This window comes from Amborella trichopoda, chromosome 9 (assembly GCF_054954075.1).
Source record: "Amborella trichopoda isolate Santa Cruz 75 chromosome 9, AtrichopodaSantaCruz75HAP2 v2.0, whole genome shotgun sequence".
In the NCBI taxonomy this organism is placed as follows: Eukaryota; Viridiplantae; Streptophyta; class Magnoliopsida; order Amborellales; family Amborellaceae; genus Amborella; species Amborella trichopoda.
Window position 1 is genome coordinate 17295625 of NC_142344.1, and position 288358 is coordinate 17583982.

Here is a 288358-nt window from a genome sequence, read left to right on the forward strand (position 1 = left end):
TTCCAATTATGTTACGACTTCTTCCAATGACCAGCCATTTGAGTACATTGACTTAGAGGGAGGATTTCCAGCCATAGGAGGACGATGTCTCTCGCTGAAATGAAGTTAAAATGCACCAATTTTTTATTTAGTCGCAGATTCAGGAGGATTGTAGAGGCTAATAGCCGGACATTGCAATATGACACTTCTAATGGGTTTTGAGGAAAGGTAAACGATGTCGAAGAAAAGATCGCCGTAGGTTCTAATTTCACTTAACAAGGAAACAGAGGGCAAGTCAGTCCATTTCATCAACACCACCATACCTCTGTTAAGAAGAAAAGGACAAATGAATACTGTACAGAGGTTTTCATAGGAACAAACAAAACCTAAGAAGAAAGCATCAAGGATATTCCAAGAAATTTCCATTCACTAGCACTCCGTGAACCTAACTGAGCCAGCGAGCAACACCATCTTCTTCACCAACAGCAGCCAGGATCTCAACACATACATCCAACACGGCCTGCAAACCATCAAGTATATAATCGTGTTATGATAGACTCTAGGAGCTGTTTTATATGGTGCAAGTACAGTCATGCAACTCATTAAGAAAGGCAAACAGTGAGTGATTGAAGAGGCAAGTCAGTATATGATATAAACATAAGGTATCCAACATCAGCCAATGGAAGCAATTGACGCAAATAAAAACTGATAAATATAATACAAGATTCCTTTGGCAGAAGAAAATAAATGCTCCCACAGAGAGGCCACACCATATGCTAAACAATATCAGCTATCATGTGCAAGCACCACACCAATAATTAAGCGTTGAACCTTCATATAAATTTTAAGCATGCAAGATCAAGAACAAAAGCTCGCATGCAAGGTTCTTTAGCCCCGTGTATTTTCTCTTCCTTCTGCACCAAAATAACTAATGTGGGTACTACAATATTTTCTCTATTGCATTGATAGCTAGGTGAGCTCAAGGAATTCCTAATGCATTTGTCTAGAGTCCCATGACACCATTCTGATTCTTGCAGTAGTTCTAGCAAGGATCTCAATGTAAAGAAGCAAATCTGTAATCCATCAATCGCAAATTCGTTGCGGATGTTACCAGATGAAGCAAAGATATTTACTTGAAATAATTATGCAGAAAACATTACTTACCAAGGGATTTCTACAGTTCACTAGCCGACACTCATCTAGTGAGGAGCCTTCCAACATCCAACTCTCCCAAACATCAAAGCTGTGACTGGCAAATACAAATTCCATTCTTCTGTTTATCTGAAAAGAATAAATACCAAGTTAAAACCATAAGGAAATTTATGCCATGTCATGCCATTAACTAAATTTAACAAGTAACTATGTGGCATAATTACGCATGCTTACGGTTGAAAGAATCCATAAGATGACGGCAGCAATGGACAAATGACATATTTGTTTTAAATCTAAATATAAATGCAATTCCCAACAATACTTCAGCTGCATAGAACTTTCACCAGACCAAAGAGCATATAAACTTCCAAAAGAGGGAGCAGCCAAGAGGTGTCTTAAGTTCTCTATGACTGTCAGCTTGGCTTTCAGTCTAGGACTTTGCTAGACTAAGTAGGAAACCTGCGCCCTGGGCTAGAGGCTTAGTGCCTTGATGCATCACCAATGTGCGCTTACACGTACCTTATTGAGGTAGGCTTAAACCCAGCAGTGGTTGTCTGACCCTAAAGGACCCGGTATAAGTCTCCTATGAAAAGGATGGAGACTTGTGAGGACAAGGGCATAAACCCTTCACTAGTCATCCTTCACATTATGAACACGTTTTAGACGCATTGACCAAGGATTGGTCAGGGACTTGGGATTGATTGGAAACCGGGGATAGATTTGTGTGCATGTATCAAGAGAGGATCGCCTTGCACCGGGATGGTGCATCTATCTAGGATGGACATGACTTATCCTTAGGGAAGCACCTGAATCAGAGGTAACTTTGTAGTCCATCTAATCCTTGGTTGACATTGATAGGCCAATCATGAGCCAGTACAATAGAGACATGTGGGTCGTGAGTCTATTGGTTTAATTTGGGACGAGAATAATTAAAGCATTAGATATGGCGTACCTAGTTACAACTTTATCCCACAGCATGCTCACTCTCAGTGGCTCTTTTCAGTAAATTTCCAAGTGCATTTCGAGAGAAATAAATTAGTTTTTGTTTTCTAAAAAAGGTCACTTTCAATGTATTGTGGAATTGTTAAAAGGACCAAAGATATTTATAGAAAAAATTTGTTCTCTAAAGCACAAAGTGCTTGGATCAAAAAATATTAATTTGTAGGAAAATAAGGGGATAAACTTTTTTCACATAGGGCACTAGTGGGCCACATTGTGTGGCACAGGAGTGGCCACTTGGAGGACCTTGAAGGATGTAGGCCCATTGACCATGGAGTCCCACGGGGCACAAATTGTAGTCCAAGTTGGACTAGGGCGCCTATAAGTGCTCATGTGTGTGGTGCGTGCCTCTTAGATGACACCTTTTTTTTTTTTTTTTTGAGAATGTTCACATTTGTATTAATAAAAGGAGATTACAGTGTAGATCATGTGTATATAAACATATACAAAGTTTGACATACCTGCTTGGCAGGTGCCATTTACAATGCCTAGCAGGGACCAAAAATAAAACCTCAAAAAAGCTCAATGGTGACACTGATTAGAAGGGAGGAAGAAACTTCTAGACAGCGAGAGAAATGTTGAGGCGAGCACCATCCCTAGCTACAGTATCAGCAGCTGCATTTGCTTCCGTGAATACATGTTTCCAGGTGATTCTATGGGAGCCACATATGACATCTAGTTCATAAAAAATGGACCCAAAAGTCTCCAAGGGCAGGGAGCACGGCCAGAGGCCCAAGAAATCACATTACTAGAATCTCCTTTAACAACCAAATCCAAGTTCTAGAGTGGGTTAAATCTCTGGAAGCCTTCGAGCAAAGCCAGAGCCTCTGCGGATGTAGAATCTGAGACCCCAGCAGGGGAGTATTGGAGGAGTGTGGTACCATCTGAGTTTCTGTATAGGCTTCCAATGCCGGAGGGGCCGGATTGCCGGGGGAACAACCATCAAAATTTAACTTAAGGTGGCCATATTCGGGAGGCCTCCACAGAAAGAATCGAGATATCTTCTGGGCCCTAAGGAAAAGGAGATTTTGCCAATTGAGAAGAGTTCAGAAGAGGAATAGATACAGAGGATGCTGTGATTCTTACTCCAAAAAGACACAAGGGTGTGAAATTTCTCCATCAAGGAAGGAATGGAAGCCTTTTCTCCGCTGAAGATACAGGTATTTCTTTCAAGCCATAAGTACAGCTGAGATCGAAGCCCTCCACAGGAAGAAGCTGGAGTTTGTCCAAGGTGTGTGGAGGCAAGCAGCAAAGAGCTGAGGGATGGAATGTGGAGTAACCCAGGTCCAATTGAAGAGATGAAGGACATAGGACCAAAGAACTAAATCAGTGTTACAGTGAATAAAAAAGGTGGGCATTGGATTCTTCAGCCCTCAAACATAGCACACATCTATTTGGTAGGGGAACTCCTTTTTTTTGGGATATTATCTAAAGTAAGAACTCTTTCGTGTGCAGTGAACCAAGTGAGGAGTGGGCAGTATGGTAAAAGGATGCTACATTAAAAATCCTATCAGGGGGATAAAAGTTTGTGCAAGGCTTGCGGACAAAGCAGAGAAGGCAATAATCTCGTCATCAGTGAGGAATCTCCTGAAATTTGGGTTCCCCAGTAGTAGTAAATCTGTCGGCTACTGTGGCCTGAGGCTCAGCTGCGATTCTGAAGAGGGACGGGAACTGGTCCTTCAAGGGGTATTCTCCTAGCCAAACATCTAGCCAGAAGAGGACACAATTACCCAGTCTTCGACAAAAACGCAGCTTCTAAAAAGAGGTCATGGCATCGCAGAATGGATCGCCAGCAGATAACTGGCTGCTAGTACTGTAGGATGGGACCCACGCATGGTCACCTCAGCAATATTTGTGGAAGACCACTTCTTTCTAGAGATGAGATAGTTTGGTGGCAAAGCGCCACCACCATTTGCCAAGCAAAGCGACGTTCGTGGATTTAAGGTTTCAGATACCAAGACCCCCTTGGGCCTTGGGAGAGCAAACCTTTCGTTAATGGTTGATCAAGTTTGATAGATTCACTTTCAGAAACAAGAAGGTCTAGTCTTGGAGGAATAATATCAACCACTTGACGCCCATCCGATGCATTAGCTATGGTTATTTCCAATGGTTTAAAAAACGGATTGGTGCCCCAGATCGGGCACCCCAAAAACCCATCCGAATAGGTGAATCGGGAATCGGTCGTATTCGGCTTTAAAAAAATCCAAAAAAATTATTAAAAATCGTTATAAATGTTGCATTATTGAAATCCAATAAGAAATGGGGGTACTACATTAAGAACTTTCATTTTTTTGCATCAATATGCGAATATTGAGATGTTCTTTCCCTGCATGAATAAATTTAAAATTTGTCTTATAATATCATCTAATTTTAAAATAATTTATTTACAGCTATAATAAAAATAATACATTATATAATTTATAATATAAATAAATAAACAAATAAAATACAGATTTGGTTATCAATGTATAATTATTAATTGTAATAAACATGATTCAAAAGACAAAGGTGTGAAGCATACAAATAAATAAATATACAAAAGTATAGAATTTAGAAACGTAAATTTGTAATTACGTTATAATAAAAATAAATAAATATCATACTTGCAATGTGGGATAGTTGACAAAGAAACTTTAGAATAGATTTTACCTCTTGCTACCTACAAGAACATAATTGGCTAATCTTCATATAAAACATTTATTAAAATAAATTTTTTTTCATAATGTTAATATTATTGGCCTAAAAGATAATATTTTAAGAGCTTACCATTTAATTACCAAGGTATTGTGCAAATATGTTTTAATTACTAAGGTATTGGAGCTTAGAAGTAGGTATTGGGGCTTATAAATGTGATGGCAAGTGGGATAAATCCCACATCATCGATTTTGAGGAGTGAACATGTATATAAAACGTTGTCAACCATCTTGAAGACCATGTGTTGCCACGCGTGAGGGCATTAAGCTCTTAGAAAAGCTTACGTGAGCCCCAAGGAATTTATTTTAGAAATAAGCAATGATGACAGTGGCACGTGTAACAAGGCATTGGCAATGAACCAGCCTGGCATAAAAGACAAGGGAGTGATGACTTTGATTTGCTTGCATAAAAAATAAGGGAGTGATGACTTTGATTTGCTTGCATAAAAGACAAGGGAGTGATGACTTGATGACATCAGGATCATTATGTGGGCCACTGGCATCGGATTTTTTCAATAGAAAAAGCTAAAAAAAGATGGAACCTCTCGGATCTTGTTTTATTAGTGAATCCGAAACGGTATAGCCGATATCCGACCCGGATTGCCCGATTCAGAATCGGATCGACGATTTTTTAAACACTACCTTTTTCTATTGAAAAAATCTGATGCAGGCGGCCCACATGATGATCCTGACGTCATCAAGTCATCACTCCCCTATCTTTTATGCCAGCAAATCACTTGTCTTTTATGCCAGCAAATCACTTATCTTTTATGCCAGCAAATCAAAGTCATTACTCCCTTGTCTTTTATGCCAGGCTGGTTTATTGCCAATGTCTAGTTACACATGCCACTGTCATCGTTGCTTATTTCTAAAATAAACTCCCTAGGGCCCACGTAAGCTTTTCTAAGAGCCCTCACACGTGGCAACACACAATCTTCAAGTTGGTTGACAATGTTTTATATACATGTTCACTCCTCAAAAACTAAGATGTGCGATAAATCCCTCTTGCCATCACATGTATAAGCCCCAATACCTAATTCTAAGCTCCAATACCTTAGTAATTAAAACAGATTTGCACAATACCTTGGTAATTAAACGGTAAGCTCTTAAAATATTTTCTTTTAGGCCAATAATAATAACATTATGAAAAAAAAAAAAATTTATTTTAATAAACATTTAATATGAAAATTAGCCAATTATGTTCTTGTAGGTAGCAAGAGGTAAAATCTATTTTAAAGTTGCTTTGTGAATTATCCCACATTGCAAGTACGATATTTATTTATTTTTCTAATTTTATTACAATGTAATTACAAATTGACCTCTCTAAATTCAATACTTTTGTAGATCTATTTATTTGTAAGGGTCACACCTTTGTTTTTTGAATCATGTTTATTGCAATATTATAATTAATAATTATACATTGACAACCAAATCTTGTATTTTATTGGTTTATTTATTTACATTATAAATTATATAATGTATTATTTTTATTATAGCTGTAAATATTTTTTAAAAAAATTGGATGATATTATAAGACAAATTTTAAATTTATCCATACAGGAAAAGAACATCTCAATATTCGCATATTGATGCAAACAAATGAAAGTTCTTAATGTAGTACCCCCATTTCTTATTGGATTCCTAAAAAGCAACATAGATAATGATTTTTAATAATTTTTTTAAGGCTGAATCCAACCTATTCCCGATCCGAAACACCGATTTACCAATCCGGATGGATTTTTAGGGTGCTCGATCAGGGGCATCGATCTATTTTTTAAACCAATGGAAAAAGCTAAAAAAAGATGGAACCGCTCAGATCCCGTTTTATTAGTGGATCGGGAACGATATCACCGATACCTGATCCGGATCGCCCGATTCCGGATCGATCGGTGATTTTTTAAACACTGGTTATTTCACATGGACAACCACTTTGCCCAAGACTAGGTGAAATTTATGGGCTCCATCATCTGACCATAGGAAGTTTCCCATGAGCCTCTCCAGCCTCGCTTCGATAGATGTGCGCATATGAAAAAGAGATAAGGAAAAGTGGGATGCTAGCAAAAGCGACTTTTATGAGAGTTAATCTGCCAGCAGGATAGAGGAATCTCCCTTGCCATCCAGCAAGCCTTCTATCGAACCTGTCGATGATAGGGCTCCACTGGTCTAGCTTTGTAAGGCCAAGACAAAGGGGCAGACCCAGGTAAGAGGATGGGATGTCGTCAACTGCACAATCCCCCTAATTGGCAAAACTTTGGACCATGGAAGTGTCTAGACAAACACCCATCATTTTAGTATTAGCCATATTAGCTTTGAAACCAATGGTAAACTCAAAACACCGAAGAACCAAGAGCAAATATTCCACTTGGTGGAGGGAGGCATTGTAGAAGAGGAGGGCGTCGTCGGCATATTGAAGGTGAGAAATGATTGGACCAGATCTACCAATTTGAAAGCCCGAATTTAATTCAAAATTTTGAACAACTAGATTTGGAAATCAAGTTTGCTAGGATTCCTTCTGAATGAATTCAAAAGGGATTTGGGAAGTTAGTTACAAACTTACAACTTTGTTAAGGAAATCTTCTTTGAAGAGGAACCCTACTAGGAGATGAAAGAATGTGGGACGATTACGAGGACATGCGAGATTTTCACCCTTGATCTCATGATGTGTGACTATTGGTGTGAATGGCTGAGATAAGCCTCTCGCACCCCATAGATTTCCTATTATTCGAAGTCCAAATCTCCAAAATATCCCCAAAGGGTCTATAAATAGGGCAGCCACCTCTGTTCCTCACACATTCCAACGTGTGATGCTCCTATTCTCTTGAGAAAAACATCGTAGATAAAGAGAGAGGTGAGGGAGATGTGTGTGAGGTCTCTAGCATTTCAAGAGGGAGAATACGGAGAAAAAAGCCTTCAGCATTGATAGTTTGAGAGAAACCAAAGGGGAGACTAAACCAGTGTGCTTAGGAGAAAATCCGAGACAAAGTGGTCTGAAATCTCCATGCTTTGGCCTGAATTTTCTTCCCAAAACACAAGAAATGGAAAGAACTTCGCCTTTGAAATGGTGAGCCTATGACCTAGGGAAATCATTTGGTCAGAAGTCCTAGGAGGTGGTCCTAAGTAAAATTTAAGGTTGTACAACAGCATATTTGTCTTTCCTTTGAGCAAAGTTCTGTGAATGCGGCAGAAAGGAATTCCTTAGGAATTTCATCCCTTTCTTCATGTTTGAAATTTGTAATTGAGAAAGGAGCAACACCTGTAAGGTAGGTGCGTAGGTGCATCGTAGACTACAATAAAGAGAGTGCTAGAAAATTCTAAAAGCTGCACTTCGCATGCCCCATCATAATCGCTTACAGGCCAAGAAGTATAAATTGATCCACATTGCTTCTTGTTATCCAATCTAGTTTGGCATCCTTTATGCCTTTTGAGGTATTTATTTTCACTTCTTTAATTGCGGGTTGGGTCTGGGGAGGTCCAGCAACTGACCAGGATCTGAGAACTTAAACAAGGGCAATTCTGATCCCCAAGGGCCACCAGGGGTTAGACCAAGGTGGGGGGTTGGGACCTGGCCAGATCTGGTTCCGTCCATATTGCATTAGGGTTGGGTCAGGATAAAGGTGATCTCCACTGGACCCAACTGGCTGGGACACCCAAAGAAAAGCAGATCCTCAGGGAAATTAAAGTGACTTTGTCATATTGTAAGCCTGCAAAGCCTGGAAATGGAGATCTTTTCCTCTGTGATGTAGTACAACTCTATTTAACTATGGTAAGTCCGAGAAACCTCTTCAAGGATCTGTTAATCAAAGAACTATCTCTCAAAATGATATAATGTCACAAATGCCTCCAAAGTTTTGAATCTGATCCATCGAACTACATGTCTTACATCAAATAAGCAACAAAGACAAAATTGTATCTGGCCTAGAATGTTGATGAAGGATAGAACCAGTGGTTTAAAAAACGGATCGATGGCTTGGATCGAGCACCTCAAAAATCCATCCGGATAGGTGAATCGGCGATCTGGATCGGGAATCGGCCGAATCGGTCGGATTAAGCTTTACAAAAAATCCAAAAAAATGATTAAAATTCATTATAAATGTTTTTTAGGAATCCAATAAGAAATCGGGGCGCTACATTATTAACTTTCATTTTTTTCATCAATATATGAATATTGAGATATTCTTTTCCTGTATGAACTTATTCACACAAAATAAAAATCATCGAATTACCATGGATGAAGTATATAATCATTCATGGACTCCAATAAAGAATGGTTTTTTTACAAGAACCTTTTAGTTTTTTTGACAAAAACCTTTTATTTTTTTACAATAAATGTTTGTCATATTACATTTTTCTTTTAGCAAGAACCTTTTAGTTTTTTTTGACAAAAACCATTTATTTTTTTACAATAAATGTTTGTCATATTAAATTTTTTTTTTTTTCAAGAACTTTTTTTTTTTTGACAAAAAATACGTGTATTACTTTTTCTTTTCTTTTTTAATAAGAACTTTTTATGTTTTTTTGACAATAAATTTTTCTTACTTTTTTTTTTTTTGACAAGAAAAAGAAATTTGACAAGAAAATGAATTGATAAGAACCTTTCATTTTTTTATTTTTTGATAAGAAAAAAAAATTGACAAAAAGCGGAATTAATAAGAACCTTTCATTTGTTTTTCTTTTTTTACAAGAAACCTTTTATATTTTTGATAAGAAAACAAAATTGAGAAAAAAAGGAAAAAAAATAATATTTCCAAAATTCAAAACAGCAACCCGTCTATGTAAGGATTCGAACCAACGACCTCCAAGCAAAACAGGGACGTGATAACCAGTATACCACATGCAACATAGTGATATTGACAGCGCAAATAAAATCCTATAATATTTAAATGTTTTAAGCTATTACCTTTTCACAATATCCCACATTGAAAATGTGGAAGAAGAACCAAGTGCATAAATACTTCTTGGTACTCAGCGTTGGTAACGCGCGTGAAACAACTAGCGACACGTGGGAGGCGATCGAACCTCAAGTAATTAGTTCCTTGACCTTATTTTACTCTGAAATTTACAAGAATAGCCACTGTAGAAGAATCGGCTTCAAGAATGCCCCCTGTATAAGAATCAGCACTTCATGATGTCATGAAGCGAAGAATCGGTGCTTCATGACGTCATGCGGCGATTTGTTACGTAAAATCACCGGTTCTTCTCTAGAACCGGGCATTTCAGCGGATTTTAGTGGAATCGACACAGGGGAACCGATTCCCGTGTCGACTCGGGCGAGTCTGATGCGACTCGCTGATTTTTCAAACACTGGATAGAACTATAGAAAAGGTTAAAAAGGGCACATCTTTTAGGGAGAAGGGAACGAGTTGAATTTCAGAATCCCATAAGTTTTTCTGTTTTTTTGGGTGGTTCACACAGACATTCCATAAGTTTCTTCGATGTAATGACAAAGGTGTAAACAAGATTTTTCTTTTCTTTTTTTCTCTTTTGCTAAATGACAAAGGTGAACAAATAATTAATTCAAAATATTTGGAACATCATCTCATGAAGAATAATCTAGACATGCAAATTTGAGACGGATGTTATAGGAGGTTCCAAGATTTATATAGCAAGCAGACTACATATCACAAAAGCTGTAGTCCATGAAGATTGTAATTAGCCACACCTCAAGTCGAAAAGTTTCAGAGGCCAAGTAATTATAAAATACGTTGGAAGTTTTTCTATTTTAAATCTGATTTATCTGAGGTCTATTTGAGTTGCTGCACATTGAATAAAATGCATGTGCAACCTTTTCAATCGATTTGTTTGCATAAACTGAATATTTTTGCTCTTGTTTTCATGAATCACCAAGCAAAATAGCAATTTAAATAACAATATGGGCTGATTATGCTTCCTCGAAAGTACATAAAAGGAACTGGCCAAAGATCTTGCATCCTGACCCCATGAGGAACTGCAATATGTCATCTTACCCCGCAAGGAGCTTTCATCAAAGGAAGACAAGTACCAGGTGGTGCACTGATTGCCCACGGTTGTATAGACATCCAACTTATGTCTAAATCCCTCTGGTTCCACCTGCAAATTAGTTTCCGATAAGGCTTATGATCATGTGCACTGAAAGGTCCTCGACAATAATATGGCTCTCATGTGCTTCGGATCTAATTGGCACAGCTAGATCTCAGGATGCATGTCTGCTGCTTCCTTCTCAGTCCTCACCGATGGCTCAACATGAGACTCTTCCCTTGCTCGAGAGGCATAGACCAGGGGGGCCCTCTCTCACCTTCTTATGGGTAATCATGGTTAAGTAGTTTAACCAAACAGCAAAAAGCATTTATGCCCATGACCTTCTTAGAGGTTTCAAGGCTTACCAAGGGGGCCCAGTGATATCTCATCTGAAATATGCAGGTGTCGCACTGCTTCTCTGTGATCCTTCACCACAGCAGGCCCAATCCCTTCAGCTTTTCTTTTTTGAAACTTCAAAACTAAATTAATCCCTTCAGCTTTTTCTCAGATGTTTTGGATTGGCCTCAGGTTTACTCTGATCAATATGAAAAAAACAACTATATTCGGCAAAGGAATGGGTGAAGAGGATATGACCCAGGTCAACAATTGGTTAGGCTGTAATATTTCGAGGTGGCTGCCAACCAGATACTTAGGCTTCTATCCTTTGTGGATAAGCCGAGGAAAGCCTTAAAGGACCATGTGGAGAAAAATATGAGAATAAATTAGCATCCAGGAAAACACGCCACCTATCACAAGTGGGGAGCATTACTCTAATCAAAGCCTACCTCTCCAACTTAACAGCATATTTCATGTCTTTGTCCACCGTGCCAATTCCAGGGCTATGCAAACTAGAAAAGATCAGAAAAGGAATCTTGGGTAGGGCAGCGAATGTAGGGTCGCGAGTTCCATCCAGTCGGGTAAAAGCGATTTGCTTACAAAATAAATCAGTGGTCTTAGCATCAGTAAATGAAATAAGCTAACTGTGCTCTCTTGGAAGGATGCCATTGCCCATTAATTATGGCTCAGTAGACCAGTTCATCAAACTATGTGATGATATTAGAGATAGGGGGAAAGGGGGGGGGGGGGCATGGAAAGGAATCAGAACTGTCTGCAATGATTTCACCTATCTGATTAGGTTTCATAAGGCCTACGGTTCAAGAATTTTCACAAGACCGCTAATCAGCTTTGGAACCTTTTGGTGTCTAAATTCCCCAATATTGCTAGATTAGCCTTATCTTAATGCATGTGTTTGATTTATTTGAAGCTATTAGAGCGGGATCCACTTTTTGGGGAATATGAGTCGAAGTAATAACAAGAATATTTCTAGTGGAACATCTTTTAGCCTCCAAACAGTGTAGGACCTCGAGTTAAGGCGCAACCTAAAGAATCATTTAAGTGCTTGAACTGACCGACTTTCTCCATTGCCTACAAACTGTCTATTTGCCAAACCATGCATCTGACTCGATGATTTGAACTCCACAAAGCAAAGGTGACTTCACGTGAAATCCTTTTATTCTACATAAATATGCTCCTAGAACACGACCTTTTTAATAAAGGGAGACTCCAAGAATGTCATCTCTTGGGCCAAGAATCCCTCTTCAATTCCATGGGTCCTAAACTACATCTTTGACGAAATCTTCCACCTTTGCAGGGGTTTGATCGTCGTCTGGAAGCACACGTGGAAGGAGGCAAACCATGTCGCAGACGCCATGGCCAAAGCAGCGGCTCTCGGTGAAGGAACTTAAGAAGTTTTGGAATGGGTTTCTTATCTTCGGTTGTGTTGTCTCAATGTAACCTTCAAAAAGAAGGCCTTTGTATTCTGTTTTTATTCCCTCTTATCTCTCGTTCGCCCTCCTTTGTATCTCCGCTATCCACCTATGGATAGTTTCTCTCTCTCTCTCTCTCTCTCTCTCTCTCTCTCTCCCCCTTGTATTCCCTTATCAATATATAAAAGTTAACATTCTACAAACAAAAACATGCTCCTAGAACAGCCATTCTTAGAATTCTAAGGCCAAAACCAGCACAAAACACACCCCCCCCACCCTGCAACAACCTCACCAGGAACCCAAAAAAAAAGAGAGGAATTTGGCTTCCTTTTAGCTTGCCATAAGAATTTGAGTATACATCATCTTCATGCTAAAGACCTACTCATTCCATGTGTAAAGTGCAAAGAGACAGTCAAATCAGTTAATAACTCACTTCGTCATAGTAAAGTGACACAAGTCCATGAGGGTGACCAGGCTTTCAGAACCTCCTTTGCTCCTTCAGGTTCAACTGGGAATGCCCTCAATCAATTGAAGACTTATTAAAGCAATGGTTGTCCCCACCACTCCCTGTTAAAGGTCTGATTACTTGAAAACTAGGACTGATAGCTATTGTGTGGTTGAACTGGCGAGAGTGACAGCTCAGAATTCGTTTCTAAACTTGCAGAACCATACAAACTTTTAATAATAATAACCTTGTCTAGTTCATGGGCTTGAGGCGGGAAAGAAAAGTGGGGTATCATTGCAAGAGATATCCCCACACAGTAGTCCACTATGGTATGGAGCCATGACTCTCATCTAAGTCGATCCCCTCTGTGGTCACTGCCTCCCCTAGTTGTCATCAACTAAGCTTCAATGGATGTTCATGCGGCAAACCTGGCCAGGAGGGAATTGCTTGTGTTCTCTGATACCACCTACACTTCTATCATTAGGACAATCATGGTATTCATTCTCCTCACTGGTACTAGATTGCTCTCACTAACTTGGGGCCCAATCATGGTGGAAAGTGATTTTCAGTGTCATCTCATGGGTCAAGAATAAACCTACAGGTCCAAGGAGACTTCAAGCAAATCTCTGACAAATTTTGACTGACGTTAAAGTTTGAAGTACATTACACAAATAGATGGGCCAAGGCAAGCATGTCAGGTGAATCTTGGGTCCATGAAGGAGTCTCCAGATCCTCACTCCTGATTGAACCTACTGAAGAATAGCCCCATCCAATGGCTCTCCATACTAGTGAAGTACAGTTAATCATCCAAAAGTAGTGTAGCAATTTGAATCTGATATCAGTAAAGTTTGGATGCTCAAAACACCTGAACTGTAGAAAGCTGCGGCTATCATCATTGATTGACATATTACATAAGTCACAAATGATAATTGTCAATGGATCCATGAAAACTTGGTAAATAATTCAATGAATATCTACGTGAAACATATAGAAACCCATTGATTGTCTCATAAATATGGTAGCATTTCCACAGTCCATATTACAATTGCCTAGGGAATAAATGTGATACAAGATGCAAGGGAGACTAAGAAATGATTTTCCATTAAAAACAAGAAGTACTGGAAGCACCAATCTCACTCACATACAAGGTCTTGCAACAAAGCTATCTTACTAAATTTGTTTCACCAAAAGAGATGCACGAGCATTGACAAAGAGACCGTTAAGAAAAAGAGTAATCATCAACGAGCGGGTGAAATTAAAGGGACATGCTAAGCTGGACTTATAATTGCATGATTTATCACTAGGAGATATCTTTCATCATCATCAGAGCCTAGTCCTAATTATTCGGGGTTTGGCCTCACAAATCTTGTTCCACGATTCTACTCTATCAAAGGCCATACCCTCAGTGAGACCACAAGTCCACATATCTTTTCTCACTACTTCCATCCATGTCCTTTTGGACCTTCTGCTTTCCCTTTTAGAGCTTTCCACTTGAACCAAATGCACTTCCTAACCGGTGTTGTATTAGGTCTGCGTTGCACATGGCCAGCTTCCATAAGTCTACTTTCCTCATCTTGTCGCCTAGTGGAGCCACCCGTTGCTGAATGTATTCATTTCGAATTCTATCCTTTTTTGTTTTGCCACTCATCCATCTCAACATTCTCATCACAGCTACACTTATCTCAGCATTCTCATCTTACTAGGAGATACCTTTACACATTATAAAATACTGTCAATACGCTTCTCAGCTGCATTTATTGGGGAAAAAATTGTTTCTCAACCACATGAAAATACGTAACAAGTTGTCTATGATGCAAATCGAATCATCTCTAGAAAAAACCTACTCAAAATGTAAATGAAGATCCAGAAATATTTACGCAGATGCTAGTCCAATGGAAATCTCCATTACCAATTACGGAAGATGCAGTGGCATCTTTCCCTGAAATGAATGCCACACTAGCCTTATTTCATACATGGAGAAGCCTAACTCATGCTGCTAAAGTACTAGTTTTTTAACACAGTATGGTAGAAGTGTCATAAAAGAGGCTGAGAACTTCGAAACGTGAGTGCCAATATCCCTATAAACTCCATTAAGATGACCACTAGGTCAAGTAATTGCAATAGCTGAGATGAACTCAGTTTAACAAAGAAAAATCTACATCAAGATAAATTGATGATCTCTACATATCAATCTCAACTTCTGATAATCATCAACTTAATCAATCAAGAAGGTATGCTATTCTCTATAAGTATGACAGGATCCAAGGTAGTTCTATAGTTGTTGGAATGCAAAGCAGGATCGTAAGTGGTTTCAGGAACAAAATCTGGGGACTGCGAAACAAAGATCCCTATAGTGGAGAGTGTCAATCGTACAATCCATTCTAGGGATCTCAATTCCAACCTTTGGGGAACTTGAACCCAACTTTTTTTGGAGATCTTGCTCCCAACCTTTTGGGATCGAGCAAGAAATTAAGACTACACTGTTTCAGTTTACAATTTCTAATGAGAAATAGTATTAAACAGTGTAATCATAAGTAAATTTCATAGCAGATCAATTCGAACTAGCCTAGGACTATTATAAGACTACACTGTCTAATTTGTAAACATTAAATAGTGTAGCTTCAAAAGGTTGGGATTGCCCCCAACCTTTTGGAAGCTCAATCCCCAATAGTGGGGATTGAGATTAAAAAATTTAAAAATCGATATCCCTTGACGATTCTTCCCTCGAGCGGCCATGGGGGGGTCCAGGCCGCCCAATGCCTAAGCGACCGCCTACGCAGGCACCAAGAACCTGGGCGGTGCAGTTGAAAAAAAAAAAAAATTGTCTGATTCTGATAATCCATAAGAATTTTGATAATCCATAAGACCATAATCCATATTTTTATACAATGCTAAAACAGTAAAACCATACAAGCATACACTGATAGTCTGATACACTATAGACTGCACACACAAAAGTTAGATAGTAGAACTAGAAACTAGAAAGTAGAAACTACAAATAAGAAAAAGAAAATATACAGAATATTCATAAAATATACAGTCTAGGACATAATAGTCAACACTCAATAGTCAACAGTCAACAATCAACACTTAACACTAAGAGTCTTCAGTCGTCATCATCATCATAGGGTAAACCTCATCATATGCATCAGTTTCGAAGCCATCATCATCAGAGTCATCTCGCTCTTCAATATCACGTTCATCCTCCTCTGTTTCTTCTGAATCTGCATCTTCGTTTCTTTCTTCTTCTACCCCCCTCTTACTAGTATGTACAGATGAGGCCCTAGGAGTCTTGGCCGCTCTACCATTTTCTATCTTTTTGTGCTTCCCTGAGCTTAAATATTGTATAATCTCCTCCCTAGTAGCCTCAGGAACATTTTTACACATGGCAACATTCCCCTTAATACCGGTAAGGTGTTTTTTAAATCGGTAAATGCCCCCATTAGTATCATTTCCACAATAATTACATTTAATACGATTTTTTTCATTTGGAATCGGGTTATAACCATACTTCCAACCTGGATCATCACTTTTAGAAAAACCTGGAGAAGATATTTCCAGAGAACAAGGCTCATTTTCATCATTTTCAAGTTCTTTTAAATTAAAACATTATCTAATCTCATCCTCAATAGCTTCAGGAGCCATTTACAAGAAGCAACATTCCCTTTAATACCAGCAAGGTATTTCTTGAATCGGTTAATATCCCCATTAGTATTTGGGTTATAACCGTACTTCCAACCCGGATCACTTATTCTAGAAGAAATAGAAATAGATCTATTCAAATGACAAGGATTTTGTTCCTGTTTTTGTTTTACAAAACTCATATATTGCTTAATCTCCTCTCTAATAGCTTAATCTCCTGACTGGACTTGGACCCAAAAATCAAAATATTTATATCCTTAAATATATTTAAATGGGAAACGTTTATATAACTTTTGACACCAAAATTACATTTATGATAAAATTTGGAGGCACACCTTAATTTGATTGTTCCAAGCTTATGCAAACCACACCTTATTTAAATAAATTCCATAAATATGTTAAATATATATGCATTACTTAGATATTATAATTTATAACTATAAATATATAATTATATTTAGTTATATATTATTTTAATACATAACTATTCAGGTTGGGTCCAGGTCGGGTCCACCAAGACCTAGACCCAACAATACAATTTGGGTCCAAGATTTGGACCCGGACTTGACCTGTCGGGTCCATATTATGGACTTGTACCCAGACTTGGGTCGAGTCTACCCATCGGTCAAGGTTTGGGCCTGGGTACATTGCCCCCCCCCCAACTAGCAATGATGTTGTGGTCACTAACGTGGCAAAATTATCTCTTCTTCTTTGCATTCTTGTGTGTCCTTAGATGCATCCGGTAATACTTGGATACTTAGAATAATGTACATTAGCTTGTACACTCACCCAAAATATATACGATATCTATGGAGCAAGAGGATGTCCTTGAAAGATTGCTACCAACTAGGAATAGCATAGGTACCACTAAGGGAGAAATAGTCATGGAAGCAAGAAGCCACCCAAGTACAACGTTCTTGCAATGAAGCTATGCTGGGTCGATTAAAAGAGGATAAAAGTTTATTGGATATATAATCAAGAAAATGCAGAGAATTAGAAAGCACTAGATAAAGACCATTAAAAGCAACAAAGGAACTCTTGAATATAAGAATTTCACCCACCATACTATTTTTAATCTATCACCATGTCTTAGATGCCGGGATGCTACAACCAAGTTTCAATGACTCAACTACCACTTATGCTCAATCTGGGAGTCAAAGGCATTTGGAAGTAGGCAGGAATTCACCAGGACCTATGCTTATCAAGTGTGACAATAAAATGCTTAGTAAAGAACTACCCACACCCATAGATTACTTGGGGTGCATAAGGATAAGGGTGGCGATGATCCCTTTTCATGCTAAGTGTGAGAAACACATCACATGTAAGGTGATGATCAGGTCTACAAGAAGATGCAACAATTCCACCTTATAAGTAATATTATGCAAGGAATGTATATTTGTACTTAGATTTCGATTGAGTTAATTATTCATGAAGGAAAAGAATCAATGCAAATAAAAAATATCAAAAAAAGTGAAATCAGTTAAAAGCACGTTTTAAAAGTCAAATTGTAGGGCCGGAACTCGCCGGACTTTAAAACCGTAGATGTTAGAGTTTTAAATTAGCTTCAAGACTTCCAAGATGTCTTCTAAGAAAATTATGGTTTGCCCATCTTCCATGATGACATTAAAAACAATATTTAACATGATCTCAAGAAGAGTCGAAAAATACATAACTCCAGAGATCTAAGAAATTAGTAAGAAATCTATTTAAAATATGTTCTTACTTGTAATAACTTTCCACCAGCAGCAAATGAACGCAATCCAATTGTATCCTGCATAAAAAGGTAGAGAGAAACAAACCATCATTATCAGCCAACCAACCAGTTACAGCATGATATATCACGTACTCAAAAGCACATAGGACATTAGTTTAAATTTAAAATAAGGAAAAACATCTAAATATACCTTAGTTCTGAACGCAACTAGAAATTGAGCTGCAGGGTCCCTTTTTGTCACATTAGACATGGTGTCCAAGAACCAACCACCACCAGGTACTCTTTGTCTAGACACATGATACCCAGCTCGACCTCTTGCATGCAAAGCTATAACATACCCATCTTTCAGCAACTCCCCAGATTGTCTATTGAGTCCCTTGCTCAATACAAGCCCTGGCTTATCACATACCGTTGATTCAGCAGGACAAACAGGTCTGATTCTAGAAGAATCTTCAGGGGAAGCAAAACGAGAACTAGAACTCATTCCCTGATCCCTGCCATTTATTGACGTGTCATCCTCCCTTTGAGAAGTAGAATTGTTGCTGTCTTTCTCTAATAAGGTAAGTGAATCTGACTTTAGGTGGGACTTACGCCGTGATGGTCTCTTTTTACCTTTCTTGCCTGACCTACCATGCCTTTCTTCAGACCGAGTAGAGGACTGCGAGATACCCGAATCATGGGAGTGAGGGGAAGCATCTTCTAATTGATAGGCATGTTTTTTATGGAACTCTGAACTCATTGGACTTTCAGCAGTCAACTGTTCACCATTACGAACCAAGAAAGCACTTTCAGTATCCCGTTTCTCAAACTGCTCATCATCATACCCAGTTTCAACTTGTTCTTCCTCATCAGAAACAGCATTTTTTGGAATGATACCCTCAAGAAAGAACGTCTGTAATATTGAAACAGCCTTCTCTCTTATTTCCATCCACACTTCCTCACTGTAATCTGAACTACGAGGTAGTATGATTACATTTGGCATCTCCCGCACCTGGAGAGAGTAGAAAAACATAGATAACAGAAAACACCAATCAGAAGAAAAATATTGTCATCTTCATAGCCAGGAAAACTATAACTTTGACATGCAAATACAGATGTTGCTGTGCTTCAGAGCGCAATCCATTTCAGTCAGTATGAGGTCTTTTATGAACAAAACTAACATTTTATTGCCGGTCAGAAAGGGATGGTGGTGTAGGCCTGATAACCACTGAACTACCTTCCAGAAATTCATAGTCCAATGCTAAGTTGAAGAATGGAATCAACAAAGCAATAATACTGTGCATCTAAGAGTACATTTTTATGTAGGACCCAATTAATGCCTCTTTTAGATGCATGATAGGAATTACAATGACTTGCTTAGACCTCCATCTCCAGTAAGAGCACATTTATTTATCTCAGCGATTGTCTGTATCTTAGAACATATAATACAACTATGTCTAGTTTATGATGAAAATCAGGAAGAGAGATGAATAAGAACACAAAAAGAACTAACCTGTTGAGCTATTTCGTAAATTATATATAAAATTCATCATTGTATTTTAAAAACATAGAATACATCTTATAGACTCCAAACTGAAGTCCAGGTGCCTCCAAAGACGTCTCACCAAGTCCCCACATATTGCAAAGTTAAAACCACATAAAACTACTTGAAATATCTACCAGAAATAGATAATAAATAAAAAACTAATCAAAACAGAACCCAAGCCCCAAAAAGGATTAATACTATCTTCTTAATTTATCACTAACATAACCATAAATGACTGTCCCCCTGAATTTCCTGCAAACCACAAAAGGATTCAAATTCATGTACTTTTTTTATCTTCACCCCTGGTCAAAAGAAACTCATCTTTTTAATTAATAAATTTCAGAGCATGCCCACATCAAGCATCTATAGTTGACTTTGCAGTAGTGACTTCTATAGTTCACTTTTGAGACCCATCTCTATTCTTTGATACCATCCTTATACTCATTGCCAGGTGGATTCCATATTTGGTAGCCAGTTATTCAACAAGCGGACCGCCCAGGGCCTGGGCGACTGTCGAGGGGGTATAGAAGGCCTCAGCGCATCCCCCAAGCCTAGGTGCCAGAAAAAGGCAGAAATCCCTGGGCTCCTAAGACCCCGCCTAGGCAGGTGCTCAGCGCCCAGCCCTGAGTGGTCGCCCAAGGCCTACGCCCTGCCCAGAGATGGAAAAGCCACTCAATAGGGGCATTTTGTGTTTGTTTTGTTTTTTATACTAAGGGGCCAAAATTGTGGGTTTTAGGTTCATTTGAAACCTAAAACCCATGAGAGCCTATTTTTTATAGAAAAAAACCCCAAAAAACTAGTTTTTGGTGAGTTCTTTAGGATCGAAGCATTTCTCAAAGTTATAAGAAATTGACCAAAACACCCATTGTTTTAGATTTAATTTTGGATGTTTTATCAATATATTAGAGGCTTTTTTAGAAGCATCTTAGAGGTGGAAGTTTGGAGATCCAGCAATCAAAGTAAGTGATTCTTTCTATTGCTAGTATAAGTTGTATTATTTTGAGATGTCTTCTTCAGAATCTAATAAAAGTAGTGATCCGGGTTGGAAATATGACTACAACTCAAATCCTTTGGATAAAAATTGCATAGGATGCAAGTTTTGTGAAAAAGATACAAAAAGGGGTATAAACCGGTTCAAGAAACATCTTGCCGGTATCAGGGGGGATGTTGCCCCATGTAAAAAAAACTCTTGATGCTGTTAAAGATAAACAATTTTTTGAGTCATATAAAAATGAAAAAAGATGAGAGACATGCCTCCATAGCAGAGATTAGGTCTGGGGTTCGGGTCAATTATGATGATGATGATAGTGATGAGGACAGGGAGGGATGTCAAGAGGTAGAACAATCCATTATTAGGGGGAAGGGAAAGGGAGTTGTAATTTCTTCTGAGACTTCGGGGCCTAAGAAGCCTCGGGTTAGAGGCTCTATGGATTGTTTTTTGCCCCGGCCTGACCCTGAGGTTGCAGGAGAGAAAACAAATAAGCAAACCACCATTGAAAATAGAATGAAGAAGGAAGAGAGAGATAGAGCTGCTTTTTATGTTGCTACATGGTTTTATGAGGCGAGCATTCCTATCAATATTGCTCGCCTAAGCAGCTTCTACGCTTTGGTAGAGGCAATTGGCCAATTTGAGCCTGGGATGAAACCCCCAACCCCATATGAGCTTTCAGAACCTCGTTTGAAAAAAGTAATGACTGTCACAAAGGATGTTGTTGAAGTTCAGAAGGATGCGTGGGCTCAATATGGAGTTTCTATTATGATTGATGCTTGGAGTGATAGGAAGAGAAGAAGTCAGATGAATTTGCCGGTGAATTGTCCTTAAGGGACTGTTTTCTTGAGGTCTATTGATGCCTCTGATCATATCCATGATGGCCATTACATATTCCAAGTTATAGAGAAGGGAATCAAAGAGGTTGGGGAGCAGCTTGTTATACAGGTTGTCACAGACAATGTTGTTCCTAATGTTGCTGCTACTAATTTGTTGCGCATAGCTTACCCTAGAATCTTTTGGACACCATGTGCAGCACATTGTATAAACCTCAAGCTTGAGGCTCTTTGTGGTTGGAGCAAAATTTTAGGTGCAGTGAAGAAGGGAAAGTCAGTTACGAATTTCATTTATAACCACACTCTCACCCTTAGCATAATGCGTAGATTTACAAAGAAGAAAGAGATTGTGAGGCCTAGGGTCACGAGATTTACGAGTTAGTACTTATGCCTAGATAGCATACATTCGAGGAGAGTCCAGTTGAGGCAAATGTTTACCCCGGATGATTGAAGAGCATGCAAGTGGTCCAAGGATCAGGTTGGGAAGAAGCTCAGAGATATTATCCTTTCTAAGGCTTTTTGGCGAGGGGTGAAGGACGGTATTTTTTCCTCTTGTCAAAGTCCTTCGCATGGTTGATAATGGCAAGGCTTCTATAGGCTACATATGTGAGGCTATGGAGAAATGCAATTGAGAGCTAGCTCAAACTTTAGATGCCTATGAGAACTACTATAAGCATGTTTGGAAGATTATTGATGAGAATTGGGATAGGCAGCTACATCGCCCATTGCATGCAGCTAGTTATTATTTGAACCCAGCTTTTTATTTATGTTGATAAGGATATACACACAAATGACACAATTATGACTGGATTTAATAAGTATGTAGATGTGCTAGTCCCTGATCCGGATATCCAGGACATTATATGTGCTGATGAGCTGATAAATTACAAATGTGCACTAGAGTCTTTAGGGAGTCCAATGGCGATGAGGCAAAGGACCAAAATTGATCCAGGTAATAATATTCTTAAGTTCATCAAGTTTCATTTCGATAATTCTATTATTTATTTATGATTTTATTTTATATCTTTGCAGCCAATTGGTGGAGCCAACATGGGTGTAGTGCTCCAAATTTACAAAAGTTGGCCATTTGGATCTTAAACCTAACCCTACCTCGTCCGGTTATGAGTGGAATTAGAGTACTTTTGAAGGGGTAAGGGTAATTTGTATTAGTAATTTAGTACTTTAGTAGTTATTAGTTTTGACTGTTTTGTAGTCGTACTATTATATATGTAACAATTTTAATTATTTATATTAATATGTTTCATTTAACTTTGTTAGATTTATACAAAGAAAAAGAACAAACTTGAATCAAAGAGGCTCAATGACTTAGTCTATGTCAAGTATAATCGATTCTTGAAAGACAGGTTTGCTAAGAGAGATAAGAGAGACTCCCTCAGATCAAAAAATATGGACAATGCTATGGTGTGCTTGTTTGATGATGATCAGGTCGAGGGGTATGAAGGATTGACATGGGACATGGGACATGGTCATGGATTCTTTTGGGACATCAGCCGACCCTCCTAGGGCCACTAGATCTTCTGCACAGAGGACGAGGGTGGAGGAAGCAGAAGTAAATTCAGAAGAGCCAGAGGAGGACGACCATTATGTCGAGGAGGGAGATGATGACAATGATGATGGCAACGACTCCAATGCATATGATGCAAATGCAGCAGACCCTACTTTTTCTGATGATGAATGATGAATGATGATTGAACTTTGAACATTGATTGAAGATTATTTTGAGTCTTGAAGTATTTCTTTCATTTTTGTTTTCCTCCTCTTGGTTGTGTATTGTGGATAGTGGATTTGTGGTTCCATTGGTTTGGCATTTGGTAACTTTGGTTTGATAATTTGGATAGTAAATTTTCAGTTTTAACTGTGTGTTGAATGTGGATTGTGGACTGTGGACTGTGGACTATCAATCAAACTATGGATAATTCATAATTCATAATTGGATATGGACTTATGGTTATGCTTATGGAGTGTGTGCTCCTATGTGTTGTGTAGTATACTTTTGAATTTTGATGTGCCCTAAATTCCTAATTCTTTCTTCTTTTTTTTAACTGGGCTGCCCAGGTTCTAGGTGCCTGCCTAAGCACTAGGTTGCCTGAACCCCCCATGCCGCCTAGGACCCGCCTAGACCCCTCACCAAATCCCCGCATATTGCAAAGTTAAAACCTCATAAAACTACTTGAAATATCAACTAGAAATAGATAATAAATAAAAAATAATCAAAACAGAATCCAAACCCCAAAAAGGATTAATACTATCTTCTTAATTTATCAGTAACATAACCATAAACGACTATGCCCTTAGCAAAAAACAAAAGGACTCAAATTCATGTACTTTTTATTTTATCTTCTCCCCTGGTCAAAAGAAACTCCTCTTTTTAATTGATAAATTTCAGATTATGCCCTCATCAAGCTTGTATAGTTGACGTTGCAGTAGTGACTTCTATAGTTCACTTCTGAGACCCATCTCTATTCTTTGATACCATCCTATACTTATTGCCAAGTGGATTCCATATTTGGTAGCAGACACTTAGGGGATTCACCTTGAAGAAGTACCAAGGTGTTAAATTATTTTATTATTACTTTCAAAAAAAATTATTTATTTTGTGGTCCATTTGAATTTATATGGTCCTTAAGGACCATCATCTTCTTTCCCGCACCACATATGCCCTTTTTCTTTGACCGCAGTTATCACATAACCGCAGTGATGAACCATAGTGAAAAGCCCCCTTCCCTCTTTCTTCAGTACGCCCAGGCCTCCTTTCTTGAGGCATGTTAGCCATCCCTCCTTTATATTAATAATATCTCTATTATAACCTCTTCCCTCTACATCGTTTTATGCCATGTCTATATTTATGTGGCTTCTCTCTCCATAACTCATTTCATGTACTTTTTCTTTCTTACCTCTACCCAACATGTCATTAAGACTTGGATTAACTTTAATATATTTAAAAGTATAAAAAGGGATGGGAATGGTATAGAGGAGAGCGAGCTCAAACTATGAAAAACAGGAGGTTTTAAAAGAGAACAGAGAATAGAGAACAAAGAGAGTGGAGAACAGAGGTTCTAGACAATTATAGTGGGAAGTAGGAGACATTAGAAATCAATTTCAAAGCAGAAAGAAGTTCCAAGTTATTGGAATTGATACATAGTGATGTTTGTGATCTAAGAGAAGTACATAGCCTTAGTAGGAAGAAATACTTCGTCACTTTCATTGATGATTTCTTAAGATACACTTATGTTTATTTGATTAGAAGCACAGATGCAGTATTTAAGAAATTCAAGGTTTACAAAGCCCAAGTTGAAATCGAATTGAATTTTAAATTAAGTTTTTCAGAAGTGACACAAGTGCTGAATATTGTTCCACTAACTTCACTAAATATAGTGCAGAAAATGGAATTATTCACCAAGTTATTGCCCCATAGACACCACAACTGAACAGTTTAGCTGAAAGGAAATGTCTCACACCTGTAGATATGATGAATGCTATGCTCATTAGTTCAAACCTCCCTGTTAAGTTATGGGCATAGGCTTTAATGTTAGATTGTTACATTTTAAACTGAATACTATATTGAAATCCAATGTTTCACTATATGAACTTTGGAAAGGAAGGGAAACCTTATTAAGGATTCCTCAAGGTTTGGGGTTGTGCAGCCTCAATAAGGCTCCTAAGTTGGACCTAGATATGAGAAATGTGTTTTTGTTGGCTATGCTGAACATAGCAAACCATATAGATGTCTAGACTTGGTATCTAATGCGATTACAGAGTCCAAGGATGCAGAATTCTTTTGAACATACATTTATTGGCGAGCAGGATAATGAATATGAAGAACGACAAGATAATCGTAAAATTGATGAGCATGAGAATCCTGATGACTTAGAACCCAGGAGAACCACGAGAAACAGTAAACCAACTGATTTTGATCATGATTTTCAGATGTATCTTTTGGAAGATCCTAAAAATTTCAATGATGCCATGTCCTCATGTGACACCAAGTTGGAGGGAGGCAGTCAATTTTGAGATGAAATCTATATTGGAAAATGAGATACTGGTGGATTTACCTCCTGATGCCAAGCCTTTAGAATGTAAACGGATTTTCAAAAAGAAAATAAAGACAGATGGTGCTATTGAGAATTATAAAGCAAGACTGGTTGCAAAAGGTTTTAAACAAAAGGAAGGTGTTGATTTCTTTGATACCTATGCTCCAGTCGCCCGAATTGCTACCATTGGTGTACTCATTGCCTTGACTTCTATATACCATCTAAAGAATCACCAGATGGATGTCTGCTTTTCTCCATGCTGAACTAGATGAAGAAATTCATATTGAGCAACATGAGGGGTTTGTTCGAAGGATACAAGAGCACAAGATCTGTAAACTTGAAAAATCCATGTATGGTTTGAAGCAAACACCCGACCAGTGGAATGAAACATTCCATAGAGTTTTTTTTATCACATAAACTTCGAATCAATGATGTTGATACATGTGTATGCCAAAGTTGGTGACGGTGCGATAGTAATTATTTGCCTATATGTAGATGATATGCTCATACTAGGTAGCAATAATGCATGCATTGAGGAGACAAAAATTATTATTTTTTTATAAGAGAGGAGACAAAAATTATTATCTTTTGAATTTAATATGAAAGACATGGAACATGCTGATTTAATACTTGGAATTAAAATAGTGATAACACCGACTCGTTATATTTTAACCCAGAGTGACTATATAAAGGAAATGTTCAAAAGATTGATCAATTTGAATGCAAACCAATTTCAGACCAGTTATAATACTCATATTAAACTCAAAAAGAATTGTGATGCTCCTATTCCCAAGTAGACTATGGGAGAGTAATTGGATCTATAATGTATGCAATGTCCTCTACCAGACCAGACATAGCCTTTGTTGTGGGTAAGCTGACTAGATATTGCAGTAACCCAAGTCAAGAGCACTAACATGCGGTTATAAGGGCCTGAGATATCTCAAAAGAACCATAGACAATGGCCCACATTATGTAGGTGAGCCTGCTGTATTAGAAGGTTACAACGAGGCAAACTGGACTACGGATGATGAATCCATCTCTACTAGCAAACTATGGTGGGGGTTTCATTGCTTGGGGTTCCGAGAAGCAACTATATCCCCAAATCCATGATTGATTGGAGTTAATAGCCTTAGAAGTCACTACTAACGAGGCTGAGTGGCTAAGGAACTTGTTGATAGATGTACCACTTGTTTTTGGGCCACACCCACAGTGTCAATACGGTAAGCCAGTGAAATTGGAATATATCGAGCAAAAGTAAGATTTATTCTGGATAAACCACATATATTTGCTTGAGGCACAATCGATTGAGACTTTGTTAGAAGATAGAATCATATTAGTACTCATGTATGTTCACTAAAGATAATTGGAGGGATGGGATTCAAGTCCACTTGTATATGCTAGAGTGACAGGAACCCTACCTAAGGACAAGGAGATCTCAAGTCCAAGTTTCAAAGGGAAAAAAAGTCAATTGTGTGATCTCTAATGATTTTTGTACCAAACTATATTTAATAGAAATATAAAAAATTTGTACCCTATCCCTGGTTGTGTGGTGTCTGAGTATTGCTCTTAATGATTCCCTTTTCTTAGATGATGAAATGCCTAGGCTGGGATATCAAACTGCAGAATAGACTCCATGGATTCACATATTTGATTGTGGAAGTGGAGGTCGTTTCTTATGGGAACTGAGCATTCCCTAAAGCGCTCTTGAATATCAAGAATGGGCAGGGCCTTAAATGCGCAAGCCTTTTAGAAAATCACAACATTTTGAAAGAAAATGTGTGGTATGCGAAAGGCTTATCAATAATGGACATAGTTCAAGGTTTGTCCACTCATTGTCCAGGTACGCGTTCTGTATAAAACTGTGGAGGTTAAAGTCTATAGGACACCTTCACTTAATGCTTTTTCTCTCTTGATATTGCTTTGATAGTCTCTGTTATCTAGTTTAAACTGTTTTGAAATTGGTCAGGAATTGTTAATTATTTTATTATTAGTTTCAAAACAAATTTATTTATTTGGCGGTCCATTTGAATTTATATGGTCCTTAAGGACCACCACGTTCTTTTTTCCCTTACCACATTTCCTCATTTTCTTTTCACTGCCGTTATCACTTCACCGCGGTGATGAATCGCAGTGAAAAGCCCTCTTCGCTCTTTCTTTAGTACGCTCATGCTTCCTTTTCTTTAGGCATGTGGGCCATCCCTCTATATTAATATTATCTTCATTATAACCTCTTCCATCTACATGGTTTAACACCACATCTATATTTATGTGGCTTCTCTCCCTTCATAATATTAATGTGATTTTTCTTTCTTACCTCTATCCAACATGTCATTAGGAGTTCGATTAATATATAATTTATACTATATTTAAAAGTTATAAAAAGGGAAGGGAATGGTATAGAAGAGAGAGAGCTCGTACTATGAAAATAAGAGGTTTTAAGAGACAACAGAGAATAGAGAGAACAGAGAACAGAGGTTCCAAACGATTACAGAGGGAGCAAGAGACCTTAGAAATCAATTTCTAAAGTACCATAAATTTTTATCGAGGTCCATTGACCTTTTATTACAGTGTCAAATTTGAGGTCCATTGACCTTTATTACTGCATCCAATTTAGGTACATTGACCGCAATCAATTCGACAATAAGATCAGAAAAATTGTGACCTTAAGATCTTCAAGAGTGTAACTCAAAGTTCTTTCGACTTTTATTTGGACCGGTTGCATACTGGGATTGAACTCGCAGGGACCAACACATTAAAGGAAAATCCATAAGCCATGTTTTATCCCTTTCAAAGAAACCAAAAATATTGGAAAGAAGCTAATCTTCAAATTTATGAGAGAAGCAACAAAAATTGACAAATTTAAACAAAGTATCCACATTGCAAATTGACAAACAGGGGAAAAAAAAAAGTCAACCCACACAAGAATGTTTTAAAACTCTTTGGGGACCATTAGAATGTTTAGAAAGCATAGTGAGAAACCTTAGCAGTCCAATAAGATTTTCAGTGTGAGTCCAGTTGACGTATAAACCATCTACAGCACAAGCTCAGTTCGTCCTTAGGATGCCATAGAATCTTATGAAAAGAGAATGAAGCTAGGAAAACAATCAAGATAATATCGCATACCCTAAGGCTAATGCTCATACCCATGCTTCCATCCATTGTGGCCCTTCTGCACCATCCAAGGCACAACCAGAAATCATGCCGTCAATCAGCAGTTGCTTTAGAGCACAATCATCCAACAATTGGCTGCTGCCTGTATTTACTATAAAAGCCCCTGCAGAAAACCACAGTCCATAATAATCATCACAAGGAGGATTATGTTTTGTATAGCCTAATTAATAATCTTTCAAAATGGGGGTCATAATGCATTAAGTCATGAACACTATCCAATATAATAATTTGAAAGACAAAACTGGTAGCAATGATAAAATTCATCAAAACTTTAAATAAAAAAGATGAGCTTCATCAGAAATGGAGAAGCTCCTAATGATTACCAGGTTTTATGTGCTGCAGGCATTCTGCATTAATAATCTGGATGGTTTCATTAGAAAGTGCACAATGAAGTGAAACAAGATCACTTGCAGCTAGTAAATCATTGAGGGTGTCCATTCTTCGAGCAGCAGGAGGAAAAGATACAGAAGATCGCCCTGTTTTTCCTTTCCCCTGTATATAACCAGAAAAGATAAAGTTGTAAGACAAGTAACTAGCTATTCCAAATATAAAGGGTGGTGTAGAAGCATGCAATGCTTAGGTCAACAGATATCTATATCTAAATTTAGAGATACAACAAATGTTGTAACCTTCATTTACGCAGATAGATTTCATATAATTAGTTACAAACAATACTTGCAAAACCAGACTGAAGTCAACCAGGAGAAGGGGCCACCTCATTTCAAACACAGGTCCACTCAGTCAGACCGGTTAAATAAAGAACAAATAAAAATATGTTCATTAGTAGATTTAAAGGATAAACCAGCTGATTCACAGGTACAAGCCACCATCAGGCCGAGTTTGGGCCTGGTTTCTGGTCAAACCAGTTGGACTGCGCAGTCCTGTCAGTTTTTTTTTTTTTTTTAAATAATATCATCCTATCCAGTTCTCACAAAACTATTAACTTCTGGGAAAATATTGGAGCAATAAAGTACTTGGAAATCACTTCATTAACAATAGGTTATAGGTAATTTCATGTTCTTAAAATGAATCCCATCCGGTACATGGGTTTCATGATTTCATGACAAATTGATAGCACTTGCTACTGTCATCTGAGTCCAAGGCATTGCCTTCAAGTATTGGGCAGAGAAGTCCCAGCCTGCAAATGGAAGGGTGTTGTGGTGGAACCTCTAGTAGCTGTAGAATTTTCATTGGCATCAGGATTGCAAGAACTGGAAGGATTCTTCAGTAAAGAATCAATGGAAAAGCTATAAGAGCATCATGGATCATCTTTAATGGTCACTTACGGGATAGATTACAGGAAGATTACAGGGTTCACATGTATGAATGCCAGATTGATTACTTACCTAAAAAAAGAGTTCCAAATGGATTGCTAAAAAATGACTTTCTAGTGATGGACGGGGAACTGAAAGTGCCTAAGGGAGGCAGCACAAATGGGGATCACTAACAATGCTTACCAGGCTGATGGGTAGCAACCACAGCCATCGGCAAGCACATTCCACCAATGATATAAATGACTTTCTTAGAGCACAATGAACAATGAAGAAAAACAAGATCACGTGGAACAAGTAAAGAGTTGCTCTCTCCTTCAGCCAGCAACAATAAAAATTGTTATTTTCCTTCCTTCTTGGCCCCTGGAAGGGTGGGCTGCACTCATAGGAAGTAAGTAATAAGTATTGCCACTTATGTTGCCTGAACATAGGTGGTTGCTGGTATTCGACACAGTTCGGATTCCCAGAGCCTTGAAAATGGAAATTAGATGCACATGTAGTGTATGTGTGCGTGTGTGTATGTATCAATTTTGAACTCCAACTCACTCATAGCCCAAAACCAAGTCAACTCATCGCACTTTTTCAATTTTAGAATAGAAATCACGAGTTCTTCAATTTTGTAAAATAGTATAATGCCAACAACAAGGTTCAAGCTTGAAACAACTGACCAAGTCCAAACAAGGAAATGCATGCACACTGAACCCATAATAAATTTTATCAATTCCAGCACATTTAATTTATAAACTGGAAACTCAGCCAAACCTAAGCTTTTCCTAGAACTCTGGGACCTTGCGAGTCAAGTGGACTCAGATGAATAGAAAATACACATAATGAGTTTTCGACATCAGAATGTATACACATTGAAGAAGAGATAAGGGAGTAAAACACAATGGTGGCAGGCAGAGGCAACTATGTACAGCATTACTTTGGGATCGGACTCAACAGCTCAAACTAAATAGGAGGGGAAGTGGGGGAACAAAACAAAATGGAATGAAGTGATATTGGATGGAAAGCAAATATAAGGACTTTGCTTTTAAAACCACATGCTTCAAGAGGTTTTGAGCCATGTCCTGACAGTATGGGCACCTTCTAAGTGTCCCTAGACTACAATACATTATCCCTAATAATGAGTAGAGACCATTGTTAGAAAACCCGGGCGATCTAACCGCTAACGGCCCAGTTAGATCGGAAGTGACCGGTTCCGGTTTTGGGCGGTTTTGGTGATTGACAGGGATTTTTTAAAAAATAAAAAAAATGTATATAACTTCCCTAAAATAAGGAATTTGGTTTGTAATCCATTTCTTAATATTCTTTACATTATGGTAAATATTAAAAATTATTTTTTTCATTAATCCTCAGTTTAATTCAAAAATTGATTCGTTTAAATCTATTTTTTCATTAATTTTCAACTTCATTTGAATGTGTTTTGTTTTAATCATTTTTTATAGGCCTTTCATATTTTAGTAGATGTTTTTTTGTCTCTTTTTTATTTTTCAACACTTTTTTGACCGCCCGGGACTTGCCCGGTTAGCATGGTTGAATCGACCGGTTTACCGGTTAGGCCGGTTAAACCGCTTCCAGGCCCATGTCTGGTTAAATGTTCCGGTTCGAATTTGGGAACACTGGTAGAGACAGATGTCAAACTCAAAGAGACCAAGGACATTCAAGGGTTGTGAGACAAGGAACTGAAACCACCCAAGGAGTTCATGCCAAATAAAGCTTCATCCATTTTGGGGCCATTTGAAAAGGAAACAAACACTATGTAAACCGGTTACCAAGGGTTAGAGTGGGTGAGGATATGAAAAGTGGTGCTCCACAAATTGTTGTTTGGATCCTACTCTCAAGCCTCCAACGAGCCTCTAGCACATGTTCAACGCATGTAAGGTTGATAAGGGCCTTCATTAAAAACCACCTCACAATGAAAGTAGGACAAACAAGGGTTTGACTAGCATTAGCTAAAGTTACATAGGGTGGAAACCAGATGGCATGCATATTTCGGGACAGTGCCCCACTTTCAAATTGTCATCTTAAATGCCATCCGACCTCCAATCCAAGGCAGAAAAGTTGGGTTGGCTCCGTGAGACTGTAACCATGGTCTATGGATGTAGGTGTCAATTTGAAATGATAGAGAGGCTCATCTGATTCATCTAGTTTCCATCCTTGAGAATTAATATTGAAATATGATCATTTCAATCTATTAGGTGACTCAAAAAAAAAAATTTTGATACAAAAGTGTGTGCTTGAGTATCTTGTAGGGTGTTAGTGTCTCTGGAGCTTTTAGGGCACATTTTGGATCGCGCCGGAGCATTTCAAAACATCAATCACTCCAAGATCATATGAGATCTAATCATCCCTCTAAAAGATTAAAAAAAATTTCAATAAATAAAATATCTGCAGTAAGACCACCAATTTATAACATTCTAGTCGGCCCCATGAACATTTTTCAAATGCGTGCAATGTGGCAAGGGAGCTTGAGCATCGAAAGATATTTTTCTTGGAAAGGAAGCAGTGAAGATCATAAAGTCTAGACAATGAAGGAGGAGGTGTACAAGAACAAGGCCCTGGAGGGAATGGGCAGTCCATATTGGGGAATGGCCAATCAAACATTTTTCACAAAATGCCAATAAGGGGAAGTATACTAGTAGAGTAGCAGCGATAGTTGGGCACTCCACTGCAGGATAAATGCCCCGATATTATGTAATTTTTAACCGTAAAGGAGAGAACTGCACTGAGGGATATCCCACAAGCCTGAAACTGGAAGACGGTTTTGTATTGGCACCACTAGTCCCTTGGAGCAAGCTGATAGACTTGATCATTGGAGCCAAGGAATAGAAAGAAAGGACAATGGAAATAATGCAAATGGCCAGAATTGTGACTTGAAACTAGTGATAATATCCAATTGATATTCTGCAATATGAATTGCATTGCGTTTCAAATACATTTTACTGTGATCCTCAATTGCATGGGCAATACAGAAACCGTTCATTTGCTGGAAGATCGAGAGGGTTTTTTAAGAAACAACCATCACAAAAACACAGAAGCTATGCAGCCAATGAACTCAAGGATAAACATTCAAAATTTTCGAATTAGGGCAAAGCATTTTTCCTAGTGTCTGTGCTACTAATATGAGCTAAATCAGCACAAATCTGATCAATGAGGAGACAAGCAGTTAGAAGGCCAACAAATACGAGGAGGGGCGTTGAAAACATTTCCTTGAGATCCAGTACAAATAATGTGGAAGTACTAAAAGCTCAAGCACATGAATGGAAAGGGAAAAAAAAGAGAGAGGAAACATGTGGGATTCTGGGTGGTTGGCTTGTCATTAGGGCATTGCTGGCTGCAGTGCTCCAAGCTTCAAATCCCAACTGACGTACCGGAGAGACAGAGAGAGAAGTTGCACGAGTAGGAAATGATGAACGGAGAGGGAGGGAAGGAGAGATTTAAGTTGCAGGAGAGGAGAGCGACAACCAATCAATGATGCCAGAATAAGTGTCAGAGAGAGAGAGTCGCAATAACAGAGAAAAGGGCATGAGGATATGTACCTGGTGGTCAACATCAAAGTAGAGAACGCTCATCTTGAATGCGAGGGTGCGGGTAGCAAGGCAGGAAGCAGAGGCAGATCTGCCAACAATGCCCAGGACAAGGCCCCTGCAGCGGCGCATGCCCCTGCAAAGTGGCTGCAGCGAGCCCAGGCACGCGGAAGATGAAGACGAGGCATGGTGCTGGGACAGCAGGTGGGTGCGCCTCAGGAGGGCAAGAAAGAGGGCCATGACCGTGTCAGCCACCTCCTCGGCCCTGCTGGTGTCCACATGGACAAGGTGGAGGCCAAGGTCAGTGGCGAGGGAGGAGTCGACGGCCTTGTCAGAGGAGCCAAGGCAGAGGAGGAGCTGGGATGAGTGGAGCCGACGCTGGGCAGCGCGAGGGAGGTAAGCAAGGGAGTGGAGGAGGACAGCCGCAGCCGCCTCAATCCGGCCCTCCGCGATGCGGCCCAGCTCCACATGCTCCACCACGGCGATCCCAGACAGCCTCTCCGCTTCAAAAGCTACGCAGTCCTCGAGGCAGTTAAGGGCCACCACCAGTGGAACCGACTCCGATTTCCCTCCACTCTTGCTGCTCCTCACGCTTCCCCCTTGCTCCTTCCTCCCCATCCTCTCTCTCTCTCTCTCTCTCTCTTCTTCTGCTCCTTCCTTCTGCGCCCCAACCCTCACGCTAGTTGCTCCCCACCCTCCTCACTCTCAAATATGCTGTCCTCACTCGCACATGTACTCCCTACATTTCCCACGTGTCTATGCACTCCTATGTGTATCCCTCCTTTCGCGGGGCTTCCACCTTTGTTTTTATTATCAGCTTTTGGGATCAACCATGGAATTATGGAAAACAATACACCTAATGACTTCCAAAAACAATGTCAAGCTAATGGCTTCCAAAACGATGTCGTACTACAATGAAAAAAATGATATCATCCTAGCCACATACATTTATGAAGAGCTGAGCTTTTACAAAACAAACACGCCCTTGAAATAGGGTTTACACTCGAGGAGGTGTGAGTGGAAAAAAATAAAAAAAAGTTGCAATTTCAATTATAATTGAAATAATATGCACTATTTATTTTATTTGAATAATATAGATTTTATATTATTTTAAAAAAATATATTATTTTTTTATACATTATTAAAAAACATATCAAACCTATACCATCCAACTTTAGTACATTATAATCTTATTTTTTTCAAATAAAATTACAACTATATACAAACTACACTTTTGAAAAAGAAATTCTCCTACAAGGCAGCACGAGATGTCTCAACCTAAACAATTATCTTCTTAGCAATGGATCGGGTCGGGTCAAATTTCGGACACATACCTGGTACGCCTGCTTATGCAGCCCCTGTCTCTCCGAGGAATATCCTGACAATATAAGGATTCTGTAACAACTTTCACTTGCAAGGCTTTATGTCCATCATTAAAAGTCAAAACGTTCGATATTTTCAACATAATTTGTACCATACGTCTGTATATATATTTGTCCATCAAAAATGTTCCTTGGGTGATCTCTTGTAAAAGTAGTGGCGCTTTTTATGTTATGCGAATCATCAGATCCATTAGTCGCGTGGTAGTCATGATTTTATGTTATGCGAATCATCAGATCCATTAGTCGCGTCCTACTCATGATTTTACCTTGCCTGCCTTGGTTTGCCCACCCATTTGTTTTTTGTATTCTTGAAATTTGGAAACGGTGTCCCATATAAGTCCCTTTTAGATACAGGGTAGCCGTTAGCGTCAGAATTGATCTCATCCATATCCGAAACCGATTCTGAACCCTATTTGGATTTGGGTATAGACCCAAACTTTGGATTTTGGCTCAAACGTTTCGAATTGAAATTTGGGTCAGATCCAGTTTCAGATGGATCCGACCAGGATCCAATCTGATTTTTTTAAATAGTAAATTTTTATTTTATATATATATAAATTTTTTTGAATAGTATATATATATATATATATAGTAATCGAATCTAGATCTGCTGTATACTACTTTGATTTTGATCTGAATTCGAATATCCAAGATCTTATTTGGACCTAGATCCGACCCAAATATGATGTATACTATTCAGATTCGGATATGGATCTGGTCAAATCCTGCTTCAATCCTACCCATTCTCACACCTAGCAACCGCACCTAAATTTGTCAAAACACATAAGATATTAACTACTAGCAATTTATCTATATTTTTTTATTTAATATCAAAAAGAAAAGGTTTATATAAGGTTGCAATATTAAAATATAGAATTAAAGATGCACCCTAAAAATTCATCGGAAATGGTTGTTTTAATGTTGAAAACCCCTCTAATTGATCACCACGGTATCGAGATGTATGAATATGAAAAAAAAATAAAAACGATTTTGAGTCCCAGAAATAATGCAACTTGCAACACATTATTTAGAAGGTCCATTTTCAAGATTTTCATATATATATATATATATATATATATATATATATATATATCTACTTGATTTTAACTATTTTTGGAATTTCAAATTTTATAATTAAATATAAAAATTGATTTTGAGATAATCCTAAAAAAATTTACACCAAAATTATATGCAAATTGGGAGGTGCGGCTTATTTGGATTGTTTAAGGTTGCAGCCTTATAGAAACCACACCCGTATCAAAGTGTCCATCAAAATACACATGACTTTGACTTGGAATAGTAAAAAAAAGTAAAGGGAAAATTACATACTTATCCGTTATACTTTGCGTTATTACAGATGTACCAAATAGTTTTATGTTATTACATGCCTATCTGTTTTTTACGTTTCATAACGTAAATTTTTAAAAAAGATAACTTTACCTTTTTTTCGGGTGTTGAACAACAGAATTGAAAGGTTTTTCGGATGTTCAACATCCGAAATCAATATATTTTCAATCACAATATAAGTCACATTTCATAAAGCTTGCAATGCCAACATCCCAAAATGTTGAAAATGTCACATTTTCGGATGTACATCCGAAAATATGACTGCAAAATTCTAGAGACCTTATGGAGTTTGGCAGTCACATTTTTGGATGGCCAACATCCGAAAATATGATCGAAAATACATTGAATTCAAATGTTGAACATCCGAAAATATGATCGAAAATACATTGAATTCAGATGTTGAACATCCGAAAATATGATCGAAAATACATTGAATTCAGATGTTGAACATCCGAATTTTCAAAAAAGTAAAATATTAAATAATATATTTTTCCCAAAAGTAAAATATTAAATAATGTAATTTTCCCAAAAGTAAAATATTAAATAGTGAAAATTACAAAATATTAAATAGTATAAAATATAACGAATATATGTGTAATTTTCCCAAAAGTAAAATATTAAATAGTTGAAGATTGAGATATATCTTGATGATGGAAACATACACTCTTTTATCGTCATATGATTCAAGGGAACAATCTTTGAAGTCTTTGACGATGGTTGGTAAAAGAAAGTTTCTCTTATTTTTCAAATTTGTTGAACAGTAAAACAATAATGAGCGACAAACACGAACCACACGTGTAGGCGAAAGGCAAGTTGTTTTTATTTTTCCAATTTTTTTGCCAAACATTATATAAATTGATAAAGTAAACTTTTATTTTCTCTTCTAGTACCTTGAATAGTGGCGTAAAAAGCTGGCACACACACCCCACTCACTTTAGAGCCTTAATGACATATATTTGGTTCGTGTGAAAACATTGAAAACTTATCTTATCTGGTAATTATGGGAATATTTTTATATTAATTGGTTTTAGTGTATCTTTCGCACCAATTGTCATCTATCGATATATAAATATCCCTCATATACAAATATTTTGACGCGAACGAACGTGTACCAAAGGCATTTTCCTTAGGTACAAGAGATCATGCTTCTCCTCCAATTCATTTACCATGTTTTCATATGTTACCGATAGATTTATATGTTTATAGCAATGGTTTAAAAGGATCGGTGACCCGGATCGGGCTTCTAAAAAACCGATCCGGATTGACGAATCGACGATCCGAATCAGGAATCGGGTGAATCGGTCAGAATAAAGCTTAAAAAAAATCCGAAAAAATTATTAAAATTCATTATAAATATTGTTTTTTAAGAATTCAATAAGAAATGAGAGTACTCCATTAAGAATTTTCATGTTTTTGAATGAATATGCGAATATTGATATGTTCTTTCCCTGTATGAACCGTCATTCAGCATTTAATTTACATCACACAAAAGGATAAACATATAATTATCATGGAATAAGTATATCAACATACATGGACTACAATAAAGCATAAAATTAGTAACATATGATCTAAAAATAAAATGATAGACGACGTTATTGTTCTTCTTGGTCACGCTGGTGCCATTGATTGAATTCGTTTAACAATTCATTGATTCGATCTAAAAACGAATCATCGATATTAGCAGGCGTCTAACTATTCCCAATCCCTGAGTGTTAGTGTTTTGTTGTGTTCCCAATCTAAAATCCCCGAAGATTGTCCATCCTTCAAGCTCACTTGCACTGTCGTGCTCATCCCTACATTGTTGCTGTTGGGACTCGATATGTGAATAATATGGCTGGGATAGGGTGGCCTCAGAATCATCATCTCTCTCATTTTCTCTTTGAATAATATGGATTAAAAAAAAAAATAACAATTTTCAAAAAAATTGATCATGGATAAAAAAAAAAAAATCACAAATTTTCAAAAAATTCTATCATGGATTACAAAAAAAAATTCTATCATGGATTAAAAAACAAAAATCACAAATTTTCAAAAAATTCTATCATGGATTACAAAAAAAAATTCGATCATGGATTAAAAAAAAAAATTCACAAATTTTCAAAAAATTCAATCATGGATTACAAAAAATTCGATCATGGATTACATAAAATTCGATCATGGATTACATAAAATTCGATCATGGATTACATAAAATTCGATCATGGATTACAAAAAAAAACAAACAAAAAAAAACAAAAAATTCAATCGTGGATTACAAAAAAAGAAAAAAACAATTCGATCATGGATTACAAAAAATTCAATCATGGATTACCAAAAACTCTATCATGGGTTACAAAAAAAGCAAAAAAAAAAAATTCGATCATGGATTACAAAAAAAAAAACAAACATTTCGATCATGGATTACAAAAAAAAACAAACATTTCGATCATGTATTACAAAACATTCGATCATGGATTACAAATAATTCTATCATGGGTTACAAAAAAAAAAAAAAAAAACAAAAAATTCGATCATTGATTACAAGAAAAAAAAACAAACATTTCGATCATGGATTACAAAAAATTCTATCATGGGTTATAAAAAAAAAAAAAAAACACAAAAAATTCGATCAGGGATTACAAAAAAAAAAAAAAATTCGATCATGGATTACAAAAAAATCGATCAAGTATTACAAAAAAATCTATCATGGATTACAAGCAAAAAAAAAATAAATTCCATAAGGGACTCGCCGATTTCGTACAGTAAATCGAAGAGTCACTGTACGGAATCGTCCGGTTCTCCCTTTTTTTCGCCGATTCGATCCGTCCATGGCGATTCCCGAGTCGAACTGAGCGAATCCGATTGGACTCGACGTTTTTTTAAACACTGGTTTATAGTATTCAACATTTTCTCTTGAAAGCCAAAGGAGAAGCCTTCCATGCCTCGCACCTACCAAAAGCTTCAGCGCATAGAAAATGATTGTGCTCCTTGCAAATGGACTAAACGAGTGCTCACACTGTATATTGATGATGGCCAAATTTGGGTTTTTAAGAGTTCAAAAGCAATTTTCCTTTCTTCAAGTTTTTCATCCAGAGAATCAAATACATTGAAAAAAAAAACAAACAAAAACCAATAGAGTGAAATTTCTTAAAGGATGCAGTTTATGTAAAGCCTAGGCTTTATGAAAAACAAAATAAAAGCCACACTCAATCCTCATCTGAAAAGCACTTATTAATAGGACGAAAACTATGCTATCAATTTCTAACGTAAACTATAAGATTTTAAGTTCAAAAAATGGTATAGATCTTATGGATCAATGAACACTTATTAATAGGACGAAATGGATGGTCTACATAATATGTTACAATATACACTAATTTTAGATCTTGAAATCCCAATTTTTTTCACAACTATAATGGTCAAAGCCTAGATAATCAATTTGATAGTTTTCCAACACTGAACCTGTAATTTTCGGTACGATTTGAATCGAGGCTTTACTTATTTAATAGTGCTGCAGCCCTATCAAAACATTTTTCTTTCTTAAATGTCTAACAAATCTATTAGATGAAGACTTTTTTTATGAAGTTAACTCCATACAAGTTACTCCCGAGGCAATAAGCTTTCAAAGGGTGATTAGAAACCATAGAACTGAAAAATCGAAACAGATGCATAAGAAAGACCTTTAGCTACTTGTTACAACAAAAATATATTTTAAAAAAAAAAGAGAATAATAATTTTTTATTCCTAAGAAACGCAACTCTATTTTTTTAGTTCTAATAAATGTTATTCAGTTTACAAAAACATGCTTAAAGAGCAAGTTACCTCCACAAATGGGCCACAAACTCAAAGACAATGAGAAAGGCCAATATTAATAAATGTTATTAGATTTACAAAACCATGTTTAAGGATCAAGTTACCTCAACAAGTGGGCCACAAACTCAAAGACATTCATATCTTGATAGAGCCCAATCTTATTAACCACGTTTGAGATATGATATCACATCTTAATGGGCTTTTGAGAATGCCCTGTGTTGGAGAAAGGAATATATTAGTCAAAAAGAGAAAGGAATATATTAGTCAAAAAGAGAAAGGAATATATTCAAGGATCACCTTGGCGTATTAGAGAATGAATATTGCATTTTCAGATTGAACATTCCATTTTCAAACATAACGTCTTCGGCTCCATTCCAGCCTTTAACACTTGAAAAAAAAAAAAAAAAACATTCTATCTTGAAAACAAAGTACCATGTGACACATTTAGCAAAAACTAATATGAGGAGACCTTTAGGATTTCAACCATTTTGAATGTCCAAATCTCTTTCAAGAAAATGCCGGCATTGAAGTCTAGAGGCCCTCACAAGTTGAAAACCGACTTTGGAACCCTACATCTCAATAATGCAAATTGGAAAGAAAGACATGTCGATATAAAATAATAAATAGAAGGATCATTATTCAATATACCTCTGATTTGAAAATGTGAATTGGCCCTTGAACGCCCGCCTCATCGAGTACCATCAGCTCTCCTCAAGCCATCACAGCAGTGGAGGAGAGTATCCCATCATGGTAATAAATCTTTCCCATTGCCTATTTCAAATTCTCTCTCTCTACCCCGAGAAGCAAGATCAACGGCATCCCATTTGAGGGAGAGAGCCAGGTCTTTCCCAAATGAATGTGTTTCTTCAGGGGAAGATATGGCAATTAATGAAATGTCACCTTCCTTGCGTACTAATGGCAGATCTGGCATTTCCTTCATAAAATTATTTATTCGTACCACTAGGACTAGAGCCTTATGCCATTGCCTATGCCTCTCTAACAGCCATTGTAGTCATGCGACAGAGAAGGAAAATAGGTCATGCCATGCCCCTTAGAGAACAGACTGTTAAGTCTGGCTCCATGCGAAGCTTGGAACGAGAAAGCCCAAATTCATAATTTATAATAGGAATACTAGATGTTCTTAAGGAGAAGCATACCTCAGAAATCCTTCCTCTGGAATGTCCAACAAACACAAGAAGGGTAATGGACGATTAGGAAGAAGTTATGCCTAAAGGGGAGCTTCTCATAAGGATCCTCGAAATGCTCATGCACGACAAATACATGCACTTGGCTCTCTTCACAAACTACCACAAAGGAAATCAGTTCCTAAGAAGAACTCTGAGTTCGAGGAGGAAGAGCCATTTGCGTCAAGCACTCTTAGGGGCAGAATCGTCGAACTAGTTGATGAGGGAGTGGAGAAAGAGGTTGTTGTTGGAGAGGAGGAAGCAGGAGTGGAGTAAGAAGGTAACGGTGAAGGTATTGTAACTATTGTTGAAGGTGAAGGTTTCATTGAGGTGATGGAAGACGTTCTAGGAGAGGAGAGGGTGGTGGAGGAGGAAGGTCTTGAGGAGGGGGGAGTGGTGAAGGGGGGATACCGATAGGAGAAATGAGAGATGCCGCCCATGATTGAAGTGATGGCTGCTTCTACGAAGGAGTTAGGACTTGGTTGAAATCATAGTTGAGGCATTTAACTCAGAGGTGTCCATGCTGAGCCAAAAAAGGAAGATTGGAGCAGGAGGCAGAGGCACCAAGGGCTAGCCTCAAATTTAGGACCAAATAAAGATTTTCTCATGGAATGTAAGGGTCTAGGAAGTGAGAGGAGAATACACATTTTACCATATCTAATTACAAGAGAAAAACCATACATAGTTCTTCTCCAGAAAACTAAGTGTTAGACCCTTGATGTTGTGATAATTGGATCTTTTTGGGTAGAAGGCCAGCTGATTTTGCTGTACTTCCCTCCATTGGTCTTGCAGGTGGTTGGTATGTTTAGTGCGACACAAATTTTACCGATGGTTCCTATGTCTCTAGAAGTCCTCTCTTTCTTTCTGTCATGTTTGATGGCCCAATAGAAGCGCCTGCTCATGGTGTTTGTCGTGCGTATATGAGCCCTCTTTGAAAGAATCTTTTTTGGATTATAAAGGTAAGTTGGTGTGGGATGGGTGATTATAACCTAAACTCACTAACCTAATGACAGCTCAGAATCAATGCTATGATGAGGAAATTCAATGACTTTTTTCAAAACTACAATCTAATGGACTTCCCTATTACATGGACTAATTTCACATGGTCAAATGGTTGGGTTGCTAATCTCCTTATGCCAATATTGATAGAGAGTTCCAGTAACATCACACTGGGAAGCCATAAACCCAAAAGCAAGCCCTAATGCATTGCCAAGACTAGCCTCAAATCATTTGCCTATACTTCTGAACTCATATGATGGGTATAGCCCCTTTTGTTTTGATTGTGGATGGAGGAACTTGGAGTTAAACAGTTAGACAAGTGTGGGAAAATGTCCAATGAGGAATGGCAGGGCTTCAGATTTGCCAAAAGATTGCAATTGCTTAAGCATAAGCGATAGGACTGGAAAAAGGAGGTGCTGGTGATATCCCAAACAAGATCAGCCAAAATAGAGCAACAGATCCACGATTTGGAATCAACAGAACAAGATCACAATGACCTATTGGATGAAGAAGCACTCTTGCCCTCAAATCTAAAATGGGAACAATACTAGTGGCGAGAAAAGATGAACTCTTTCTTCAAAGATCCAGGTCAACATGGGTAAAAGAAGGGGACAGAAACACTAAATATTTCCACGCTATTGTGAACTCTGGAAGGAGAGGTAACAACCTTCGAGGATTGCAGGTTGAAGGAATTAATAAGGATTAACAGAACTGATTTCGAGGATGCTATTGTGGAGCATTTCAGGAATCCATTCAAAGCTTGGTCCAGGCCAAGGATCTCCATAAATGGAATCCAGTTTAAAGTAACAAGAGAAGATCAAAAAATGAAATGAAAAACCCCGATCTACTTGGACAAAATAAAAGTTGCAATCTCTGTGTTTCTTAGAGACAATGCCCCTGGCCCAAACGGATTCCCATTGGGATTCTTCCAATTCCGTGAGACCCCTTAAAGTGTTCGAGGAGTTTCATAATAGCAGGAAAGTCCACAAGGTAGCTAAGTATACTTTCATTACCTTCATCCCCGAAAAGTATATAATTCAAACCCTCAATGACATCAGGCTATTAAGTCTATTAACAAGCTTATATAAGATAATAGTGAAAGTACTAGCTAACAGGCTAAAAAGGTACTGGACAAGTCATTCTAGGTCCTCAATTGGTTTTTGTCGAAGACTGTCAGATTATGGGATAGTATCCTTACAGCATATGGGAGTAGCACTCAAGAAAAATTTTCAGGGTACGCTAGCATTGTGTGCAAGTTAGTGTTTGAAAACGCTATGTCCAAGTGGACTGGGAATATTTGCTTCAAATCCACACAAAATGGGATATGTAGACAAGCGGAAGAACTGGATAAAGGGAACCTATCTAAAGCACATCATTCAATGTTAATTGATGGGAAAGCAATTCGATACTTCCAAGGCACCAGGACCATTCAACAAGGAGACCCTCTCGCTTTCTTTGTTCAACCTAATAGCAAAATCTTTTAGTTTAATGATTCAATTAGTAAACCAGAGGGGCTTACTTTCCGGGTCGAGACAACTAGAAAAAAGGGGGAGGGGGTACGGAGGGGATGTGCCATCAAATCTGCAATATGAAAATAAAATACGGGGCTTCGGTGATGCCTACCTTTCACAAATTAAGAGCATGTGCTTATTTCTCAAATGTCATTTGTTTTTGCTGAGTATATCCTTTTATTTTTTCTCCTTACCATCATGAGACTGCTCTCTATTGTCATCCAGAGTTATAGAATCAGGAAAAACAGGAACAGCAGTACAAATAGTAAACCTCTCTTCCACAATATGCTCCCACTGAAGAGATGTGCAGAAAAAAGAAATAAACTCAAAGAAGTTTGCATCCATCAAGACAAATTGCTTCCTTGACAAAGGATCTTAACATTTGTAACCCTTTAGAAAGATGGATAACCAAAATACATTTTACAGACTTGGGATCCGATTTTGTACAGTACAGAACAAGAACATGACAAGCAAATACAATCAAAAACTTTGGGGGGAACATAGAATAGTGAACGACGAGGATGGAGAAGTTTATAGGGAGATTTGTAATTTAAAACACGTAATAGCATCTGATTGTAAAGATTGGATGCGGTGAGCATAGCTTCGGACCCTAATTTCTTGATACATTCATACTCAAGAGAAGAGCACGACCAAACTCTAAGAGGTATCTATTTTTTCTTTAGGCCAAACTATTTTGTTGTGCTATGTAAGAACAAGAATTTTGATAATCGATAGGATCTTCTTCCCAAATATGACAACATGTCTCTATTACAATGATTTTCGCCTTGATTAGATCTCAATATCTTAATTTTAGAGTCAAATTGAGTGTGGATCATATTATGAAAGATCTTGAATTGATTAGGAACTTCATATTTGGTCTTCATAAGCTAGATCTAGGTAGACTAATAGTAATCATCCACAAAAGAAACAAAATACCGATAGTTCAAATAAATGTAACAGGAAAGGGCTCCCAAACATCAGAACAGACAATAGCAAAAGGAACGGTGCGTTCATTACTAAAACTATGACATAACAGCTGAAATAAACAACTTAGGAAACAAAACATTAAATGACTAAAAAGATTAATGGCCAAGTCAGGGCTGCCACTAACACATCTGATCTTTATTAATATAGGCACTAGACAGAAGGCTTGAGGAGTAGTTGTTGCAGAGTGTAAGAATATTGTCAATCATCTTCCTCATATCCAAGTCCCAAAAAACACAGTGGGAAGGAAAGAAGATTAAACTATGATTTAAACTTTAGGTAATACTGCTGACATATATTAAGTTTGCAGCAAATTGGGAACATGAAAAACTGATAATAATAACATTTAAGGGGAAGCATCTGTAGTTCCTTCTCTAGATATATAAAAGACAACCATTAGTGATCCTAACTTTGTCTCTACCAGAACAAAGAAAATAAGACGAAAACAACGAAGACACACAAGACATGTGAGTATAGGGAACATGATGAGCAAAAGCATGAACACCAGAGTATACAAAGGATGAAGTAGAAGTAGTGGATGGGCCATTTAACTGGGAGAATAACTGACGGAGGCTCTCAAACTCCTCATTAGGATTTGATATCATCTCCTTTGGAGGGAAACTTGATGTTGAATCGCATTGGGTAATTGCTGATTAATATTAACAATAGCTCCCCCAGTGATGAAGAATTATGAACACTAGAATGACCTGGACGGTTGAATTTGGCTATAGCTAGCCAACTAGATTTCAACATGTTTCTTTCTTATGACCATTTCTCCCACAATAATCGGATATCATCTTACTTTTATCTCCTTGATTAGGCCCCCATATCAAAACTTCCGAAGGTCCACCCCCTTATTGTTTTTTGGTGGTAGTGAGGCTGAAGCAAGAGCAGATCCATCAACTACTTGAGCAGACAGCATGATAACTTTTTCCACTCTCCTCAATTTGGACGAATGAGGACACCTCGTTGAGCAATTGAAAAGCATCCCTACAAAGTATTTGAACCCTAGCTCGCTCAAACTTGGGGTTCAATACTGCCAGAAACTCAAAACCTGGTTTTGCTCTACAAATTGCCTGTAATTTTCCCTGCCCTCCTTGCAAGCTGGGTTAAACAACTAATAATGGTCTAACCTCCCACATGCTATGAAGGAAGGATATATATAAAGAAAGAGACCTCTCCCCTTGTCGAGGATAGGAAAATTCCTGTCTCAGCTAGTACACCTAAGCCACATTTTTGCTTTGGAAGTAGTTTATATATACCAAGTCCAAATGTTTCTTGCAGCTCGAAGGAACAAGAAGCCTCCATTTATTGTCTGTAAAGAGTGTAACAATTAAGACATATCGTCAGATTTTCAGTATTCCACTTCTCATGAGAGGGATCCATTTACTTAGGTTGAATAATCTTTCCATTGATCATTATCATCATCCAAGTCCTATTCCAATTATTTGCGGCCGACTATGTGAATCATGTTCCTCCATTCTTCTCATGAGAGGGATCCATTTACTTAGGTTGAATAATCTTTCCCTTGATCATTATCATCATCCAAGTCCTATTCCAATTATTTGCGGCCGACTATGTGAATCATGTTCCTCCATTCTTCTCTATCAAAGCCCATACCCTCAGTAAGATAAAAATCGTCATATCTTTTCTCACTTCTTCTATCCATGTCTTTTTGGGCCTTCTCCTTGTCCTTTTAGAAACATCCACTTGAACCAAATTGCACCTCCTAACTGATATTGTATTAGGTTTATGTTGTACATGGCCAGCTACCTAAATCAACTTTCCCTCATCATATCACATATTGAAGCCATACCTAAGATCCCTCGTATGTTCCATTGATGTAACCCAATTTTCCCCTTCCACCAATGAGTTTTTCTTTTTACTGCTACCACTCGAAATAATTTGTTCCATCAAGTTTGACTGTCATACTATACAGTCCAGATGGATACTCATGTGGAACATCACACCTAGGCTGCTAGAGAAGATAAAGTTGTCACTAAAATACTAGAGTGCCAGCCAGAACACGAGTCATACAGCCAAGAAAACTTGTTGATCAACACAAATAGCAACTCAAAACACGTTGACCAACACTATGAGCAACTCCAATTCACTTCCCACAGGGATCAAAGACCATCCAAACAAGAGATGTTGATAATGATTGAGTATCACAACTTAAAAACAGGAGGGTGACATAATTAAGGTTTCTGATAACAAGATCGAATCATCCCAACCAAATCTAGGATTTTTAACACCGTTGAGTCATTCCAACCAGATCTAGGGATTAACACCATTAAATCATCCCAACCAGATCCAGATCTAGGGTTCATGACACCGTCGAATCATCCCAACCAAAACTAGGGTTTTTAATCCAACATCAAGAACTTGAACTTAAGAGTTTTGCATTTCATACCTTTGTTCCATATTGGAGTTTCTGATCGTATGGTTGATGTTCATTGGCTTTGAGAAGACAAGGAATCACATTCTTCTTAAACTACCCACACTCCGCCACTCTCTCTCTCTCTCTCTTATATATATATATATATATATATCGGAGAATCCGACGTCAGCCCAATGGCACAGATTGAATCTGGGCCAATCCAATGATCATGGTTGCATTTCGTATTTGAATTTTATTTTATTTTTCTACAAATCCAAATCACTTGAAATTTGAATTGTCTATTCTTTAAAAGTAGGAGCATCCAATAAAAATATCAAAAAACTAATTCGTGAAAATAAATTGATCAAGATACCTTTAAAACTTTCAAGGGTATTTTAGTCAATTTATTTTTTGTGCATTATTTTTTTAATATTTTATTATTTGCGCCTTGATGAGAAGAATGGACACTTAAAATTTCATATGATTTGGATTTGTAAAAATATATTAAAATTGAATTAAAAAATGAGATCGTGACCGTCAGATCGGCTCAGATTCAATCTGGGCTGTTGGGCTTACATTGTTCCATTAGCCCATACCCTAACAAGATCTTTTCCCATATATATATATATATATATATATAAGAAAATGTTGAGCTTAATCAACTAGCTCATATGAATATATGAGCCCAACGGCCCAGAATGAATCTGGGCCAATCTAAAGGTCACGACCTCATTTCATGCTTGAATTTTAATTTTTTTTCTACAAATCCAAATAACTTGAAATTTTAGGCGTGTATTCTTCAAAAATAGGATAATCTAATAAAAATATCAAAAAATTATTTTTTTGGGGGTATTTTGGTCAATTTATTTTTGCAATTATTTTTAAAATATTTTTATTAAATGTGCTTTTATGAGAAGAATTGACGCCTAAAATTTCAAGTTATTTGGATTTGTAGAAAAAAATTAAAATTTAAACACGAAATGAGGTCGTGACAGTCAGATCGGCCCAGATTCAATCTAAGCCTTTGAACTCATATATTCATATGAGCTAGTATATATATATATATATATATATATATATATATATATATATATATATATATATGGGTTATGTTATAGTGCTCACACGAAGGAATAATTTATCATTCTACTCAACAAAATTTGGACACTTCAATAACCTTGTTTTGTACATGGAGTACTTTTTTAATAGGGGCAATTTTGGTCATTAGGTGGGGTATGATGTCATCCACACGAGGTGTGACATCACCCACATGCATCTTTAGAACAGATACCTAGTACTAGGTATTTATGATACCTAGTACTTAGAAACAATATCCAATAAAGAAAAATTTTTGTATCATCTTAAAGAAGAACTAAAATATAAAATAATTGAAGAAAAGCTTGCTATTCTTGAAAATAAAAACCTTATTGAAGATATTAGAAACAAAATAAAAAGCGAAATCTGTGCAGAATTACCAAATGCCTTTTGGAATAGGAAAAGACATATTGTAAATTTACCATATGAAGCAGATTTCCATGAAGATAAAATACCTACAAAATAGATCTTGGTCTCCTTTAGTATCCATGTGAAGGGCATTTGGACATAAAGTATTCATAACTTTATAACATATTCTATATACTAGTGCAATATTTTGTGATCCAAGGTTCATATCAAACCCTTGGGTTTTATATTTAAGGTAAGAACCTTTAATAAATTGGTCTGCTAAAGAAACTGAGAAATTTGGGAAACAGTTGAAGTATATGGGTCCATTACAAAGACTGGATTCTATTATTCCTAAAAGGGAGGCTGAAAATATATTACGCCTATCATCTCGTAAACATAATAAAATAGAATTATTTAATCCTAAACGGGTTTAAGGTTTTATTGTTATTTGTATAAGAGCTATATGTAAATATTTATATTATTTAGATTTGTGATTTTGAATCATTTTATTTGAGAGTAGTTGGAAACTTTCTTGTTTGTTTGTAATGGATATGCTTTGTTCTACTGTCTTAATAGCAAAACTAGACTTAAACTAGAAAGTTCCTTTTTTATATATATCGGTTATAGGGACTTTTGGAATATTCCAATTCTGTATTTGTCGTTCTATATCATCTATAGTAACTTCTTCTTTATTTTTTACTCGTAGTGTACTATTGGACGAGGAGGCTGTTCTATTGGACTGAGTTTTGATAAAATTTTCCATTCAGAATAGTGGGTGGATACTGAGTCAGTCGAAAACAGTTCCTGTACCTTTTTCACGGCTCTTCCCGGCCTTTTTTGGCAGTGCGGGTCACGACGACTTTTTTGGGTTTCACTTCCTGACTATCTTTATGATAAATTTTATCAAGTCCTTGACTTTTAGAACATATACCTAGTACTACAGTTCACCACTGTAAAACTATGGCTCTAATACCAAACATTGACCAAGATCTATTTTGTACTTTTTGCAACTATTTTATGCAGCTATTTATTCTAAAAGTACACAAGTCTTATAAAAAGAAATATTAGCAGAAAAGCAATAAATAGGAATGGGGAAATATCTATTACAAACCAGTTAATATAAGGAGTATACCCAAACTTTAAACAAAATATAAACTTGAATTACATAACAGAGTATGAATACACTCACATATGGCACTTGCAAAAGCTTGAAAATAGTTTCCATTCTTCTGGGTAGTAGCTCGGCAAAGAGTTTAGATTACAATCACACATATATTTTACAATCACTCAAATCTGGTGTGGCTAGATACACCACCCGATATACAGTAGAAAGAAAGAGAGAAAAGATAACAGTATCATAGTAGAGATAGAAAGTCAACGAGGCAGAATAACAGACGGCTGAGACTAAGAGCAGCGACTGTGAGTTCACAGAGAGACGGCTGAAGTGAACACAAAAGGGGATGACAAAGAGAAGGCTTATAGCACAAAGAGGTAGCCTGGGAGCGCAAAGTAACAGAGAGATGAAGAGTACAGAGATTTGAAAAGTATAGAGTAGTTGCTCAGAAAGATGACTGAGCAGAGAATGAGATATAGAGCTGAGTTGTGAATGCAAAGGGGGAAAGCTTAAGACTGAGTGTCAGTAGAGAAGGATAGCGAACTGTGAACTTAACTGAGAGCAGAGAGAGAGCTTATCGAGAATAGAGTGAGAGCTTACTGAGAACAGAGTGAAATGAGAGCTTACTGAGAATAGAGTGAGCTAAGAGCAGAGTGAGAGCTTACTGAGAACAGAGTGAGTTGTTAACTTACTGAGAACAGAGTGAGTTGAGAGCAGAGTGAGATCTTACTGAGAACAGAGTGAGCTGAGAGCAGAGTGAGAGCTTACTGAGAACAGGGTGAGCTGAGAGCAGAGTGAGAGCTCACTGAGAACAGAGTGAGTTGAGAGCTAAGGTCTAAAGAGAATGGCAGAGCAAGAGAGCAGAGAAGATCACTGGGGGAGAGCACTCTGATCCCTTAGCTTCACCTCTTTCGTCCCTTTTATAAGCATCCGACTCCAAAATTTATCAAATTTCTTTCATAAAGGACGCCAGCTCAAAAGGCATGAGATGACCCAAAGTTGTCGGTGGCACAGTAAAAGGTAAACAGTGACATCTTGAAGTGACAAAAAGTTGTCGGCAGCACAGTAAAAGGTGAACAGTGACATCTTGAAGTGTCAAAAAGTTGTCGGCAACACAGTAAAAGGTGAACAGTGACATCTTGAAGTGACAAAAAGTTTGTTGGCAGCACAGTATCTTTGAGGTGACAAAAAGGTTTTCGGCAGCATACTTCCCGGTATTAGCCTAGCTTAGGTTTGGGATAATCTGAATTCGCAATCCTCATTTTCTTGGGCATAATCTTATTCGTTTTGTGTGGACGTGGACATAACTTCTTCTTCTTCATCAAAAAGTTGTAGTAGCTTTTTCTTCAATTCTTCTTTGGTAGCCATGGGATTTTGCTGACGCATTCTATTTATATAGTCGGTCATATTATTGATTCTGGTCTCAAGTGGTGAGATTGGTATCTTCTTCATTTTTATGTTGTCTGGATCAAGGGCTTTATTTTCGTATACATCCCATCGTTTTATGTATACCTGTCGTCCCAATTTGAGAATGTATTCCCAATTATTTGTAAAATTATCTGATATTTGGTAGGACCATTTCATGATCCATGGTATTTGGTATAATGCCATAAATACATGTGAAGATCTATTCTTGTATTATTATTATTATATTCAGCAAATTTCCTCTGGGAGCCTTGTATTTTTAGAGGCAGTATTTCGGTTCCTGATCCCCATACTTGGAACCAGTTTTGAACCAATTTGGGAATTCTCCTACCACTGGTATTTTTATTTGAAGGAACCATGTATGGGAGTTATTGTTATTTTGGAAGGCAAAGACTCTATGCCATGCCTCTACATATTCAGTATATCGAAAGTATTTGTTATTAAATCCTTCTGTCTGCAACCTTCTCGGTTTTACTGGATCCATACCCCAGTCCTTATATGATATTATTTTGCGAAACTGGAACTTGGAGTATGCAATTATATTAGTATTTTTCTTATAAAAATGGACCATTGTTATTGATCCGGCTTTCAGGAGGATGGCTTTATACCATTCTCGGGTCTTATTATTATTGGAAGGGTGTAAATGATTATCTAAATAGATATTTGATATTTCATATGGACCTTTATCTGTATGAATATCATGTATTATTATTTCAGCTATAAAAGTGGTTTCTATGAACCTGGTTTTTTCTCGTCCTGAGTTATTAGGTATTGATATTGGCTCAAGAGAGAATACTATTTCTTGTGCTTGCCACTAATATGCTCCATGTGGGTGATGTCACACCCCGTGTGGATGACATCATAACCCTCTTAATGACCAAAATACCCTTACTAAAAGCAAACTCCATGTACAAAACAAGGTATATAAGTGTCCAAATTTGTTGAATAGAATGATAAATTACTCCATAGTGTGAGCACCTTAACATAACCTTCTATATATATATATATATATATATATATATATATATATATATATATATATATATATATATATATATATATATATATATATATATCGTAATGATCCTATGAGCCCCTCACACATACGTGCTGCATAGGACCCCTATCTATCACCGTTAGATCTCTTTTCCCAATGACATGTAGGGTGCCAAGTCACCCGGAAAACAAATAAAATCAACCGGTTAAATTGGTGAAACTCAAACCAAAAAAAAAAAAATTGTGCCATCCCCACACTAAAATCTGCTAAAGGCAAACTTTCTCCCCTGACGGCGAGTTATTGTGTTTGTTCAACTCGGCAAAATTGAAGCTTTGCCATTTGAGTGACCCTATGCTATCTCCGTGCCATCTTTGGATGGATACACCGACGACTATTTCGCCGGAATATTGGACATGAGTTTTTAACCGCATAACCTCATGAAGAGAGCTTTAATGGAGTTAAAATAGGCTGCCTTGCTTTCTTGGATGAGGTACCCATCGACATTTGTAATCCATATATTCTTATGCTCATTTGTCTCTCTCTATCTCACTCGATGTTCTAAAAATATCAATCAATTTTTCTCTTTCTGGTCTTCTTACCTTTTGTTTTTCTTTTCTCATGTGCAATTAGATACTGGTTTTATTATTAGGCTCTGTTTTTGTGGTCATGAGAGTTTTAGGCTCATTCGAGTCAAAGAGAACCGATTGTTTTGCAAATTTGCTCACCAGTAAAAATTTCCCTACTGTTTCTCCAACCAACATGGCTGGAAGCGACATTCTCCTCCATTCACCTGCAAATGAACAAAAACCCAATATACAAAACTAAAAAAGTAGAGAGAGAGAGAGAGAAGGGTTGGTATAGTTCACAAACATTTGCTTTTTACCAGCGGTGCTCACTTCAATCTGGGCGCATGGCACTGTCCTGAAAGCTATATTACGGATCTTTTTTTTCTTTTTTTTCAATTGAAAAGCTTTCAGCTTTCTATAAGAACTAAGAAAATTTGGAATGAAATGGTGAAGGTGGGGTGCCCTCCTGATACTGCTGCTTGCAATTCTAGGGTTTCATATATAGCCCACCACGGAAGGCCAGAAGAAGCCCTAAAAGTACTTGCAGAAATGAGAAATGGAAGCTGCAGGTGTTAAGCCCAATGTAATGACTTCTGACTTGTTACTGTAAAACTGGAGAAATTGAAGGTGCAAAGAGGGTTTTTGAACAGATGGCCCCCAATGATTTCTCATTCAAGGTTTTTTTCTATTTTCTCTATAAAAAAGAGGAAGGGTTTGCTCCTGAAGTGTTCAAAGACTGTGTCATCGAGTAAGAGGCTCTTGATTTGGAGGCTTTGGGCCTTCTAGTCAGGGTTTAGTGAGGAATTCAGAGGAGGAAGAGGCAAGCAAGATGATCAAGCTGGTTACAGATACCTATCTTGAAGAGAGAAAAAGAGAGATCATAAGCTTGAGAGGTGTATTTTGTTAGTGAGAGAGAGATGGCATTTGGAGGCAAGGACCGAGAGATGCATTTGGTGGCACGGGGAGAGAGAGAGTGAGAGAGAGAGAGAGAGAGATTTATGGGGTAGAAAGTCTGCTTGTATCGGATTGCACAGTGGAGATTGTACTGATTTTTTTTTGTTTGAGTTTTAGCATTTCAACCGGTTAATTCTTATTTGTTTACCGGGTGATTTGGTTTTACCGGGTGATTTGGCACCCTCATCGAGATCTGGAAGGAGATCAAATGGTGATAGATGGGGGTCCTATATAGCCCGTATGTGTGAGGGGCTCATAGGATCATTACTCATATATATATATATATATATAAATTTTACTTGTATACAGTAATGTCCTTTCATTGACAGTAATGCCATGTAAGTCCTTTTGGGAGTTAAATACAATAGAAAAGAGTATAAAACTTAATATTCACAACATTTCTAAGGTTATTAGTTTGGTTTAGATTAGGAATTTAGAATTGTTGGTGTTGGGTTCTTGCTAGAAAGGACTGATTGGATGGCGCTGATGTGACTTGTTTTGGCTGTATTTTTTTTGGTACGTCAAAGCTACCTAAATCTGGTTCAGGTAGGGAAGGGTTTGTAATCAACCAAAGGATTGGTTTGGCTGAAGCTTTTCCTGTTACAAGCATGGCTAAAGTCTTTGTTATAGCAATGTCTTATGGCAGCAGGTTTTTTTCTGGTTCAATATTGGGAGGCATGGTATGGTTTTTGTGTTTCTTTTAGTGGTTTTGGTTTGTGACTGTCAAGAGTCTGGGTACATTTTATGAGCCACATATACATGTATCCTGGCTATTATTTAGGATGGGGAACATTCGTAGGGGCTGAAAAGTTAAAGAGGGTCAATGTGTTCAACATCCAATGAATGTTGAATAGCAGCCATCAGATTTTCCTTCGTTATCACAGGAATGGCAGGGGATTGGGTGCCACCTTCAAATTTTTTGATTGCCGAATCTATTTCTTGCATAGTGCCTGAAGCAGAGCCATCACTTCCATCGTTTGATGGGCTCAGCACTTACAGGATTGAACTCCAGTTCTTTGACCATCTCATTGTGCAATATTCAATGAAGATCTAATATCAGATAGAATTTCCTTTGGTGTTTAATGGGGCCCTCAAAGAGGGAAAACTAAGCAAAGGATTTTACGATATATAAGTAGATAAGCTCACATGCCACATAAGAAATGAATACTTTTATGGGACTTGTATTTCCAATAAAGCCCAAAGAATAGCAAGAATAATACCATTCTGGAATATAAACAACACAGTGAAGCAAAAGAGGACCTATTTATTGTAAACAGCAAGGTGAAGCAACACAGTAACACCATTCGATAGTATTAACAACAAAGTGAAGCACAAGAGGACCAAGCAATTCTATGAAAATCTGATGGTTTACCTTTTACGAGATCACTATCCAGCTTAACCTCTATTAACTCAAAGTTGCCCTGAAGGGTAGATGCTTTTGATGCTGGCATGAAAGAGAAAGCATCTAAGAGTTTTACGCATTTCAATCCCCATTTAACCATCAAGTACTCCACAAGATGATGCCCACTGTGAATCAACATGGGAGGGGTCAGAGACCATAATATGCGGAGTAAAACAATGGAGGAATAACAGAGGAGCAATTATGAATGAAAACAGATAAAAACCTTCGATTATGGTATGCGGTTATGAATATTGATCCAGGAGTGCTCCGGAGCAGGAAAGTAACTGATGCAAAGAGATCTTCAAAATCTATTTAACATAAAAACAAAAAGATAACGCATCCACCATGTAAATCTGGGAAGGAATGTTCATTGCCAAAACCATTGCATAGACCTACCACTGGAATCATATAGGACATCAGCTCCAAGCACAATTTGGGGATTCAAACTACAAAATCCTGCGTCCCACTCACCCCATGTGAGACCCATGATCTGGATTCCATAGAACTTCCCATGACTTCATCAGAGCACATAAGCATGCAAATGTTTGGAGAACAAGAAACTATGGACTTACTTTGCAATTGACTTTGTTGAGATCACATGTCTGCCTCATGTTGTCCAGAATCTGCAAGCAAACAAAACGTTGAGGAGCTCTAATGAAATGGCAATGGTAGTTCCATGCGTAAGTCACAAAATGACTCGCATCATAATAGATATTCCTGGTAAACTGCATCAATACAATTGTTCGCTTCAGAACCTCCCAATTGCTCAAGCAAAGGAGCTTATGTCCCCAATGAAACTACATTAAGTTATGAAAACAAGAAAATCTTATTTGTGTTGGCCTATTACATTTTCCTGTAACAGTAATACACCCCTTAAATTTTCGGTTGATACTTGAAGCTGAATATAAAAAAATTCCAAGTGATTTTTTCAGTTTAACATGGTTGTTCATATTATTTGCTTGATGTTTGGTGAACTCTCTCTTCTAGATAGATCTCTGCTCCTTTTGTTCAAGAACATTAATTGACGATTTTCCCTGTCAGGTATGAGTTGTCTAGCCAGCAGCACACAACCACATGAAATAATTGATCAGTGCTGACATTTATGGAGGAGCCTCAGGTCCTATGATGGCTCTATAATCCATACATGTTCAAGAATGCAAAGACTTTAACTATGATCCATATGTCCCGTAAAAAAAGTGGTTCAATTCCATACAAAAGAACAGAAGGCCTTCTGAAGAAAAATGAAATACACAATACAATAGGAAAGGATAAAAGTGCACACATGATGTGATGATAAAACAAGTCTACAAAGAAAAAAATACCATTTCATCATCATCCCAGTTTGATCGTATAGCATATTTTTAACTTTTTATGAAGAATGAATGATCTGGATCTTTGGATGAGTGGAGTTCCACGGTCACTTTCTATCACATTTTTAACTCTTATGATTGCTCATGGAAGAAACAATAAACCGTAATGAGATTAGGTTAAAGCTTATTTAGAACTAAATCATAGAAGAAGTTATAGGGGTTGCCACTTGCACATTTGATATTCACATAATCTTTATAACTTTGTAAAGGGAAGCGTAGTCATGTATCTATTGGCTTTTCTTCTTTTTTTTTGTATTTTAGTATGGGTGTGGTTTGTATAGAGCCTAGGCTCTAAACAATCAAATTAGAGCATACCTTAAAATAGTGTTGAGGAATGTGGTTCCAATACTGAAAATTATTATGATAGCCTTAAAATATATTTTATCTTTATTACAAAGTTTAAATCGTGTAGATCGACTGATCTATGAAAACTTGAAAATCTTGAAAATTGACGGTCCAAAATTGCATTACAAAATATACTATTTCCAAAACTTGAGATCAATTTTTTTCTCAGGTCCATGCATCTTGATGTCGAGATAATCAATTTGAAGATATTTGGGCAGCAAAACAACTTCTTCTAGTGAAATTTTTGAGGTAGGCTCTAGTTTGATTGTTTAGAGCCTCAGCTCTATATAGAATTTTCCCTTTTAGTATTAGAATCTAACACTAGATTATAGGTATAGAAAAATGTATAGGATCAGAGGAAAGAAGGAAATGGAATATATATATATATAGTGCAGTAATATGCTCTTCATTATGAAAGCAAGTCTTCACTAATGACCAAGGTCCTAAGAATCCACCAAGTAATAGTATGCATTACAGATGGACATACAAATTTGATTCCTTAACATATTACAGGCCCAATAATACTGCAAAATCTAAATGACATCTCCATTGATAGCATAGAAAAATTCCGTGAAGAATAAAGCATTTTTTTGAAAACTTTTGTTGAAATAATATACGTACAGATGTCATCAGGTTGTAATATTTAATATTTTAACACAATACTCAAAAGGCATAAATATTTGCAAATAATCCTGTTATCAATGAAATTCGTTGATGGGCACCCCTTACACCTCCATGTGCGTTATTCCACATGCATACCAATAGTAAATACGCGTATGAAAGGGATTGAGGAATCTGCTCCTCATTTAATGACAATGGGGCAAGCTAGTCGTTAATTTCCTGTGCTCATGGAAAGGAAGGTTGCCAACTTTATAGGGTCTTATCACTCCACATCCTCACATTCACTAAGGAAATGCAGCCAGGCACACTACCAATTCATCTTTGTATGGAATGGAGGACTAGTGGCTTCTTTTAAAAACGAGGAGGAAAGAGATCATCATCCATCTATTCTTATCTTGTTTTGCTTTCTAATTTAAATTCAGATATTTTAGTAAATAAGAAGATCCCTTTGGATAATAATGATGATGTTCCCCAGTGGAGAAAAATAAGTTCTCAAGAGCATTACCAAGAAGAGAATAAGTTCCCTAGATCGTATTTGGAAATGAGTTCCAAAAGGAGTGTGGTGTGGTAGGATGACTGTTCTCATAATACGTAAACACAATACTAGAGTGGGTATTGTGGAGTGGATATTGTTGACTTTTGAGTCCTCAAAAGCGAAGTCCTAGAAAGGATCACTTTTCTGCCGGAGGTACTCCTCAACAGTTTGAGAATACTTAAAACCAACATCAAAACTGTAAAACAGAGGTCAAACAACATAACTGAACTCAAACTGTATACTCGAGGTCAAAACTGCATAACCGAGTCAAAACTGCACAACCAAGAATAAGCATCAAAACTGCATAGTTCAAAACAAAGCTTTACACTCCACTTCCCAAACTATAATGAGTAACCAATGAGGTCAGAATTCGAAGTGGAGATTAACATTCCACCAACCAGTAAAGGACTGTGTAGACTCCTCCAAATTGCATGCTCAAGAAATTCCAGTGGAGATGATTCGTTCTCAATAATAGCCACCAGTTTGAAGTCAACCTTTTTTGTGGTTCTCATCTTAAGCTTATAAATCAAAAGAAACATTTCCTCAAGATGATCACTCAAAGGTCTTGTAATTTTTTCTCTAATGCGTGGATACTGATGAGTTAATTGGACTTGCTGATTAACTTACCTCTGGTCTATTTGAACTATCTGTCAAGATAACATCCGCACCGACTTTTGCTGCTACCAACCCGGGCAACGCAGTTCCAGCTCCAAGCTAGTCCAAGCAGAAAAATGGCAATCAATAACTTTTTAAGCAGGGAAGTTCCTCTTTTCATGCTAACTGTACTTAACCACCATCTGATAAATAACATCATGTAAATGACAAGCACAAATGGAAATATTAGCATCAGAAACTAGATTTTAATACAAAGCAAAGGTTCACAAATGTTTCTTATGCAATGAAACTTCAAACATGAAGTTTCTATATACTACAATCAGCTCAGAGGGAAAGGATATCCCAAGTTTGTATTGACCTTATAAGTTATAAGTTTGTATTGACCTTATCAGTTATAAGACTTGCCTACAAAAATTAAACAAATAAAAGGTGCATGACAGTTAATTGCACACTATTTTCTTTTCGAAGAAAAATTCACAAATTAGTGAAGGGTTTCAGCTACTGAACTGCCGGAGATTGGTCTTCCACCCAAAGGTCTAACCAAAAGCATACCCCATCTGCCGCATTTCGCTGGTAGACCCAAGGATATCCCCAGCCTCTCAATAAGAAGTGTAGGTGTAAAGATCTGAGCAGGCAAGAATGACACCTCTTCCCACCAGACTAGCATATGTGCATCACATGCACCACGGTGCAGCCTTCGCCTAAGGTTGGCTGGGTCAATAAAAGTTTTCTGGCCCATAGTTACCCGAAATGACAAGAATCGGAAGCACGGAATCGTTGCTGGCTAGAAGATTCCTATTTTCGTAATCGATGTCCATACAAGAGAAACCATGGAGGACGAGATTCCTATTAAAAATCGAGATTCCGACATCTTTGGAATGGAGAGGGAATGGAGACGGAGACAATAAATGTCTCAATGCCATTCATTCACTGACATGCCATACATGCACGTTTATATTATGGGATTGTCTACAAAGAGACCATTTATCTTTTGTACATGGAGTCACAATCATTCACATTCATTAGATGTCAAATTGGATGACTTAAGTGAGTCACAAAATCCGAGAACTTTTTGGTTGGAACTTTGTGTCTATTCAATGACACTCTTACAACCATCCATTTTGACATTTAAGAGACAAGAATGATTGTGACCTCCATGTACAAAAAATAAATGGCCTTTTTGTAAACAATCCCTTATATTATTTGTATTATATTATTTCTAAAATCTTGGAGCAGCAATCTCTACAATCCCTTATATTATTTGTATTACATTATTTCTAAAATCTTGGAGCAGCAATCTCTACAATCCCTTATATTATTTGTATTACATTATTTCTAACATCTTGGAGTTGCAATCTCAGCATTGCATACATTGCACACTTAATTAACTCATTGTAGGGGGCCATCTCATGAAGTCAACTGAGCCTTAGCTCTGATACCACTGTCACGGGTGCTACATTTTTTTTTTCCCACTAGCCGATCGTGCGCCCTGACTCACAAGCCTGACTTTCTTGGAGCACAGGTTCAGCCTCACCCAGCACACCCATCACAACACAAGCACATACACACTAGCACACAAGCATACACACACACATGAATAGAGTCTAAGGGCTATAGCCCAGTTTATTAAGCTCTTTACACTTATAGGGTATACTGCCACAAATTCCCACCAAAGGAATGGGCTGAGAGTTTATATAGAGCCTCGTTTACACATTTGAATTTCAAATTACAAAAGGACACTTGGTAGCCAGTCTTTGCTGTGCACTGCGAATATAATCATTGGGCTTGCTCAGGCCTCTTGGTGCCTCATGATGAGTGTTGCAAGCCCCTGACAGGTGCCTGCAAGCCTTGTGTGCCATGCACGTTGTTAGGCCCTCAACTTGATGCATGTGTGCTAGTCAAGGGGGAAGGCTAGCAAACCTCCCTTGAGCTAACCAGCCTAAGGATGAGGCTGCACCATGGTGCTTGTGGTGCACCAATGCTAGTTTAGTAGGAATAGGTGTCACTCTTGCCAACCCGGTTCTTTACACATACACCCCTTGTTGAGAGTGTGGAGATAGCCTTAGGATGACTAGCAGATCGCACCGGACAAGGCACAATGGTGGCAGGTGACTGAGAGACCAAGGTGCACATATAGAAACTGTAGTGCGTGACACTAAGTTGGTGGTGCATGATAGAGAAAGGGGGCTCAGGCCCCACAGATAGATTAGTGCATAGCAAGGCAGTGCATTAGACCATGGGCTCCATGGTGCACTTGGGCTTGGTAGCATGGGGTAGTGATGGCGTAGCAGAGGCATGCGAGGCTGGTCGATTAGCGCGAGGATGGCGTACCTTGAATGTCAAGGCTTTCAAGCACCTGTCAGGGTCCTGCAGCGCCCATTATGAGGCATTAGGAGGCTCAAGTAGGCCCAACGATCATATTGGCAGTGCACAGCAGAGGCTGGCTGCCAAGTGTCCCATGTAATTTAAAATTCAAATGTGTAACTGGGGCTCTATATAAACCCTAGGCCCAGACCCTTTATGGGTATTTGTGGCATTATACCTGTAAATATAAGGAGCTTATAAATCGGGCCTTGGCCCTTAGTCCCTTGTCCATGTGTCTGCGTATGCTTGCATGCTATAGTGTGTATGCGCTATGCTGTGGTGGGGATGTTGGGTGAGGCTGAAGCTGTGGTCAAAATATGCAGGCTTACGAGCTAAGGCCGCATGGATGGTTAAAGAAAAAAAATTATAGCACCCATGACAACTGGTATAAGAGCAGAGGCTTACTTGACTTCAAGAGACGGCCCGGACAACGAGTGACCGAGTGGAGGAGTTGGAAAAGCGACTCGAGCATAATGACCTTCTGGTGGCTTGAGTCACTTCCATTGAAAACGTAGAGCTTGAAGGATTGGTAACGATTCATGAGGAGCACACCAGTCCTTGGGAAACCTGTATAGGGGAACTAGAGGCTGCCCTCACTGACATGTTTAAAGAAATTGTTGAGGGCATGACTGCTGATGTTGCCTTGATGAAGAGGTCGCTGGCCAATCTTGTGAGCGCAGTCAAACCAGCCAGGGTTCAAGTGCCAAAGCCCACACCATTCGGCGGAGCTCGTAGTGCCAAGGAGCTGGAGAACTTCCTTTGGGACATGAAGCATTACTTTGAAGCTGCTCATGCCTGAGAGGAAGAGAAAGTGACCCTAACCACCATGTACCTCGCCGGAGATGCCAAGCTCTGGTGGAGGACACACAATGTAGACAGATTGAAGCCTCATGTTGCTAGTTGAGCAGACCTCAAGAGGGGGTTAAAGAAGCAGTTCATTCTTGTAAATGCTGCTTGGACGGCTCGTGAGGAGTTGAGAAAATTCAAGCACATTGTCACTGTGTGTGAGTACGTGAAGCAATTCTCGAGCCTCATGCTCGACATTAAGAACACGTCGAAGGAGGACAAGTTGTTCAACTTTATGGTTGGCTTGCAGCCATGGGCTCAAGTTGAGCTAAGAAAGCAAGGGGTGAAAGAACTCCCTCTAGCAATAGCTTTGTTGAAGAGTTTAGTCGATTTTAAGCTAAATGCTGCGACGAATGGTGCCCGGCTAGGCAAAAACAAGGCTAAAGGGAAAAAGGCTTGTACAAACCCCAAGCCACATGCAAGTGGACTGCCTAGCGAAGAATCTTCTGGAAAAATAGTATCCAAAGACTTCTCTGGCAGCTCCATCTGTAAGAGGCCCCATCGAGCCGAATATTGCCCACATAAGCAATCCCTAGACACAGTCCAATCGGTCGCTGAGGAGGAGGTAGAGGTCACGAGCGCCAATCCCCTCCAAATGCACTCTAATGCCCTCCAACTGTACGCAATGCAAAGATGGTGAAGGAGGTATCATCTAGTAATGGCCTCAGGTATATAACAATCACCCTAATTGGGCAAGAGGCTCGAGTGATGGTGTACACAAGTGCCACGCATAACTTTGTATGGGATCAAGGTGAAGCACGGCTAGACCTCAAGCCGACTGATGACACCAGCAAAGTGAAGGTGGTGAACTCAGTGACCCAGTCAGTTGTGGGGGCAGCATGAGAGGTAAGAGGCCAAAGTTGGTGATTGGACGGCGACGATCAACCTAGTGGTCGTTCCCATGGATGACTTCAAGGTAATCCTTGGGTTTGAATTCTTGATCATTCCTAAAGCATCAGCGGTGCCACACCTAGGGGTGGTGGCAATCTTGGATGAGAAAAGTCCTGGCATGATCCATATGGCTTGAATACGAAAGGGGAGGACCCTCTTTCCACTGCAGCTGAAGACAGGGTTGCAACAAGGCCAGGCCACTTTTATGGTGGCCTTAGTAGTGATGGATGCCATCGAGGGCTAGTACTGCCCCCTAAGCTCCAAAAAAATGGCTTGATAATGACTTCTTCAAAAATTAGATCTCCATGAAGTAAGGCTCCATCTACAAGCCTGATGGAGCTTCAATGAAGTTTTTCTTGCACTAGATTCTCATATTTTTCCTTTCTCACACTAGGATTTTGGTCTTATAAAGAGAGACAGAGAGAGAGGCTTGAGGATGACTTGCCACTCTATGAGAGAGTTTCTCCCTCAAAACTTTAGGATATGGCGAGAGAGAGAGAGAGAGAGAATTTGGGCATATAACACATGGGAGACTTTCTCTCACTAAGTATTTTCAAAATGATGGCGAGAGAGAGAACCTAAAAGTGGGGCATGCCACCTATGAAGAGTGAGATAGAACTTGAGTTGTATTAGATGCTTTTAGATGAGTTAATCTTGGCCATTAAAGTTAATCATCTATGGCATAAGAGAGATTTGATCCTAGCCACACATCCACCATCATGTGATCTTGGAGTGGATGATATCAACACCCTTATCCTCCATTAACCATAATTCACTCTGATCTTCCCTTGAAATTAATTACCAAAATCAATTTTGCTTTCCAAAAAGCCCATGCTCAATTCACACAATCAAATAAGAAACTACAGTTAAGGTCTTGCCATTATGGTAATTTGGCACATGCTCTAGAAACAATTTTTGAAATTGAATATCCCTCCATTTTTTGTGAGTATTTTCAACCAATCACATGGTGCCACATAAAATATGTGGTTATATACACAATTACACATGGCCATAGGGTTTCAACCATAATATCAAACCCTATACCCTTTTCTAGAAGGTTTTCCCCATGTTCACACAACCACCAATCCCACACATTAAATATGTGCTAAAATCCAATTTCCAATTTAGAAAAATACTCCATAATTCAAAATTCCACCTCCAAAACAACTTCACAAATGGCAAATAGATCCCCATAGGGGAGTGACTTCACCCATCTGTCATGCCAACCTGGCAATGATGTGGATGCCACATCAGCCACACGTGCCACCCACTGGCCATTTGGTTAACACATGTGAGCTATAGGAGAACTATCCTTTGTCATTTTTCAAAAACAAATACAGAATCTCTCATTTTTTGGCTCAGAAAAATCTCCAAAAATTCACCATCAAAATAATAAATGTTGGCACAATTTGAAAATGTTATAAGAGAAATTAGGATCCTATAGAATTAAATTTGGTATTAGAGCACTCCAATCGGCTAAATATGGAATCCAATGTCACCTTCTCAAAATGACCTAACAACCCATGACCTACAGTAATTAGGGCCTCATGCTTGGCTAATCAAAGTTTAACCAAAATGTGACTCTGGATCCTCAGGTTATAGTAGGTTACAGGCGCACCCCAAGGACATGCACTCAAATAGATGAGGGTTCCTTTCTTGGCACATATACATATCTCTCCCATTTGCAACTGTACATGCACATGCTATGAGAAAGTTTAATGATTCACAATGTCAGGGATTCAAGTCTCTGTCCTCTCAAAGATTTAACCTTTTCATACATGGTTAAATCATACAAAATACTCGAGCTCATATCATTATAAATTAATCACATACAATCACAAATACAATGCTCTGGCCATCACACAATCATAAGGAATAAATCAAAACCGACTCTGACTAAAAGTAACACTCAACCCTCTCGACGCCTCTCATATATACACATTGGCTTGATGACTCTGGGTTATATGACTCTTGGTCCTAGTGCACCAAGATCCCAGAGTCGCAACGCTCTCGTACACTCCCATTGTGATCAAGAGCTATAATATGTTGGGGTTTCAAGGCCTTAAAAGGCCATAACTCCAACACCCAATGCAGGATGGTGACCATGGGCAGCCAACTAGTGGCCCAAGGAACTGCTTGGGCAGGCATGCAGTGCTCAGCACCTGAGGCCTGCCCAGGCCCTTTTGGCGAGGGCAAAAATTGCCCTCCCAAAAGTGTCAAAAATGTAGTTTCCCCCTTTGGAAAGGGGCAAAATAGTATTTGGAGGCATTTTGGCCCCCCAAAACCCTAAACAACAATTCCTTTGTCTCAAAATCAAATCTTTTAGCTCAAAATCAATTTGTTTTAAGGATCAAATTCATATTCAAAGTATCTGGTTTCTTGCAAAATCGAGAGGCATTCGACCCAAAATTTTTTGGGGATTAAAGAGGTTAAAAAAGAGAGTTTTTTGCAACTAAAAGTGGCCGATTAAAACCCACTTCGATTGGTTTTCGCAAGGTTAGTAAATTTAATTATTTATGTTTAGGGTTTCATTTTTTTTTTAGTATTTTATTATGTTATACTTCTTAAGTATTTTCTTGTTTTATTTTTCAAGTTTGCCTTACACTTATGATGAAACTTTATAAGTGTTTCTTTTTTTCTTTTTTTCTTTTTTTTTAAGGGTTAACTATTTTTTCTTTCTTCCCTGCCCCCCACATTGCTTAGCATTTTGTTTCGCAATAGACCATCAATATAACCCAGCTTCTTTTTAGCCCAAAGAATAACCTTACAGCTCAAAAGACCATTCCAAATAGATTGTGCCTTTTCAAATTTAACAACAGTGATTTGGAGTCCAGAATACTCCATACTTGATGTGTGCCGTGACATTTTAATTCTTCAAGATAATAAATAAGTTACAATTGTTGCTGAGATCCGGATGTACCAGTAGATTTCGCCCTAAATACTCTTTGTAAACACCGAAAGCACCACACAAAGTATAAAGCAGCCGATTATACAATCCTCGCAGCAAGTTTCAAAGGTAAAAGTGGCTAAGAAGCCATTCAATATACATTAAAAAGCTGTGGAAATTCAGCAATAGAGTTGCTCCAAATCTCACCCTTTAATACACATTAAATATAGTTATGATAAGACCCAAAATAAAATATAAAAAATCCATAGAACTATTTCAATTTTCTCATAAAAGGAACAACTTTGTGTAACCTGTTTGATCATCAAATCATCCATCAATGGATCACAAAAAACCCTAAATATTGGGAATGAACCCTAAAAAAGTTGGCACCTTTCCCAAAAACCAGATCAGATTAGGAACAAAACCTAGAAAATGACACCACTTCAAGAAACTGTATCTATGAATAATCGCACCATGATAAAAAACGAAACCTGTTAGGAGTTTTTTCTTGCCGTGCATTGTCCAACTATCTAGTCGTAGTGCTGAAACGAAAAGTTAAATGGCCAAAATTTCAACATTCTACTCTCACTTCTTCTGATCTGAACCTTACTTGAATATCAAGTTGAAATTATAACCAAAATCTAGGTTGATATGTGAGTAAAATATGAAGAGAAGAAAGAGATGTAGAAAGAGAAGAGAGATGGGCATGGAGAATGAAGGATCAAAGTGTTTCTTGAAACCCTTGAACCATTCACACAAATATTTTGATATGTAAATATTATAGGACATTCCCTTCTTGAAATAAATAACACATGCACATTCTTATTACATAAAATATCCCATTCGTGCCACTAACTTCCCAATGCATTTTCAACACAACCCATATGGACATTATAAATTTTAATTCCCAGTTCTTTTTTAATCATCATTTCTCTTAATTGTTTCTTTTGAGAAAGGTTAACATTGTATTACTGGGTAAGAAGTGTACAAGTGAGAGGAAGCCAAGCTCACCCCCCTAAGGGGTATTTCTCTTAATTGTTTTCCAATCTTACATATTAAGACTTAAATAATGTAATAATACATTTTCCAAAGAAAGCTATAAACCATTTCAAGGCATGAAAACCTTTGACCTCAATCATTGCTAAAGCGCAAAACAATATAGAAGAAGCCACAATATTAAAAAATTATACTTCAGTTCAGACTGAAACATAAAAACTTAAGAAGAGTTGTCACCTCAATCACAGTCCTCCCTGAGAAATGCGCTCTTTGCTGCCACACATATTCAGCCAAGACAACACTACTAGGCCAAGTGAACATTCCATAATCCTCTCGCATAACCTATTAACATAATACCGATATCAATCCATTGTGAAGTCAACTTGGACAAAACTTACACCCAAGTATGTTACATGTTTATGTAAAATATAATTTCTTCGACACATCACAAGCACAACGTGTCAACAGCAAATGAATGCCACAGACACGTAATTTCAAACAGAAAAGCTTATGACATGATGATAAGAAAAACAATCCAGAAATTTCTGTTAATAATTTCAAAAACTGTCTTCTTCTCTATACAGCTTCCATACCAACAAAGAAGGCATTGATTCGGTAACAAAAGTAAAATGTCCATTAAGATGACAAATCAAAATAACAAGTATTTGAAAATAGCACTTCACTTACACTGAAACACAACTATCAAAAAAGTGAATGAAAACCATCTTGCGTTGATAGAATAGGAAGCAATGGTAGCATTCCACACTTTCATTAAAATAATGTATCATCATCATCATCATCATCCGAGCTTTATTCCCAACTATTTGGGATCGGCTACTCGAATCCTGATATGTTATTCCGCTCTATCAAAGGCCATATCCTCAGTCAAACCATAAGTCACCATACCTCTTCTCACTACTTCCATCCATGTCCTTTTGAACCTTCCGCTTGCACTTTTAGAGCCCTCAACTAGAACCAAATCGCCCCTCCGACACTGCACATGGCCAGCCTAAATTTAATACCTTGAAATCCACATAACCACAACTTTAATTGCCAGTAGTTTGATGAGCCTCATATTGGAGACAAAAGCTTTCTTGTCACATCATTTTGATATGGAGGATCTAGTAGAAGCGTCATATGTTTTTGGGAATCAAAATTACCCAGAACAGAAAAGAGAAAACTATACAATTATCTCAAGAGACATATTGCAAGAAAATTCTTGAAAGTTTTGAAATGGAAACTTGCCGATCCATATTAACCCCCATTGATAAGAAGACCAAGCTTACCCTAGCCATGCATCCCACTACTTCAGAAGAAAAGGAAACCATAAAAAGAATTCCATATCGAAGTGCGATTGGGTCACTAATGTATGCTATGTTAAGCACAAGACCAGATTTATCTTTTGCCATGGGTTTGATTAGCAGGTTCCAAAGTAATCCAGGCATGGAGCACTAGAAGGCCATCAAAAGAGTACTACGGTATTTGAAGGATACTGTTAATTACACACTCACTTATGGCGAAGGCTCGGATTTACAGATACAAGGATATTCAGAAACGGACGATCATGGCGACCTAGATGAGAGTAAGTCCACATCCGGATATATCTTCACGCTTGCAGGTGGAGCTGTTTCTTGGTGCTCAAAGAAACAGGATATTGTTGCACTCTCAACAATGTAGTTAGAGTATGCGGCATGTTGTTTTGCGGCATGTTGTTTTGAAGAAGTTCCTGAATCAACTCAAATTTGATCCAGTGACAAGCTCAGCTTTTAAGAATCTTCGACAATAACCAGGCAGCCATTTGCGTGTCAAAAGAGCCGAGGTTTCACAAGAAATTGAGGCATATAAAGCCGTGCTACTACCACATTCGCAACAAAATCCGAGCAAAAGAGACTCCGATTGCATATCACCCGACAGAGGCCATGTTAACAGATCCTTTAACAAAAGGATGGGCAGCAAATGTTTTTGCCAAACATGCACATGGGTGGGCTTGAGAGAAATTGAGAGGGAGTGATTGTATGGCCTCAAAGGCCAAGTAGGAGATGTTGGGTTTTGTCACTTTTAAAAGTCTAGAGAGCTTGTAAAAAAGGATATGTATAGTAGAATATTCACTTCAATGGGAGTGCGTGTGTTGACTGTCCAAGGTTTAGGCGGTTTATGACCCTGATCATGTCCAAAACCCTAAACCTAGGGATATGGCACCACCGAGAAGGGTTTATAGTGCGTCAGTCCTTATTGAAGTCGGAGAGATGCCCAAGGATCATGTTTGTAAGCCAGGAGAAATGTGCAATCTCTTGTATGCGGTTGTAGGCCTATGCAAGCAAGGGCCAAAACCTCAACAAACTTCTCACTTATACACAAGACAGTCGCATGGGAAGCTGCCTTAAAGAGTGACACACGTACACGTGCATATAGAGAGCCCTTTTTACACTGTAGTGACAATGCTAGACTTGCTCTTAAAGGGGTGAACTTAAATTCACATTCCAGAATCATGGTTCCATTGTTTATTATCCAACTTTGACAAGCCAATCGTAAGCCCCTGCAAAGAGACTGTGGGTCATGGGACTTTGTTGGGATGAATAAGAGAACAGTAGTGAATCTTGGTTTCTGAAGCGAGTGGAGTGCCCTCTGTGTCACTATTTTTTTTTACCCATTGGCTCCTAATATATTTTATTTTCGGTAGTAGAAATGTTTTTATCATTTTTTAATATTTTTCATAATTTTGTGTATTTTTCATCAAAAGGGTATTCATGAAAATTTCAGAACTTAAAGTATTGCATGTGGGACCAAGGATCTAGCTCCACATGTGAATTTTGTTTTAAGTGTGCGGACCTCATGGCCCCCCTAGGGGGCCAGCCCCATTTTGTTTAAACAATTTTGGCCATACCACCTTTTAGGGAAAACAAGGGGGGGCGGGGGCACGCCACTTTATGTGGAACAAGGGGGCACACCCCATTTTTTTAATTGCTTTTTTTTTTAGAACGCCACCATTTCCAGGAGAAGTGGGCACTCCATTATTAGGAGAAATTGGGCATGCCCCACTCTCTTAAATATTTCGATTTGGTTCAAATTTTAAAACTAGCTAAAAGATAAAATGGGAAATCTAATAAGATTTAGTTTCCTATCTTATGGAAATCTAAAGATCTAGATAATCTTTAAATTTTACTGTTTTCAAATTTAAAGAGGAGATCTAGATAAAGTTAAAAATTGATTTCAATTTTAAATAGGAGCTGGACTAGGGTTAAATTCTAAAGGCATAAGATTCCTATTTTTTCTACCTAAAATCATGATGGCTGATTTTTTAGATGGACGGCTCTAATTAATCTCTCACCCCATAGATTTTCTATTTATCCTAAAGGTCTAGCTAAAAACTAGATAAAACAATACTTAGAAGGAATCCTATTCAAATTAGGAGATAGATTTTATTGTATAAAAAGATCTAGTTTGAACCTCTTTCAAACCCATCACCAGATCTTACTCTCCGAAGACAAGATTCCCTCTCTCGCTCTCATGCCACGTTTCTCTCTCTCCATCATGCCCTATTTTTTATTCCTCTCTAAGAATTTTTGGAGTCATGTGCCCCTCTCTTTAACCATGGGGAAGCATGCCGCACTCTCTCTGCTCCATAATTTTGATAGAGCGGCACGCCACCCTCTCTCTCCTCTATATTTGGTATTAGAGAAAATATAGGTGGCTCTATAGAGAAAGCCTAGTGCAAGGCTTTGCTGTATTTTGAAGAAAGAAGAGAGAACCTAGCCTAGAGAGAGATCAAGTCACAGATTCAGCCTTAATTTATTCTTATCAGGTTTGTAGAGACCCTGGTTGATCTTTGAGCTCTCTAAAACCCTAGAAAAAGAAATATTGTCTACAAAGCTTCCATATCATAGAATTTCCAGCAACACTTTAAGAAGCAAAAGTGCACCATTGGTCAGGGAATCCGGTGTGAGGTGTACCAAGTCCTGGTAGGGTAACTCTAGGCATCTTCCAATAAGTCTTCCCAATAGTTTTTCTTTATTTTCAGTGTAATTTTTTAATTTCAGTAAATTTCCAAGAACTTATTTTGTGCTAAAAATTGTAGTGGAAGTTAGCTTAAAGATCCTGGATAGTTTTTATTTTTCTTGGCAATGAAAATAAAGATCTCAAGTTTTAACTAGCGCATTATTTTAATTTTTCAACAATATATTGTGGTCCATGTAAGTGGAATTCGGGTATTTGGAAATAAAAAAAAAAAATTTGAATTTAATACCTCGAGTTCTACATAGCCACACCTTTTTCATCCTGGGTATTGGAGATTTCATCTTTCAACTTGAGAATGGCAAAAGCATGGTCCTAAAACAAACTCTTTATGCTCCTGAGATGAGGAAGGGTTTGGTCTTGACTGCTAAATTGGCTAAGGCAACTCTACCATTTTTACTGGTAATAAGGTGGAGGAGAAATATAGAGATGAATTAGTCATGAATGGTCATCTTGTAGAAAGTTTCTTTTCAGTTGCAATAAAAAATTCCATTTCTTATGTCTTTTGTTATAATGATAACGTTGCGAATACATATGGAACATGAGACTAGGGCACATAAATCCTAAAAGGATGGAGAGACTAAAGAGAGACAGATTATTAAGTAATCTAAATGGAGACTTAACCAGAGTCTATGAATCATGTGTTCAAGGAAAGCTGGTTAAGAAATCTTTTTCGAAAGCTCGGAGAGCTACCAGAGTATTAGAGGTTGTCCATAGTAATATTTGTGGACCTCTAAATGTGCTCACTAAGGGTCACATGAGGTACTTTATCACTTCATAGATGATCACTCCCGTGCTGTCCATAATGATATTTGTGGACCTCTAAATGTGCCCACTAAGGGTCGCAGGAGGTACTTTATCACTTTCATAGATGATCACTCCCGTTTTCGCCCTAGATCGGTTCAAAGAGTATAAAATCAAGATAGAAACCAAAAGGACCATCGCATATATGTTAAGGTCCGTGGGAGTGACGTGGCTTTTCATCTCTCTATATGTAGATGACATGTTAATTGCCAGTAGTTCGATGAGTCTTGTATTGGAGACAAAAGTTCTCTTGTCACAACATCTAGGAGAAGCATAATATATTTTGGGAATAAAAATTACCCAAAATAGAAAAGAGGGAACTATACAATTATCTCAAGACATATTGTAAGAAAATTCTTGAAAGATTTGAAATGAAATCTGCCGACCAACATTAACCCCCATTGATAAGAAGACCAAGCTTAGCCTAGCCATGTATCCCACTACTTCAAAAGAAAAGGAAACGATGCAAAGAACTCCATACCAAAGTGCAATTGGGTCACTAATGTATGCTATGTCAGGAATAAGACTGGGTTTATCTTTTACCATGAGTTTGATTAGCAAGTTCCAGAGTAATCCATGCATGGAGCACCAGAAGGCCATCAAAAGAGTACCACAAAATTTGAAGGTAACCGTTTATTACGTACTCACTTATGGTGGAGGCTCGGATATACAAATTTTCAGATGCGGACTATCAAGGGGATCCAGAAGAGAGTAAGTCCACATTCGGACATATCTTCATGCTTGTAGATGGAATTGTTTCTTGTTGATAAAGAAACAGGATATTGTTAACTCTCGACTATGGAATTAGAGTATGTGGCATGTTGTTTTGCGACCAAAGAAGCAATCTAGTTGAAGACGTTCCTAAATCAACTCAGATTTGATCTAGTGAAGTGCCCGTGTATCAGAATCTCTTGTGCCAACCAGGCAAATATTTACGTGTCAAATAAGCCTAGGTTTCACAAAAAATAGAATACTATAAAGCCATGCTGCTCCCACATTCGTAACGAGATCAGTGCTGGAGAGATTCAGATTGCTTATCTCCCAATAGAGGTAATGTTAGCGGATCCTTAAACAAAAGGATTGGTAGCAAATGTTTTTGTCAAACATGTACGTGGGATGGCTTTAGAGAAATAAAGAGGGAGTGATTATATGGCCTTTAAAGGCTAAGTGGGATATATTGGGTTTTATGGCCTTTAAAGGCCAAGAGAGCTTCTAAAAATGAAATGTATTGTGGAATATGCACTTCAGTAGTAGTTTGTATTAACTAACCTAGGGTTGGGTGGTTTATGGCCCTAGTCATGTCCAAAACACTTAGCCATGGGCATGTGGCACAACCAAGAAGGGTCTCCAGTAGGCCATCTTTATTGAGGCAGAAGAGATGATGCCCAGGGATCATGTTTATAGGCCAGGAGAACTGTGTGCGGTTGTAGGCCTGTGCGGTTGTAGGCCTGTGAGAGCAGGAGCCAAAGCCTCAACAAACTTTCGCATATGTAAGCATGACAACCTCATGGGAAGTTGCCTTATAGAGGGACAAATGCTAGACTTGCTCTTAAAAAGAGAACAGAGATCATAGTCCCACAATTTATTATCCAAGTTTGACAAATCACGAGCCACTACAAAGAGACTGTGGGACATGGGACTTTGTTGGGTTGGATGAGAGAGTAGCAGTGTATCATGGTTTCTGAGGTGAGTAGAGTACCTTTTGAGTTGCAAATTTTGACCCATTGGAACCAATCCACTCCAAGTATATTTTATTTTAATATTATAAATATTTCTAAAATTTTTAAATATTTTCAAAATTTTAAAATATTATTTCTGTTGTTTTTTACATAAAAAGGTATTTATAAAAAATTTACAACTTAAAATAACACATGGGACCAAGATCCAGCCTAACATATGTGTGTTTTGTTTTTAAGTGTGGGGACCACATGCCACCCCATAGTGGGCCACGCCCACATTTTTTTTAAAACAATTTTGGCAGGCCATATTATTTTTACAAAAAGTGCCCCATGCCACTTTTTAAGAAAAAGGGGCCACACTATATTATTTTAACAAAAAGAGCCACGCCCTATTTTTTGGAAAAAGGAAAGGGGGAATGGCCCACTTTATGGTTCAAATAAAGATAAGATGAGAAATCTAATTAGATTTGGCTTCTTATCTTATCAAAAATCTAGAGATCTAGATAATCTTTAAATTTGATTGTACTTCAAATTTAAACAAGAGATCTAGATAAAGTTTAATATTTGATTTCAATTTTGAATAGGAGTTCACATTGATCAAATTCCAAGGGGATAAAGTTTCTATCTTTTACACCCAAAATCATGATGGCTGATTTTTGGGATGGATGACTTTGATTAATCTCACACCCTACAAGTTTCCTAAAAGCCTAGAGGGAAACTAGATAAGGCAATACTTAGAAGGAATCATATTCAAATTCGGAGATAGATTTCGTTATCTAAAAGGATATAGTTTGAACCTTTTCCAAATTGATTATTACAAGATCTTTCTCTCTCTCCCTCTCTCAAGACAATATCTCTCTCTCTCTCTCACGCCATACTTCTCTCCCCTCTCTATTTTTCCTTCACGCACCAAAAAGAGGAGAGACCTCTCTCTCTCGCACCATTCTCTATCTCCTCAAATTATGTGTCACGCCATTCTCTCTCTCCTTAAATTCTCTCTCACGCCACCCAAAAAAAAAAGAAAATGAGGGTGGTAAAATATGAAACCCTAGAAGATAGACTTCCTGTATTTTTTAAGGAAGAAGAGAGAAGCCCATCTTAGAGATAAACCAACACCCAAGATCAGCCCTAATTTGTTCCCATTGGGTTTTTATAAAAAACTTAGTTTATTTTTGAGCTCTCTAAAACCCTAGTGAAAGAAAGAAGCATTGCTTATAAAACTTCCCTATCTCAAAATTTCTAGTAGCACCTTAAGGAGCAAACCTGCGCCATCGGTTAGGGAATTGGGTGTGAGGTGTACCAAGTCCTGGAAAGGTAACTCCAGGCGTCTTCCCGTAAGTCTTCCTAGTAGTTTTATTTATTTTCAATATTATTTTATATTTTCTAAAAATTTCCAAGAACTTATTTTCTAACAAAATAGGAATAAAATATTTTCTAAAAAATAAGAACTTATATTGTGCTAAAAATTAAATTGGAAGTTAGTTTTAACGTACTGGATAGGTTCTATAGCTCTTGACAATGAAAAAAAAGATCATAGGTTGCATCTAAGGCATTATTTTAATTTTTCAGCAACATATTATGGCCCATGTAAGTGGAATTCAAGTATTTAGAATTAAAAAAAATAGTAATAATAATAAAATTAAATAAATTGAATTTAATACCTTGAGTTCCATATAAAGGTGGCCACCTTGATGTGGAACTCAAGGTATTTAATACCTAGCTACCGTGATAGAAAATACGAAATTTCGCACAAAATAAGTTTCTGAAAATTTACAAAAAATAGGAAATAATACTGAAAATAAATAAAAACTATTAGGAAGACTTACTTGAAGATGTCTGGAGTTATCCTACCAAGAATAGGTACACCCCTAACCCGATTCCCTGACCGATGGCGCACTTTTACTCCTTAAGTTACTACTGAAAATTCTGAGATAGGGAAGCTTTGTATACAACACTTCTTTCTCTAGGGTTTTAAGAGCTCAAAAATAAAGTAGGGTTTATAGAAACCATATGGGAACAAATTAGGGCAGATATTGGGAGTTAGTCTCTCTCTAAGGTGGCCTTTTCTCCTCTTCCTACAAAAATACAACAAGCCTCTCTTCTAAGGTTTCATATTTTACCACCTTTCTTTTTCTTTTCTTTGGGTGGCATGAGAGAGAATTTGAGCAGAGAAAGAATGGTATGATACAAAATTTGAGAAAAGAGAATAGCGTGAGAGGTATCTCCTCTTTTTGGTACGTGAAGGAAAAATAGAGAGGGGAGAGAATTATGGAGAGAGAGAGATCTTGTCTAAAAAGAGAGAGAGAGAGAGAGAGAGAGAGAGAGAGATCTTGTAATAATCAATTTAAAAGAGGTTCAAACTAGATCTTTTTATTGAAAGAAATATATCTCTTAATTTGAATAGGATTCCTTCTAAGCATTTTCTTATTCAATTTCCAGCTAGACCATTAAGATAAATAAAAAATCTGTGGGGTGAGAGATTAATTAGAGCTATCCATCCAAAAAATCAACCATCATGATTTTGGGTGGGAAAGATATTAACCTTATGCCCTTAAAATTGACCCAAGTCCAACTCTTATTCAAAATTGAAATCAAATTGTAAAATTTATCTAGATCACCTATTTAAATTTGAATACAATCAAATTTAAAGATTATCTAGTTATCTAGATTTCTCATAAGATACAAAACCAATGTAATTAGATTTTTTATCTTATCTTTAATTTGAACCATGAAGTAGGACATGCCCCTTTTCCTTCTTCTAAAAAATAGGGTGTGGTCCTTTTTGTTAAAATAATATGGCGTGCCACATTTTCCTCAAAAAGTGGCGTGGAGCCTTTTCATAAAATAACATGGCGTGCCAAAATTGTTTTTAAAAAAATATGGGCATGGCCCACTAGGGGGTGTCACATGGTCCCCGCACTTAAAAACAAAACATAAATATGTGGGGCTGGATCTTTGGTCCCACATGTGTTATTTAAGTTCTGAAATTTTCATAAATACTCTTTTATGAAAAAAACAGCAGAAATAATTTTTTAAAATTTTAAAAAATATTTAAAAATTATAGAAACATTTATTATACCAAAATAAAACTTACTAGGAGTGGAGTGGTTCCATTGGGTTAAAATTAGCGACATTTATTATACCAAAATAAAACATACTAGGAGTGGAGTGGTTCCAATGACCCACAATCTCTTTGCAATCATAATTGGCTTGTCAAAAGTTGGATAATAAACAATGGGATCATGATTATGGAATGTGGATTACAGTTCCCTCTTAAAGAGCAAGTATAGCATTTGTCACCACACTGTAAAAAAAGCCTCTCTCTATGAACATGTACACGTGTCCCTCTCTAGGGCAGCTTCCCATGAGCCTGTCATGTGTGCATGTCGTGTGGAAGTTTGTTGAGGCTTTGGCCGTTGCTCTTACAAGCCTACACCGGTGCACAGGAGACCACATAGTTCTCATGACCTTCAAACATGATCTCTAAGTATCTTTCCGACCTCAACAAAGGATGGCCTACTGCAAACCCTTCTTGGTTGTACCACATGCCCAGGACTTAGAGTTTTGGGCATGACGAGGGCCATAAACCACCCGACCCTTGGTCAATCAACACACACACTCCCACTGAAGTGTATATTCCACTATACATATCATTTTTACAAGCTCTCTAGGCTTTTAAAGGCCACAAACCCAACACAAACCACCTAAGTCTACTTTCCCTCATCTTATCACCTATTGGTAGGGCTGCTAATGGACAGGGCCTGTCTGGGGGCTTCCCGGCAAGGCCGGCTAACGGGCCACTAGTGGGCCTCAGGCAGGGCCGGGCCATTTTGAATATAAACTGTTATCGAACAGGGCCGGGCCGAGCATGATAAGCCCGGAATCTATCCAGCGGGCCAGGCTGCCCCTGGTTAGCCCGTTAATGTCTCATTTGGGCCCAAATAAGGCTCAGCTCGGCCCATTTAACATGCCTTTTTTAAAAAAAAATAAATAAAAGCTTCGCTCTTCAAAATTTTAATGTGTATAGTAAGGTATATATATATATTAAAATATTTTTTAAAAAATTTAAACCACTCTCCCTCTAGAAACTCAATCTCTTCTATAAAGGTTTGTTGACCTTACAATTGTACTTCCCCTTTAGTTTCATTGGTATGCCACGCTCATATAAAACTTTGAAAACACATCTCCACTTCGCCCACCCAGCTCTAATTCCAGCAATCACATTAAAATAATTTATCAATAATTGACAAATCATTTATTAAAGAGAGATCTATCTCTCAATAAACTAAAATTTTGTGTATGTGTGTGATGTGTTAGAGAGAGAGAGAGATTGCATAGGGAGCAATTAAAATAGGAAATGTTGGGAACTTAGAGAGGATAACTATAGAATTCAACTTACATACAAGAACTTTATTTCATGCATTTAAGTTTGTTTCAACCTTCAACAATGCCACACATTATAGCTTTGTTCTCCATAATAGTTTTGGAATTTATGTACAAATGTATACAAGCAGTTCTAATATTCAAAGTTTAAATAATCATACCCTTGTTAAATAACTCATAGCATAAAAGCTAATTAGTTTTTAGAGTTTTCAATAGGTGCTTCCTGACATTCAATCTTACAAGTAACCAAGTGCATGGAACAACCTCAACCAGCTACAAAAATCTATATTAAGAATCCATGCATTCAGAGTGACCTTTTCTAACAGCGAGAATGCTCCAAAAAGTTTGACTCCAAAGAAGATGGGGATTGGCCATAAAGTAGGATTGCAAGATACAATGTTTCAAAAAGCTCTAGGCGGAATGTTTCAAAAAGCTCTAGGCGGCCCCTAGGCAGTTGGTAGGGGGGGGGTCGAGGGCGCCCAGCATGTAGGCGAGCGCCCAGGCAAGCGCTCAGAGCCTAGGCGGCCCAGCAAAAAAAAATTCTTTTTGGGGTTTTCTCTCTCTAAAATAGCCTCTAATGGGTTTTAGGTTTCAAATGAACCTAAAACCCATAATTTTGCCCCTTTATTATTAAAAAAATGACCCAAGCATACCCTCAAGGAGCCGCATTTCTGGCCCTGGGCGGGGCGCAATCCCTGGGCAGCCACCCAGGCGAGCGCCTAGGCAGGTTCATGCAAGCACTTAGGCGGGTTCCCGGGTGCCCAAGGCTATCCGCCTAATTTGGCCGTCTAAGCCTGGGCGATGCGCCCAGGCCTTCTAGACCGCCTAGGCTGGCCACCCAAACGCTGGGCGGTCCACTTTTAAAACACTGACAAGATAGCACTTCTATGTTCCTTTGAAAGAGGATGTGTGGAACTAAGAAAGGAAGCCACATGTACAAGAATACGAAATCTAATTCCCATATCTCCTTTTTGACAAGGATTAGACTGATGATGCCTCAACTATTCTAACATCCATCCTAGAGATAGGAAATTTTGTTCAGTGACTTCTTTACAGTTGTGGTGAGATATATCTTCATACAACTGGTGATATTGTAATTTTGTGATTACAACTAATTAAATGTCTCCCAAATCTGTCAAACAGTAGAAATAAACAATAGCACAAGGTCTATTTGATGTTCCATCAAATGCTAGAGCCCACCCCATGGCATATCGTTGAGTTTCAATTCTCTTTTTTATCTCCTTGATATGCCATAGATTGAATTAACCTCCAAATAATTACATACTAAGACTAAAGGAGGAACTTATTCTCATTCAGTTATTTAAAAGTAAACCCCCAAATAACGTCATTACATACTAAGACTTCCAATTCAGTTATTTAAAAGTAACCTATAGCCCATGTGATGCAGGCGCAGGATGGAAAGATTTGGGATCTTAATTGGATTTCAATTAATGGGATTAAGATATGTATTTTTTTGAAGTTTTTGGGCCTATTTTTAGAATTTTAATTTATTTTATTTTTAGTTTTGCAGATATTTTGGAGCTAGTATGGGAAAGTAGCTAGCGTAGTTGTTATCATCTTTTATCAAGAGGCAGGATTATTTCTTTTGTTAGGAGTAAACATGTATTTATATCACGAGTTTGAAATGAACTATTAAGTACGTCTTCTTGGGGTCTAAAAAAATCTCTAAAGGCTTGCACTCTAACTCCAAGATTTCCAATGCAAGTTCAGAGGTAGCTGAATTTGATGATTGTTTCAATTTCTCCATCTAACTACCATTTCTTGAGGAATTTTCCCTACCACTGTTACTCTTAGGGCCAACAAAGAAGAAGGCTAAAGGAATTCGTGGATTTGATGCAAGAATCATCTTAAACTTCTTCAAAACTCGAGGATAAGTTTTTTTTTTCCCAACTAAGGGTGTCTAATGTACATGCAAGATGGACATATTTGGGTTTTTTTGGGGATTTAGTTGTCGCAAATGAGGGATATTCTTTTTGGATTTTTAGGGCTTAGTTTTATTTTTTTCGTCTTAGTTTCGCATGGATTTCTGAACTAGTTATTAACCAGGGTTGTCATTGTCTTTTATTTATTTTGTAAGCAGTAAAAAAGTCATTTCTATTCAGAGTTCCATCTTGAATTAAAATTCAGTTTTCTCGGAGTCTAGGTTAGGCCTTAGTCTATAATAGATGTCAATACAAGGTTTTGATTCAGAGTTTCGATATTAATTGCTTTGTGGAACCCAGTTCTGCATTGCTATGAGTCCTCAATTGAACAAACATCACTGCTCTAAATGCATACTTGGAAACTCCTTTGCTAGCATAAACCAATCTGAATTACACTTAACAGTTTATGATAGAATACTAGAGCGACAGAAATGACCATGGGGTGTTTACGCTTGAATTTCAAAAGATTTTGAACCTTAATGTCTCAGGATCCAATGAATATCGAACTTAATATCTATGATATTAATCAAAGAAAAACCTTCATAACATGATGTCTAGGGTAGTAATGAACCCCAAACTTAGGCTTAAGATGGATCTGATTTACACAAACCCTATTAAGAATATCTCAATGTCTGAGTTCTTGCATGATCAAATAGGAAAGAAAATGGAAATCAATAAATATTTCAAACCCTAGTACAAGTTGAACTAATAATAGATCCAGAAGATGCACGAGCCAAGATAAACCAGATGTCTATGGCCTCCATTAAGTGAATAGAGAAAACCTGAAAATTTGGCTTAAGATGAAGGGTCCTTCAAAAACATGCAACCCAAGCATTAGATCTACTGAGACGGATGTCAAATGACTAGTATCACTAGGAGGAACAAAGGCCCTAGGGTCTTGTGCTTGTATGGGTCCTGCACATATGTACCCCTAAAAAATGAGTTGAAATTGTTTTCCTGAATGCAAAAACTAGGATATCTCTTTATATTTACTTTAAAAAAAACAAAGAAAGAATTGGGGTTTTTCTTCAGCTCCGCTACTTCTATAGTGACTCCTTCCAAAAGAACTTCTCAAATCTAGTATGGTTAGGGTTTTCACGAGCATATCATGAAGGTTTTCTCTAATACAATGTTAATTCGATAAATGAAAAGAGACCCTCTATCCCCATTTCTATTCACTATCATTGGTGAGCTTTTTTCGAAATCTCTCACTAGGCTCTACGACTTGGGTATTCTCAGGGGTTCCTAAACTTCCTCAAGTGGGTTAGGTCAGTCATCTCTCATCTCCTTTATGCACACAACACCTTGATTTCTTGTGGTGTCGATCCTGCACAGTTGGACAATCTGTGGCTTTTCCTTAGTTGCTTCGAGGTCACCACTGTGATGAAGGTCGACATGTTGAAAACCAAAATGCTAGAGGTTAGGGTTAATGAGGCTGAAACTATAAACCTTGAGCAACATCTTGGTTTGCTACTAATTCTCTTCCCTCCACCTATTTGGGTCTCCCTCTCTGTCTAGGGAAACCCATAAAACACTTTTGGGATAAACATCATAGAAAAATTCATTTGGAAATTCACCAATTGGAAGGGTAGATTTCTATCCCTTGGGGATAGAATCACCTTGATTAAAGCTACTTTGGCTAATATTCCTATTAACCAGATATCCCTCTTCCAAATTCTTGCCTCTATTGCGCATCGCCTCGAGAAACTTATGAGGAATTTTCTTTGGTATGGTGCCACAAAGGAACATAAATTTCATCTTGTCTCCTAAGACAAGATTTGCACCCCAAGAAGTTTGGTAGTCTTGGTTTCAAAAGGATCAAGACCATCGGCCCTTTTCAGTAAATGGTGGTGGAGATTCACTACCCCCAATCCCCTCCTTTGGATGCAAATTATCCAAGCTAAGTATTGTCTTGAGGATAACAGATGGTTGCGTCGCTTCCCAATGTCTCATGCTTCCAGGGCATGCAAGTCCGTTTCCTCGACTAAATCTGCCTTTAAGGCATCCACTAGATTCAAGATAGGTAATGGCCTTACGACCAGATTCTAGAAAGATCTTTGGATTGGGGATCAGACCTTGAATTCTTTAATCAAGAGGCCCTCATAGCTCACTACATGGAACGTAAGGGCTCTTCATTGTCTTGGACCCCAATCTTCAGAAGGAACATTTATGACTCTGTATTGGCTACCTTTAACTTTCTTCTCCAGTTGTTGACCCCTATCTTCTATCTTCTCTCAAAAGAAGACTCCCGTATTCAGTCCGCCAACCCCTATGGCGTCTTCCCTATTTCCTCTTTTTACTCTTCTCTCCTCGCTAATTTGCATCCCTCCCACCTCCTCAACAAAATTTGGTACTTCCCTATCCCCCATAAGGTCCAAGCCTTCCTTTGGATCCTTCTTCAGGGCAGAGCTTTAACTTTGGACGTAATCCAGAGAAGAGGTATCTCCCTTCCTAACCAATGTATTATGTGTCTTCAAGAAAAGCAATCAATCCCTCAACTTTTTATTCATCATCCCTTTTCCTCCACCATTGGGTCAACAACGTTTTGGCCTCTAATGGGTCACACCTTCATCTCTTCTTGGCCCTAGTCTCCCCCCCTTTCCTCTCTAGTAGTAGAAAACTGTGGCGCATTAATGTTGCAGCCCTTTTATGGTCCATCTGGTTAGAAAGAAACGCGAGAACTTTCGCGGCATTGCCAGATCCCTTCCCTCCACCTTGGATTCACTCATCTCTTTGGTCTCCTTTTGGACAAGTAGCATTCCCGCCTTCTCTCACCTTTCCCTCTTACAACTCAGAGGTATTTGGCAAAGTTTGTTGGCACTAACCTCCCCTTCCCCCATTATTAGAGCCCTCTGGCATCCCTCCCTTCTTCCCTCCCCCCCCCCCCCCCCCCCCAAAACCCCACAAATGGTGCGTCATACGGCAACCTAGAACTCTCAAGGTATGGTGGTATCCTAACCAATTCCAATGGTATTTTCGTGTCTTTCTTGGAGACTCTTGGAATTTCAAATTCCATCACTGCTGACGCTCTGGCTCTACTTGAAGGAATCAAGAAGATCTTTCAATTTCGGACACAATTCTTCAGTCTATAGGTGAAGTGTGATTTAAGTAATGTCGTCAGAGGAGCAATCCAGGTCAAATGAAGTCGAACGAAGTCTAACCTTACACAACCCCTTTGGCGGTTGACATCCACCTTTGAACTTATTGCTCTTATTTACAAAGATATATTGCCAGTGACCTTACACATCCTTAGAGGGCCAATTCAGTAGCTGATGGCCTTGCTAAGGGAGGAGCTTGCAGCACTTTCCCCATTCTTTTGTTCTCATAATAGCTACGTTAAAAATCCAAAGTTTCTCTCTATGAAACTATCTTCCCTAGGTCTTTCCTTTTCTCCATGTCCCCTCTCTCTCTCTCCTCCCTCCCCCGTAATAGGTAGTTGAAAAAAAGAAAAAAGAGAAGAGGAAGTAGAAACAACAACAAAAAAAAGTGAAAAAGAAGGGGAAAAAGGAAAAAAGAAGAAAAGACAAAAAATTAGATATAGAAAACGCAAAAGAAAACAAAAAAAAATATGACAGACTACACTTTTCTTTCCCTTTCCCTTCTCTATTATCTCATGTCTTTCTTCTCTACCCCTCCTCTACATTCTCTTTGGTCTCTTTGTTTTACCCTTTCTCCCCTCCTTCATTCTCTCTGCTCTACCCCTTCTCCCCTCCTTCCTTCTCTTTGCTCTCTCTACTCTACCCTTTCTCCTCGTATTCCTTCTCTCTGGTCTCTCTGCTCCACCCCTTCTCCTCTTCTTCATTCTCTCTTATCACTGTGCTCTACCCCTTCTCCCCTTCTCTACTCTCTCAATTTTGTTCTCACCTATTGTTCTCTCTTCCCTAGTCGGAGCCCTTCCATCTAGCTTGTTCTTCCCCCCTTCCTCTCATTCCCTCCTCTCTCTCTAGCTACCCCTTCCCCTTTTCATCTCTCTATTCTTCTCTTCTGCAGCTTGTCTCTAAGGGACATCTTCCTACATGAGAAGGTCAGAAGAGGTTTTCAGCCATTTACTCTTGTCCTCTTTGGGCACAGAAGCTCGTTCTACCACAGCTTTCACAACCGGATATCTCTGAGCTCTCGAAGTTCAGCAACGGACCCTATCGTTTACTCTAGTCTTCTCTGGGATCATTGTGTGTCATTTTGCCTATCTAGCTCGATTCTCTCCACTTCTCTCTCTATCTCTATAGTATTTCCTCCTCTACCCCTCCTTTCTTTCCATTATTCTCTTTTCCTTTCTTAGCCCCAATTCTTATCTGTAGTTATTTTATCTTTTTTTATTTTTCTTTTCTTGTCTTTAGTTATTTTATCTTTTTTTATTTTTCTTTCGGGGTTTCTTTCTTACTCTTCTCCCCCTTGTACTCTGAGCATCCATCTTGTGGGTCGTAGTTTTTATCACACCTCGTGGGTTTGTAATCTTTTTGTTTTTATTCAACAAGTTCACTAGTTTCCAGACAAAGAAAGGGAAACATTGACCCTTTTTGGCTTTTTTTTTTTAATGTATTAGCAATTTTTGAAACCGTTAGCAGTTTTCAAAAGGGGTTAGCATTGGTTGGGCTGGAAACCGAGACCGGTAGCTAAGTCACAGGTGGTGCTACCACCTTGACCTCAACCCCATTCCTTTTTTTCCTATTCCATTATATATTAAGTAGAATAGCATGAGAACACCTCAACTGGATATATAGCATACATGGTACAAAAACAATGGAAGAACAAATAAATTTCTAATGTGCATATTACATAAACACAATCGACATGAGCTTAATTTGGCCTGGGAAACAAAAAATTGTGTTGATTCTCACTCAACTTGTCTTCAATTGCTGATTTTGGAAGTTGGAAATCACTTAATTTTCCATCCATGGTTAAAATTCTAAAAGTGGAACTAGTACTGCGTGCGCACTGGGTTGTGGCTGAGCTAGGATTTATGACATAGAATTGAGTTCTACAACAACATTAGGTGGAAGATCGAAGTGACTGCAGTTGCATGGCTTGGTGCCAGTAGTGGAACTCTCAGAGTAGAGTCACCCGATTTTTGATAAACCACCCCAAAAATGATAACACGAGAACTTGTTCCGGTTCCCCACTCCAAAAAGGATAAGAAGTCTGGCCTGACAATAATAAATTTGCATGAACCAAAAGTGAATGGAATCGTTATTGATAAAGAAAAGAGAGAGAAGGAAGGGAATCTCATTAGGTCAAAAAATTCTTGGTGCGGGGAATATTGAGGGGAAGCTCACCTGAAAATCACGTGGAACAGATCTCAAAATAAAAAGGGCTCCTTTGCTTGCTCCAAGCTTAGACCACCATTGACACTCAATTGAATTCCAATGAGTCATTATCACCCAAAAAAACAAGCTCAATTATATTTGGCCCCGATTAACAGGACTCATGCAACAATAATTGTACTTTTTTCATAGAGGCCAATGGACAATGAAGCACATTAGTTTCCAAACATAGAAAATGAAACACACGTTTAGCTAAAGTGAGTGACTCCTTGGTGTGAAAATTATTGATCAAGAAAACAATAAGCAGTATTTCATAATCAAAAAGCAGTATTTCATAATCAAACCAGAAAAGCCTATGAGGCTACTGCTGCCATTTGTGTGATGACCAGAAAACAAAGAAATTCCAAGAAATGAGATACTGAGGACTAGCAGTAACGAAACTTCAAATAGAAAATAAAACTAAAGGAGAAGCTCCGCTCACACGATTCTAAATCGCTAGGTCCTGAACAGGAAAGTATAAAAATGGAAGCCAAAGTTCAGAGTATAAACGAGAAAAACGCGAAGAGGTTAAGGAGAGAGAAGAATACCTGGATTATAGTGACAGAGAGAGCGTCTGGTCGGGATGGTCCGCCAAAAAAATGTTGGGAATGTGTGGTCATCATCTGTGAGGGGGGGAGAGAGAATGAATGGCGAAAAGTAATAAATAAAAGAAATGTAAAAAGGGAAAGGGATATACCTGGGGCTCCATGGAGGTGGAGGAGGAGGAGGAGGTGGCGGTAGAGGAGGCGTCCCCTTCCATGATCGCTCCGCCACATGACATTTTAAACCACCACCTCTTTTCCTGTTATAACCGGTTTGGTCTGCTTTTGCGAAGCCACACAGCTCTCGGGGATGAAAATGGTTCGCAAGATGAGAGCGGAATACAAGATGGAGACGTTTTATTTAAGGTGTAAACCTCATACCAATGAAGTAAGGGGCACTTAAAATAAAATCTAGAAGAGGGTGTTCTAATGTTGAAAATCCTCCAATTTTATCATCTCCAACTCAAGATTTATGGATATGAAGAAAAAAAAAGAATCTCAACCAATAAAAATAATACATTTTGTAATTATGATATGGTGGTTTGTATACCGTTTATCTTTGGCGCAAAGAGGTTGCAATTACTCATAACCCTCTCATGTGAAATCTAATTACTTGCGTGTGTCACAAAATAGAGAAATTTTTATTTGAACTTTGAGATTAGTCAATGGAAAAAATACAGCCTCTTAATTTCACATCCGATTATCAAGATTAATTGTGACTACCTTATAGCAAAGATAAATGGTCACATTGTATACTCTTCCTTGTGTATATCACTAGGGAATTATAGATGCAACACTTCATGACCACTTTGGAGCTCTTGATCTTAGTCTCTTTTCATGGAGTGCCTCAACATTCCTACTCATCGACTCCACCACAATTATGAAAAGGAATGGGGATTGCAGGTCATCATGTCTCAACCCCCTAAAAGCTCAAAAATGACATTGTACTTCCCCTAAAGTGTGCAGATTAAAGGCAACCCTAACCAAGCATGTCGACCTTTCCTCAAACCCAATGAGTGCCATGATGTCAAGTAGATAGTTCCACTCGACCCCATCACAAACCTTTTCGAGCCCAAGTTTAGAGATAATCTACTCTACTCATCGCCTTAGTTTGTACACATTCAAGTGCCACCAAGGCATTGCCAAGGATCTATCCATGCATGAGGCAATAATTCTCTGTTTTTCCCCTGATTTGGAATTCCTCCACATCATCACACACCATATACTGATTCCTGAAAGCTGCTGAAAAAAGGTTAGCTAAACTGTCACGTTCCTTACCCAACCCAACCCAAATATTTGCTTCTTTGATTTCGTCGTCAAGGAAGGGCTTCTCCAGCCTTATCTTTAGAGGGCTTTGCGAGGTCACCGAGCCGATATTTCTTCAAGAAAGAGGTCAGCCGACATAAATAACAGGCCTCACTTTTGGACTTAAAAAGCATGTTGTAGGATGATGCTTTTCATTTCTACAAGGTTATCAGGCTGCACTTCCAAGGATAGTGAGGCTTTTGTACGTTGTTTGACCTATGTCCGGTTTTGCTATGTAATAAAAGAACCTCGTGTTAAAAAGAGAGCTGCTGACTACCTTTGCTTTATAGGGCGGAATGTTGAACGGTCAAAAAATAACATACCTACATGATAAGTATAAGTAAAATAGGATGTTGACATGGATGAATGACAAGATAAGAATTGATAGAATTGGAAATGAATATATTTGGAAGAATAAGATGAGAGAAAGTAAACTTAGGAGGGCTGACCATATACAGTGTAGCCTCTATACAACATATGTTAGGAGGTACGAGTTGCTTCAAATGGAAGGCTAAAAAAAGACAAATGGTAGGCTCAACATGGTTGAAAGCAATAAGAAAATATATAGAGACTTATGAGGGTACGACCCTTGCTAGAGCATAATGATGGAAGTTCCTCGTATTGGGGTGACCTACGGTGCCGCTTGATCCTCGCTCTTTGATGTCAATAGATCTCAACAAGCTCGAGACAAACCTCAGATGAAGCTTTTGCCTACACTCCTCACTCTCTTCCTCCAGCAATAAAGACTTTGTTCTTTGAGGTCGAAAGCACCACATTTCTTGTGAGAGGTTAAACCTCTTCCTCGGACATCACCCCCGAAATCTTTATTTTCTCCTTCAAAAATTACAGCTTTTTTGACATCAGAAATGCTCTTCATTCCTTCAGTTAGATTCTAACCCAAGTTTGCTCTACTAGTGTGATGAGCCACTTTTTCTACAACCACATTAGTTCAAATCTAAAAGGGCAAAACAAATTGGCACATGGTCAAGTGAATTTTGGGAGCACCCTAAAATTAGTTCATGGAAAATGCTCATCCTAGGAGTCCAACTTGGATATTCAAGAAATCATCCAAAGTAAACAAAATTCATATTGAAAACATCAAAATATGGTCCAACCACTGTGGTTAAATCAACTAAACAAGCAAAAAAGTGGTCATTTCAAATGTTTTCACTTAGTTCTCTCCTCAAAGTGAATGCATTTTGATAAATTAGTTATTAAGTTACTCAAATATACCCCTGCATTTGCCAGGCTCCAAATGCATGACATATTTTTCATTAGAAGTTCTTCTTCTGGGTATGGAACTTGAAAAAAGCAGGGGCATCTTTGCCTTTTGGCACATGTGATTTAAAGTGGGACCAAATTACACAAAATACCCACTCCTGTTTTGGATTCGAAATCAAAACAATATTTTTAATTAAAAATAAGTTTCGGATTTGGAGCCCATAAAAATTAGGAGAATATGGGTCATTTGCCACAAGTGATTTAAGCGAATCAAATTGCCAAAATGGCTTGCAAACCCAAAAGAAGGGCAATTTGTTTACTTTTATCAAAATTATTGAAGAAGTGCCTAAATGAAATGAATTCTTTTAAAAGAATCATTTTATATGTATTGATTTAACCACCTTGTACATTTCTTGCGGTGGTTTGATGATTTTAATAATATTTTTCCAATTATATAATGCTACATTGAACCGGATACCTTCAAGGAAAGAGTTTATATAAAGCCAAGGCTCTAAACAATCAAATTAGAGTCCACCTCAAAAATTTCACAAAAGAAGTTCTTTTGATACCTCAAATTGATAATCTCAACATCAAGACACATGAACATGAGAAAAAATGGATTTAAAGTTTTGGAAATAGTGCATCTTGTAATGCATTTTTAGACCGTCAATTATCAACCTTTTTTTTTTTCCGAAAACCGTTAATTATTTGTAAAAGTAGGTAGGAGCAGTATTCCCACTGATCTACTCAAAAAAACAAGTTCAACATTTTCAAATTTTTATAGATCTACTCGATCTACCCTATTTTTGAAGCTTAAAATTTTATAATTAAAAATAAATATATTTTAAACTATCACAAAGATTTCCAGTATTGAAACCACATTTCTTAACACTTTGTCACGCTTTACTTGTATTGGCCTCGGCTCTATACAAATCGCACCCTACTTTCAAATATTTTTCCATTTCCAAGTGTCGATCATTGCCTTTATCTAGATAACTTTGACGTGAAAACGGTTAGGTGTCGATAGGGGTTGCTTAGAATACAACTTATTTCAAATTTTACGATGAGACTACTATATATTACAGACTTTTCTTCAAAAGTAGAACAAACTCATACTAAAACATCCCTTTTTCAACCCAATAAAAGTAAAAATAATGGATCAAAACACCTCATGACATCACCAACATCATTTCCATTCATTTGGACACAGCCATTGCGATGCATAAGACAATTTGCATTGTGTAAAAATTCAGCCTCATACAATTTTTTATATGATTACATCGAACACTTTCTCATACAATTATATTCAAATGCAATCTCACCCATTACAAATATTTTCACAAGTGCACAGGAGACATAAACCATTGGAAGCCAAACATTAGCAATTTGCCTTAGATTACCTCCATGGGACTTAGTGCACCAAATGCATTGCACCCATGTGCTGTCAAACTATATGCCCCTTCTTGAATCCAAGCATTGCACCCACGTGTTAACCTTAATAACAAGATACTATTAAAAAGGTAACCAAACATGACCTTATGAATAGTGTGAAAAAGATCTTCATTAATCCTAGTTCCCTATTATTATGGAACTTGATATATTTGATGTGGACCTACTTTTGGGAAGTCCTATTTTTACGGGATTGGAATCCATGCAGCCACAGGAAGGGACATGTGAATATATGTCATATTTCTCACTACTAAAAGATAAGAAAAAGTATGGGCTCACGTGATTGGTATATGGGGTGTTTATATGTTAATAAAAGAAGTCTTTGTAGAGAGAGAAAATATATGGAAACGTGTATAAAGAAAACAAAGAAAAGGGTTAGCTCTTTAGTCCTTTAGGTGGGTGTTATATAGGGAGAAAAATACCATGTTTTAGAGCTTGAGAGAGATCTTGTAATCATTTATATTATCCATGCTTACATTGCGTTTTTTTTATTAGTGGAAGAGAACTTTGTTGTCTGTAGATATAGGCAACTTGTCGAACGACATAAATCTTTGTGTCTTGTTTCTTTTATTTTTTTACACTCTTTTTTCGTTCCCTTATTTTTCCCAAATCTAGGTTTTTATTTTTCCCAAACCTTGGTTTTTATGTACTATTTTTCTCTCTCTTATCTCAAGAAATCGTTGTATGGGTTGAAATAGGTGCCAAGGTGTTGGTAGAAATGATTTGACTCTGCCATGACATGGCATGCACGTTTGGGTCACATGATCGAGCGTGAATTCAATGTATTTCTCGATACAGACCTTCTCCTTAATTTAAATTATTTAAATTTAGATTTTTGTGAGTCATGCTTATTTGTAAAAATAGAACAAATTGTATTTTTTGAAATTGATTAATTTGGTTACATGGGAATCACATGTTGTTTCTATAGGGATGCTGCATATTTTGTCACTTTTATTGATGATTTAAAAAAAATGTGGGTTTATATGCTGAAAATACATCAAATGGCTTCAATTATTTAAAAAAATTAAAAGCCTTGATAGAAAATATAAACATGAAACACCTCAGCAAAATGATGTTCGAGAGAACTTCATTCCCTGAAAAGGGATGATTACATGCTACACCAAGTTCCAAGCGTTGTCCTCCTCGTCATCCAAGGAAGGAGCATCAGCTGCGGTACTGTGGCTCTCAGGCGAGGCAGTGGCGCAAGCCATCATCGCACATGCTTTCTCGATTGAGGATGGCTCCAAATACGTGAGGCAGACCAGTTGGTAGGGAGGAGCAGACAGAGTTGCCTCGGCCCTCCGACTATCTTATTAGTGTTGAAGAGGCTAGTGGTAGTGATGGCCATTAACATCCCATATTTGCTCCTAGCTTTTGACGATGATTAAAAATGATGCTTGTTTATAAATGCCCCCCCGCCTCCCTCACTTTCAAAAAAAATGGAATTTTGAATCTGACGCCCAGGCTTCGTCAGACCAAACCAAGACCCTGCTAAACCTGTTCCAACCTCATACTACTAAGCTAAAACTCAACCCCACACACCTATATTCCTAGTACTCGCACATCCAGACCCCCTTAACCTCATCAACTCGCACTCACCGTGCTCGACAAAACTTGAAAGACTCAGTGAAAAGTGGTGCATCTGAACTCGTCCTCAACTGGCACTGACTCCGGGTGCCGTGCCTAGGGGCCCAGCTTCGGGTACACCCCACTCATTTCCCTTTTGGTGTATTTCTAGTTTTTATTTTTAAAACTATTTCACAATATCTCCCCCTCTTTTGACCCCGATTTCAACACTTTATTCTGGACTTCCAATTCAACAGAGCTACGGGCCGGCTTTGCCGGCAAGTCGAGCTAGGGAGGGTCTTGTGGTCTATTTATCGCCATTATAATTTGATGAGACCCATCCCCTACCAACCCCATCTCTAACGAGTTTGCACCCAAACACCAAGGCAGGGGCCGCATTCCCTACCGAAGCATGAACACCATGATGATGGTAAGATCTTTTTTCCAGTTATGTGAATGTAATAGTTAACAGACATTCAAACAGGGAAATGCCATATCAATATTCGTGTATTTTTGTAAAATAATAAAATACTTATCATCTATTTTTTAAAAAACTCAAAACAATACCATATTTAAGGATTTTTAGTTATCTTTTTTAATTTATTTTAAAGTTGATTCCAACCAATCCGATCAAGTTTTCCTCGTGGACAATTCAGGTCACTGATCCGTTTTTTAAAACCTTGGGATCGTATATCCTTTTGTTCATTGCTCATGGGCCCCTTAACACTACTAAAGTTTTAGATTCTTTATGCGCTGTTGAACACCTAGAGTCGCAGTTACCTTGGAATTTCTGGGAAACTAATAGTTGTGGAAAACAGGGGAAAAAAGTGATAACATGAAGACTGAGAACAGTGTTCGGTGGACTATCTGGGAAAACTAATGCTAGGAATTTCTTATTTGGTAACACCTAGAATGCCGAAAATTGTTGATTGAATTGTTTATTACGTGATTCATATTTAGAACCCTACATATTTATGATGCATTGCAACCATCCAATGTCTTCCCTATTGTGAGTTGACTGTTCGCATGTCTCGTAAAATCCCAAGTATGGCTATGGAGCATTCATATCAAGTATTTTTTTTACAAATTTAATGTGTTTGGATGGACCACTTACAAGCTCTCTTAATAAAGCATCATAGCGGACTAGTATTCATATAACCAACCATAATTAGTGAAAAAAAGCTTCGATGATGAATGAATCACTTACCTCATGTAATCCGCAATTTCACCTATTTTACTTCAAAGGGTATGAAGCATAGATTGGTTATTGCCCACTATTTAGATTGGAGGAAGGCCCCCCGCATTGTTTACATGAATTCGGCTTGTCACCATGAATCCTTTTCTTAGTCGGACCGTCCAAAATGACTTAACTGGTGCCTCTGCTTGTCACCGTAAATCCTTTACTCAATGAAACTGACCTATACGACTTAGCCAATACGCTCACTGCATGTAACCAAAGTGCTTCATCTAGGCAAACATCATCATCGCAACAAGAACGGCTGGAATGGCAACAACTCCATTCACCATTAAGATGGGTTCTATGCTTACCATGAGGTCCACCTTATGCATGTTTAAACCTTATTAAAGCCTAAGAGCCCAACAATTAAAATAAATGCATATCATCATCATCCAAGCTTTATCTTAACCATTTAAAGCAAACACTGCTATTCTATTCTATCTAGGGCCATAAGTCTCGAGCTCGAATAAATAACAGTTGTGTTAGGTTACGCAGCCAGCATAGAGCTCCACATATTTTCATGAACCCATGCATATAATGCTATTAATATGATTCAATTGGCCTAAGCCCATGCCTTTGGCTTTGCGGCTACTGAAATGAAATGCACGAAGAGAAACATAGATACTTTCAAAACATAACTCCGCGATAAATTCTTTGAAAATATCACCATCCCGTTGAAAATGCTGGCCATATGAAAAAATTCAGGAATATAGTTTTTTTAAAAAGTAAACCCCAAGGGTACCCTATCCCAGCAAAAGCAAATTGGTATCTCCAAAGTAAAGCAAACTCTCTCTCTCTCTCTGGGGTTCCCCATCCAGCTTTCAGTAAAAGCAACATGGTTGCCATCTAAAGTTGAAATCTCTTAAAGATTATTGTACTATGAAAAAAATACAACGGGATGATACTCAACAGTTTGTTCCGCTTAAACATGAATTGTCTGAATCATACATGCAGTGAATGCCATGCTCCTGAGCAAGATGCTGAATATTGCGCCTCTCTCTCTCTCTCTCTCTCTCTCTCTCTCTCTCTCTATATATATATATATATATATATATATATATATATATATACCATGCTCCTAAGCAAAATGCAGAATATTGCCTCTCTCACTCTCTCATATATATGTAAATTAAACAAAATTGTTGCCGGAGCGCTAATTTCATCAATTATTACAACTCAACAAAAACTTCCTGACTAACTAGTGCAATATCCCTAGAAAATATCAAGCTCCAAGGTGTGTTTCAAGAGAGGCCTTCTTCCTTTTCTGCCTCCCTTTAACTTCCACATTCCGATCTGTAAAATTTGAATGCCGAGCACGTATTTCTAAGAGCTTTGCCTTTGCATTTCTGAAAGGAGCATCAGACTTTGACCATAGTAATTGCTGCAACACAACAATCACAATTCACAATTCAATTTTAAAATTTGATATAAAACCATCCATTATACTTGTTCAGCAATGTTGTCACTAACCTTCAGATGGTCCATTGCAGCTAGATTGAAACCCAGTGTATCTTTGCATTCCTGGTAACATGAAAGATGGATTATAATAGCACAAGTACAGAAAAGAAGCAAGTTGCTTCTCAACAAATCAAAGAAGCTACTAAGGGCTACATAAGAAACAAATTTCCACTAATAAACAAAATTGAAGGAGCACCGATGGGCTTCAGCTGGCCGCATCAGACTATAAAATTTGCAAGATGCAATTTTTTTTATTTTTCTAATTTACGTAACAAAGTGAGATAAGGTGAAGACAGCATTGTAAAAGAGGAGTTCTACACAGCCAAAGAAAACAAAAATTGATTCTGTGATGCTCTGGTGAACGTGATTGCAGAACACCATCCTTGGATGCATAACAGTGCCAGAAAAAGCCACCCGACACAAACTTTGAAAGAAAAACAATTAGAGGATCAAATGGCAATAAAGTTAAAGATCCAAGAGCTCAACAAAATCTCAAAACAGAATTTGGTGACTTCATTCATGCTCACTCTTGCACCCCATTAGTGATAGAGTAAGAAACAGATCATAGACTACAAGTTTCTCTGAAATTCTAACCGTGCAGCATCTAGTGTAAGTCGAACCCAAACCAAGCCTAGGACAGCCTTCCACAAGCACACACACGAAAGGTTAGAGCTAGACAATCACACAAAGCATAGAAAACAGTCTAATGTTCACATTACACTCGCTCATATGCAGTCTGCTCATTTGCAGCCATAGATGCCCCTCAATAGTCTGCGTAAGGGTTTATATAGCCCTCGTGTGCTCTACAGACACCAGTTAACAGTTGCACCACCATAAATGCCCACCACCTGGTGCAGTAGTTGCAAACTCAAGCCCCATATCAATGGCTTATCACGGATCATTAAAGGTGGTTACTAGTCTGGTCAAGCCACTCCGCCAGTCATTACAATCTCATACATGCCCATTCTATCATGCATGGGCATTACAAAGCCAACAATGGCCATGCTAGCCCATTACATGTGCATTTACCAAACCTGACATGGCCTACGGCCATTACACGAGCCCATGTTTGGTACTGTTGAATAATTTCAATCCACACTTTACTGTTACTGCTCAACACTCTGAAAAGAGGGATAGTCTGGAAGTGAAAACATGTTAATTTTATTGTACCTTAATTGTATTTTTCTTTTTTTTATGGACATTTAGTAAATGGAAGTATGGCCAAATGATATTTCTGTAATACTGTCATTATGGATAATGTTGTACATTTACACTTTAATATGAGACATCGCGTGATATCAGTGGAGACACATGAATTTTCCAAGTCCGTCCTTGGCTGTACAACACATTTTCTTGAAACCACCTTGGGATCTTAGATTTTTTACTAGGTTTGATGCATTCTAAAGCAGATCTGAAAGATCAAAAGTGTATTTAATATTGTATCGTAGCGCGTTCATTGAGTTTCAATTTGTCTTTTGGAGATCAAACTAGGGATTTGTACCCTATCTCTCTGCTGTGAAGTTTTGATTTAGTCTCTTGGTGACCAAATTAGGGCTTCCATACCCAATCTCTCCACTACAAAGATCCTTTGCACTCTCGGGTAAGTCTATAACTCTTTGATTCAAGGGATCCTCCGTCATATTTGATAAAGCATAAACCTAACTACCTTTCTCATTTTGTGTGAGATAAGTTTATAATTTTTTCCATTAAAATCTGGGGTTTTTCTCATTACTGTTCAAAGATTTTGATCAAGATTAGCCTACAATCAGTGTATGAGGTGGAGATCGGTTTCTACTACTGACCTCAGTTAGTATTTTGAAAAATGCTGATTTCTCTGTCAAAAATAATGGGCAGTCTACACTTATTTTCTTCTAGCGCTGGTTTTTCTTTGATCACTGTGTTATTAACTCCGGTGGAGATCAATAATTGCCATGGGGAATGAAACACCACCTGTTCTGCCTTCCAAACTCAAAGGGAAAAAAATAATTCCTCTGGACTTCTATTATGGATAACTTTTTAAAGGGTAAAGATTTGTCTGGAATAGTGGATGGTCTACACCTAGACCTGCAGATGGAAAAGGTTCTCAAAATGGAGAACTAACAACACCAAACCCAGATTCTCCAATCAGTTGAGGACAGCATTGCCCTAGAACTAGCCTCTTTTCAAAGTGGAAGGAGATGTGGTATTAGTTGAAGAAGATATACCAGGGAACTAATCATACTACTAAATTCTACTATATTGAGCAAGAGTTGATAAATTTGATGGTGGAGAATAGAAGCATAATGTGACGCCCCAAAAGAAGCTATGAGTTGTCCTTACGAAATTTGTACATATTGTACAATAGTCCCCTTTTTTTATCGCACTCGTCCAAAAGGTTTTAGAGAATTCTAGGAAACTCATAGAGGGTCTAGAAGTCTTCTAGATTGAAGGAACTAAAAAGGTGCTCTCTAGAACATTGCATGAATGAATATTCCTAACCATTGGATTAGTGACACTTGTACAAATCCCGACTATTCATTATAAGGCCAATTGCCTATATGAGGAGGAACCCTCATTTGGGAGGTAACTCAAAAAGTTGTAGGCATTTGACCACTAGTGAATACAGAACTCTTCCTATTCTATTGTGGCCCTCTCTCTCTCTCCTAGGTTGGTTTTCCTACTGCACCTAGTTAGTGCACACTTGTGTGTGTTGGCTGACTTGTCTATAAAGGGTTGAGTGTACGACTGCCACATGGTCAGAGTGCGGGGTTTCACTAAGGCTGAGACAAGTGGTATCTGAGCCAGGCTTGTAGGAGCTACTAAGCTTGTGGATCCCAAGACACCTTGGCTGCTTTAGAAAAACGGCTTGCGCTGCTGGAGCTTGCCGTGCCTGATGGATAGGACCAATTTATGGAAATTGACAACAATATAGAGGGACTTGAGGCAGGGCTCAAGGACCTCAAGTGCCTTGAATGAGATGATGGATGCTCACCAAAAGGAGAAAGAATCCTCTGAGGACAAGGTGATGGCATCCCTCTCAAAGCTACAGGATCAAGTTGAAGACCTAAGAAGTGACTTGGCCTGTGCAAGAAAGCTATGAGCAATGGAGGCCTTTGGCCCAAGAGACCCCCAAAGTATGCACACCTGACCCTAAAACCTTTAATAGGCGGAGGGGTGCCTAAGAGTTGGACAACTTCTTGTGGCAGATGGAGACGTACTTTGAGGCCATCTCCTTAAGGGACGAAAGGTCAAAGGTACATGCTGCTACCATGTAAGCCACACTTTAATGGCATAGAAGGCACGCCGATGCCGAGCAGGGTAGTAGCATGACCGACCCTTGGGAGGAATTTAAGAGGGAAATCAAGAGACAATTTTATCCTGAAAAAGTTGAATACTTGGCCCATAAAAACTTGAAACAATTAAGGCATATTGGTACCATTCGTGACTATGTCACGGTATTCTCCACCCTTATGTTGGAGATCCCGACACGGCCGAAAAGGACCTATTCTTCAACTTCGTGGATGGTTTGGAACAATGGGCCAAACAAGAGCTTCAATGACATGGAGTAAAAGACCTTGCCTTGGCCTTGGCTGTGGCCAAGTTGTTGGTGGGGTTCAGAAGGAACGACCCTTCAAGAGTAACCAAGGCAAAGTTGGAGGAGGTCGAGAGAGTCTCTAGCCACAAAGAGGGACCTCGCATGCCCTCAAGTGCAAAGGATGGTAAATAAGGAAAAAATTACAAGGACACATGAAAGTCACAAAATGTAAAGTGCTTCATTTTTGATGGACCACATTGGGCATGGAAACGCCCTAAAGAGAAAGGCCCTTAATGCCCTCACGGAAAGGTTGTATGACCCCAAGGAAGCGGACAATAAGGAGTCTCAGGTAGGATCGCTGCAAACCATTAACGGAATAAAAGTTGAGATTGAGAAACATATGCAGGAAAATTTGAGAAAACAATAAAATCAGTAAGAAATTTCTGCCAAACACGTGCAATTTTGAGCAAAACCCTAACGTTTTCTCCCCACCTAGGGCTCAAGCCTTAGGCTTCTTTTCTTTCTTCTTAAATAGAAGTACGTTTTTCTCTTAAAAAAAGTGCATGATTTACCTCCAACCATCCAAGCCCCACTTCAATCTTGTCTATTTAAAGTTATGGACAATAATTGTCTATAAAATGAAACTAGAACACTTACATACGTCCAAGAATTACAATCAAAAATCAAATAAATGGATTCTCACTGGCTGCCACTTTTCAAAAACTCTTCATTACATAATCAAGATTACATTAATTGAGATTGGTAATCGAGATTGGGAACAAGAAAGCATAAAACAAGACAATGTGCCAAAAGATTACCTCTAGTGGACTTTGCACACCTTACACCAGATCTCCTCTACCAATGGCGCATGAAATCTAGGTCTTTCTTGAATCTCAGCAAACGGGAAGTTAGGCTAAACCCTTACTTAGTACTTGAGAGCATGCACATGAAGATGGGCCTTTCTTTCTTCTCTATCTATGTGGGGCGTGCCCCCTTTTGTGTTTGAAATCCTAAGGGCGTGCCCCTTTCTTTTATACTTCGAGAGTATGTGTGTGAGAGAGAGAGAGGAGTACAGAGAGAGAGGTTGGTGTGCCACCTATGAGGGAGAGAAAGAGCTCAAGGCTATGGTGTGTAGAGATGACCCCCCATAGAGATGTCTCATAGTAGTGAGGCTAAGATTAGAGTTTTTAGGGTTTAGCCATCCTTATAGAGATTTCATCTAGATTATAGATCATAGGTGGCATGTGAGGTGACAGATCGTACCCATACAATCTATAGATCAGCCATCATGATCTAATAGAAGGTGTTATAACCTTATCTCTTAGCTTCCTTAACCTAATCATATCAAATATTTTGTGTAGAAAAAGTATATTATGCATTGTTTTTATTTTCAATTAATTGTTTACATATTCCCTTCTTGAAATCAATTAGCCTCTTTCACAAAATTTTTTATTTCACGAGAAGTCAATTGCATGGTTTATTGCATAAGCCACACTATATGGAATGGGGACAAAAGTGGGGCATCCCACTTATGGAGGCATAGTGAGACCCACGCCCCCCATCAAGGTGGGCCTAGAGTATTATGGGCCTCCATAATATTAAATAATTATTAGGTAGAGAAAATGATTTTTAGAAGTACTTGAAGTATTTTATTTTCTTCTCTAAATATTTAAATACCTAAACATTCAGTTTTTAGCTAATTTAAAAATCAATTTTCATGAAATAAACTATCCCAAGATTTTTAAAATTTTATTTAATATTCTACAAATCATTTAGAACAAAATTAATTAATTTTAAAATTAATTTGATGGGAATCACATCCAACTTAGTTAAGGAAAATGCAAAAACATTGAGGCACTCCATCTCTACTAGTGACTATGTCCCACAGTCACTTTCTCAAACTGACTCAATAATTCCCATGACCTACAATCCATCACAGAGGTTCATGATAGTCCAAGCCATCAAATAGGTGATGGGAACCAGTGTTTCAAAAAGCGGACCACTCAGCGCCTGGGCGGCCGCCTAGCCGGTCCAGAAGGCCTGGGCACATCGCCCATGCCTAGGCGGCCAAATTAGGCGGGTATCCTCGGGTGCCCGGGAACCAACCTAGGCACCCGTCTGAACTTGCCTAGGCAGCCGCCCAGGGCGGAAATGATGCTTGTTGAGGCCATTTTTGGTTCAATTTTTTTAATATTAAAGGTGCAAAATTGTGGGTTTTAGGTTTCAAACCTAAAACCCATTAGAGGATATTTTAGAGAGATAAAAACCAAAAAAAAAAAAAAAGAAATTACTGTGCTGCCCAAGTTCTGGGCGTTCGCCTAGGTGCTGCCTAGCGCTTTTTGAAACACTGATGGGAACATAATCCTAGTCTATGGACTACAAGTTCCCCTTAGGGAAAGGCCTAGGACACAAAGTTGTGCACACTCATCACCATTAGTGCATGGGTTCTATGTCTCGCACATGTACATGCAACACCCTCAACAGTGTCTACTTTCCAATACGACTATTATATGTACATGTCGTGTGATGGTCCTAATGAGGATATGGCCCTTGCCCCTTCAGGCCTGTCAATCACACACAAGGGTCACAAAGTCCCTTGGGCATCTCTCCGACCTCATCGAGGGGTAACCCTGCAAACCCTTCTCAATTGTGCTATATGCCCAGGATTATAAGGTTTTAGTACTCAACTCGACCTAGCTTGTCAAGCTTCGTTTGAGTTATGGCATCAATATTGCCAACTTTGGCCCGTCTAGACTATACTCCTACTGGAGTTCATTATTCCATTATTATAAAATTTCATTACATGCCCTCGTAAGGCATTTAAATGGCCTCAAAATCCCAATGCTTTCCTTTTTTCCTTTTCGAGCCTTCTAATTGAACCAAATCGCACCTCCTAACCGGTGTAGTATTAGGTCAGCACTGAACATGGCTAGCCCACCTAAGTCTACTTTCCCTCATCTTATCGCCTATTGAAACCAGACCTAAGTTCCCTCGTATGTATTCATTCTTAATTCTATCATTTCTTGCCTTGCCAATCATCCATCTCAACATCCTCATCTTAGCTACACTCATGCTATGAATATGTTGTTTCTTGGCCGCCCAACATTCCGCACCATAAAGCATGGTTGGTCTTATAGTGTCCTATAGAACTTCTCTTTTAGTCTCAATGGTATGCAGGGATCACATAAGACTCCGATGTTCATCTCCACTTCACCCAACAACTTTAATTCCATGTGCAACATCTTCCTCAATCTCTGCATTCTCTTGGATTATCGACGCTAAATATCTGAAATAATTTCTTTTAGGTATTTCTTGATCATCAATCTGACCTACTTCCTCATATCTACTCTTATATTACTAAACTTGCATTCTATATTTTATGTATTAGTCCCACTAATTTTAAAACCTTTAGACTCTAAAGCATCCCTCCAACGTTCTAACTTTAGGTTCACACAACCTCTAGTCTCATCGATCAAAATTATGTCATCTACGAACAACATGCACCACAGTACCTCATCTTATAGGTGTCTGGTTAACTCGTCCATAACCAAAACAAAGAGTTAGGGGCTCAGTGCCGACCCCTGATGTAGGCCCATTGCCACTAAAAACTCACTCCACTAGTTTGTCTGCACACTAGGTAGCGCTCCATCATACATATCTCTCACTATGTCCATATAGGCTCTAGTGACTCCTTTCTTTTCTAATATCAACCAAGTTATGTCTCTAGGCACCCTATCGTATGCTTTCTCTAAATCAATAAAAACCAAGTGACGGTATTTGCCCTTCACCCTAAACTTCTCAGTTAGTTACCTGAGTAGGAAAATGGTTTCGATAGTTGACCTCCCTAGCATAAAACCAAACTGATTTTCTGATACACTTGTTTCACACCTTAGTCATTGCTCAACTAGTCTCTCCCACAACTTTATATTGTGGCGCATATGTTTGATCCCTCAATAGTTCATACAATTTTGTATGTCTCCTTTGTTCTTGTATATAGGCACCACAATGTTTTTTCTCCATTTATCTGGCATATTCTTTGTTCTTGCCTTGTTCTTTTTGAGGAAATGTTCTCAACACCTTGTTGAACACCTTAGTAACCAGTATATGCCAATCTCCCCCATGCACTTCCAAACCTCTATCAAGATACCAATTGGTCTTAAAGCCTTTCCTATCTTCATCTTTCTCAAAGCTTGTTTTACTTCAAATATCTTAATCCTGTGAATTATGACCTCCACACTCATTTATGTCAAAGGTTCCTCCTAATGTTATGTTCTCATAATGTTCATCATTTAACAATTTCTGAAAATAAATTCTCCATCTTTTGTTGACATCGTCATCTTTGACCAAGATCCTATGCTCCTTGCTCTTAATGCATCTAATATGATCCCTACACTTCCACTCTCTCATTTTTGCTAGTTTGGAGACATCTTTTTCACCTTCTCTTATCCCTAGTTTATTGTATAGATTATCATAAACTTTAAATATAATATTACTTACTACTTTCTTAGTGTTTTTCTGAGCACTTTTTATAATCTTCTAAGCTTTTGGTCATTTCTATTACACTATCAAGCTTTATAACATGATCAGTTTTTCACTAATTGCCTTTTGAACCTCCTCACTCAACCACCAGGTTTCCTTATTGAAATTTCTTTGCCCTCTAGTTTATGCTAAAACTACTTTTGCTACTTTTTTAATACAGTCGACCATCTCATTCCACATAATATTAACTTTGTGCTCAAAATTTAAATAAAAAAAGTCAAACTATTTCTTGCTCTTCTTGGAAGCCCTCCTAGCATTTTCATCCTCCAAATATGAGCAAGAATTAAGAGGAATCTATTGCTCCTAAAGAAGATACTCATGGCTACTCATTATGCACTGATCATCATTAGAAATCAAAGCCACCAAGCAAGGAATCGGAAGCTGACAAAGGCAATGGTCGATACAGGTGCTACACACAAGTGTCTCTGCTGAAGAGGCCAACCATTTAGGACTACGGCTGTTGGAAAGTAGACCTATCCATTGTCCCTATGGATGATTACCAGGTTGTCCTTAAAATGGACTTCCTTAGTCGAGTAAAAGCAATGCCCCTTCCATTTGTGAACTCAGATTCCATCATGAAAGAAGGGTCTCCATGCGTGGTGCCTGTGGTGCAAGGCCCCAAGACTCCTCTCAAGACTCTATTGCCCTTGCAGCTCACTAGGGGGGTAAAAAAGGAGAACTGATATATATGGCTACAATGGTGAAGATGTCTAGAGGCGAGGACCCTAAAGAAATGGTGCCTAAGGAAGTCGAACAAAATCTGGATGAATTCAAAGATGTGATGACTCCAGAGTTACCCAAAGGTTCCCTCCTAAACGGGAGATAAACCAAAAGATTGAAAGGAAGCCAGGAGCAAACTCCAATAGACCCTTACAAGATGCTCCTCCAGAGTCGGAGGAATTAAGGAAGGCAAAGCTAACAGCACCCAAACAAGAATCTATGGTAGTAGCATGCCACCTCCAAGGAGCAGTCTGTGACGAGATAAAAGGACTCTGGCATGACCCTTCATCCAAAAATTTAATGGAGTTGGTAGCAGGACAAAAACCCCACACTCCACATATAGTTATGGTTGGCTAAAAGGGAAAAGCCCTGCTACCTACTGGCTTGCGTAAGGGTGGCAAGAAAAGACTGACCAGGACAAGGCTACTAAGCACATGAAGAAGTGGCGGACATAAAGAAATGGCTGGTCAAATATGGTGTGGGAGATTTGGTGCTAGTGAAACTCCCACGCTAACAATTCAAGGCATTCCAAACAGTGCATAAGGGTCTAGTCAGGAAGTATGAAGGAACCTTTTCCATAACCAAGAAGATTGGGGAGGTGGCATATAAGGTTCAGCTACCCTCTAGACTCAAGGTGCATCCTGTCTTCCACGCATGTCAGTTGAAGCCCTACTACGAGATGTGGAAGACCCAAGGGGAAGGATTTCAAAGCGGGCACCAACATCAACAACCTTATCCTTTGACAAGGAAGTAGAATACATCCTCGCATGTTGAACAGTGTGTCGATGAGGAGTACTGGCTTACAAAGAAGACATGGTCAAGTGGAAGAACCTGCTAATTAATGAGGCCAGCTGGGAGCACACAGAAACACTATCGCAATTTGAGGAGTCAATCAAGAGGTTTCATGAAGAAGGAACGACGAGGGTATTGCCAGATTAGGTGTGGGAGAACGTGATGCCCCAAACGAAGCTATGAGTTGTCCCTGCAAATTTTGTGCATATTGTACAATAGTTCATTTATTTATCACACTGGTCCGGAAGGTTCTAGAGAATCTAGGAAAGTCATGGAGGGTCTAGAAGGCTTCTAGATTCATCCTAAGAAAAGAACTGGAAAGTGTTCTCTAGAACATTGTATAACTGCAGTATTCCTAAACATTGGATTAGTGACACTCATACAAATTTTGACCATTCATTGTAAGGTAAAAAGAGGAGGACCCCTCATTTGAGAGGTACCTCAAAAAGTAGTAAGTATTTGAGAGCTAGTATAACGATGAGGACCCCTCATTGGGAGGTACCTCAAAAAGTTTTTAGTATTTGAGCACTAGTGAATACAAAGCTCTTCCTATTGTGTAGGTTTTTCTATTGTGCCTAGTTAGGGCACACTTGTGTGGGTTGGCTGACTTGTCCTCAAAGAGTTGAGTATACAAGTGTCGAATGGTCGGAGCGTGGGGCTTCACTAAGGCCGCGGCAATAAGGAGTATTACTGTTCTCTATGGACACTGTGGAATAAGATGGGAATCATAGAAACTCTAAGTTCCTAGAGCATAGGAAACCATGAGCTCATTTCGAGATAGATCCCTTTTGCACTAGCTCTTAATGGGACTTTGAGATAACTTTAATTTTACCAAATCGTCAATCCTGAATAGACCCACAATATCAGATTTAACCAATGCATAAGTAGAACTATTAGTCGAAGAAACAAGATTAAAGGGAAACGTAATGAGTGCAGCCCATGATGCAGCTCTTTTGGCTTCTATAGGATTTCAATAAGGTCCAATATGACACTTGCAAAGACTATGGCCCTGTATCATCTCAATGTCCCAAAAATCCAAATGCGATATGTCGTATTGTAAGTAACTTGGCCATGTTATATCCATGTGCCAGAAGAGGCCCCCCAAGAATCCAAAGACTCGTGCCTTGGTTGCTACTGTTGGTAAGAGTTCTACTTAGATCAATGTTGTTAAGACCCAACCCGTGGCCGAACTAGTGTGGGCACTGTTCTGGTAAGGCCATCTAGACCAGAACAGTTCACCGGTCAGACTGTTCAAAATTAAAAAAAAGGAAAACTACAAAAATTAGAAAAACACAAAGGAAATATAGAGTAATCAAGAAAAAATAGAAAGTAGGAAAACTCCAAAAAAATTATGAGGAACAAAATTATGGAACATTTTACATCTATATAGTTCCACTGAAATATTAAAGACTAAAAAAACAATCAAAAACAAATTCCGCAAAAAACCCACCCCAAAAAAAAAAAAAAAAAACATTTACTTGCTAAAAATGCACATAAGCTACCAAAAAAGCACAAACCTACAACAATATAAGAAACAAAAACAATTAATTGAATAAAGGAAACGACCTACTGCATTAATTTATGGAAAACAGAAATTCATCTTTAACAAAAACCCTAAAAATCTGTTTTTTCTAAATATAACACAAACAAATCAAGAAAATAATGCAACAATCTTGCTTGGGGCTTGAAATTAGGTGGACTAATGGCTAGTATCCTACCTGGAAGTTGCCAAATTTTCGCAAAAGAAATTGGAGGCTTTATGGTCGAGAAAGAAAACACGCCGAAATAGCACTGTTTAAAAATCCATTTTAAAGCTCCATAACCCTCCTAATTTCTGAAAAGGACCAAACTGTCCATATTTATTTTCAAATGGATGGAAAAAACAACTATAAACAACAAAAATAACCGGAAAAAAAAAAAAAAAAATGGTATCGTCTTTACCCTCATTTTGGACCACCCTGTTTGGTTAAGCGTTGGTCTGGTAATTAGACCTACTGGTTTCTCGGTTTGAGGCCAATTCAATGGCCATTCCAATCTTTGGGGGGGGCGGGGGGGGGGTCAACCAGACCGGAATAGCCACCAGTTCACCTGTTCCCAGTTCGAATCAACCAGTCTGGTCAGGTTCAGACAACAATGATTCAGATGCAAGATGATAGCACTTTGCTAAAAATTCCTATGTCTACAAGACCTCGGCATCAAGTACTCTTGTGTTGCTTTGTTTGGAAATGATAGAATAGGTCCTCAAGGAAATTGTCGCCAAGGGAGACTCCTCTAGTATGTATCAGGCTTGGATTATCAGCTCTGGTACTACCACCCATATGACGAACGACGTGCAGAAATTCAGCACATTGCTCATTATAATTATGATAGAACACTGTATGTTGCTGATGGAAATTCTCTTCCTATCTCTATTATTTGGATTTATATCCATTTTCCGTTTAGATTCCTATCACCACTCCTTACTGAAAACTATTCATGTTCCTAAACTTACTTTGAGATTTGTGTCACAACTTGTTGATAATAACAGCATTACCTAATTTCACTCCCCTGGTTGCTTAGTCCAGGATCTTAGAATGGGAAAAGGCAGTTAAACAGTGACGCAAACATGGACAGTTTTCTCCTTTGATTTCCCATCGACTAAATCTACTCCCAAGTATGCACTTGAACATATGATGATATTAAGAGTGCGAATGAAGATTGGATGTATGACATTGTCACTTAAATGAAGTCAAAGAATCATAAGCTAGGTATCTTATTTTCTTTTAACAGTCTTATGAACAAATTTTATGGGAAAAACACAATCTTGAGTTTTGTTTGTCATAATTATTATACTGCAAAATCTCATAAATTGCCTTTTCTTTCGTAAATTCCTCATATTTTTATACCTTTGATCAATGGTGATGTGTGGGGACCAAGTTTGGATCCATCAAGATGAGGAAAATGTATTTTGTTCTTGTTTGTTAATAATTGGATGAGATAAAGATTGGATTATTTCTTGAGATCAACCTTTGAAATTTTATGTGCTTAAACAATTTCATACCATGATTGAAAAACATTTTCTCTCACAGCAGTTTCAACAGTTCTTATTGGATCATGGAATCTTACAACAGAGGTCCTGCCCTCTTACCCAGAACAAAATGGTGTCACAAAGCAAAGAATCTGCTACATCAGGGAGACCTGCAGAGCACTGAGGCATCAACCTCAGGTGCCTAAGGTATATTCTGTTGAAGCAAGTCATACGAGTATTTATTTGATTAACAGAGCGCCTAAAGAAACTTTAGATGGCATGGTCCAGTTTGAGCACTTGTTTAAGTGAAGACATAAATATGATCACCTTAGAGTTTTTGGTTACGTTTGCTACTCTTCTCCCTAATAATGAGTGTGATAAACTAGAACCAAAGGCTGCATTCTTTTTATCATGCGTTATTTCCAATCTACACAAATCTGCCCATCCTCAGATAACACCCTTATTTTGTTGGAATTTTCTGCTCCTTTGTGCCCATTATAGTTGTTGGGATCGGGATCAGGATCGGTAGCAAGGGATCGTGAAATGCTAGAAGATCCCTATAGTTGGAAACGCGATCCGTACAATGCACATGTTAGGGATCGAGATCCCCAAATGTTAAGGATCAAGTTTCCAACCTTTCGGGATCTTGATCCCAATTTTTTGGGGATTATATTACCAACCTTACAGTGTATGATAATCTAGGATTATGTAAACTCTTTAAAGTAGGGATCTTATTATTGATAGCAAGCAAGCAATAGTTGTGTTGCTAGTTGGCCATAAACAAAGAAAATCATTAGTTTGGTTGTTGTCTTGGTCCTTAAGGTTGGGATCCAGATCCCTGACCGCAGGAATCGGGATCTCTATCAGTGGGGTTCGAGATCCCAAAATTTAAAAATCGAGATCCCTAAGAGATCTATTCCGGGAGCGATAGAATCAAGATCCTAGAAGGGATCGCCTACCAAAGTAGGAGATCCCGATAACTATGGTCCCCATCCATTGATACCCAGCCATATGCAGCCTCTCCAAAACTATTTCAAAAACGAAAGAATTCTCCCATTTGCGTGCCGTCTGACTTCACCAATGTCAGATACTAGTGATGTCCCATCTACGGGTCTCCATTTACCCTTCATCATTGTTAGATCTACCCCACGTATCCACTTTGAACAAATCTTCTACTTTAGTTGTATGTCATTGATCTTGTATTTCTCATCCTCCAAAACGGCTCATGTACACACATCATTCATATCATAGTTGTTGGGAATGGGAGAGGGGAATCAACAAAGCATAGAAGATCCCTACAGTTGGGAGCACCGTTGGTACAAGCCACATATCAAGGATCGAGTTCCCCAAAAATTAGGGATCTCGATTTAAACCTTTGGGATCTTGCACCTAACCTTAACCTTACAAATTATATAAAGTTTTAAGGCTATATATACTTTTTAATGCATGGATCCCTTCATTTATAGTCAGCAAGCAATAAATATGCCTACATTAGTTGCATTGCTAGCCAGCAATAAATAAAGGTGGGACCAAGATCCCTAAAAGTGGGTATTGAGATCCCAAATATTTAAAATTCTGATCCCTTGAAGATCCATCTCCCAGAGCTCTGAGGTGAGATTCTGGAGCAAGATTGCCACTTAGGTTAGGAGATCCCAACAATTGTGGTTCATGTGTAGCTTCCACAGATATTTCTCCCACTTCTATGTCTTATAAATATGCAACTGAAGACTTGCGTTGAAGGCAAGCCATGCAGAGGAGTGTCCTTCATTTTAAACGCTGGAGTTTCAACATTAAAGGAGGTTCTCCCCAATGGGTTTAAAAATGAAGGACACTGGTCATTTTGAATATTTTTAGGGGCTAGAATCTTATTATACTCCACAAGGCTATCAGATTGGACAGCATAAATATAACCAAGATCATATACAACTTCCCCAGTTTTGTTCTTTCTTTTGAAACAATCAACTCTAATACATATAAGAACCTTGTACATCGATACAAAATGTCAACCCACAACCAACCCAGTGGTCCATTAAGGAGCAAGAAATGGGCAGCCTACAAGCCGGGTATTGTTCAATACATGTAAGAAGTCAGAGAGGTGGGAAAAAAGGACCTATCACTAGAAAAAAGGTGGGGGTGGTATCCCTAGCGTGCAGCACTAAAAAAAGGTGCAGGATACAACTCAATTTGTCCCGCCCCTGGTGCCTTCCTTGGCAAGAGAACCAGCAGTCATATTAGCCTCTCACAGTGTGTATTTGAACTCTGAAGGTGACTTGTACAACTTGCCCATCTTACAGATTCAAAGATTGTGGATACTCCATTATAGTTTAATGTGAAGTATTCTAATAATGACAATGATAAATTGTCTTATTCTTCTACCTATCAGTGCCTTGTTGGGAGTCCTGGATACCTCACAGTGACTCGACAATGTATTACCCATGTCGTCAATGTTGTTAGTCAAATTGTCCCAAATCCCCCTCATCAACACTACACTGCTGCACAACGAATTATTTGCTATCTGTTGAAAATGGTAGGTGAAATGGGGCAATAAAATGATAGTCATAAAATCTTTTCTTATGAACCAAAACAGGAATTACAATCTTCTTGTTTCCTGGCACGAATAGACCGCTCCAAGACAATATTTGCCCCTTACTGATATGAATCAGTGTGCATCTAAGTTCTACTAGGTAAATTTATCCCTAGGATACAAGGAAATAGAGCATTGATGAAACAATCTTGTGGATACAAATGCACCACGGTAATATTTAAAGCACCAGAGTCGCCTCTTTTCTATAGAGAGAAATAACACAAGTTGAAAAAAACGGTTCTGCACAAGTTACAAATGGGTTTCTAAATCACAAGCATATGGCATATGTTTTCTACCAGCAGTGGCTACGTTTTCTAATCAGCAAAACAAGTCCACATCAGAATCAAAGCATAAGGCTATGTTTTCTACCAGCAGTTATGTGGTTTGGCATAGACGATCTATAAAGTGATATGGGCATCAATTAGTGCCTCATCTCCACGATATAGTAATAATATCAGTGCTATCAAGATGGCTAATAAACCAGTTTTAAGGACCAAATATATTGAAGTTGACCGTCATTTAGTTTGTGAACAATTTCAAAAGGGTGAACTACTTCATCCATGTATTCCTTCAATTGACCAAGTAGTTGATATCTTCACCAAGACCATGCCCAGCAAGTGCCATGATCTCCTTCCGCACAAACTAATGCTAATTAATCACCCGTATCCGTGTCAAGGGAAGCGTATGCAGAATGGTAGTTTGGTTATTGAAATGTTGTTAATTGTTATTGTAATTTTGTTGTATTTTTTCTGATTCTTGTGATCGTTCAATAAATGTAAACATCATGAAAGGATACTCTTGTAATATTGTAGGAGTACTGTTGTACGTTTACACTTTATCATTTATTAATATCAGACATTGTGCGACCTAACTCGACATTATGTGACCTAAGTGGACACACGACTTTTCCAAGTCCTTCCGTGGCTGTACAACACCATTTCTTGAAACCTCTTAGAGATCTTGATTCTTCACCTATTCAATGCATTATATGGTAGATATGATCGATCAAAGGTGTCTTTTAATGATCCACCAAACTTAAAGAAAGCTCAGGCGGGTCGACTCATATTCACCTGAGTCACTCAGGCTGAGCAGGGTACCCAGTATATGGGCACAAAGTAAATACCCAATGAGATATAGGAGTCATGGTATACCCAACAAGAGACATAAACCCGACATGAAATATATAAAGTGACATACTGGAGAACACAGTTATGAGAAAAGCCACCACACGATTGCCAAAACCAGACACATGTACTACAAGCCATGAATGTTGTGAGAGAGTCATAATCACTTTGCTTGACAAATGAAAGCACAAGGTGGAACTAGTTCGGCATGCCCCAAATATTGACTATTATTCTGTGGAGCACCAGGGTCTTTTATGAAAGCCTTTTCTTTGCTAAGTAACTTCTATGAAAACTTAAGCATGTCTATACACATGCATTGAAATATAGTTCTTACACACACTTGGCTGGATGCATTTAACAACTGGGCATTGATATGTAGACAGGAAAACAGACATTAATTATAAGACTCCAAGCATAAAATATAGTAACTAAATAAAGTAGCAAAGATACACATCAGAATAACTATCATGTCTACTAAAACAATCCAACAGCCTAATGTTCATTTATGTCTCTGAAATTATTTAAGTCTCTGATATTCATGGGATTACATTTTATTTGACCAAGAGGTACATAAGTTTGTCCCCATTCAATCTAATGACTTACTTTTACCCTTTTATGAAGCACGCCATTCAGAGCAGTCAAGATTGGTCTGGCTGCGGGAGTAGCAATCAACTGGTTATGATGTGTCTGAACAAGAAATGTGGCAATTTTGCAAACAAGTTCCACCTGCATATAGACCAAAAAGAACCATGAGAAATAAGAGTTAATTTCAAAAGCGATTAACAGGTGACTACAATCAAGCTCGACTTGTCGGTCATTAGCGATCAAATCATGGCTACACTATGTGTTGGGTAACCTGCTGGCAACAGAAAGATTCACCCTTCCATTTCCTAGCTTGTAGTTACTGCAAATAGGACTTGAAAAACAAGAACAACATATAATAGGCAATTAGAAACATGTGGCAAAGAATAGACATGGAGATAGAAAGATGCAATGTTGTTGTGAGTTTTAGTGCATGAATCACAATAGGGCACATTAAAAGAAACAAAGGAAAGAAACAAATTGTAGCTTCTTTTAGAAGTACTCAGCATTCTAGGATTATCACTTTGGCATTTAAGCAGTCATTTGTTAATGCATTTGTGGGATGAGTTGAAAGAATCACCCAAGTCACTGCAACTGCAAGACTTGAGATGGCACCTGCTTTAGGGAATTGAATTGAGCAGAACATAAAACAGAGAACCAAAACAGAGTATTTCTAATAAAGAATACCTTATCAGGACCAAGTGTCCAGTCCTTCAAATATGCCATAAGCTTCAAAGCATCAGTGAATGGTAAAGACTGCACAAAAGAAGTACTTCCAATCGGTACCAAAAACATTACCTCTCCTGGAAAATATAAGTCAAGGGCATCTTAATTTTCCAATAAGGGCTGACAATCAACTTAGATAAGGGAACGATGGAATCCATCACACAAGTACATTACTAACGTTAAACATGATTGTAAGGGGCGTAGTTTTATCTAAAGAAAAATAAGACGGCAGCTTCAGCATTATCACAGTATTCATGTTTCCTCTGAGACAATATTCTACCAATTGAGTGTAACAGTGAACAAAGGAAAGCTACAGTGTCCAACAGCGTTTGGGTTCCTGACGTATAAAATAGGATATAAGGTCCACATCATTCTTTTCCCTCATTTCTTGAGAAGGTATATCCAAATTACTAATATCTACAGTTTGAATGCCAGTTTATTCACCCAAAAAGACAAAAAACTTACCAGATGAGCTACAACATTCAAGAAAAAGTAACACACAAAATAGGTGGAAGAGTTTGTTGTGAAAGCATTACTAACACACGTTGTAGATTGATAATTTTGTTCACAAAACCATTAAAGACTAGTAAAACAAGGTCCTTGGAAGTGAAGACAACCGACAGAGACAAATGATGGTTTGCACAGCCTCCAAGGTCCTTGGAACTGACATCCAGTCTCATAGATGTTAACAGCAGATTCATTTTGCGAAAAAAGAAAAAAAAAAGAAGAAAAGAAAAGCTGAATTAGGTCACTATAGAGCATTAACCCTGCAGGTATAGAATTACATTATAACAAAACAGACAACTCTCAACAGCTAACACCCTCAACTAATAAATTCTAGAGGACCCAATCGTCTTTTAAGCTTTGGCCCAGTCTTAGATGTCCTAATATGGATGAGGGAGTCAACGGGTTTGAACCCTTGAAGTTTGCTACCAAACACCAAACAAGCTGACCAACCCTTTTCTTAAGAGGACCCTCCTCAATTCATTAAGAGTCTTTCCGAAGTCCTGCCCAATTAATACCAATCTCAATTCAATCGGTAAGGCCTTTCTTTTGTTGCTAACTAATCAATGACTATGGGAAGCAAGTAATACAAGAAAGATTTCCAAAAGGCACAATATCACATGCTCGAGGCTCAACCAAGATGATTTTTAAGACATGACAAGGTGTATATGGATGTGAGCAAAGAACATGATGTCATGGAAAGCCCATGATAAAATTTACGTCATACTGTTACAATTCAAAAGGAAGACAAGAACCTCATATCTATTACAAACTGATTTAGACATAAGTGAAGAAATCCAGAATATAGAACTAACAGGACATCATAACAGAAATTGCATAAGTTTATATCATCCTAAAAATGGAGAAAACAATCTCTATAGATAACCAAAGTCTCTGGATGTAAGAAATGATGACAGGTCTCTCACTCTTTCTGAGTGGAAGTAAATTATGTGAAATTTATTAAAATACATGTGAGAGATTCACAGTTTACATTTTGCCCTATCTTTTGGTTTACAATCAAAATACCCATCAAAATCCACATGAACATGAGCTGAATAGTTGAAAGGGTAAACTGTTGAATTGTTAAAAAGTCCAGTGTATTTTGATAAATATCCCTCATATGATTATGCAAGTCAGTAGGTGATTAGAAAACTTTATAAATCCATGTTCTTTGGCATATGTACAATATCATAGCACACAAACACACTTGGTCGACAGTAATATAACAAAACCTAAAACTTCATGTTTCAATGATGGCATGCATAAGGCTTGCTTCTAAGTACCTCAACAGCAAACCAATATATATATTGTAATGAAAAAACATATTAAAGATGAGCTACAAAGTTACCAGTAATGTCGGCTCCAGGTCATTGGTTTGAACAGAAGAAACAGCCCGGAGAACATAATCTGATGGTGAAAGTCCCAGCATCATAAGATTTGGTGGGAGATCAGCTACCTGTGCACCTCTTCCCCCCACCTGGATCATATAAGAATAATTGTATTGAACAGAGAAGTGTTGGGAATACAACACACGATCATGTAACCTGCGACTGAATTAGAAGGCTCAAAATGAAATAATTTTTTACGTTTTGGAATTAAGCATCCTCATCTGTCATTGTCCTCAAACTACCATCTTGTTTTTGTATACCGAAGATTAAAAAAGCCACCAGTAGTTCCCCACAATCTTATGAGTAAAACATAGATCAAGTACCTCATGCATGCGAATGCGTTTAGCTTCTTCCTCTGCCATGTCGAGCGCATCAATAATTGAGTCGGTTGCACTAATGGTTTCCTTTGTCTGTTTCCCAGCCACACCCACAGCCTCCTGTTCAGGAGGATCTTCTTTCAGAACATTGACGCTTTCCACTGCATCTCCCAATCCAGATTCGAAAATTTCCTCTAGCCTCTTCTCCCTCTCTTCCTGAACAAACAAGTAATTCCCTTTGGTCCCTTTGTAATATCATTATAAGGATGTATACAAAGATATTTATATTCTCTTTTTGTTCACAAAAAAAATGTACAAAGGTAGGGAATGGATAAACTGCCTCAATGAAGAATGGCTCTTGAGTACGATCCCAGCGGCGGATGGACCTATCATGGGACCCGCTGATGACAAAATCACCATTATGGCTAACTGCAAGGCACCAAACAGGAGAATGATGCCCTTCCAATGTCAAAAGCAACTCGAACTTATCAGCATCCCAATACTTCACTAGCCGATCTTTCCCCGCACTAAAAAAATAATGCGTGTTACGCACAAACTGCACTGCCATGACACTGTTAAGCAGATAATCAGTCCATCACCAATCAGCCAGAAAGAATTTTAATGTTTCCCTTGAAACTGATGTTTTGTTCTAAAATAAATAAGGTTCCAGATTTAAAAAGATAAAAAGGAGAGAAGAAGACCTATCAGTATGAGCATATATGGATTTGTGGCAATCCCCAAAATCCAAGCCCCAGATCTTCACATTTTTGTCTAACGAACCACTGACTAGCAAATCACCATCCGATGAGATATCAATGCAATGTACAGGGAGCTTGTGACCATACAGAGATAGAAAAAACTTCTGACTGTCCAAAAAGTACACCTGCATAGATGTATGTGGTTGTCAACGGACATCACAACAGAAAATAATTTATATTCAAATGAGAATGTTACAGGTCAATCTAATTAACAAGACCATTAGCAAAGAGCCAAATTATGATAAAACAGAAACATGCAGCCACATGACTAACCATACACTACAATGTGAATTTCTTCCCCGAGAAATTTACAATTTTGAATTTCACAATATGTAAAGGACAGGGAAATTCTTATAGAAAGTATACACCTTTCTCAAAAAGAAAAGGTTCAGCTTCCTTCAACTTCTACTGATTTCCCATACTGCATAAGCAATAAACCAATAGAAGCACCAATGATACCATCAGGATTCATAATTCAATGTTAAAATTGGAAACCTACAACTTCGATATAATTTTTTCCTCCAGCCCTATGATCTAAGAATCTCCAACATTTGAGTTTTGAAGCATAATAGTGCTGTAACCAACCAATAAACCTGCTCCATTTATATAGTTCTGCACCTCTCCAGAATCTCATCAAATCTAAGCATCACATTTTTTCTGTTTATTGTAAAGGAATTCAAGCTACGTTGGGAGCTGAAACCAAGTAGTTTAGAATCCCAATAGCCAAAACACCTTCTATTAACCCCTATGTCAGTTAAGTTTCTTCTTTTTTGCAACCAACCTCTTTCTTGAATAATCATACATGATGCCCCAGCATGGGTGAGAAACCCTAACCAAAAGTTGCCAAATCTGTTCATTGAATTATTGTTTTATTGGGCGATCCCAGTGAGAGATAAGAGTTGCTGGGGTGGGGGGAGAGAGAGAGAGTAGACCAAATTAAATCAACTCCAATGTTCTAAAGTGCTTACAAAAAAACAAAATTTAAGCAGGATTGCTAGTTAATGATAACTCTGCCACAGAGATCAACAAGTCATGCTCCATATTAATGCACTTTGCATCTGTAGAGATGAGTAAATATGCATTTTCTATGTTTCTTATGTCTGCCTTACCGTATAGTGTTTCAGTTCACATTTAGGACATACAAGTCAGTATAAAAATTTCTTAGTCATGTGCTGCATTCTCTTCAAATATGATTAAATGCCATATCACTGTTTCAACTTTACCATAATTGCTTATGTATTTACCATCATGTGTCATTCATTGAGTATCTCCTTATCTACACACACATGGTCCCCAGTTAAATCAAACACACTGTCCAGGGATACCTCTTCAACACAAATGTTTTCATTTCAATTATTTTAACTACATTTGTTTCTTTGCATAATATTTATCAAGAATCCTTTCATATCATGCAACACATCAAAAGCCTCTCATGATGGCAGTCTTGTTTCTTTCTGTATTAATATACCACACAGGCAATGAGTTAACACAAGAAAGAAAACCCCACCATAAAGACCAAAAGTTGAAATGGAGAACTTGTCATCTGGTGTCTATATAAAGGCAAAAAGAAAAGAATCATAAACAAACCTTGACGGTATTATCATACAGAGAAACAGCCATGTATTTAGCATCAGGACTGACTCTAACTGCAAGAACAGCCTCCTTCATTTTTAAAGTCCAAACATTTTGCACTGTCATTTGTTCAGAAGCCTGTGAAGGAAATACATTGTGAAAGTTTAGCTGATAAAGAATGGCATGAAATCGCTAAAGAAAACCACATAACTGCAACTAAGTGAACTAAAGTAACAACAGTTAATACTTCAAAGAAAATAAGTTTTTAAGACAAATTTTAAGTATCATGCGTTGGCTATAGATTTATGACACCCAGATGAAACATGAATAATCATGCATATATTCATTTGTCAAAGTTACAGATTCCACATCCATATCATTTGAGAGCATGAACAGACACGCATACATAAATATTATATAATGTATCCAAACAATAGTATATGTGTTTGTGTGTGTGTGAATCCGTTCAAGAAAGAAAAAAGTATACAAAGACAACTGCGTAAACTATGCAACTATCGGCAAAATTTCTTTAAACAATAAAAGCTTTCACTCATGGAGAAATTGACAAACCTGACACCAATGCCCAAAAATATTCCAGAAACAAGCTTCCAATAAACTATGCAACTATCCGCAAAATTTATTTAAACAATAAAAGCTCTCCATATTTTTACACAAATGATACATTTCTAACATCAGAACCATCCAATAAAATTTACGTTTGAGATATTAGCCTTAAAACCAAGCTTCAAAATGACTAATTCTAGCTAGCACACAACCCCCAGCAATTTTCTTTTAAAAAAAAAAAATGGGAATACTGCATTTCACAAACAAAGTCTATTTAGAAGCGTGTATGTCTTTCAGCCTACATTATTCAGCCGTTTTACATCAGATCTTATCTATATATTATTAGACGCTCCCTATACACACACTATGCCTTAGAACCATGTTACCACAAGCATTGATTTGGATACCACTCCAAGTACATCAACCTCTTCTTCTTTCTGAATGATGCGCAATAACCTCGTCTAGTTAACACCAAATACGCTCAAAGGAAGTGTGTAACACCCAAGGGCCCAAATTTTTTCAAAAACATTTAGCGAGCAGGGCCATTTGTCCTTTCCATCTCTGCACCTGATAACCGTGCTGGAATCTCCCTCAAAGTCCATAAATTTCCATCTACACACCATATCACTAAGCCCAAACAATAATTACCAAGATGCGATTTTAGTCCCTCAAGATGCCACCAGCACCTGCTAGTCTCGGATTCCCTTTCAAAGTGGCATCTATGTTCAGCTTCACGTATCCTTCTGGTAGTTGATTCCACTTCTTGGATGCCTCTGCTCTTGAAATCTCCTTGCAAATTGTGCCAAAACCTGCCGCTGAAAGCCCCAAAAATTCTTTCTTGATCCCTCAGTGTTGAGTATTGTTTTCCTAATGTGCTCATGTATTCTACTCGCTTCCATTTTTTAGTCATTCAAAGATCTATTGTTGCTCTTTACCCGTAATACCCATGAAACAGCAAGGACATTCTCCAAAGAATGAGAACAGCAGTACAGGGGAAGACCATTGCTCCACAAGGCCCCTATAGAAGCAGCTTCTGCCCTGTGAAATCAAACAGTCTCAAGACATGACATCAAATTTGTGTCGTAACAGGACAATGTAGGAATAAGCGGCTTGAGTCAATGCAGTAAAACACAGAAAACTATCTTATCACCAGTGGTGTCCCCCAACATCACTTGAATGATTGTAGTAGGTAGGCCCATAATTTTGCAGCAAGTGCATAAGCCAAGAAGAAGTGGTCGCTGGTCTCTTCCCTTTCCTTGCACATGGAGCATCAAATGAGTAGGTGGAAGCCACTTGAAGATGGTTAATAGCGAGGGCTTAGTTGGTTAGGAAGGTCCAATTGAAGGAGTGCACAATTGGGAGATACGGATAAACCAAGCTTTGTACATCATGAAGATCGTGTTAGCGGTATTTACCAGGGTCCCAACACTAATTGAGATCCTCCTGCATTTGCTAAGGTCAACATCAATTTGCCTTTGACCACGGAGGGAGAAAGAGGGAGTGTAAAGATCGAAGCAATTCGATGAAGTTCCCTGATTCTTCTCAACAAGTGGTCTCCTAAACCTTCACCACCATGGCATCAATGTTGATCACAGTTCTCAGAATTCTGGGCCATTGTTTCCTCAGGGCTCAGTCACCAAGCCATGCCTCTTTCCAAAATCTCAACTATCTCCAACCCTCGCGTGAATTTTGGTGTCCCCTTCAAGAATAACCTGAGGAGATGGTAGTGTATTTATTGCGGATGACAGAAACCCACAATTGGTCCCGCTGTGTGGACGAGTGCCACCATCATTTGCAAAGTGATACAATACTGTTAACCCATAGTTTTCTGATTCCAAGTCCACCCTCTTTCTGGGTTTGAATATCCATGCTAAAAAGTGGAAACTTTTTGTTCCAGCCACACCCACAAAACACCACTCATAATACTCTTGATTTTGTTGAATGTTAAGATTGCCATTTGGAATTGGACATTTGGAAGATGGGAATGTCACTGGCCAAGGGATAAGAATCTCCCCTTCCAAGCTGCCACCCTGCGCTAAATGATTAGGAAGTATTCCATTCCATAACTGTTTGCACAATTTTTTAACAGAGTGGTAGCTACAGGTAGATGGACAGGATCAACTCAAGCCCACAGCCAGCCAAACCATTGGGCAAGGGTGCATGAAGTGTTGTGATCAATTCCAACGCCCGTAGGCTTTTATTTGGGCAAACATCCCTGGGTACACTTCAATGCAACTTCAGAAGAGCTAACGTAAACCCCCAAAATAGGTCGCATCACAAAAGACAAGTGTGTCGTCGCGTTTTGGAGATGAGTGATTTTGGGCCCGTGCCTGGAAGTTTTGAAGCCCCACAGAAACCCTATTTGGAATGGCCCTGAAATGGAAACGCTAAAGATTATGCAACTATCACAGAGAAGGCGAACGGGATGTCCTTGGCTTAAGCCTTGGGATGTCAGGAAGTACACTTCCGGAGTTCCACTGATTAGGATGGGGAAGCTAGATGCAAAAATACAACCACGTATCCAGGTTCTCCACGTTCTTCTAAACCCCATCTCGAGAAGAACTTCAACTAAGACTGACCAAAGACGTGTCATAGGCTTTTTCCTCGTCAAATTTATTACTAAGATTTCATAGCAACCTATCTAATGTAATGTGTAACCATCATGGGTGATCATAGTGCCATCAAGGGTAGGCGATCATAGCTTCATTGAGGATTTGCATATTTTAAACAAAAGTGCTATTTTTCGGCAACTTTTGGACTTTCTCAACATTCAAAGAAATGGGAGCAATTGTTGTATGTCATTTTTGATGTACTTACACCACCCACGGGAACAACGAGAGAGCCGGCAACAGCCTGGCCCTGCAAGTATACAAGACACCAGCAGGCCAAAGTTGTACCCAAAAATAAAGCCTCGAGCCATATGACCTGGGTACGGTGCCATCGCACCAAGGAAGGACCTTACAACTGTAGCTCTATGCTAGCAGCTCCAAAGCTATACCAGACCACCGCCATCGCACCGGGGACCAAATTTGAGCTCAATTGGACCACCCGAAAGGGGTCTACGCCCATGCGGCCTCGCAACAGGTGGGTTTCACACTAGCGCAGTGTGGCTTCACCAAACCAGTCCCCAAGCATGGAGACTGTGACATCGTGTTTCGTGAGCAACTTCAAAGACCCATGGCGCCTTCCGCTGAAACCAAGAAAAGCCCAGATCCAGATAGGTTCTAGATCACGCCAGCCTCGTCATTTTGACCTAAGGCATGCACTATGGCACAACCTAGAGTCAAATTTCTCCTGGAAAGAAGGTGCCCGTAAAACCAAAAAAACCAGGGTTTAAGAAGAAGAAGCCTCGAATCCAGTGAAGCACAGCTCGACATCCATGCATCGGATCACCGAGGGGACGAGTTCAATACAACCACCTCGCAAAGAGCTGCAAACTGGTATAACTCTTGCATTTAATCCAAGGTCTGATGGATGCAAGTCCCCAGGTCACAAAAGAAGCAAATCTGCTCTGTTGCCGGAATCCCACTTTCCAGCGACCTCCCAAATTAGGGAAAAATGCAAACGAGGACCAAATCAGCCCAAACTTGGTGCAAAATGACTGTGACTGTCTCCTCTCTCATTTGCAAGCAGAGCCAGGAGGCAGAACATCACAAGTCGAACTACATTAGCGAACAAAGTTCACGAATCTAGCCAGACTTCCACCCCGTGGGAGAAAGACCACCCAGCACGATTAAAGGGCAGCAAAATGCTCAGAATCGCAAGGAAATTGAAGATATGCAGATAAATCATTTGAACCATCGCCACAAGCTGCGAAAAAAGCTTCCAAGATCTGGCCATGGCGGAACGACCTCCAGGCAAGGACGGTTTTGTCATTAGAGAAAAAAATCTCAAGGGCATTTTGGTCATTGCACCTAATTCGAGATTTATTCCTAATTTCTTAAATTGTAATTAAGCTTTGTTTTTTAGCGTTCACCCCTGTTTTGTGAATCCTCTATATAAACAAGCTTAGCTCACTTGTAAAAGGGCTGGAACCTTTGACCCCTAGACCTTTGGGCGAAGCATTTACCCATTATAAAACAAAGGCATTACGTTTGTTCCTCTCGCCGTTTGCTTCTGAGTCCTTAATTCCACCAAGAGGATAGAGAAAACTTTGAGGGAGAGAAAATACCCCTGAGCGCACAGGTCCGTAAACACCTCTAAGTGCACGGCCCCTTCTCCCTCTCTCTCCTAAACTGGGTCATGCCCCAATCTCTCTCTCTCTCTCCCCCTTATGCGACGCATCGTCTGCCCCGCGCAGCAACCGACGCACGGACACGAGCGAACCCAAGGGCCCCAACCCTTGGATTCTCTCACACCCCTTCATCGGCCAGCCAACCAAACCCCTCGAGGGGATAGTCACAAGGAGAAATAGCTGAATCCCACACCGGCTCTAAGCGACGGAGAGAGAGTAGAGACGTTGCAAGCCTGAAGAGAGTCCTTGTCCAAACTGCGCTGGCACACAGCGGGAGGGCTTTGTGATTGATCTAAAAGGGCTGACCGCCTGGACATGTCCCCCGAACCCCAAGCGGCAAGATTAGCATCCCAAACTGCCCCCGCCGTCAAAAATCTCTCTCGTTGTTGGAACCTATCTTCACACAGGAGCCCCCGCACCCACCCCTGCGCCCGCGACCCCGCGGTTGTCTAAGAGAGGGTTCTCTCCCGACCCTCGAAACCAGGTCCGACCAGCAATATTATTGGTGCCAAGACTTCAAGTTCAGTTTGCCAAGCAACCATCCAATTTTATTTTGTTGGCTATTTGTGGTCATTCAAATGCCTCATGAGATCATGTAAGCAATTTTAACATAGTGGAACAATGGACTCCAGTAGGAGTATGGTCCAGAGGGACCGAAGTTGGCAAGACTCAAACCAGGTTTCACGAGCTAGGTCAGTTGAGTAGTAAAACCTTAAGATGCCTAGGCGTATAGCACAGCTAAGAAGGGTTAGCAAGGTTACCCCTTGATGAAGTCAGAGATGCCCAAGGTAGTTAGCCAAGGGACTTTGTGACCCTTGTGTGTGGTTGGTAGGCCTAAAGGGACAATGGTCAAATCCTCATCATTACCATCACATGGCATGTACATATGATAGCCGTATTGGGAAGCAAAACACTATTGAGGGTGTTCCATGTACATGTGCGAGAGATAGCCCCCATATGCCAATTGCGATGTGTGTGCAACAGTCTGTGTGACCTAGTTTTGTCCCTAATGAGGAACCTATAGTCCATAGACTAGGATTGTGTTCCTTCACCTATTGTCTGACTTTGGTAGCCCAATCATAAACCCCTATGATGAACTGTGGGTCATGGGAACTATTGGGTCAGTTGAGAAAGTGAGTGTGGTTCATAGTCTCTCGTAGAAATAGTGCTGCAATATTTTTGCATTTTCCTTAATGAAGTTGAATCCGAATTCCATCAAAGTAATTTAGAAATAATTAATTTGATTACATGACTTTTAGATTAATAAAACAACTTTTTAAAAGTCTCTGGATATTTTATTTTCTAAAAACTAATTTATAAAAGGCTTAAACTGCATTTTCAGGTATATAATAATTTAGATAGAAAAATAAAATAGTAAATGTTTGCTAAAAATCATTTTATTAATTCTAAAATTATTAATGCACATGGGGGCCCATTATTCTCCATGGGCCCCACTAAAAGAGAACATGTGGGGAGGTGCGTGGGGCCCACTAGCGCCATTGGGTGGGCACGCCCCACTTCTAGCACCCTTCTTTCTTATTAAGTGGCATGCAAGTTGGCCACTCAATCAATCGAAATGAAATAAGAAAGGTTTTGAAATAAAAGATATTTGACTTTTCAAAGAGGCATGTGTAGAGAATGAATGAAAATAAAAGGAAAGAGAATTATATTTTTCATGTATTAAATAATTAATGGGATTAGGTTAACGAAGCTGAAAGTTAAGGTTCTAGCACCTTCTATTAAATCATGATGGTTGATCTATGGATTGTAAGGCTAAGATCTCTCGCCCCACAGGTTTCCTTTGATCAATGGTCTAGATCAAATCTCCATAAGATGGACAACCCTAGAAACCCTAACCCTAACCACAAGTCTATCTGTTGTTTGATTGTGGGGGGGCCAAATCTCTACAACACAAGTCCTCTCTCTCTCTCCAGAAGTGGCACCCCAGTCTCTCATCTCTCTAGCCTCATCTCAGCCCTCTCATGCTTAGAATATTTTAGAGAAAAAAAAAGGGGACACGCTCCACACACATAGATGAAAGGGCCAAGGCCCGATCTTGTCCATTGCTCTTAATATTGCTTAAGGGTTTCTAGCCAAGGCTTCCTATAGTTGTGAGATCAGAGAAAGACCTCATGTGCCATCAAAGGAGGAGAGTCGGAGTGGGTTGTATCAAGTACAGTTGAGGTAATCTTTTGGGACTTTACTTTGTTTACTGCAGTTTTGTGTTTCTTGTTCCCAAGTCCTTGTTTATGTAATTTTATTTATGCAATAAAGAGTTATATTAAGTGGAAGCAAGTGAGAATCTAAATTGTGTTCCTACTTTCTTTTGAGTTTATTTTGTAATCTTTGGAGCTTTGTAAGTGTTCTAGCCGGTAAAGGAAAAGAAAAATTTTAAACTATAAAAACCGTGACCAACTTTCACATACCTCCCACTTTGATGACCTGTGTCAGCAAGACCAAAGTTTGTTTTTTTTTTTAGAACTGTTAACATTGTATTACTAAGACAGTAATAATTACCGAAGTGGTAGAGACCGAGAGCACCTACTAAGGGTGGCTTTCGATAAAAAATACATCAGTCAGTCATGTACAAAAATAGCTTATAAGTCCTGCCCAGATACAATGATTTACAGTGGTTTTTCAAAAAATAAGATTAAGGCTGAGGAGTGCCCGTGTCGAGGTAGTCTACGTAGTGCGGTTGTGGTCCTGAACCAAAAAAAGAGTAGGACCTGGCCTGTGCTTCCACTTGGAATCTAGCTCCCTCCTTTGCCATGAGGTCTGTGAGCTCGTTGGACGTCCTCCATGTATGCTTCCAGGAGACGTTCATATCCCTTCAAATGTGAGTAATTTCATCAAAAATTGTAGTTAGTTGCCATGGGAGAGAGGTCACCCCACTTGCCCATGAAAGCGTGTTTTGAGAATCTCCTTCCACAATAAGGTGTGTGCCTCAAGATGGGTTGAACTTTTTGTGACCCAATAAGAGAGTCATAGCTTCTGCGTACTGGGAATCATTATTGCCAAGATACTCAGAATAGGTAAGGAGGCTGTTTCGCTGGTGGTCTCTAAAGACGCCCCCCAGCACTTGTCGTTCCTGGATTCCCTAGGGCGCAACCATCAAAATTCAGCTTGATGCTGCCTTCTGGTGGTGGTTGCCAATTGTTAGCTCTTGAAACTTTTGGTGGCCTTTGGTTGAGGATATTTTTCCATTGGCAAAGGAAAAAGTTCCTTGATACTCCCGAGAAGACCTTGTGATTAGCGGCCCAAAAGGAGGCCAGCGAAACTACCCTGTGGAATAGAGCTGGTAGGTGCATTTTAAGTTCATTAAAAATTTTCATACTCCTTTGTACCTATATTGTCCATATGGTAGCAGCCACAGTAGCCTTCCATAAAGTTCTTCTAGCCAATGGCCAGTGTGACTCCAATTTGTAAGATATCAGCGCCCTGGCCATGGGGGTGTGACCCAATGAATATCAAAGAGTTGCAACACCTGGCTCCATAGCTTGTGGGTAAAGTCGCAATGAATAAAGAGGTGTGGATTGGATTCTTCTTCACATAAGCACAGAGCACATCTATTAGGGATCGAGATCCCTCGTTTTTGTAGGTGGTCCGTTGTGAGTGCTCTTTGGGAACAGGCCATCCAATTGAATGTTTGAATCTTAGGTGGGGCGATGGTTGACCATACGTTTGCCAAAACTGAGATGGGATTGAGAGGATAAGTGGGGGGTTGAGTGAGACTCTTATAAAAAGAGGCTACCGTGAAGAGACCTGAGGGGAAAAGAGTCCAAACTATTCTGTCTCTCCCATGTGTTGGAATAAAGAGTGAGAATAGAGCATTCGAGAGTAGTTGGAATTGATTGGTTTCCTATTTTCCAAGGTTTCTTCGAAATGATGAGTTCCAGACTCTTCGGCCTCCTAAAAGTAACATTTCCTCGACAATAGAGCAGTTTTTGTTAGAGGCAAGAGAATACAGGGCTGGGAAGGCATGACGCAATGAAGAGTTTCCTAGCCATAAATCTGATCAGAAACGCACCCTATCTCCTTCTCTAGCGTGAAATCTTATGAATCTTCTGAACTGGGAAAGAGAAGTGGCAAAGGATTTCCAAGCTCCTGATACTCTATGCCTCTGGATCCTTTATGGCACCCAGGTTCCTTCCGGGATCCCGTATTACACCGTAAAACCTGAGCCCAAAGAGAGTTTGGCTGAGAGGCTAGGCACCACAAGTAAAACCGAAGTTTCTCTTGTTGCTCCAAATTGATTGCAGCCACAATCTTTAGAAGTACTCTGGAAGAGGTGGCCAATAACTACCCAATTGAATCAACAGTTGCCCTTCTACCAACTGCCCAAAATATCCACAGCCACTTCTCAATACCAATGACAAGTCAAAATGACAATCATTGCCAGACCAAAAAATGAACTTCCAACACCAGTGCTCATGACAACTGAATACTTTTTTTCCTTTCCCTTTTTCCCCTTAACTGAATGCATGTTTTCTTTTTTAACTCCTGTAATGTTGGGGATACCCCATTTATCTGTGAATATTTCTTGTAATCAATGATAAAGGTAGATTTCATAAGAGTCATGTGGTCGAAGAGTTTTCCCTTAGCATGGACGTCTGATAAGATGTGAAATGAATTTGATAAAGATACCAATATACTTATGGACTCCCCCATGCATCCGTAACATTTTGCATAATTGACACACGCATATGGATTTGATAAGAGTGACATGGCCTCGCAGCAAGAACACTATTTCTTTTAATGAATCAAGACGTTGTTTGAACCAATCAATCATCAAACCCCAAAGAAACTTTTGGGGCTTTCCTACACACAATTGTAAGCCCAAGTACACCCACACAGGGAGAACTGCTGACCCAGCAGTCATACAATTAACTCTGGGCATCATTGATCCCAACCTGAATCCCTATCTTTAAAACTCTAGCAAATGTTTACTTTCTAACATAGCAGCGACGACTTTTGTCTCTCAAAGTCTTAATACATTTTTCTTTTTCTTATTGCATAAATTGCATGTTCATTTATAATTGATTTGCATTATGAATGCCCAATGCCTGTTAAGGCAAGAGCACTAACAGTTGCATCCAACATCTGATCTAGTTGTGCTCAAGTTGTGAAAAACAATCGAGACAAAACTAATTATCATGCAGAAGAGAAACATTGTCAATAAATTCTAACTATAATATTTGAAAAACAATGGAAAAATGACCGCTGGAAAAAAAAAAAAAAAACGTACTTGACCATCCTTCTTTACTAGTAGATACTCCCAGAATTTGATATCGTGATCAGCACTCCCGGTGATAAAACCACTTCCATCAGGAACAGAAATAATGGACCAAATTGTGTCCGTATGAGCATCAGTCATTTCTGTACGAACGCCACCTCCAACATCAATAATTTCCAGTTTTCCAGTTTTGGTGCCAACAAGCGCATATTGGTTTCCAGGAACAAATGTCCCACATACACCACTTTGCGACTCAATAGTACGAAGGCAAGAACCAGTACTAGGGTTCCAAATCTTTGCAGCATCATAACTTGTTGACAGCAAAAGTGTACTATCAGCGTTGAGTGTAACACTTCTAATGTCAGAACGATGTCCGGGAAGCTCAATACAGTGTGTTTTGGTTGATTTATCAGGTTGAATTGTAAACACTTCCAACACATTATTGCTCAAAGACAATGCTATGGTAGCTAGACCATTGCTCTTTGGAGCAATGGAACAAAAGGAAACTGAGCAAATTTTCTTGTTCATTCGTAAAACTTGAAGCAATCTGAAAGTATCAGAAACTGTAACATCACGGATTTCACCTTCATTTCCAAACTCGGAATTCATGTCTTTAGTTTCAATAGCCACTTCACCCCTTCTTTTTAAAGTCTTCTCTTTTTTTCGATGAGCACGCTTCTTGGCTTTTCGTAATGCTTCTCTTTCATCCATAACATTAAAAATCTCTACAGTCTTGCCTGCTCCTTGGCACGCAAAGAGGTTCCCAGTAGCATTAAATCTCACAGTAACTACCCTATCCTTGCTTTGACGCTGAATTTCTCCAAAGTGCCTTAAAATATCCCACTTACTAGGTCCAGGATCACCATCACCTACAGTGATATTTGGCTTTACGTCATGCAGGGATCCATTCTCCATGTTTTGGCAAATTTTATAGAAGCGGAGTTCGAGATCAGATGACCCCGTGACCAAATAATGCTCTTCGGGGTCAGCATCCAGGGACCAAATTTCACTGTGATGGCCAACAACTATTTGCATGCAATGTTGGGTTTCAAGGTCCCAGACCCGTACAAATTTGTCCTTCGAGCAACTAACAAGCTTCTTACCAGAATCCAAGAAGAGAAGGTCCGTGACCTGCACAACACAATGAAAAGAAAAATGTTAACAAGAATTCATCAAATTACATGGAAAGAAACTGCTATAGGAAAGATCCAAATTCTCAAGGATTCTTGAAACATGGAAGCATTGAAAATAGTTACCTGACCTCTATGCCCATGTAGACGAAAAAGTCCAGATTCTCCAAGAACATCCCATATGATGATATCTGTATCCTTGCTTCCCGATGCAAGCAAAGATCCTGTCTTGCTGTAACGAAGAGCAGTGGTAGCACCTCTATGCCCGTTCAAAGTTGTCTCACAAATACCATGTACCGAATCCCAAATTCTTATACTTCCATCATCATATCCACTTGCTACCTGCAAAAAACATAGAGACATAAATTTAATTCATATCCTGGAGGAAGGCTGATCACAGTGACACTGAATCACAAGAAGTTGTTTGCACTAGGGTTTCAATTCCCAACCAACAGTACTCCAGCAATATAATCACAAGGAATATTCAAATAAGCCAGAGCAAATAGTTCCAGACAAGAACCAGGCATAGATCTTGATCATATGATTGGAAGTAAAATCTCATTAAGTACAAAAGCACTGTGATAGATTTAATTCTCGGCCGTATGGGGCATAAACCCACAAACTAAAACCACCAGTCAAACATTGACAGATCTTAAAAGTTGGAATAAATAGGCAAAATGTGATGGACAAGACACAATAAAATCTGGAGGCAAAATTAATAATAGAACTTGTTCTATGCCAATCACTAATTATAACCATGGCAACTTACCCACTATGGAGTTAATACAAGTCATAAAAGGAAAACCACATAGACAACAAATCAAAATATGCATCATCATCATCATAGCCGTTTCCCAATTAATTGGAGTTGTCTAAATCAAAATATGCATCAAAGACAAAAATCACATTCCAGAACACACTTGATATCACACCAACATAAAGGCAACAAATCAAAATATGCATCAAAGAGCAAAATCATATGCCAGAATACACGGGATATCACATCGACATGGACCATCACATCTAAAATCCACAAAAATGGGAAAACATGTTGTCACTAGTATCAACGCCATTATAATAGGACAATTAGATGAGAAACAAATGCACAAGCTCTGCTAAAATGGAAATCCCATGCAACATAAAAGGGGATGATTATCAGAACATTTTCCTAAGGGTACATCTGTTTGATAACGGATCTCTAAGAGTTGAGCAAGACACAGATGAGTTACATCATTTATGGCAAGTACTGAGGGTTGTGTTGGATATACTGATTGCTACAGCTCGAATGGATGTGTAAAAGATAAATTGGTGATGCACAGCTCCGAAACTTGGTTATACCGAGCAATTTTGGTATCTAGGAGCATGCTTACTTTGGGAATGGTAAAAAGTTTATTAGGGTATTGAATTATGCTCTTCAAACATTTATAGCATGTAATTTGGGGAATTGGTTAATGGGTTTTTGGGGATTCCATGGGCAGGTTTCTTTCCCATGAATAGGGAAGGACCCACATTCTGATGAAAAAGTTGGGTTGCCAATTTTAGCAAAAAGAAAGCTTGGAGAGAAAGTTTGGAGCATTTTATTTTAAGGGGTTTTATGGCAAATTTTCAATTTTACGTTGAATACTGAACAACAGTAAATGTTGTAGGGCTTCTTTTGAGCACCCTCCTCATGGTTGATTGCTCTTTCTATTGTTGGTCTCAGTGTTTGCAAAATCAAACCGAAACGGTTAACCAAACATGGGCTTGGAAGCGGTTTAACCGGCCTAACAGGTAAACTAGCCTATTGAACCACTCTAACCGGGCAAGTCCCAGGCAATCAAAAAAGTGTTGAAAAAAAAACAAAAAAGGCAAAAAATCTACTAAAATATGAAAAGCATATAAAGAATGATTAAAACGAAACACATTCAAATGAAGTTGCAAATTAATGAAAAAATGGATTTTAACCGATTTTATATTTTCCAAGGGCTATTTTTTAAATTTTCTAAAAAAGATGGGAAAATATAAAAGTGAGTATTAATGACCAAAACAATTTTTAATCTTTACCATAATGTAAAGAATATTTAAAAGTGCATCAGAAATCAAACTCCTTATTTTTTAGAATTTATATACATATTTTTTAAATTTTTTTTATAAAATACCAGTTGATCACCCTAACTGCCCAAAACCGGAACCGGCCATTGGCCGGTTCCTATCTAACTGGACAGTTAGCGATTAGATTGGGCGATTTTATGAACAATGGTTGATCTCCTCTAGAATTTTAGCTTTAATTCATTTCCTTGTTGAACTTTTTATTCCATTTAGCTTTTGTTTCATGTTACCATTCATCTTATGAGTTTAGACAGAGAGAAAGTCTCCTCTAAGGTTGGTTTACATCATTTGTGGTATCCGAGGAAGTTCATTCAGTGTGACACTTGCTCTTTGTCTCAATTCGATCAATAGATTGCAATGGCAGCAAGAGAAGTTCATGGTAGAGGAAGTGGAGAGCAAGAACGACAAATAGATTATCAACCAATGGAACTTATGCCGCCTCAAGAAGCACAAGCACAACCGCATGAAACGCAAATGACTGTGATCGAAAGAGGTTGGATGAGGCAGCATGAAATTTCAAGAACTTCTTGGGAACAGAGGAGAATCACAAATTCACAATCCAATTGATGATCGTCTCATAAGGACCTCGAGACACAGTCGCGATAATGCAATTCGCATGAAATTGCAAATTCACATGTTAAACTATAACTTGATGATTTCCTAGATCGCTCGGAAAGCATCAAACAATTTTTCAATGGAAAGGAGTTGCCTAAAGATAAAATTGTTAAGGTTACACAAAGAAACCATTTACTTTTAGTACAAGATAAGGAGGCCACAATCACTCTTGTCCGTCAGATTTTAAATCAGGCGGCTGTAAGTGTGTCATTGCCTTGACTTAAAGATCAAAAGAAAATTTCTAGAACTTCATGACATATCCCAAACCATCCAATTTGTGACCTCCTTGTGACAATGATAAATGGTTTCATAGTATACAATCCTCTTCCCAATTGATTACAATCAAGTTCCTATTATTATATCCTTGTTGAACAAGTTGGAAAGAACCCTTTCGAGGGTAAAGAAGCAACAATGAAAAGAAATTTGATGAGTACGGTGTTGATATGAAAGAAGCCGATTTGCGTGCCGGCAATGGTAAATCTTTAATTACCCGATGTGTGATGAGTCCCCCAGACTGGGATTGTCATCCACATCCTCTTCGCCAGGTCTCCCCTTCTTGTTCGTTGATTCATCGTTTTGGCCGCTTAACACAATTTTCCTTTAGATTGTCCTCCGGGTACAGTGTCTTTCACCACAAATCCTGATTCCATCTCAGTCAGAGAACAGATGCTAGTCTGTTTCGATCTCCTCATAGTGGGCAATATGTTAGAGAAAAAAACCATTAGTTGAAAACCAATATCATCAGCACACTACGCTCTTCTCGTAGGAAGGTCTATATTTTGTAATATCATCATTGATAGTGGAAGTTGCAAGGAGATGGTGGCAATGGACATGGGGGGACAAGCTAAAACTGAAAACTGAAAGACAGCCTCATCCAAAAATAATTCCCGGTCCAAGAGAGGTAATAGGCCCTCGTTTCTACCTGATGCCTTGTTATGTTCTCCTTTGGTAAAATTTATTTGGACCTGGTTTGGTGCAACATAGGGCCTATTTACAATTACAGAACGTCGTGGTAGCTAATTCAAATTTTAACGTCGTAGCCCCAAACATCATGAAGTTGGTTTTTTTCCAAAATAATTTAAAATCAAGAAAAAAAATATAATTTTATTAGAAATTATTTAAAAAGCAGCAAAAAATTTATCCAGCTAACCTAATTCAACCTAGAACAAATCAAACACAATATTTCAAAAATTCAAATTTATTCAAAATCCTAAGCATATTTTAAAAAAACTAGAGACCCAAAAAAAATGGTTTCATTAGAAATTAAAGAAACAATTCGTAGAAAAATTATCTAAATGCTTTTCAACACAACCTATGACAAAAAGGCCAATCATTTAAGAATTTTCTCGAATTTTTCAAGAAAAAAACCTAAATTAAGCCAAAAAAAAAAAAGGAAAATAACTACAATTATCACTAAAAAAGAAAAAAAAACAAGATACCTAGTTTAATCAATTCTAACATCTTCTGGATCAAAATCCCTGACAAAACTATGAACTGAAACTCCAAAAAGTTTCGGATTAGGGAAAACATTCTCAAGAAAACCTCAAACCAAGCCAAAACAAAACAAAATAAATATAAATATCACTGAAAAAATTCAAATCTATGTTACATAGACACGGACACGTGTTTATTTATGACATGGATACGAGTGTCAAAAACATGAACCCTAGAAAATGACTTTTAGACACGTAACGTCCATACAATATACAAGCATCTATATATACGTGTACGACTTTATATACATATAGTAAAATCTATGTGTCATTCACATTTGCATTTACACATACAACATTCATATCATACCACAATAGTAAAATATCTAAAACATAAAAACTAATAATTAAATAGTCCAAAAAAGGTTACTTGGTGAATATGAATTTTATTCATCAAAATTTCTTATAGACCGATCCAAGGTTGTACATAACAATATGGAAAAAAAAGTACAAGAATATCAAAATATTAGTACAAGCTTTCAAAACTAATAAAAGTCAATTGCTAGGACAAGGCAAGGTACAATATAATTCACGTTATAAATGGCAAAAACGTTTGGAACAATAAAGATCTTACATGACACAAGGCACAACCAGAAAGGAAGAGAGAAAAGTTGAAGAAGAGAGATGAATATACAGTTGTCCACAACTTAGAGAGGGAGAAAACCAAGGGTCCACAGTGTTAGGGCATTGTAGCCATTTAAAGGCCTTAAACGAGCATGTAATGAATTTTATGATAGTGGAACAATAACCTCCAATGGGATACGGTCTAGAGGGACCGAAGTTGACAATACTGATGCTGAGACTCAAACTAGGTTTGATGAGTTAGGCCAGTTGAGTTCTAAAACCCTATGAAACTTGAGCATATAACACAACCGAGAAGGGTTAGCATGGTTACCCCTTGATGTCATCGAAGAGATGCCTAAGGTAGTTAGCCTAGAGACTCTGTAGCCCTTTTGAGTGATTGGTAGCCCTGAAGGGACAAGGGTCATATCCTCATCATGACCATCACACGGCATGTATATGTGAAAGCTATATCGGGAAGTGAACCCCATTCAAGGTGTTGCACATACATGTGCGAGAAATAGGCCCCATGCATCAATTGCGATATGTGTGCACAGGTCTATGTGACCTAGGCTTGTCCCTAGGGAGAACCTGCAGTTCATAAACTAGGATTGTATTCTCATCACCTATTGGCTGGCTTTGATAGCCCAATCATGAATTTCATGGACTGTAGGTCATGGGAACTACTGGGTCAGTTTGAGAAAGTGAGTGTGGAACATAATCACTAGTATAGATGAAGTGCCTCCGTATTTTCACATTTTTCTTAACAAAGTTGGATCCGATTCACATCAAATTAATTTAGAAATAATAAATTTCGTTAAATTTGATTTTTACATTATTAAAATAAAATTTTAAAAGCCTTTGGATATTTTATTTCTTCAAAATTGATTTTTAAATAAGCTTAAACTGCATTTTTAGGTATTTAATTATTCAGAGAGAAAATAAAATACTTATTGATTTCTAAAAAATATTTTATTGGTTTTAAAATTATTAAAACATATGGGGGCCCATTATACTCTAGAGGCCCCACCAATCTAGCCCATCTTTTTGAAGATGTGGGGTCCACTAGTGAGCATAGAGAGCCACACCCCACTTTTCTACCTCTCTTTCCTATTATGTTGGCTTGTGTGATAAGCCACTTAATTGATTGAAATAACGATTTAGAAGTAAAAGCTAATTTGTTTTGAAAGAAGAATGTGTAGAGATTGATTTGAAAATAAAAGGTAAGTATAATATATTTTTTTCTACAATTAATATTTGATGGAATTAGGTTAAGGAAGCTGAGAGATAAGTTCTCGCACTTTCCATTAGATTATGATGGAAGATCTATGGATTGTAGGGCTAAGATCTCTCGCCCCACAGGTCTCCTTTTAACAATAGTCAAGATTAAATCTCCATACGAATGACTAAACCCTAGAAACCCTAACCCTAGCCACAAGTCTATAAAATATCTCCATGGGAGGGGTTGTCTCTACACCATGACCTAAAGCTCTCTCTACACTCTCATCTCTATCTCTCCCATGCTTAGAAAAATATTAGAGAAAAAAAGACAGGGAAGCCCCATACAAAGTAGATCAAGGGATAAACCCCTAGCTTGTTCCACTTGCTCTCATATTCTTGAGGGGTTTCCAGCCAAGGCTACCCAAAAGTTGTAAGATTTAAGAAAGACCTTGATCTCGTGCACCATCAGTAGAGGTAAAACGGTGTGGGGTGTATCAAGTCCAATGGAGATAATCTTTTGGCATCTCTTTTATTTTCTTGTTCCCAAGTTCAAGTTCATGTAATTTTCGGTTATGAAATAAAGAGTTGTTCAAGTGGCAACAAGTGAAAATTCAGACCTTGATCCCATGCACCATCAGTAGAGGTGACCTTAAACCTAGAAGCAAGCACTTTGGATAGGATCTTATAAGTGGAGTTCACTAAACTAATCGCCCGAAAGTCCTTGAGTTCTTCAGCCCCTTCGATTTTGGCGATAAGGGCGATAAGGTTGCGTTCATGGCTTTGTAGATAACACCATGGTCGTAGAATTTTTCAAAGAAATCCAAAAATTCGGGTCTAAAAGAGTCCCAGAAGAGTTTGAATGGGGCCACTGGGAACACGTCCGGGCCCGAGGCTTTATCTTTACCCAGGTCAGCTAAAGCCGCAAGGATTTTAGGTTATGTAAACGGTCGTTCCAACCATTGCACCCAAAGGTCAGAGATGGAGAGAAACTGCAGGTCAGACATCTTGGGTTTGGGACCCGAGGGAGCAATATAGAGAGTTTTGAAGAAGGAGAGAATGGCTTCTTCAATCTCAGAGGGCTGGTCCAAAAATCTTGTTCCCCACCTTTATTGTGGAGATGGAATTGTCCCCGAGACGACAGTTGGCTATCCTGTGGGAGAATCCCTTATTGTGGTCACCAAAGTGTAGCCACTTGACCCTGGACCTCTGGTACAAAAAGATATGTTCCTTTTTTAGGGTGGTGAAGTATTCCAATTTGTGATGATTTCGGAGGTTTGATTTCGAGGTCGACAGGGTACAGCTTTCTTCGATGAGGTCAAGGGATTGAATGGCTAAAAGGTGAGAGCTCTTGAGTTGTGAGAAGTTGTCGAGGATGGTTTTGCTCCAGGCTTTGAGAGAAGCCTTAAGGAGCTGGATCTTTGTTTGCAGTTTGTACACCTACCCTACTCGAGACCAAGGGAGAGAACGAGTCCCATCAATAGGGAATATGTGAAAGGATATGAGCCTTTTCGAGCCACGAGAGCTCAAAACGAAAGGGCTTAGGGCCTCTCGAGATGAAAAGAGTGTCAAGCATGATGGGGCAATGATCAGAGGTGGATTTAGGTAAGGCCAAGGAGTGGGAGCCAAGGAATACCTCATCCCATCTTGTAGAGAAGAGAAACCTATCAAATTAGGAGAGGGAGAGTTGGGAAGAATGGTCGGACCAGGTGTATTGGTTACCTTGGAGGGGAATGTCTATGAGCTCATTACGCGAGATGAAATATGAGAAGTCCATCATCCCTGGGGATATGATGGCTCTTCTCTAATTGAGAATCATCGTTCTTATTTTATAGGACACTGTAATGAACTTTTGATCATTGCGCTATGGACTTTGGATGTGATGCACTTGTCATACACGCTAGTGTAATAGTATCTTGGTTGCTAGTACTTGCTACTTACTATTACATTTTCTAAGTGATTGGTTGATCCCTTGGTAATTGGCACATGTTTTCTTAAATTTAATAAATGGGATAGAGTACCTTGTTTTACACATTAATTGCATTAGACTAATAGTGACTAGAGACAACAAACTCTGTTACTCTTTATTAGTCTATTAGAGACTTACAGTATAGATAAGCACTAAATTGAAGTGCCTACTATCACATAATCAGGTTATTCTACGCATTCTTATACAATTTATAATTTTTTTTTAAATTTATTAACCACATCAAACATGATAGGCCTGCATCGGACCCCTGGGCACATTGAGCCCACATTTGCTTCTCCATTTATCACCATTATCTTTCTTCATTGCATGCCAATTTATATTTCCCTCCCTAACATCTCCTATTCTGCCCCTTCCCATACTATCCAACAACCCAAACCCTAGTTTATTTAGAGAAACACGACCTATTCATCCTTCTAATCAAGATACTTTTCCATTAAACATCTTATTCTCCCAATACCCTAGTTTAGGTGGTTGCTGCACTGAGAATCCAGCAAATATTCATCCCTCGTGTACCCCAATTGACCTCCCAAAAATAATTTAAGTCCACATCCAAAAATATATTCCATAACCTAATCCAATCCCGCTCATACACATAATTGCCACCCTAAACCTCATCTATTTGCTGGAACTATAAAATCCAGGAAGAACTTACTGAACCACAAGCTTCCTAATATTCATTCCATCTTCAGACCAACCTTGGACGATTCTCCTACGCCATATTCATATTCTCTGAGTCAAAGAAACCTTTGAACAAATCACTGCCAACTCCAACCACCTAAAACCACTCCAAGTTCAAAACCTTCTACCACCTGGCCCCCCTAGTTTATTACATCCTCTATCTTTGAGAGCCCTTTGTAAAAATAACCAGAAACCTTGCTGGAGCGGCAACTCCAGTATAATTCTCTGCCTTATCAGCCCCTTGAGTCCTCCAACGTAGTCCTAGAAATACCAAAACTCTACCTTTACCCCATTTCAAGTACCCCAAGTTAAGGTTTATACTTTCATATTCACCTCCAAATGTGTAGGAGCCAAGGGATCTGGTCCTACATCACAGTACCACCTCCGGAGAGAGCTGATTTAAAAAAATAAAGGAAAAAATAGCCCCAAAAAAAATATTATAAAGAATAAACATTTCCCCACCTTGTTTGGCTGGTCCGATTGCCAAAACTAACCAAACACTAGTTTCAAGTAGTTTCTTACCAAATCCAGTTTTGGCTTGGGATTGGACTGTCTGCAAGGCAACTTGACCAGTTAATCTGCCATTTTGACATGGTATTAAACTCTTATTAACCAGAAGAATGCCCCCAGAAATTGGTTCAATCAATATTGTTGTGCCTCAAGCCCCTAAAACATCTGTTAAAGATATTCAAAAAAGAAAAGGTTGAAAGGAAATATGTACTAAATACGTATCGAAAGTGAAAACTACAAATAGTTCTCTGGGCCAATAACAATTTTAGTATCAAGCAAGCAACCTTTTCAATGCAACCAGCTTCGACAACTATTGGATGAAGTCCAAGAATATAGCTTGGTCCAAGTACCTAAAGTTTTCAAAAGCATAGCAAACCTTTATTCTGAAAAAGAATCGGAGAACAAAAAAGCATTTCAGGATATTAAATGGAATAAAACCAATTAGAAAGGAAGGATGGATAGTTGAATATACAAATAGGAGGAAAACATTAACTAATTCTTTTGACAATCATCTTATTAGGACAATGGTTTTCGAGATGCCCTCACCCAATTTAAACATAATACCCAATTCTTAGATTTTTCCATGCCAAAACATAGAATTTTGAAGAAGATGAGTGTATTGCATGCTATCACTGACACCATTATGAATTGCATGGAAGATGGTAATTTCTTTCTTTTTGAACAAGATAATTTTATTGCTAAAGGTAGTAGATACCTTGTATTAACAGAAAAAGGGATTCTCAAAACATGCAATAACAGCCTGGGCCTATATATTTCCACAGGTACAAAAACGATGTAGTAACGTCGACAGTAAACAACAACTGAAGAGTGGGTGGTTGTTGAGGTAATGGGAGTAGCCATTGTCAACAACAAGATTAAGATAAGACTACCCAATGACAGTGGTTCCCCAGTAGCCCCTTCCCTTATGAGGGTGGAAGATGCTATGTTATCGATAAGGTAAATCCACCATCTATTTAAAGACATTGTGAATTGTATCAATCTCATGCTTGAGAATATTTCAAAGATGAAAATTTTTTGTGCTTTCCAGTGGCATCCATAGACAAGTTCTTAAGTATAAAGTGATTCTACAAGAAAGAAACAGAAATGTAAAATAATGAGTCCTCATTAGGTTGAAAAAAACACAAGAGAAACTTAACTTCAAAAAAGCAGTTTGCAAGCAGTCCAAACATGTAGGCGTGTTTGACTCTTGGATGACTAGGCTTTGGAAGCAGTGCCTTCCAAGGAAGTGGAACTGGCGGCTTCCACGCCAAGGAAGCTGCCAGTTCCTATTTTCACTATATTTTGGGTGCCATAGGATACCACAGCTCCCAGAAACATGCAGCATTCCCAAATATAAATAAATAAATATATATAGATAGATAGATAAATATATATATATATATATATATATATATATATATAGAGAGAGAGAGAGAGTTGTGAAAGATGGACTTACTACGTGATTTTTTTTTAACAAAAAATTATTTTTTGTCATATTTTACTCATCAAGTAGAGGTGTTTGTGTAAATATCACTAAAAGGCAAGGGACATTTTGGTCAGTTTCATAGGGCGTAAAGTTGAAAGTTTTACTGAAGGACAATGGTAATCTACAAATATAGTTCCAAGACACTAACTTCCAAAATACCATTATACTTTTGTGAAAATTTCAAATTTGTCATTCCTTAATGATCAAGTTACCGATTAAAATAATTTTTTACATAAAGTAATATTTTTTAATAAATACACCAATCCCAACTCATTCCAACATTAACTTTTGCATTTTGAGGGGTTGTTAACTTTAGACAAACCCGTGTATTTATATATATATATATATCTATATATATATATCTATATATATATATATCTTAGGAAGAAGCAGTTTCCAAAACAGCCTCCTCCAAAAATCTTTAGTGCTTCCCAGTGGCATCTGTAAACCAATTCTTAGATAAAATGCGGTTTTAAAAGAAAGGAAACTAATGAGTCCTCTTTAGCCTCAAAAATATTCACAAGCAACTCCACTTCAAAAAAATGGTTTGCAAGCAATCCAAACATATGGAAATACATATATAAATATCAGTGCTTCTCAAAGTATACAGCCTTATCAAGACTAGACCGGCCATTCAGCCGGTGAAGGGACTAGTTTGCTTGAAACCAGTCGGCACGCCAAACCAGTTTTTAGAAAATAAGAATATAAAAGTTAGAGAATAGTTAAGAAATATTAGGGAAAAAGAAAAATAAGTGACAAATCTAAAGCGAAAAAGGAAGAAATTTGGGTTCTGTGAGACTTTGGCAATCATGGATTTCGGGCTCAAAAGTAGTGGATTATGACTATCAAACCAACACAATTTCATGGTTTTTAGCTTGAAATAGTAGATGAAGACTTCTAATCTAACATATTATGTGTCTAATCTAACATATTATGTGCACGAGGGAGAAAAGGCACAAAGGCATTGCCTTTGTGCCTTTTCTCCCTCATGCACATAATATGTCACATAAGATAGAGAATTGAAAAAAAAAATGGTTGCAAAAGCAAATAAAAATAGAATGAGAACACGGTAAGGTTCCATTGAGTGGCGATATTGTTTGGCCAAAACTTTGGGATCATATTACAAATACGGAAGTTGGGTAGGGTGATAAATGGATACAGAGAAGAAGAAAAAAAACAGTTACAAGATCCACCAAAACTAAGTGAGAAGTCCAATTATGGACTAGAAAAAAAAAAACTCATATAACATCAAAAACAGGCCGATAGGACCAATCCAACCACTCAAAGCCAATTTAGACCAGTTTTGGTTTGATGACCCTACTATACCATCCAAGGGGCTAGTTACATGCCCAACCAGTTGGACTGGGCCTTCTAGTCTGGTTAGGTTTTGATAACGCTATGTACAATATGCATATAAGATATTAGATATGTTAGAAAATTCGGGCTCAAAACTCAGCCTGCCCGAGCGAAGTAACTCAGGTGAGTCCAACTAGACTCTACAGTCTTGAACAAGCCCATAAAGGGCCGAATAAATCACCCAAATATACAAACAATTGTTCAAAAAAAAGATCAGTAAAAAGAAAAATAAGTAATAAAAAGCATTAAAAGTCTATAAAAGATGGAAAAAGTACATACACGATGGATTATGAACAAAATTGATTTACAGCTTGAAACAATTTAGGAAAATCCCAGAAAAATGGAAAAGTAGAAACTTATGCATATAATAAGAAAAATTCACAAATCATCATAAAAACATTAAAATTATATAGAAACATAATTTCAAATCACTTATTATTGAGTTATTAACAAAAAATTTAATTCTTAAGTGAGTTTAAGAAGCCTGGGTTTGTCTAAGAAACTCGTCTTAGCAAAGTGGCGAGGACCGGCCGAGTCCGAGTGGAATCAAAGGAGGTTTGAATCACTAGAAATTATGGAAGTACTAAAAAGTAGAAGAAAGGAAGAGTCACAACAGGAGCCCCAGCACACACAAGCAGTTACAACATAAATCCACAAATACAGGACAGGCTCTAGGCAGAGGTGGTTAGGGTATCCAGAACGTGACAATTAAAGTTCCATTCCTGCCAAATACTACGTTAACATTCAAAACACCCAACTGTTATTCAAACGAAATGCAAAAAAAAATATGACTCAAAAGAGTTGCAGAAGATAGTAGCATTAATCCCACCAACAAAGCCATCAGATGATTGGATCAAAAAAACAAATGGAAAAAAAAGAAATATTAGTACCTCACGAGGAAATTTCATGAAAAAGGAGGGAGGGACGGATTGAGAGAGAGAGAGAGATTTCAAATGGGGGAGAAAGAGGAGAAGAGTACCTTGGAAATGGAAGAGGGCATCCAAGCAATGGAGGTGACAGCAGGTCTTGCGCCTGAGGCGGTTGGGTTTGGAGCAAGAGCTTTGACGCAGAGGCCCTGCTTCACATTCCACACTGACAAATTCTCGAGCGCCCCACTGAACAAAAGCTTCCCGCTGCAGTCATAACAAATGTTGGACTCTGCAGAAGCCACCACCCCGAACACCGCCCCTGCTTCGTACCTTAGGTACGCCTTCACCATTTCTCTCTCTCCTCTCGTCTTTCCTTCCAAGAGAACCAAATTTAAGCTTCCTCTCTTTCCCTCGTTACCACTTTTGCGCCGCACCGGGAGCACGCCGCGTAGGTCCCCTAGTGTCGTGCCCTAAGCCAGTTAGGTACCACTCCAGGCATAGCATGTTCCCGAGGGCGCATTCTGTGTACATACTCTCTCGAGCGAAAAACTGTTTCATCGATTTAAAGTTTCATGTTAAAATCATTCAAAATCATAGTTAACGAATCGCCATTTAATCGGCGACTTTTAAAAAACATCGGAGTTTTAATGGAAACAGTTTTGAACGGCTACTTGTTTTTAAAAGGTTGGGAAAAATCGCGTAGTTTTCATAAAAACGTTTAAAATGCATTTTTTTTCTTAATACGATTTAAATCAGGCCAAAGAATCGTATCTTTTCTACCTGTATTTTTTTTTGAAATTTTATTTTTTTTCCTGTTTTGTGTATCGCAGCTATTGCTCCTTTCATGCTTTTGAAAAAAAAATATTTAAAAAAACAACCTAAAATAAAAATTTTTATCCCACTGTATTCTTCAAAGCCACATATTAAATGTATGCATTTTTTTTCCCTTTTTTTAAAAAACTTAAATAAATAGATGCAGATTTCAGTTGTTATTATGGAAAATCATTGTATAAATGAAATATTGTTTATAGCAATTCATTTTGTAAAGTAAATCATTCAATAAAAAAAATCATATACATGCAGATTTATGTGATTATTGATGATAATTATTTCTATGAAAATATTGTTTACGGCACAAATTAGAGCTCGAAACATAGTATTTTACTGATGAATGAGAAACAAAGAGTGTGATTATAGGACCAAGTAATTAATATTTTGTTTTTATTATGTGATAACTATCATAAAGATAAACAATAATAGTGTAAATTGTAAACTTACCGGAGCAAGCAATTGTATATATAAGATTAGTTCTCCAAACCTAATCATTCAGTTGTGCTTGCTATTTACCCAAGCAAATGAAAAACCCTATTCTTTTTCTCCCTCTAAAAATCAGTTAGGGCATCTTCACAAATTGGTATAGTTAGGGCTTTCTCTCAAACAATATCCCAAATCAAAGAGAAAACGCCCTTCAAACTATCCCAAATCGGCATCCCATTTTCCTTTTTTTCTCTCTAAAAAAATCAAATTTGTGAAGTCGATGACATCTTCCTTCTTCCTTCTTCTCTCTATAAACGCTAATGGCTATGAGTTCAGCCCTATTTTCTTCTCTTCCTTCTCTCTCTAAACCGCAAACCCTAATGGCTATGAGCCCAGCCCTATTTTCTTCTCTTCCTCCTTCCTTCTCCTCTCTCTAAACCGTAAACCCTGATGGCTATGAGCCCGACCCTATTTTATTCTCTTCCTTCTTCTCTCTCTATAAACAGTAAAAACAGATATGTGAAACCCAAATTTCTACGGGCCTCTTTTCAATTTATGAAATTTATAAAACTTTAATCATAGTTATGGAGTAACCATAACATTGTTCGCAAAACCGGCAGGTCCAAACCGAAGCCGCCCGGTTAGATCGGTACCGGCAAGGTACCGACTCCGGTTTAAGGCCGGTTTTGCGGTACTACTCAATAGATGCCTCTCTCCAAAAAAAACCATACCAAAATAGGCCGGTTCGCTGTCTAACTGACGGTATTTTCTCAAAACGGCCGGTTTTCAACTAACCTGACCTGTTTGTTGATATAACTGCATTTTTGAGTAAAATAATTGTAATGTATAAATAACGGCGTTATTTTGAAATAGAGATTGTTATATGTAGCAGGAAAACTGTGAATCCAAATTTTCACTTTTTTTTATTCAGTTTGCAGTCATTTTTTTATTATTTATTTTCATGTTTTAATGGTTTTAATCACTATATAATGATATAAAACAAGCAATTTGGATTTAAACATTAAAAAAAAAAATAGTTTCTTGGATTGAAATGGCGGATTTTTTAGGTTTTTGAAAATTTTCGCCGTTCTTTCGATAATCTCCTCAATACCTAATGGTTCTTGAAGAAATTTGAGGGGTTTGACTTCTATTCGAAGTATTTACTAGATTCAAGTTTTAATTTGTTCAGAAAACAAAAACTCAGAGGTTTATTTTTGCCCGAAAAGCTGCTGCTCTGAGAACCTATATTCTACCCAAAAATGCAGATTTTTTGTCCATTTATTGGTTGTTTTTTTTATCAAATGCAGTTGTGGATTTCGATCATTGAGGCTTCATATCTCACATAAAATTGGTATGTTTATTTATGATTGAGTAAATTTTTTTATATCAATTTTTTCATTGCACCAGATCATGAAAATTTCATGGATCTGAAATTTCCACCTTTTTTTCAATTAAATTAAAAATACCGAATATGTTTTGATGTTATTTGGTGCGTTTGAAAGATGATCGAAGCCTTTACAATGCATGTATGTTTATTTGTTCGATTATCCAAACATTGAAGGTCGTTTCTTGCTCGAAATGTTGCTCCATTTTTGGGGTTTTTAAAAAGTTGATTTTTCTAAAAGAAATATTTTGTTTAAGAAAATTATGTTTTTGTAATGAAATTGGGAAGTGTTTTTCTATTTTGCTTAATAAAATTATTTTTAATAGAATTATGGTTTTTTAATAAAATTACTTTTTTTGATGAATATGGGAAGTGTTTTTCTATTTTGCTTAATAAAATTATTCTTTTGATAAAATTATTATTTTTGATGAAATTGATTCTTGTTTTTGATAAGTGCATGATAATGTTGCTCAATTTTTTTAATTATGTTTTTTTAAGTTGATATAGTTATATTTGTAATGATGGAAATGGAATATTTTGTTTTTTTAAGTTCATATGCCTTATGTTCAATGAAACGCTACACCATCTTGTATGTGGTTGGTTATTCTCTTTTTCTTTTGTTTTTCTTTTTTTTTTCATTTTATATCAAGTTTTTGGAATGTTATGAGAGTCTTTAAAAGATCAGCCGATTTTTAAAAAATTGGCCGACTAACTGGGGATCAGCCACTGGCCGATCCTGATCTGGCCCGATTCCAGAGAGAGAGAGAGAGAGAGAGAGAGAGTTTTACAAAGATCTTAATTTCAAATCATCCCTCATTTGAGAAATTGATTTTTCTAAAAAAAAGTTCATTTTGCTTAGTAAAATTATGTTTTTTATTAATATAAGAAGTTTTTTTCTATATTACTTAATAAAATTATCTTTCACACAAATTTATGTTTTTAATAAAACATTATGTTTTTTTATGAATATGGGATCTGTTTTTCTATTTTTTCTCAACAAAATTATTTTTTGATAAAATTATGGTTTTTTAATAAAATTATGTTTTATGATGAATGTAAGAAATGATTTTCCATTTTGCTTAGTAAAGTTATTTTTTGATAAAATTATGGTTCTTTAATAAAATTATATTTTATGATAAATATGAGAAGTGTTTTTCTATTTTGCTTAATAAAATTATTTTTTGATCTTATTTTTTGATAAAATCAATGCACAACACACTGATATGGATATGGTAGATACATATAAAAACATTAAAACATATTAGTGTGCTGTGTATTGATTTTTCGTTTTGTTGAACATCATGAGATGTATTTTTGTGAAGTATGACAAAAGAAAAAGTTTATATAAGGTTGCAACCTTACCTCTATAGCTACGGATGCACCTCAAAAATCCATCGGAAAAGGTAGTTTTAATGTTGAAAAGCCCTTTGATGGGCATCTCGACATCAAGATGTATGACCATGAAAAATAAAAAGATTTTAAGTCTAAAAAATAGTGTATTTTGCAACATATTATCTACACCGTCCATTTTCAAGATTTTCATATGTTTATAGATCTAATTAATTTTAACCATTTTTGAAATTTAAAATTTTATAATTAGATATAAAAATAGATTTTGAGATAATAATTTTACATCAAAATTATATATCATGATAAAATTTGAAGGTGCACCTTACTTACCACTACAGCTTCGGATGCATCTGTATGCCAACTGCACCGTTATATGAATTATGCTTTATCTAACTATATGGAAGAGGTCCTTTTTGTCTTAATTAGTTGGCATTTTTATTTGATTTAATCGCATCAAGCTACTTTTGTTATTTGCAAAAAAAGTGCGTAAACGTTCATTCCTAATGTGAGAGATTTTTGTAAAAAAAAAAAAACTTGAAAGTTTTTCATGTAAGGTTTGGGATAAATATGTTAATTCTTGGAAGAAGATGTTACATGACAAAAATATCTTCAAAAAATATCTTAAGCTATTTTCATGTACAGGGCCATAGTATTCGAATATTACTTTATAAAAAGTTGTTCCTTATTTTTTTTGTAAGATAAATATATGTAATAAGATACTATACACATAGTCTAAGTATTTTTATTTTATTTGTAATTTTTTTGGGAGTTTTTAACCCATTTTTTTAAAAAAATTCTACTAGACTGGTTAGTCTGGTTAACTGCCCCCGATTAGTCCTGTTCAAACTGCTTCCAACCCCATGTTTGGTTAAACCGTTCCGATTTGATTTTGTAAAGACTGGACCATATTCACCATACTATAGTTAAAAAAAAAATCGTGGCTTTTTTTTTTGGTACGATGTTTAAGTATTTAACTAATAAATTTATATAGTATATTTGTCACCATATCATAGTTAAAGCATTTAATGAACAAATATGTACTTCTAGTACTAGTACTAGTACTAGTAGTACATATTAGAAGTACATACTAGTACTTGTACTAGTAGTACATATTAGTAATACATACTAGTATTAGTATTAGTAGTACTAGTTCTACTAGTACTAATAATACATATTAGTAGTACATACTAGTACTAGTACTAGTGCTAGTACTACTCGTACTACTAGTACTCGTAAAACTAGTTCTACTAGTACTAGTAGTACTAGTTCTACGAGTACTAGTAGTACGAGTAGTATTAGCACTAGTACTAGTAGGTAGTACTAGTACAAGTATTATTAGTATGTACTACTAGTAGTAGTACCAATAATAGTACTATTAGTATATACTACAGTAGTAGTTGTACTACTAGTACTAGTACTAGTACTAGTACTAATTATATAGTATATTTGTTTTTGGTATGTAATAAATAGGTGTGATCTTTCTTAAAGTATTTAATGGGTGGATTTATATGGTACATTTTTTTGGATATATAGTAGTTAATTTTGCATTTAATATTGGATGAGAGTCGCCAGGCATCTAAATTAATTGATTTAATTATATTAGCCTGGCAAATTTTTATGGATGAATTAATTATCGATGGCTTTGACATAATTTTTATTTTGTAGAATTTCAAAATTTCTAATATTATAAATCTATCGAATTTTTTGACTTCGATTTTTTTGAGCCTAATCCTATATATTAGCGATATCTTTATATGAAGTATTTTTGTCGATCGGTATTTTTTACCTGATTTTTCACCTAATTTTTTAAAATAAAAGTGATTTGTTTATGATTTTATGATGAGCCAATTTATTGATAGTCCTGACTTGCTAACTTTGATCAAAATCACCCATCGTTTGAAAATAGGCCCGTCTCTATTAGACAGTAAGACTTTATTATTTCAGGCAGGTACGTAGATTGCACACTTTTTTTTTCTTTTGTTATTTATAGAAAGTTGGCTACTGAGTCAGAAAAATTAAATTCCCGTAATTTGAGACCCCAATAATACTTCCAACGAGTTTTGTTTTTGGAAACTTGTAAATATGCTATTGCATAGTTTCCTGTATTTAAAGAAGGAAAAAAATTTATAAGTGTGAGGCTCTAACAATCAAATTAGGGTACTCCTCATAAATTTCATCAAAAGAGGTTGTTTTGATGCCCAAATATCCTCAAATTGATCATCTCAACCTCGCATGGACATAAGAAAAAAAAGTATTTTATAGGTAGAGATGAAAATATATTTTAAAGCTATCACAAAGTTTTCAAATATTGAAACCACATTTCTCGACAATATTTAATGGTACGACTTACTTTGATTGTTTAGGGCCTCGGTCTTATACAAAACCATACCCTCCTCTTTGTGCTCACTTTTTATTAGTTGCTCAAGGAACCCTTTAACTTGGAAGCCAAAAAAATCGAAGTATTGGTTTCCTAAGACTTAAAAGTTGAAATGTTTGGTTTTTTTTTGGGTAATTCAATCGAGAAGATTTATTTTGGGTAATTCAATAGGGAAGACATGTTTCTACCTGTTTTTTCAAATAGTTTGGGAGTTAATTGGTTGAAAGTGTTAGTGGAGTGATGTCAGCGCGAATGAAAACCTTTCAAATAGTTTGGGAGTTAATTTGTTGAAAGTGTTAGTAGAGTGATATCAGCGTGAATGAAAACCACAACATGGTGTCTAAAGTACGAGGCTACTACGCGACCCCAGCCCCTTCCTCGAACATGTTGTACATAGCATATGGCATTTGTCTGATACATCAAACATTTCATAAAAGCATGTCATAAAAATATCTTACAAAAATGTATTTAGGTAAGTCACCTGACTCATGCCTTCGCATGGGTTTTTAGGAACTCCAAACACATCCTAAACCAATTTTAACCACCTTCGCCTCAGATAAGACAATTGTGAGTTCTAAAAGCAATATTCTTGAATGGTCCATGGAAAAAGGCCCAAAATTTATTTATTTATTTTTTAGACGATAAACTCGCAAAATCAATAGTATGGTTCACCATTTTCATGGATTTAAGAGTAAATTATAAATCTCAAAGCCGAGGATTTTAAAACTTTATTGTATTGTTTGTGGATCATTTATTTTAATTCTTTTAAAATTATATGGTTTTAAACTTTAAATTCTATTTATTATTTTCATGCTTATTACGGTGGCGGTAAAGTACAGATTACCAACCTTTGAAATTTAAGTCCAAAATCCATCTCTAAGACGAATTTTGAAGGGATCACAATTGGATATCAACTCATGGAAACTTCTTCCAAAAACTTTTGTAGACCAATGGCTAAACATTCTAGTCCGATCAAACATTACACATTTTATGTTGATGATCTCTCTCGAAGACCCAAAGCTCTGCTACGGCTTCTTGGTACTCAAAATCTGGGATACTGCATCCCACTCTCATTAACTAAGTAATCAAGCAAGGTAGCCATCCCAAATTCCTTGAAGCTATATGATCCTGACACTTAGTCATGGTTTTCATCTGAATATATATATATATATATATATATATATGGTGAGTCTTCTAGCTCATGGAATAATATAACCCAACGGTCTATATTGAATTTGGACCGATCTGACGGTCAGAACGATATATCGGAAATATAATTTTTAATTTTTTTATAAATCCAAATAGCATGAAAGTTTTAGCATAAATTTATACGAATTATTTTTTTGATATTTTTATTAGATTTTACTATTAAAAGATAATAGACGCTCCAAATTTCAAGTAATTTGGGTTTGTAAAAAAAAATTTAAATTCACGTACGAAATATAATTCTGATCATTAGATCGATCCAGATTCAATCTAGGCCGTTGGCCTTACACTGTTCCATGAGCCCATGTACTGACATGAGCTTTTTCCATATATATACAAATTGACAACATATTTATTCGTCTTGTGGTATATGGTGAAACCTTTTTCACTAGGAAAAAGTTTATATAAAGATGCTACCTTATAGTGTAGAACTACAAATACCCCTCGAAAATCCATCGGAAAAGGTAGTTTTAATGTTGAATAGCCTTTTGATTGATCATCTTGACATCGAGATATATGACTATGAAAAATAAAACATTTTAAGTCTCATAAATAGTGCATTTTACAACATATTATCTACACAATTCATTTTCAAAATTTTCATATGTTTATAGATCTACTTGATTTTAACCATTTTTGAAATTTAAAATTTTATAATTAGGTATACAAATAGATTTTGAGATAATCCTAAGAACATTTTACATCAAAATTACATACCATAATAAAATTTGAAGGTGCACCTTACCTCTACACCTACGGATGCATCCGTAGGCCAACTGCACCATTTTCGCTAAGTTTTTGTTTATATTTTTACAGAAATGTAAAGCTGAGCCCTGGGTTGGTCTTGGGGTTGTGACCCATGATTTCTTAATGAGGTAGTATAAGCATGTCACATGAGAATTACATAACTGTTCATCAGATAATAAATACACTTTCCATAAAACAAATTGGCTTCTTGCACTTTCAGAAATCAGTAATACAAGGGGAGGTTCCTTTTGAAATGTCATTCACTATATAATGCGTTACTCATATGCTCCCCGGGGAGCACGGCATACACGTTCTTATTCCAAAAGGCTCTTCAGGCAGGCAGATGGAAATTGAAGGGATAAATCAAGCGAAACTCTCCAACTTTGGGGCTTTGATGGGACCTATAGACGTGGGGCTCATCAAACTAATGGAAGATTTCATAGGACCCATCCCTATTCGTTCATGATATTTGACTGTATCATCTCACTAGCTTGCTATCGTTGGGAGAGAATCATGTACAAGCCCTGCAATGAGAAAGCAAAACAACCAATAAGCAAACAACTCTTGTAAAAGCCTCTACCTACCACATTTAAAAGACTAACTTAGGAGTATTTAAAAAAACATTTGTTTTTTGTATGTTCCTAAACACTAAGATCTGACCATTGCTCTGTTCAATCTTAGAACATTAATATTTTTAGACATAGAGATAGTTTTTATTTATTTATATATTACTATAATTATTATTTTAAAAGGTTAGTAGCTAGGTTGAGAAGGTTACAATTCCAAAATTTGAGGTCCTAAAGTACTCCCAAGTAGGGTTTACCTAAGGGAGTGAATTTATGATATGCTCCAACCCTACCTTGGTTGTATGAATGGTTGCTCCAGTTGTCATTCCTATGTCTTGATTAGGGACCAGCTCGAAAGTGAGATTCTGAAGTAAAACAGTCAGTGTCACAATTGCCTCCAGCATTGCGAACTGATCGCCCACACACTTGCGTGGTCCTCCACTAAAGGGGATGAACCTACAGCAACAATGCATGAGAGAGAGAGAGAGAGAGAGCAATTGCTATGAATAAGACATACAGGGTCAAGGTTGGAGAGAGAGAGAGAGAGAGAGCAATTGCTATGAATAAGACATACAGGGTCAAGGTTGGAGAGAGAGAGAGAGAGAGAGAGAGAGAGAGAAATTGCTATGAATAAAGATATACAGGGTCAAGGTTTTAGAGGAGAAAGCAGGCACAATAATTCTATTTTCCTTCTCATATAATTACAACAAAAACAACAAATTATGCCTTAAAATGTTTCCACTCTTGTAATTCAATTGCTCGCAACTGTGCACGTGTGCACAAGTGCGCTTTATAGAGTAAGCCCATGAAACGTTCCTTTATTGCATGCATGTGCAGTAGGAAAGATTACATGTGCAATGACAAAACAAAAGTCACATATTACCTGAAATCGGTATTTGACTCATTGGGCAAAGGTGCGTCTAGATTGAATCGCTCTGGAAAGAATTCCTCTGCTATATCCCAAACCTTTTAATGGCACCATCCAAAAAAACAAGTTACCACTCTCTCTACAGCTGATACAATTGCAAATAGATAAAACTAGCTCAGTTTCTTTGTGCAAATTAGTCAAGTTCTCATCATGCAAAAAAATATTCATGCCCCCAAAAGGAGCTTCATGGTACAGTAACTTCGTCTGCATTATAAGCTTATCCTGTAGAAGTACCCAGAGGAAAAGCATTGCAATGGAGAGAACTGTGGTTTTCAATAAAAATTCAAACCCAGTTATGCTCCTCCAGAAACAAAGTGTTGTATAGGCCAAATTTTCTTTTGTACATATTTCTCTGATAGTGATTTGGTAGTGAAGGGTATGAAGAAAAAACCCAACAATCATTAATCATTACGTTTATTTCTTTTTCCATTTCTTGGAATTAAGGTGTAGCATTGCCATAAGCAAGTTAATATAAAGTACCATGTGACTATTTCTGTCACATACAGAAATATTATTGCAATGAAAATCACTGTCAACTCATGGGGAATATCAATCTGACCATATTGATTATGTCGAGGTTCATTCTGGACAAAAAGTTCCATCTAATCTTTTGAGATAAAGTCTGCCAACCGAAGGATCTGGGGGGGCTTGGGATTCAAATCCTGCGAAAACAGAACTCTGCACTTCTCGGAAAATGGTGTTGGCGACTAGAAAATCACAACAACCTGCTTTGGACCCAAGTAATTCGCAGTAAATACAGAATCCACCCTGCTCTTTGGCTCCTGGAAGGGTCTGCTCCTTCTAGGACATTTGAGGCATGAAAATCTATGATGTCCACTATCTCCCTTTTCAAACAAAACATTCGCTTCCACCCAAGGAGAGGAAACAGAACACATTTTTGGTCAGATTTATGGGTGGGCCACACTCCACTGAGGGATACCATCCCAGCCCTCTTTTCCTTGGCCAAACTCATCCATTGAGGAAGAGATCTCATTTCGGGCAGCTGCAGGGTATGGAACCCTTCTTTCAGAAGGGCCCTTTCTGATAGTGAGGCCTCAAAGTCTCTATCTCTCTCTCTCTCCCCTCTTTGCTACACTCAACTTTTTTGGCTTTCTCTGGATCGAATAGGATTGTGGGGACCCCATCACCCTCTGGTGCCTTCTAAATTGCTTCTTTCTACAAAAAACTGATGCAACCGCCACCTTCCCTCATGCTCCTACTTCAATGGTAAACAAGGTGTGATCCACTATAGCCCCACCTAAAGTACAGGCATTCAACTGGATAGTGTGCTCCGAGAAGGCACTCACTGTCGGTCAATTAAAACGCAGGGGCATTCCCATTCCGAACAGGTGCGTCAAGTGCCTTTGTGAAGAAGAGAGCAATCCGCACCTCTTTATGCATTGCAGCCTAGCCTCCAACCTTTGGAGTCGAATCCTTCTCCTCTTCGGCCTATCCTAGGTCACACCGGAGTCCCTCCTTTCGATTTCATTGGACTCACACTGGCCAAAGGCAGACAGGCTACTTTGGAAAGCTTCCATCGCAGCTACCATTTGGGTCATTTGGATAGAAAGAAATTCAAGGATTTTCAGAGGAGCCTGGTGTGAAGCCTCGACCCTCTTCCACAAGAATACAGCTCAGGTCATTTTTTCTGGGATTCAAATCATAAGGCTTTCAAAAGCATCTCGGCTGCGACCTTCCTACAAAACTGGGAAAATATCCTCCACCTCCAACCACCTCAGGTTGTTCATGCCAAAAACTGGTCTCCACCCCCGATTGGCCTTACAAAACTTAATTTTGATGGGTGCTCGTTGGGAAACCCCGGCCCAGCTGGCATTGGAGGTGCCTTCCGTGATCACGGAGGCAACATACTGGCTACTTTCTCCAAGTCTATTGGCCACTCTGATTCCCAGATGACAAAATCTTTGGCCCTTTTGCCGGGCCTCAAATTACTCGACCCAGCTTTGGGTCAACCTCTGATTGTGGAAGGAGATGCCCAAAATGTTATCACATGGGCTTCTGGAAAGTCAGCCCCCCATGGTACCTAGCGTTGATTTATGATGAGATTATTCACATTTGCAGGGATACGGCCGTCTTATGGAGGCATATTTGGAGGGAATCAAACGCCTTGGCGAACCAACTGGCTAAGGAAGGCGCGGATGCTCATGACGTGGATCCTTAAGCGCCCGAGGAATGGATCTTACTTCGGTGTTCCTCACTTCTGTTTTTTGTGGTCTCGACTTTTTGGATCCACAGTTTCCCTTTGTATATATTTTGTAATGGGCACATTTTATAAGCCCCAACTATTTTTTGTATAGGGCCTTTTTGGATTAGCCCTTTTTTTTGACAAGAAGCCCGGCCTGTGGGATGTCTCCCTGATACGTTGTAATTCCTCTTTTTATTAATACAACAGTAAACTACTTTCAAAAAAAAAAAATTCATGAATCAAGGGTCTATGGTTAACTATGTTTAACACTAATTGGAAGTAGGGACGAAAGTTGGCCATGTATAAATGTCTTAATTATTCTTCCTAGTGAAGTACAAGTGTCCTGGTCCTATCAGTGGATGTGTCACGTTGATTTCCAGAAGAAAGAATATATTGCCAGTTCTGAATAGTAAATGTGTCTGGTGGCTCCTTGGTGCAATTACGGTGCCTGTTTCTTACACTAGCAAAGCTTGTACTTGCACCTAATGAAGTTCCCCTTGCTTTGGGTAAACAAGGAGGCTTGGCATGTTTGCTAGTGGTCTGAGGCAACACACCAAACTGATCATGGTTGAGCTCAAAAGAAGAAACACAAGGTTGGCTATGGAGAATGGGTTGAGATGGGCACCAAGCAAGGCTTAAGAGGCGACAACACCATGACGATGGTAGAGCTTGAGGGGTCTTGAGGGTGGCAGGGAGGCTAAAGAGAGTGTCTGGAAAAATTTTGGCAGCATGACAATAGCTCAGAAAGTAAGAAACAGGGTGCCCATGACCCTATTTATAGAGTTGAATTAGGGTTTGGTTGGAGTCTAGAATGTTATTCTTAAGGTGGAGCAATGTGGGCCATTGATCATAATGATGTATGGGTGGATTGTCTGGTGGCCCCTAGGTGCAAGTACAATGCCCCTTTCTTACACTTGTAAAGCTCGTACTTGCTGCTAGTGCAGTCTCCCTTGCTTTAGGTAACAAGAGGCTTGGCATGTGCGAGTGTTTGACTTTACACATCAAACTGATCTAGGCTTCTTGTCGTTGCTAGGTAAGCAAGTAAATTAAGACTCAAGTTAATTACAAAACAATGCCACTCTTTTTTCTTTTTGAGGAAAAACAATGGCACTCTTCTCAGTATTAGATAGGAAAGGTCAGATAGCCTCTATTGACCCGATGATCCTAACTACATGCTTCAACCATCAGATATGCTCTTATCCAACGTTCTGCTAAATGTGGAATTAGATGCTGATCTGGAGGCACTCCATATTGAAAAACAAAGTAGGCAACCTTGCATGGGGGCTATGCAAAACAATTCTAATGAACAAGGTCTCCAATTCGATATGTGCACAAAACTCTGGATAATTAAATCAGAGTAATTGTTTGGACCCATGAATTGAAGGCTATAATAGAAAAAGGGGAGCATAGAGCCACATAAATATTCAATTACTCTCTCATAAACCTGGCACATTGGCATTATTTGGATACCCAATCCTCCCAAGGTATATTTGACTTCTACCTACTCAATGGGGGGACACCACTAGAGAATCTTGAGCACTAAGAGAAGTGATTCGTTGAAGGTTAGATAGAAATTTGCTGATTTTAAGCTCTGGATGGTGAGCAGCAGCTTATCTTTTGCTGAATTGAACTTCTCTTTCATCTAAAACATGTAAAACTCTTTACAACTTCAGACTTATATCCAACAAGGGGCAGAAAGAAGAGCTGAATTTCACTTCTATTTAAATGAATGGCGAGACAAGCCACTGTCCCATTTCTAAGTCACCCTTGTCCATCAATAAAAAACAGCAGACCTTAATTGTCCAGTACAATGTTGGATTGCAAGTTTGTGTAGGAGTGTTGTCATGGAGAGTGTATTATGAGCTCATATATAGATGCTAGTCAGCCATTACTATATACACTCAAGGGGGGAAACTGCTCATTTATACAGCTGATATCATTTTTTGTCTTTAAAACTTAGTAAAAGTAAAAGAACAACAGATAGTCAATAAAAAATGAAAACGAAAATCATTAACTTTTTTGGGTAGGTAGTAATTACAAATGAAATAAGTCCTTCAGCACTTTAAGCTTTAGGTGAATGAACTCATAAATAATTGCCATTGAAAATAAACTAAATCATTAACATAGTCACTGCTGGAATAAGCCGCAACTTTATGGATCCCATTTCGCAATATTAATGACAGAGTTGAAGGCATTTCTAACAAAAATATAATAGGCAATTCAGTTATCGAACCAATTATTAACTAAATGTAAATACTTACAAAGTGAATAATTATAAAAAATTATATAAGCTGATCATGTACTGATTTAAGCATTCCCATTTCGCAACATCCTATGGGTTCATAAGTTGTCAACAGAACTTGATATCTTAAAACGAAATGGAGAAATTAAAAAAATAAAATAAAGGACAATGAATGATAGCTATATGAAAACAGTACCTTTGCAGAGTGATGAATATTGTACACAGAAATCATTATATCTTGACCAGCATTAATCTTGTAGTTACCTGGAAGCACATCATCTTCTTGGGCCCTCCTTATCAAAACCTAGAAATGCAAATCCTTACAAAATTTACAATGTATCAACCACAGATACAAGTGCCAACAAAATGTTACTACATATCAACTTGGACTGAATAATTTAGGAACCTACAGGAGGATGTGGATAGAGACGCATCGACTCATTTATGCAACGGGTAACATATTTCAGCTCCTTTGCATCTTCATACCTAGGGAGTCTCCCTTGTAGAACTCTGTCAACCTCTTCCTGTGCTTTGGATAAGGAGGAAGGGTTCTAGAAGTGAAAAAACCACATAAAAATAATACATCAGTAGAGAAATATAATTTACATGTTATTAGAGCAAGCACCAGACCATGGATACTTTGCAGTTCCAAGCAATCATAAGAGAGAGAAATATAATTTACTTGTTATTAGAGCAAGCACCAGACCATGGATCCTTTGCAGTTCCAAGCAATCATAAGAGACTCATATCCAATATCAGCTCAGAGAATCACACAAATAAATCTTGAATGCACATTCAATCTGGAGTAATTCCACCATACAAATATGACCATTGAAGTCTACTCGATATTTTGATCCATGCATCTTGCCATTAGATTTTATATTTTAACAAATTTTAAGCCGCTGACATGCAACCAAAAAAAGAAACGTATCCATACAAATTAATCAGTAAAGGTTAAATATAGTATTGGGTACAAATTAAGGATTTGTACACAGAAGGGTAGACATGATTTTTTTATATTTTATTTATTTTTGGGCATAAACTGCCTTGCTGCCTTTATGGGATTCATTTGTGGGGATCACCGCCCAATGCCATGGTTCCCGTATGGATTACAGCCACCAGCCTTGGAGCAAATGGACCTCATGACTTTAGTATGTGGCCCCCAAAGCTAGGTCAGGGCCAAAGTCTTGCAACCGATTATGAGACACACACATGCGCACATGCATTGGGCGAAATGGGCCTGACCCAAATCAGGCCAGGGTCTGCATTCCGGATTGTAAAATGAAAACCTTGGCTCAGTTGAAATTAAAGTAGAGAAGAAAAGAATTAGGTACGATCTAGAGAGAGTAAGATGAAAAAGATGAAGGGAGAGTGAGAGGCATGTGAAAGAGAGAGAGAGGGAAAGAGAGTGGTGTGGAGGTCTAAAGTGACTTCTACCCCTCTTATTAACATTAAGTAGTAACCTAATTACAACTTATGGACAATACTGCCCTTATTCAGAGAAATGAGACAAATAAAGACTGAAAAAAAGATATAAATGACAGTTCTACCCATCAAATACAATAAAATTTATTCCTCGTATTTCCAACACGCCCCCTCAAGCGGGTGCATAGATATCAATCGTGCCCAGCTTGCTTGTGATATCAGGTAATCTATCCCATCCAACAGCTTTGGTGAAGATATATGCTTGTTGATCTTTAGACTTCCCATGAGGAGACTGAATGATCTTGGTAGCAACCTTCTCTCTGCTGAAGTGGGAATCTACTTCAATGTGTTTAGTCCTTTCATGAAAAACAAGATTTTCTGCCACATGAATGTTGCTTCATTGTCGCAATATAGAGTCATGGAAAGCTCAACTCTAAACCCCAAATTAAAAAGAACACTTATTGATCCACATTACTTCGTCGGCACCATGAGCCATTGCTCTCTATTCTGTTTCAGCTCGTAGGTACCATGAGCCATTGCTCTCTATTATGCTTCAGCACTTGATCTTGCCACCACATTTGGTTTTTTGCTTTTCCAAGTAATCAAATTTCCCAAAACTGATACACACTAGCCAGTTGTGGATCTTCTATCAGTTTGGCAACTAGCCTAATCAACATCTATTAAAACTGCAACACCAGGATGTTAATTGGAGAAAAACGTCCCTTTCCTTGGTATAGACTTAAGATATCTTAATATTCTATACACTGCATTAAGGTGTGGTTCACGTGGTGCATGCATAAAATGGTTGACCACACTAACCGCAACAGAAATGTCTAGTCGGGTGATTATGAGGTATATAAGCTTGTTCACTATTCATTGATACTGATTAAAATCTTTGAGTAACTGTCACACCCAAAGTTTTATAATACTAGAATTCTTGAGATGTGACAGTCCATTCTTAAAGAACAAAAACAAATTTGAAAGTTTTACTAAATATTACATCAAAACAAAATTTCCACTTAACGTTCCGATTTGTACAGCGTTTAGATCTATGTGTATATACAACTGTAATAAAACAAAAAATACAAAAGGGAATTCATCCATGACTATAACCTTCTTCCAATTACTTCTGCTGTACATAGGAACCATGCGGCTGCGATTACTCTGAAAATCATTTCAGAATAGTTTGATGAGTTTGACTACTCAGTAAGTGACCATCATTATCCCCACAAATCATGTTTAGAGAGTGTAAATATTTTCCAAAAGAACACATATTAAGCAAAATTTTGATATACTAATCTCATGCATTCTAATATATGCTATTAGACAGATTCACTTCTAATCTTATGCATATTATGTATTCCTTATTAAACAAAGAAAATAAGCATAATACATCGACCATATGCACATGATCATATCAAGATTATATTACTACAATCAAGTATCAGATATGGTCAGACAAGTATTCACAACAACAGAAGTCCTGCAATAGAAGCACTAACTTCGGGTTCGAGGCCTTGGTTTTAAGGTTAGGACTTCTATTATCCCACAAGATGAAGCACCACCATCGGGTAAATCCGTTGTGTAGTACCTCACACACACACACAACTGCAACGCACATTGGGGCTTTTTATAGGCATTGGTCTTGTAAGACACGACCCTCTCATGTGCCCTTCTGGCAAAAGAGCGTTACAATAACAAAGGGGTCCCAATGAGTAGTGCCTCACATAAGTTTTGGGGGTGCGACCTCCCAAACACAATCCAATCCTAACTCTCATCCTATCATAGAGAGTAAGGATAAATCATGACTGCCGGCATAAGTATCTCATCATATCATAATAGAGGCATGTCTCCATGCGCTAGCATGTCAACATGCACACCTATCTTATTAGAAGCATGTTGCTATGTACGCGTATCTTATCAAAAGCATGTTGCCATGCACACATATCTTATTAAAAGCATGTTGCCATGCACACATATCTTATTAGAAGCATGTTGCCATGCACACATATCTTATTAGAAGCGTACTTCCATGCACACATATCTTATCAAACACATGTCTCATATGTAATTACAAGGAACCTCAACATTTCTATGCTATACATAGAGTCATGAGGGGGCATCACTATGTCACACTATCATGCATATCAATTCAAAAGACCTTATTATGTCAATTGCAGGCTATATATCAATGTAGTAGATGTCAGACAACAATGCTTTTCCATAAAATAATTTAAAGTAATTACTTGCACATAACACTTGTACATAACCCGTGCATATAACACGTATAATAATTGCATATATATTACATTTTCAATATCTAAGATTTATGCTATAGATTTTATAGTTATATATGGAGGTATGTAAAACTTATAGTTTCAGAAATATTATGATTAAATGCAGAATTATTTCTAGGAATACTCTAGGAATATAAGTTTTCTTTAAATAATCATTACAGGAAAAATGAAGCCACTTACCTATGGGTCACTTTGAGATGAATATGCTATTATCGTTCCCAGAGTAGAACCGGAATCAAAGGTGTTTAAGTAGAGAGGGAACTTGTTGATGGCTTAATTTATGGGCTGATGGGGTATTTATAAGTGTGGGACTCAACCTATACTCGACACATGGCATCCATGTGTCATTTTTAAGGGCCACTCATACTGGTGATTGCCACCTTGTGACATCTTGAGACACCTCATACTAGCAATTGCCACCTTGTGGCATCTTGAGACACCTCATACTGGTGATTGCCACCTCGTGCCATCTTGAGACACCTCATACTGGCGATTGCCACCTCGTAGCATCTCGAGACACCTCATACTGGTGATTGCCACTTCATGGCATCTCGAGATACCTCATACTGGTGATTGCCACCTCGTGACATGTTGGGACACCTCATATTGGTTTCCTTACCTTATAAATCTTTTGACGCAAAAATTTGTAAACTAGAATGATGGTCCCATGACGTGTTATAACACAATGGACCATCATTTAAAGTCATTCATGTATATAAATTTTTATTTATTTATTTAAATATTATATATGTATATATTTTTTTTCGAGTCATCACATTTTTCCCCCCTTAAAGAAATTTAGTCGTCTAAATTTTCGTACCTGATTGCTGAAAAAGATGGGGGTATTTTTCCTGGATCTCATCTTCCCGTTCCCAGGTCGATTCCTTTTTTGAATGATACTGCCACAACACACGGACTAGAGGAATCTCCCTTTTACGTAATACCCGCACCCTCCTATCTAGTATTTGAACTTTTCGCTCAATGAAGGTCAGGTCTTCCCTGATCGATATAGGCTCATATTTCAAGACATGGGATGAGTCAGGCTGATACTTTCGTAATAAAGATAATGGAAGAATTATGGATGTTAGCCAGCTCGGGCGGCAAGGCAAGTCTATATACACGCTTCCAATCCTCTACAGGACCTCAAAAGGTCCGATATAGCGCGGGCTCAGGTTTCCTGTCTTGCCGAACCCCATGATGCCTTTTGTTGGTGACACTTTTAGAAAAGGTCCCTCCTTCGATTATCGGCGTAACTCTTTTGTCGACTCTGAGCAGTCCTGAGCCTTTCTCGGATCAATGTTATCTTATCTGAAGTTATTTGGATGATTTTTGGCCCTAAAAGCCTTCTTTCGCCAACCTCGTCCCAACAAATGGGTGACTTGTATTTCCTTCCATACAGGGCTTCGTATGGTGCCATCTGAATACTGGCTTGAAAGCTATTATTATAGGCAAACTCAATCAGGGGTAAATGGTCATCCCAGCTTCCTATAAAGTCAGTGACACAAGCCCTTAGCATATCTTCCAAGGTCTGGATAGTCCTCTTTGATTGCCCATTAGTCTGAGGGTCAAAGGCAGTGCTAAAGGTGAGTCTTGTTCCCAAAGCTGACTGCAGACTAGCCCAAAATCTAGAAGTAAATCGAGTGTCCCTGTCGGACACATTACTGACCAGAACTCCATGTAACCTTACTATTTCCTTGATGTACAACTGGGCAAGTTGGTCCAAAATATAAGTCGTGCGAATCGGCAAGAAGTGGGTAGCTCTGGTCAGCCGGTCCACAATGACCAAGTATCAAGGAAAGGTCATATGCCCAAGAAAGGTCATACTAGACCGCATCAAGGAAAGGTCATATGCCTCTGTTATGATATGATGAGATACTAGAAAACAATATGCTCAAGAAAGGTCATACAAGAAAATCAGAATTCACACTTGCTTAATTTGGCATATAACATTTTTTATTTCGAAGTCTAAAGCACTTCTCTCAGGTGCTGCTCATGCTCTTCTTGACTCTTTCAATACACCAAAATGTCGTCAATGAAGACCACCACAAATCTATCCAAGTAGGGTCTGAATATCCTATTCATCAGATCCATGAAAACAGAAGGGGCATTGGTCAACCCGAACGATATTACTAGAAATTCATAGTGACCATATCGGGTTCTGAATACCGTTTTGGGGATATCTCCCTCCTTCACACGCATTTGATGATAACCTGCTTGAAGGTGAATCTTAGAGAACACTTGAGCCCCTTAAGCTGGTCAAAGAGGTCGTCAATCCTAGGTAGAGGGTACTTGTTTTTCACTGTTACCTGATTCAGCTGCCTATAATCGATGCAAAGCCTCATGGATCCATCCTTCTTTTTCACAAAAAGGACAGGTGCACCCCAAGGAGACACACTGGGTCAAATGTACCCCTTTTTTAATAGCTCTTGCAATTGTACTTTCATCTCTTTCAGTTCTACTGGGGCCATTCGATATGGGACCTTAGAGATGGGAGCAGCGCCAGGGGCCAAGTTTATTTCAAACTCTATCTCCTTTACTGGGAGTAAAGAAGACAACTTCTCAGGGAAAACCTCAAGGTATTCCCTAACTACTGGGATTTCTTTCAGCTTGGACTGCACATCTTGATTTTCTATTGCATAGGCTAAATACCCGATACATCTTTTAGTTAGAAGGTGATGAGCTTGAAGAGCAAAAACAAATTGTATAGAGGATGCATCTCTGATACCGAGAAAGCGTAGCTTAGGCTGGGTAGGGGGTTTAAAGGTCACACTCTTATCATAACAGTCAACAGTGACATGGTGTGTGAACAACCAGTTCATACCCAAAATAACATCAAAGTCCTAAATATCTAATAATATTAAGTCTATAGGTAGGACACACCCCTCAAGCAATACCCCACACTGTTTGAGCGCCGTATTAGTTACCAAAGAGTTCCCCATAGGTGTGCACACTTCTAAAGTTTAGCCAAGTGGTAGAGGTTTGACATTTAAATGACATGTAAAATGAGTTGCAACAAAAGAATGAGAAGAACTAGGGTCTATCTGAATCCTAGCCTCTCTAACACAAACAGAAAGTATACCTTGGATCACTGAGGTAGAAGTCTTAGCCTCTTGCTCCATGAGTGTAAATACCAGACCCTGAGCCGTTGATCTATTCTGCAGCTTCATCATAGGGCAGTCCTTGATTAGATATCCAGGTTTTCCACATTTGAAACATGCTCTTGTCTTCTTGTAGCATTCGGCTGCAGAATGGTTGTTCATCCCACAATATGAGCATGCCGGGTGCTGGTTCTCCCTTACATCGCCTGGTAAAGTCTTCTTGGTCTTCACACTGCCCTGCTTAGTCTTTCCATTAAAATCTCTCTTAAGTAGTAGCTGAGCCCTTTTTCCAAGGTTGTCAGATGGTGTGGACCTAATCCTCTCTTCCTTCCTAAGCTAGTGCTCTTAACAGTCCTTCTCGATCTTCATGGCTAGGTCCATCAATGGGGAGAACACCTTAAGATTGGATGACATCACTCTTCCTCGGATATTTGGTCTAACGTCCCACTCCAATTTGCTCTCTTTACGAGCCTCTGTGTTGATAATATGCGGCGCATACCGAGAGAGTTCTGCAAATTTGGCTGCGTACTGCTCTACTGACATTCTCCTTTGTTGTAGTTCGATGAATTCTACTTCCTTCATTTCTCGGACAAAGTCGGGGAAGTACTTGTCGAACTCTACAAGGAAATTCTCCCATATGGCCGTAATCTCTGACTCTACCCAGGACTGTTTCACTGAATTCCACCAATGCTCGGCATCCCCTTCCAGCATGAGGGCCCCCAATCTTACTTTTTGCTTGTTTGAACACTACAAGACTTCAACGATCTTTTCTACTTGCCTCCTCCATCTATTAGCCTTTTCAGTTTCTCCTTGCCCCGAGAATGCAGGTGGTGCAAATTTCTTGAATCTTTCAATTATACCACCATTTACATGATTTGGAGTAGGGAAAGCTAGGGCCGGCATACAATCGTTCATGACTTGAGTCAAGGCCCCGAGCGTCCTTAAGAACTCCCTAAAAACTTCAATGGTCTTATCATTCTCGTTCGAGTTGCTACCACGAGTCCTTGACATCTTATCCTGAAACGGGAACATTCAAATACTAGTTACTAATCTACCCCTACTCCACCTAAGGGTCCTTCTAGGATTCTAGGCTCCTGCTGCTCTGAAACAATAATTGTCACACCCCAAGTTTTATAATACTAGAATTCCTGAGATGTGACAGTCAATTCTTAATGAACAAAAACAAATTTAAAATTTTCACTAAATATTACATCAAAACAAAATTTCCACTTAATTTCCGATTTGTACAATGTTTACTTCACACTTATAATTGGCAAGAAGATCTATGTGTATATACAACTGTAATAAAACAAAAAATACACATTTCAGAATAATTTGATGAGTTGACTACTCAGTAAGTGACCATCATTATCCCCACAAATCATGTTTAGAGAGTGTAAATATTTTCTAAAAGAACACATATTAAGTAAAATTTTGATATAAAGACTTCATGCATTCTAATATATGCTATTAGACAGATTCACTTCTAATCTTACACATATCATGTATTCCTTATTAAACAAAGAAAATAAGCATAATACATTGACCATATGCACATGATCATATCAAGATCATATTACTATAATCAAGTATTAGATATGGTCAGACAAGTAGTCACAACAACAGAAGTCCTGCAATAGAAGCACTAACCTCGGGTTCAGGCCTTGGTTTCAAGGTTAGGACTTCTATTATCCCACAGGATGAAGCACCACCATGGGGTAAATCCGTTGCGTAGTACCTCACACACACACACAACCCCAGCACGCATTAGGACTTTTGATAGGCATTGGCCTTGCTAGACACGGCCCTCCCATGTGCCCTTTTAACGAGAGAGCGTCACACTACCAAGGGGTCCCAATGAGTAGTGCCTCACATACGTTTTGGGGGTGCAACCTCCCAAACACAATCCAATCCTAACTCTCATCCTATCATAGAGAGTAAGGATAAATCACGACTGCCGACATAAGTATCTCATCATATCATAACAGAGGCATGTCTCCATGCGCTCATAGTTTATTAATAGCATGTTAACATGCACACTTATCTTATTAGAAGCATGCTGCTATGCACGCGTATCTTATCAAAAGCATGTTGCCATTCACATATATCTTATTAGAAGCATATTGTCATGCACACATCTTATTAGAAGCATGTTGCCATGCACACATATCTTATCAAAAGCATGTCTCATATGTAATTATAAGAAACCTCAACATTTCTATGTTGCACATATAGTCATGAGGGGCATCACTATGTCACGCTATCATGCATATCAATTCAAAAGACCTCATTATATCAATTGCAGGCTATATATCAACGTAGTAAATGTCAGACAACAATGCTTTTTCATAAAATAATTCAAAGTAATTACTTGCACATAACACTTGTACATAACCCATGCATATAACACGTATAATATTTGCATATATATAACATTTTCAGTATCTAAGATTTATGCCACAGATGTTATAGTTATATATAAAGGTACATAAAACTTATAGTTTCAGAAATATTATGATTAAATGCAGAATTATTTCTAGGAATACTATAGGAATATCAGTTTTCTTCAAATAATGATTTTACATGAAAAATGAAGCCAGTTACCTATGGGTCACTTTGAGATGAATATGCTATTATCGTTGCCGGAGTAGAACCGGAATCAAAGGTGTTTAGGTAGAGAGGGAACCAGTTGATGGCTTAGTTTATGGATTGATGAGGTATTTATAAGTGTGGGACTCAATCTATACTCGACACATGGCATCCATATGTCATTTTTAAGGCCACGTCATGCTGTCATGAGACACTTCATACTGGTGGCATCTTGAGACACCTCATACTAGTGATTGCCACCTAGTGGCATCTTGAGACACCTCATACTGGCGACTGCCACCTCGTGGCATCTTGAGACACTTCATGTTGGTGATTGCCACCTCGTGGCATCTTGAGACACCTCATACTAGTGATTGCCACCTCGTGGCATCTCGAGATACCTCATACTGGTGATTGCCACCTCGTAGCATCTTGAGACACCTCATACTGGTTTCCTTACCTAATAAATCTTTTGATGCAAAAATGTGTAAACGAGAATGATGGTCCCATGGCATGTTATAACACAATGGACCATCATTTAAAGTCATTCATGTATATAAATTTTTATTTATTTATTTAATTTTTTTTTTATATATATATATATATATATATATTGGTCATCACAGTAACTCTCTCATTTTTCTATGAAGTTTATGATTTGATTGATTTCTCTAAGGGGCCATTTGGATATCCAAAATTACACTTTCAGAAATGTTTTTCCATGGAGATGACACATTTCTGGTGTTTGGATTGAAATTTTGGGGTAGAAAAGTATTTCCATTGGAATTATTATCCTCATTTCAAGCCAAAAAATAAATAAATTTGTATCCTTGCCTTTACCCTAAAAAATGGATTTCCAACAAGATTTCCCTATAATGGAGACGCCTACTTTATAAATTAAGATTAATTCTGCCACGACGCCCCCCACAAATTCGAGAGACATTATAAAAAATTTTAAGTTTTAGAGAGAGATTATATCTAATTTTAGAGAGAGAAACTATCTCAAACTTTTAAGTTTTATAGAAAAAGTACTTTAAACTTTTAGAGAGAAAAACTATTTCAAATTTTAGACAGAGAAAGTACCTAAAACTTTTTAGATAAAAAATCTCAAATTTTTTAGAGAGAGAAACTATCTCAAATTTTAAGTTTTAGAGAGAAACTATCTTAAAATTTTAGAAAGAAACTATCTCAAATTTTAAGTTTTAGATAAAGTGCCTAAAAATTTTTAGAGAGAAAAACTATCTCAAATTTTAGGGTTTAGAGAGAAATTGTCTCAAATTTTAAGTTTTAGAGTGAGAAAATGCCTAAGAAATATTAAAGAGAGAAACCATCTCAAATTTTAAGTTTTAGAGAGAGAAAGTAGAAAAAAATTTTAGAGAGAGAAGCTATCTCAAATTTTTTAGAGAGAAACAATCTCAAATTTAAGTCTTAGAGAGAGAAACTATCTCCAATTTTAGATAGATAAACTATCTCAAATACTAAGTTTTAAATTAAAATTTTTGAGATATCAAATTTTAGAAAGAAAAAATTTTAAGTTCACATGGAAGGCTCAAAAAGGGAAAGAAGTAGTGCAAAAAAGACATGGTTGGAAGTAGTGAGAAAAGATATGGGAATTTATGGCCCCATTGAGGGTATGACCTTCGACAGACCAGAATGGTGGACCAGGATTCGTGTAGTCGACCCCAAATAGTTGGGAAAAGGCATGATGATGATCATGACAATAAATAAAAAATATGTATAATATTTATACAATGCGTAAAAGTATATAAATTATGGGGAATTTTTAGTTTTTGTTTAATTTCAAAAGATTATTTTAATTTTAGTTTTAAGACTTTCTAATGTTTTTAAGTTCGAAAAAACTGTATATAAAGTTGCAGCCTTATAATGTAGAATTAAGATGCATGTCAAAAATGCATCATAAAAGGTTGTTTTGATGTTGGAAAGCCCTCTAATTTATCATTTCGCCATCGAGATGTATGAATCTGAAAAGAAAAAATGATTTCGATTCCTAAAAATAGTGTATCTTGCAATACATTATCTCGACTGTTCATTTTCAAGATTTTCAAGTATTTATAAATCTACTTAATTTGAACCATCTTTGGAGTGTTAGATTTTATACTTAGAGATGAAAATAGATTCTCAAGCCATCCTAAGAATTTTTTACACCAAAATTATATTTATGATAAATTTGGAGGAGCACCCTAATTTGATTGTTTAAGATTGCACACTTATACAAACCATAGCCTTTAAGTTTTTAGGAATTCTAAGGATTTTTATATTTTTTATTTGCTATTCACTTGTTACCATTCATAGGTACTGTTCACAGGATACTGTTCATATGTCAATGTTCGCAGAAGTATCTATGGACCTTTATTATTGTTTAGGGGTATTTTAGAGTGTTAAATGTTTACTTAGGTCTCGAGTTAATTTAAGGGTTTCATAGGCTTATAAAAGGATAGATGTCAAATTTTAGGATGCTTATGTTATTTGGAATGAATTTTATTTTATGGAAGAATAAAGTTCTTCTTTTCTTGGCTTGAGTTATGACCATGCTTTTTCTCTATAATTGTTGATTTTTACTTGTTTGAAGTTCAGGAAAAAGGTCGATTTAATTTCCCACGTTTCATTCCCTCATCAAGTGGTATCAGTGCTCGGTTCAAAGACGATTCGAGATAGCAATGGTCGTAGAGGTCTCAGCCGTAAGGATGTCAATCTGATCTAACTACGCAAATAAATCAACAACTTGATGGAGAGGGTTATAGAGCTATTGCTACACTAGTGAGCCTAGCAACAACGTGCCCCTAAATGAAGAGGAATCTACGAAGACATATCCAAATGGTAAGGGTTTTTATGGAGAATGGCACGAATCAAACTCCAAGTCTTATTGAGAACGAACTGATGGCATGTCAAACTACATAGATGGGTTCGATGCGTGATGGCATCGACAAGAGTATAATTTTGAAGAAGAATAAAAATGATCCAATCTTCAACTAGATTTAGTGCTCCTATCTTTGATAAAGAACCAAGTGATCTCTTTGACAATGATCCTATTTTTGAAAAGGAACTAGAATATCTCTTCTTCGATGAAGGTCCTTTTTTTTATGATGAACAAGATTTCATGGTTGAACAGATCTCTAACGAAGAGAGAGATGAAGATCTTAAGGATATCAAAGAAGCGGAACATTTACGAGAATTAGGGCATTGGAATCAAAGTATTGCAGTGGAAGCATGGTTGACTCAGAATCTGCAAATTGTTGTCGCTCTGGATTCAGAGAATAATGAAACAAATGTCGAGAAAGCTTTTAAGACTAGAAAATTAAGTTCGAAGTATCTTACATGATTTTCAATGAGAGTTCAAGGATAACCATACTTGATAAATTTACATTAATTTCTCATTACACATATGAAGATCACTTTCGTAAGGAATTTCTTCCAACCATGATTAATCTTTGAGCCAACAAAGAAGAAGAAGGCGGTTTTCATGTTGGATTCATCCAAACACACTTCTAAACTCGAGGAAGAATTTTTTCCAATCAGCGGGGAATGATAGTAGGACAAAATTATTCTAATTTTTAATTCTTTTAAGTTTAAATGATTATTTTAATTTTAGTTTTAGTTTTAGTGTTCTACTTTATTTAAGCTACCAAGTCTATATTCATGAGTATGAGCTTCTTGTATAACTATTTTCATGTTTTGAGCTTGAAATAGTTGTTCGAGTATCGAATGGTTGACTCTTTATGGGAATTTTTTTTTTTTCTAATGTTTCTAATTTTTATTGAACTTTCCATAATTTCCCCTTTTATTTTTAATTAATTTTCATTTTTTTGCTTTTTTTTTAATTAGACCATCGGCATGAGCGGTGAACCAGTCAAGACTGGCTGGTCTGACCAGACTAGTGCTCTTACCGGTTCAGTCACCGGTTTGGTCTTGACAACATTGCCTTAGATTGCACGAGGGTGCATTGGTTTAGGCATTTTCTTTAACATGCACCCCTTAAGGTCAAATATGAGACTCCTCTCAGACAATGCTATGACAATAGTCAAGGCAATGCGAAATAATGTTGGGCATGAGGGAAGAACATTTGATGTGCGTGTTTGGAGTCTTTTGCAGCTTCCTACTAGCTTAGGTACTTGGAAGGTGTAATTTCATTGGCAACATTCGTAGTTATTTGGCATATCCTTCGACGAGTAATCATTCCTATCCAAAAATTCATAAAAAGAAATCAAAGGACAACTCTCACGAGTTCACTACTTCATCAGGTGTAGATAGAAGGAAAGAAAAGCAAAGACAACAAGCAACATGACTGGAGAGATATTGAACCCCATTTCCAATTATAAAGATTTGTGAAGCACTGCATAGTGGACCAGGCTTAGGTATGACACGTTAGGATGTTGAGATTGCAACATCACATCCCAAGTTCGAAACCCACTGCTAAAATACCCAAAAAACAACTCAGGTGACTTTTCCGGACTCTCTTGCAGGGCCTACAAACACAGCAGCATTAAGGACACATATTCAATAATGTATATCCCATTAAGCCATTTCCTGACAACCAACTCTTGGAAATTATCTGGAGTGTAAAATTATAAAAGGACAAATTGGTATCCAAAAAGTTGTTCTTCAGTTTATTTCTTTCTGAGACTTCTATGTACTGCAGTAGACATTTTCCAATAAAATTTTGAACCCTTCTCTGCATTGGTTTGCACTTCAAACTTCACAGAACATCAAAATGATAATTCTAAATGACTGTCTTATGTGAGTTACTGAGTAGATCACTACTTGAATAGTTTGAACCCCATCAAAATTTCGCTTTCAAATGAACTATACTTCAAAATTGTTAAAAAATAAAATGTTGAGCATAGATGAATTCAAAATGCAAAGTACAATTCGTCCCTTCTTCCAATGTAAAAAGTTTTAGAATCAGGACAACATTGTAGAATCAGTCTAACATGTACAATTTTTATTCAACCAATCTGCATTTATATATTTAGAAGATGAATAGTGAATTATTTTCCCTATTATACATGGCTTAGAGAATGGAACTTTTGCGATCCTCTTTTTATGGATTTTTCTAAGCAACTTCTAGCAACTTTAATGTACATTAGGAAACAAACAGATCATGAATCAACTTTTATTCAGCCAATCTGCATTTATATGTTTAGAAGATCAGCAGTGAAGTGTTTTCCTTATTACATGTGACTTACAGAAAGAGACATTTTTTATCCTCTTGAATACTTTATGGAATTGTTTAGCATCTTCTAACAACTTTAATGTACATTGGCAAAGAAACAGATCATGCATCAAAGTAAAGAGTAAAGAAGTGCAAACAATTTCAAACCAAGAAAGTTTGTGGAAACCTTGCTCAAAAGATACACAGTCCAAGTCAGGACAGAACCAGTTGTTTCATGGCCAGCAACCAGCATTGACAAAAGGTCATCGCGTAACTGTAAGCTGGTTACCTGCAGTAGATTCAAGGGCAAAGCACCGCATGGTCAAGAGAGTCAAAGACAAAATTAAGGAACTTGAACTTGGGATATCAGTGTTTCATATGGATATCAACAGGTCATTATCAAACTAAGCTCCACCAAAATATGCATTAAAACTTACCATAATATTTAAATATAAGTAACACAAGCACCTTGTACATGTCTATATACCCCTAGGAAATCATGGAAAAAATGAGCACAGGGAATCTTCATCATCTAAGTACCCAAATATCTAACAAATTACTTACTGCATCATGCATACCAGTAATATCTTTTTCTTTTTGAGAAAGTTAACTTTGTATTACTGAGAAGTGATAGATTACAGAGATAAGATGATCCGAGAGCACCCTCATGGCGTGTCTCTCGGTATGCATACCAGTAATATCTTTCTATGAATAATTTATATCAAGTAAATAGTGCATATCAAGCACTTAGAGTTTCATTTTAGAAGGATTACAATCGTATTGATGAGCACTTATAAAACACAAACAATAAGGGGTAAAAGGAAATACATCATCTTATTTGTTATCGATTGTAAATGAAACATTTGTTAACAAAAAATAAATTAATGTTTCAGAAACATATATAAAGGAAACATTAACAGGCTTACACGAAAGAGAAAATTGTGACGTTATTACAATGACATGATTATCAGGCACATTTTGGTGTGTCTGCTCCACATGCGTCCAAAACTTGTATCAACACACCAGACATGCCACTAGACACAGCTCAAATGTGTCTAAATTTGTATCAGATGTGTCTCTTGATGTGTCAAACATTCACATGCATGTCTAAATACAGAACTTGAGTCTAGATATCGGCACATGGGTGCCCAACATTTTCACCCATGTGCCCATCATTTATAAACATGTTGCCACACTATTGGGCACATGTCTATAAATTGGAAACATGTTATATTCTGTAAGTTAAATTTATTAATGAAGTAGCAAATTGTGTGAATCAAATTCTTGGAGTCCAAGTCAGATGCGGATTCTTGCGATAATTTCCTTGTAACATAGGTTGCAAGGAAGCGAGTTACTCTTAAAAGGGCAAGAGAGAACATTGAGTATTTTAGTTTTTTTTTCCCTTTTGGATAAATAAATGAGTATTTCATTCAATTTATCAGAGACAGCGCAGTATGAAATGATTGGAACAACTTCATCAACACTGCATTTGCTATTGGCATGCATAGCAAGTGTATGCGTTGACCTATGACATGACATCAAGAAGAAGGCTGCCATATTTTTAGATATATCTCTTCTACGTGATAAGTACTTTTTTTATTCAATTAACTCATGTTACTGCGTGTAGGAGATAAATACGATAGGAACTCCATGTCAAGGTATTGCATTTCTTTATTTAGTACTTATATGTGGAAGAGAGACAAGCAAAAGGTGTTGCAAAATCCAATATACATGTCAATTAGATAAAATATGGAGCCTGCAACATAATAAATCATTTGATTAAATTTCTTTTGAAGGATCACCAAGTCAACAAATATAGTCTTTTTAGTTCGTAATTACATGGGTACTCGTCCATAAAAAAAACAAAGGTATGGGTTGGCCTAGTTTGCCCATGGACCTAAAACTACCCAAATAGAGAACATTGCTAGTTTCTGTGTTGAAGCACATTTACTAGCTTGTCTTCAGATTGAAATGTCTTGCATATTTTTTGGATAAAAGCCACATATCATAAGTTGTTGAACAGGTACGTTCAAGATCTATGTACGCTAGCCTTGATAACTCAATTCACCTCAATCCCAATGCCTGTCCAATTTCCAAATAAAAGGATTTCTCAAATAATTAGTTAATACATTAAGTTCATTAAATAATAAATCTACGAAGGCATTCCTAAGATTTGAACTTAGAGAAATTAATGGATGACCTTGTTGAATAGTTTCTACTTTAAATAACACACTTAACAAGTAGAAACTAGAAATACAAGAGTGTATAGCTTTGTAGGGCTAAAATGGAACTTCGCATTTCTTTTAGACCATTTACGAAACTTGGAACTACATAAGAGCATATTTAGACTTGTATGGAATATTTCAAAAGCATTTATGTTTTAGAATATTTTATTTAAGGTGTGCAATGTGTAAGAAAAAGTTGAAACACATTGACTTTTGTGCATGTAATTGGACAAATGTCTCACAAGTTAAAATACAACGGTAAATAATTGAAGAAAGAGAAAAAGGAAGGAAATAAATTAAGAGAAAATGACGAAGGAAGATGACGTTGAGAGAGGAAAAAAGAGAGGGTGATGTTAGGTCATACCAACCTCCAACAGCTCTTATATATTTGTAATAGTTACAAAAGATTTACTTATTGTATAAGAATGTCCTTTTGTATAAAAAAGGAGAAATCAGTCCTTCAGCGACTTAAATGCAATATAATGAGAATTAAGCCTTCAATAATCACTTTCACAACACTCCCCCTCAAGATGGTGCATGAATATCAATCATGCCCAGCTTTCTTACAACAACTTGTAGTCGATGTTTACTAAAAGGAGAAATGAGTCCTTAGAGACTAATATAATGAGGGCTAATCCTTCAATAGTCACCCTCACAACACTCCCCCTCAAGATGGTGCATGCATGCCCAGCTTGCTCAAGACAACTTGTAGTCAATGTTTACTAATAGCCTTTGCTAGAATGTCAGCTTGCTGATCTTCTCTCTCTACATAAGGAAGACAAATTTCTCTTGTGGCAACTCTTTCTTGAACAAAATGTTAGTCTACCTTGATACGTTTGGTCCGATCATGCTGAATAGGATTGTGAGCTGTAGGCTGCCTTGTTATCACAATATAAGGCCATTAATCCCTTCATAAGAAAACCACGTTACATAGTAAGATCTTTTATTAAAACAACACCTGCACCACGAGCCGTGGAATGATACTCTGCTTCGACACTTGACCGGGCTACAATGATTGATTTTTACTCCAAGTCACAAGATTACCCCCAACTATCTTCGGTCCATACTATAGCCAGCCCAATCTGCATCTATATAAGCCAGAACGTGTAAATGCCCATGATTCACAAACAACTGCCTGGTGATGATTTTAAATAACTAAGAACTCTGTAAGCAGCTTCAAAATACTAACTGACTACGCTCACAACATGCGCAATATCTGGACGCACATAACTACATCTTTATGGCATCGAGCTTGTTATTTTGTTCCATAGGAGTATCGACAAGTTGTGTCCAGAGCTCCCCTATTTCCTTAAGGAGATCCAACACATACTTCCTTTGAGAGAACGATTTCTCTTAGACTTGGCAACTTCTATCCCAAGAAAATACTTCAAGGGGTCAAGATCTTTAATCTAAAATTCCCTCACCAGAAAGCTCTTTAATTGTTAAATTTCTTTTAAGACAATTTTCTATTGCAAAAATATCATCCACATACACAATCAGGGTGGTGGTACTGACTTTAGTATGTTTTACAAATGCAATATGATCAGCATGACTCTGAGTATATCCAACTCTTTGGACAACACTGTTTTAGTTCATAAACGGCCTTTCTCAACTTATACACTTTTCCCCAATTTCCAGGAGCCCTAAATCCAGGTGAAGGTAATATGTAAACTTCTTCCTACAAATTCCTATGAAGGAATGCATTCTTAACATCTACTTGGTGCAATGGTCACTTTTGCTGCCAGATATACAAGGGCCTATATAGAGTTCTTCTTGGCCCCAGGAGCAAAGATCTCTCGATTGTCTATTCCATAAGTTCGAGTAAACCCCTTAGCAACTAACCGTGCATATCGGTCACTTGTACCATCAGCCTCGTGCTTTACAGTGCAAGCCCATTTGCAACTGACCATCTTCTTCTCTTTAAGAGGATCTACCAGGTCCCGAGTGCCATTCTTTATTAGTGCCATCATCTCCTCGCACATAGCCTCTTTCCACTAAGGATGAACTTAGGCTTATGTAACACTAGAAGGAGTAGAAACAAAAAACACAAAAGACACAAAAGCACAATAGGAAGGAGAGAATAAGTCATAGGAAACAAAATTGCTAATTGGGTGTGCTCTATAACTTCATCTTACCTTTTGCGAACAATAGAAGGCAGATCAGAATCATCACATTAGGGCTTGGGAGTATTACCTGGATTGAAGGTATTCAATTTCCTTGAAGGCCTGTAAGCTATAGTGGTCTCCACTTCCTTTTGTTTCCATCAAGTATATACTTTCAATTCTTTCTTTCCAAGACCATGAAAATGCACCCCATTGTCATCCTGAGCACAAGATTAAGAGAAAATAGGAAGAGGAAGAGGAACAAAGGACGTCTCTTCTACATTATTCTCTCCTTAAAGAGAGGTGGGAAAGAAAAGAGTGGACTTAAAAACGGTTTCATCCATTGAGATAAATTTCTTCCCAGAATCTGGATCATAGCATTTGTAACCCTTTTGCGAAGATGAATAACCAAGGAAAATATATTTTATTGATTCGGGATCCAATTTTGTACGGTACAAAACTAAAAGATGAGCAAATAAACACAACCAAAGACTTTAGGAGGTACATTAAACAGTGGACGATTAGGAAAGAAGTTTATATAGACTTAGTCTAGAATATGGATGGCATCCTAGAATATGGAACGGCCTCCATTTAATAAGATGAGGTAAGCACAGAACTAGACTAGAATTTCTTAGGCGCATTCATACTCAAGAGAAGCAAGACCCACTTCTAAAAGATGTCTATTCTTTTTTTCAGCTACACCATTTTGTTGTGGTTTATAGGTGCATGAATTTTAATGTTCTATCCATGCTCTTCCAAGTAGGATTGTAACTAGCCATTACAATATTCCATGCCTCGGTCATATCAACATACCTTAATTTTAGTATCAAATTGAAAGACTTCGAAGATATGTGGAACTTCATCTTTGGTTTTCATAAGGTAGATCTAGGTACATCAAGAGTAATCATCCACACAAAAAACAAAATACTGATAACTAAAATAAGATGTAACAAGAGAAGAACAACATCAAAAGAAACCTTGCTGTTGTTATTACTAAGTAAATAGGAGTCTCTACAACGCTTTGACAATTCACAGACCGCAAGTCGAAACTCAGGCACACTAGTAGAAATAAACAACTCAGGAAACAAAACTTTTAAAGACTGAAAATACAAATGACCAAGTCAAAGATTCCATTGCCAAATCCGATCTTTATTAACACTAAAACTGGACGGTAGGGCTTGAGGGATAGTCGTTGCCAAGTCAAGAATGTAGAGGTCACCAACTTCATGGCCACTGCCAATCATCTCCCTCTTATCTAGATCCTGAAAGGCATAGTGAGAGGAAAGAAAGTCACATTACAATTCAGACTTTTGGTAATATTACTGATAAACATTAAACTTGTAGCAAGTTTAGGAACACGAAGAATTGACGACAATGACATTTTAGAAGAAACATTCACAGTTCCTTTTGCAGCCATAGATGACAAAGAACTATTTGCAATCTAGACATTGTATCTACCAGAACAAGGGCAATAAGAAGAAAATAAGGAAGGCACACTAGTCATGTGGTCTAATGCTTCTGAACCAATAATCCAAGATTATCCAGATGGAGTAAGCGAGACATGATTAGAAAAAGTATGAGTACTTGAGCATGGAAAGGATGAAGTAAAGGTAGAGGACGGACCTTCTAACCATGTGAACAACCTGAGAAGGCTTCAAACTCCTCTCTAGAGACTGGTGTCATCTCCTTTGAAGCAGATAGTGAGGATTGTAATGGCTGATCTATACTATTAGGAGCTGAATTCCTAATGGATGAAGTACTATGAGCATTAAACTGACCTTGATGGTTGAATTTAACAAGACACCCAACTAGATTCCAACATAACTTCTTTGATATGACTAGTTCTATCACAATGGTTGCAATTTAGCTTAATTTTTTTTCACTTTGATTAGGTCCTCTTTTTCCAAAATTTCGAGTCCCTCCCCCTAATTGTTTCTAGGAGGAAAGGAGGTTGAAGAAAGAGCAGATCGATCAACTCCTTGGCTAGGCAGCATGACATTTTCTTGATTATCTTCACTCTGAACAAATGAATACACCTGGTTAAGTGACATAAGGGTGTCCTTGTTGAGTAATTGAACCCTGGCTAATTCAAACTTGAGGTTCAAATCTGCCGAGAACAAAGAAATATGAGTTTGTTCCACGAACTCTTTCAATTTTTAACCGTCTTCCTTACATGATGATCTAAACTGAAAGATGTAGCTATGTGGAATTCAAGGAAGTAAAATAAAAATTTTTCTCTTTTTCCTTATTAATGAATCTAAATTCCATTTACGAGTGCCACTGCTGTAAATGATAAATAAAACCCAAAATACAACCTCGAACTTTTGCTTTAATGCCAAATCAAATAAACACAATTCAGGAATAAAAACCAAGCTTCCACTAACAATTTAAGTACAAATACTGTTCCTGAAAATTCATAATAAATACATAAATATGACTGAAAAATAAAACAAACAACCAAGAAGCCTTACTCGTGTATGCCTAGGGTCAACTCCATAAGGCTTAGTGCACCCGACATCAAATTTCCTGACCAATGGAAAACTCTAGTCCTATTGGCAGTGTTGAATTTTCTAAGCCAGGAAGCATTTTTAGGCAATACCTTACAAACTAGGATTTCTTATAATAGCATAAAACAATTAGGGTTTCTATAACCCTTGTAGAAACACTTAGGGCATGCCACAAGGCACCTCCCTATAAACTAGGGCCGTGTGTGCCTCTCTCCACCAAAAAAACCTAACTATGGTGATGCATGCCACCCCTTGTTCCTTATGGGGGTGGCATGCCACCTGAAGAGAGAGAGGATGGGAAGAACTAGAGAGATGCAAGAGAGAGAGAGTGGAGTGTGAACGAGAGAGAGAGACAGTAAGGAGGGAGACAGAGGCTAAGAAATTGTATGCTAAAGAGGGGGTTCATCTCCTTTTATAGGGCTCAAGGAGCCCTAGTTGCGTCTTTCCAATTATGACTCACCATGACCAAATAGGATTTTAGGAAATATGTGAGGTGAGAGAATTAAATCTGAGTCACCATTCCTTGAATAAGCCATCATGATTTAAAGAGGAATATCAGGAACATTATCTCCTAAATCTTTGACCCATATCCACCTTTAGGCAAACTAGGATAAGACCAATATAAAAGAACCTTCTAGAACTTTCTTTACCTCTTTTAAAATTGTAGGAAGTAAAAAGTTAAAGATTTGGTCAAAGAATATTTCAAGTAATTAAGTCCCACAAAATAATGACATAATCTTTGTTCTAGATAGATTTCCTTAACTAACTTAAAACACCCATTTATTTTTACTAAAACAACACTACAATAAAGAGAGGAGGGGATGCGCACCCCCATGAGTGAGGTGTGGGCCCCATGGGCTCCACGCCCACCCCTGTGGGTGTTGACACACATGCAAGCTTGATTCATGGGCCCCCATATGTAATACTCCACTCCTCCTTTAATATGAAATTAATTTTAAAAATTTTGAAACTTTGTCAAAATTTACATAAACATTCTAACACTAAAATAAAATATCTAGAAGTTGATTAAGATAAGTGACTGTCAGCGTATTCCACCTGAACCAGTAAACCTAATCGTTGACTATCTTCTCAAACTAACCCAATGAGATTCATGATCCACAGTCTCATGCAGGGGCTCATGATTAGCTCGACAAAACTACCCAATAAATAGTGAAACTATGGTCTCGGAATATGGATTATAGGTTTTCCCCTTAAGAGCAAGTCAAGTACATATAGCTACCAATGCAAGGGGGACTCTATCTATGAACCTATACAAGTATGCACCTATACAAGTACCCATTTTCAAGGTTGCTTATTAGTAATGCGGCTGTCATGTGTACATATTGCACAAAAGTTTATTGAGAATTTAGCCCTTGCTCTCACACTCCTACATCCGCACACAGAAAACCATACAGCTCTTCTGATCTACAAACAAGGGATGACCTTCTATAAAACCTTTTAGGTAGTACCATATGTCTAGGAGTAAGGATTTTGAGCATGACTAAGGCTATAGACCGTCAAACCCTAGGTTAATCAACCAAAATACACACTCCCATTGAAGTGCATAATTTACTATAAATTATATTCACATGCTCTTACGGCCTTTTAAAGGTCACCAACCCAGCATAAATATCTACTAGTAGTCTAGCTCCTCTCATACATTATGAAATAAAGAAAAATATTCAATGGGAGACTTCATTCTTGTTGAAGATGGCAAATTTCCTGCCTCAGTTGATACACTTGAGCCAAATTCTTGCTTTGAAGATAAGTGTGATATACAGAGTCCTAAATCTCTTTTGCAGTTCGAAGAAACAAAGAACTCCTACTAATCGATGGTTGCATGGAGTGTAATAATCAAGACTTAACAATACGATTTTCTATTTCCCACTTTTCATGTGTTGGATCAATTTCCTCGGTTTCAACAATCCTACCATTGATATACCCTAACTTTCCCCTTTCACTGATGAACATTTTAGCCGACTATGACCACTCTAAATAGTTTTTACTACTAGGTTTGCCAATAGTAATCTACAGTCCAGGATTATCTCCGTAAATGCTCATATAGGAGGTAATATCAGGACCACTAGTGAAGGTGGAAGAGCGACCTGAATCACTCAAACTAGACACATTAGCCACAAGATAGCCTGAAAAACACGAAGGACATGCTGATAGACACAACCAGCCACTCAAAAAGATTTTGAACAAGGACCCAAGATCATCCATAGAAGAGATCTCCAAAAAGCCTGAGTTTCACAACTCTAAACAATGATTTGATTGATAAAAGTGGTATGACAACAAACTTTAACATCATAGAACCATAATACCGAGATCTAGGGATTCTGATCCTGCATAAAAAACTCAAGGAGATGACCATGAAACTAGATTTTTTCCCCTTTCTTATTTCGTACCACTTCTTAGATCTAGGGTTTCATACCCCCTTTTCTTCTCCAGATCTAGGGTTTCTAGCCATATAGCTTTAAGAGACCTTAGCATGGCCAATCACATCTTTAGTGTTTCAAAAAAACGTCACCAAGCTTCCAGTTCTGATACCCAGTTAAAATACAACAAGTAAATATGAAAGGGGAAGAATAAGGAAGAAAATAGAAGAAGAGATCAAGTGCTCAGTGAGAGAGGAAATGAAGGAAGAGATATTGAGAGAGAAAAAAATGAGAGAGGGTGATTTTAGGTAACACTGACCTCCAATACCTCCCATATATTTATCGTAGTTATAAAAGATTTACTTACTGTACAAGAATTTCATTTTGTTAAAAAAACAAAGATAAATAAGTCCTCAGAAACTTGAATACGATATAATGAGGACTAAGCCTACAATAATCACTCTCACAACATTACATTCTTAAAATGTTATCACCATAATGACACATGTCTATACACGTGGCCACCATCATGATACATGTCGATACAGGTGGTCACCTTGATGGCACTTATAGGAAACTTAGGATCTAGGTAACCTTGAAAAAGAGCTAGGTTATATAAGGGTTTGGAAGCGAGTTGTTGTGCTTTCTTACAAAATTTACATTTGATTCAGCATATCCAACCATATTACATTTCAGGTTGGCCATCACCATGCTCACAGACTCATTTTCAATCATTGGAGGAAGAAGGAGGCCAGATTAATCCTAAGGAAACCGTTAGTCGTATCAAGTAGCTTTTGAATGATTAAAATCTCCAACCCAAAAAGGATATTTCTCTGCTGCATCTTCCATTAGAAGAAGAGTGAAAATTCAACATAATGGTAATAGCCACTACCATTTCTAAGAAACAGCAAATTTCCTATCCAATGCAAACTCCATGTGCATATTCTCCAACATTTCTCAAACTCAAATTACTTGTACCAGTACCTACAAGAAATTTTGTTAATTCATCAATATCTATTAGACTTCCTACAGCCCTATCATATTGACATTAAGTTCCCTACCACCCTTCCCATAGTTGCTCTAATAAATCACCCTACCCTCTATCACAAATAGCCCAACCAACATTCATTCCGTAAATCATGAATCATTTAACCATAAAGTACTCTAGAAAAAATTGTCCTACCTGTCACCTTTGGCATTCCACCATATTAATTACCCAAGGAGACTAAAAAGTATCATCCATAGGTTCTCCCAAAGATTCATGTGCCCCACTTACAACTACAACTATCAAATTACCTCAAAACCAACAATACTTAGCTATTCCCAACCTAATAATAGTGACTAGCTCTTCTGTAAGAATTTTCAAGAACCCAATGTCCTTGACAATAACATGTACTCTATCAGACAAAATGCAGAAGTTCATAAACATCAATTGCAACTTGTCATTGATTTACACTCGCATTCACATTTAACTCCAGATTCTTCAGGCTTCATGGCCATAAATGGTAACAACTGCATCATAATACTCAACAAATAGCTATTTAGATCAAGTGATTTAACAAATCATTGGTTCGACTTCAGAGCTCCTTCGACCGTGATCTCATCTCGCTAACGCCAATTCTCTAAATCCTGAACCAAATTGCGCATTAACAAAGGATGTATACTTGAGAGGTGCATCTATGATGTGAAATTTGTGAGATTCTAGCTGCAGACTAACAGCATGTATTTAGTGTTTTGATCGTTACCATGACAACAGCCACAAGGTACCCCAACTCAAGGATCACTTGACCTCATTGAAGCTCAGCTCTCTCAATTAGCTCTTACGACACACTGAATTTGAAACTTGCTTAAGAGGAAAGAGACTAATCCTTGCCAGACAACATGAAATTCAAGACTCCTGAAGCATTCATGAGATTAAAATGATTAATGTCTAGTCATCAAATCTGGATCAGATGAAAACCTAATCAATTCAAAAGACTCTCCAATAGGGTTGCTGCATGAACTTCATAATTTACTTTTGAAGGCTTAAAAACATAAATAAAAGGAAAAATTACTAAAATGACCCTACAACTTGAGTGACTTACAAAAGGACCAAATCAACTCATAACATTTTTTATTCACTCCCTTTAATAGGATAGGCAGAATATTTGTGACTCTTTTACGGGCCACTTTCTTCCTCTTGTACTACTTTTCTTTATCTCTTTCATCCAATAGTCATCCTACATCCCTGAATAAGTATGATCTCAACTCTCGTACAACTCTTTTTTCTGAGAGTTGAGATCATAATTATTCAGTGATGTATCCACAGGGTATTCAAATATGCCCATGACATCTCCAAACTTGTACTTGCTTTAATAGAATGTATTAATTGGTGTCGACAAAGGAATAAGTCCATCTAACATGTGAGCAATAATTTTGATGCTCGAGTTCCCATCCAATTTGTCCTGGAATGAGAATGTCCCTGGTTCTTTGAAACCTAAGATTCATTGTGGAATGCATATGTACGTCACATAATGACCTGGCAAAGGTGAACGACATTTCTTCCTCAACATCACTAAGACAAAAGTTGCCAAGAAGACTGGAAATGCACTCTTAAGAGAATGGGAGTACATTGCCACTCGTACATTGCCACTCAAGGAGATACGAATCACCCCAGATTAAATCCTGGTAACTACGAACTGGGATACAATCCTTGGGCTAGCAGTTCTAACTTGTTCCCAAACCAGTAAGCCAAGCAGTCGAAATGCAACATGCATACATAAATTTGTGTGTGTTTGTGTGATTTCAAACTGTTTCTTGATTATAATATTAAGTTTAAAGGTAATATAATACAACTAAAATGCATAATACATATTATGGTAAAGGTAACATCCTTACTCCTAAGCAAGACAAACTTTTTAACCATGCAATACCACTAAAATGTATCTGAATATTTTTATATGAAATAAACATAATCATTAATCATTTTACTATTAAGAATGGCAGCTCTTTCTCATTGACTTGGGCCAAAAGTCAGATTTAAGTGCTAAGGTTCCCTGAAAAACCTCTTCTCGACTTGCTAATAAGAACCTCAGAATACTAGGGTCTGTTTCATTAACATATTCCTCAGTATCAATCAACTCATTTTCAGCTTCCACAATCTCTCTGCACTTTGCTATGAGCCCTTCAACAGTTCTTCTGATTAATGCAACTGCCTTCTCCGCTTTTATTTGCCTAGGGATGACTTTACGAAGAAATACAATCTGAAACAGAACCAATTAACAACCAATCAAATAGTTGTTTCATTGAATAAGTGGTAGCAAAAGAGCAGGCAGTCAAGATAGATCATATTCACTAGAAATGGCAGAACAATGTAATCCAATCAATAACAAGCCTATACATTTCAGAAACAGAACCAATTAACAACCAATCAAAAACTTGTTTCATTGAATAATTGGTAGCAAAAGAGCAGGCAGTCAAGATAGATCATATTCACTAGAAATGGCAGAACAATGTAATCCAATCAATAACAAGCCTATACACTTCATACCTTTTGGAATTTCATTGCAGGGAATTAACAATATTTCAACTATATAAACATTTAAGAATCAGCACAAGAGTCATAAACTTGTATCAGCATTATGCTGAATTGATTATCATGTTACATATGCAAAGACAACCACACCCCATGCAGAGGATCATGTTGGCATACAATACTCTGTAATTGCGAACTCCCATAACCTACTCAATATTTGTTTGATATCAAATAACCTACCTATATTGAAAATGATTTTTATAGAGGCATGCCTACTGTTATTACTCCAGGGCAATAAAATGTCATCAGCATCATCATTATAACCTTTTCCCAATTAATTGTGGTCGGCTATACGAATCCTGGTCCACCATTCTACTCTATTAAAGTTCATACCCTCAGTGAAGCCATAAGTGCCCATATCTTTTCGGACTACTTCCAACCACATCCTTATGAGCCTACCCTTTGCCTCTTTTCAATCCTTCCACTTGAACTAACTCACATCTCCTAACAGGTGTTGTACTCGGGTCGGCGCCACACATGGCCAGCCCACCTAAGGCTACTCTCTCTCATCTTGCGCCTAATGTTGCGACACCTAAATTCTCCGGAATGGATTCATTTCGAATTCTATGGGTATATTGGTTTTTGTCCGCCCAACATTCTACCTCATAGAGCAAAGTTGGTCTCACCGATGTTCTATAGAACTTGCCCATCAGCTTCATCGGTATGCGACGATCACATAAAATTCCAGTTGCACATCTCCACTTCGCCAACCCAACTCTAATTCTGTGTGCGACATCTTCCTCAATCTCTCCATTTTCTTGGATTATCAACCCAAGATATCGAAAGTGCAGTCTTTTTTGTACTTCATGGCCGTCAATCTTAGCTACTCCTCATCTCTACTCCTGTTATTACTAAACTTGCATTCTATATACTCTGTCTTAGTCCTGCTAATTTTAAAACTTTAATATTCTAGGGCATCCCTCCAAAGTTCTAACTTTGTGTTGATGTCGTTTCGGGTCTCATCAATCAATACTATATCATCTGCGAACAACATGCACCACGGTACCTGATCCTGCAGGTGCTTAGTTAAGTCATCCATAATTTGACATCTTGTCACACCTTAGGGCTGTTGCTGGCGCACCTCAGGTAACCTCCTAAAGCCTAATAAGGGAACTAGGGAATTGACTAAACTTCACTCTAGGGGTGAATTATGACACCCCTAGGAATTCAACCCAGTTAATCTCCGTCACTTCCATCCTACCCATTAGCCTTAGGCAGAGGAGATCCACCAGGAAATCCTCACGTCACCCAAACTCACCCAGATGAGGGTCCTCTGTTGGAGCATCAGAGGATTTGGCCGCAACATTAAATGCAGCATTGTTCGCTCCCTAGTTTCCTCTCAGTTTCTTGATATACTTGCACTTTTTGAAACCAAACTCCCATCCCTTGACCTTGCCTTGTTTAAGAAAATTGGGGATGAAACCCCTGTGCATGGGTCGCCAAAGACTCCCAGGGTGCCTCTGGGGGCACTTTGATCATTCGGAACCCAAGTGTTTTCAATGGTTTTCGTCCCAGGTCTTAGATTACTCTATAACCACTTCTTGCCATCGAATTTCTGATGATTTTATCTTTAGGATCACATTTGTCTATGGCCCTAATAGCCAGTCTCTTAGAGATAACCTTTGACTGGATCTCTCTCATTGAGTCGCTCCTCCCCATATCCCATGGAATACGGTCAGATGGCCTTATGAGAAATCAAATGGTGGCCATCTAACTGCTTCCTTGAGAGCTTTCTCAGACTTCATAGAAAGTATCGTCCTCATAAACATCCCTCTCTCAGGGGCATCCGTCACTTGGTCCAATCATGGCCAAATGCCTACAATGACCAAGATAGACGGTTTCCTCATCAATTGAAATTCCTCTTTTCCAGGGTCCTGCTCTAGGGCCTTCCCGAAAGTCACCTGTGACCATAGTCAATCCCTTTAGACACTAACCCAACCCCTTCTTCAATCAGACCTTTTAGGTTCGAGCTTTTCGGGTTGAAAGAACTATCATTCGCTCATATGTTCTCTTCCATTTGGTCCTCTGCTTCTGTTTCAGGGTGGGCCGACTTCAGGCTAATCTGAAAACTACAAATTCTCAAAGCCTCTCTGAAACAACGGAGCCGAAACTTGCCCTCAAATTTTGGGGATTCTATTAGAGCCCACACATCCACAATTTCAGATCCAGACGCTGTGGAGGAAACTCGGTCTCTTACCCCACGTGACATAGACTCTAGACTTCAAGCTAAAGCAGTCACACCCCAGGTTCTGTAATACTAACATTCTTGAAGTGTCTATTCTTAACAAAATCAAAATTTCTTCTATATATTGCACAGAACTGTCTGATTTTTCATTAAGAAATTTTCAAATTTGTACAAAGTATATTTACATCTTATATTAACATGAAGGTCCACATATATACATCTTTGATAGGACAAGAGTAACAAAGGTAAATTTAACTGCGACTAAAAACTTCTCCATAGCTACTTTTGTTGTACTTTCGAACAATAAGGCTGCAATTTATTCTTAAAAGAATTCACAATAATTTGATGAGTTTGGCTACTCTGTAAGTAACCATCGTAATCCTAAAAAAATCATGGTTGGAAAAAGTAGTTATTTTCTAAAAGAGTGTTTATTGAAACAATATGAGGAAGAGAACTGTCCAAATAGAACTATACAATTTTACATAATCCAAAAAGATTATATTGAAACAATATAAGGAAGTGCATATATAAATCCTTTAACCTACCGGCGAACCAGATAGATCCACTTATACCTCACCAGTGTACCGGATGAGTCCACTTAATCTCTACCGACGTACCGGATAGGTCTTCTTTTATACTTAAAGTATCTCTGAAACTCTTTAAATATCAGAAAGCAACAATACCGTATATTCACAATATCATTGAAATCAAAAGCATGAATTCATTTATAGAACACTTTCACTGATATTTTGATAAATAAGCAGTCAAATACTTTGGGCTCAATAGTTTCATAAATGTAACCATTATGAGAGACATTCTTAAAAATTGAAATCTAACATGGTAAGTGGTCTATTGACAATAGAAGAATTCTTTTGAAATCAAGAGTTAAATACTAAATCATCAAATTATCTGAAATCCTTAATGATAGACGGAAATATTACAATTTTATTAAATGCAGAAATACCAGTTTTTAAATAATAATGTTACAAGAAAATAAAGTCACTTACACATAAAACTTACATTATCTAAAATTCATAATGATAGATGGAAATATTATAATTAAATCCAGAAATACCAGTTTTCAAACAACTATTTTATATGAAAATAAGGTCACTTACACATAAAACTTATAATATCTAAAATTCATAATAATGGACGAAAATTTTATGATTTAATTAATTGCAGATATACAAATTTTCAAATTAACTATTTTACAAGAAAAATGAGGCCACCTACACATAAAACTTGTGGTATCTAAAATTCATAACAATAGACGGAAATATCACAATTTTATTAAAAGTAGACATACCAGTTTTCAAATAACTATTTTATAGGAAAATGAGGTCACTTACACAAAAAACTTACAATATCTAAAATTCATAATGATAGACGAAAATATTACAATTAAATGAAGCAATACCAGTTTTCAAATAACTATTTTATAGGAAAATGAAGTCACTTACACATAAAATTTACAGTGTCTAAAATTCATAATGATAGACAAAAATATTACAATTAAATACAGAAATACCAGTCTTCAAATAACTATTTTACAGGAAAATAAGGTCACTTACACATAAAACTTACAGTATCTAAAATTCATAATAATAGACAGAAATATCACAATTTTATTAAAAGCAAAACTACCAATTTTCAAATAACTATTTTATAGAAAAATAATGTCACTTACACATAAAACGTACAGTATCTAAAATTCATAATGATAGACGGAAAAAATACAACTTTATTAAAAGTGGAAATTCCAGTTTTCAAAATAACTATTTTACATGAAAATGAGGTCACTTACTTATACGTCAATCTGAGATGGATGTGTTGCTATCGCTGCCAGAGTAAGATTGAGATTATTGATGTTTAGCTAAAGGTATGGGAAGAGAGCAACCAAATGAGTTTACGTATGGGGAGAGGGAGCATAAAAAAAATGTTCATATTACAGGGGAGAGAAAAGATTATATTCTTACGAGAGAGAAATAATATATAATTATTTTATGAGAACCTTATGAGAGAGAAGAACCTATTATGAGAGAGAAAAATATCTTATAATTATTTTTATGAGAGTATTATAAGAGAGAGAAAAATCATTTGTTATAAGAGAATCATTATGAGAATAATATTATTTTTATGAAAACATTAGAGAATAATATTATTTTTATGAGAATATTATCAGAGAGAAAAATCATTGGTTATGAAGAATCATTATGAGAGGGAGAAAAACTATTTATTATGAGAAAAAGAGCATGAGGAGAGAGAAAAAAAATCATTAAGAGAGAATAAGGACTTACATATGGGAGGAGAGAGAAAGGGCAATTGTGATGGGCTAATGATGGGCCTATGAGGTGTATTTGTAAGAGAGGAGGATCAATCTTCATTTGACACATCTCAAACATGTGTCTTTTTTCTAACTTACATATGTGCCACCTCATGACACATCATTATCTTATAATAATAGTTTATGACACATCATCCTCTTATAATCCAACCTTATGATACAACACTATCTTATAATAATACCTTATGACACATCATCCTCTTATAATGCCACCTTACGACACATCAATTTATATTTAATTATCTTAACTTACTTAAAACAAATGTGAAAAGAGCAAGTTTAGGGTGGTCCCATAACATCGTGAACTATCATTCAAAATTATAAGTATTTTATATTTTTAGGGTCATCACATTCTCCTCCCCTTAAAGAAATTTAGTCCTCTAAATTTTCATACCTGATTGCTGCATTTGCATAACAAGACAATCTTTAATCTTGTGCCCTAGCTTCCCACATTTGAAGCAAGCTTCAGTTTCCCAATAACAGGGTGTTAACCCATGCTTTTTCCCACATTTCTTACAAGACTCTAACAGACTTTGAAATGATGCAGGCTTGAGCCTTTTGTTTGCTCTTTCTGATTCTTTTCCTTGTTGCCAATTAGATGGTGCGAGTCTAACCTGACTTATCTGATTTTTCCTCTTCTGATAATCTTCACAGTCTTTCTCAACAATTTGGGCTCGATTCACTAACTCGGTACAAATTCTTAATTTGAAGGCTGATAGTTTGCCTCTAATGGCCAGTCTGAGGCCTCCTTCGAATTTTTTTACCTTTACTTGGCCTCATATTGTGATACCGTTCTGTTCGCTTGGACTAATTCCAAAAATTTCATTCTTTCTGATCTTGAATAAAATCTAGGAAGTACTTTTCATAGAATGTTTCTTAAAATGCTTCCCAAGTCAAAGGTTTGTTTTCTAGGACCAATACTCTTTTTGCCATCCACCACCAATGTTCTGCTTCACCTTCTAACATAAACACTGCCAAGGTGACCTTATCATCAGGACATCCTATTACTTCAAATATTTTCTCCATTTGCATAATCCATCCATCGGCTTTTAATGGATATGAAGCACCCTTAAAGGAAGATGGGTTTAATTTCTTGAATTGTTCGATATTACACCCATTATTTCCCGTAACTGATTGCCTAGGTAGATTATTGTTCTCTATCTGATGCTGCATAAGAGCAACCATATTCTCCAAGGCTTTACGAATTCCTTCCATGCTAGCTCCAGTCTTATGGGATCCTGACATCGTAATTGTTTGTTCATACAATAAGTATGACTTAGAGTATATTCGTATTCAGATCTCCTAAGAATCTTGAACCTATTGCTTTGATACCAAAATTGTCACACCCCGGGTTCTGTAATACTAACATTCCTAAGGTGTGACAGTCTATCCTTAACAAAATCAAAATTTCATCTATCTATTGCACAGAACTGTTTGATTTTCCATTAAGAAATTTTCAAATTTCCACAAAATCTATTTACATATTATATTAACATGACAGTCCATATATATACATCTTTGATAGGATAAAAGTTACAAAGGTAAATTTAACCGTGACTACAAAATTCTCCATAGTTACTTCTATTGTACTTTCAAACAATAAGGCTGCAATTTATTCTTAAAAGAATTCACAATAGTTTGATGAGTTTGGCTATGCAGTAACTAACCATGATAATACTAAAAAAATCATGGTTGAAAAATATAATTATTTTCTAAAAGAGTGTTTATTGAAACAATATGAGGAAGAGAACTGTCCAAATAGAAATACACAATTTTACATAATCCAAAAGATTATATTGAAACAATATGAGGAAGTGCATATATAAATCCTTTAATAGAAATGCATAGTTTAACATAATTCAAAAGGTTTCAAAAGTACCTTACTGGCGTCCCAAATAGGTCACTTATATACTACACCAGCGTCCTGGATGGGTCCACTTAATTCCTACAGGCGTATCAGGTAGGTCCACTCATACCGCACCGGCGTACCAGATGATTCCACTTAATCCCTACCGGTGTACCGGATAGGTCCACTTATACCTCACCTGTGTACCGGACGAGTCCACTTAATCCCTACTGGCGTACCCGATCCACTTATACCTCACCGACGTATCGGATGAGTCCACTTAATCCCTACCGACGAACTGGATAGATCCACTTATACCTCACCAGTGTACCGGATGAATCCACTTAATCCCTACCGGTGTACCGGATAGGTCCAGTTGTATACTTAAAGTATCTCTGAAACTTTTTAAATATCAGGAAGCAACAATATCGTATATTCAAAATATCCTTGAAATCAATAGCATGAATTCACATGAAGCAACTTTTAGAAAACACTTTCACTGTTATTTCTATAAATAAGCAGTCAAATACTTTGGGCTCAATAGTTTCATAAAGGTAACAGTTATGAGAGACGTTCTTAAAAATTGAAATCTAACATGGTAAGTGGTCTATTGACAATAGAAGAATTCTTTTGAAATCAAGAGTTAAATACTAAATTTTCAACTATATGAAATCTTTAATGATAGACAAAAGTATTACAATTTTATTAAATACGGAAATACCAGTTTTCAAATAAACATGTTACAGGAAAATAATGTCACTTACGAATAAACCGTACAGTATCTAAAATTCATAATGATAGATGGAAATATTACAATTAAATGCATAAATACCAGTTTTCAAATAACTATTTTATATGAAAATGAGGTCACTTATACATAAAACTTGCAATATCTAAAATTCATAATAATGGAGGGAAATTTTACAATTTAATTAATTGCGAAAATACAAATTTTCAAATTAACTATTTAACAGGGAAAATGAGGCCACTTACACATAAAACTTATGGTATCTAAAATTCACAATAATAGACGGAAATATCACAATTTTATTAAAAGTGAAAATACCAGTTTTCAAATAACTATTTTACAGGAAAATGAGGTCACTTACACATAAAACTTACGATATCTAAATTCATAACAATTGACAGAAACATCACAATTTTATTAAAAGCGAAAATATCAGTTTTCAAATAACTATTCTACAGGAAAATGAGGCCACTTACATATAAAACTTACAAGTATCTAAAATTCATAATGATAGACTGAAATATTACAATTAAATGCAGAAATACCAGTTTCAAATAGCTATTTTACAAGAAAATGAGGTCACTTATACATAAAACTTAAGTTCATAATGATAGACGGAATTATTACAATTAAATGTAGAAATACCAGTTTTCAAATAACTATTTTACAGAAAAATAAGGTCACTTACATATAAAACTTGCAGTATCTAAAATTCATAATGATAGACGGAAATCACAATTTTATTAAAAGCAGAAATACCAGTTTTCAAATAACTATTTTATAGGAAAATAAGGCCACTTACACATAAAACTTACAGTATCTAAACTTCATAACAATAAACGGAAATAACACAATTTTATTAAAAGCAGAAATACTAGTTTTCAGATAACTATTTTACAGGAAAATGAGGCCTCTTATATGTCACTCTAATATGGATGTGTTGCTACCGCTGCCAGAGTAAGACTGGGATTACTGACGTTAAACTAAAGATATGGGAAGAGAGAGACCAAATGAGTTTATGTATGGGGAGAGAGAGCATAAATAAAATGTTCATATTACAGGAAAGAGAAAAATATTATATTTTTATGAGAGAGAAATATTATATTTTTATTTTATGAAAACCTTATGAGAGAGAAGAACCTATTGTGAGGTCTTTTTGAGAGAGAAAAATATTATATAATTATTTTTATAAGAATATTAAAAAAGAGAAAAAAATCATTTGTTATGAGAGAATCATTATGAGAATACTATTATTTTTATGAAAACATTATAAGAGTAATATTAATTTTATGAGAATGTTATGAGAGAAAAATCATTTGATATGAGAGAATCATTATGAAAGAAAATTTATTTGTCATAAGAGAAAGAGCATGAGAGAGAAAAAAATCGTTAAGAGAGAGAATAAGGACTTACATATGGAAGGAGAGAGAAAGGCCAATTGCGATGGGCTAATGATGGGCCTATGAGGGGTATTTGTAAATAAGAAGGATCAATCTTCATTTGACACATCTCAAACATGCGTCTTTTTTCTTACTTACGTATGTGCCACCTCATGAGAGAGAATTATCTTATAATAATACTTTATGACACGTCATCCTCTTATAATGCCACCTTACGACACATCACTATCTTATAATAATACTTTATGACACATCATCCTCTTATAATGCCACCTTATGACACATCGCTTTACATTTAATTATCTTAACTTAATTAAAACAAACTTGAAAAGAGAAAGTTTAGGGTGGTCCCATGGTAGTCCCATGGTGCATTCATAACGTACTGAACTATCATTCAAAATTATAAGTATTTTATATTTTTTTTAGTATTATTTTTATTATTTTTCAGATCCAAAAATACTTAGGGTCATCACAAAAGCAAACCTAGCCCAAGTTCTAAAGCAGGAAGAAACATATTGGTTTCAACATTCTATAATCAAATGGCTCAAAGAGGGGGACAAAAACACTAGGTTCTTCCACAAGACTGCTAACTCTAGACTTGGGGGGAATTCCATTACCCAGGTCTTAGTAGGCACCAACTTTTTCTCTCAACCAACAGAAATTAAGCTCATCTTCATTAGATACTTCCAAAATCTCTTTTTTAAGCCTTCTTATCCTCGCTCTGCTTTGGGGAACCTCACCTTTCAAACTATTTCCGAAGAAGCATCTCAAAGCCTAGTTAGGCTTTTCTCCATTGAGGAAATCTGTAGAGCTGTATTTGATCTTCCCAAGGACAAAGCTCCTAGTTCAGATGGATTCCAAGTAGTAATCTTCCAAAACTTCTGGGACACAACAGCTACAGACCTCTTAGCCTTCTTTGAAGAGTTCTTCCTCAGAGGCAGACTCAATTCAGCCTTAAATTGTGCCTTCATTGTCCTTGTCCCCAAAGTAGAAGGTGCAAATAGAAAAGAAGGACATCTGCCCTATTAGCCTTCTCAACTCCTCATACATAATCCTCGCTAAAACTCTTGCCTCCCGTCTTCAGGAGGTTCTGACATCAGTCATCTCCTCAACCCAATCGACCTTTGTGTCCAATAGAAAAATCCTAGATGGAGCCCTAACAGCTCATGAGGTCATCCACTCTAGGTCTATTTTGGGCTAGAAAGGTATCATAATAAAATTAAGTTGGGAAAAGACCCACGACAGAGTAGACTGTGTAATCTTAGACTCTGTCCAGAGTCGTATAGGCTTCAGCCCTCGCTGGAGATTGGATTCGAGCCTATATATCAACTCCTTCCTTCTCTATTCTCCTTAATGGCTCCCCAGAAGGATTCTTCTAAGCTGAAAGAGGTCTCAGACAAGGTGAAGCCCTCTCTCCTTTCCTTTTCACACTTATTGGTGAGTTGTTCTCCAGAACCATCTCCATATTGTATGATAGGTGTCTTCTCTTAGGGTTTAGGTCCTCTCCCTACAAGACCAGAAATTTCACACCTCCTTAATGCTAATAATACCCTCATATTTTGTGCAAATCCTTACCAGGTAGACTGCTTATGGTGGTTCCTTAGAACTTTCAAGCTCCTTACTGGAATTAAAGTTAATCTTGCCAAAACCAAAATGCTAGGGGTACTGGTCGACAATTCAGAACTTCAGAGTCTAGCATTCCGCCTATGATGTTCCACATAATCCCTCCCCTCTTCTTTCCTAGGTCTGCCCCTTTGCATAGGAAAACCTAGAAAATATCTACGGGACAACCTGATAGAAAGGTTTACTCAGAAGTTTGCCTCTTGGAAGGGTCGTTTCTTATCCTTTGGGGGCAGAATCACTTTAATCAGAGCCACCCTTGCCAGTATCCCCCATCTACTCTATGTCCCTGTTCCAAATCCCAATCTCGGTTATAAAATGCCTGGAAAATCTTATGAGAGTTTTCCTTTGGTCTGGAGTCGATGGATACCACAAGTACCATTTGGTCACCTAGGAAAAGGTTTGTGTTCCAAAAAAATTTGGTGGCCTAGGAATAAAGAATCTTAGAACCATGAATCTTGCCCTCTTGGGAAATTGGTGGTGGAAGTTCGCTTCACCTCATCCCCTCTTATGAAAACAAGTTATCAACTCTAAATATGGCATGGGTACTGATGACTGGTTGCCCAGATCCCCCCCCCCCCTCATACTTCCTTGAGAGCTTGGAAAAGCATTTCCTCAACCAAAACTGCATGCCTTAATCGCTCCAGATTTAGGTTAGGGAATGGGCTTCGCATCAAGTTCTGGACTGATTTCTGGATTGGTCACTCCCCTCTTAGGATATCCTTCAGCTTGCTCTTCCTACTTGCAACAAACCAAGCTGCACTTGTTTCAAACTATGTGCAATTCAGTGGCTCTGGCCCCGTTTGGACCCCACCTTTATAAGAAACCTCTCAGAACAGGAATTTATCTCCCTCACCTCCCCTCTCCAAGCTCTTGCACCCATCTTTAGCCCCCTCCTGCGACAAGATACCCTCATCTGGTCTCCAAACCCATCTGGAAACTTCTCAGTCTCCTCCTTCTATAACTCTCTCCTACCTGACTTGAACCCCCATCCCCTCTTAACAAAACTTGGTCCTTGCCTATCGCTCACAAAATTCAAGGTTTGATTTGGATACTCCTCCAGGGCAAAACTCCTACCTTGGATCAACTTCAGCATAGAGGGGTTTCTCTTCCAAATAAGTGTACTCTTTGTATGCAGGAATAGGAAAATATTGTTCTTCTTTTCATCCATTGTGACATCTCCCTTGGTTTATGGGCATCCCTTCTCAAGCTCTTTGACCTCCAATGGCTAACTGCCCCCACCCACTTGAACCTCTTTGAATCCTTCTTCTTCCCCCCATTCTCAAAACATGGGAAAAAACTGCAGCATCTCTCTGTAGTAGCTCTGTTATGGAGCTTGTGGCTTGAGCGGAATGCGAGAATCTTTGAAGACCCTTAGAAGCCAACAAGCGATCTTGGAGACCATTTCTATCCTAATTTCCCTTTGGGCCAAAACAATACCAACCTTTGCTGCCATCCCAATCAGTCACTTCCTGACAAACTGGGAGCGCCTTCTTAAGCTACCCCCCCCACAACAATAGACCTAGTCCCATTTGGGCCCCCCCACCACCAGGTTTCTTGAAACTTGACATAAACAGTTCCTCCTTTGGAAACCCAGGCCCTGCAGGTATAGGAGGGCAGCTTGCTGATCCATATGCAACCCTATGGACATTTTCTGAATTCATTGGAATCCAGGATTCCACTTATGCAGCACAATTCATTGGAATTCATTGGGCACTCCATTTTTTAACACATCGACTTTCTGTGCAGCACATTGCCACAGGTTACCTTCAAACTAATCTTCTGAGAGGCCAACTCAGCAGCTGACCACCTAGCAAAAGAAGGAGCTAATCAAGGCCAAGGTGCAATGCCCATCCCTAACACCTCTCTCTATCCTCTTATCTCTTTTGCCGTTACTCTCTCCTCTCTATACCATATTATCCCTCTTTCTCACTCCTCTTCTCCGAGAACTTTAATTGGCCCAAAAGCCAATTCCTCATCCCAAAAAAAAAAAAGGAAAAGGGGGTGGGGGGGAGAAAGGAGAAAAAAAAAACAGGAAAAAAAAATGTTTTTAGTTAAATCCATTCTCTTTTTCATGTCCTCTCCAAAATTCTCCTACCCTCAGTAAGACCATAAGTTACCATATCTCTTCTCACTACTTCTATCCATATCCTTTTGGGATTCACCTTACCCTTTTAGTGCCTTCCACTTGAATCAAATCATCCCTCCTCTAAGTTAACGCTACACATGGCTAAACCACCTAATTCTACTTTCTCTCATTTTATCACCTATTGGAGTTACCCCAAAGTTCCCTCAGATGTATTCATTCCGAAAAGCTTGGTTTTGATTCCTTAGGCATAAATCTAGCTGAAATTGGATCCAGTCCCCCCTCCTAGGACTGAGCTTAATTAGTGAGTGTGTGCGCACGCGCATGTGTGTATAGTTGTATATATTAAATTTACATATAGTAGCATATAATATAGCATGTAGCATATAGCGTAGTGTTGTAGTATTGTACTGTAGTGTAGCAGTATAGTACCGTAAAACAGGTATTAAAGTAGAATATGCTATACTACTAGTAGTATACTAGTTCAATGCTCTCGAGGGCATCGATTTTTAACTAAATGGAGCTTAGTCCTGTCTAATATCTCATTCTGTTCCTGTTAATTTTGGATAAAGCTTCCCACATTTAGGGATCAAGATCCCCAAATTTCAGGGCGTGTGAACTGTGATCCTTATCAAAAGAAGCTTTTTGCTTGTCACAATCCCGGGTTCCAGATACCAATCGCAGTTCTGATAAAATCCTGATCCCAGTTGTATGATGTGGGAGCTTAACTGCTTGGTTGGCAAGAGGATAAGCTCACCAATGTCCCTAAATAATTTTAAGGTGAAACATAATAGGGAAACTTTTGCAGCTATCGCTTGTTGCCCTAAAGTTGAGACAAAGGTGAATTCTGAATTCGCATTGCTCTGTGTCATTGTTGAATTATAAGTTGAATTGGCTGCACGCTGTGCTTTCGGGCAATAGAAGCACAGTGAAGAGCTCCGTTAGCATGAACCGATAGTGATATAGGATAGTTCTCCTGAATCAAAATTAAAATATAATTAGGAACAATGGCTCTGTCTGTCTCTGAGCTTAATGATTATACTTTGGAAGCCAGAAAGCTATTAGAGCTTACACAACCACTTTCTAAGTGGTTACGACAGGCTCTACAGTACTCACAGATGGAATCAAAGGCCTTGGTTGAACTAGCAGCAATGTTTCTAGCTGCTTGCCGGTTTTGCATACTCCTGCTGCGCGACCCAGCCCTGAAAACTTATCAGCTGAGCTGGAGATCACACTTTTAGTAAGCAGAACTCTGCAATTTAACTAAAAACATATGCATTGATTCAAAAAAAAAAAGGGGGCCAGTCAAGAAGTCCGATGCTTCTTGTAGCGGGAAGGAATTGCAATGGGGCTAGATATGGTTTCTACCGGTCTCATGAAGCATAGTTGTTTGTCATTGGTGGTAAGTTACCAGGTTCTTAAGTCTGTGGTTATTTAGCCCTTTTGCTTTTTCTAACACAAATCTCTCACACATAAACTGAAAAATAAAAAGCTGCCACAACATGCAGGGCAAACCAATGATAGATGGAAAGGAAGATAATGGCTAAACATTAAGATGGTTACTAACATTTTACTTCACAACGTACAGTGTATTGATTCTTCATTCTCCAGCAGCAACAAGAGTTCAGGTTAAAATAACTAAAATGATACATAGAATAGAAAATAGAAGCAGCAGTAGAAAAAGAACGGAATTCAGTCAAAAACCTGCCTTCCAATAAGGAAAAATATCAGTAGAACGAGCCTCTGCCTCTTTCAAGGCAGTATAAACTGCATCAATAACCGGACTGTCTGAAGTCAGCGAATCGAAGTTGTAATTGAACAAGGACAAACCTATAACATCCAACGTAAGTTGAGAAAACTTTTCCTCCATGTTGACAGAAGCACCAATTTTAGCATCTGATTTTAGGTTTTCCAGTAATCTCTCAGCACACGTGCAAAATACTTTGTCAACAATTACTGATAAATACTTTTTGTGGAGAGAGGGAACCACAGCCCTGCGCCTGACCTGTAACCAATGAGAAAAGTTTATATGGAACTCAATAAAGAAGTATAGCAACGGAATTAAAATGTAAGAAAGTTCTCAATATGAAAATTTCCTGAAATCCAACTTTCGATTGCACTGATCCCTAAGCTAGCATTATTTTAAAGATCACAGTATAGGCCCCCAAACCTATGAATTGCACTCAATGCATCAGAATTCAGAATTAAAGCATCTTTGGTTCAGCCTTAAAGCAGAATCAGAATGTATTAGCTCCGCATTTCATTGAAACTATATGAATGAATTCCATAATCATTTCAGAAGAGTCATTAACACATATGAAGCATAACAATATTGATTAAAGATAGGAACAGGCAATTGCAAAACTTTGTATTTCACAACATGCCTGTCAGCTTCTCATTATAAACACTACGAAATAGTGAGAGATGGACTAAAACATGGCCACACAATTGGGGAAAATGAATGAATCACAAGGAGAAGAAACAAGCATTAGAAATAAAAATTGAAAATAAAAGGGGCACGGCATTGCCATTGGCATCCATTGTACTTACCGTCCAGAGAGGGGCCTCGGCAATGGCAAAACCGGAGCCAAAGAGAAACTCAGAGACTTCAGACACTAGACCCTTGGCATACTTGCCGTAATTCCTCAGGACGTGCTTCGCCATGGTGGGGTCGCTAACGACAACAAAGTCGCGGGGCCCAGCAGCAAGCCTATAAATGGGTCCATACTCTTTCATCCACTTGAAGAGGGGAAGAAAGAGGGCCCCTCCCAGCAGCTCCGAGACATCCTCAAGCTTCGCATCGACAAGGGGGATACCATCGTCGAGCCGCCTCGCCCCGAGCCGAACCAAGGAGGTTAGCCAATCAGGGCTCACCCAGGAACTACTGCCCCATGTTGATGATGATGATTCTTCCTTGTTTTTGGTGGCACATAACACAGTAGTAGCAGTAGTAGGATTGTTTCCTCTCAATGTAATCCTCTTAGTTTCTCCATTGCCAAGCCTTTTAAGAGGACATGTTGACCACAAGGGATGCACAGAAAAAGAACAAGACATGGGAATGGGAATGGGAATGTGTCTAGCAAGAGTGTGTGCTTTCAGGGAAATGTAACAGTTGCAGTGGAGAGAGAGATTTTCAGCGAAGAACAAGGTTGAGTTTAATTTCACTCAAAACTGGAATTGTGAGTCTCGAGAATTTTGAGTTTAATTTCACTCAAAACTGGAATCGTGAGTCTCGAGAGAGAGAGAGAGAGGTCATTGGAGAGGGTGAGTGCAGGTTGAGGCTTCAGAGACTGCACGTCCTTTGGCTTGGATAAGCGGCGGTCGCGTGGTGATGCCACCTCAGCAGTAGTGGGCCCAAAGTCCGTACTAATTTCTCGAGGGATTGGGAGTTGTTTTTCCGATTTATCAAACCGGGACTATAGAAAATCACAATCCATACCCATTTTCCGTAGGTCAGAGGCATCAATTGATCGGATGGTGATGGGCCGATGTTTCTCTCGTACTCCAGGGCTTTAGTGCGTACCTTCTCCAAAATTGCACGCGAAAATGTAACTCGTGTGTTGTACATCCGGACCAAATTGTTCAAGTGGTCGTGCGGATAAAAATGTAAAGGGGATTTGATGGACCTGCAACCCTTGGATCATGCCTAATCAATTCCAGCCTATAAAAAAAAAGGGATTTGGAGTTTATGAGTGGTCGAAATCAAGGGACTTAATTTAGAGTTAATGTTCAACAAAGAGATTGTCCATTTAGAATTTTAGATCAAGGTTTGAATATTCAATGATTCTAATTGGAATGGTCCGGTGTTGATTGAAAATCGTCTATGGTGGTACGGTTCCCGCCATATGGTGGGAACCAAGCGGGTCTCCCCTTGAACCAGTCAGACAAAATTGATCAATTCTATCAAAAATTGGTTGTCAAACTCGAAATGGTCGGTTCTGACCTAAACCGGTTTGAATGACAAAACTTGAGTACGTGCAAATTTTTAAAAAAATTATTTATAAGTGCACTCTTAAAATAAAAATTTAAACAATGGGTAGTAGCCTTGATCCGTACTTTTTGTCTCAAAGAGTGACGTCACCTTTATATGAGTCTCGTCAACCAATCGTACGCCACAGGCGCTGATATGTGTGCACACACTCAACAACTCATGTGTGGCTTCATTCAATCTGTCCCATTTCTTCACGACCACACGAAAGAAACTTTGTGGCCAAAATTTTTATACGAAAACTTCGAGTTACTCTTTCCGGTAAAGGTTTTTATACCTCACCTATAACATAGAAGATCTATGTTTTCCCTACCATCTAGCCGTTCAATTTTGATAAAGAGAGTCACTCACTATTTGATCTTAGATCCGACATCTCAAAATATTTTATATTTAGTTTTTTAAATACAAATTGTATGAATATGAAATTTGGTACGTATTATCTTCTCATTGGGGCACACCGATAAAAAATATTAAAAATTAGTTTTTGATAAAATATAATGACCAAAATACCCCTTGAAGCTTTCAAAGGTAATTTGAATATTTTATTTTATTGAAAATAGTTTTTTAACATTTTTCGCTAGTGCGAGTTTAATAGAGGATTGGATGTCCAAACTTTGGTGTCAAAATAGTTTATAGAAAAAAAAATTAAAAATAAAATAGTGTAGTGACATTGTGATTGGGACAATCTTAGCCCTCCACTCAAACTGGACGATTAGATATGGGGAAGTATATAAGTTTTATACCGGAGGGGAAGCATAAAGAGCTTGCCTTTCTCTCTCTACCCCCTCTCACTCCCCACCAACCTTAGTGTCTCTCTCTTCTCTCTTTCTCTTTCTCTACCAACAACCTTATCTCCTAACAACCTCTCTCTCCCCCATTGGCATTATTTCTCTCTACAAACAATCAATTCTACTAAAAGTATCTCTCTCTTTATAAACAATTGCTTCCACTAAATTTGTTTCATATAGCTTCTTTCAGAAAACTCCCTAGTTAATACCAAAAATTGAATTAGAGAGATTCATTTTATTATTATATTACATTTTAAACTTTATTTTGACTATAAAATGAATTTAATAAGCATAAAATATTCAACATGAGAGAGGTTCTTAGTATTTACATATTTTTAACACAATAATGAAAATTGAAAGTGTAGAATGAGACCATTTACCTTTGATACAATGTGGTCATATTAATCTTGACCATTGGATGTCAAATCGGGTGGCTGCAATTATTCCATTGACCAAGCTCAAACTTCAAAAGGATTTTTCTCAAACTTTGTGGCACATCCAAGCTATCAAATTTCATATATGATGGTGGTAAGTAATTGTGACCACCTTGTATCAAAGGTAAATGGTCTCATTGTATACAATCCCTAATGAAAAAACCATAATGCAATTGCTATTATTTCTTTTAGAAACCTAAAAAACTAGATTTTTGAGAAATTATAATGATTTTTTAACTTTTTTTTTTGCTGAGACCGACTGATTCTCCGATCCAGATCACTAATATACCGATCCAACATGGTTTTTGAGGTGACCAATCTAAATCACCGAACCGTTTTTTTAAACCTTAATTTAGATGAAGGCCTTTATTTTTTAAGCTGAAAATTATATTTTTAATATTTTTTAAATTGATTTTAGGGCGCATCCAAGATTTCTCAAAAAGTTTTAGGTCACACAATTCCAGCTATGTATTTGGGTGTGGAACAATGTGTACAATTCAATCTTGCAGGACCTCCGAGCTTAAAGCTAGCAATGTTCCCTTCCACTGATTTTTCTTTTCCTTCTATTAAGTGCTTCCATGTCCTTCATTTTATTCCGAGATAAGTACACCTTAGGGCCTATTTAGCTATCTGAAAAACAATTCTTCAAAATTCCAAAGAGAGAGATGATTAAGGATTCGCGGGAGAGAGAGGGTACAGGGGAGAGAGATGATTGAGAATTCGCGGCAATGAGAGAGATATACGATTCAAAGAGAGATATATGATTGGGTGAAGAAGACACATTTTTGGGGAATAAAGTTTTCACTTAATTAAGTTGGACGATCTTTCTCTCAAAAATAAGGTAAAAATGGGGATGATGGGAAGATTTTTTCACCATTGTGGTCATGTTCTTTTTTTTTGTTTTTGACAAATGTTTAAAACTTTTATTGATGACTAATTAAAAGATATTACATTAGAGGAGTTCAAAAGCGAAGAAAAATGTAAAATGTTCGACCAGGTCCATGATTTGCAACCAAAGAGAACGGAGCTCCTATGGAACCCATTGTTCTTTTTTGCATCACCTAATCACATTCAAAGAATCCCCTTCAACCCAAACATTCGTTCTTAGACTCTTCTTAAACAAAATTTTCACCCCACACCAAAGAGCATTTAATTCAGCATAATTTGCTGTTTTGACCGCAATCGGACCAGCAAAGGAGAGAATTATAGAACCCAAGGAATCACGCACTACACCACCAATTCCAGCAATCTTTGGGTTTCCCAGAGGACTCCCTTCAAAGTTAAGCTTAATACATCCAGCAGAAGGAGCAATCCAAAAACATCGTGGTCTACTACGAGCACACCCAAGGGGAAAGAGGTTGCTAGGGTTTGGAATCCCTTACCCTTCTTTTGTCACAGACAACCATAACCAAATCGAGTGCTTGATGTTTGTTAAAAGTTTCTCAAAAGGTAGGGAGTTACCTTCAAAAGTTCTTCTATTCATCATATTTCCCAAAGGATGACACTTTTAGAGATTTTCCAAATTGATTTACCTATCGCAGGCAAATGGGCGATAGAAAATTCATAAACAATCCCTTCAACAGATTGAGTAAGCACCATATGAACCCCAAAAGTGCCAAACAACCAGTTCAAAATTCGTGTAGTAAAGGAACAGTGAATAAGCAAGTGTGCACCTGACTTCCCATCAACTTTACATAGTAAACAGACATTGAGTAAGATTTTCCCCCTTTTTATCAAGTTGTCAATGGTTAAAATCTTATTCAGAGATGTAAGCCAAATACAAACTTGCACCTTATGCGGGATAGGCCACTTTCAAATTTGTGCTACTTTTGGATTAAACCATCTTAGCCTATCGTGAAACAGGAGGTTGTAACATGATTTAACAGAGAACATCCCATCACTTTCGATCTCCCAAATAATTTCATCCTCTACATTAACCGCACCATAAGCTTTAAGCAAAGTTTCCATTAAAGCACACCATTGGAAAAGAAGGGCATTGCTCAACCGGCCATAAGACAGAGAAATATTCCACGAATTTTGTGTACCCCTTCTTTCCAGAGCATTACTAACTATCAAATTGGGCTGGGAAACCAATCCATAAAGGTCAGGAAATGCTACTTTCAAATGGTACTCCCCTATGCATTTATGGTGCAATAAAGATACTTGACTACCATGACCAACATTCCACCTTGAATATCCCGAAACAATCAGCCTACATGTGTAGATCGCCTTCCAAACCTGTGATACCTCCCTCTCATGTCCATTACCCAACCAAATTCGGAATCTATCTATCTCATATTTAGCCAAAAGTACTTTAAACCAAATATGATTTTTAACTGTAAACTTCGCCACCACCACTACATAAAAGTGCCTGGTTAAACACAATTATTCTTCTTATACATAAAAGTGTCTGGTTAAATCCCATTGTGGACATCAATCATTGAAAACCTTTAGAGGTTCACATTTCCAGGAAAGAATATTTGGGAAATTATTTTTAGGGGTGGCCACGGGCCGGACCCAGACCTGAAGTCACTAGACCTAGACCTAGGCCAGAAAATATAATGTGGGACGTAGACTCAGCACCCGGACCCAAAAGAATATTATGGGACCCGACCTCAGACCCAACCCAAAAATCAATACATCTATATATTTAAATATATTTTATAAATTTGTTAAATATATATACATACATTATTTAAAGGGTGTGGTTTCTATAAGGTTGCAACCTTAAACAGTCCAATTAAGGCGCACCTCCAAATTTTATCATAACATTCAATTTTGGTGTAAAAAAATATGAAGATTATCTCAAAATCGATTTTCATATCTAATTATAAAATTTTAAACTAAAAAAATGGTTAAAATCAAGTAGATCTAGAAACATATGAAAATCTTGAAAATGACGGTCTAGATAATGTGTTGCAAGAAGCCACTATTTCTAGGACTCAAAAAATTTTTTTTTTTTTTTTCATATGCATACATCTCGTTGTTGAGATGGTCAATTAGAGGGTTTTTAAACATCAAAACAACATTTTCCAATGGATTTTTAAGGTGCATCTGTAATTATACATTTTAGGGTTGCAACCTTATATAAACTTTTTCGTTATTTAAATATGAGTAATGATCCTATGAGACCCTCCCACACCCATATGTGTAGAACCCAAAGGATCACCATTAAATTTGGCACAGATCTCTAGAAAAGTCAAGTCCCACACCCATGTGATAACTTTCTAAAGATCTGTGCCAAATTTAATGGTGATCCTTAGGGGTCTTATGCACATGGGTGTGGGAGGGTCTCACAAAGTCATTTCCCTTTAAATATTATAGCTCTAAATATAATTATATTTATTTAACTATTATATATTAAATATTCTTTAATATCAACACTATTCAGGTCGGGACCTAGTCAGGTCTACATGGACACGGACTCGGGGTGGGCTTACCTGTCGGGTCAGGGTCCATTGCCACCCCCAATTAATTTCCAGGAACCAATCAAGCCATAAGTGCTAAAAAATGAACGCCAAAAAATTGTGTTGTTCAAGCTATAAAAACTATCATTTATAAACCGTTAAAAACATTTTGGGGGGACATAATAGGCTACTTGCATATGAAAATCTTTTGAGAAATCTTAATTATGTGCAAAGATAGCACATCATTCAGTAATTGTGGAAAATCTATGGTACATTGCAAGGGTATTGCATGGTGCGTCCCATAAGAAGGATGGAGATCAACCGTAGTTCATGATAAATATGCATGATTATAGAGTTGAGCACCAACATTTATTTGTTACCATATACCAAACAGTTTGGTGCATGATATACATTCCATTACTAGTATATACTTGCAATATTTATGTTATGATTCATATGATCATAGGCAATTTATGGTCATAAAATGTGTTATCACCCTTTCGATGGATGGGGAGTGATGGAAGAGAGAGTGGGAACTACCACTTTGATGACATCATCTCTTGGCGGGTTATACTGTTCTTATCACCATTCATCTATTGATTGGATGATGATGACCCTCACAAGATTTTTCATGGTCACATGGATCGGAGAGTGCTTTCCAATTCCCAAATTTTTACTACTAAATGAAACTAAAACTGGTTTCATGTTTGGCTTGAAAGTACTCAGATTTGCCCCATAATTTGATTAAAACTAGTTTCATGTTTTTTTGTTTTTTTCAAAGAAAAAAAAACAATCACGGCCTATGAAAATTCGTGACTATGCTCAGGAGCATCAGCCTGACTACAAAGAAGATATGGATGAGCACTAATCTCTCTATTAAAGAGATTAATAATCAACTAAAGAAACATGTAAGTAGAAAAGTATGCTCTAATACTTGGTCAAAACGAAATATACTATGCACAATTGGTCTGTGGAACACCATAATCCATTGTGGTCATCACCATCTGATGAAAAGATAGACAAAATTGTCACAGACATGGCATTTGTTTTACAAGTTGTTCTAATGAGTCAATAGCATAAAGTGTGGAATCCTAATTGTTGGTCAGAGATTTTCCCCAGTTTTTGTTCTTTTGACCAGAAAGGTAACAGAAAGAACACAAGTTTTAATGAGGTCAAAGCTTATTAAATGTTTCACTCATTTTTCAGACTTCACACTCATTTTTAGGTAATATCCCGACCAATATTAGTCATGATTAACCAATAAACTCTTCGTACTTTTTAGCTAATATTTTTAGGAGTTTTAAAAATGACAAGAATCATCCCGTCTGTTGATAATTACATCAAGTTTCTAGTTAATATTTTTGGGGAAAATATAAAAGTGTCATTACTTATTTCTATATAACAAGTAATGTTTGTTAGTACTTCCCTTAAATGCGTTAGAAAAATGATTTAGTAATTTAGGATTGCCCATAATTATTTGTTGTTCTGTGATCCCTACTAAAAAAATTTGAGCTTTTTTTAATTTGTTGACAAGTTATTATCAAGTTTTTCACATTTCTCCAGTTCTACACTAGTTTCAACACTCCCAAATTTTGATTATCAGAGTAGAAGCCGAGAAAAATTGTGACTACAATTGATGATGATGGATATTATACAAACTGCCATAATCTAGTGTTCACTCCGGGTCTCAACACCAAGCAGGAACCAAATTCTCAAAGCCCAACTTGTGGTCAAATTGGAAAAAGAGCTAGAACAACGCTAAGAACAGTTGCAGAGTCCAAGCATGATGGTAGGACGCTGCTGTGATGTAGTGGAGCTCCAATAGAAGTCACTGACCCATAGTTCCAAAATGTGCATAACTGGCATGCTGATGGTGTTCGAGACTATGAATAATTATTTTTCAAAAACCAGAGATTGTATTCACCTAAAGGTCGCTCGATCCCACATGCAGTGAAGCTGTTCCACCAAATTGGATTGAGCCTCAGCATGTTGAAGTCCTCAACACCCAGTAGATAACCCATGTGATGTGCACTAAATATACTGTGGACTACACAGGTCGCTTTATAAGATCTTTATTCAGTTCGTTGATTTCTCTTAATTGTTTGGATATGACTAGGTACTTCTAGTCTTCTGAGGTCTGCAACGTTTTCCACTTCAATTATGTTTCTCTCTTTTTCTTTTTCAATGCATGTAATGTGAACCCTAGCTTTCTGACCACCAAGGCTATATCTTTTTTTTACCTTGAATTTTTCGTTTTTCTTCGTTCTTGACCCAATTTTGTTGCATTCATCAGGTTGCTCTATGTTTCATCTTTGTTCCTTCTCTTGTTCATTTCTTCGTTCTCTTCATGTTCATCTGTTTTGGACAATGTAAGACCCTTCCTTCTCTTTATGTTCATCTGCTTTGGACAATGTCAAACAGTTCCACTTTGCTATCCTGCTTTAGCCAAAAGATCAGATGATTCCGAGGACATATGCTCCCTCAAGTAAAAATTCTAGGACTATTCTTGCGGGCATTAAATACCATTTAAGGGGTTAAGAGGTCAAATGATGACAATTAGTCACTTTTTATTTTTCATTTCGTTTAGGAACCTCCTCAAAAAAAAAATCCTTGATTTAATATCAAAATACCCTTAAAATAACTCACGGGATTGAGTCAAAATAGTTCCAAAGGGGTAGAGTTGTTAAATAGTTCAGCTCTTAAAGGTATTTTGTCAAATTTCTCCCCTTTTTTTTTTTTTTTGGAGGAGCTACTTCAGCGAAATCAAAAAGAAAAAGTGACTAACTATGATCATTTGAGCCATTAACCATTAAATGATATGTAATGCCCATAGAAATAGTCTTACAATTTTTACTTGAGAGAGCATGGGATTCTATAAAATAAGACCATTTACCATTGTTACAAAGAAGTCAAAATTACACCCAGCTATTTAACTATTAGATATCAAATTAGATAGCTTAGAATGTGTGACAAAGTTCGAGATTTTTTACTTTTGATTGTTTAACTTTGTGCCTAGTCAACGATGCACTTATAACCACCTAATCTAAAATTTGAGAGACATGAATGATTATAACCTCTTTATACTAAACCTAAATGGTCTCTTTGTACACTTTTCCTTAAAAAGATAATAGTAAATGTTTAATTATTTCTCTCATGGGTAATTTAATAAATTTTTCAAAAAAATAAAAATTCCCCAATTACCATAGTTCTTAATTGGGAAGGAAGAACAACCAGGGGATTCTAGTAATTTGACCCTCCAACCGAATAATCAAATAACTCTAGTTGTTTTTCATTACAAATAATGAGGAACAGTTTGTCACTTACACCCAAATGCCTTATATGCAACAAATAACAAAAATACCCTTGGTTGACCAACAATATTGATCTTGAACAGTATTCCTTATCAGAAATGAGAAACTAGAGGTATTTTTGTCATTTGATTGGGGCATATTGAGATCAAATTACTAAATTGCCACTAATTTTCCTTTGATTCATGAACAAAGGCAATTTGGATTTTTTTTTTTTTTTGGGGGAAATACCTAAGTGAAATGAAAAAGAAAAAGTGACTCTTCAAATGTTAATTGAAATCATCTAACCCTTTTAATGTTTTTGTAAGGGTTTTAAGACCCCTTGAAGCCCCAAATTTTAGGGTTTTAAGCCCCTTGAAGCCCCAAATTTTGGGAATATAAGCTCCTCAACCTAGTGACCAAAATTTGGGAAAAAAAATTAGAAAAACCCACATACGTAGTCTATATGTGCCTGAAAAAATTATCTTCCTAAGATTCAGTCTCGTGCCTGAGAAAGCAAGTGTACAATATATGCTCCTAGAGGAGTACACTATGTGTGTTCTCTTTCTTATATCATCGGACAAATGACAGTCGCGACCTCAGTACAAAGTGTAGAGCCTCTACATGATATTTTCCATCCTTTTTGCATAACCAGGATTTCTGTAGTCCTGAATATAGGGGAGTGACACTGAGATAACAAAACAAAGGCAAGCAGCCTGGATGCTTCATAAGGACCAAACCTGATGCTCATGTCCCCCTTTTCTATATATGCACACAGAATAACAGCAATCAAACACATCCACTTTAGATTATGTTCCTCAAACATAAAGGTGCAACAAATAGTCAAATGATATCCAAAACTTTCAAATGATGGTTATGGAAAGTGTCATTCTTGTGATTATAAGCTCAACCAAGGTGTCACAGGATGTACAGAAATACTATTTTCATGAAGCATCAGACTGGCATCTTGATATACAAATACCTGCATACCAAGAAGAGCAATAAAAGTAGAAGAGGAGGTTTTCCCGTAAATATATAAAAAAGTGCAAAGGACAAAATTTTGTTCATCCCATTGAAATCTATGAGCATCTCAACATGATTTACTCTGGACTTTCTCTAAAATAATCTCTCCACGTGTGCCCATTGAGAATCCCATCATCTGCATGACTTCTTCTAATCGTTCTACGTTGGTCAAGTAAAGATAACCAATCTACAAGCACGGCAACCAAGAAGGAAACTCAATATCATTTATCAGATGGAAGCAATTAGCATTTTCTCAAACGAAACTTGAGTTAATTCCCAATTTCTTACAAATCCACAAAACAAGATCATTCCTATTATAGGCTTTTCTAACATGTCATCACATAGGCACGTCGACATGGAAAATTGGAGAAGAATGCCCTTTTATCTCAGAGCAGGAGTCTTGGATTCAGGTCAGCTAACTACATGATGTAACAAAGCAAAGCTGCATCATGAAGCTGAAAAGTTTGTATTGCTCAACATATAAGCTTCAGACAGTTGCTAACATGAAAAATTCTTCCCCAAAATCCAAATCTAGCAGTCAAGGGTAGGGAATACAACATTGCTAGGAAAAATCAGCGCCACTTTTCCTTTTTAATCTTTTAGAAACACAAACACCTTCTCACTTCTTTTTATAAGCTTATGACGCCACATGTGTGAGAGGGGGTAAGGTGTTGAGGGCAAGAGAGAGCTTTTGAATTTCAAAATCCATATTGAACTTAGACAAGAGAATATTTTTTGTAGACTTGAGTGGCATGGCCTTATAAAGCTTTTTCTCACACTTCATTGAAAATGGCAAGGGTAATTTAGAAAATGTATTTTTCTTACATTTTAGAATTAAATTCATTTGGGAATTTGGAGTAATTTCTCGCATGCGGGGATAATGGTGGACAAATCCAAGCCAGACATCATGATAACTAGGTGTGGATTAGAAGGCTAGGATCAAGCTTCTCTCCAAGCCCTTGATATTCTACATGAATGGTCTAGATTTAATCCATCTTAAGGCTAAACTTAAAACCCTAGCCGCTCTCTATAAATACCTCTCACCCCTTCAACCACACCACTTAATTTGTATCAATGTTGTCAGGTTCGCTTTGGAGGCTTTTTCGGTTTGGTCAAAAAAATGACGTAATTCAGTGTTTTGGCCAATTCTGGGGAGGAGTTTGGATTTTTTAAAAAATTTAATATAAATACAGTATATATTCATATATAGGTATATTAAAATAATGAAAAATAAAATAAAAATTTACAAAAAAAGAAATTCCTTTGCTTCGGTATTTTAAAGGTATTTTAGATACTTTTGGTATCACTCAAATGGTCCACTAGGTGGATGGGTATCAAAATTTTAAAGGTACTTCAGATATTTATTGTATGAATGTGGGTATTTTGAGAGGTGTGAGGCATAGGTGCTTAGAGATTGATGAGTAACAAGAAGCTCAGCATTGAATGGCCACCTCTTACAAAAACCTCCAAAGAGTGCTAGAGAGAGAGAGAGAGAGAGATGGCCTTACAGAGAGAGAAAACGTGTTGGGTTTGCCATCTACAACTGCATACTGCACACTTACCATAAAAATTCAGCAATCGCCAGTTTCTATTTGACAGCCATTTCCACCTCAAAAAACCCAATAAAAAGTTAAATAATAAAAAGGAACGAAAATAAAAAGACAAGATAAAAAAAATGTCACAAAAAGAGCCGAAGAGGCCGAAGCTTCGGCCAATGATCGGTCAAAACGGTTGAATTGGACCGGAGCGGCCTGAAGCTGTACCGGGCCTCATTTCACTTCGGTCTAGGCTGAAAATCCGATTTGATTTAGTGGGTGTTAGAAAAGAAAGGAGTCTCCAGACACTACATCGACTTCGTGAGAGATATATATGATGGAGCACTAACTAGTGTACGAACAACTAGTGGAGAGACGAGTGACTTTTCAGTGACAATAGGTCTACATCAGGGTCAGGATTGAGCCCATACCTATTTGTCTTAGTTGTAAAAATGATATTCCCTCTGATGAAGATGATGACGACGATGATTGAAGACTCTTGCCTCTTGGTGCTGAGTGTTGAGTGTTGAGTCTGTTGACAGTTGCGTTGAGTCATGAGTGATGACTTTTGTTAGACTGTATATTTTCTAAATTTCTATATATTTTTGTTGCGTTGAGTGTTGAATTTTATATCCTACACTTGTATGGTTTTACAGTTTACTGTTTTAACAATATAGATTATCAAAATTCTCTTCTCGACGTTTATCTTTTTTTTTTTTCAACTTGGAATATGGTATATTGGTAATTTGGTATGTTTTTTATTTTTTTTCAATTGGGCAGCTGCCCAGGTTCTGGTGGTTGGTTCAAAAGGACATGGTTGGAAGTAGTGAGAAAAGCTTTGGGGACTTATGGCCTCACTAATGGTAATGACCCTTAATAGAGCAAAATGGTAGACCAAGATTCATAGAGCTGACCCCAATTAGTAGAGAAAAGGCTTTGACAATGATGACTTTAGAGAGACAAAAATACATCCCAACATGCTCCCTTTAGAGACATAGAGCCTTTTCTTCTTCCATTTTCTTTTCTACCGTTGAGCATAAGTTTATAGTTGGTCTGGGAGCTTGGAAAGAAGCCTTTGAACATTGGCTATGGTTCTCTTGATGTCCCAACCATTTTACAGCAAAGGTAACTTGCTCCTTAAGCCCTATTTCTTGGTTCAATAGCTCTCCCCGCTCTCCCCTTCATACACATCTACATAGATTAGATTGAGTATGCATTGATTTGCACTCTTCTTCTCACCTCTTGGCCTAGTTTTTCTTTGATGTAAATTACTGCATTTGTGACCCATATAACAGTAAGATAATTGCCTCCCCATCATTCTAAAAGTGAGTTTTTACAAGGGGCTAATATGCCCAAATTTCCCTTTGCACCTTATTAAGAATCAACGCTGCAAAGGCCAAACTATGCTCCATGGGCCACCATTTCTACAAGCATAAATCTCATTTGGTTTCTTGATAATTATTTGAGTTTTACTTTTGAGAATTAAGCTTTCTTTCAATTGGGATTAAGATTAGACCATTCAGCTCTTGCTATCGGATTGAGTTATCTAAGGGGTTGTGTTTAAGACCTTAATTGGCAAACTTGGTTGTGTAAAATTGGTTTTTATGATCTAGAGACTATATGCACTACTATGGTGATCTTTATGTGATTGAGATTGGGCCAATTTGATGATTCAATAGTTATCGAATTTATGTTATCCAAGTGTTGTAGTTAGGAATTGTTTGAATGTAAGCTACTTATGTATGTAATTTTGTGGGACTATGGTCAATCTCCTTGTATTTTTTTGAGTGGAATCAATTGGGGGCTGGTTCAGAATCTTGTATTTTCTCTTTTGGAGTGGTTTTGATTATGTATTTCTCTTTTGGGGTGGTTTTTTATTACAGCAACATACAACTTCCTTTTTCACAAATAGGCAATCAAGGCATCCCAAAATAAATATACAATCCTCTAAATTAGTCTCACACTAGTTTCACTCGAAACAACACAAAAAGATTGATCATGATCCCACAAAATTACATACAAAAACAAATAAAGTTTAAATCATCCCCAACGTGAACACTTCAATGACATAAATTACATAACCATTTAAATACATCAAATTGGCCCAATACTAATTATATAAACAATACCAAAGTAGTGTGCACAATCTTTAGATCATGGAAATCTTTTTCATAACCAAATTTGGCAATTAATATCTTTAGTACAATCCCTTTGATTACTCAATTCGATGGCGAGATGTAAGCAGTCTAATCTCAATCCAAATTGAATGGAAGCATGTTATAAAGGCAAAGCTCAATTGATCACTAGGATATCAAATGAAGCTCTTCTAAGTGAAAAATGGTGGCCCGTGGAGCATAGGTCTATGGAACATGCAATTCTCAATGGGATCTAAGGAGAAATTTTGGTATTATGATCCGTTGTGAAAACTAACTTTTTAGATGATGAGAATGCAATTGTCTTGTTATAAGGGTGATGGGTCATAAAGAGCAGAAATTTACAACAAAAGAAAACTAGGTCAAAGGGCGAGAAAAGGGGCTCAAATTAATGCATAGTTTATCTAGTCAATGTAGTAATAGATATGCATGAAAGGTCATGTTGGGATTTCTTTTATCTCTCTTAAGTGCAGTAACATGGGCTTAAGGATGAGAGGTACTTATAGAGAGAGGCTAGGGTATTTTGAGTTTACCTTTAATTAGATTGAATATAGATCATTCAATAATAGTATCAAGGGCTTGGAGAGAGGCAAGATCCTAGCCTACACCTAGCTATCATATATGTGAGGCTTGGATTTCTCCACCTTTATCCCCACTCACATGTGAGTGTAGAGATTTGTGTGAACCCTTAACATTTTAATGAGAGCCTCAATTTTTTTTTTAAACTGAAGGTAATTTCCTTAATTTTGGGAGCTTTAAACCAATGAGAACCTAGATCTAAAATGACTTTATAGTGTCTTCCTATCATTGGTTACTTTTAAGAGCTTATGACATCACATTTGTGAAAGGTGTCTCACTTTTATTTCACTAACTACATGAGTGTCCACATTGGTATTAGAAAAACCCAACAAGTGAGACATTGTCAAAGTCAAAGTAGCAGAGAGAAATTATGATGAGAGGCTATAATGAGATGAAAGATTAACATAAAGAACCACAAGATATGAAAAACAACAGAGTCAATAAAAAAGATAAATAATTTTTTAGAATGCAAATTTACATGATGCTTACAAGAGTCTCAAGTGATGACGCCCTATTGTAAGCAGCAACCCCAACACGCTTCATACCCCGCCTTCTTCCTGATCCAATATTTCTTCCCCAACGAAGGACATCTCTGCATAGAAAAGAATAAGACATGGTTTTTCCAAGGTTAGGTAACAGCTTTTCAAAACTTTCAGAAGTCTTCTACATAACTATACTAAGAAACACCCACAGACAGAAGTATCAGAGAACAGAATAAACTTTCCATTATTGTCAGGTAAAGGAACTCAACCTGAACTATAACTCGTCTATATTAAGGAAGTCTCTCCTTGAAGGGGAAAAAAGAACAAAAATATCATTGTGAGAAAGCTCATTAAGGACTAACGAATTCAGGTTGACAAAAATACCCAAAACATAAAGTATAACAACAACGAGGTGCAACATGCTACAGTTAAAAGATAATTCAGTGAATAAGTTTAAACCTCTCCTCTTCAGATAAGTTGCCATCTGCGAGTAACAACTTGAGCAATATATCCTGAAGAAACAAAATACACAAGGAACAAAAAATTCAAGGATTAGATGGAGTTCACAAGATTGGACCATAACCATTATGAAAGGAAAGCAAGCTAAGCTCAGTTATGCATAAGTTGAAAAATAGTGGAAATACTCAATCGAGAATATAATAGAAAAGCTGGACTGAATCATAAGGACAATGACATGTATATAGCAATTGATTAAAGGGAAAATATCTTCATATCCCTTGTTTTTAAGTTTCATTTCACAATAGATCTAAGATTTTAAAAGATATCTTGGGGCATAAAAATTGTAGATTTTATTTCTTTTAACCTCCGGAGCTAATTTAAACCTGTTTTTTTAGGCCAAACAAATCTAAAAAGATATGTCAAAAAAGCCATCATCCCAAACTTCTCTCTCTTTCTCTCTATCCCCGCACCCTTCTCTCACTCCGTCTTTCCCATCTCTCTCCCCTCACTCTCTCTCTTCATGTTTCCCATCTCTCTCCCCTCATTTTTACGAGCTTCACAAAACCCACAAACCCAATCCCCTTCGGGTACCTCCTTCAATGGAAGCTTGAGACACCTGAGATGAAAACCCCCTAAACATTCATCACACTCGATCATCATAGCTCTCCCTGACCTGAAACAAACCCTACATTCCTCAACCTCTGGATCCTCACCGTCAGAGATTATACAATTGGAAACTAGCAATTAGGAAACCTCTGATGTCTTTCATGGCGATCATTGGAGTACGGAGGTGCTCTGCAAACGGAGCTTTAGGATCCCTGGCAAAGGAGAAACCTCAGAATTTCGAGGCTCAACCCTTGAAACATCGAGCTCTTTCATTGTAATGAGTTCTTCATTAGCACCAGAAATATTCGGGAAGTCTAGAATTTAAGAAGCCTGAAAAGTTCAGACTTTGTAATTGGAGAAACCATCGAAATCTAAAGCACTTACATGGCGATTATCATAATTTTTCTGCAAATTCTCCTTCTTAAGTGCTGTAAATTTGGGAAACCCTAGAATCTCTTCTTTTTGAGTAGGTGAGGTGGGATTTGAACTCGCGACAGTGTTTCTATAGCCAATGCCCAAATCCCTGAAACTCTAGAAATCTATACCCTTTTATGGCGATTCTGCAATTTCTGTTTTATAAACCTTAGAAATTTTTAGAGACAATAGAAATCTGCAATGGCAATTATAGGCGACGCTTTGTGCCAGGCTTTCATGCCAAAGCACGAGTATGAAAGCCTCAGAGAAGAAGCGAAGGCGTCGATTACAAAGACCTGTGGTCATGGTAATGGTGACGATCTTGTGGCTCTGTGTTGTGGTCTCTTTAGTTATTAGCCTAAACATTGTTTTTCCAGCAAATGGAGAGAGGCCTTTTTGCCATGATCGTAGGTTTCAGGAGCTTCCTGTTATGCCAGAAAATGGAACTCAGGTCTTTGACCTCTTTCCCGGAGCTTATTATTTGACAGAGGAGCAGGCAGCTCAATTTTATCGGATAGTGGTGTTTATACCCTCTGCCTTTTTAGTACCAGTTTTATTTGATAGTGGCAATTGCAGGGCTTTCAGCCATGGTCATGGCTCCTCTAGAGAGAGAGAAGGGCTTCATGGAGGTGAGAGGTTACCAAGAGGAGAGAGAGGGAGGTGTTTGGAGAAACAAGGGAGGGGAGAGAGAGTGAGAGATATAAGTGAAGAGAGAGAAAGGATTGGGTTTAGAAAGAGCATGTCTTTCTCACATTTGTTTAGGATAAAAAATAGGTTTAAAGTGGCCAGGGAGTTGGAAGATATTTTTTGAAACCATAGATTATCAAAAAATGAAACTTAAAAATAAGGGATATGGAGATATTTTCCCTTGATTAAATTCACATAGGATTAGATGACAATGAAAAAAACACAAATTCAGCAAGCTAAAATTTGAAGTCTTCGCAAGTGTTGACACAAAGCAATTAACGATTACTAGGATTTCTTTAAGAAGAATCTATTGACACAAAAGCGGTGGAAATTGGATCCAAGATTAGACACAATAGGAACAAGATAACATATTACAGAAAGATTATTATGGTAAAACATTGACAATTGTACTCCGCATATGTTGAACAGCTTTGTAGTTTATAACTAACATTAAAACAGCCAAATCCATGAGCATAACTTCATAGAAACTACATAAGTTGACAAGATTTAAGTTTGTATTAGGCTACTTTAGATGGGATATCACAACCCAGAATAGGGATACCCCACAGCCCAGCAACCAAAATTGTACAAATTATGAATATGCGTACTTTGAATTACGAAAACACAATATTTGTCAACTTTTTTTGTTTTAAGTTATTTTATTTGTATTGAATATTAAAATGTGCAGCTGAGAGGTGGGAATCTTACAGGAGCAATACAACAAATCTACAATGTCTCATTATTCAAGTATTGACCTCCACTTATTGTTCATCCGGTTGCAAGTACGACTAGAGCGCAATTGAGCATGTAAGTCTCTTTTTACAAGATTTTTTAGAGTTTAGTTTGCAGAAAACTACTAAGCACTGGTTAAGTAACCTTTTTCCTTTGCTTGTTTTTCTTTCGATCACAGCTCCATAGTAAAAGAAGGAACAAGCTAGAGCCAAAAAGATTAAATGACCTAGTATACGCCGAGATGAAGGATGCCTTAGGGAGAGGTTCTAGAAAGGTATTGACATTGACCATTTTGTCTTGGATGACTTGATGGCACAAGCGAATAGCCCATGGATCCACAATCAGACTGACTGTTCAAAAGGGAATACATGACTTGGTTAAATGTTGAATGGGTTTCAAGGGATGACGAAGACCATAGGCTTGACACTACACTACAAAGGAAGAATTGGGTCCACATTTACATCGATTCCAATATCGAGGAGAAGGCTCACTCAGAGGAGACTAAAGACGAAGAAGTACATGTGGATGAGAGGGGCAATGACACAAATGATGGTGGCTCGGCCTCGGATGTGGCAGATATAGGATGAGATGCATTTGGGCAATGGTTGACTATAGTTATCTTCTTTCATATTTTTCATGTCATGAACTTTTGGTCTTTTGATGTTACATACTTACGAAGTACATTAGACATTTTAATATTTGGCCTTTAGACAGAACATGTCTCTGACTCTCTGTTCCTCTCTATCAACAAGTCAGATACAACTACAACTAGTAAACTGCCGACTATCACATAAATCAAATATTCATGTTATCCTTTGTAGTATCATATTTTTACAATTTTGACTTCATCATAAATAATGCACCTGCATTGTAAGGCAAATAGCGATTAGGACACCCCGAGCGCATCAAGTCCACATCATGCATATGATAGCCTTGATCAAACATAAGGAGAAATCTAGCATCACGCATTAAAAAGAAAGCTGAGATGAATAAAACACCAATTACTGTCAGAGACAGGATTCCTCAAAGGCAAACCCAGGCAAAAACCTCCTCCAACAACAGAATAAATAAAAGTACTAAACACACACAGAGCAGTGGTGCAACAAGTCCACATCCAGTTCATAAGATGGGAAAGAAATTGTTGGCAATAGGCCTTAAATTGCTATTTATAAACTTCTAACTAAACTAGAAACCCTAATTCTTAAAATATGCATCTAATTCAACGATAGTTACTTCATCTTAAATATCCATCAAGTGGAGTAGTGGACATACCTGTGACTCACAGCGTACTATTGCCATCACACGAGCATTATACTCATCATTACTTAACGGAGTAAACAGAAAGTGGCGGCGAGCATAAAACTGCAGAACAAAGATTAATTAAAATGAAATATTATGAATTTCACAAACCTAGATATAGAAAACAAATTAATAACCATTGGAAATCAAGAAAATCATAGCTGTTGGAAGGGGAGCAAGCTTTTCCCTAGTTTGGAAGCTTTTATATAGTAAACATTGGAAATCAAGAAAATTTAAAAACTAAAATATTACTCATAATTTTTCTAAATATTATTTAGATGCGAAATCAATATGTTAGAAATAGAGTTACTCTACATACAAACAAATTTACTAAAATAAATTTTCAGAGTAATGACTCACATTTATTTGCTTGAGTCCTTTCATATATGAGTCCTTCACAGTACTATACTAAAGACATTTATTTGATATTATGTTGTAAATGTAATATTTCAGTGAAATCATATAAATGTCTTACTCTTTTCTTCACATACCTCCGTCATTTCAATTAAAAAATAAAATTAAAGCATTAGAGAGAGAGATAGAGAGATCATTCTCTCTATTGTATACATATGTTTTGGAAAAATATTGGTCAAAATTCCATAACCACATGTGGCAATAGTTGGACCCACTATTCCCTATATTTAATACGACAATAGGAGCATTTTGAAACTTTCTCTTTTTGATCTATGCAGATGTAAAAATCTCTTTCCCTTTGAAAATTTTATGGGGCATAAATTCGAATAATATGTCTTTCCTTTTTTTTTTATATCCATTTATTGCTTTCCTTTATTGCTTCTATTTTCTTGTTGGCAATGAATTTACTTCATCCTTCCATTAAAAATATAAGGAATACAAGAGTGCGGAGCCATTGAACAATCCCTGTTGGAGTGTGATTGTGCTCCCCCAAACATGGGATCGTAGGGAGATGCAATCCCAGTCCTGGAGAGCGGGACAGCCACCATTGTTTACGATCCCAATAACTAAGTTAAACCTTCATTTAAAAAAGCACTGGAAGACATAAGGCAATAATCTTCAAGTTGTTCCTTGGTCCTACATCAGTTTTGGCATCAGACCAAGTTACACTTGAGTAGGAGTCAAGCCCCCTTGGTCCTAAATCACTTTTGATATGAGAGCAAATTGTTCCCTGGGAGCTTGCTTCGAGTTCAGTCATGTCAATCCAAATGGGACGTCCATATGGCTCTCATCTATCCTTGTACAAAAGGGACAAGCTTTTATTGCAATTAGTGGATCAAATGAACACCATCAGAGAAATTATTAATATATTGCTTAAAGAAAAAACTAATATCAATCAGCCCACAAACAATTCCAATGGTCAAGTAAGAAAGGAAGAGAATGGTACTCCAAAAGAGAACTACAATTAATGGTGGCAATGGGCCAATCAGATTGGCCCTAAACAGCCCAGGCCTAGGCCACTAAATCTGGCATTATGGCCAAGCTCCACCAGAAATCTAGATTCAGTGTCCAGGTTGGGCGTAGGTTATGGGTATCAGCCCTGCCCAACCTTTTTTATGAATTAAAAAGAAAGCAATATCTACTGGTCCAGCCCAACCCCATTAACAGCACCAGGCTAGCCACCTAGCTCAAGCTAGTGTCGGGCATGTGCCAACCTTGGCCAGTGCAGACCCAGCCCTTTTCCATCCTTAACTCTAGTGGTGCTCCTATTAAAGAAGTTGTCGATCAAAATGGAGCTTTAAAGCCATCAGCCATCCTTCAGCAAGATCTTGATCGAGCGTGTTAAGAAATGGGTAAAAATCTGTACATTGGCATCTTCTAAGAGCATGAATTTGAATCACCCACAATTAATTTAATATGAGATCCTATATTTATGATGAAACACCAAATGATAAGAGAGTGGGAGAAGTTGATCTTGAGTTCAAGAGAATGAGTAATGCCTCAACCCACCATGAATTTGTGGACATGAACACTTTTGTGAAGATAATCTTGAACATGGGAATAAGATACTAAGATACAAGAACCAATGAATTGGATGGGTGAGTCTCGATTCCTCCATCAACACAAATTAATACATCCCTCAAGGAGTTCTCAAAAGAGTTAAGATGCTTATCAAATGAGCTACAATTCAAACGTTTAGCCGTAAAGAAGAAAGGGTTTGGAGAAGACAATGGGTTTAATGTGGCACACATTCAAGCTCACTTTAAAACTTGAGGACAAGTTTTCTCCAATCAGGGGACAGTAAATGGAAACCTTGAAGGCACGACTTTTCAACCATATATCCAATTGGGGTGATCCTAAGATTAAATCGAATGGCTTCAAGATCTTTGACTCATATCTTTATGTGTTTCTCATAATTCAGATGTTTCAAGCTTCAAACCATTGTTCAACGCCTAAGGGAAAAACTAATGAGTCCATTTTGTAATTCGATTTTAATTTTAGTTTTCTTGAGTAACTAAGGTTCCAATAATAACTAGATTAGAAATCTTAGAGTTGCATAGTTTCCTAGAATCTTTAGGAATTTGTTTTCTATGCTTTTAACAGTGCCAAGTACAGGGCAAATAGAAATTGGAACTCTCTATAAATACCCATTTAGTCCTCTGGGAATTTGTTTTTTATGCTTTCAACAGTCCCAAGTACAGGGCAAATAGAAATTGGAACTCTCTCTAAATACCCATTTAGTCCTATGACCATTCATAATCAAGTTGAGTAATAAAAGTTAGATTCTCAAATGCTGTGAAAGGCCACCTTTAGAGGAAAGATTCCTAAACTCTTTTTGTAGAAAGAGTGACTCAACAGATCTAGCTTTAGATTGCGAGAGTCTCGCCAACATGCTAAGCCCTCTTCCTTTCCTTTTCCTATGTGGTACATCCCAACCTAAGGTTTCCCCAAAACCAAATTCGTCACCTGTTCAGACATTTTTATAAACTGTAGCCAAACCTCTCTATACCATAGGTCAACTGACTCAAAAGCGACATTGACCATATACCTATCCATATCTTGCTGGACCTCAAGAAATCCAGTAACTGTAACCCCTCTAGAAACCTTGAAACTCATCATAAACTTTGCGCTAACCTGACAAACCCTTCCCCATAGCACTAACCCGAATCCTTCTTCATTTAGGCATCTTATTATTCAATTCTACCCCAATTAAGAAACCTTCATAATGCCCAAAACCCCATTATCCTAGTCTTTGTAGGTACCTAAAACTCTTTGGAACTCCTGTATACTTAACTTTATTAGAATTCGTAATTGTACCCAAACCCTTTCTTTCAACACCCACCTTGCGTGTCACCCTCATACAGGAGCTAAGCCCCCTTGGTCCTACATCCAGTGGCCTAGCACTTTGGTCCAAGGTGGCACCTCCAGTACCCCTATCCAAGGGCTGAAATCAGCCCTTGCACTGGGACAAAGAACATCATTATGACCCCTGCCCCAAAAAATGTTGAAAAGGATATCTGAGGTATTCTGACCAACCAAAACCCTTTTAAGATTTTTTAGAGAGAGAGAGAGTAAAAGAAGATTTCAATCTATTTTCAATATTTAATTTTTTTGGGGTTTATTCAAATTCTTGCAAAATAAAAAAGGATTAACAGGATTGAACTTGAGCTTCAAAATACGCGTTAGTGAAGGTGTCTTCGCAACCAAAGCTAGCTGATTTGAGGAGAGAGAAAGATTTCGAGCTCAGTTGCTGCCTGTGACTAAGCGACTGGGCTCTCTAAGGAGATCAGATTGGGGTTTAAAATCGACGAGTCTGTAACCGAATCAGGCAACTTCCTTAAACTTGCTTGACATGACCATCTCATCCTCCCTAAACTTGTTCTTGAAATGGCCATCTCAGCATTGTTATCTGAAACCGGAAAAGCTTCTAGTTTTCTACTAGTTATGCTGCTGCCCAGAGTGTGTGAACCCTTACTGAAATGACAGTGGATGCTCCCTTTCGAAGCCTAATATTCCCATTTCCCATCCAACTCACTAGGATACAGCCCCAAGGCCTGATGGGCTCCAGGGGCTCTGTTCCAAGAGTTTCGGCAATTGCTCAAGTCTGATATTGTATATATGTTATATGAATCTAACAAGAAAGGATGGGTAAACAAGTCAACGACAGCCTCTTTCATTGCATTGATAGCGAAGGAGTTAAGGACATTAAGGACCTATGGCCTATTAGCCTACTTGATGTACAAGATATTAGAGTTTTAGACTCTTGATTCGAGAAGCATTAGACCAGGTAATCTCTCTTCCTCAGTCATCCTTCATAGAGAATAAGCAAATCTAAGAGAGTACTTTCGTAGCACCTGAATGTGTTCACACGAGGCCTAGAACCAAGGAGTCAGGTGATTTATGAACTTAATCTAAAGAAGGCCTATGATCATGCTGATTGGGCCTTTTTAGATTGAATCATTAGCATAATGGGCACGCTAGAGTTTGGGCTGTCTATCGACCGCTCCTGTCTCAGCATAATGAATGGAGTACCAAAGGGATGTTTTCCAAGTTCTCGGGGATTAAGACAAGAGGAACCGTTGTCCCCTTCTCTTTTTAGCGAGGCATTAAGCTGTACATTGCAAATGTATGAAGCAAAACTACTTTTTGGTTTCTATCTGTAGGGCCAGCAGGAAAAGAAGAGCCTATGATTATTCCCCAGATGCTTTAAGGTTCTCTCAGGCTTGCACATCAATATGTCAAAGACTAGAGTTCAGGAGTAACTGCGTGGAGGAGAATGAACTAAGGGAATTTGCTAAATCTTCAGATGTGAAATGGAAGGTTGTCTAGTAAGTACCTTGGACTACCTTTATGTGGTGGTAAACCTAGGAAGAGAGTATGGATGGGGTCAAGGAGGGAGAAAATAGGAAGCCAGATTCATGTAAAATAGGTATTTATCAATGAATGGAATACTGATTCTGATCAAGTCTGTCTAGATATTTATCAATGAGTGGAAGACTGATTTCTGATCAAGTCTGTCATCCAACCTACCCATTAATGATATTTGAGCTCGGATCAAAACAATATACAAAAGCTAATGCAATTTTTTTTTAAGGAATGGCACATTGGATAAACACAAGTTTAATCTAATTTGGTGGGAATGGGACAAGGTATGCAGACCGATGAAGAGAAGGAATGTTGGAATATGAAAGCTTATGAAACCTAGTCAAGCCCTATTAAGCAAGTGGTGGTGCAGCAGGGGGGGATTGATTGGACCAGCTTTGAAAACAAGTGCTTGTTAACAAATACAACAAAGATGATTCAAGAAGATTCAAGAAGGGTGGTCAAGGTTAATCAACCAAGGGGAAGATTATAGAGAGCTTGGAATGCAATTAATAGTTGTCACAACTGGTGGTCACAACATGAGGTTCCAAGTTGGTGATAGAAAGATGATTAGATTCTGGAAAGGCAAGTGGCTGGGAACTGGAACATTGCAAGAGAGGCATCAATTTTGTATATTTTGGTAGTGAATCAGGATGTCACTATTGACTAATATGTAGGGGGTTCCCGTTACAATGCAGTATGGCTACCAAAGATGCCAGGGGATCAATAAAAAAAAAAAAAAAGAAACCCAGTCATTGCAGGAAATGTTACAAGAATTGCAAAGGGCTTTTAGATGCCCAAATGCTCAAACAGCATGCTCTGGGCTCTTTAGAGCACCAGGGAGTTCTCAGTTAAATTACTCTACAACACTGTAAACCCTGGCAGCTGGAGAGGACCATGTGGTCAGTAAAATTTGGGTTATTCATGGACCCCAAGAGTTCAGGTTTTTGCCTTGGTAGTATGTATGAACAAGGCACTCACAATTGAACAGGTGTATGATCGTGTAGAACATGCGTTCCATGTGCAAGACTGATGCTGAGAGTATAAACCACTTCTTTGTATATTAAGGAATTGCAAGAAAAATCTGGTCCTTCATTTCAGCCCTAAATAGGTAGTGCCTCATTCAACAGAGTTGTTACTAGTACAATGATATTACATCCCTTACCAAAGGCAGGTTCTTTTCTACAGAGAATGGCAATAATAGCTTTGTTGTGGATGATGTGGATGGAGAGGAACAGCAGGAGTTTCAAAAATAATCGCCATCCCATTCAGTGGATATAGGACAATTTATTGACCACAATCATAGCATGGGAAAGGACATGGAGGGCGTGTTTGATAACAGGAAGTGTCTTCCTGGAACTTGGAACTTACCTAATACTGTTCATGTTTTGTGTTTGGTAAAAAAACTGAAGTCAAATTGAGAACTCCACTATACTATTCATGTTCCCATCTTTGTGTGTTAAAAAAGTTCCGACCAAAAAGTCGGAACTTGAAATTAAAAATTTGGATAAAACTTCATCCCCTAAAAAAATTTTCCCTAGGATTTCTTCTCCTGTTCTTCGCTCGTGCTGAGCCACCCCTCACTTGGCACTGCCGCTTACAGCCAGAGCTAAACCCTCATCCCTCGCTAGGGTGAGAAGGAGGTCAAAGCTAGAGAGAGAAAGAGCGTAGAGAGACAAAATGAGGGAAAGAGCATCCACATAGGGCAGGCGGGGATTCAAGTGGGGAATTCGTGTTGGGAGCTTTACTGTCTCGAGCATGGGATTCAGGCTGATGGGATCATGCCTAGGTTTGTTGTAGATCTTCTCTTCTTCTCTGCTATAGGTCTTCTCTTTTTCTTTTCTTTTTGATTGGAAGGCAGTGATTTTGAAAGTATTTATTTTTATTTTGTCGGTTTTAAGTTTTTTAGGGTTCAAATCAGATGAAACTGCTCTAATTTCTTTTAACTTTTGAAGGATTTTACATTTTTTATTTTGACAGAGTTAGTCATGTTTCTCCTTGATGAATTTTTTATTTTCTTGATTTTACTATTATTCCATAGAATTAGGTGATAAATCGTACATCTGCAACAAAATTTGAAGGAATGTGTTCAATTTTTAAGGTGAATTTGAGTGGAGTGGTCCTGCTTTTCCTGAATTCAAATATTATTGTTGTTGTTTGCTGTTTTTGTTGACAATTTAAGTGGGATCTGTAATGTTTGATAAAAAAAGAATGAATTGGGGTTTATGAACTATTTATTACCTTTTTGCTTTTTTCTCTTTGATGAATGCTTTATTTTATTGATTTCACTATTATTCCATGGAATTGAGGTGATAAATCGTTGATCTGGGAAAAAATTTCAAGGAATTTGATCAATTTTCAAGGTGAACTTGAGTGTAGTGCCCTGCTTTTCCTGAATTCAAATATTATTGTTGTTGTTTGCTGTTCTTGTTGGCAATTTTAAGTGGGATCTGTAATGTTTGATAATAAAAACAATAATTGGGGTTTGTGAACTATTTATTACCTTTTTGCTTTTTTCTCTTTGGTTAAAACTTGTGGATTGCTGTGCATTGGGTTCTTCCTTCAAGTTGGGATGCATGAATCTATGAATTTTCAGTTTCAATGATTTTTTTCCCCTGTAAGATGTAATTTCTAATTTTTAAATTTCTTTTTTAACTGATGAATTATCATTTTGTGTGAGATTTTGTACTGATTAAGTATGGATGTTCCTGTTTCATACTCAGTGCTGATTTTTAATGTTTCTCTTGAGTCATGAGGATTTAGTGTTTGTCATGTGATTATCTCGTATAACTTATGCTATTGTTTATTTATAGAGGTAAAGAGGCTTTGTTTTTCCTGGAAACTTATGCTTTTGAAGCAGCTGGTTGTGTGATCTGTGAGGAGTTTGAGTCCCAAGGCTTTGATAACTTAACTTGCTTGTTCTCATCCCTGTCGTTTATTTAGGGTGTTTCTGTCTATTAGTACTCTTTCTATGAGGCAACAATTGATATAATTTTAAATTTGTTGACTACTGACTTTTATTATAATATTCAGCTTTTTTACAACAAAAATCGAGTAGCATTTCACTACTTTAATATGCTGAATTTTCCCAAAAAATTGCATAGTTTTTAGGTTGGGATATGGATGCATCAGTGGTGAATATAAGTAGTGCTCAAGTTATTACAGAAAAATAATATTGTACTTTACTTTCAATTGTTATTGTATTATAAAAAATAATATTCTACAAATTAATAAAAAATAAATAATATCTATGTCTCAATTTTAACATTTACATCTTGCCTATTACTTAAGTTAATCCAATACAGATACCCAGTTCTTCTTTAACTTCCCAGGAGGTTATCAAAAACAGAAACCACGAACTTCTTAACTTCCCAGAAACCATGAACTTCTTAACTTCCCAAGAGGTTATCAAACATAGAAAACATAAACTTCTTAACTTCCTAAGGATGTTATCAAACACAGAAACCAGGAACTTCTTCAGGAACTACTAATTCTTCAATAACTTCCAATTTCCAGTTCATGGTCTTGCTTCCAGTTATCAAACAGGCCCGGAAGGAAGTCTGAAATATTCTTCAAATGACTATGAAGAATTAATTCGAGACCATAGCCAATGCCACACTGCCTAGGAAGAAGAGTGCTCGCCAGTAGACTCCCCAACTGAGGTATGAAACTCAACTTTGATTGGCCAGCAGACATTGGAGGAGTCCTTTGAGACCAGCAAGGAAATACACAAGTGTTATTTTCTGGATCACTGGGATGATGGGACTCCAATGAGGCTGAGGCAAGAGCTCTGTTGTTGGGATTGAGGAGATTATAATAAAAGGGGATTCTAAAAATGTTATTACATAGGTTTCTGGACAAAAAGAATGCCCAAGGAGGCCACATAATGTGTTGGAAGAAATTTTTTCTTTTGATAGAAATCTCGTTCTCTCACAAGGGGGAGACAAATGAGTTTGTGGACTTCCTAGCATGAGGAGTACAAAAAACAAATTTATAAGTCAATCTTTTCAGCTCTCACTATTGTACTTACAAGAGTTTGTAAACCACTTTTGTGAATCCATTTTTTAGTCAATGAAGCTACTCTAACAATCAAAAGGATATATTGCAATAGGGAAAAATTCTATGTTGTAGGCTACATAATGTATTTTGAAGAAATTTTTTCTTTGATAGAAATCTCGTTCTCTCACAAGGGGGAGACGAATGAGTTTGTGGACTTCCTAGCATGAGGAGTACAAAAAACAAACTTAGAAGTCAATCTTTTCAGCTCTTAGAATTGTACTTACAAGAGTCTGTAAACCACTTTTGTAAATCCATTTTTTAGTCAATGAACCTACGCTAACAATCAAAAGAATAAATTGCAATAAGGAAAAATTCTATGTTGATTTTTTTTTTGCGCCTTTGGACATTAAGTAATGCTTGTTATTAGATGTTCCTTTCTAGCCTCCAACCGGCAAAAGAGATCATACTAGTAGAAAATTTTAGAACTGCCCAGTATCATGAACATAAGATATATTACATAATATGGGATGCAAGCAGACAAGACCCTAGAGAATCTTCGCATGCCAAAATTTGGAATATAATGAAATCATGAAACTCATGTCCAGACATGTTTGCATGAATAATTCCATTGGATCTCTAAGGATTAAATATCTCATGCAATACGTAAAACACTTTTTTGCTTTGGGGTTTGATTACAGTTATATGTGATTGGAGAATGAATTCACCAATTTAGATGTGTCTTTACTTTGCTAGTTCATAGGTAACCGTCTAGTTAGTTCAGTGATAGGATTCGAACTTGGGATAGTGTCATAATCAACAACACCATAAACAATCAAGACCAAGTCTAGATTCTAATTGATAGTTAACATCAATGATAGAAGCATACATCTTGTTTCCCAAAGTATCCATTAAGGTGTCAACAAATCATCCCTGCCCACACCATCTCTAGCTAAAGGATTTATTTTTGAAGTGGTTATCCCGAAGTACAGTGAAGCCTGCGACCAATCTCTAATATCACTCTTCTAAAATATCTATTATCTTCCGTGGCTATGGGGAGATGCCACTATCCAAACAAATGACATTGAGATAATCTCCCCTTAAGGAAGACACAACTATAGAATATCCCAGTGCTAGCAAGGTGAGCACAAGCCTCTTCCTCTGCCAAGTCACAAATTATAGTTGGCCTACGAAAAAGTTGTGATTTGTTCCAACCTCATGGACATGACAACACCTGACTGGCCAAGATTTTCAATACAAAAACTTCCAAGATCTAGTAAGGGGGTTATCCAATGAAAAAGATCATATAGAAACCCTCTGGGACTCATTATGTACAACCGACAGTCACTCTCGCCAAAGCTCAATGGCTATAATGCCTTTGCACTCATTAAGGATGATGGCACATGGCCCTAGAGGTCAAAGCAATCCACTCACAAATGTGGGGGACAACAATAGAAGAAGTTGTAAGGATCCTGTGGTTTCTCTTTCAAACACGTTCCCCTGAAGATAAACAGATGGCAAATCCTCCAAAGAAATGGCCTCTTTGAGAACCAATGGGATAGGTCTTGCAGCTGGTAAAGCTCCAACCAGGTGGCAAGACGTCTAATGGAGCCCAAGAAATGCTAGATGGTGTTGGAGGCAGGGAAATGGATTAGTGGAGGGAAAGGTAATCGGTTGCCCCGGGTGGTCAGAGTAGCGGCACCACAACGTGACATCAAGGGTTCTGGTCCGACCTCGTTAACATGTCAAGGAAAAAGTAATATGGTGTCATCATTGCAAAAAACACGAACTTCAACAATTAGAAACCATTATGCTGCAAGTAGTAGCCAATCAACACCATGTCAAGGGACTCGCAAAACAAAGACTAAAGGGAGCGAGAAGGGCACGAACATGAGAAGTAAAATCAAAAGATTCAGCAATACATAGAAGCACTCTAGCAAAAGAACTGAGTGTGCCCTTTCCAAACCAATCAAGCACCCCTATAAGGAGATGTGAGAATCGGCAGATTTTGATCATCTGGGAGAACAATTCAAGATGGCCACTAGTTTTATGAGATGCAAACACCACCAAACAAGGTAAGGTAATGAAGGTGCTATTTATTTATGATAATTAACATCATGTTATGTTTCGATTTCATAAATTACCATGCAATTAGCAATTTGTAGTTGCCATGAGATCAAAAAGCAATGAGCATAAGCTAAATAAATCACCTCAAAGATGCAATCTCCCATGTAGGCTAAGGCTGCTGCCTTATATCGTGATCGCGGAGTCTTAACATTCGGTGCAGCGGGCAACCATCTCTCGTAACCCAAATAGGCGTCCTCAGATTTCCCTATCGTATGCGGATTCTCATTAGAATGAAAACCCTGAACACAATCAAATAGCAAGTAGAAATTCAAAGTCGAACACTAATAACAAAATAGAAAATCAACAAGACCATCGCAAAAGCAGATTTCCCAAACCTAGTAGAGAGAAAAAAACATTGAACTGTCACTGCAATTTGAAAAGCAAAGCAATGAATTTAATAGGAGGGTATACCTTGAGTTTCGTGGTGCGGGAGACTGAGAAGCTCGGAAACGTGAGCTCTCAAATTAGGAGAAGAGGGTGCTCCGTTTTTTTGGGGTAGGAGAGCAGGGCGTGGTTTCTGTTTCTCTATCTTGCTGGGCTTTGCAGTCGGTTTGGTGGTTATGATAGGAGTTTGTCCTCTGTCGACCTGCCACGATACTCTGCATAGCCCATGATGGTGAACCTGAGAGAGATTCAATACTACACCACCTCCAATCATCTCTGCCCCTCTCTGTGCTGTATCGCTTCCCGATCGACTCTTCTCCCGCCACTTACTGGAATGAATTCCTTTTTGTTAAAGAAAATTATTTCATGCGGGCTGGACCGCATTTCTACATATGCCGTCCAAAAAAAGTCTTAAAGCATCCATCTGGACGCTAGTAGGTGTTGCATCTTAAAAATAAAAAATAAAAAATAAAAAAATAAATGGAAATTAACGGTCTAAATTTTTTTTACTAGAATAATTATTTTTAGTTTTTAAAAAAAAATTATTTTTCATATTCATAATTTCTAAACATTTAATCTGATTAAATGTCCTTAAAAATTACGTGTTAAAATCCATCTCAAAAATAGATTTATTAAGAGGCCTTCTACATATGCGGGCTTGACCGCGTAAATATGGGATTTATTTATTAATCTTTGTTTTTGAGAGCACATATATTGCAGGCTCCCGTCAGTGCTGTGGGGTAGCACGTACACTTACTCCGATCTGGTGGAGCGAGGAATTCCTTTATCTGAAAATTGGAATGCCGAAAATGGCAACTTTAACGGTAAATCCCCTGGAGAAGAGTGTCCCAACGTTGGAGTGCCTCCACTTGATCATCTCCACCTCCATATGCATGTGGATATCAGCAGATAAAATAATTTTAGGTCTTAAAAAATAAAGCATCTCATAATAAGCTATTTGGATAGGATATTATTAAGATTTTTAAGTATTTATAAATATGCTCACTCTGTATAACTTTAAAATTTTAAATTTCATAACTAGGGATTAAAATAGAATTTCAATTGTCATGAGATTTCTGATACCACAACTCATCTCCTAAAAATTTTTAAAGGTGCGTCTCATAAACAGTATCAGGTTTCTCTAAAGAGACTCAGTGTCCATTAAACATATGAATATATAGACTTGTCTTTTATAAACAAATTACATATGACAATAATATAAATAAATCACATACACATAAACTATACCCAGATTTACCATAAAATACAAGACATGTGTCTATATATATGATGATTACAATATAAACTTTCAATATCAACCTGATAAACAATATATACTTTCCTTTCACACTCTCCCTCAAACTGAAGATGTTATGAGGGAGAGCAGTTGGAGTTTGAACACTACTTCTGGAAACAAGTGTTAACAGATATGGGAACAGCCACATCTAGGCTCATGGTCCCGGTTATATTATTTCCCGAGACATTGTTGACTTTGAGCCTCACATGAATAAAGACAGTAAATGGTACATCAGTACTGAGGAATGGCCCCATGCTAAATACCCGCCATGGGCTCATCTGAAAGTAATATCAGGATCAACTTGAGTTCTTTCAAAACTGCTTGAGAAACATGGATATTTCTTGAGGAAATTTATAATCAGACTAACTGAGCACGAAAGTACCAGCTAGTTCAAGAACTTTGCTCCTTCAAACAGGGAGAGCAATCAATTCAAGATTTTTACTCCACCATAAAGTCACTTTGGGATGCTCTTGCAATGATGGAATCTGCAATTGAACATGGTCCTACCGTAGAAATCATCACCAAATCTCGAGAGGACTTTCATGTTATTGAATTCTTAATAGCACTGTGTCCAGAATTTGAGAGTGTTAGAAATGGTCTGGTCCACATAAGCTCGCTCCCCACCTTGAATCAAGCTCTCTTTGAGCGAATTGCAAAAGAAACAAAGATCTAATCCTAACTCAAGTTTTAAAGGAAACACTATGTTTGTGGCAACTCGACCTTATAAGTTTAATGTGCTTAAACAAAATCAGCGCAATTCGCATTATCTTCCTCCCAAGAACATGCAATCCATCAGATGTAACTACTGTAAAGAACTGGGATATTTCGAACATACTTACCCAAATAAGAAGAAACTCGTCTTTACTGGTGTTGTTGATACAAGCCAACCATTGATTCAGCACACACTAACTCAAATTGGCGGTCCCAGTCCTACTCTTGCTTTACCATCGGTGACATTGACCTTGGAACAAGTACAATCTATGCTTTCCCAATCACATCTGGCCTCAGAGCCCACCCCCACCTTTAAGGTAACTTTGTTTCTACCTCTTGGCTGCTTGACTCTGGTGCTTCTCACTATATGACCTTCAATGTGTCAATCTTAGTTGATTGTAAGTCTTTTTCTAATAATATCTATACTACTTATGGGACGACTACGAAAATATCCAAAATAGGCTCTATATCTCTTACTTCTGACCTTTTTGGTAAATTCAGAATTTCTAATGTTTACTATGTTCCTTCTCTTGCCATGAATTTATTATCAGTCGATCAAAGTACCTGTTCCAATTGTAATGTTGTTTTTTTTCCATATTCTTGTTACATACAGGATCAGCAATCAAGGCAATTGATTAGGACTGAGCGTAAAGTTGGCAATTTGTACTACCTGGACTATCTGCATATGGCAAACTCTTCTGTCTGTGTTGTTTCTACTGTTGATGACACATCCATGTGGCATCAACGTCTTGGTCACATTTCTGCTTCTCATTTACAATCTTTATTTTCTTGAAATGTGCTTGATCCTATTAAACATAAATTGTTTATTGACCTCCAACATTGTGCAATTTGCAAAATAGCTAAGTCTCATGCTTTACCTTTTTCTTATAGTACTTCGGTTTTTCCTTTTATGTTTGAACGTATTCATACTAATGTGTGGGGTCTTGCACCTATTCCATCTAATTGAGGGTCTCATTATTTTGTAACTTTTATTGATGATCATATTCGTTATGCATGGGTTTTTTTTATGAATACTCACACTAAACTTTTTCAAATCTTCACTCAGTTTTATTCATATGTCGAAACCCAGTTCTCTACTAAAATCAAAGCCCTGCGCTTAAATTCTAGAAGGGAATATGTCAATGGGTTGCTTAAGCAATTCTTGGTTAATCACAACATTCAACACTACAAAACATGTCCTTATACACCAGAACAAAATGGTATTGCTGAACATAAAAATCATCATATCTTAAAAACCACAAGATCCCTTCTTTTTTCTACATCTATCCCAAAAGAATTTTCGGCAGAAACGGTTCGTACCTCAGTCTTCCTCATCAACATCATGCCATCCTTCATTTTATCTGGTGAAACACCTTTCCAAAAATTGCTTACACGACTACCCGATTATTCTCTCCTATGTGTATTTGGCTACACTTATTTTGTTTTGTTACCTCCAACTGAGAGAGATAAGTTGTCTCAAAAGTCGATTAAATGTTGATTTATTGGCTACCCTTATCATAAAAAAGGATATAGGTGATGACCATGTGACCAAAAGACTCTGGGTATCCCGACATGTGGTGTTTTCTGAGCACATTTCATTCTTTGTTAATAACAATACTTCCTCACATTCTCACCTTTCTTTTTTGGTCCCCTTCTCTGCTTCTATTCCTCCTCCCTCTGGTCATTCCACCTGTGTCATTCCTTTTGAAGTCCAGGAAGAAATTCCATCATCTGATGCTGATAGTCCATATCAAAACCCTACACATGTTGATCCTCTGCCGCTCCTTGCTCTTAGACGGAGTACCCAGGTATTTGTTCCACCTTCCTAACTTGCTGATTATGAAACCTTCTTACCTCAACACCACTCATTCCTTGCCTCTATTTATTCTTTTTCTGAACCTCAGACCTACAAAGAAGCTGCAAGTCAACCTGAGTGGCAACAAAGCCATGACCGATGAGTTGAATGCTCTCTAGAATATGCAAGCTTGGGACTTGGTACCTCTCCCAAAAAGAAAAATTGTTATCCGTTGTCGATGGGTATATAAAATTAAAACCAATATAGATGACAGTCTAGAATGATACAAAGCCCGCATGGTAGCAAAAAGTTACAATCAACACTATGGTATTGACTTTGCAGAGACTTTTGCTCCAATTGCTCATATGACTACAGTTCGAACACTGATCTCAGCGGCTTCTATTCATCAATGTCCTCTCTATCAATTGGATGTCAAAAATGCTTTTTCTCAATGGTGATCTTGATACAGATGTCTATATGAAGTTGCTTCCTTGTGTTGTGGATCCTCACAACCGCGTATGTAAACTTCGACGGGTCTTATATGGACTCAAACAAGCACCTCGTGCTTGGTTTGAGAAATTTCGTAATGAAGTTCTTTCGGTTGGCTTTCGACAAAGTTATCATGATCCAACACTCTTCGTGTCTAAAACTTCTGCTAGCCTGGTTCTCTTGTTACTCAACGTCGACGACATGATTATCTCTGGCAATGATATGGGTACAATTCAGAAAATCAAACAGAAGCTAAATAGCACATTTGAAATAAAAGACTTGGGTTTCTTACGGTATTTCCTTGGGCTCGGAGTTGCTTATTCTCTTCATGGCTATCTATTGTCCCAACTCAAATATGCTTTAGAGATTATTTCTCAAGCTTGACTCCAGAATGATACAAAAAGGGTTGATACCCCTCTTGAGGTCAATGCCAAGTTTCAGGCTACCGATGGTGAAGCTCTTTCTGATCCAACCTTTTATAGGCAACTGGTTGGGAAACTGATATATCTAACCATGTCACGCCCCGATATTGCTTATGTTGTACATATGGTTAGTCATTTTTTTAATGCCCCACGTTCTGTACATCTCACTGCTATTTTGCGTATCATTCGTTATAACAGGGATACCCGTCACCATGCCTTATTCTTCTCCTCTTCTACCTCACTTGAGCTGGCATATACAGACTTTGATTTTTGCTGGAAATCCAAATGATCGCAAATCTACCACAGGATTCTGCACTTTTCTCGGTGATTCTCTCTTATCTTGGAAAATCAAGAAACATAAACGAATTTCTCAATCAACTATGGAAGCTGAATATCGGGCTATGGCACAAATCACCACTGAGATTATTTGGCTCTGTTGGCTGCTTGCAGGCATGGGTGTCACTATCTCTACTCCTACTTTGCTTTATTGTGATAATAAGAGTGCCATTTATATTTCTAAGAATCCTGAGTTTCATGAGCACACGAAACATATTGAATTTGATTGCCACTATGTTCGTAAAAAATATCTGGTAGGCACAATTTCCTTACCATATGTGCCTACTGCATCACAACTTATCGATTTCTTCACTAAGTCTCATCCTCCCCATTCTTTCTCCCAGTTTGTTTCCAAACTCCCCATGATTCTTCTCCAATCATTTTGAGTTTGAGGGGGAGTGTGAACAGATATGGGAACAACCACAGATACATAGAAACTCTATCCTAGATTTCTTAGTGTCCAATTGTATACTCTGTTTACATAAAAATTGTATCATATAGTTTTTGGTAAGTATTGGGTGTACAGTCTCTATAAAAATATCATTGTATTGTAATATGATTGTATCATTGAATACATAGAATGATTATCTCTAACAATGACCAGTTGGATCTCCAGGACTATAGCATGACCAATAGATGCGCTGGTTATCGTGCTCATATTGCTTGATCAACAAGCATAGAAAGCAGCAGTGGATCAACAAGCCTCAGGAATTGAGAACCATATCAAAGTAGGCTCGATCAATCAAACAAAAAATTTCAGACAAAGCAATCGAGATAATTGAGAGAACATAATAGCAATTAGAACAGTCAACAGACCTCGGTGTGGATCCGAGACGGATTCAGCAACTCGCAGACCAGAATAGACATGATCGAGTAACAGAAAAATATATCATTAGATAGGATCAAAGTGGGTTTAGGGACATTTATGGAGGGCCAAATCATTATCCAGTGAGCTCATATACTTTTCTGATGAGTTTTCCGGGTAAGTGGGTTGAATCGAGACAAGATCCAATAAGGACAGATTGACAGACTTGATCACAGGAATTGACACAACGAAGATGAATTTTTTTTTCCTTTTATAGGAGGTTTTATCCCAAATTATAGGTCTCAAAAGTAGTCTGGGATTAACTTTATCCGAGGGAGTGATAGGAAAAATATTTACTCTCACTCTTTTTTGAAATTTTTTCAATATAATAAAACGGAAAAAGTTTATATAGAGCCGAGGCTCTCAACAATCAAATTGTTTTGATGCTCAAATATCTTCAAGTTGATCATCTTGGCATCAAGATGCATGGACATGAGAAAAAATGGATTTCAAGTTTTGGAAATATTACATCTTGTAACACTTTTTTGGACTGTCAATTTTCAAGTTTTTCAACTTTTCATAAATCTGCTCAATCTACACTATTTTTTAAGCTTTAAATTTTATAATTAAAGATGAAAATATATTTTAAAGGAAAAAGTTTATATAGAGACGAGGCTCTAAATAATCAAATTAGAGCCTACCTTAAAAATTTCACTAAAAGATGTTGTTTTAATGCCCAAAGATCTTCAAATTGATCATCTTGACATCAAGATGCATGAACTTGAGAAAATAATGGATTTCAAGTTTTGGAAATAGTGTATTTTGTAATGCATTTTTTGACCATCAATTTTCAAGATTTTTAAGTTTTCATAGATATGTTGATTTACAATATTTTTGAAGCTTTAAACTTTATAAATAACGATAAAAATATATTTTAAGGCTATCACAAAGATTTCCAGAATTGAAACCACATTTCTCTACACTATTTTAAGGTAGGCTCTAATTTGATTGTTTAGAGCTTAGGTTCTATACAAATCGCACCCTATTTTAAATCTATAACAAAGATTTTAAGTATTAAAACTGGGAAATGATCTAATGCAACGGTTGTATAATAGTATAATGCAACCACTCCTCTAGAAAATTATATTTTTGGCATTTGTATGACCGCAAAATTTGCACACACATTCTCTTCATCGTAATAATCAATCCTACAAAAAAAAATTTCAATTTGCACCTAGATATGGTCAAAATTAGTACCCATCCAACAATGAATCTCGACCATCCATTTGGTGAATTTCAAAATCTAGGCTTTAACAAGTTCAAAATCATTTTTTATTTTTTAGCATTATTAATCCAATGATGATAACGCTACACAAAAATTTTGGGAGTAAAAAAATCCTTCTATGGCCTATATCTAACCATCTCAATAAAATGTATGGCTCATATTAATTAGGTTAGAATGAAAACTTTCTAGTGCATTTTTTCAAAATTTTCTTTTTGTGATTGTTCTTCACAATGGAAAGAGTGTATATTTAAAAATTCATATCAAACAAATGTCTCTAACATGGTTTTTGAAAGTGATTGCATTATATTACTATACAATCGTTGTATGGAATCATTTTCCATTAAAACCACATTCTCAATAGGTGAGCTCTAATTTGATTGTTTAGAGCTGCAGCTCACCCTAAAATAATATACTCGAGAATTGAATATTTTGGCTCTACCCTAACAATCCGCCAACGAACTCATAGATTGAACCAAAATTCCGGCTATTTCTCCATCCATGAATTTCAGTGTCCCAAGACATTTTCACTCTCTACATACAAACATATAATTGGTAAACTTTTTAACAAAACATCATGCTACTAATTTACAAGGAAATTTATATAATATTCCCACATTTTTTAGAACTAAAAACTTATCCCCATATATGTTGTAATTTATGCTCGTGTCCATTTTTTTAATTTTTATTTTTTTCCAAAATATCATCTATCTGGACTTCTAATATCTGAACTAAAATTATTAAAAAAATCAGTTTAGATTTTGAAATTTTGAACGAGTTTACTTGAATTTTGAGTTTCGCCCTACAGTTTTTCTTTAATCATTTATGGCTGAGAGGGTGGATTTAGATTTTGGAATTCTAAACCAAAAAATTCAAATTAAATCACTTCAGAATTTCAAAATCAGGATCGGTTGATTCACAAGATACTCATTTGGAATTTCAACTTCCGAATTCAATAGTTTTAGTTTTAAGTTGAGGTGGGCACCGAGAGACTTGATGTCTGCAACTCTATAACCAAACGAATACCATTTCTGCCTCCCCTCTCAATACCATACACAGGCACCATCGTTTTCAATAACTAAGAAGAAATCCAATATCAATCAAATCACAGGCTTACTTATCATTGTTATTACGGCATGCTCATCATATTCACGAATTCGGAGGGGATTGTCGCCCTACTTAGTTGACTGACAAAGGCTTGTGAAACTAAGTAGTGCCCTACTTAGTTGACTGACAAAGGCTTGTGAAACTAAGTAGTGCCTTCTAAATCGTAAGTAGTCTATCAGTGTTGCGAAACAGCTTTGCCCCCCGGGGAGCGAAGCTTAGGTTATACCTTACAAAGTAAGCAAACAACAATTTTTCTATTTTACCCGGCGGCAATTCTTCTTATCAAGATCCGCCTTCAGCTTCCCTGGCCTAGTGCCTATAGCTCAAGGGTCTTCAAAACTTGTAATTGAAGTGAGCGTTGAGGCGCAGAGGACAGACGGGTTCACTTGAGGAGAATCTTTTCATGATCAAACCTTAATCGTGTCATGCATGACCAGGCTCCTATAAGATCCATTATAGTTTATCCAAACAAAAAATTTGAGGAATCCATGATAAGAATACTCGATAATGGAAAATCCATAGATTTTCTTGGGTTTCAAATATCCAAGATCTCTAATTTCCTTCTATCCAAAGTGGCCAAGTCCATGGATTTTTAGTATAAAGTATTCTTGTCATGGATTCTTCAAATTTTTTGCTTGGATAAACTATACAAAATTTGTAGATTGTTTATGATCATTTCCATGTCCATTGTTTGGTAATAAAATTTGATACAGTTTCTCTCTCTAAAATTTTAATATATTCTCTCACTAAAACTCAAAATTTGAGATAATCCCTCTAAAAATTTTGAGATAATTTCTCTTTAAAACTTGATATAATTTATCTCTCTAAAATTTGATATAATTTATATCTATAAAATTTTAAGAGAAAATATCTCCATACTTCGTGCATTTGAGTTTTTATTTTTCACTAAACCCAAAGTTTTAAAACATATTTATTATTTTTAATAAATCCCTATACTAACTTTATTCATTTTAACTCTCTTGTTTTTAACCTAAACAAATTTGAAAAGGCAGGTCTTTTATTACCTAACTCTCTCTCTCTCTTTTTAGGGGGTAAATAAACCCTCTCTCTCTATCTACAAGTGTATGCATCCGCTACTCTCTTTCTACCCCCTCTCTCCCAACATCTCTCTGCTTGCAAAAGGAAGCCATTGATGACCTTTGATCTCAATCTTCTCAAAAACTCTCCATGTTTTTTTATAGATTTCATCAAAGATAGGGTACCTTCAATCCCTTGCATAATCCCCTGCAAAAACCCATGAACTTTGCCCCTAACTCAATCCAACTACACCCGGGCTCTTTCCTTAACTCCATTTGCTTCATATGGGCTCTCACTCTCCCCACTTCTTCCCATCTTCCTGATCTTGTCTGGTCACTTCTAAAAGTTTTTCACACCCCTCAATACAAGACTGGGTATTGCCAACAGTGATCAGACAAGGTTCAATGGCTGTCTCACCTGGGTGATCCATCTATGCCTCTCTTTAACTTCTACAATTTTTGGTTTTCTCTCTCTAGGTTATTCTACAATTTTGGGTGTGTTTTTCTCTCTAGGTTACTCTACAATTTTGGGTGTGTTTCTCTCTAGGTTACTCTACAATTTGCGGTGTGTTTCTCTCTAGGTTACTCTACAATTTTGGGTGTGTTCCTCTCTCTAGGTTTGAATGAAAGTGTTAATGGGTTATGTTGGTTTAATTTTTTTGAGTACTTCTTGACCATATTCTTCAAGGATGTTTACACGGCGATTCTTCTGGTTTACAATCTGGTTATGGCCATGTTGTGGCGCCATGTGGAAAATGTGGAGCTGAAGAAGGTCAATTGTGGTGATTGTTGGAACAGGGTTGAAGCCAGGGAGGTACACCGGCAAGGAAGAGAGCATGCAGAGAGAAGACATAAAGATGCTGGTTAAGAAATGGTGGGATGTCTACAAAACAAACGAATAATAAAGCAAGAAATTGGACTCCATGGAAACGAAAAAGCAGAGAGAGAGAGAGTCATGAGTAGCGTGTCTCTGTGAAATTTGAAAGATGGGTTCTTCGGCTGAGACTGGGATGGGATCCCCCATTCGGAAACAGAAAGACTTTTTTGGCGATCAGAAGAAGCGCGTCAGAAAGCCCCTCATACCAATCGGTGCACTTTTAACTGCAGGGATTCTTACTGTAGGCTTAATCAGTTTCAGGCAAGGAAATTCTCAGTTGGTTCAGAAACTTAATGGGAGCTCGTGTGGTTGTCCAAGTAGCCACCGTTGCACTGATGTCGGTACTGCTTATTACTGTGGGGAAAATTTACATTGGGATTTTAACTTCTCCTGGGATATGATAATGCTGTAATGAATCTAAAATTATTCTTGTTAGTTTTTTCTCTTCATTGAATCAGGAAATGATACCTACGTTAGATGGATTTTTCATAGGTTTAATCAAATAAAAAGGACATTTTGGAATAAAATAAAATAAAATTTTGGTCTTCAAAAAAAAAAAAAACGAGTCCCTCCATTCGTGATGAGAGAGAAAGTAAAGGGAGAGAGAGTCTGAAGATGTTTGCATACGCATGGAGAGAGAGAGGTTACTTGCTCGGACAGAGAGAGAGTGGGGTTTGGGAAACACGTAAAGAGAAATGGATAGAGTTTTGGGTAATAACAGATGTCTGTACAGGTTAAAAAAAAAGAGAATCAAAAGTGAGTAAAGTTTGCGGGGTTACAAGAAATAATTTATGGCATCGAGAAATGAAAGTTAAAAATAGCGAATAGTACGAAGATATTTTTTTAATTTTTTTTTTTTTAACTTTAAAATTTGAAATTATTTTTTTAAAACTTTTTAGATAATTTCTCTCTATAAAATTTTTAAGTGCTTTCTCTCTCAAAATTTAATATAGTTTATTATTCATAAAATTTTAAGGTACCCTCTCTTTAAAACTTAAAATTTGTGATAGTTTCTCTCTCTCTCATAATTTTGAGATAGTCTCTCTCTCTTAAGTTTTTTCGGTACTCTCTTTTTAAAATATGATTTAGTTTTTCTCTCTAAAATTTTACGATGTTTTTTTTTCTCTAAAACTTAAAGTTTGAGATAATTTCTTTCTTTAAAATTTAAAATTTGTGATAGTTTCTCTCTCTAATAATTTTCAAATAGTCTCTCTCTCTCTCAAATTTTTTAAGTTCTTTCTCTCTCTAAAATATGATATAGTTTATCTCTCTTTAAATTTTAAGATATTTTCTCTTTCTAAAACTTAAAATTTGAGATAATTCATTTAAAATTTGTGATAGTTTCTCTCTCTAATAATTTTCAGATGGTCTCTCTCTCTCTCAAATTTTTTAAGTTCTTTCTCTCTTTAAAATATGATATAGCTTATCTCTCTTTAAATTTTAAGATATTTTCTCTTTCTAAAACTTAAAATTTGGGAAAATTCATCTCTAAAAATTTTAAGATAGCTTCTCTTTTTAAAACTGTTTAGGTATTTTCTCTATTTAAAATATAGTTTCTCTCTCTAAAATTTTTAACATACTTTCTCTCTCTAAGACTTATAATTTTGAGATAGTTTCTCTCTCTAAAATATTTGAAATAATTTCTCTCTTTAAAAATTTTTAGGTACTTTCTCTCTCTAAAATTTTCATAGCTACCAAATGTGCTTTATGTTTCGGGTTGAGGGGCCGAGGATTGGAATCCATTGGCATTGAAAATTCAAAAACAGATTTTGGTGTGGAAATTAAATCGTGGAAAATCTCCATCCCTACAATATCTGTCCAGACTAATTTGATGCCATGTAAGATGTCTTAATACAAAATACACACATACATTAATGAACCATTGATCAAGCTATAAAGTATTAACTGGCCAATGCTGATTAACTCCTGATAAAATCTTAAGCCACAGTGGATGAAAAAGTGGGTAGATTTATGATGCTTTAAACATCAGTTATCCAAAATTTCACATCAATCTAAGAAAGTAAATTTATAGCTCATCTGCCAGATCATAGGGCATCACGCAAACTAATAATGGATTAGAATTAGAAAAGGTTTCAAACATCATACAATCCTCATGAAACCTGACTGAAATATTCCTTTTGATTTACCCAAAAAAAAAAAATCCTCATGAAACTTGATGTATAAACTTAGGTGTATTTTAGCTCCATGTGAAATCTCAGACCCATCTGAGCTGCTGGCCAAGCCTACTGGAGCCGTATCCAAGCTTATATAGTTGATAAAAACTGATTCACAGAACTTGAAACGTAGGCTTTAGGAACATCATTCCAACTATTTATGATATTTCAAATGCGTCCCAACTTTATCTCACTAGGCTCTGTGTTGAACCACTAGGCAAACATATAAGAGCAGTGACAAAGCTTATTACAATGATAACCATGTTTATAGAGTTATTCGGCCCTTTGAAAACCAATCAATCACGAAAATTTCTATTAGGTATAAGAGTACGGAAAATATGTAACAAGACCATTTACCTTTGGTACAAGATGGTCACAATTAATCTTGACCACTGGATGTGAAATTGGATTATTGTGTTTATTTCATTGACCAAACTCAAAGTTCAAAAGAAATTTTCTCAAACTTTACAACACACCCAAACTATTAGATTTCACATCAGATGGTTGTAAGTATTTGTGACCTCGTTGTACCAAAAGCATATGATCTCATTATATACAATCCCTTAGGAGTATCATCCCAACCACTTGTGAAGTTTCAAATCCATGTGAAGTGGACCTCTTGCCCAGCCTATAGCAGGGGCGACCAAAGCTTGTAGCGCCTTGCTTATCCCTTGGTCTTCAACTTCAACTTACGAAATGAAACCTAGCTTACAGGCCTATGAAGCCCACATCAACCAATCATGCAAATTTCGTCATGATCTGATATCTATTGGATCAAACTCCTTTTAGAAGGGCGCCTGGACTTTATAACCATGCTTAACCTTCCTATCTTCCATACTCCCACTGTACAAAACATTGTCAGAGGTATGTAGGAGTATTCGCTTCATTTATGTCGAAAGGGCCAAAGTCTTCAGGTTTTCGGCCCAGACCAAGTGAAATGAAGCCCTGTATAATCGATTCGCTCCTTTCGCCACTTCAGCCAAAGTTTTGGCCTCTTTGGCACTTTTTGTTATGTTTTTTTACCCCGCTTTTTTATTTTCATTCTTTTTTATTATTCAAGTTTTTATTTGGTTTTTTGAGGTGGAAACTGTCAAATAGAAATTGATGATTTATGAATCTTGAATCTACATTATCTACTCATGCTATGGCATTGTGAGAAAATATATGAGTATTTATGATCTTATTAAAGGTATGATCCTTAATAAAGCAGAATGGCGAAATATAGTTGACCTCAATTAGTTGGGATAAAGCTTTGATGATGATGTATTAGGCTTCCTTAACTTTCTAACATCTTCCAAACGTTTGAAATATATACTGAGAAGCCCTTCATAACATACATGTTACATCACAATCATTACTTGCATCTTCCAAACCCTTGTAACTTGGTAACTCGTGGTCACGATACGTTATGGTCACATTTGTTTGGTCAAAACATGTTAAATTAGACAGATGTGCTTTTAGTTGATCCAAGCATCCATCTCCTCAGCTTTTGATTTACGTGGGAGGAGTCTTATAAAACTTCCTCCCATCTAAATTCTGCTGCTCCATTGAAAAAGAATGCAAATTTCACTCTTACAGCGAAATGCAAATTTCATTTCGCTCTTTCAGTGACCACGACTGAGATGTTAGAGTCCTCAAACAAATGCATTATGTTAATAGAATTATGATAAATCATTACTTTATTGTTATTTATAAATTAATACTTCATTTATAAATAAATACCATAGCAATTTTGCAGTCAATTTTTTTACTAAAAAACTTAACTCCTATTCGGTGCAAATAGCATTAATTTTTACTAAAAAAAACTACCTGCTTTTCAATGCAAATAATATTAGTTATTTATGTTATACATAAGCAATCCACAATAAAATTACAAAAAAATAAATAATCCAAAAACTATAGAGCAATATGTATATAAAATTAACCATGGGCAGATAGGTACTTAAATATACTATAAATCGTTTCGTTTTAAATAAACTTGCACTAAAATAAAAATAAAAATTAAGGCCTTATTGATGAGAAAAATCCAAATCATGGATGGAAACCTAAATAGATAGCATTATTTTTTCATTTGAAAATACGCACATGAAATATGTATCTCAATGTGCTTCTATAACTCTTTCAATTTGCAAACATATCAATGCAGAGAAGTCGAGTTTCATTGACTCTTTTTTTTTGTTTTTTGTTTTTTTAATGTTGAGTTTCGTTAATTCATACTCCAACCGCACAAAGCACATGCAACATCACGATCTACAAGCAAACACATATAGAGAACTCCCCTAGATTACAACTAGGAACAAAAAATAATCCGTAGAGGAATGCTAATTGTTACAGTAGGCCTAGCAGAAGGATCTGATTTTTGAACCTTTTCCGGCAATCCGGAAAAAGAGATTGCGTGCTTGAAAGGTTCTTCTAGGTTGGAATGTGCGAAAGAGGGTACGAGAGTGAGATCCAGGATCACCTGGGCATTTTAATTTGACAAGGTTTCTATGAGAGTCCTACGACTCATATATAGAAATGTGTCCCCTATTAAAAAATTCATTTTTAAGAGGGATTTTGGACCTAAGTTTTAATCTTTGACATGAAGACCATGAATATGTAAAAATAAAAAAAATTTAAAATGATTGTATTGTGAAGAAAATTATAGACTATTAATTTTCACATTTTTTTAGATGGACAATCCATATGCACCATCTTTAAGATGGATGCTTTACGTCTCCGGGGTTGCAAATATTGGAATGTTTACCCCAACGCATACAAAAGTTTTCCATTTTAATTTAGGTTGAATCAAACGAACTTGTAGTTTTGAACTGCTCAATATAAATATTCTTCATTATAATATAATTTTTTTCAAGATATATTTTAATATTTTGATATAAAATAATGAGACTATGAGTGTATGTTTTTCTCTTTTCTCTTCTCTCTTTGAAATTAATAGGCTCGGCCGGGCCTAAGCCAAGGCCTCTTTGGCCCAGTCCAGACCTACGCCAAGGTTGAACCAAGCCCACTGCCAGCCATGTAAATGAAAAAGTTTGTATAAGATGGCAACATTACTTGAATTAAAATTGCAGCAATCTACACCATCAACTTTAATCAAACTATGTAAATTTGGTGTTGTCATTTTTTTTTTTTTTGGGCCAATGCCAGCCATGTAAATGAAAAAAGTTTGTATAAGATGGCAACATTACTTGAATTAAAATTACAGCAATCTACACCATCCATTTTAATCAAACTATGTAAATTTGATATTGCCTTAAATATAATGTCAAATTTTAACAATTTTTTTTTTTTTTTTTTGGGTAATTCAATAAGAAAGAGAAGCTCCTACCCATTTTTTCAAGTGATTAGAGAGTTATATTTTTAAAGGTGTTAATTATATCAGCGGTAAAAATGGATACCACAATGTGGTAACTGGGTGTGAAGATGCTACCACTATGACTCCAACCCCTTTTCTGAAGTACATATCAAGCCTACATTGTCCAACTAAAATAAGTAGTATAAATACCACAACAGCCACAATTATATATGTAATAAGATAATTTACATATACATAAATAAATAATAAAAAAGTTTATACAATGTTGCAACTTTATACTATTGAAATAAGGTACACTTCAAAAGTCCCACAACAGAGTGTTTCAAGATAAGGAGCCCCCCTCCAATTGACCATATGAACCATGAGATGCATAGATATATCCAAAAAATAGAATTCCAAGTCCAAGAAATAGTACATCACACAACAGGTTTCTAAACCATTTGTTTTACAGATTTTCAAATATTTCTTCATCTGCTCGTTCTGTACTTTTTTTTGAAATTTTAAATTTTATAGCTAAAAATCAAAATAGATTGTCAAGTCATCATAAGGTTCCTAATACCAAAACGACATCTCTAAGCAAATTTTAGAGGCACACCTCACTTCTACAGTATAAGGAGGCAACCTTATACAAACCCCATCCAATAAATAATTCTCAAATTTTCTCTTCCAAATTGTACATTTTTCTCGGCTTCTGGGTCCTAGGACAGACTCGGGCCTACATTAGCCTGGTGCATTGCTAGGCCCGATAACATTATGCACTCTTTGCTATTTCCAAAATGCAACCTGAATGTTTAGTATTGGTCCATATCATATTCCCAGAAAAAAAAAACACAGCAAATGAAGTCATCTACATAATAAATTTCATTACAATTGCCAAGATGGAAACCCCAAAATAACACCACTCTCAAAAGAGGATCTTCATCCAAGCAATTCAAATATCATTTCCTCACCAAAAGGATTTGAGCGCGTCCCATGGCCAAATGATGGTGCACCAAAAAACAGGCCAAGGTAGGCTTCAATTATGGAAGGGCTGCTAAAAGCTCCCCATTGCTTGCTATCGAAGCAAAAGTCCACTCCCAATCAATCATCCAGAATCCATCAAGAGTAATGAACATTTATCACCAGCACTCTTGCATGCAACATCTGCATACACTAAAAAGAATTAAGCATTTTACAACGAGCATTTATTTATTCATGACGAACTTCACATTCTCCATCAACAACAAAAGAGCTCTTCTGCTCCAACTATTCTCTCTGCACTCAGAAATAAAGAATGGGAATTACATGAAAGCCGACTTCACAACAACAGTCCAACCAAAGAACTTGGAAAATTCCATGGCAAGGGAAAACCCAGCACAAGATAGCTCTCAATCAGCTTCACAATTGAGTCTATGAGAAAATTACTATGATACGAGGTGAGAGAAGTGGGAACAGTCTACCCCAACTTCGCTGAAAGCAGAGATCAGCCTGGGCACAATCTTGCCCAGCATTAACTTGAAACCGACTGAGCTTCCGTTCTCCCCACTCTGCTCACAAACAATGCCATCCTCTGTGAGGGACCCTACTATGGCACCCTTCAGATGTGCATCACACGCTCCAAGTATGAAATGACCGTGCGTCCAAAAGTGATCTTTAATGAATTCCTCAAAATGCTGCAACATTCAATGAGAAATGATTATTAGGGAGACATCACCATAATCTCTACTAAGTAAACTGGGCCCAAACCAACAACGCGGCAAAACCACCAAAATAATAAGGACTTCTCTGATGCATCAAATAATTTAATTTACAGATATCCCCATGTAAAAATTTTAATCCCATTGCGTTCTCAGCATTTCAAGGATTCAAACTGTGGCATGTTCACAAAATTAGAGTTTCAAGGAATGCTCCAATCATGAACCACAATGCGATGTCACCACAAATGTCTGTTTCAAGCATAAAATATAGGAAAACGAAGAAATGACACTGAAATTGAAACTAGTTCAGCTAGAAAACAGTAAGGGCATCATCAGAACCAAGGGGTACTGTTCTAGTCTTCATGGGAACAAAGGAAGGTCCACAACACAACAAACAGGTGATTACCTTGGGACGCCTCCGTAGAAGGTACAACATCATCTTGCAATTCAGGAGGAAGGTATTCTCATTGTAGGAAACTGAGTTCTTCTCACCTTCAGCTGTGCCAACCTGCTTATCATACCCAGCTTCATTGAAGTAAGGCTTGGAGTTGAGGACTAGACCTTGGAGTGAAACAAGAACTTGGAGGATGCTAGAAGATGATGGATCCCAAACTTCGTTTCCTTTGCCAGTCCATGTGTTTAATAGGCTAAGGCAGACTTTCCCATTCTCATATAAATTGGGATTCAAGCGTAAGCCACTAGAATAGTAGTATGCCGACTGTAGGTTAGGATAAACAGTTAGAGATGATAAACTGAAAGAAGAAAATGAATCATACAGCTAATCAAAAAGAGGCCATGCAAATTAGTCAGATTGCACTTGCAGAACTTGCAAAATAAAACAAGCCATACAATAAAAGCATGAAATAATCTAGAATGCAACTCTGTGAAATTTGACTTCTGAATATTCATAATTTTGCTGCTTACGGGTGGAACTTGGGGATAATCCGGGGGAAGGTGGAAATCAAAGAAGAAAAGGCCATCTTGATAAGGTGTTCCATGGGCTCCAACAATCACCGCCCTCAATAGATCCATGCGATCCTCGTAAACTCTAACATATATCGCATCTGCTAGATAAAACAATGAATCCATGCATTATGGATCAAGGGCTGCCAGAGACCTAAAGAATCTTAGTGTATCAATTTTACATAGGAAATATAATACTAACCAGGCAAATTCTTCTGGAGTATGTTCCAGTCCTGTTGAATCTTCTTCACCCATTTCCTGTCATTGTTATTCTGCAAAGAGGGATTGTCAACATAAGGAGTTCTGCGTGTGTGGTATTAATATGAGCTACAACCTTTTTACCAATATGACTCCATATACATTTGCCTAGATGTACTTAAACAAGCTTGGTTACATAATCTGGTGTGTGAAATTACTTTAGGTATTTGAATTTCACCGTACAAGAAAGTGTGCCGGATTTGAAGGAAACTGAGCATGGCCAAAAAAAAAAAAACTAATTTACAAAGTCAAAAAGGAGTATAAAGTTACCCATCCAGTTTCTCCAATGAAGTAATGATCCACAGGATCTTTAACACTATCGAAGTGTTTAAATCTGCCAGGATCACCCATAGAACTAGCTTCTTCAAAATACGGACTGCCTAAGGAGTTTGCAGCGGCTTCCAAGATAGTATTAGCTGAATTTGGTGGCATGGTGGAAGCACCGTGGTTAGCGATTGCATTATTAGATTCTTCAGAGGTGATCACATCATCATTGCTAGATCCGTCAAGAATATCCCGCAACCCAGGCTTTGCCATACCCTCAGAACTGTTTGATCCAAATGTTTCAACATGTTTTCTTCCCCTGAAGAGAATGCCACTAGCAAGTCTTGTAACAAACCCCAGCGCAGCAAGAGGAATTGATAGGCCACCATTTTGTTCTGAAACATTCTGTTCTTGGTGAAGCGTATCTCTTCTTACAGTCCCACTATCATCGTCAGAGTGTCCCTTTGGCATGTCACCCACCTGAGTTTCCTAATTAAAAACAGGAAATTATAGAATATAATAAATGTCAAAATAAATTAAAAAATATACTAGAAATAAATTAAATAATTACCTCATCGGCATTTTCAACACTCATCTCATCTGAGTCGACTGTTTCCCAGCTAGCAGCATCATCATCACCATCTTCAAGGTCAGCTTGGATTGAACCCTCGTCTTCATCTCGACCTACAACAAACACTGCTTGAGGACCAACCTGAAACGAAGAAACAAGAAGTTGTCTATGTAAATTGCAGTTCCTAGACAAGTGGAACAAACATATTTTCCCAATACATCACAGAAACATCAAGTAGGAGTCCTTAATGCGAGAGTTCTAGATTGCAAGAAAAGAGTGATAATATCACTCTCTTCCTCTCTAATTGTAAGCCATGATGGGCCCAGACCCAAACAGGTATATTCTCTCTAATTGCAACCCATGTGGGTCCACACCCCTAAGGGACATATTCTCTTCTTATTACAATTCCAAGAACCAACACCCTTATGGGAATACTTTCTCTACAATTGCAACCCTTGTAGGACATATGTCCCAAATGGGGTATTTCTCTCTCGACAGTCGTAATTCCAACACATGCCCCCAAGGAACACATTATTTTATTGGTCTAGCTTGGAGAGCCATGAGACCAGTGCCCCACTTCTTCTACGTGGCTTGGAGATCCATGGGCCTCACAGTATCAAAGAAACTCTCTCTACAACGTGAAGGACTACAGGCCCATGCCCCTCCATAGGAGCTTTCTCCCACTACAATGGCAAGCAGTATAGGCCGATGCTGCCCAAAGAGGGAATACTCTCTCTCTCACTCTCTCTCTCTCTCTCTCTCTCACATTGTGAATTCATGTGGGGTCCATGTCTCTCTCCCTCCTTTCAATAGCATATGATAAAAGTCTTTTTTATCTTTATTTCTCTTTCATTTAAGTTATTAGGATAGATATGTCCTATCAGTTTGTAATGCAGTATTTCTGTTGTTCATATTTCATTAATAGTATGAAAAGCAGATATAAGAGGTGCTTAAGGTCTATTGCACTCTCACGCCACTCTATTCAACTCTCTCTCTCTCTCTCACTCTCAGTCTCTCTCCCTCTCTCTCTCTCTCTCCATCTTGCTCTTCATCCTTTCTCTATCTCTAACCTACATTTTTTTTTATGCCTCTGCTATTTTTGCCGAAACTCAAGATCAATTATTGGGGTATCATTAAAAAAAAACTAGGGTGACTCCCTAGGGATATTCGTTCTAAACCCTAGGGTTGCTTCCTAGTTTTTGTATGCAGAAAACCAATGTGGGTCCGTGTTTAGTTTGGTGATGCTGTTGTTTGTGTGATTCTTGTTTAAAGATTGATATCAATAGAGGTATTGTTGCCTAGATTCAAGTTTTGTGAGCAATCATGGATTATCCCCCAGAATATTGATGCTCAGATTTTGATAATGTGGTGTAGCCCTAGTTTGTTCAAGTGTGAGAAATTGACTATGCTCAGATCTGAATGATAAGCACCTCTCTCTTTTCTAACCAAAAGTTGCTAGTATTGCACTAGACTTGGTGTGATTGATTGTAATCGGTTGACCATCGTTGTCTTCTTTATCTTTTATTTCATATACTCATGTCCAATGAAATTAAACCGAGAACCTTCAGTCTACCTGAACACGTGGGAATATAAATGACTTCAGCAAAATTAAATGAGTCCAATTATGTTGTATGGACTCAATCTGTTTAAGTATCCTTTGGTGCTAGAGGGAAATTGAAATACTTGACTGAGGACAAGCCTAGTCAATCTGATAACACATATGAAGAGTGGATGTAAGAGAATCACATAATCATGACTTGGTTGTGGAAGAACCTCAAATAGGTTCTTAGAGTAACAAATAAATCTTAAACAAATAATCCTCAGTCGAAGAATATCTCTGGGGCATATGAGCTGCTTAAAAAATATTTCAGATTGCACCATGGTAACAAGAGTGTGAGTGAATATCATAGTGCCCTTAGAGGTATGTGGGAAGCTATTGAACAATAATTTTATGGCCTTACCTAGTGTCATTAGAGTAACAAATAAATCCAATAACAATGCTTACTATAATGTCACAATACAAAACATACCATAGATTTATTAGGAGCATAAAATGAAACAACATGAATAATACTAAACATAAGACCCACATTAGTAAATAACAAGAACTGTAAACCAAAGTATAGGATTATAGTTCAAAGAAAAAAAAAAAAAAGACCCTCAATATAAGATTGCAGTTAAAAACAAAACACAAACACCCAAATATGTAAAACAGTAGTCCATCCAAAATGCAATATTATATACATCAATATAATAAAAGTAAAACATAAAATTAATCAAACTTCTCTATGCATAAAGAAAGCAACAAAATGCTTAAGCAAATTCAAATCTCACACAGAACTCCTAGCTGCCTAAACCTTTAGTATAATTGAATCACACTCTTGCTCTTTACAAGGATGCTCTGGATTTAAAGAAAAAAGATATTTCAATGGGTTACTCTTCTTCTAACTCTTCCTATTATTTTGAGATATAAGATTGTTTTGATAACTTATTTTTTCAGGAATATATTGCTCGAATTTTTTTGTACAATTTTTCTAGGGGAACTTATAGGTGAAATTTTTAATGGAATATTTTGTTAAATCAAGATTCTTAATTTAGCCCCACTATTAATGTGCTTATCTATAAAAGCAAATTCAATAATATTAAGTTTATGAAGAAATAAAGTTTAGGGAAGAAGTTTTTTTGAAAAGCTTTTTTGAAAAAAGGTAAAATACTGCTTTCTATCAGTTCCATTAAAAAAATGTGATTTTTAAGATCTTTGAAAAACTTGAAGTTCTTAACGGGTTTCAAAAAAATGGAGATTTTTTGAAAAAATCGTGTTTTAAACGGAGACTTGCTAACTATCGTCATGACATAGGAATAGGCAATGGTAGAGGTAGTGGAGGCCGGGGTCATGGAACTTGAAAGTGTACACAATATGGGCATATAAATCATACAATTGATAAGTTTTGGGATAAAGTTGGCAAGCCTGCTTGGGCAAATACTTCATTTACACATATGAGAGTGATAATGTTTATCTGAATGAATCTTGTGATCATCAACAATAGTCAAATTCTACGGGTGAATCGATTGTGCTTTTAAGAGAAGAATATAATAAACTTGTTAAACAAGTACAACAACTTACTTTTCACTCTTCCACTTCTGTTGCATCCTTGCTAACTTAAGTACTTTTGTACTTGCAAATCAGAAACCTACTCATTGGGTTATTGACACAGTAGCTTCTGACCACATGATTGAACTTCTAACCACGACTGATGGGCCCTCTATTTTTGAATCTCTAGATAAGTGTATTCCTAATTCCCATGTTACTTTGGCTAATGGATCACTGTGTACTGTGTCTGAACAAGATAAAGTTTTTGCCTACTTCCTTTTCCATGCCCCCTATGTTATATGTTCTAAAGTTTCCTTTCAGTTTGTCGTTTGTACGTAAATTAACCAAATCTACACTGCTTCGTAACCATTTATCATGCTCCTTGTGTCTTTTAAGATCTAAGGATGAGGAGGACAATAGGAGGCAGGTATGAGTCAGGTGGCCTATACTATTCAGATCATAACCTGCTTGGTGTTGCTCTTCACTCTGCTGCTTCTCCCTTCTTATGGCATTGTTGGTGGGCCATCTTTCTCTCAATAATTTGGAGTCGTTGGTTCCTTCTTTAGAGTTTGCATCTACTTAAAATGTGAGACTTGTCAACCAAGGTGTCATTTCCTTCTAGATATGATACTTGTTCCGTTTACATTTATTCATACCAATATCTGGGGTCTTGCTAAAGTACAAAGCTTGTTTGGTCATTGATATTTTGTAACTTCCATGGATGATTATGCACTTATAACATAGTTATATTTAATTAAAGAAATATTTAGGAGATTCAAACTCAATTCAATAAGAATGTATGTGTCTTATATTCAGATAATGCTAAAGAGCATCGTTTTAGAGAATTTCAAAATTATTTTGCTCAAAATTGAATTTTACATCAAGCTTCTTCTTGTGTGCACATTCCCCAACAGAATGGGATTGAGGAAAGAAAAAACCAACATTTACTTGAAGTAAGGCCGTACTCTAATAATCAATACGCATGTTCCAAAAGTTCATTTGGGAGATGCCTTGTTAACCTAATGTTATTTAATTAATTGTATACCTCTCCAGTTTTGAATGGAAAAACACTACACTCTGTTCTCTTTGCTGATAATCCATTGTTTTGTTGTTCCTCGTCGAGTATTTGGGTAATGCTTATTTTGTTCGTGTGTTAGGTACTAGTAACGACAAGTTAGATAACTTGAGGTGTCAACAGTGTTTTAAAATGCGGCCACATCGCCGCCTATGAGGCCGCATCATGCGGGATGCGCATGCATCCGCATCACAAACTAGCGCATATGGGCTTTTGACAAATGTGCCGCATCATGGCCGCATCTATTTTTCGTGGAAAAAGTTATCGATTTTGCCCCTCGGTGAGGGGGCAAAATGGTCTTTTTAAACTTCCAAAGGTTAGGGAAACTGTTTGGGGGGTTATTATACCCCCTATACGAAGATTTCCGAAGATTTCCAGCCACCTTTGTGACATTTATGCATCAAATCGAGGGAAAAAAAAATTGGCGAAAACTTTTTTTTCATCCAAATCTTCAATTTGGCGGTTGTTTGATACTTGGATGTTCATTTGAAGCTTTGATTATTGATTTGGGGATGTTAAGGTGAATTTGTGATAAGAAATCGGAGATTTCGAAGGCCGTGAAGTCAGAGTCGGTAACTTTTTATTCCTTCTTGTATAATAATATTGTTATACTTATTTTTGGGGCAATGTCTTCTTCCCAATCTTCTAGTAACAAAGATCCAGCTTGGAATATGCTAAAATAAAAAATTTGAAGATGATGATGTTGATGATGATGATATGTCTAAAGTTGCTATGAGGCAAAGGGGTACTCATACTCCAACCTCAAGAGAGAGGGTTACAAATATTGGTGGTAGTGCTGAGAGAAGAACACCTCTCTCTAAGGGGCCAATGGATTCTTTCTTCACCCCTAGCCCCGAAATTGTGGTTCAGGAGAGAAAGAAAAAAAACAAAACAAACCACAATTGAAAATAAATATAAGAAAAAACAAAGGAAGTCGGTATGTAAGTGGATTGCAAAAGTGGATTTACATGGCCGGCATTCCTTTTAATGCTATACTCTAGATAGTTTTGCATATATGGTCCAGGAAATGGGGTAATATGGCCCAGGACTTATTCCTCCTTCACTACATGAGGTTAGGGAGCCCTTGTTGAAGGATGTTGTATGATTTCTCAGAGAGAAGGGTGGGAGAAATATGGGGCCACTATTATGTATGATGGTTGGTCCGATGGGAAAGCAAGGGCATTCATTAATTTTTTGGTTAACTGCCCAACATGTACTTGTTTTGTTAAGTCTATTGATGCATCAGAAAAGTCACATGATGGTACATACTTATGTGGCTTGATGGATGAGATTGTCAATTTTGTTGTGCAGCAAAATGTGGTACAAATTATCACTGACAATGGTGCCAACTATGCTGCAACTGGGCATTTCTTGACTTTGAAAAGGAAGCATATGTTTTGGACTCCTTGCGCAACTCATTGTGTTAATCTTATGCTTAAGGAAATAAGTACAACATCTTTATTTAGTAGGGTGATTTCAAGAGCTATGTTTGTTGTTGGATTTATTTACAATCACACCATAGTTCTAAGCATAATGAGGTCTTTTACAAAGAAGAGAGAATTAGTGAGACCGGGTATCACTAGATTTGCCACGTCATTTCTCACTCTTCGAAGCCTAGCCAAGCAAAAAAGTGCCTCGAGGACCATGTTTGCTTCAGAGCAATAGAGTCAAAGCAAATGGTCAAAGCATAAGGATGGAAGAAAGGCATAAGGATGGGAGAAAGGCTGAAAAAACTATTTTGAATACATCTTTTTGGAGTCAAATAATTCTTGCATTGGAGGTGGCTCACCCTTTAGTGAGAGTGCTTCGACTGATTGATGGTGATGCGAAGCCCGCCATGGGCTACATACATGAGGCAATGACTAGGGCAAAAACTGAAATAAAAGATGTTTTAAAGGATGATGAAAATATGCGCAAGGCTATACTTGAAATTATTGATAGGAGATGGGATACCCAGCTTCACAGGCACCTCCATTCAACTGGTTATTTTCTAAACTCATCTCTTCACTACAAGCAGTTATCCATTGAGTCAGATAGTGTAATAAATAGTGGGTTCTTAGATGTGCTAGAGAGGTTGGTGCCAGACAAAAATATCCAGGATGAGATCCAGAGCCATGAATTGATTAAGTTCAAGTTAGCCTTGGAAAACTTTGGGATAGATATTGCCACTTGAAATAGGGACACTACAGATCCAGGTAAAGACCAAAGGCCCAAAAATAATCTTACTGGTCTCTTACTTTATGCATAATTCCATTGTTTATTTTATACCCTTAAGTTTTAACTATATTCTAAATTATAAAATATTATACAGCCGCATGTTGGGCATTATATGGAAGCGAGACACCAAATCTACAACGTCTCGCTATTCGAGTGTTGAATCTCACATGTAGCTCATCTGGTTATGAGCGCAATTGGAGTGCACTTGATCATGTAAGTCCTTTACTCTTTATTCCTTAATCCTTATTTCTTGAATTTCAAATAAAATCTAATTTATCTGATTTCAAATTTCTACCACAGCTCCATACAAAAAAAAGAAATAGGTTGGAGCAGAAAAAGTTGAATGATTTGGTTTATGTGCGATATAACAAGCGGCTTAGGGAAAGGTATGAAAATCGCACGAAGCTCAACCCTATTCAATTATATGAAGCTGATGGTGATTCCATAAGTGAGTGGACCATGGATCCAAGACAAGAACGTGTGTTTGAGGGTGAAGATCTTACATGGCTTGATGTCAAGCTAGTAACAGGGGCTAATGAAGAAGATCGACCTAACACTAGAGCACAAAGGAGTAGAGGAGCTGACTTAGGGGAGACCGATGAAGAAGAATACATGGAGGCCGTCGAGGATGATATTGATGATGCGCATGACGACTCTCAAGATGACTTGTTTGATTGATATTTGAAAAATGAAGTTCAAATTTCAAAATTGACTCTCAAAATGGATGATTGTATTAAGTTATTAACTATTAACTCTTCTTGAGCTTGACTTTTGATTTGTACTTGTAATATCATTATTTTGTGCTTATGGTTGTACTTATGGTTGTTGATGGTTGTGCTTAATTATAGTTGTGCTTATGGTGCAAATTTGTGGTTATGGTTGTTGATTGTTGAATGCTTTATGAAGTTGGTTGCAAATTTCTAGTTTCTATCAGGGGATAATGGATACTGGATACAGAATCTCCGACAGCTAATACTTTTGAAGTTAATCATTAAACTAAAATACCTACTATCACATATGTCACCTTCATATTTTGTTCTATGCATTAACTTATTATTTTAGATTTTTTAGAATTTTTTTACATTTATTGACCGCATCATTGCGATGCACCCTCATCCGAGCTGCATCGGCCCCCCACCGCATCAGGGCCGCATCCCGCATTTTAAAACACTGGGTGTCAAGTGTATTTTTATGGGGCATTCACACTTTTAGAAGGGTTATCAATGCTATCTAAACACTTACATGTTAGACATCAATCATTTTTTAGGGAAGCACTCACATCATTTTGATGGCCATCCCTCCACACTTCTTTAGTGGAGAGCATGCCAAAAGCCCTTTTAGTGATGGTCGGGATTTGAATCTTGCCGATCCTAATCAGATTTTGAGGGAGGGTTGCAGGGTGGATACCCTCCCTGAATCGATAATCGGCCTTAATCTCTCTAATTTACCACATCATAATCTCTATAATTTACTATATTCTCCATTTTCCTAATGAATGTTTAATTATTTAAAATATAAATAATCAAATAAACATAGAAAAAATCACTCTATGCAACTTTATTTTTCTTTCCTTCACTATCCCCCCCTCCCCCCCCCAACGCACCCCCCTTCCTTTATTTTTTGTTGGATCCTTGATTCGACTGATCTGGATTTTGCTACAATGGAGGGCCAATTCACCCATCCTTTTGAAAACCCTAGCGATGGCATTTCAAATAGATCACTCCTAACCACTTCTTGCCTAGACTCACCAATAGATTGAATCCCCTAGGGGGTTGCTTTGGCGCATACACATGGTGCTCATACCACCATATCTGTTATTTGAGGAAAGAGAAGAATTAAGGGGAGACATAGCTCTCATTCTGTGGCCCAAGTGTACGATGCCAATGATGTGTTAATGTGACATGTCCAAATCCTCTCCTTTTACAAAAGACCATCGAGGCAGTTGATTGCAATGTTGGTGGATATTAATTGCGATAAACCGTTGAATGGGGTTGGTGATGGAGGTCACCATGGTTGGGTATATGGTGTCCTCCGGGGATGAGCCCAATGGGGTGAGTATGGTGGGAAGAGTGTATTCATGGTTACCATTGAGCTGTTCATTTTTAATTGATCCAATAGTTGAGGGTGTTATAGGGATGATTGGCAATGAGATTGGGAGACAAGGGGGTTGCCCACATAAACACTAGATGTCATGGAGCTAGCTAGCTACCATGATACTCAAACCAAGAGCGTCTAGATTGTCAGAGGGGTTGAATGTTGCATCTAATACTATTAGGGAGCCATGTGTGATATTGGAATTTATGGAGACTTATTGGGTGACATGATGGTTTTTAGGGTGTCCAATGCGACCATCAATGTACCTTCAATGGGAGGAAGAGGACAGCTAGTAGGTTGAAGGAGTGTTTTAAAATGCGGCCGCATTGCCGCATATGCTGCCGCATTGCCGCATATGCGGCCGCAGATGTCGCTATGCGCCACCCAACGCATCGCACTTTCCCGCATATGCGGTTTGGAGAGATGTGCCCGCATCAGAGCCGCATCCCTCCATATCAGAGCCGCATCCCGCATCAGCCCGCATAATCTATCAGCCATTTTTTTCAAAACTGTACCCCTCGAGCAGGGGCAATAAGGTCATTTTGACCTTTGAAAATGGGGGAAGGGTTTGGAAGAGTATTAAACCACCTAAACAGCATTTTTCAGCCACATCCATGGACTTTTACTGGATCGATTGAATCAAAAAATATTTTGGACGGAAATTTTATTTGTTGAAGTTCTTCAATTTGTAATACAGATACCACATAATAAATGTTCATAAAGATAAAAAGTTACAAATCGAAGAACTTTTCCCAATACTTTTCAAATAAAATTTGTAACTTTAAAGAGTTTCATGGACTAATACAATAAAGTTACAAATTAATGAGTTTATAAATTTTATTAATCTCCATAAATGCTCTAATATCGTAAAGTTACAACATTTTTATAAATTTATAAAAGGTTACAAATCGAGTCGAAGAACTTCATGGACTTCATAGACTCTTTTCAAGATTAAAGAGTTTATAAAATTTGTAACTTTAAAGTTTTTTGTTGCAGATTTGTGCTTATGGTTGTTGATTGTTGAATGTTTTATGAAGCTAGTTTCAAGTTTCTAGTTTCTGTCAAGAGATAGTGGATACAAAATCTCCGATAGCTAATACTTTTGGAGTTAATGAATAATCTTAATACCTACTATCACATATATCACCTCCATTTTTTTTTTCGTGCACTAACCTTTTTTTTAGATTTTTTATAATTTTTTATATTTATGAACTGCATCGCCACGATGCACCCGCATCCGGACAGCATCGAGCCGCATAGCAGCATTGGCCCCCCCAACGCTTTTGGCCGCATCCCGCATTTTAAAACACTGGGTTGAAATACAATATGGGATTTCCCATTCTATAATGCCACTGTTGGAGGGGTCTATCAAGTATTGGCTGTACAGATGGCAGACTAGCTTACTGAATCTGGGACCTTGGTTTGCCAAGCTAGCAAATGGACACTTGCTATGGGAATGGATTTGAATTTGAATTTTATCATAGGGGAAGTTTGAATTTGAATTCTTGGGCTTTGAATTCAAATAGGAGGGAAAAATTTGTATTTGAAATTGACATTGGGACAGGGGATTTGAAGACCGGGGCCATTAAGATGTGATGGAGGGGGGAAAAGGGGTATATTGGGAAAAATGCTTTTATAATGATATATTATAGAAGAGTGAGTTTCCGAAAGGCGAGAAGATCAGCGGATGCTTGTTTTTTCTTTTCTTTTTTTTCCATACGGAAAATGACAAGTTCCGACTTCTCGCGCTCTAGTTGAATAGTAATACGTTGGGAACAATCTAATGCTTCTAGGTGATTTCCTAAGGTAATGGACTGGTTGAAGAGGGTCTTGTGGCCATGTGACTTCACATATGTGGTCTTAATAGAGCTTTTTAGATCGATAAAGATGGACTACTTGCAAGAGTACATGTCTATGGTGATAGATTTCGGGATTATGCTTGGGTTTGTGGAGGAGACAAATATCTGAACTATCCTCAACAAAAGGATTCCGAGCGATTTCCAGTTTACCTTGATGTTACATCCACATCTCTCACCAATTTCTTTGAAAATGTCTTGGTACCATGCATTCAATTGGATGTTGTAAAGCTCTAATCCAGCAGAGGTGAGAAAGAGATGACAGCCCTTTTGAACTCAGCAACTTTGAGGAGGAGGACCTTTTGGACTTCAGCATCTGAGACAAAAGAGGAAAACCCCACACTCTTAATTTTCCATATTGTATCTTGTCCTACATCCATGTCAATTTCACGCAATCAGTGATCCCTTTTGTATCTATTGTAGATGGATCGAACCTGCCAACCAGGGAAGTCCTTAGCAGTAGAAAGGGTATTGTTAATAGTTTCCCTAAAATATAAAGGGTATTTCTGTTATTTCGAGAGAAAAAATTTTGAAATTTTGACTAAAACGAAAGGGCATTAAAATGAATAAAGTACCACAACTTTCGCTCTATAACTACTCCTATCTTTTAGTGAAAATATCAATAATATCCTTTCTAATAACAATAATACCCTTGCTCATTTTATGGCCATGGAAAGAAGCAAGTAATTTAATTTTGATGGTCCATACCCTTTCCTAAATGCTAAAGGATTTCATGGAGTGCTGACCATAACAAACCTTCATGAGTCAATAAAATTTTAGGTCAAACAAATCCCTTGAGGTATTGATCCAACACCATTTTTTCTTCCTAAAATGCATGATCTGTGTTCTCTGCATTTTCTATCTCCTCAAGGAAACCAATTTCCAGTTTTTTTTTTTTTCAAAATTCATTTTGTGGTCTTGTTTGCTGTGTCCAAGAGAGAGTGTGTACAAAACCTGAGCCCCAACAAATGCCCCAAAGGACAGACATTATAGCAGTCTGCTCTATGGTGGATCAAATCCTTTTTTTGGTTGGGTGGGTGGGAGTGTCTGTGTTCTGGTGGTAATGCATTATCGCGCCATTAGCAAAATCTACTAATCTAGTAAACAGCTAAAACTCGTACATGGATGAGGTGTATGACTACAGCATGCAGATGGTGCATACATCTTTAAAAGCTTCTTTAAACTGAACCCATGTAGAATAACTATTAGTTCCTTCTGAAAATTAAGTCAAATGAAGTGAGGAAGAGTTAATACAAATCTAGAAAGGAATGATCAAATACAAAAGCATATACAGGCAAACCATCTTCATGACTTTGACTCATAGTATTAATTCGTTCAAAATAGAAGACTCTCCATGCCCCTTTAGCTCCCAAACTTTTGCTTTATTTGTCCTAATTAGTATCGAGTTACTCACAGCACTATAATAATTTCCAGCATTGTTGCGAACTTGCAAGAGATTGTATTTTGACATATGGCTCTTTAAGTAAGAAACTAACTAAAAGCAGTTCCAACAGTAATGTCTTTTGTAAACATATGAACAATTGAAAGACATACAACAAATGCTATTTGACAAGGCAAGAACTTCAATACTTGCATTAGGAGCATAAAAACATTCATAATATTCTGATCCATAATATTTAATAATTCTCAGACACCCCTAGAGTATAAGCCCCTTTGGATGTCCTGGCAGTAATAAGAGAGCCTATCTTTACTGGGTATCAGGGCCCTTCATTTAAATAACCACCCAAGAATGTTGGTAAACAGCTGTGTTTTTACCTCCCTTATTTGGTCTCAGCCATAAAATAGGTTTTTCTCCTTTTACAGCTACCCTAAGCCCCCTGTTATTCGCAGAATTTCACCAATAAGCAGGGCCCCATTCCTGGAGATGCACCCGTGAATAGTGCCTTGCTACCCATTCTGGTGCAACTCAAGGGCAGTTTTACTGCTAACCGACAAAATAGGGCTAACCAAACACAAACTAATGTGTTTAACTACCCCAATAAAGCTCTGCACAAGTGTCTTTGTACTCCGTAGAAACTTTAAACTTTTGATATAATTAAACTACACCACTCAAACATTGATCTAACTAAATATTCAATTTATTTGGTGACATACATTGTTGAATGCCAGCTTTGAAAACTCAAAACTAAAACTATTGGACGCAAACATACCTTTGAAACCATCCCGTCAGCCCAAGTCACTTCGATATCTCCATCCTTGAGACCAGTTATATTGCCGATCCAAGAAAGGTCAGATTCATCAAACTTGTAATTCTTGTCTTTGTTGGTTTTCACCTCGTCATTTGTCTCCTCCAAGTTATACCCAATTCTCTCATCACTCTCAGGTAAAGTTGCATCATCTGCAGAGATCATCTCCTTTTCAATGGTATTCCCAGAAGGCGCCATTTCAGGGGTTACAGAGACTGGGGACAACCGAATCACAATATCTCCAAAGCAGTAGTCATAATCAGGATGTTGGCTAAGTTCATACACACTTACAACTTCCTCATTGTCAAACTCCCGAGGATCTTCTGGTCGGGTGACAGGCTTTAACCACCTAACACAAGCCGTCCGCTCCGTGGCATTCACACTTTTTACAACCCCCACCCGCCTAGATTCACAGAACCCCTCATCTTCATCAGTTGCCTTTTCCACCACATATTGTTCAGCAAAGAACTCATGGTCACCAGGATTATCAATTGGAATCAAATTTCTTGAATCTATGCCAAACTCTCTTGCCCCATCCTGCCAAGCCACATCAACCCTTGTCACTGTTTTAACAATCAATAGAGATCTTTCAAAAGTCTCATCTCTTCTTCGCGTCCTCCGATCCCGTTTAGCAATACGCTTACGAAGCCTCTTGCGTTGACTATGTGATCCCTCATGCACAGGCTCTTTGGAGATATGTAAAGAACTGTTGCAAATACTGGATTCAGGAAAACCATTTGAATCTCTAATGCTCGTACTATTTACATCCAAAGTAGATTTTCTCTCCAACAACACTGCATCAGAGGGATCCATTTGTGAATGACCATTTTCCTCTGAATGTAGTGGCGTTTCTCCCAAATCCACACAATTGAATGCAACTCCATTTGTGTTTTTTAGCATCGCTTCCTCAAGACCCAGTCCATTTGATGCATGCTGGTCTTCAGAAGACGATCCGATGCATTCTTGAAGTTTTGTGTCACAGGAGGTAGAATCAACATCTTCAAATGGTTTAACCAAACACTCATTTGGATCCCCACAACATGAGACAGGATCCTCAGTCGAGGCATCAGCATCAACTGCTGGTGCAGGTGTCCGAAGAAGACACCAATCACCCAACTGCCAGTTGGCATGGGAAAAACATGTCAACAGCTTCAAATCCTTTGGATCCTGCTCTTCTGGGGGGATATCTGAGCCATATCCACCAGCATTGGCAGCAGCAATCCAATTGACAAACACCGATGCAACCTGCACTTTAGTTACTGTACCTTCCAGACGAGTAGCCTTCCAAAACCCAGAAAACCACCTAGAGTTTTTGAAAACCGACGAAGAGCAAGCCCTGACACGCTGTCCTGGGTAATATGGGAAATGTCCATCCTCTAGAAGATTCTTAGAGATAGGCATGAGCCGTAAAGGGTCGGCCCTCATGACTTTGCAGATTGATCCATCATCAAACATTACAGTTACGTTGTCTACAACTTCATCTATTCTACCAAGCCAAGGCCCATGAAGTACATAGTCATCTACTGCAAATTCCCTAACACGTAGCAGATCTCTAGTTGAAACATTTTTCACAATCTCCCCTGAAGAAGCACATAAATCAACTTTGATATCAACGTCCACCACGGTGCCTGTTTGCCCCATGGGATCAGAAATGGAGGCAACAATGTCTCCATGCAAGAAGCCTCTATCGACAACAACAATGTCATCAATATTGTCTTTTGTCTCAGAATGATTAACCCAAACAACCCTGACTTGACCATCTGTTAGAGAGCTACAGCTGCCTTCTTCATCATCATCATCATCATCATCAGCATCATCATCATCGTCACTGATGCTGCTGTCGGAGTCAGAGTCACCAGCAACTTTAGTCACCATCCCAACCAGACCTTTATATCTATCAGATTTTACAACGTCCTGCCTATAAACATACAAGTCACGAGATTTATTTCCAAGAAACCCCACCGAATTCCCAGTTTCTCCATTTTCAGAATTTCCAGCTGATGCAGGAGCTGAAACAAAGTCATGGCTTAACAAACTCTCATTATGCAAAGATCCCATCCGGGCCACATTAGCATCCGTTTCAGAAGACCCAGTAGAATGGGGAAAGCTGGAATCGTTAATATGATGCTCAATGGCACCCATAGGGAGTAAATGACTAGAAATTTCCTGCCAGAAATCAAATCTCCATAAATAACTCAAAATGGACAAGCTTTTCCATACGAGCAGTAAATATGATTGGATTATTAGCAAGGTAAACAGACTTGCATCAGCTAATTCCTAAAAACCATTAAGGTATGTGTGTGCTTATGGGACCTCACCATGAGTGTCTAATGAGGACTGCTATATGTTAATGCAAGGGTCAAACTCAGTGCAGAAAAAAGACAAGTGAGTATTGCCAACCATTGCTATAAAAAAACAGTTCACATGTTTGTCATAATCAAGTAGCTTGAGAAGAACAAGCAATACTTTTTCCAGAACATACTGGTCAAAGTAAAGTTGTCCTCAGAATATGTAAAAGAAAAAATAAACTGTGGTAGAAAGGAGCCAAGCCTGACAAAACGTGGAATAGTGACAATTACCAAACATTTTCTGGCCTAAAACATTTAGTTTAAAAGTTTGATCTGAAGTACATAAAGTATCAATTCAAACGAGAAAAAACCCAATAAAAACTTCTAATATCTGTTACCAAAGAAACATCAACGGCACAAAAAAGCCTAACAGTTTTCAACATAATAATCACAACCATCATAAAAATACACAAGGTGAGAAGATAGAGCAATTCTGTTAGGCTCAACATAGAGAGACCTTCTGAAGGTGAAAATAAAATAAAATAGGCTACTTCACCTTTGCCTGAAATTCTTAATTAGAGACACATACCTTCACAAATCCAACTATTGATTGCATCCCTGAAAGTATGGTTCCATTGTTAAAGCATGGCCTTGCAAAGAAGATTCATTCCAAGGTCTTCACGCTTGGCAAGAACAAAGGATCAGGTCAGGATGGTAACTCAAATGCTTTCTTTCAAAAGTTTCTGGACGACATGGAAAGAGGCCTGCTTTCAATTTTTTCCTAGAAGATCCATAAGAGAAACAAACTACACTTTCTCTTCAATGATTACTTTATCATGTTAAAGCCCAATATGAAAGGAGCAAAAAATACTAAATTTTCATCCTTCATGCCTGACAAGAAGCTTGTACAAGTTCAACCCCTAGGTTGAAGACCATGCTCAAACATATCATCACCTTGGCAAGACACCATTGTAAGGATAGGGGTTTTCTTACTGGGGCCATGGTGATATATTCAATAATATAATTGTCGAGAGCAGGTGCAGAAACATGGTGTGTGGGCAAGAGTAGGGACCATCCCTAGCCTTAAGTTCCCTAGTTTGAAGCAGAGAATGCTTTTCCAAAAGCACCCAGTGCTTGTCCAAACAATACACTAAACTACACATACACATACATTATATATGTTGTGTGTGTTTATGTCCATATAGATTGTCTATACTTAACAACCCCTTAAAATATAAAGGACGTTAGTAGAGGAGGAAGAGATGGAGAAACTCAGGGAGAGATGGAAAGGTAGTGAGAAAGAGGTGAAAGAAGTGGTAACGTGGAATTTGAGGGAATAAAATCAAATATCTTCTCTTTGCTTTTATTAATATAACTGAATTTCATGTACAAGTGCCACAAAACAATGCTATAAATATATAAATCAGCACTATATACAACCTAGGATCTTTCTTTTTACTGCCAAATAAATACAACTCAATCCAAGGGCTGATACAAACTTTTATTGTGACTTCTAATACAAATAATGTTCCTGAAGATTGCAATAAAATAGCAATAATGACAGAAAAATAAACCAAGAATAGCCCGAAAGTCTTACTCGAGTTCACCTAGAGTTACCCCCTTAGGACTTGATACACCCCACACTTGATTACCTAACCAATGACACACTTTGATCCTATTGACCCTGCTGAATTCTCTGAGTCGAGAAACTCCTTAGGCAATACCTTTTTCATATATACGGTTTAAGAGAGCATAGGCTAGATCTAGGCTTTTCTTATAACCCTATAAAACTCTTAGGTCATGCCACAAGTTACCTCCCTTTTTTCTTTCAAGCACTGGGCGTACCCCTTCTCTTGCCTTTGGGTGGACATGCCACCTAAGTTTATATGGGCGGTGCATGCCACCTCTTAGAGAGAGAGACGAGAAAAACATATTGAGAAGAGAGGGGGGGGGAACTTATTCTGAAAAGGATTACCCTACATGTTCAGGCACTAGCATAAGTCAAGAAATGGTCTTTCATTTATCAGAAAAGGCCATCATTGACAACCTTCGGATAACTTGGCAGCAGCAGAGGGCTGAATCCTCTACTCCGGTTGCGTGGTCTCTTCCTGGGACTCATAATTATAAACTCAATATCGATGGTGCTTCATTGAGAAATCTAGGTTCAGCAAGTGGTGGTGGAATTATCAGGAACAATGCGAGCGGTTTTATTGCTGCTTTCGCAAAGTATTTTGGTTTACTTCTAATAATCATGCAGAATTCTTAGCATTTGAGGAAGGACTCCAATTGGTTATTCAAAGTAAATGTTTTCCAATTCAGATTGAAAGTGATTCGGCCCTGCTCGTGAATGTCATTCAGAATCGATACAATGCTCCATGGAGGCTAAAGGCGATTGTAGCTAATTGCTGCACCAAACTGTCCTCTAATCAATGGTCCATTACACATGTCTTTCGTGAGGCTAACATGGTTGTTGATGCCCTAGCTAAGAGGGCAGCTGCTAGCCCCGGTGCTACGGTCTGACGCCATAGACCACAAGATTTTCTTTCCTCTCTTTTATTATATGATCTGGCTCAATTGCCCTACCATAGGGTTGTACCTTAATTGTTTTTCTCTACTCTTTTATTAATGAAAAAACGGGTAGGGGGCCTCTTACCCCACTGACTTACCCAAAAACAAAAAGAGAAGGGGGAGAGAGAGAGAGACAAATAGAGGCGCTAATCAATCGAGTGGTTAGAATGAGGAGGGCTACGCTTCTTTTGTAGCTTCAAGGGTCCAAGTATGCCTATCTGAATTAGAATTCCTCTTGGTCATAAGACTCCTAGATAACGGTGAGAAAGAAACAAATATGAGTCATCCATCCTACAAATCAGCTATCATGATTTAGAGAGAAATCTAAAAACTTTATCCCCTGAATATTTGACCCACATCCACTTCTAATCAACCTAGTACATGCATTATGAGCTCTCTTCCTTAATTTCTTGAGTTTTAATAGGGCTATGACATAATCAGTGTAAGGGCTCTTGGGAGTCACTTTTCAGCGAGACGCTGCCCAATAGAGGACACATTCATCGGAAGATGTGTCCTCATGCCATCTATTGCGGCATCTGGAAAGAAAGAAATAATGGGACCTTTTCCAGTATCGATACTGTTGCATGTGGCTTAGATAATATGTTAGATATTTTGTGATCATCAAGCCCTTAGCTTCAAAAAATCTATTGGTTTTTAGTCTGGAATATGGTTGCTCGGAGAACCAACTTGGTGGATAACATAGTGCATTGTGGGCCACCAACTTGATGCGCAACTACCTAAACCTCAGTCCTTATATACTTTTCAAGAAAAATTAGGGCTGATTTTCCAATTTATCAAATTTGATGCACCAAAACATTCTTCGCAAAGGAGAACTCTATGTTAAAAAGTCTCCTTTATAAAAATGTGCAAGAGATCATCTCTGCATTGACTTATCCAAAAGAAAATGAAAAAATAGGACAGTTGATACGAGCCAGTACTCACATAACCTATGTAGCGCCTGTGGACATTCATGACCACGGGGAAAAAACAAAATACAGCTCTAATATTTCAAGGGCTCCATGGGGCTCTTCCTTGTCCATAACAATAAAATCGAAGGAAGAAATAAGAACAGAAATCCATAAAAAATCGTGACAGCGCACAATGATAGCAAACAAGCATGCATTTTCTTTCATTTCCAAATTAGAAACAACAAAGCAAGCCTCAAGATACTACTAAATGAAATAAGAAAATTTAAATTGGGTAAAGGATATACCTCAAAAATGGCAGTCTGAAATCATTTTCCCCGAAATTATTCAGCTCAAGAAAGAGAATCATGGGAAACATTTTTTCTTTTGGTTAGGTAACAATAATTCACTAATTAAAAAACAGATTTACAAGTATTTCAGTTCCATTTACAAAACTGAGTCCACAAATACAACAGATTCCTTTCTCTCAGTTCCCTTCTTTTGCTTGCTCCTCATTTCAGTCCTCTCCTTCACCAAGAATCTTTAATTTGGTCTACCAACCCCTCTGGGGTATTCACAGTCTCCTCTTTCTACTCTTTCTTTACTTCCTAATCTCTCCCCTAAACCCCTCCTCAACAAAATCTGGTCCTTGCTGGTACCTCTCAAAATTCAAGCTTTTCTCTAGGTGCTTAACTCTGGACCAACTTCAGCGAAGGGGTCTTTCCCTTCCCAACCATTGTATCAAGTGCCTCCATGAAGCGGAGACCATTCCCCACCTATTCATCCATTGTAAATTCTCATGTCCCTTTGGTCTTCTTTCCTTAAACTCTTCAGTCTCAACTGGGTAACTCCCCCTTCAATTGAAAACCTATTCAATGCTTTCCTCTCCCCTCCTTTTACAATAGCGGTAGTAAACTATGGCAAATATCTGTTGTGGCAACTCTTTGGGCCATTTGCCTCGAGAGGAACTCTAGAACCTTTTCGAGCTCTCTAAAGGCCTAATGTTCCATTTTTTACTCCTGCCTGGCTCAGATCTCCATTTGGGCAAAGCTCGTCCCAGTATTTGCTCCCCTAACAATCTCTCACTTTCTACCCAATTGGGAAGCCCTCTTGAACCTTGCAGCCCCATCTCCCAACACCAGAGTAAAAAGGATTCTCCCTTCACCTGGCTTTGTCAAACTTAACACAGATGGTTCTTCACTAGGTAACCCAGGGGCCTCAGGCATAGGTGATACCTGGTAAACTCAAATGGCATTTTCCTCTCCTTCTCAAACTCCACCACTGGGAAAGACTTGGCAATTCTAGAAGGTCTTAAGAGAGCCTCCATTGCTGAGCCTAACCAGCAAGGACTTATAGTTGAATCTGAATCAATTAATTCGACCCTCTAGGCTACTCAACTACAGCCTCCGCCTTGGTGGTTAACTTATATTTTTTAGCATATCACTTTCATTAGCATATCACTTTCATTCCCCTCAAGAGGCCAATTCTGAAGTAGATAGGTTTGTAAAAGGAGCTCGCCAACACTTGTTCTCACCCCACAGTTAATGGCAGACATCCACTGTTAGGTTCCCCTGTTTCCATGCCTCAGCAAGACACAGGTCATAGGTGCACATCCAGTTGCTTCTTTCGTCTTTCCCATCCTCAAGCCTCTTCTCCCCCTCTCCCGTTCTCTACCCCTTTATATTCTGCATCCTTCAACAAAAAAAAATTACTCTCTCTCTCTATCCCTTTAACTTCGTCAAACCTCCCTCTCTCTCTAAACTCCCTTTTAAAAAAAGGAGCTCCTGTCTCCCCCTACTCTCTTTCTCTTTCTATCCAACTCCTCCCTATTATTCTCTCTCTCCATCCTTAACTGCTCTACTCTTGCCTTACCTCCCTCTTTCTGCCCTATCAGCACTGAGAAGCTCATCGAAGACCCCGGGGAGCAGAAGATTGATCCAATTTTGAAGCCGACTCCATTCACAATGTTCATCCAATTCAACAGCACCTTTTCTTTTTGGCATGAAGCTCCTCTTTTCATCCCAGGAGACAGCCCATCACTAATATACATTTTGTTCCCGTTTCTCTATTTCTGCATATTTCTTCTTTCCACCCCCGCCTTATTCCCATATGGCAGGCCGTGCTTTTCATATCTAATGTATTTTCTTCTCTCCTCCCACTTATACCTAGAAAGTGGGCCGTGTTGATGTAACCCCAATTTTATATCTATGTTCTATAAGTCCCAGTCTCTCTCTCAACCCCCACTTCAAATTTCCCTAAAATTTATTTTGCCCCATATGAAGTCTGAGCACCCAATTTGTGGGATGCCATCTCTTAATTTGATTGTAAAATTCAAAGTAAACATTCTCAAAAAAAAAAAAAGTACAAAATACAACAGATGCTACAAGCATGCCCACATGATCATTTAAACCAACAAGAGGTGATCAATCACTAGTTGCAAAAATTACTTTGGACTTGTACTGGCCGAAGAACAAGCGAAACAGAAAAATATTAAAACCTGAAACAAGAGCCCCAATAAATCTCCCTTGGAAAAGCCAAATCCACAGACAAAATAAATATCAGAAGAATAACATCAACAGTTTCCATTCCTCCATTGAAAAGCAAAGCTAGACTTGGCAGAAACTAATAACAATACCTGATAAAAAGAAAAGCCTGTCGCTCCCGATCCACGAACGAGCTCAATTCGGAGATAAGCGGAGGCGGCAGCAGCTGCTTTGTTTTCAATCGCACCTCCAAAACCAGGAGACAAATTTATTTGTAATTTTTTTTTTACGTTTTACAATCACCTATATTCGGAAGCGTGCTCTGCTTCCACTCTTCTCTCCCCTTGCTCTATTTATTATTAATAATAAGAATGAGTAATGGAGAACTGAATCGCAGCATAGCGTAGCGTAGGTGAGGAAGAAGGCGTCTGAAAGAGGGTCATCAACCCAGTATTTTTCCTTTACCAGCCATGCTTTCCCATCTGAATCGTTTTATAGACTGCGGTTCAATTTAAGTTCGCCTCTTTTTCTGTCTTTCTTTTTCTTTTCTTTTTTTTTTCCGCTTTTTTTTTTTTGTTTTTTTGTTTTTTTGAGTTTTTCTGAAAATTTACATACAAATGGCTAGAAAAAGTAATTTAGAGCCGAGCTCTAAACAATCAAATTAAAGTCGACCTAAAATATTTCACTAAAAGAGGTTGTTTTGATGTCCAAATATCCTCAAATTGATCATCTCTACATCAAGATGAATGGACATGAGCAAAAAATGAATTTCAAATTGAAAAAAGTTTATATAAGGATGCTACATTATAATGTAGAACTACGGATGCCCCTCAAAAATCCATTGAAAAAGGTAATTTTAATGTTAAAAACCCTTTGATTGATCATCTCGACATCGAGATGTATAACTATGAAAAATAAAAAGATCTTAAGTCTAAAAAATAATGCATTTTACAACATATTATCTACACCGTCCATTTTCAATATTTTCATATGTTTATAGATCTACTTGATTTTAACCATTTTTTAAATTTAAAATTTGATAATTAGATATAAAAATAGATTTTAAAGTAATCATAGTAACATTTTACATCAAAATTATATACCAGGATAAAATTTGAAGGGCACCTTACCTCTACACCTACGGAGGCATCCGTATGCAAATTGCACCCTTTCAAGTTTCGAAAGAACGCATCTTGTGACGTATTTTTGGACTGTTCAAAATTTTCTAAGTTTTTATGGATTTGCTCTATCTACACTATTTTTTAAGCTTTAAATTTTATAATTAAATATAATTTTCAAGTTTTTATGGATCTGCTCGATCTACACTATTTTTTAAGCTTTAAATTTTATAATTAAATATACAAACATATTTTAAAGCTATCACAAAGATTTCCAGTATTGAAACCACATTTGTCCACACTATTTGAACTTGTGGTTTACTTTGATTGTTTAGAGCCTCAGGTCTATACAAACGGCACCCAAATAAGAATTGCATATTTTATATGTCACGGCAAATTTTGCTTGTCATAATCCTTAATTTACCCTCAAACATCCCATGTCCTCATCGGCTCGTTTGTTTCTTAAGTGGGATATAAGCTCGGGTTGAGGTTGGCAACAGCCCAGGCCTACCTCGGGCCACTTTGGGCCCAAGCCCAATTCCTAATAGGGCCGAAGAGGCAAAGGCCCAAGATCGAAGTGGCCAGGCCCGGCCCTAGACCTATTAGGGCCAGACTGTGCCAAGATGGGCCAAATACAATAGAAGTTAACAAAAATAATAACAAAAAAGGGCTTGCCCAAGCTGAACCGGTTGCGCTTACTGTAGACTTGGCCCAGCCCCGACCCAGCCCTTACCTTAGATCATGAAGAGATTATCTAATTGTATTAATGACTAGAATTGATTTCTTCTGTGTAATACTCATTGATAAGGCCTCATTGATAAGTACTACAAGATCTCGTGCATTGGAACCCATGGTTATGGATCCGAATCCGTTAGTATGAACATCTTTTCCAAATGCAATCCCCTAGTATATGAAAGAATGAAAAAGTGCTTTCGTTGTTGTGGAATGATAACCCTTTGTATTTTAATGCATTTATGTGATTTATTCGGAATTATTAGAGCGGGATCCACTTTTTGGGGAATATGAGTCGAAGCAATAACAAAAATATTTCTTGTGGAACATTTTTCAAAATCTCTGAAGAGATAGTTCACTAATCGACCAAGGGATAAGTAATTCAACTCGGGCTACATTATGTGGCCTAGGCCCTTGTTGTTTTAGCGTCAGGGCAACCAGGCTGAGGCGCGCCAACCAGGCCTGGCTTGCGTGTTCAAATCGCCCTACTTATGCTCCTTTTATTATTTTTTTATTTTTTTTAAGTGAGTTAAATCGAACATAAAATGTTCAAACTCATTCCCTGATTAAATATTACATGCCCATATTTTTTTTAAGTAGGAGACCGGTTCAAGGTATCCAAACCAATCTCCCAATAAAAAAATGTAAGTGGGCGGGTGGACACACAATGTCCAAACCCACCTATTTTGATATTTTATTTTATTTTAAGATAAATTTTCCTAAAAATCCTATATATTTTGCATTATTTACCAATATCCCTTATTTTTGCATTTTATGCTCATAACTAATCTTTTGGTCCTCTTTTTATTCTCTCAAAATACTCAAGTTACATAGCTTCAAGTTTCAAAGGGATGTCTTTTTCTTTCTTTCTTTTTTTCTTTTCTTTTTAATGAAAAATTTGTTCAAGAGTTAGAAATTCCAAGCCAATTTTCTGAAAATTAAGTGGTTAGCACTTGCTCACTCAAATACGCAAGTATTTTAGGTTCAAAACTTGAAATCCTGATCTACTTATTCACTCAAAATATCCATAAAGTGTCATCCATTTGGAACTTTAAGTTTCAAACTATGGACACTTAAATATTTTTTTAGTGAATAAGCAATTCGAAATTTATGTTTTAAACTGCTTAACTGTCAAAAACAAATCATTTCAAAACTGGCGTCAATTTGGAACGTTCCGAGCCAATATATGCCAATTAGAGAAGAAAAAGGTATGAGTTCTGAAGGGGTATTTTGAGAAAAATAAAAAATTACAAAAACTTGGGACAAGAGTGTAGAATATGAAAAGTGGGAAATATCTTTTAAATACACCAATTAGACGTTTGTTGTAAAAACCTGCTCAATTGTGATTTTTTTAGCCATAGATGGATTTGGACTTTAGATCATCAAACCCGCCCACTTACAAAAGAAACATCTAAACTTGCCTTGTACTTGCGAAAAAAATAAATAATACCAATTCGGGGTAATTTTAAGGATAAAAAATGAAAAAGAAAACGGAACCTTTACATGATATATAAAATATGCCATCTTTTTTCCAAATATACATCTTATAATAGAACGGAAAAGTTTATATAGAGCCGTGGCTCTAAACAATCAAATTAGTGCCTACCTCAAAAATTTCATTAGAAGAGGTTGTTTTGATACCCAAATATCCTCAAATTGATCATCTTGACATCAAGATGCATGGACATGATAAAAAAATAGATTTCAAGTTTTGAAAATAATGTACTTTGTAATGCATTTTTGGACAGTCAATTTTCAATATTTTCAAGTTTGCATAGATCTCTCAATCTACACTATTTTTTAAACTTTAAAATTTATAAATAAAGATGAAAATATATTTTAAGGCTATCAAAAGTATTTCCAACAATGAAACCACATTTCTCGACATTTGAAGGTGGACTCTAATTTGATTGTTTAGAGCCTAGGCTTTATACAAACCACACCCATAATAGAATTTATATGAAAAATTCTCTAATTTTTTAGAAAAACATCATTGAACCGCGCTCATTTTTTCACTATTTACAATTCCCTTTCTTCTCACCAATTTGAAATGCCCCATCAAAGTACACATCAAGTAGCATACGTGGAGTGAAATGTTTGTTTTATTAAGTACAAATGTCTTACTTGGCAATTTCTTAGAATGTTGGTATTCAAAAACATTAATATCTCACAAGGTGATTTATTTAATGAAATGTCCATCGTAAAAAATACTAATCTCTCTCATAGGTGATTTTCCTAACGTTTTTAAAAAGCACTTCTGTTGAGGCGCAAATTTAAAAAGTGGTATTCCAATAATTTATAACCCAGTATATGTGAGGGCTTTTTAATATTATAATGAAAAGGATGAAATCATAAATAGTGCATTGCATTATCTATCACCCGCAAGTGCTTATTTCTTTGATATTCATTAAGCTCATAGTATTAAATGATCATCATCAGAGCATTTTTCTAACTATTTGAGATCAGCTACATGAATATTGGTATATCATTCAGCTTTATCAAAGACCATACGACCATAACTCCCCATATCTTTTTTCACTACTTTCAACCATGTCCTTTTGAGCATATCTATTGCCATTTTATAGCCTTCCACTTGAACTAACTCATACCTCCTAACAAGTGATATACTAGGTATGTACTGCACATGGCCAACCCCACCTAAATCTACCTTATCTCATCGTATCGTCTTTTAAAGCCATACCTAAGTTCTCCTAAATGTATTAATTTTGAATTCTATCCCTTATTGTCGTACAACTCATCCATCTCAATATCTTCATCTCAGCTACACTCGTCTATGTATATGTTGTTTCTTAACCACTCAATATTCTATACCATAAAGTAAAGGTAGTCTTATATGTGTCGTATACAACTTGTCATTCGGCTTTATTAGTATGCGACGATCACATAAAACTCGGATTGCACATCTCCACTTTGCCCACCCAGCTCTAATTCTATGTGTGATATCTTTCTTAATCTTTTTGTTTTCCTGGATTATTGACCTAATATATCGAAAGTGTACTCTTTTTGGTATTTCGTGGCCCTTAATCGTACCTACTTCATCGTCTCTACTCCTATTATTACTAAACTTGCATTCCACATACACTGTCTTAGTTCGATTAATTTTAAAACCGTTAGATTCTAGAGCATCCCTCCAAAGTTCTAGCTTTGTGTTGACGCCGCCTCAGGTCTCATCGATCAAAACTATGTCGTCTGTGAATAACATACATCACAATACCTCATCTTGTCGGTGCCTAGTTAAGTTGTTTTAACTAAGACAAAGAGGTATGGGCTCAACGTTGACGCCTGATGTTAGACCTATTGTCACTGGAAGCTCACTCATCTCTCCATTAGTTATTCGCACACTAGTTAGCGCTCCCTCATACATATCGCCCACCATGTCGAAGAAGTATCTGGAGACTCCTTTTTTGCCCAACACTCACCAAATTAAAATCTTGAGGTACTCTATAATAATGTGGAGGTCTTTTCTCTTCGCACTAAACTTTTTAATATGTTGCGTAAGCAGGAAAATAACTTCAATTGTTGACCTCCCCGGCATAAAACTAAATTGATTTTCTAATATCCATGTTTCATGCCTTAGTCGTTGCTCGAACACTCTCTCTCACAATTTCATAGTATGACTCATAATTTTGATTCCTCGATAGTTCACACAATTTTATGTCTCATTTATCCTTGTAAATAGATACCACCAGTAGTTTAAAAAACGAATCGGTGCCCCAGATCGGGCACCCCAAAAACCCATCTGGATCGGTGAATCTGTGGTACCGATCAGGAATCAGCTGAATCAGTCGAATTTGGAAATAAAAAAATCCAAAAAATTATTGAAAATCAGTATAAATGTTGTTTTTAAGGAATCTAATAAGAAATGAGGGTACTACATTATTAATTTTCATCGTTTTTCATCAACATGCGAATATTGAGATGTTCTCTGTATGAACTTATGTTAAGTGAACATTAATATACCACTAGTATAATCTAGATATTTGTATAACTATTAATTATAATATAGTATTATAATATTACATCAAAATAATTTAAAAATATTAGAAAACACTTTCATATAATTTAAAAATAATTTTAATGTATATAAAAATAATTTATATTGATATAAATTTAACATAGTTACATTAAGTTATTAACATAAATAAACACTTTATGTTTGCAGATTATAAAAAATATATAAATATAATTAATCTTAAAAGATTAAATATTAAAAATAATAAATATAATTAATCTTAAAAAGAATTACATACCATTTTCATTCGATAGATGTCCTTTTATATGAGAGAGATCTATATTATAGAGCATTTAATTTATACATCATTGTACATATGAGAGAGAGAGAGCCCTATTTATAAAAAAGTTTAAGAAGTGGTTGTGCACTGCAAAGGGTGTGCACTAAATTATCCCACATCGAAGCTTTAAAGGTGAATTCATCATTATAAAAAGTTTGTGGCGCATGCACCTTAGTGTGATTGGGATGTGTTAGATATACAATGTCAACCAACAATTGCAAGGGGCAACATAAGTCCTCAATTTTGAAAAAAAATTCGAGAGCTACCCTTGTAAATAATTAATTTGTGTACCATTTACTTTATATAAATTTCAAAATGTTCCATGCAAAACGATTCATGACATCATCAAATCTGACTTATGATGTCATTGAGCGTTTTTCTAAAAAAACCGGCCGGATCCTGTTTTTTCACCAGATCCAGAACAGGCTTGGCGATACCCTATCTGGAGCACCCGATTCTCGATCGGCGCTAAAAAAATCAGTCGGATCCTGTTTTATCACCAGATCTGGAACAGGCTTGGTGATACCGTATCTGCATCACCCGATTCCAGATCGACGTTAAAAAAATCGGCCGGATCCCGTTTTTTCACCACATCCGGAGAAGGCTTGGAAATACCCTACCCAGATCGCCCGATTTTAGATTGGATCGCCGATTTTAAAACACTGGGTACCACAATACTTTTCTTCCATTCATTTGGCATTTTCTTCATTTTTAATACTTTGTTAAACAGCTTGATCAACCAGTCAATTTCGTTCTCCCTTATACACTTTCAAACCTCTATCGGGATACTATATGTCCTAAAGCCTTTCATATATTCATCTGATTCAAAGCTTCTCTCACTTTTGAAATCCTAATCATATAAATATATCTATAACCTCCACCCTCACTTATGTCAGCGGTGTTCCTTCTACTGATGTATTTCTATTGTGTTCGTCATTTAATAATTTTTTTAAAATAAACTTTTTATCTTTTTGTTGACCTCTTCATCCTTCACCAAGACCCTTTGATCATCACTCTTAATGCATATAATATGGTCTACATCCCTACACTTTTTCTCAGTCATTTTTGCTAATTTGAGGACATCTTTTTCTCACTTCATTGTATAGATTAGCATATGCTTTAAGTTTAACGTTATTATTTGTTTAACATTTATTTGTTCTTTTAAGTTTTGATTATTTCGATTACGCTGTTAAGTTTTATAACGTGATTGTTTTTCACTACTAAATTTCTAGTATAGTCCACATATTGTCTTTAATTTATTAAGTTCTTAGACACCCCCTAACTTGTTTGTAACCCCTAGGATAACCAAATTACCAGTAAAGTGCACAAAAGCCTCTAAAATTGTTTTAAATTTAACAATAGAGAAAGAACCTATTTAACCTCATAACCATATGATTTAACATGAATTGAATAAGCTTTCCAACTATCCAAAACTTCACCACAATTAGATGTACCAATGGAAAGTTATGATCGTTTTACTTCATATTACCAATTTGACACGCGATGACAAGGCATACAACATGTGTCATGCAAGGGGCTTATACATGTAATTAACTTTCTCTTCACATGTACATAATTGTAAACAAACCTCCAAGAAATTATAACAATATTACAAAACATTTCATGGTAGGGGGGTATGTGATTGTCACAGTGAAATCTTGGCTGGTGGGTTGATGTGATTTCGAAGGTGGTTGCAGAGGATGGTTCCTAGTGTATTTTATGAACTCTCGTGAAGAGATAATTTTTTAGTTCAATCAGTTGAAGGTTCATCAAGACTGCATTGATGGTCATTGGGTCATGGCTTCATATATTGGGATCTTTGTTATTTTTTCTCTCTATTTGGTCAGGGTGATAACTTTAAACTTTCCTTCGACCCTTCTTGAGCCCGGGCAAAGGAGACGGGTTGCATTAAGTAGGCAGGCAACGTAAAACTTTGTCATATTTTATCATAAATCTTGAATCTATATAACTTTTTGGTCTCACTAAGTGTATGTCTTTTGATAGAGAAGAATGGAGGAACAAGATTCATTTAACTTCTCCAAATCATTGGGATCAGGCTTCGATTCTCATATAATTATATACTCTCATCTTGAGGATTCCGGTCACTCTCAAATACCATATTATCTTTATGTAGCCTAATTCGATTTGTTCATACTCAAGGATTCTTAGTTCTACTAATTTAGGTGATTTAATGACATTTATTTGCTTTATTTCAAAATTTTCTTTTAGATCTATTTTGTTTCAATTCCAATATGATATGTTAGTAACCATCCAGGCAGTGAACCAAAACAACGATATTTCAGCATACTGTAGTGTAAACTCAACTCTCATTGAGATCTTTATAATTCTTCTTTCAAATCCATCCACAAATTCGATATCCTACGCTCTAGATATGTGGGGAGGAGATTTAAATTGACATATTGCAACTGATGTAACATTGAGAATCTAAGAGATTTTCAAGGATATGTGATGATGCGAATTTTATATGCATTTATATCAATTTTCATCAAAATTGGATACTCAACAATGAACCAGATGGAGAAGCATTTAGGTGACATAGGACTCTGTTTCACTCAATAAACTCTGAAGCCAACATTCAAGCCTCTAGAGGCACTTTCAGCCTCGTTTTCAAGCCTAGTTTTTATTTTTTATTTTTTTCAAATGAGGGCATAATAGCGACTTTGATACCAAAACAAAAATATATGGCAAATTGAGGTTACTTTTATTAGATTGAGAAAGTAGTCAGGGTTATTACAAGGTCTTGTCCCTTTTTAATTTTAAGCTGGACTCCATTTTACATGAGAAATATGATTTCTTGGTGTCTGAGTTGAGTTTAATCTAAAAATCGTTAGAGATGTCCAATCCAAAGTTTGGAAAAAAAAAATTTCTGAGTTCTCGATTTTATCCAAGAAAAGCTTGATGCTTTAAGTTTCCCATTTACTTTTTCAATCGAATTATTTGAGTTTTAAGAGACTTTTACGTTATTTGTTCGAACTCACATCATTTGGTATTAGAGCTTAGGAGTTCACCTTTCACCATGTGGTATAAATGGGAGTTGTCTCTCCCAAAATGCCTAATATGTGTGAGTTGTAACTTTGTTGCACTGTTTGAGATTCGGCCGAGGCATTTCAGACTTGCCCTATGGGCGAGGCGAGTTTTGGCTGAATAAAACATGTTTTTAAACTTTAAATATATTACTACTTTAAGTTTATGTCAAATATGTTCGAATGGTTTATTGGTTAAGCTCTAACAAATAAATTTTGACCTAGTTCGGGTTTTGAATCCTGCTAGAGTATGATTTTTTTAATAGACAACGTTGTTTTATTGGGTCAAGCTCTAACAAATAAATTTTGCCCTAGTTGGGGGTTTGAATCTTGCTAGAGTATGATTTTTTGTTATAGACAACATTGTTTTAGAGTTGCGAAGGTAAAGTTGTCCCAGCAAGAATAGAACTCTATAATTCTTGCAAATAGGTGCCTTTATATCAAGCATGGGGTTTGTATAGAGCCTAGGCTCCAAACAATCAAGTTAGAGCCTAGCTTCAAATAGCGTTGAGAAATGTAGTTTCAACATTGAAAATATTTGTGATAGCTTTAAAATATATTTTTATTTTTATTTATAAAGCTTAAAGCTTCAAAAATAGTATAGATCGACAGATCTATAGAAACTTGAAAATCTTGAAAACTAACGGTCCAAAAATGCGTTACAAAATACACTATTTCCAAAACTTGAAATCCATTTTTTTCTCATGTCCAAACATCTTGATATCAAGATGATCAAATTGAGGATATTTGGGCATCAAAACAACCTCTTCTAATGAAATTTTTGAGATAGGCTCAAATTTGATTGTTTAGAGCCTTGGCTCTATATAAACTTTTTCCCTTATATAGAAGGGACCAGCTAGTCTACAACTTTGTTGATAAAAGTGGTGCAAATTTTATATATAACCATTTTTTCCTTCATTTTTTAAAAAAAAGAAAAGAAAAAGAGCTGGACTCGGGCAAGTTATTTGGACTCGTTCGAGTAATTCCCTCAACCAGGTCCCAAGTATATTGGCCGAGTCGACTTTTTGAACACTGCTTTGTTGTGAAGGAATCTATCATGCAAATGATAGGGTAGATTTTAGTATTGTGGTTATTTCAAAATAATAGCATTTTTCAAAAGCTATAATTTTCATGGAACAAAGGAGAGAAGGTGCTTATGCGAAGCATGTGATGTGCAGCTGAAGTTATGTGTACCATGACCATGGTTTGAGGAGCACTTTGCACTTCCGTTAACATTGTTGGCTAAAATTATAAATGGGCCTTGACTGCGGTTAGGACCTCTATCTTCTTGGGTAAATGCGAGTGGCAACCCGTGTTCCTGAATGGGCCTCGACCATAGTTAAGGGAAGCTCGTGGTATTCCTGGATGGGCCTCGGCAAACTGTTAGGACCATGAGGAAATATGATTTACTTATGAATGGCGACATCGAACAATCATGTTCCAACATCTAATACGGTATCCATACTCTATATGAACTCTCGATGTAATCATTTTTCAAGATTTTATTTTGTCTATCTTCTGTTTCGAGATTAAATCGAAACAAGATCTTTCTGCCCCTATTTTTGGCCACCATAACGTCTAAGGAATATAATCCATGAAAAATGAATAGAAAAAGGATAAGGAATAAAAGGCTGGGTCAGGCCGAATCATGCTGGCCATGTTGTAGTTCTGGCTCACCGGCCCGACCATGATGGCCCAGCCTAGCGTGGCCCTCTGGCCATTTCTTGTGGCCTAGACCCTTGTTTTAAGGGTAGGGTAGACCGGGCCGGATGACCAGGCCTGTGTCACCCTTAAGCTCGTACTTGCATTCACAGGATTTAAAACCCCTTGTTCCATTTTATATATTTTATGGTTATAACTTACAACCATTGTAGGAAAAATTGGGTGGTTCAATTTCTAATCGCCTAGTTAGCCCGGTTAAATCGAAACCAGGCATTGGCTGGTTCGGTTTTGGTGAATCAGATCGGTATTTTAAAAAAATTATACAAAATTCCAAAAAATAATGGATATTTTTTTAATACGTATTTTTAAATGTTTTTTAATTATTTTTTCAAAGATTTAAAAATATTTTAGCCTTTTTCCATATTTTTTTTGAAAAAAATAAAAAATACCCCTAGTTACAAATCGATTCTTTAAAATCTATTTTTTCATTAATTTCCAACCTCATTAGGATGTGTTTTGTTTAATCATTCTTTAAATATACTTTTCATATTTTGTTAGATTTTATTTTGTAGTTTTTTGTGTCTTTTTGAAGGGTTCTCGAGATCCTCTAACTTGCAAAACCGGGAATCCCAAATACCGGGATCCTACCCAAGATCGTGTACATATTGGCTAAATACGAAGTAGATGATTACAACTATAAATCAAGTACGAGAAATAAAGCAAACATAAAAAACACACCACAATAACACACGATTTACGTGGTTTGCCCCATAGGGCTACATTCATGGACTTGACAATTAGAAATCCACTATCACAATGGAGATTATGGTTTTGGGTTACAAGAAATATACATATCTTTAGACATTGGTAAAAACCCATCACCGATCTTCTCTTTTAAACCCGTTCTCCCGATTGAGCAACACTATCGTTCTCTACTTCTTTCCCACAACAAAAACGCTACCGAAAAGATATCCTCGAGAGCAACCCAAAGATTTTATATCTTTAGAAGTAGAAGCCTTACCAACCCCAAACTCATGGGAATGCCACATATCTCTCGGAGACCTTGTCTCTATGTTAGAGACCCCCATCTCCATCTTGGAGATCCATTCCCATAACTTCCAAAGGGATGATCCTCAAAAGGATGTGTATTTTGTTTTCCATGATTCTTTTTATAGAGATTATGTAGAGCTTCTTTCTTGCTCCCCAAGAAACCCTTCACTTTTTTCCATAATACCCTTAACCTATTAATAAAACATAAGTATGGTGATTTTGACTATCACCAAACCTAACAATCTTCAGCTTGATATCAAAATCATCATAATTGTCTTGGCAACCGTCATTGAATATAATTTTTTGATTTCTTCTCACTAGCCTCTATGTGGAAATTTCACAAACATTTTGCCTCCATATTTCTCCACCTCAAACCGTGTATCCATCAAACTCCACCATTTCTATTTTTCTTAATGCAAGTCTTAGCCCCTGTGGGTTCTCGAGGACCCCGAACTTGTGGAACTGGGAATCCCAAATACTGGGATCCTACCCAAAAATCGTGTACATATTGGTTAAATACAAAGTAGATAAATACAACTATAAATCGAGTGCGAGAAATAAAGTAAACATAAAAATCACACCACAATACAAATCACACCACAACAACACACGATTTACGTAATTCAGCCCGAAGAGCTACATCCGCGGTCTCGACAACTAGAAATCCACTATTACAATGAATATTACAGTTTTTGATTACAAGAAATATATATATCTTTAAACATCTCTTTTAAACCTGCTCTCTCGATTGAGCAACCCCATTGATCTTAACTTCTTTCCCACAAGAGAAACACTATCAGAAAGTTAACTTCGAGAGTAACCGAAAGAGTTTATCTCTCTAGAAGTTGAAGCCTTACCAACCCAAAATCTATAAGAATACCGCTTATCTCTTGGAGGCCATATATTCCTATCTCTTGAAGGCCATATCTCTTTATTTTGGAAATCCCATCTCCATCTGGATATCCATTCCTATAACACCTTAAAAGGATGGGTCTTATATTTTCCTTCATCCATTTTATAGAGGTTATTTTGAGTGTTTTTTTTGCTCTTTAATAATACCCTTAATCTTTTAATAAAACTTCAGTACGGTAATTTTGACTATCACTAAACCTAATATTTTTAGCACTTTTCACCTTGCCCTTACAGTGATTTTGACTGTCACTAAACTTAACATTTTTAACACTTTTTTTACCACTCGAGACTTGCCTGGTTAGGCTGGTTGAACTGCTTCCGGCCTCGTGTACGGGTAACCGTTACTTAAGTAAGTATACGCTTATGCCGGATCATATAAATACTCTATATCATGCGAAATAGCTTCTCATGACCCTTTTTTTTTTTATATATATATGTAAAAAGATAATTATTTTTAAAATGATTAATTTTTTTAAGATCTTAAACACTTGGCTTGACAATCGAATTTCAGTCTCTTTTTAATTTTATGATATTTTTGGGGAATGCATAATTTATTTTAGGTTAGTGGTTGTTTGATGTGGTTAATACTCGCAAGTTGCATCCCTAAATTTGGGATGAATAGAATAAGGAAAAAAATTATACAAGGTTGCAACCTTAAAATGTAGAATTACAAATGCATTTCAAAAATCCATCGTAGAAGGTTGTTTTAACGTTGAAAAACCCGCCAATTGATCATCTCGACATTGAGATGTATGAATATAAAAAAAGAAGAAGAGATATTATGCCTAAAAATAGTGCATTTTGCAACACATTATCCAAACCGTCAATTTTCAAGATTTTCATATGTTTATAGATCTACTTGATTTTAACCATTTATGGAATTTAAATTTTATAATTAGAGATAAAAATAGATTTTCAGATAATCTTAATAATTTTTTATACTAAAGTTACATGTTATAATAAAATTTGGATGTGCGCTTTAATTGGATTGTTTAAGGTTGCAACCTTGTAGAAACCACACCCATAGAATAAATACTCCCACTTGAATACTTTGACTTATTTTAAGGAAACTTGTTTCATGAGGGTTGGATCGCGTGACTACATTTACGGTCCAAAAAGTGTAAAGCATTCATCTTAAAGATGGATGCAAGTAGGTATTCCATCTAAAAACAATGGAAACTAACGGTCCAAATGTTTTTTTAGTAGAATTATTATTTTTAGTTTTTAAAAGTTACTTATTTTTTCATATTCATGATCTTCATGTTAGAAATTACATGTCCTTAATTTAAACTTAAGTCCAAAAATCCATCTAAAAAATAGATTTATTAATAGGTTTGCATTTCTACATATGTGGGCTTGGTCGCATAGAAACCAGGTTCTATTTTAATGCATTGCCTCGATCTCTTTTTCTATTCTCCGATATATTATGATTTCGTTTATTTCCTTGCTTTGAAGTTCAAATTCAAGTTTGGTTTGGTTGGACCCATACCAGAAAAAAAAAGGGACCCAAACTTGATTGGACCTGAACTCGGACCCATACTTGGACTCGATTGGACCTGACCCAAAAAAAATAAAATAATATATATATATAAGGAAAAGATGGGATTAGCCACTAGTTCATATGAACATATGAGCTCAACGGCTCAAATTGAATCTGGGCCGATCTAACGATCATGGATGCCAGGTAGTACATGAATTTTATTTATTTTTCTATATTTTCTATAGGTTCAAATCATTTGAAATTTTAGATGTGGATTCTTCTCATCAAGATGGACCTGATAAAAATATATAAAAAAATTATTCGTAAAAATAAAATAACCAAAATACCCCCCAAAGCTTTTTAGGGGTATTTTAGTCAATTTATTTCATATGAAATATTTTTTTGATATTTTCGAAGATTCATCTATTTTTTATGAGCACACGCCTAAAATTTCAAGTAATTTGAATTTATAGAAAAAAAACTAAAATCCAAACACTACCAACATTTGTGATTATCAGATCGGCCCATAATCAATCTGAGACGTTGAGCTCATATGTTCATATGAGCTAGTAGGCTAATCCCATCTTTTCTCATATATATATATATATATATATAGTTATGTTAAAATATAGACATATATTATTTAAATATTAGAGCTAAAAATATATCGTTTTATAACTAAAAATATATAGTTATATTTATTTAAATATTAATAAAATATTATATATTAAATATTGCTGATCAAACTCGCATCATCAAAGGTTTTCTTCCCTCTCTTTTTACTCTCTCCCAACGTTTTAAAAAACGCCGAGTCGAACCGGACTCCCCCGGTTCGACTAGGAAATCGCGAAAAGGAATCGGATCGGTTAAAAAATCGAAAATCGTCCGGTTCTAGAGAGAACCAGACGATTCCGCACAGTGACTCGCCGATTCACTGTGCGGAATCGGCGAGTCCGTTACGAACACGGGTTGCACAGTGTTCTTCACGGGATTCTTTGAAATTTGTCATTTTTTGATCATTTTTCTTGTTTTTTTTGGCATGTGATCTGATTTGCAGGCTGTAAACAGCTTTATTCAGCTTTTTCAAAGATTAAATGGTGGAAAAATTTGTTGTTTTTGAATCACGAAAAATTCGGTGTTTAGGGTTTCCGCCTTTTCTGAAATTTCATGCCTAATAGGGCATGAATCTTTCAAAATTTGTAGGCATTTTGATCTTAAAGCTGTGAATCAAAACCTTTTGTTACTAATTTGTGATAATCGTTGAGAAAAACAGAGTTTTTTGGAGATTGAAGGCTTCGGTTCACAAAATCAGGTAAAAACTTTGGGTTTTTTTTTTTTCCGCCATTTGATTTATTTCACGGCATATTTTGAACATAATGAGTTCAACAACTAGGGTTTTTAATCTTTATTGTGTCTAGTATGATTTAAAATTTTCAATTTTATGTAATCTGGTCAATTACAGCAAGAAATTTGATATGAACACTGAGATGTCCGCGGAACCAAATTCCGCTGTTTTTTTTTTTTTTCGCCTTTTGATTTTGTTTTCATGATATATTAGAAATAATGTGTTAAAAATTTAGGGTTTTGATTCCTTATATTGTTGTTTATCAGAAAATATACTCAATTGGATGTAATTTATTCACTGAGAGGTGAATTTTTGAGTTAAAATCGCTTATGTAAAACGACTCTGTGAAGAACAAATTTTTTTTTTTTTTTTTTTTTTTTTTTTTTTGTGTAGCCCATGATAGAATTTTTTGTAATCCGTGATCGAATTTTTTGTAATCCATGATCGAAATGTTTGTTTTTTTTTCTTGCAATCCATGATCGAATTTTATTTTTTATTTTTTATTTTTGTAACCCATGATAGAATTTTTTGTAATCCATGATCGAATATTTTGTAATCCATGATCGAAATGTTTGTTTTTTTTGTAATCCATGATCGAATTTTTTGTTTTTTGTTTTTTATGTAACCCATTATAGAGTTTTTTGTAATCCATGATTGAATTTTTTGTTATCCATGATGTAATTGTTTTTTTCTTTTTTTGTAATCCACGATCGAATTTTTTGTTTTTTTTTGTTTTTTTTTTTTGTAATCCATGATCGTATTTTATGTAATCCATGATCGAATTTTTTGTAATCCATGATAGAATTTTCTGTAATCCATGATCGACTTTTTTGTAATCCATGATCGAAATGTTTGTTTTTTTTACTTGTAATCCATGATCGAATTTTTTGTTTTTTTTTTTTTTTGTAACCCATGATTGAATTTTTTGTAATCCATGATCGAATTGTTTTTTTCTGTTCTTGTAATCCACGATCGAATTTTTTGTTTTTTTATGTTTTTTAATTTTTTTGTAATCCATGATCGAATTTTATGTAATCCATGATCGAATTTTATGTAATCCATGATCAAATTTTATGTAATCCATGATCGAATTTTTTGTAATCCATGATCGAATTTTTTGTTTTTTTTTTTTTTTTGTAACCCATGATTGAATTTTTTGTAATCCATGATCGAATTGTTTTTTTCTGTTCTTGTAATCCACGATCGAATTTTTTGTTTTTTTATGTTTTTTTTTTTTTTTGTAATCCATGATCGAATTTTATGTAATCCATGATCGAATTTTTTGTAATCCATGATCGAATTTTTTGTAATCCATGATCGAATTTTTAGAAAATTTGTGATTTTTTTTTTTTAATCCATGATCAAACTTTTTGAAAATTTGTTAATTTTTTTTTTTAATCCATGCTCGAATTTTTTGAAAATTTGCTGTACTTTTTTTTTTTATTTCTTTTTATCCATGATCGATTTTTTTGAAAAATGATGATTTTTCGAAAAGATGTGAAAATCGTGATAAAGTTTTGATTATCATGATGTATTAAACCCAATTTTTAATTTTTATTGTTTGAGTTTGTTGTAATTTTTTTTTTTTTTTCCATTATCGAATTTTTTTAAAAATGATGCTTTTCCGAAAAGATGTGAAAATCCTGACAAGGTTTTAATTATCATGAGGTATTAAACCATATTTTAAATTTTTATTGTTAAAGTTTTTGTTCAAAAAATTGTATGTTGATGGATTATTTATGCAAAAAAATGCATGTTATTATATTTTTAATACAAAACTGTATTTTTTTTATCTGTTGTTCATGGATTTTTTAATTGGAATGACTGATGTTAGCCGGCTCTTTGAAAAATTGTTTTTATTATTACTTTTTTAATGCAAAAAATGTATGTTCTTGATAATTGAGTTGTAGCCATGTTTGGAGCTTGCATTTTGTATTATTCTAAATGTTTGTAATTGATATGTACGAAAATATTATTGTCAAACAAATAACAATGAATATGACTACATGAACTACCGCAACATATTATCACCAGATATGGTGATTATTTTTCTTTTTGAACTGTCAGGTTAATTTAAACTTTTTACATCTTAAAACAGTTGAATCATGTCAAGATCAACAGAAGACCCTGCATGGCAACATGGGGTCAGACTTGATCCCAACAAGAAAGACAAAATTATTTGTAATTACTGTCAAAGAGTGATAAGTAGTGGGGTACATAGGTTCAAGCAACACTTGGCAGGGGTTAAGGGAGAAGTTTCTGCATGCACTAGTGTCCCTAGTAATGTAAAAAAACAGATGGTGGCAATTCTTAATGCTAGCAAAGGTAAAAAAATTGCCAAACATAGGATGAATGAGGAGATAACTAGTTTATATACACCATCAAGCAGGAATGATACAGAAGAGCAATATAATTATGACCTAGAAGAGCAATATAATAATGAGCTGGACATGGCCACAAGATTGAGTTTACATGAACAGTATCAGAGGGAATGTGGGTTTAGAATGCCTGGTGGGTCTAGCTCAGGCATGCATGGTGGGCCTAGCTCCGATATGATTGGTGGGCCTAGTTCGGATATGCATGGCGGGTCCAGCTCGAGCATGTATGGCGGGCCCAGCTCAAATATGTATAGAAGGGTTGGTGGCAATATGTATCAAGGAGAATCAGTTGTTAAAGAAACTGTTTTTAAGTTACCTAGGAGTGCCAGTATTGCAGGTCATGGTCGTAAAAACCCATTTCTCTCAAAGCCTAAGTCACAACAGATGACCCCAAAAGGCATGGTTAAAGGTACAAGAAACATGTTAGGGAGATATGTTGGTAAATAGTTCTACGATAAAGGGATTCCCTTTGATGCAGCCGATAGCCCATATTTTCCACCTATGATTAGTGCAATCTAGAGAGTCGGGCCCGGGGTAAAACCCCTAACGGCATATGAGCTCAGTGGGCCAATATTAGATGAAGAGGTAGAGGAAGTTAAAAAGTGGATTGAAGAATATAAACAGAGTTAGCCAAGGACAGGAATTACTCTCATGAGTGATGGTTGGTTGAATAAAGTTAGCAAAAAGGAGTTTTTAAACTTCTTGGTCGATTCCCTAAAAGGTGCAGCTTTTTTGTCTAGCAAAGACGTATCAGGGACGAAGAAGGATGCAAACTTCTACGTACGACTATATGATCAGATAGTGGAGGAGGTGGGAGATAAACATGTAGTCCAGTTTATTACGGACAATGCGCGTGCATGTGTTTCTGCGGGCAGCAAGTTGATGGATAAGAGGAAGCATCTAGTATGGACCCCGTGTGCTGCACACAGCATTGATCTTATGTTAGAGGAAATCGGTGAGATCAAAATTGTGAAGGAGACTCTAGATGAAGCAAGGTTGGTGTCGAGATTTATATACAACCACTCTAAAATATTATTTCTGTTTAGAGAACACTCTAAGAAAAAAGAGATAATCAGGCCTGCCATAACCCGCTTTGCGACCGATTACTTAGCTGTGGACTCCATTCGACAATCTGAAGGTGCATTAAAGAGATTGTTTACTTGTGAAGAGTGGTTAAATGACCGCCTCTCGAAGTCCAGTACCGGTATAAAAGTGGATAACATAATCTCAAATAGGCTGTTCTGGTCTCGATGTTCCAGTGTTGTAGAGGCCACTGCCCCTTTGGTCACGGTGTTAAGAATGGTGGATGCTGATAAGAAAGCTACCATGGGTATCCTTTATGAAGGTATTGAAAGGGCGAAATCAGCTATTGGGGAGAAGTGTAATTTTGCTAGCAAAGTGATCGAGATTATAGAAAAGAGGTGGAATACCAAATTTGGACGTCCAATTCATTATGCTGGTAAATATATATTTATATCATTACAATGTTTCAGTCTAAATCATTTTTTTATGAAATTGTAAATGACATTTTTCTACCTATATATTTTTTAGGTTACTACTTCAACCCAAAATTTTTCTATTTGACACCTGAACAACCCCACTAGATTATGGAAGGGGTCAGATACATTATTGCAAGGTTGGAGAGAAGCCATCGGAACCAAGTAGCAGCAATACAAGAGGTATTATTTAATGTTTGGGTAAGAACTTTAATGAGTTGTTATATTTGTGAGGACTAATGCACTAAAACGTAATATATTTGTTTTAGCTTGCTATGTATAGGGATGCTATAGGATCCTTCGGAACTAGACTTGCCAGAAATTCTCGAACTATGATGGATCTAGGTTATCCCCTCGCTAATATTTTGTTTATTCATATATTTAATCTTATGAATTGTTCTTGCCCTTACAATGCTTTTGACATTTTAATCCAGCTGAATGGTGGGAGATATATGGTACTGATGCACCTCACCTAAAGAGGATAGCAATCAAGGTGCTCTCCTAGACATGTTCTGCTACTGGCTGTGAGCGCCACTGGAGTACGTTCCAATGGTTACATACTATTAGGAGGAATCGACTCGCTTCTGAGAAGCTTCATAAACTAGTCTACGTTCATTATAATTTAAACCTCAGAGAGCGACAAATAAGAAGGAAGCTTGAAGACTATGGGCCGATAGACTTAGACACAATATTTGTCACAGACACAGCAGACCAATGGGTAGTAGAAGAGGAGGAGCCAGTGTTGCACAAGAGAGCGTTCCTTGAGGCTATCGATGATAAAGATATTGAAGAAAGCGATGAGCAGCATGAAAGAGGAAGCAGCCAGCCAATGTATCCACAATATGTCGGTGATATTGCACCTAATGAGGGAGAGTGGGAAGGGGGTCTAAGAGAAAATGAGAGAGATGATGATTCTGAGGCCACCCTATCCCAGCCATATTATTCACATATCGAGTCCCAACAGCAACAGTGTAGGGATGAGCATGACAGTGCAGGTGAGCATGAAGGATGGACAAGCTTCGGGGATTTTGGATTGGGAACGCAACAAAACACTACCACTCAGGGATTTGAGAATAGTCAGACGCCCGCTAATATCGATGATTTGTTTTTAGATCGAATCAATGAATTGTCAAACGAATTCAATCAATGGCACCAGCGTGACCAAGAAGAACAACAACGTCGTCTATCATTTTATTTTTAGATCGTATGTTATTAATTTTATGCTTTATTGTAGTCCATGTATGTTGATATACTTATTCCATGATAATTCTATGTTTATCCTTTTGTGTGATGTAAATTAAATGTTGAATGGCGGTTCATGCAGGGAAAGAACATATCAATATTCGCATATTCATTCAAAAACATGAAAATTCTTAATGGAGTATCCTCATTTCTTATTGAATTCCTAAAAAAAAATATTTATAATGAATTTTAATAATTTTTTCGGATTTTTTTGAAGCTTTATTCTGACCGATTCACCCTATTTCCGATCCAGATCGCCGATTTACCGATCCGGATCGATTTTTTGAAAGCCCGATCCGGGTCACCGATCCGATTTTTAAACCATTGCTCTCTCCTCTTCTTTCTCTAAAAACCACCGATGTGCACTGAATTTCTAATGTTTTAGTTTGTAGTATTTGAATTTCTGAATTTTTACAACTCTTTTTTGTAACTCTCTCTCTAGACCAAGGCAAATATCTCTTTGTTGAGTTCCTGGGATCTATGAGTTTGAAAAATTTACAATTCTTTCTTTCTCTGAAGCTCTACCAATGTAGACCAATTCTGATTTTTGTTCAAGGGTTCTCTGAAATTTACAATCATTTATCTTCTCTGTTTCACATTAGACCAGCACACAAAACTTCGAATTTTTTCAGCTCATAAAATCGGTGAA

General features: G+C 37.2%; 6 protein-coding genes and 1 long non-coding RNA gene across 57 annotated transcripts; 1 reads left to right on the forward strand and 6 right to left on the reverse strand.

The window, feature by feature from the left end:
• Positions 1 to 217: 217 nt before the first annotated feature.
• On the reverse strand, positions 218 to 34454 carry AN (NAD(P)-binding Rossmann-fold superfamily protein). Of its 4 annotated transcripts, none has more exons than XM_088848527.1 (8): positions 33770 to 34454; positions 29280 to 29448; positions 28909 to 29059; positions 25943 to 26044; positions 18575 to 19375; positions 18394 to 18441; positions 1144 to 1260; positions 218 to 499 (listed from the first exon to the last, which is right to left on the reverse strand). In XM_088848527.1, the coding sequence occupies exons 5-8, from the start codon at positions 19364 to 19366 to the stop codon at positions 425 to 427; spliced, it is 1032 nt and encodes a 343-aa protein (XP_088704653.1). In that variant the 5' UTR covers positions 19367 to 19375; positions 25943 to 26044; positions 28909 to 29059; positions 29280 to 29448; positions 33770 to 34454; the 3' UTR covers positions 218 to 424. The 4 variants fall into 4 exon arrangements, with proteins under 4 accessions (XP_088704653.1, XP_088704654.1, XP_006829184.1 ...); XM_088848528.1 differs by having other exon boundaries at positions 25943 to 26049; XM_006829121.4 differs by lacking the exon at positions 25943 to 26044 and having other exon boundaries at positions 28929 to 29059.
• Positions 34455 to 40271: 5817 nt separating this feature from the next.
• On the reverse strand, positions 40272 to 85819 carry LOC18424536 (Putative methyltransferase family protein). Of its 18 annotated transcripts, none has more exons than XM_020661658.2 (10): positions 85528 to 85817; positions 85379 to 85453; positions 66948 to 67052; positions 58739 to 58825; positions 55813 to 55863; positions 55637 to 55730; positions 55464 to 55548; positions 55211 to 55365; positions 40579 to 40668; positions 40272 to 40494 (listed from the first exon to the last, which is right to left on the reverse strand). In XM_020661658.2, exons 1-9 carry the CDS (start codon positions 85609 to 85611, stop codon positions 40610 to 40612), a joined length of 795 nt encoding a protein of 264 aa, XP_020517317.1. In that variant the 5' UTR covers positions 85612 to 85817; the 3' UTR covers positions 40272 to 40494; positions 40579 to 40609. The 18 variants fall into 18 exon arrangements, 11 of the variants coding, with proteins under 11 accessions (XP_020517317.1, XP_088704658.1, XP_006829185.3 ...); XM_088848532.1 differs by lacking the exon at positions 40579 to 40668 and adding an exon at positions 67398 to 67704 and having other exon boundaries at positions 85528 to 85702; XM_020661659.2 differs by lacking the exons at positions 40272 to 40494; positions 40579 to 40668 and adding exons at positions 52919 to 53108; positions 67398 to 67704 and having other exon boundaries at positions 85528 to 85702.
• Positions 85820 to 93238: 7419 nt separating this feature from the next.
• On the reverse strand, positions 93239 to 140126 carry LOC18424540 (transducin family protein / WD-40 repeat family protein). 5 transcript variants are annotated; one of them, XR_016041788.1, is made up of 12 exons: positions 139871 to 140126; positions 127023 to 127238; positions 125779 to 126897; positions 115751 to 115873; positions 114107 to 114288; positions 113746 to 113977; positions 113412 to 113621; positions 113049 to 113177; positions 111158 to 111273; positions 110492 to 110614; positions 93621 to 93671; positions 93239 to 93531 (listed from the first exon to the last, which is right to left on the reverse strand). XR_016041788.1 is itself a non-coding variant. In XM_006829126.4 (12 exons), the coding sequence occupies exons 1-12, from the start codon at positions 140108 to 140110 to the stop codon at positions 93373 to 93375; spliced, it is 2853 nt and encodes a 950-aa protein (XP_006829189.2). In that variant the 5' UTR covers positions 140111 to 140126; the 3' UTR covers positions 93239 to 93372. The 5 variants fall into 5 exon arrangements, 3 of the variants coding, with proteins under 3 accessions (XP_006829189.2, XP_088704663.1, XP_088704662.1); XR_016041789.1 differs by having other exon boundaries at positions 127028 to 127238; positions 139871 to 140058; XM_006829126.4 differs by having other exon boundaries at positions 111158 to 111226.
• An 8046-nt stretch (positions 140127 to 148172) lies between these two features.
• LUT1 (Cytochrome P450 superfamily protein) lies at positions 148173 to 197278 on the reverse strand. Of its 10 annotated transcripts, XM_006829127.4 has the most exons (9): positions 196168 to 197278; positions 195326 to 195622; positions 180856 to 181053; positions 168787 to 168888; positions 154431 to 154571; positions 154217 to 154324; positions 149531 to 149613; positions 148941 to 149103; positions 148173 to 148605 (listed from the first exon to the last, which is right to left on the reverse strand). In XM_006829127.4, the coding sequence occupies exons 1-9, from the start codon at positions 196669 to 196671 to the stop codon at positions 148576 to 148578; spliced, it is 1626 nt and encodes a 541-aa protein (XP_006829190.1). In that variant the 5' UTR covers positions 196672 to 197278; the 3' UTR covers positions 148173 to 148575. The 10 variants fall into 10 exon arrangements, 9 of the variants coding, with proteins under 9 accessions (XP_006829190.1, XP_020517371.1, XP_088704665.1 ...); XM_020661712.2 differs by lacking the exon at positions 180856 to 181053; XM_088848539.1 differs by lacking the exon at positions 148941 to 149103.
• A 7321-nt stretch (positions 197279 to 204599) lies between these two features.
• On the reverse strand, positions 204600 to 227101 carry LOC18424544 (uncharacterized). Of its 15 annotated transcripts, none has more exons than XR_016041792.1 (8): positions 226801 to 227101; positions 226473 to 226594; positions 215464 to 215553; positions 211753 to 211805; positions 211301 to 211403; positions 208511 to 208611; positions 208107 to 208333; positions 206302 to 206731 (listed from the first exon to the last, which is right to left on the reverse strand). XR_016041792.1 is itself a non-coding variant. In XM_088848546.1 (8 exons), the coding sequence occupies exons 1-8, from the start codon at positions 227045 to 227047 to the stop codon at positions 206622 to 206624; spliced, it is 873 nt and encodes a 290-aa protein (XP_088704672.1). In that variant the 5' UTR covers positions 227048 to 227101; the 3' UTR covers positions 206302 to 206621. The 15 variants fall into 15 exon arrangements, 13 of the variants coding, with proteins under 13 accessions (XP_088704675.1, XP_011629026.2, XP_088704682.1 ...); XR_016041793.1 differs by having other exon boundaries at positions 226473 to 226628; XM_088848546.1 differs by having other exon boundaries at positions 208107 to 208153.
• Positions 227102 to 236090: 8989 nt separating this feature from the next.
• LOC110006376 (uncharacterized) lies at positions 236091 to 237366 on the forward strand. The gene is made up of 2 exons (XR_002279285.2): positions 236091 to 236476; positions 236853 to 237366. It is a non-coding gene; the product is annotated as an uncharacterized LOC110006376 (long non-coding RNA).
• A 5678-nt stretch (positions 237367 to 243044) lies between these two features.
• Positions 243045 to 267421, reverse strand: UBC23 (ubiquitin-conjugating enzyme 23). Of its 4 annotated transcripts, none has more exons than XR_016041794.1 (9): positions 267090 to 267421; positions 258658 to 260859; positions 246154 to 246294; positions 245589 to 246071; positions 245263 to 245332; positions 245022 to 245161; positions 244504 to 244815; positions 243706 to 244073; positions 243045 to 243564 (listed from the first exon to the last, which is right to left on the reverse strand). XR_016041794.1 is itself a non-coding variant. In XM_011630725.3 (8 exons), the coding sequence occupies exons 2-8, from the start codon at positions 260833 to 260835 to the stop codon at positions 243825 to 243827; spliced, it is 3573 nt and encodes a 1190-aa protein (XP_011629027.2). In that variant the 5' UTR covers positions 260836 to 260859; positions 267090 to 267421; the 3' UTR covers positions 243045 to 243824. The 4 variants fall into 4 exon arrangements, 2 of the variants coding, with proteins under 2 accessions (XP_011629027.2, XP_020517139.2); XR_002279260.2 differs by having other exon boundaries at positions 245022 to 245164; XM_011630725.3 differs by having other exon boundaries at positions 243045 to 244073.
• Between the last annotated feature and the right edge of the window lie 20937 nt (positions 267422 to 288358).

What these genes read in the sequence shown, in the direction of transcription:
- LOC18424544 (XM_088848546.1), bottom strand. Translation starts at nt 227,047, where the DNA reads ATGATTGGAGGTGGTGTAGTATTGAATCTCTCTCAGGTTCACCATCAT. An exon ending in TTTACAACTAAGACAAATAG is followed by an intron (nt 208,154 to 208,510) that starts GTATGGGCTCAA and finishes GGGTTTTTTGAG; the next exon opens with GTGGAAATGGCTGTCAAATA. An exon ending in GCGATTGCTGAATTTTTATG is followed by an intron (nt 206,732 to 208,106) that starts GTAAGTGTGCAG and finishes CCGTGCTTGTAG; the next exon opens with ATTGGTTATCTTTACTTGAC.
- LOC18424536 (XM_020661655.2), bottom strand. Translation starts at nt 85,611, where the DNA reads ATGTCATGTGGCGGAGCGATCATGGAAGGGGACGCCTCCTCTACCGCC. An exon ending in CAGGGAGGACTGTGATTGAG is followed by an intron (nt 58,826 to 66,947) that starts GTGACAACTCTT and finishes TGCTTGGACTAG; the next exon opens with CTTGGAGCTGGAACTGCGTT. An exon ending in ATAGTTCAAATAGACCAGAG is followed by an intron (nt 55,864 to 58,738) that starts GTAAGTTAATCA and finishes GTTTGCTTGCAG; the next exon opens with ATTCTGGACAACATGAGGCA.
- AN (XM_006829121.4), bottom strand. Translation starts at nt 34,375, where the DNA reads ATGGGGAGGAAGGAGCAAGGGGGAAGCGTGAGGAGCAGCAAGAGTGGA. An exon ending in TAGTTGCGTTCAGAACTAAG is followed by an intron (nt 18,442 to 18,574) that starts GTATATTTAGAT and finishes CTTTTTATGCAG; the next exon opens with GATACAATTGGATTGCGTTC. An exon ending in CTGGTGGAAAGTTATTACAA is followed by an intron (nt 1,261 to 18,393) that starts GTAAGAACATAT and finishes TATTCTTTTCAG; the next exon opens with ATAAACAGAAGAATGGAATT.
- UBC23 (XM_020661480.2), bottom strand. Translation starts at nt 260,835, where the DNA reads ATGGGTGCCATTGAGCATCATATTAACGATTCCAGCTTTCCCCATTCT. An exon ending in GTGTTGAAAATGCCGATGAG is followed by an intron (nt 246,072 to 246,153) that starts GTAATTATTTAA and finishes GTTTTTAATTAG; the next exon opens with GAAACTCAGGTGGGTGACAT. An exon ending in ACTCCAGAAGAATTTGCCTG is followed by an intron (nt 245,165 to 245,262) that starts GTTAGTATTATA and finishes TGTTTTATCTAG; the next exon opens with CAGATGCGATATATGTTAGA.
- LOC18424540 (XM_006829126.4), bottom strand. Translation starts at nt 140,110, where the DNA reads ATGGTGAAGGCGTACCTAAGGTACGAAGCAGGGGCGGTGTTCGGGGTG. An exon ending in TGTATGATAATACCGTCAAG is followed by an intron (nt 114,289 to 115,750) that starts GTTTGTTTATGA and finishes ACATCTATGCAG; the next exon opens with GTGTACTTTTTGGACAGTCA. An exon ending in CTGCAATGGACCATCTGAAG is followed by an intron (nt 93,532 to 93,620) that starts GTTAGTGACAAC and finishes GTTGTGTTGCAG; the next exon opens with CAATTACTATGGTCAAAGTC.
- LUT1 (XM_006829127.4), bottom strand. Translation starts at nt 196,671, where the DNA reads ATGTCTTGTTCTTTTTCTGTGCATCCCTTGTGGTCAACATGTCCTCTT. An exon ending in ATATTCATCACTCTGCAAAG is followed by an intron (nt 149,614 to 154,216) that starts GTACTGTTTTCA and finishes TGCCATTAAAAG; the next exon opens with GTTTGGGATATAGCAGAGGA. An exon ending in CAACCATTCATACAACCAAG is followed by an intron (nt 148,606 to 148,940) that starts GTAGGGTTGGAG and finishes TTCTCATTGCAG; the next exon opens with GGCTTGTACATGATTCTCTC.